General features: G+C 42.0%; 1 protein-coding gene and 1 pseudogene across 1 annotated transcript; both read left to right on the top strand.

Annotated features, from left to right (window-relative positions):
* Nucleotides 1–51755: 51755 nt before the first annotated feature.
* On the top strand, nucleotides 51756–195771 carry LOC126456347 (damage-control phosphatase ARMT1-like). Its single transcript, XM_050092100.1, has 6 exons — nucleotides 51756–51938; nucleotides 74690–74968; nucleotides 110013–110198; nucleotides 119458–119601; nucleotides 175191–175400; nucleotides 195496–195771. The coding sequence occupies exons 1-6, from the start codon at nucleotides 51756–51758 to the stop codon at nucleotides 195769–195771; spliced, it is 1278 nt and encodes a 425-aa protein (XP_049948057.1).
* LOC126458667 (5S ribosomal RNA) lies at nucleotides 148298–148415 on the top strand (annotated as a pseudogene).
* Nucleotides 195772–236129: the final 40358 nt, after the last annotated feature.

Consider the following 236129-nt stretch of genomic DNA (forward strand, 5'->3'; position numbering starts at 1 on the left):
AGGACATCACAAATATGATTCTTGCTTGGAGCGGTGATCAGGCCATATCTTTTAACGAAATTTCAGTCTCCCACCTACGCAAGGGAGAGCAACCATCGTAATAAAACCATATGTATTACCGAATTTATAAAGTGATAAGTGGAGCTGGCAGTCAGTGCCGAAGCCAGAAACGTCCAAATATTTTCACTGTTATAGTAAATAACTTCTTTTGTGCTTGTTATCCACACCACGATTAGTAAAATAACATAAAAGTCATTCTGTTGAAAAAGTCATTGTGAGCATGTCCCATATAAGAACCTGAGTGCGATAGGAAGGCATATATGGAAAACGCATTGTTGGATGGAAGTATGGAGGGCTCCTTGGTTTTTACAACATTTCAGAGGACTAATAGCACTAAAACTTTCTTAAGGAAAACCTAATATTAGAAAGTACTGGCACAGAAGAAAAGAGTTATAGAAATGGGATACGTGATAAAAATTAACGATGAGAACAGGAGAAAGTGCTCTAAAATAGGAAAATAGGAATATTAGAATGTGTGGGCACAGTTCACGTGTGACAACCAAGCAATAGCACAGTGGTAAGGGTAAGGGTAACACGGTTGATCAATGAGTGTAGAGATTATTTTCGAAAGAATTTCTTCTTTTTACTCTTTATAACTTACCTTTTTAGAAAACTATATTTATCTACCTAAGAAGGATAAGAGTATATTCGAAAGAACAAAACCTGAACTTTTATAAACATTGCTCAAGCAGAAAACTGCTGTATATACAATAGAAACTGCTTTACACTAGAATGGCTGAGTTTCCGATATTCTTAAAACTGGGCAAGAAGTCATTTTGATCCCTCATTAAATACACTCCTGGAAATTGAAATAAGAACACCGTGAATTCATTGTCCCAGGAAGGGGAAACTTTATTGACACATTCCTGGGGTCAGATACATCACATGATCACACTGACAGAACCACAGGCACATAGACACAGGCAACAGAGCATGCACAATGTCGGCACTAGTACAGTGTATATCCACCTTTCGCAGCAATGCAGGCTGCTATTCTCCCATGGAGACGATCTTAGAGATGCTGGATGTAGTCCTGTGGAACGGCTTGCCATGCCATTTCCACCTGGCGCCTCAGTTGGACCAGCATTCGTGCTGGACGTGCAGACCGCGTGAGACGACGCTTCATCCAGTCCCAAACATGCTCAATGGGGGACAGATACGGAGATCTTGCTGGCCAGGGTAGTTGACTTACACCTTCTAGAGCACGTTGGGTGGCACGGGATACATGCGGACGTGCATTGTCCTGTTGGAACAGCAAGTTCCCTTGCCGGTCTAGGAATGGTAGAACGATGGGTTCGATGACGGTTTGGATGTACCGTGCACTATTCAGTGTCCCCTCGACGATCACCAGTGGTGTACGGCCAGTGTAGGAGATCGCTCCCCACACCATGATGCCGGGTGTTGGCCCTGTGTGCCTCGGTCGTATGCAGTCCTGATTGTGGCGCTCACCTGCACGGCGCCAAACACGCATACGACCGTCATTGGCACCAAGGCAGAAGCGACTCTCATCGCTGAAGACGACACGTCTCCATTCGTCCCTCCATTCACGCCTGTCGCGACACCACTGGAGGCGGGCTGCACGATGTTGGGGCGTGAGCGGAAGACGGCCTAACGGTGTGCGGGACCGTAGCCCAGCTTCATGGAGACGGTTGCGAATGGTCCTCGCCGATACCCCAGGAGCAACAGTGTCCCTAATTTGCTGGGAAGTGGCGGTGCGGTCCCCTACGGCACTGCGTAGGATCCTACGGTCTTGGCGTGCATCCGTGCGTCGCTGCGGTCCGGTCCCAGGTCGACGGGCACGTGCACCTTCCGCCGACCACTGGCGACAACATCGATGTACTGTGGAGACCTCACGCCCCACGTGTTGAGCAATTCGGCGGTACGTCCACCCGGCCTCCCGCATGCCCAATATACGCCCTCGCTCAAAGTCCGTCAACTGCACATACGGTTCACGTCCACGCTGTCGCGGCATGCTACCAGTGTTAAAGACTGCGATGGAGCTCCGTATGCCACGGCAAACTGGCTGACACTGACGGCGGCGGTGCACAAATGCTGCGCAGCTAGCGCCATTCGACGGCCAACACCGCGGTTCCTGGTGTGTCCGCTGTGCCGTGCGTGTGATCATTGCTTGTACAGCCCTCTCGCAGTGTCCGGAGCAAGTATGGTGGGTCTGACACACCGGTGTCAATGTGTTCTTTTTTCCATTTCCAGGAGTGTAGTTTCGTCATCGACCCAAACAAGTATTTTCAATCACTATATTTTTGAGAGTTAAAAAAACAATTATTGAACGTGATTACTAGTACAGTACGTACATATTCGAATAAAACATAATATTACCGATTTGTCATTGCTCATGCCAATTGTAGACTTTCATATATTAACCCTGATATTTTTAGAACCTTCTGGACTCATTTCATATATAGGGTACATCTTACATTCGCAAGTGTTCTACATTTGCGTTTTTTGTACTTTTTACTCAAGCCAGTGGAACCTGCTAGGCGCCCTTAGCACAGGTGATTTCTGTTATAAGTGCACGATTTCCGCACATGGCTTTGTGACACTACACAGTTGTCACTTCTCTTGTGGCCTTTGTAGAAACTGATTTGGCATTTTCTTCGCTTTCTGGATGGTTTTGGTACATATTCTCGTCTTTTGTCAGTTCTTCATCCTTCTCTTTCGATCCCTTGACTTCATTCGCCGCATGAAATACTTAGTTGCATTGTAGAATGTTATGTTTCTAGGTTTGTTCCTTTCCTCTTTGCTTATTGCTACCTAGTCATGCACTGTAATCAGAAGAATGACATTTTTATCCTTTTTTCCTTGATGTTTAGTCATGGTGCAGTCTGTACTGGCAGTTTGGCACAGAATGGTGGTACAGTGTAGCCAGCTAATGAAGTTTTCTTCCTTTGAGCTTCTTAGCAAGTTGAAGAGACGTGCAGACGTTGTCTGTCTTCATGTTTCTTCCTCGATGTAGAAATAGCTCCACTGCATGCAGAACGACGTACTTTTCGAGCCGTAGCTTCTCAGTATGCGTCTCCTCTTTACCGAGGAACGAATATGTAGTTTTTCGCCATATTAGCAGCAGTTAAAAATTTAAGACAATATTTGTTGGGTTAGTTGGGCATGAAACGAGTGGACCAGCATCTTTTTTTTTTACATTTTTGTTACATTTTCTGCAGGTCGGTAAGGATGAATATCATTTTTCATGAACTTTTCCAAATTTCTTATACAAGAGCGTAATTGTTGGCTGGCAGTGTTCAGCTATGTTGATTTCTCATCGAAGTAGAGAAATCTGAGAAGCTGATGATATCTGTTCCTTGGCATAACGTCTTTGACGAAAGTAAACCCCTAAGAATCCGACCAAAGATCATCCACACATATACATTTTGTACAAATGACACCCAGAGCGTATACGATGACTATCAGTGTTTCCAGCTCTTCAAATGACATAGTTCCGTCATATTTTATAGTATTTTCGAGCATTTGGTTCTGTGTATTTCTTCATGTGACATTGCACTTCTTTGTCAAAAATAAGATGGAAAACTCTGGTGACAGAGCCGTCTTCTCGTTGGCAAGCGTAACTAGTTTGGCCTCCTCTCCTTCAGTACATTCACAGCCGACCTCCTCCCATAAGATGAAAATCTGGCAATGTCAAACTCTGTCCCATAGCAAGCGACCACCTTTGCAGAGGCAGAGACAGTAAAGTGTGAATTGGGACCTCCCCACTAATCTCTCCTCGATCACAATGTCTTCATCTTCACTTTTCCTTGGTAAAAAAGTCCTCATCCTCGTCAGTGAAGCTAATTTCCTATTCAGCGTAGGAATTCTTTAAGAGAAGTAACATTTTTTCATCAAAAAGTCCACGAGGGATGTTATGAAACGTCTTTCATGGGCGAAGAATATATCCTGAATTATACAATATAAACTGTGGCCAATTGTAATGTCCACAAGCCAGGATGCATCAATGAGCAGCAACAACATATCTGCATTATTGCTGAGGGCTGCTGATTCATTGTTGGATTACTTACATATATTCGGAAGAGAAACTACAGCGGTGTCAAATTCACCCCTTCCGCAGTTCTAGGAATATCGATTGAAATGTCCAAGAAATTATAAATATTTTTGGAATCCTAATAAACTACCGTAAAGAGGAGAAAAAATTAGGAACAGTCAAATAATTCCATAAAGGACGTAAAAACAATTGGACGTGACACTGAAGAAAAAAGTATGACAGAGGTCATTTTCACAACTTAAGCCATTCTAGCGTTAAACCAAAAGCTGCCTGAACTGGACAAGATACATGACATATTACCGAAAGCATGGATATTTAGAAATAGGAATATTCATTACACATAGTTAAAAGTTTATGTAATTTTCGTACTGATTTATCATTGAATATATGGTCGTTAGAGGCAGCCGCATACCAACAGAACAAGACACGTAATGAGACTCCAATAAAATACTTTGTAGCTGATTTCAAATATAAAAGTAAAACTGATACGCAGTAAAGAGACTTAAGTGAACTGTAGTGTACGATGGAACATAAATATCATTGCAAGAGCCACGCCAGTGTTTATGAACCTCAAGATTCCAAAACATTTCTGACTTAATATTCATGCAATAGCACAGGCCAACCCCAATTGTTTTCGAGTGTGAAAACGTATTTCTACTATGATGGGCCATAATAAAGCATATAAAGATATTTTGGTTTTTCACCTATTAGGGATTTGTGTTGCTGCCTATTATGGAGTTTCTCACCCATTTTTCGGATAATTTTTCTGTGTACCCATTTGTCAGACCTGCCTGAACATTAATGTAGATTTATTTACTAGTGTTTTCATTGCTATGCTCCAATTTATCTAATATACTGGACACAGAAAAAGAAACAACGCACACTTTTAAGTGATGGGGTGGCACGAGTCTGCACCAGTAATTATATTGGTAGCAGTTAGTTTATTAAAATATCGGTGACAAGTTTCGATCCTTCCTCGCAATCCTTAAGAGAAGGTAATGAATGTATCTGATTTAGAGTATTGTACAAAAATGCAATTAATTTGATAAGAGAGAAAGATATGATGATAGTATCGTACTTAGCAGCGCCTGTCGATTGGTCAAGTTATTATTTTTTTTCTTTTACACGAACTCCAAGCAGGACATGACAATAGCTACTTCACTAAATCTGCTGAAACATGATCTCGAAATGACTAGTCTTGCAAGTTCTCTTCCCATTAATCAGAATTTTCTCTCCACTCTCGTAGTACGACAATGCCGATGACTATGCGGCAGTCGTCTTGTTCAGGATTATTCCCATACACCCGAAGATTTGCTGCTATCGTTCATGATGCGCAAAGAGGGGAATAGATGTACTTGTAGGTCACAGAAATAAAATACTTTTCTTTCACGAGCTATCCACTGCTTAGTTGTTAGACACATAGGGGGAAAAATATACGTCCTTACACCATGGCGAACGATAACAGAAGAGCTATGTTACAAGCGCTAAAACAGATGTGTAAAAAAATTCTGAAGGTATAATCGATTTTAATTTTTCCGCCGACCTCTCAGATGATATTCATGCGACGTAATACGAACTAATGTATCTTCGGCGCATTCAACTGGCACCTGTATGAATTAACACATCTAGTTTGCATACGCAGAGAAAGCCGACAGGTCCCTATACAACTGCCCCCCTGCAGTATACTGACGTTGTCTACTATCACTGGACGACAGTATACAGTAGCGGTGTACTGCAACATTGATTCCTATCTTTAAACGTTTTAAATTATGATTGTTGTCCTTTATAGGTACAAAAGACCTTTATTGGTTGCCAAATTTTTAATTTGTTCTTTGCCCATAACGTGTCAGCATTGTAATATGTACATTTATGTTTACAAATAATTTACAACAAGCGCATTTGAAAGTCAGACGTTTGTGTTTCCCTTACTGGAGCCTAACCGTTGTCTGCTTCGGGCATCGTTAAGCACATGCGTGTCACGTGGTGTACGCTGCGCTTGCGCTTTGTGAGTTCATTTGTACTGCAGCTACAGATAGGCTGTCCGAGTTTGTGATACCATTTCACTTTTTATCACGAAGTTTGCTGGGAAAACGTTCGTCACGTTGTTTTAAAATGGCGTGCTGTGCGTGTGCATACTTGGATTAGGTGCTGCAACGACTAGGCTCATCATTTACAACCTACAGTAGTGTTTCCCCGTCGTAATTCACATACCTCAGTGATCGAACGCAGCTCTTGTGTTCAGCACCACGTCGAAACTTGACTGAGGTCAAGGTAAATTTACAGTTTTTCTAATTTATTCCGAATCCCCCCTTTTGTAGAGATCTGACGTCTCACGACTCTACCGAGAGTTGAAATGTTTTGCTTTTGGTTAGCACTCGCACTTGTTTTCCACTTCGGCACGCGGGTACACTAGTTTGCTGCATTTGTTAAGCATTGGTATTCCGGTCCTTTTTCTAGATGCGATCTGTCAACATAGTGTTGGTCTTACAACGGAATACATACAAATGAATTAAACAATGCATCATTATTGTCTTAAGCTAGGTATCTATGGAAGGATGTAGATTTATAGAATCACTGACATGCAGGGTTCTCACCGATCACAGGCCCTGTATTCCGCGTGCTGCATCAACGATCTGCTTCCACCGCCTTCATATATATATATATATATATATATATATATATATATATATGTGTGTGTGTGTGTGTGTGTGTGTGTGTGTGTGTGTGTGTGTGTGTGTGTGCGTGTGTGCGTGTGTTTGTGTTTGTGTGGGTGTGTGTCTCAGTTACATTTCTTGCCACATTAGCAGCACTCAAAATTGTTACTATTATATACATTCTTTCGTACCCACTTTGTCCCACAGACATATTCAGCATTACACTTAGTCTACAGGAACGGTTATATGGAAGGAAGAAGCATTCAATTTACTCTGTCACTATAATCCTTTGCTTATCTGCAAGAGAATCGTTCTGTACATTCTTCGTGAACATTTACTCGTCTTTGTGTTAACTGGCTTATTTAGTGTTTCCTACCTACTGCTATATTCTAACAGTACAATACCATGCTATACAAGTCATCAATATCAGCTCTACGAATATACCTGCAATGATTGTCCTCTAGTGTTTGTGACTTACACCTTCTTCACTACTGCATATGACTTGTGTATTGTGATGTGTATAAATATGTAACTGTTAAGGTTGTGTCAGTGAATAGCTGTAAGACAGTTTTGGGTAGCTTGTGATCATTTGCAAATGCACCCTGAACACTGTAGACTTCGTTAATTGTGTTTGGAAGGGAATATTTTAATAAATCAAAAGCAAAAATAATCCTTAGAATGTGATCGTTAATTACCAATATTCACTTTTCCACATAATCACCAGCCAATTGGATACATTTCTGCCAACGACTCAGTCTGTCAACATTTTGCTTGTGAAACTCAGTGGCTGCTGTCACAGGACGTCCAACTCTTTGTTTGTCACGTAGGTCAGATGTTCCCACCAACGATGAACAGATTTTCTGAAGCCATCACGGAAGAAGTCGACACTCTGTTTCTACAACCACAGTGTCACAGTTCTCTCAACGTCTTCATCATAATGATGTTCCTGTAGATCGTCTTTCATTATCGGGAATTGATGGAAGTCAGACGGTGCTAAATCTGGACCGTATGCAGGACACCGTACAGTGGTGAGGTTCAGTGTCTGAAATTCTGCTGTGGTGGCAAGTGGAGTGTGTGGTTTGGCATTGTCATGCTGCAGGAAAACATTTCCCTTTTCCTTTTGGACCATTGGTAGCCCTCGTTTCAGAGTTTGCAGCTTTGAATTTATTGGATCAAGGAAATCAACATGGATAACACCATCTGCGTCCCAGAACACTGTTGGCATGATTTTTCCAGCTGAGAGCTGCATTTTGAATTTCTTTTTCTGGGGCAAGTCTTTGTATCGTAATGGTGTACCCACGTTTCGTCTCCCGTCACAATTGAATGGAGAAAGGCGTCACTTTCATTATCGTAACGCGATTGGAGTTCCTGGCAAATTTCAAGTCTGTGCGCTTTCATTTCAGGAGTCAGCATCCGAGGTGCCCGTCATACACAGATTTTCCGATAGCCAAGCAAAGCAATAATGTGACCCACACATTCTTGTGAAATGCTGATTGTGCTTGCAAATTCTCTCTGAGTGATACGACGATCGTCCTGAATAAATATGCCAACAATTTGCTTGTGAAACTCGGTGGTTACTGTCACAGGACATTCAGCTCTTTGTTTGTCACGCAGGTCAGATGTTCCCGCCTCAACATCTTTAAACTTACTCCCCCAACGACACACAGTACTCACATCAACACAATCACCATAAACTGTTTTCATTGTCTGATGAATCTCCTTTTGGGTGACACCCTCGGCTGTCAAGAATTCAACGACTTGCACGTTGCTTAAATCGCACTGACCGGCCGTCTGCGCAGTGTTCCATACTTTACACTGTAACAACACAACGGTTCAGTGCTAAGGCTTCCTGCCAACTGGAGCTGTAGGGAGGAGGCTACTAAACAAGCCAGTACCTGCCGCACACCAATGCTGGCTGCCAACTGTTGAAGATTTACGAATGTGGAGGCATTACTTTTCAGTCAACCCTTGTATGTAGTCACATGTAAATTTATATATACTGTACATAGTAATATAGTGCGTAGATTTTGTTCTGTATAGAGTGTTTTTATTTTGTCTGCTGTAAATATTCCTGAGATTAATCCTTGTCTCCTTTTAGTTTTAGCTTTGTAGTGTAGAGTCTTCATTTCAGTAGTAGTTAACTTATATTGTAAAGTTTCTAAAACACATGTTGATTAGCGTTCACTTGCTAAGCTGTTTTAGTCTCTCGGGTACGCAGTGTGTTGTACTATGCTGTGCTGTGCGCATGTGCAGTGGCTGTTCACCTGTAAGCTAGCCCCATTGCATGTGCATAGTGTCTCCCTCTCTTCACTACATCAAGTGTTTTGTGCCTGAGGCATATTATTACAGTGCGATTAGAGAGTACACAGATAATTAAAATAAATCTGGCACTCAGTAGTGGAAGTCTTTTCAGAGCTTTCTATAGTTCATGGACAGTTAACCGAAATCTTAAATAACTAAAACTTAGTTTCAGTTCAATTAACAAACATGAAACATATATATGAAAATGTTTCCTTAATGCTAAGCGTAAATTTAAGGTTAAATAACACCTATAGTGTTTCTTTTCTACTGATTTTTGTTTAGTCGAACTAGTTTTCGGATTGTTAGGGCGACTTCACGGAACAACTGACTAGCGTCTAGTTAGTTGTCTCCTGAAGATGGCCTAATAAGGTGAAAACTAGTTCGAAATAAACAAAAATCAGTAAAACAAAAACAGTGTACTTGTTATTCAACCTTAAATAAGGAATTGTTCTACCAAGAAGTAATGGAAGAACTGATAAATAAGACTAAGCATAAAACAGTGATATGTAGGTGCAAAAGAACTGTTCGTCTTCTGTATATATGCACTACTTCTTGGTTTTTTAACCTATACTAACTTTGCCTAGTACACAAATTCTCGCAAATCCTTATGTTTATAGAGTCCTTCGTCATTTCCACTGTTCACAAAGGATAACCCATAAGTGCCTGGACATGGGATTTTAGATATGACAAATGGACCTGTATTCATCAGTTGCCATTTGCGATTTAACTTCCCATACTTTTTAGATTTTCGTTGTGTTTCTAGGCGTACCTGTTGTCTTACACAGAATATCTTTGTTCAGCCTATTCCTCAAGATCAAAAAGTGCATGGAGTGTTTTATTCTCAAGGGGAATTTCCTTTCTAGAAATCTTCCCAGTCATCTACCTGTCGTCTTCCAAAGTTTAATTCAGTTGGTGTAAGGTCAAAGAGGTACGTGGAAGGTTGTTGATGATTAGTTGGAATGGCGTAACATACTCAGTTCACATTATGTGTTTTTGAGGGTTATAGATGTGGATGAATCTATCGAATTCTTTAAGTATTCCCACTATCTGGCTTGCCTTTGAGTGGTACTGGGATACTAGTGCGTGTTTAATTCTGTTAATATTAATGAATTCCTTCCTTCAGTTGCTTACAAAACATGATGCATTATCAGTTAATGTTGGGTGCAGCTCAATTAATCTGGGCTTGCTTGAATGTTTTTTATTTTGGCATATAAAACACTTCCATACCACCTGAAGGGCTTTCCATCGCAAATTAGGATGGTAACAATAGGTATTTATTTTGTTAGTGCATTTGGAAACGCCATAGTGACCTTAAACATTGTAAGTACTCAATATCAAATCGTCCACATAGTCTTCTGGAAAACAAACACACTGCTGGCTTTTATGCATATGGTGTCGGTGAAACAAGACCAGTTTGTAAATCATAAAAATTTTCTTTAAATTATCACTGTCGTTCTCTAATAGTTTCAGTCTTATCTTTCGCCATCTTGGATCTGCTTGTTGTAGCTGTTCCATACTCTTACACATCGTAATGTAATATGGCTGTTGTGTCTTATCTTGCATTTAAAAAATCCTGATTTCTGAATTAAGTTCTATAAATTCTAGTAATTTTTCAAGTCCCTGAGGTAGGCTTGACAACGCATGTGCAGTTACATTTGTTTGCCTTTAATATGTACGATATCAAAGTCAATCTTTTGGAAATATAGGCACCAATTGGTTTTCTCGACGTAACAGTGTGCAACTTAAAAGAAAAAACGAGCACTAATGGTTGCGATAAACTTTTGTGTGTCTACTCCACCGGTAGTATTCAAACTTTTGAAACTCACTTATTACCGCGAGAGCCTCGAGTTCAGTTGCGAAATATGACCGTTCAGACTCAGGTAATGTTCGACTAGTGGAACTAATCACCTTGGGGGTAAGGCCCTCAGCCTCGTCAGTGTTCTGGGACATACAAGCTCCTAGCTCTTATGAGGACACATCTTGAGCCATATTAGGGCAGTGTAAAATATTGGCATTTAGTAGGGCTTCCTTTATGCTGTCATAATCAGCCTGACACTGATCAGTCCATATCCATGGGTGGTTCTTTCTTAGAAGGTTTAATATGGCGTCACTATCCAAAAGGTGTTTGGGTACAAATTTTCTTAAAAAAATGATACTAGGCCTAGATATGCCTTTAGCTGGTTCTAGACAGCAATTTGCAATTGACACTTAATAACGAAAAGTGTGAGGTCATTCATGTGAGTGTTAAAAGAAATCCGTTGAACTTTGGTTGCACGATAAATCAGTCAAATCTAAAGGCTGTAAATTCAACTAAATACCTAGGAATTATAATTACAAACAACAAAAATTGGAAGGAACACACAAAATATATTGTGCAGAAGGCTAACCAAAGACTACGTTTTATTGACAGGCCACTTAGAAAATGTAACAGATCTACTAAGGAGACTGCCTACACTACGCTTTTCCATCCTCTTCTGGAATACTGCTGCACAGTGTGGGATCCTTTCCAGATAGGATTGATGGAGTACATCGAAAAAGTTCAAAGAAGGGCTTCACGTTTTGTATTATCGCGAAATAAGGGGGAGAGTATCACATGGTACAAATGATACAGGATTTGGGATGGACTTCATTAAAACAGAGGAGTTTTTCGTTGTGGAGAAATCTTCTCAAGAAATTCCAATCACCAAGTTTCTCCTACGAATGCGGAAATATTTTGTTGACTTCGATCTAAATAGGGAGAAACGATCACCATGATAAAATAAGGGAAATCAGAACTCATACGGAAAGATGTAGGTCTTCGTTCTTTCCACGGGCTATACAAGATTCGAATAATAGAGGACTGTGAAGGTTGTTCGATGAACCCTCTATCAGACACCTAAATGTGATTTGCAGTGTGTCCATGTAGATGTAGATTATGCCAGGGTGTGTCCCAAAAACATGGGTCTATCTTACTATTAGTTCCTGAAGCTCCTCTTTTGGCCTCCAGTCAAACATGCAGACTCAAAAATACTTAGCTTGTTGTGTACAGTGTTAGGATCCATGTCCTCTTCTGGTAGCTGTTCAATCCATTGTATATTTAACACTGCGACAGCTGGATAAAACAGTTATATGTGGATATCTGAGGTGTGTTCTTGTTGTTTTCATTGGTGTACCGTATTGGGTACCGAGGATTGTTGGTCGTTTATCGTAAAACGGCATTCCCCTTTCTATATCAATTTGTGTCTGAAATTTTGTAAAAGTGTCCACACCAACAAGGCAATTTACTATCAATTTCTCAACCACTAGGAAAGTACATTGTAAAGAAAAATTATTAATTTTAACAGAGATTACTGCTTGCATGTTGACTCTGTTAGACTTGCTTCCTACTGTTGTCTGTATTTTGCAGTTCTGAACTGGAAGTGTTGGTATGCCGGCTCGCTTTTGCAATTCATCAAATAGTCCCTGAGACGTCAAAGTCATGGTGCACATATCTTGTTCCATAGGTACATTTAAGTCAAATATTTGGGCGTTGGCTATTGCTTGCACTGTTTCCTCAACTTCGCTTTCATTTTAGTGGTATAGCCCTGCCACAATTCATATTTGATGTTTCTGCTCTGATCATATATAATAAAACGATTTTTAATTATCTTTATAACCCCATCGCCTTCATTGATCGTCGAACGGGAACCTATCGGGACCTGTTCAAATTTTCCTAACTTGGGGACTGAATATCTCATTTTAGGTTATGTCAACTCAGTGTTCGTCCAATTGGAGTTTTGTGCAGTTTTTGTATTGAAATCTCGATGGCCTTGTCCACTATTTGATAATTGTGATTATGTTAACTTTAATCAGCTGCTGGCAGATTGTTCGATTTCTGTTTGCATTTTGTTATTGCCAAATTCCACACTAGTTATTGCCACCAGTCAGCGGTGCATCGTGCACCTGCTGGCCGTACCCTCTCTTATTAGTATAGTCCTAATGGTTAAAATTTTGTCCTTGATTGTTTTTGTAACCTCGTTTATATTTTTGGCCTTTCCCATTGCCAAGGTGGTTCCTATTATGGGTTGCCATCTGTGTTGGTTATTGTTACCATTTACACGACACTGTTCACTAAATCTTGGGGGCTCAGTCTGTGCATTAACATCTTGTGTTTGCACAGGCTCTTTCTCATTAATAAGATAAATGGAATCAAGTACTGATAAAAAATATTCTATGAGCGGTTACCCAAAAAACAAGAATTATTTTTGAAAAGCTTTATATTTTCAAACTGTTTACAGAAGAACCTTATCCCTTCAAAATACTCTCCATTACAACTAATACATTGGTTCACTGGTGCTTCCACTGTCCAAAACCTTTTTTGTAATCACCTTTAGGAGTGGTTGACAGCTCCTGCATCGTTTTTTCCTTGACTTCTTCAGTGTTGTCAAATCGTTGTCCTTTCATGCCCCCTTTAATGCGTGGAAATAAAAAAAAAATGTCACATGCAACCAGGTCAGGCGAGTAAGGTCCTTGGAGCAGTGGAACCACGTCATTTTTAGCCAAAACGGTCTAATTGTGTGCAGGTGTGTTGTCATGGCGGAAGAACCAGTCTCGTGCCTACCACAAATCGGGTCTTTTTTGACGAACAATGTTACAAAATCGCCTTAAAACTTCCAAATAAAAGGTGTGATTGACGGTCTAACCTGGGGGAACAAACTCTAAATGAATTTTCTTCGATCCGGGCAGTTAATGGACGTCCAGGACGAGGTTTGTCATCAGTCGACAGGTCGCCGTTTTTAAATCGAGCAGACCACTCGTACACTTGAGTTTTTCCCATAGTGTCATCTTGGTAAGTTGTTTTCGACATTAAAACAGTTTTACAAGCACTTTTACCGAGTAGAAAACAAAATTTCACAGCTGCACGTTGTTCACTTAAACTTGCCATCATAAAAAACGAAACAGGAACAAAACAATGCTACAAAAGCAATCACTGCGGACTAACAGAACAAGCCACACCGACAACACAGGTGGTACTGAACTGTGTCAATGGGCTACAAAGTACACAAGCTCCGCCCACGGCAAAGTTATTCCGGGATTTTGGGTACCCCTTCGTATGTCATGTTCTGGAATGCCAATTAATTTTTCATGGATGTGGGCAGGCAGACGGCTTTTCAAAATCTTTAACACGTCCGCAGGGAAGATCGGACTAGTCTAGTATCGAGTTTTATTCAAATACTTCTCGAAGATTTTCTTAGCCCCCCCCCCCCCCCCCCCCATGTTTGTTACTGAGTGGTGACGGATTAAATACTTGACGGCGCAGTCTCTCCTGTACCGCGGCAGCCCAAAATTTGACCAAAAATGCTTCTTCGCACTGTTCATAAGTGTGGCATCTTTCTGCCATATCCATGGCCCATAGCAAGATATCGCTTTGCGTGTGTCCTGCAACTATCTCTTGTCAATCTCTAGGCAATACATTTCGAAAGGCCCTTATGAACACGACCGGGTTCTTTCTTTTGCTTCCGATGAAAAAATGGGGAACTCTCCATGTCATAATGAACCTTCGTCTGCAGATAAGATGGAGAGACATGCAGCACTTTCTGTTGACGGTGTGGCATTGTTTTAGTACATGAGATTATATTCAGAGTATGGTTGCGCGACTGGCACAGTAGTCGGCAGCGCCTGCTACATCTTGTAATACCTGTCTGCTTCGTCTCACGGGCTTATAACAACCAGCGGATAGGAAGTAGAATTCTATCCGATCTAATGACACTTGGCTGCTTGCCGTCGTATTTCCTTTTATTACTTTGCAACACTAGTTAGACTGCTGCAAATAGTTCACAGCACCTATCAGGGTGCCCAAATTCTTACATATTTGCGATTTTGCCTGTTGCATTTTAGTTTGTACATTACTTAAACATTTTAACTTATTTGCCAATTGTCCATGTGCCTCTTAGATTCAAGTTTTTATATCCCGGGATAAGTCAGTGAGCAACTCCGCTGTTAATTCTTTTCCGGTGTTTACGATTTTACCCGTTAATTCATGTTCGAGGTACCGGATGCGCCCACTATGTTTCGATCAGTTATGTTTTTATTATGTGTCTGAGTCACAGGAAAAGTATGATTTAACGAATCACGCCTTTCATTCTTATCACGGGAGAAAATGCTTCCCAGTGAAAACTGCGAAGCCGTTCCGTCTACCTTAATCATGGTAGCATGAAGGATTACAACATTGCAATCGGCTGTGTCCATAGCATTTAAAGGGTACAGTTGCGCGTCGTCACGGCCACCGACATTTTCAACTTCACTGTCTTTTGTTGTTATGTCCACGTCGGCGACATCTCGTGTCTGCATATTCGCTAATGGGCTACCAACATTGGACCGATCTGATGTACTCATGTTTGCTACTTTCAACAAAACAATTAAAGAACTGGAAATTGTGGAGCAAAACGTCGTTTTCGTAATTGTGACGATACCACTAAACAACTTAATATGCAGTGCGTCAGTGGCATACACTAAAACTCCTTGTTAGCGTGAGCTAACTGGGCACACACACTTCTCAAGTTAACTTCGTAATGTAAATATCTACCTTTTTTTTGAAACGAATGCTTCAAATCGTGATATAAGTTGGAAAAGGTGCTATGACTACTCTTGGAGGAAGCGCTACTACGTGCAGTCATGCTAGCAATATGTCGTAAATTTTCCTACCTTAAAGTCGCTTTTTTCAGTCTTCTTGATATTAATTCTCCAGTTAATACTCTCTAGTTTACGCATACCATGCATCTGCCTATCCTCAGTTATGAAGGCAACAATATTTCAACCCTGAAAGAAAAAAAAGACAATGACTATTAATATAATGAAAGATTACAAAATGTACAATGAGCCTTTCTGTCTATGGCACAGTCCAAAGAGCGGTCGCCATTGTATAAAAATACAATTAATTTGAGGAGAGAGAAAGGTATGGTGAAAATATCGTACTCAGGAGCGTCTGTCGATTGGTAAAGCCTGGAGCCCGTAGAAATTAAATACTTTTCATTCACGAGCTATCCACTTTTTAGTTGTTTAAACACATAGAGAACAAAAATACGTCCGTACATCACGGCGGACAACAGTAGAGTCATATTACAAGCATTGAAACAAGAGTTTCATCAATAGGCATGTTGGTGTATAGATTTTTAATGTCAAAGCATGGACATAATAAGATGTTCTTCACACTAAAATATATAATGATCGGCAGTAGCGGAACATCATGAGAACTGTGGCTCTGACATCGATTTCAATAACGCACTTGTGCTGGCTAAGGAAACAAACATCTGTAGAAGAAAGGTCCGAGAAGCGGTTGAAATTTCCAAGAATGCATGCAATGTCAATAGAGAGGACGGCTATAGGCTTCCAACATGTTGGCTCCCCGCCGTCAAGGAAGTGAATACGCGACCGCGGTGCGCGAGCAACATAAACAACGCGCTGCAAGTCACCTCGGCGGACAATAATATTTTGGGTAAACATTCCCCCTCTCTTGCTCTGTTCATTTCGCATCTAGTGATGACGGTCAACTAGTAGCAGTAGGAGGAATTTCAACCAATAACCCTTCTCCAGCGTAAGTGCAGAATAGCGCATTTCTATCTAATTGCAATGGGCCACCAATAATATCCACAAGAGTTTAGCCAATAACGCCCCTTCTTCTTCATCAGCTCGAGAGTATTAGCTTATGACGATGGCCAACCAATGGTACCAACATTTATGCACTTGTTCCAACGGGCTGCAAGCTTTTTTATTCCGGCTGCAAAGAACTCTTTATCTTGATGTTTGAACCCATTTCCCACAAACTTCCTCGTTGTCCTGGAATCTCTTCCCACGTAATGCCTCCTTCAGTGCACCAAACAAATGGAAATCACTAGGTGCTAAGTCAGGACTGTAAGGGGGATGAGGCAGTATTTCCCAGCCCATTTTGTCGATGGTTTCACGGGTTAGTTGAGCACCATGCGGACGTGCGTTGTCTTGCTGGAGAATCACACCTGTCCTCTGAGGTCCACGACGTCTCTCTCTCATGGCTGGCTCATCTTCTTTAAAATCAAATCCGTGTAGTACTAGCTATTCATTGTACGCTGCTCTTCGAGATAATCACAAAAAACTGGACCTTCAGCATCCCAAAACGCCGTCAACATGACTTTTCCTGCTGATGCTTGGGTTTTGAATTTTCTCTTGACAGTTTGAGTTGGTGTACTTCCAATCCATGCTTTGTCTTTCTGATTCTAGCTCATTATAGTGAACCTAAGTTTCATCACAAGTTAAAATTTTGTTGCGCAAGTGCCCTTTCATAACGTCCCTTTAGCTCTGTGCACACTCGCAACCTTGTTTCGTGGTGTAGCCGCGTCAACCCCTTTGGGAACCATCTTCCACATTTTTTGCTGTATTTCAGCTTGTTATAGATAATCTTATGAACTGCACCAGTGTAATTGAACCTTATCAACTATCATTTCCACAGTCACACGGCGGTCGGCACGAATAATATCATCAATTCGACTTCATACATTAGCTGATTAGGGCTCATCCCATTGATCCCAACTTAAAGCCATAAAAGTACCAAACTTGCCGTACTAGCAGTTTCTTCCCCAGACCAATTTGTCTCTTTAATTATTGAATGACCCTCGTATTGCGAAATTTGCTTGGTGTTACAGTGTGTTTGTACAGTAAACTTGCATTGGCCTAACAAATATATTCGCTTATACTTATAATACATCACTTTTAAGATTCAAATACTAATGTTTGCATGGACATGAATTTCAATATTTTGTTCCTCTCTCTTTTTTTCTTTTTTTTTAAATTGTTACTATAACGATGTTAATAAATAGTGTTGAATACACTAATGACGTCAACTTCGCAGCTTATTATCAATGATGCACATCTGTCGTTTGCAAAAAATTGAAATGAACGTCATTTTTATTACGAACTGTGGAGTTGGTATATTTCCATACTGCTTTACGCATCATTAACTTTAATACTACAGTTATGGTCCTGCAAAGTACCCAATATCAGTTTAATTGGATAAACCAGTTAAAATTATCTTTGAAAATACAGATGGTCGTCTTTGAAACCATAAGTGTTATTGTCCACGTTTGATGTAAACATGCTTGCAGGTGACTTTCTCTTGTTCGTCTCTTTCTCCTTTTGACGTTCTCCATAGTTTATTAATTCTGATACGAGATCTGTTGGCAGATAATCATGGGATGTTTTTTTCTGTTGAATAATGCAATTCAGAGGCATCTACAGTGCAAATTCTCTGTACCGCCAAACTAGATCTTGTGATTCTCACCCGGGTATCTTCTGGGACATGGCAGTTGCCTTTCTTAATGTTTGTGAGCACCTATATGATCCTGTGCTTGTTTAATAGTGTCAGTATACTGAGAAATGTTTCACAACAGAGTTGCAGAGTGTTACCACGTTGGCTGACAACACTGTATTTGAATGTGGTGGTTTCCTTTAATCACTTGGTTCTTCTTCCTCTTACGGTTTGGTGATAAAACCTTTCGCAGAACCGTTTGATATCAGACATTATCAGCAAAGAACATTGATAACCAACTCTGTGGTTACGTATAGGATCATCACGGAGGCCTTTAGCACCTGAACGCACAAAACAGTGAAATCATTATAACATTTGTATATTGTAATTTAAGTATAGTAGGCTCATTTAGCAATTGAAGAAATTATACACAAAGGGAGACATAACCTTATGTAAATAGTAGTAAACACAAAGGTTTCTCCATTAATACACTACTTATGAGGTTCTATTAACAGCACTGAGTTTCATGACAGGTGTGATTTGGTAGTTCAAATATTGGGTTTCAATGTTTATTTTTTTGTATTTTAATGTGTATTTTTAAACATTTAATTTCTTTATTCGACAATACAACCCAAGACTTCAGATTTTATCACCAGAATAGCTGAGGTAATCAGTAACAATTAAGAATTTGCGCGTCTCTCAGTCAGTTATTTGGCCTATTACTACTTTTCGTGGTTTTGTACCGCAGAAAATCTTAGCACAAGATCATTTAAACTCTCATTACATTTTTTATTATATTCTCTTAGATTATTTCTGACATCAAAGTTCTCTTCAACACTTGATAATTATGTGCAATACTCAGTAGATGCAAAAATGGAGCAGCATAGATTATTAGCTATCCTTATCTTTGCCTCTTTTCAGTGTTTATTTTCCACTTTTCAGGTTGCCAAAATTTCTTACTGGCTTTTCCTTCTGTCGTTGGTGAAATAGTTTGTTCCACGGCACTCACTTAAAAGTTAATTATTAGCAGCGGTACTGTAAAAATACTTCACACCTGGTATACTGGTTAGCACGTGTTAATATACCACCGGAGCAGTTAAGCCCTTTCAGTAGTTGTAGGGGCCACAGTCTGGATGACTAATCGGGTCTCGTAACATCAGCCAACATGCCCTTGCTGTGCTGTACTGCGAACAGCTGAAAGCAAGGGAAACTACAGCTGTTTCTTTCCCTAAGGACGTGCATCTCTACTGTATGGTTAAATGGTGATGACATTCTCATGGGTAAAATATTCCGGGGGTAGAATAGTCCCCCATTTGGATCGCCAGTCGTGAACTACTCACGTGGATGTAGACATAAGGAAAAACAAAACAAGCATCCTAAGGATCTGAGCGTGGAATGTTAGATCCCTTATTCAGACAGGTCGGTTGGAAAACTGAAAAATGGAAATGGGTAGGTTTAAGTTATATATACTGGGGATTAGCAAAGTCGAGTAACTGAATGAGCAGCACTTCTGCTGGGATGAGACAAGCCTAATACAAAATCAGACAGAGGTAACATAGGAGGTCTAATACGTAATGCATAAAAAAAGTAGGAATGCGGGTAAGCCACTATGAGCAGGATAGTAAACGAATTGTCATAAGCAAGACAGACACAAAGTGAACACCCATCACAGAAGACAATTTTATGTGCAAACTAGTTCTTTCGATGATGAAGATACTGAAAGTGTGTATGATTAGGTGAAAGAAATTACCTGGGTTGCTAAGAGAGAGGAAAACTTAACTGTGATGGGTGACTGGAATTCAGTAGAGGGAAGAAGAAGAGAATAAAAAATTGTAGGAGAATATGGACAGGGGAAAAGAAATGAAAGAGAAAGTCACCTGGTAGAGTTTTACACAGAGCATAATTTGATCATTGCTATCACCTGGTTTAAGAATCTGCTGATATCTTTGAGTCAGCCACGGCTACGCTATTCCACTTGGTGTACAAGAGACACGAGACAGGGAGAATTCAGATTGGAAGAAGAATGTAATTATTCCAAACAACTATCATTTGTTAATTCAGCACAGTTTTCGTGTGACCTTCCTTTACATTTATCAGACTGCATCCCAGTCTTCCTGAAATGATTCTCAACATGCAAGCCACGAAGTCTCGTTGCCATCTGAAGACTCTGTAACTTCAGTCATTATTTTCGTTTCTGCAAACAGCCGTCGCTTATTTGCGCTACGTTTTGTCGGTTGCGTCATGAAGAGTTGCCTTATGAAGAGTTCTAGTTACAATTATTTCAGAAGCTGTATCATACTTACGACGTTTCATTATTGGACCATCTACACTGGTTGATGGAAGAGGACTAACTTTGTTTGCTGAAACAAAGTCATGAAATGCATTCGACGTTTGAGGTTCAGGCTGGCCGGTGAAAGATGAGGGAGGAAAAATGGTTCAAATGGCTCTGAGCACTATGCGACTTAACATCTGAGGTCATCAGTCCCTTAGAACTTAGAACTACTTAAACCTAACTAACCTAAGGACATCACACACATGCATGCCCGAGGCAGGATTTGAACCTGCGACCGGAGCAGTCCCGCGGTTCCGGACTGAAGCGCCTAGAACCGCTCGGCCACAACGGCCGGCAAGGGAGGAAAGACACCTTCAGTAAAAACATGTCTACCCACCGGCCATAAACCACTTACTCGGAAACCATTGATTGCTGTTTCCATAGTCGCTGCCCTAGGGAACGCTACTCTTACTAAGGACAATTTGTATTAGCTGGTGTTTTATGCAAATTTCCTTTTAATCTTGTATTATGACTGCGTATATCACAATTTTTTCTCATACTGCTAAAATTCGCAATTATATTTTCTAATATATAGTAGTGTGCCCGTAATATAAACGTAATGGTAGCACTTGTGATGTCTGAAACAACGATTTACAAGACTATCTAGCTCTGTTTCCTTTAGTAATCCTCTCTCTTTTGGATTCAGAAAATCCCCTGAGCTGCACTCACTACTAATTGCTCATTTACTCATCCTTGTAGGAGCCTTAAAAAGATATCTGCATCTACATCTGCATCATACTCCGCAAGCCATCTAACGGTGTGTGCCGTAGGGTACTTATGGTACCACTAACTAATCTCCCCCCTCCCCCTCCATTCCCTGTTGCACTCGCAAATGGTGCACGGGAAGAATGCGTCTGTACCGGCTCTTAACTTCTTAATTTTCATGTCATGGTCTTATCGCGAGATGTATGTGGGAGGAAGTAAAATTTGGTCGACTCTTCCCGGAAAGTGTTCTCTCGAAATTTCAATAGAAAGCATCTCTGTTATGCGAGGCGCCTCTTTTGTGATGTGTGCCACTGGAATTTGTTGAGCAACTCTGTGACGTTCTCTCGTCGACTAAACGACCCCGTGACGAAACGTGTCTATCTTCGTTGGATATTCTCTATCGCACCTATCAGCCCTACCTTGTAAGGATCCCAAACTGATGAAAAATACTGAAGAATCGGTCGAACAATTACCTTGTAAGCCACTTGCTTTATAGATGAGTTACATATATTTAAGATTCTTGCTATGGATTTCAGTCTGGCATCCGCTTTTTCTACTATTTGTCTTAAGTGTCATTCCACTTAAGGTCGCTCTGGATAGTTGTTCGAGGATATTTTACGGTAGATACTGTTTCCAGCAAATTTGTCATCAATAGCGTAATTGTACATTAGTGTATTTCTTTTCCTATGTGTGCACAATATGTTACATTTATTTGCGCGCATTGTCAACTCCATGACTGCACAATTCTCCTCTGCAGATCATTCTGCAAATCGATGCTGTTTTCTGGCATTACTACTCACTTACGGACAAACTCGTCATCTGCGAAGTCTTAAACATCTTCCATCACTTAACTGTTAGATCGTTTATACAGGATGTCTCTCCCAAGAGTCGTTAGGCGCATGTTCTCTGGTGTTTCGACAGTTATTTGTAATTGCGTTTTTGCAATGGGCAGTTGGAGTCAGCCCAGACAAATACCGCTTATCAAGTCTTTCATGCGATGCGCAGTGCTGAAAGAAAGCTTAGGTTTGTTTCCCGTTACGGATAAAATAATTTTCGATGCGGACTTTTAGGTCTCCATTCGTTTGAGCGGTCCAAAACTAGTCTAGTTTTATCAGTAGGTGGTCACAGGGATGGTAAACACGAAGAATAACTGCTACTCCAGCAGTGACTGATCAGCGCTGCTGCATAGCAATAGCAATAAGCGAGGGACTGGGCGATTCAGTCACTGCTGGAATACTGGTTATTCCTGTTGTTTTACTAACCCTGTTAACACAGATCGATAAAACGAGTATCGCACTAGATTAATTTGGGACCGTTCAATCGAATGGGTAGGTAAAATTCCGCTTTCCGCTGATACTGGGCGTCACATGAAACAGGTGACGAACGGTATTTCTTTGAGCTGACTCCAGCTACATATTGCAAAAACTAAACTGCAAATATGTTCCAAAACACCAGAGAAAATGAACCTGACATCCGTAGGAGAGACATCCAGTATACATTGAGAACAGTAATAGTCCTATCACAGTTCCCTGGGGTACTATGGAACGTACTTTTAGATCTGTCGATTTTGTTCCTTCAAGTCGGCGCCAAAAGCGTTCCTGAAGTCGTAACACGGCATCAACCTGAGCGCCGTTGTCTACAGTTCTACAGAGCGAACTGAGTCTCTCTGTTTGCGGAATCCATGTTGTTTTTATAGATGATATCTTCGTTCTCCAGAAACGTCATAATTCTTGAGCATAAAACAGGTTCCATAACTCTACAATATAGGTCTATAATTATATGCACCTGTCCTACGATCCCTCTTGAAAACCGACTTACCCGCACTTTTTTCCTGTCTCTAGGTACCTTCTATTGCCCCCGCGATCTACGACATACTGCTGCTAGAATGGGAGCAAATTCTTTCGCATAATATTTGTAGAAACTTACAGGTATCTCATCTGATCCTGTTATCCACTGCCGGCCGATATGGGCGAGCGGTTCTAGGCGCTACAGTCTGAAACCGCGCGACCGCTACGGTCGCAGGTTCGAATCCTGCGTCGGGCATGGATGTGTGTGATGTCCTTTACGTTAGTTAGGTTTAAGTAGTTCTAAGTTCAAGGGGACTGATGACCTCAGAAGTTAAGTCCCATAGTGCTCAGAGCCATTTGAACCATTTTTTTGTCCATCCACGATCAAGCGAATGTAGATGCTTTTCTGTTCCATGGTTGGTGCCTCAGTTATCTGCCATTTCGACGTTCGTACGATGATTGAAAGGATGATGATGATGATGATGATATTTAATTATGTAGGTGCTCAACTGCATAGTTATCAGCGCCCGTACAAATTCCCAGCCCTTGCATTGTCCAATCTCGCCACTTTCCCGAATGATGAAGAAATGCTGAGAACAACACAAACATCCAGTCCCTGGGCGGAGAAAATCCCCAACCCGGCCGGGAATCGAACCCGCGATCTCGTGAGCCAGAGGCAGCAACGATAGCCACTAGAACACGAGCTGCGGTCGACTGAAAGGAGGGACCGTGTTACGATCTGCTGCGGTGAAACAATTTCGGAAGGCCGAATTCAGTATTTCAGCCTTCTCTCTGTTACATTCTTCCCATTGGTGAATGCATAGGGGATTTCGAGCCGTTTACTGATTTTAAGAAGGACCAAAACCTCTTATCATTGAACGCTTCTCTCATTGCTCTCTCTGCGCTTATTGTTCAGCGGCCGGCCGAAGTGGCCGTGCGGTTAAAGGCGCTGCAGTCTGGAACCGCAAGACCGCTACGGTCGCAGGTTCGAATCCTGCCTCGGGTATGGATGTTTGTGATGTCCTTAGGTTAGTTAGGTTTAACTAGTTCTAAGTTCTAGGGGACTAATGACCTCAGCAGTTGAGTCCCATAGTGCTCAGAGCCATTTGAACCATTTTTTATTGTTCAGCTTTTGTTTGTCAGCCAGATTTTGACTTCATTTAAATCTGTGATGAAGCAGTCTTTGTTTACATAGCAGTTTTGTAACACGGCTATTAAACCATTGTTGGGTCTATTCCATCCCTTAAAATCTTGTAGGAACATAATTGTCGAAGGCATATTAAACGATGCTCTTAAATTTTTTCCATTTGTGCTCCACATTTACGTCCTCACACTGAATATTTGATGCTGATAACAGCCGGTACACGATACTCTGCTTGGAACTGATGTATTCATTATGTTCGTCTCATTTTAGGTTACTTTGTTAGCAAATATGAGGAAATTTTGTTGCCTCTTTGTTTACAATGGGCCGATGATGATGTACGGGTAATATAAGTTATTATTTTGACAGCCGTGGAAATGTATTGAAAATGTTTCCATGTTTATTACGATTTGATTTATTGTTGGACATTTACTAAGATGACTTGTAGCATAATTTATTGCATACATAGTATCTTAATGTGACTTCTGCACCTGGGCTCTTCAGTAGTTGTGTACTCACCTGATGATGGCCGGACGTCTCTGGGCCGAAATATCGTGGCAGAATGTCGACGGGATCCGGCTGCATACCCGGAAATTATTAGAAGAGTATCTTAATGTTTGTTGCTTTTACTAATAATGTTGTGTCATCAATAAAGAGAAATGTTCGGTGTCAATCAACATGCCGATTACTAAGAGTTAAGGTATTTATGCCCAATATGTGATTCAGTGTTTAAAAATATGATTGCTGTTTGCTGTTCTTCATCAGTTTCTTTCAAAGCAGAGGTTACGCCCTCTAGACAACTGACTTACTTGATTCTTGGCTTCTGGACCATTTTGCGGAATTACTTAGTTAATATTCAAATTTTGCTTGCACGGTTTACAAAATCGTAGTACATTATTTTTTCATGTAGACTACATTAGGAGTTGTTGAAATGCATTATGATTAGTTGTAATAACGGGTAAATTGAAACCTAAGTACAGGCCAAAGGAAACAAAAGTTTCGTCATGTGGAAGTTTTACACTGCTGTTTCCAAAAGGGGAAACTTATTTGTACACGCAAGCGCTCGAATACGTCATGCAAAAGGTTCATTAAAGTCTTGAAAAATCAACCTCATAAAGGCAGAAAATATTTTTTCACGAAAAGATCCAGCAAAAATATTCAAAACCTATACAGATGTGTTCCGCGTGATATGTTCCTTGTTCGATAATCTTTGCTTTGTGTCTACTCTGATTATCGCCTTGTCAACAAAACTCTAGTCTAATTAACATAAGGATGTAAACGCCTACACATATACGAATCAAAATTGTGTGCAGCTGAAAATCATTTGTAGGCGATCTGCTAGAATTTAAAGTGACCAGGCTGCACTGTTGTTTCTTATTCATTTTCACACAAATGCGAAGATCGCAAACGACTGGTGAAGCTGAGATACCATCCTTCTTCGAAGAAGTAGAATAGATCACTAACTTCGCGAGGTAAGTATAAGGAAAATTACTTTTAATCAATAGGTTCTCGTGGGGCCACGAACAATTGGAAATAGTGAATTTAATTCGCAAAAATTCCACCTTAGCAGTAATAAATGTACATTGTGAGTTTTGCGAAGAAATGAGTGACTAAAATCTCTATTAACCGCAAAAGCTGTCCTTCGCGTTTTGATATTTCAAAGGGGTGACTATTGTTGCGTTATTAGTAGCACATGGTGTATTGGAGAGAAAGCAGTTTGTTAGAATGTTCTTGGAAGGTTATCTCAGTAGGCTGTAGCACTACCGGCTGCTATTGTATTAGCAATACACTGATAATGTTACGCCTGTGAAAGGATACTTATTTGACCGTGATCGTACTTAATGGAAACTTTTAGGACTGTTATCGTTTCTCTAAAACATTTCTATTGAAGGGAAGAAGTAGCAGAACAAAAGAGAATCGAACCAAGGTTCTATCAGTAATAACGTAATCTGCCAGGAAACGTTCGCCAGCCTAATTAGGCGAAGTTATATCAAGTAGTAGCATGGTAACATAAAGGAAGATAACCATTGGGACTGACTTTACTTGATACTGAAATTCTGTTTTGTCGATAAGATGCAAGGCAGTGGCGCAGTTTAGCCAGTAATGTACCAGTGGTCTGACATGAACTACACAGGAGGAGTACTACTATGTTTAGGCAACAACTGTCTCTCAACAACACTTACTACCTGTACATTACAGTGGGAAGCTAATGATCATTATAGGTAAATAATTATTTCTAGTGATGCAGCTCTAATAACTTGGACAAAGGGTTCTTTTGTCAGTTTAATTATTGGAAATTACTACTATTGAAATAGTTTTCAAATAATTGCATCATTTTAATGAGTATTGTTTGTGTTCCCAAGTAGTATTCACTTTCTTATACTGTTTAATTCTGATGGGACATGTCTACCTGAAACTAGTATAGTTTGAATAGTTGTAGCTGTTTGCTTGCTGTAGTAAACACACGTTATAAGAAAGAAAAATTGTACCTCTTGAGTAGTGTTATTATAATATGAAATTAAAATCAACTAGTCTTATCAGCAGACTCGGATCTAGACTGAACATTTTAGTCACGACACAATATTAGAAGCACTGGTAACTACATAACACATGAAATTATAAACATTGTTATTTCAGTGGGAAAAATCTGAAAGCTGAATACTCGTACTTAAAATCTTCTCTTAATAATCGTACTGTGATGAAACTTTAACTATCGCTTTATGAAAGTTACGGGAAGTATTTCAAAACTTATTCTTACTAACTAACTATGAAATTTATTACTGCACAATGTTTATTAACTACAGTGAAAGTTTACTGAAGTGACTTTTGCTCAATAAGACAGGATACTCGGAAACGTCGTAGCACAAAGGACAGGACCCTGACTAGGTTAACGACTAAGGATAAAATGCGGATGCTCAACACAAAGTTTACAAAACACGAACTTACAATTGAAAAAAAAGCCGTATACTGGTCCATGCTATTTTGCAGTACTCAACTGATAGTTTGAGATAAAGGTAGTGGCAGTGTCGATCTGCAATGGCTATTTAAAAAAAGGAGGCAAAAGTATCAATGGGTTATTGCTGTGTAACGCTCTGAAAATTTTCTTCTTAGCGTCGGCTTTTCAGCGTAGAGAAAAAGGCAGCCAGAGTATGCCCTGAATAATAAGCCAAACTACGTCCACATCCGAGGCGATGATACGTAATCTTGCTGTTCATGCTTCGTCAGTTCGCCAGATGCGAATGTGTTCCAGCTAGCCACCGTCTGACTCATGTCACAAAGGAGCTTTGCACTTCGACCGCCAGTTCCACCTTTTCTGTTACCGCCAAACCAGTTTCGTTGCAGAAGTGCCTTCCTTCTAGTTTTACACCACTACAATCCTACATGCCCTATGCATGAACCAGTATTACAAGTTAAGTTTTAACTTTTCCTTTCTTTCACAGAGCATTGCTATTGAAATTAAATCCACAGATCAATTACAATTACTAAAATTATCATAAATAGTGAAAATACATTTAGATGGTTGTTAGATCAAAGAACATGGTTATACCGAAGTCAGATTAAGTAAAAACCGACAAAGAAGTGAGATAAGACCTTTATAAGTAATATCGATAACAGTTTTACAAGGTCTTTTGCCTACAAAGCTTGGAATAATGGAATACTTATACTACCGCGAAGTTAAGTGGATCTGCAACAAGCAGAGTTGTCTTAGTTATTTCTTTATAGTAGAACAATGCAAAATTTATGATATTTGACTGTTCGATCAAAGTTCAGCCGTCAGCACTAATTGTAGTTAGCACAGGTGCCATAAAGGGGCTACGTTGCTGTTGGGAATATTCATATTTTACTCTTTGATGTGTTATGTGTGTGGTAATTTATGTTTTCTCCTTGATCTTCGTTATGTACATCGCTGAATAAATGGTCTCTAAAAATGTGTGTTTCTGGCAATATGGTGTATTGCGTATTTGATTAAAAGGTCAACTTTATAATCTCACAGAGGACTAATTAGAGTCAATATCTAATAGGTTATGGGCCCAGGAGAGATTAGTGAACTTCCCATACCAAAGAAATAAACTGATAAATCAAGGTTTTTTTTTTTCAGAGAAACTTTCAAGATTTATTTGTTTAACTATCTGAACGTATTCAAGATGGCTTTGGGTGGACAATCACTGTTTAATTTTGAAAAGTTGACCAGTATGACAAACTACGACTGGAAATTCACGATGGAAAAGTAACTGAAACATGAGGGACTATGGGATACAATTGCTGGCACTGACGCATGGCAAAATTTACAATCTGCATTTGAAGATAAGAGTTTATCTAGTTATATTGGGCTGTTACAATGCTTAATGAATGTACGATTGGCTTCTGAGAAAAATATGGAGGCGTATTTGTCGAAAATTATGTCACTTGCTCAACAAATTCGAAGCATTGGTAAGAAAATGGACGATGATTTCGTAGCTGCAATTATGCTAAGTGGCCTTCCAGCAGATTTCCAACCCTTGATTACGGCAATTGAGATTTCGGGTGTCAAGATTACTAGTGATATAGTAAGTCAGCGATTAATTCAAGAACCGAGCGAGGTGGCGCAGTGGTTAGCACACTGGACTCGCATTCGGGAGGACGACGGTTCAATCCCGTCTCCGGCCATCCTGATTTAGGTTTTCCGTGATTTCCCTAAATCGTTTCAGGCAAATGCCGGGATGGTTCCTTTGAAAGGGCACGGCAGCTTTCCTTCCCAATCCTTCCCTAACCCGAGCTTGCGCTCCGTCTCTAATGACCTCGTTGTCGACGGGACGTTAAACACTAACCACCACCACCATTAATTCAAGAATCGACGAAACGACCGTTTGCATCCAAAAATGAAACTGGTCGAAAAATCAAAATACTTCGAACAGACAATGGAAAAGAGTTCGTCAATCGGCGCATGAAGTTATTTTTAAAGACGAATGGAATTCAACATGAAACAACAACTCCTTACTCGCTAGAACAGAATGGTGTTGCAGAACGCTTAAATCGGTCAATCATTGAAAAAGCAAGATCAATGTTAACAGATGCAAGTCTAGGTAGACAATTTTGGGCTGAAACTCTAAACACAGCAATTTATTTGAAGAATCGATCTCCAACAAAAGCTGTTAAGAATGTCACTCCTGAGGAATTATGGAGTGGTCGTCGGATAAATCTGAGTCATTTACGAATCTTTGGATGTCGAGCATTTGTACATACACCTAAAGAAAAAAGGACGAAATTAGAAGACAAATCTAAGGAACTTATCTTTGTTGGATATTGCGAAGATTCTAAAGCATATCGTCTGATTGATCCAAATTCATCAAAGACAACTGCGAAAGCCCGTGATGTGCAATTCATCGAAAACTCAAAGTGCACTTGTGGAAACAGTATTTCAAACAGCAACCCAAGTGACGGTAATCGTATAGACAGTCGTCAACTAGCGCCAGCACCTAACATCACTGAAGAGGCAACTGAACTGACGCAACCTGCTGAAGTTGACAAAAATGCAGTTTATCTTGAAAAGTGACAGTGAGAAAACAGTAAATAGCAACGTACATAGTCACACGGAAGTTGCGCAGCCAGAAATTCAGCCAGAAATTAAAAAATCATCACGTGAAAGAAAACCAAATACTAAATATATTAATGATGATTTAGCTTGTATTTCTGAACCAAATTCGTATGAAGAAGCAATGAATTGTGATGACTGTGATAAATGGAAGGAAACCTTAGATAATGAATATAAATCTTTACTTGAAAATGAAACATGGATTTTGACTGATTTACCACCAGACAGGGTGTTCAAGGCGAAAGAAACGTCAAATGGTGAAACTGGAGGTTATAAGGCTCGTTTTGTAGCGAAAGGTTATTCTCAAATACCAGGAATAGACTTTGATGAAACGTTCTCGCCTGTTGTTCGTCGTTCTTCACTTCACAACCTGTTACCTTTATCAGCTAAATTTGATCTTGACATTGAACATATGGATGTTGAAACTGCATTCCTATATGGTGATCTCGATGAAGAAGTTTACATTTGTCAACCTGAAGGCTACGTGACGAAGGGGGAGGAGATGAAGGTTTACAAGCTGAAGAAGGCAATTTATGGTCTAAAACAGGCGTCACGCGTTTGGAATATGAAATTAGATGTGACATTACGTAAAATGAACCTAAAGAAGTCAGAATATGATTCTTGCATTTACTTCAGAATTGAGAAACAAAATATACTCATTATAACTGTTTATGTAGACGAATTGATCATTTTCTCTAATAGAAATAATAGGTGGAAGAAAGAATTGAAGAAAGGATTAATGAATCAGTTTAAGATGAAAGATCTTGGTGAACTTAGTTGGTGTCTTGGCATGAGAATAAAACGAAACAGGAAACAAGGGACGATTAGTACTGTATAAAGCAAATATGCAGCAAACATACTCAAGAAATTTGGTATGGAACATTGTAATCCGGTTGCATATCCATTTGAACCTTGTTCAAAGCTGCAAAAATGTGAAAATAAATTGACAGATGAGGAAAACCTTGTGTTACATCGCATTCCTTATCAGCAAGCCGTAGGATCACTACTGTATTTAGCTCAAAGCACAAGACCGGACATTGCATCTGCTGTGGGGGTTCTAAGCAGATTCATTTCTAATTATCGGAAAATCCACTGGGAAGCGGTCAAACGAATTATGCGATACATTAAAGGCACAGTCAATGTAGGATTAACTTTCCGAAAATGTGGAACAACTGAAATTGAAGGTTTCCGTGATGCTGATTATGCATCAGACCTCCATCAGCGGCTATCAACGACCGACTATATCTTCAAGTAAGCTGAGACAGCAGTTTCCTGGACTTCAAAACGACAACAAACCGACGCTCTATGAACTACAGAAGCTGAGTATATGGCTCTATCAGCAGCAGCGCAAGAAGCGGTATAGCTTCAAGGATTGCTTCGTGAACTGCGTGTTACGCATAGTGGAAAACCAGTAAGTGTATGCTGTGATAATAGAGGTGCCATTGCACTGAGTCACAATGGTGTGCATCACGCTCGAACAAAACACATTGACGTGAGGCACCACTATATTCGTGATTTAATGAAAACAGGATTATTCAGTGTGAAACCAGTAAATACCGATAAGTAGCAAGTTGATTTTTTGACAAAGGCAATGCCTAAAGGTAAACATCAGTGGTGCTGTCAAGCTGTGGGACTTCCAGAGTTCACGAATTGCTATCTCGAGAACTTGTGCGGTTGTTGGGAACATTCATATTTTACTCTTTGATGTGTTATATGTATGGTAGTTTATGTTTTCTCCTTGATCTTCGTTATGTACATCGCTGAATAAATGGTCTCTAAAAATGTGTGTTCCTGGCAATATGGTGTATTGCGTATTTGATTAAAAGGTCAACTTTAAAATCTCATAGAGGACTAATTAGAGTCAATATCTAATAGTTGCATTTCGTTTATGTATCGAAACAGGGAATAACTGTCACAGACAGTTTTTTTTTCACGTTGTTTGGTGCAAGTATTCCGATTACTTTTTGAGGTAGCCATTCACGCTATATTCATAAACTGGATCGTAAAGCAGTGTGCCTTTTTTGCTCAGTAATGCAATGAATATGGCAACTAAGCTGTCCCATTGTTCTAAATTGTGTGAAAGTGAAATTTACACAAATCTTAACGACTTTCGGAATAATCAGTGAAAAGATGTTCCGTATTTTTACTGACACAGCGAAAGACGACATACTTCCTCTGGAACGGGTCACTAGGACTACTTGGTGAATGCCTTCGAACGAACGTGTCATACTTTCTCATGTATATTTACACTGCTTTTTTTCGATACTGACCAGGAAGTTATTCGCATACCTTAATAATTGCACATAATTGCCATTTAAAGCCACAGGCGGTTACAGAACATAGTTATCATGAAAGTATAAGTTTAGCATTTATTACTGACTAAATTAGTGACGAAAAAAATTTGGAAGAGGAATTTTGGTCTGTAAATTATTTGTACTTTCAGAAGGCGAAGTTCCTGTATACATTACATAAAGTCATTCTGTGTATGGAAAAAAAGCTTTCAGAAGTGTTGATCAGCATTTTCAGTGCTGTGCCATAATATTAGATCTATATTTTCATCTATAGTCCTCAAACAATTGTGAAGAACACGTCAGAGGGTACTTTTCATTGTACCATTTATTAGGGCTTTCAGAATGAGATATTTTCACTCTGCAGCGGAGTGTGCGCTGATATGAAACTTCCTGGCAGATTAAAACTGTGTGCCCGACCGAGACTCGAACTCGGGACCAATTGCCTTTCGCGGGCAAGTGCTCTACCATCTGAGCTACCGAAGCACGACTCACGCCCGGTACTCACAGCTTTAGTTCGAGTCTCGGTCGGGCACACAGTTTTAATCTGCCAGGAAGTTTCATATTAGGGCTTTCTTGCCACACCATTGCCGTAAGGAGCGTGGGAAGAATGGTTTGCTTAAACGCCCATTTGCCCGCTGCAGTTAGTCTAATATTGTCTCCCTGATCGCTGATGGAGCCAGACGCAAGGGGTTGCAGTACATTGCTAGATTTCTCACTTAAAGCTGGTTCTATAAACTCAGTAGGTAGGATTTCAAAGGATGCTTTGCGTCTCCTTGAAGCGTCTATCTGTTCAGTTTTTTTAACAGCTCGTGATGTGCTCCCGTAGGTCAAGCTTGCGTGCTGCCTTTCTATAGATACTTACAATAACCCCTGATGGCTCTATTTGGTACTGGCCCCTTGCACTTAGCGGCGGTTTATGTTGTCAGTATCCCACACTTATTAAACGTTGTCCGAAATTATTATCTCAATTAAAGCTGCAGACCAGCAGACAACCTAAAATAGGGAAAAGTTCGTAACATGGTTCATATGGCTCTGAGCACTATGGGACTAAACTGCTGAGGTCATAAGTCCCCTAGAAGTTAGAACTACTTAAACCTAACTAATCTAAGGACATCACACACATCCATGCCCGAGGCAGGATTCGAACCTGCGACCGTAACGGTCGCACGGTTCCAGACTCGTAACATGGCCATAGCTCTCAAACGAATACGATTTCCTAATAAACTGGAGCTGCGACTACCGCAGCATAACTGGAAAATCGTTTGTCAAAACTTAGCGACGAAAATAATACCAGAAGGCGCCAGATCGACTTGGTACAAAGTGATAAACCGGACAGTAGCCACCAATTCCAAACTTTCCTTCATCCAGTTAAAACCGTCAGCCGAATGTGGAAATCGTATTTCGGAGGACACAATCGAACATCATTTTGAGTGCCCGAAATTTGTCCAAATATGGCACACAGCAAGGTACATGATTCGACTGTTCAATAGAACGGACATACACAAGATATAGGTTTCTAACGCCATGATACGCGGATGAAAATCGTTTCCCAAAGCAAAGCGACACACAACAACGTGGATCATGGCACAAACATTTCATATAATTTTTGGACTTAAAATAACGGACAACTTGCAGTACAGCATATTTATGGGATGAATACGAGAAAGTAACTCGTCAGCCTAAATACAGGCTTACATGCTCGAATATCCTCAAGATTCCAGTATGTAAAGCATATGATAGTATCCTGACATGAAATCTCACGGAAGAAGAAGAAGGAAAAAAAGGAACTATTACGTGAATTCCACTAGTGCGTCTCGCGTCCGTCGGCCGTCGTAATTTAACTAACATATTATTATTGTTATTATTATTTTCTGATTGTTGCCGACGTACGTGGTGGACCTTAATAAAAATGATATTTCATTTAAATTTGATTTACGATTAAATGCTTTCCTGAAGTTCTCCTTTTTAACAATATTAATCTCAAAAAATTTGTAACGTTAATGAATGTTAGACTCGCTGAATCTTAAAACATGAGCATATAAGTTGAACATTGGAATAAACTTTTCATATTAATTTCCTCGGCTAGTCAGTTCACTTTAAAGCAAAAGATCTTTAGTTATTAATTACAATTGCGGCCCACACACGCGCGAGAGTATTTTTTTCTTACCTCCGTTAATCATTGCATTATAGTCGGAGTCCTGGCTCTGGCTCTCGGTTATGGTACTGAAAATAAGAACCTTAAAGCTACGTATTTTCTGCAACGTCGGGCGGCTGTGGAGAAAAATTAATATTATGTTAATAGCGGGCGAGTTTTTTGCTCCGCTAATTTTTCATAAGTTAATATCGCCACGTAATGGCGTCGTTGGCTGCATCGGCCGCTGCGATTGTTGAACTGTAAATTACTTGAATGCAGGTTAATTCAAGGAAGGCGGACATGAAATCGGGATCACCTCTTACAAATTAAAAGTACACAATAATATTAAATCAATATATTATCTGCTTAACTCATACAAATATGCTTGCATTTGTCAGCACTCGAAAGATGTCCGTCTACACACAATCAAGACAAGAGAAGAACTGAAGACGACAAAAAATTAACAAAAGAGCGTATCTTGTCGTCGCTTTAGATCACTTTGTTATATTTCTTTGCATTCGAAACTTAGACAGAGAAATTATTGTTTTACGGCTACACGATAAAAATTTATTATTCAATTTTTAGATGTCTCTTCTTTATAAATACTGTTTTTTAAGTCTTTTCGTAATATAGCACTGGGGACGCTATATGCGTCACCTAGGAAATAACTCTATGGATAATTTCCGCACAAACGACTGAAATGTGAAGTGGTGTAATTTGTATAATCACTTTTCAGATGAGTTTGTTTTCTCTGTTATTATGTGAAACTGTTGAATGCTAAAAAATACATCTTTTTTTTTAAAAAAAAGTCATTATTCTAATATGGAGCACAAGGGTGCTTTTAAGCAAACTCCCTATATAGACTGATCGCATTTCCTACTGTCCTACCAACGAACAGAGGACTACCGTTTGCTATACCTAAACAAACTGTGTATCCCAGATATTTGTATGAGTTGGCTTGTCCCGGTTGTGACTCATTGATGTTATAGTTATATGTTCCTACACTTATGCGTTTTGTGAAGTGCACAATTTCATCTTTTTATTTCAAGCGTGTTGCCTATCTTAGCATCACTTTGAAATTTTATCAACATCTGAACGTTTATCTGTGCAGGTGTTTTCACACAGAACTTCCTTATAGAAAACTGTGTCCCCAACTAATAGTCTGAGAATATTATCAACATTAATAATATACAATGTGAACACCAAAGGTCCCAACATATGTTTGTGGAACACTCCTGAATTTACTTGTACACCTGTCGATGGCTGTTCATATAAGAAATAAAGAAATATCTTAAGCTCGGGAAATCAGCTACAGCTGCAGACAGCTTTAATACGGTTGTGCAGACTTAAATGGAGAATTAGTTTTTATGGAGACTTTAACGGTGATTTTCTCTGTTCTGTGGCAGTGCTTGAGGAGATGTAGTATTGTTGATTGCCGGCCTGTGATTATCCACTACAGTAAAATTTTCAGGCTGTAATGCACATGCCATTGACAGTCTGTTTTTAATCCCAGCTACCTTCAGTAGTTTAGATCCAAAATAGCATTCGGTGGTCTATATGATCGTGTTGGTCAAATGTTTACAATAAAATGTACTAAACAGTTATTAGAGTATAGAATGAAAGAAGGGAGGATAAAGGTTACTGTTTAACTTCCTGTAAACAATGAAGTCAGCATAAAAGGAGCTGAAACACAGAGGAAGGAAACTGAGTACGTTCTTTTCAAACGAAAATTGTGAAACATTTTTTAAAATAAATTTCCGCCGTTTACAGTTAATCGTTTATTTATTTTACACAATTGCTATTTCGGCGTTGTAGCCATTCTCAAGTGCAATTTGAAATGTTTATGTGCGACATGTCATCGTCGAAAAAACATATTTCTGTTGTTATAGACCAGTTATATTACGGGATACGAGTACATATCGAAGATAGATAATAGGGCTGACATTGTGTGCGGTGCAAAACCATTAACATACTGTATGCCGTATTTAACAGCTGCTATATACCTATGAACCCCATTCGTCATTCGTGGACCCCCATAGGAAAAAGATTATATATCTGGATGACTGGATGGGGGCAAACAATACTGAATCACGGAAGCAGAAAGAATGACTCGACCACGGTGTTTCGAGAAGAACATCGGGAAGTAATTAATAAAGCAGACACTATAGTTTTAATTCTTTCTTCATAGATATTCCTGTGGCAGATTGTGTGCGGGGCCAGCTCCATGGATTTTGCCACCCCGAACGAAAATTGTCGCCACTTTACTCAGAACACACCTACTCAACAAGACTCTCGCACGTTGTCCATTTATGCTCAATATTTTCGGTCCAGGAGATGAATTTTTAATGTTTGCAGCTCAGGTAATCTGATCCTTTTTTCCCGTGGTTCTCCTGCTGATCATCTCGTGCAGTGAAGAATAGTCGTTTGGTGACTCGTCAAGTTCTTTGTTCAAGAATTTCTTGTTAGATTTAAAAGCTGTAGGCTCGCTGGAAGCGCCAAATAGAATGTAGCATTCAGCACAGAAATCATTAGGCTTCTCAGAATGTTCGTGATCTTCGGGAGCCGAGGTCCGGAAATTCGGCCACTTTGTGCAGTTTATCGAGTCATATTGGTTTTCAGCATGTTTCATTTAAGCTTAGGTTGACCTTTCTGGGACGTACAGATCTGGACCACACAAGGAAAGCTTATTCTGCAGTGGAGAATACTTAACTCGGCAAATACTGCACACAGATAAGTTGTTACGTAATTATAAGAGGCAGTCAAATGAGAACGGGACACATGAAAAACAGTAACTAAACTGTTTATTATTTTAAAATAATCGTCATAACTATTAATGCATTTTTATTCCACTGTGAGTCAAGACGGTCAATGTTTTCATAAAAGAACGTTTACTATTGCCCCCGGAACCATGATTGCACCCAGGCACACATTTCTTCGTCAGTAGCAAATTGTCAACCATCAATGTCTATCTTCAGGGCTCCAAAAATGTGGAAATCGCGTTTGGAGAGATCGTCACAATTAACGCACAGCGGTACACGGACGCTTTGTAAAAACTGAAGCGCGCCATCGAGTCCAAACGCCCATGAATGTTGAACGGACGGCATCAGTCTGTTGCCCACGTGTTGACAAGTTTGTTTCGATTCCGCTCAAGAAGTTTCTCACATCTTCCATACTGATCCGATCTCTCCCTATGCTGCGATTTCTATGTTTTTGGAGCCCTGGAGGAAGACATTTGTGGCAGTCGATCTGCTTCGGTCAGAGAAGTACACACGTTATTCCGTAGACATGAGCGAACATTTTTCTATGATGGCATTAACCGTCTTGCTTCACAGTGGCCTAAATGTATTAACAGTTACGACGATTGCTTTTGAAATAATGAACAGTTTATTTACCTTTTTTCCAAGTGTCTCGTTTTCATTTGACTGCACGGACTTAACGGAAAGTTAAAATCTTATTCTGACTTGATAAGAATAAGTAAAGTTGTCTTTGTAATCAGTCACTGATTCAGGCATGTTTCCAAATGGGCAAAAGGAAACTGAAGAGCCAAAAAATTATGATCGCTGCCCACTGCGAGACCGAATGCTACATGGTGACGTGGTGTGTTATGCAGTGAGGTATATGGTATAAAAAACTATGTATACAAAATTCTAGAATTCTTAGAGGAGATAAAAGGAAACACTATTTTATGTGGCAAAAACTTCACAGGGGCACCGTTTGTCAGCTAGCGGTCCATAATGATTTTGACACTAACGATATTCAGAAGACAGTGTTCAGACTGTTGTGTAATAAATATTGTTTTACAGATGATGCTGACCTCTTATATATTTATTTGTGTGTGTGGGGGGGGGGGGGGCGGAGGGGGGGGGGGGGGAGAATATTTCATTTTGTGTACGACACCAGAAGATCTGATTGCCAGTTTGGCTGAAACTGCACTCATTATTCATGGAACATCTGGTTGTTTTGAGCGTGTTAGACAGTCGTTAGCACGCAGATGTCACTTGCACATTAATGTAAACGAACTACATTTTCAACATCATCTCTAAAACAATGTTCATCACACGGCAGTTAGAGCATCGTCTCTGAACAAACTAGAGTCAAAACTTTTATGGGCCCCTAGCGTGGAATTTTGTCACATAAAAAAGCTTTTCTTTATATCTTCTCTGAACATACTAAAATTTGGTATATGTCACTCCGTCTGAAATATGTATACACGCTTTAAGGAACGAAAAGTAGTATTTAAGTGCTTATTTTACATTTAATAATTGATCACACACGTTTTACAACCTTCAGTTTAGCACTTTAAATGTTCAAAATGTTTACCGCTGGCGGCTATACACAAACAGAACGAGGAGCAGTCGCCGTAACTACATCACTCTGTGTTACAGTGGAGATCACTGCACATGTCGCTGTAATCTCTTAGCGGAGTTCCTCCATTGTGCGTGACTTAACGTCGACAGACGTTATCTTTTACAGTTCCCGACAAGTAAAAGTCCATAGGTGTTGGATCTGGCGACCGTGGAAGGTACTCAATGGGGCCTCTTCATCCAATCTTGTTCCCCGGAAAATTGTCATCTGGGAAAGCTCGTACGGCTAGGTTTTAGTGTAAAGGCGCCCCAAGATCTCTTCATCAGCTCCATAAAGTGCACATATACCTGGCGAAATTGATGTGCATAACATTTCCAGGTACACTTCTCCAGTGACAGTAGCATCAAAGAAAAAGTGTCCTACTAATCCCCTAGATGTTAGATAGTCCACACCACACACGAACCCCTGGTAGATTGATGTCTTTATCCAAATAAACATGCGGATTTTCCAGTGCCCAGTGCACGCTGTTATGCCAGTTCATGATTCCATTAAGTTTAAATCGTGCCTCGGCACTCCATGCTATCTTCATCATAAATAGTTCGTCATCGGTTACCATTTGCTGATACCACTCGCAAAATTGCATTCAGTGATCAGGATCGTTATCATTAATCATGTGCAGTAATCGTGGAATGTAAACTTTCCACTTTGCAGCTTTTAGAATTCTTTGTACACTTGTACTGTCTATCCCCTCTTCACGTGCACATTGCGTAGCCGACTTCTGTGGAGAATTAACAAATGTTCCAACACGAGAGCTGACTAAGCAGTACTTGTAGTTGTAGGCTGTCTTCCTGACCTTCCTTTGTGAATATCACGACTCGTTTCATGCATTTCAAACTTGTCAATGATGTGTTTAATTGTTAGGCGGGTTTGCGGTTCTGTTCAAAGTTCCACCTCCATTGACATTGCACTTCCAACAGCTTTATCAAACTTGAAAACCCACTTCACAATACGTTTTCGTTGTTCGAATGTCAAGCGTGCTCCAGCCATCTTGGTTTTTCAATACCGAGATGAAAGTACTAACATGTGTTGAGCCAAAGACCATACTACAACACACTCGTAACACAAATCGAACAACAATATCGATATATCGAAAGAGCCTGACAAAGAGTGTATACATTTTTCTGGTGGACTCTGTATATATCTTTCACTCCCTGTAAAAGTGGAGCAGAGATGAATAGGAATTCATTATAGCGACGATACGGACAGCAAAGGGGAAAATCCATTGACGTAAGTGACTATAACAATGGTCAGCTGTTCGCTTTGTACTGTCGTGAGGCTCTTTGCAAACTGGCTGAGAGAAGGTAAATCCACATCTAGGCAACAGGGTGTTGAACGTTATACATCATCATAGAATTTTGAGGTCAGAGGTTTGTAGTTACAATAAAACAGGATAGGCTGCTATCTGTGGAAGATCTGACGACATAGTCTAATGCTTGTGCAGACTCAAGTGTTTTGGAACACACCTTTCGTTACACATTGTTGAACATCGCTTCCTTTATTGACTCAATGACTTGGAATCACCGCGGTTGGACCCTAGATCAATGTAAACGAGTCTCCTGGCCGAATAAACCATGTTTCCACGTAGTCACGTCCAGATATGCCTTCATCCAGGCGAATAGCTGCTCGAAACTTGCACCACGCCGTGTCAGTTTCCAAAGGCTGGAATAGGGATGCTGCGATCTGAGAAATATGACAGTGAACTCACTTTTATGTTTTCAGTTTGCTTGATCTGACCCTGATGACACACATCTAGGACGCTAACGGGTGCGAGCCCTGCTCCCAGAAAGCACCAGCTCGTAATTTACGGGAATTGCGTGACCTATGTGCAGATATCTGGTGCCACATACCGCGGGAAACCTACCAAGGACTTGTCGAATCCCTGACACTCAGAACCACTGCTATATTCCGCCCCAAAGATGGAGCAACACGCTATTAAGCATTTAGTCATAATGTTTTGGCTGATACATGTGTACTGTAGAAACAGTCATGTCTAAAACAGGAGATAAGCAAACCACCTCTAAGAATCTATTTAATTTTTTTTCCAGAGTTTTCAAAAGTTTTTGAGAAAGTTGCCCATAGTAAAATACCGATTTAGTTTCTGAGGATAACTTGGTAATACCTCTCAGTTTGGTTTTCGTAAATTATAATGTTAATGGCATCCCTTTTGCATAAATGGAATTTTACCTTTAAACAGCTATAAGAAAGTCACACCGCAATAATAAAACTCAACTCAGAAAACTCAACTTGTGGTAGCCCACAGATTTCGGTACGGGGTTCGCTCCTGTACAATAGTGATCTTCCAGTGACGTTATAGGATTCTGTAGTTTAAAAAAAAAATGTAAAGTTTTCTAATGACATAACAATACTAATCAGGAGCCCAAACTTAATCTTAGTAGACAGAGCCAGAATGACAGTATAACAACTTTACATCTGCCTCAGAACAGGCAGTTTGGAATTTAGCGAGTCTGTGGTCGTAATTTTGTTTAAACTACCTTTCTTACTGGGTCGAAGCTCTTTACGAACTGAAACTAAACCTGAAAAGAAAACGTTTGAAATATTCTCGGTGTCACTGGAGAACTGTAGCTGGAAATGTTATGCATATCAATTTCGCCAGGTATACGTGCACTTTATGGAGCTGATGAAGAGATCTTCTTGGGGCGCCTTCACACTACCACCTAGCCGTACGAGCTTTCCCAGATGACAATTTTCCGGGGCACAGGATTGGATGAAGAGGGCCCATTGAGTATCCTCCACGGTCGCCAGATAATGGAACATGAACTTTTACTTGTCGGGAACTGTAAAAGATAACGTCTGTCGACGTAAGTCACGCACAATGGAGGAACTCCGCTAAGAGATTACAGCGACATGTGCAGTGATCTCCACTGTAACACAGAGTGATGTAGTTACGGCGACTGCTCCTCGTTCTGTTTGTGTATAGCCGCCAGCGGTAAACATTTTGAACATTTAAAGTGCTAAACTGAAGGTTGTAAAACGTGTGTGATCAATTATTAAATGTAAAATAAGCACTTAAATACTACTTTTCGTTCCTTAAAGCGTGTATACATATTTCAGACGGAGTGACATATACCAAATTTTAGTGTGTTCAGAGTAGATATAAAGAAAAGCTTTTTTATGTGACAAAATTCCACGCTAGGGGCCCATAAAAGTTTTGACTCTAGTTTGTTCAGAGACGATGCTCTAACTGCCGTGTGATGAACATTGTTTTAGAGATGATGTTGAAAATGTAGTTCGTTTACATTAATGTGCAAGTGACATCTGCGTGCTAATGACTGTCTAACACGCTCAAAACAACCAGATGTTCCATGAATAATGAGTGCAGTTTCAGACAAACTGGCAATCAGATCTTCTGGTGTCATACACAAAATGAAATATTCTCCCCCTCCTCCCCCCCCCCCCCCTCCACACACACACACAAATAAATATGTAAGAGGTCAGCATCATCTGTAAAACAATATTTATTACACAACAGTCTGAACACTGTCTTCTGAATATCGTTAGTGTCAAAATCATTATGGACCGCTAGCTGACAAACGGTGCCCCTGTGAAGTTTTTGCCACATAAAATAGTGTTTCCTTTTATCTCCTCTAAGAATTCTAGAATTTTGTATACATAGTTTTTTATACCATATACCTCACTGCATAACACACCACGTCACCATGTAGCATTCGGTCTCGCAGTGGGCAGCGATCATAATTTTTTGGCTCTTCAGTTTCCTTTTGCCCATTTGGAAACATGCCTGAATCAGTGACTGATTACAAAGACAACTTTACTTATTCTTATCAAGTCAGAATAAGATTTTAACTTTCCGTTAAGTCCGTGCAGTCAAATGAAAACGAGACACTTGGAAAAAAGGTAAATAAACTGTTCATTATTTCAAAAGCAATCGTCGTAACTGTTAATACATTTAGGCCACTGTGAAGCAAGACGGTTAATGCCATCATAGAAAAATGTTCGCTCATGTCTACGGAATAACGTGTGTACTTCTCTGACCGAAGCAGATCGACTGCCACAAATGTCTTCCTCCAGGGCTCCAAAAACATAGAAATCGCAGCATAGGGAGAGATCGGATCAGTATGGAAGATGTGAGAAACTTCTTGAGCGGAATCGAAACAAACTTGTCAACACGTGGGCAACAGACTGATGCCGTCCGTTCAACATTCATGGGCGTTTGGACTCGATGGCGCGCTTCAGTTTTTACAAAGCGTCCGTGTACCGCTGTGCGTTAATTGTGACGATCTCTCCAAACGCGATTTCCACATTTTTGGAGCCCTGAAGATAGACATTGATGGTTGACAATTTGCTACTGACGAAGAAATGTGTGCCTGGGTGCAATCATGGTTCCGGGGGCAATAGTAAACGTTCTTTTGTGAAAACATTGACCGTCTTGACTCACAGTGGAATAAACATGCATTAATAGTTATGACGATTATTTTAAAATAATAAACAGTTTAGTTACTGTTTTTCATGTGTCCCGTTCTCATTTGACTGCCTCTTATAATTACGTAACAACTTATCTGTGTGCAGTATTTGCCGAGTTAAGTATTCTCCACTGCAGAATATGCTTTCCTTGTGTGGTCCAGATCTGTACGTCCCAGAAAGGTCAACCTAAGCTTAAATGAAACATGCTGAAATCCATATCACTCGATAAACTGCACAAAGCGTCCGGATTTCCGGACCTCAGCTGCAGAAGATCACGAACATTCTGAGAAGCCTAATGATTCCTGTGCTGAACGCTACATTCTATTTGGCGGTTCCAGCGAGCCTACAGCTTTTAAATCTAGCGAGAAATTCTTGAACAAGAACTTGACGAGTCACCAAACGACTATTCTTCACTGCACGAGATGATCAGCAGGAGAACCACGGGAAAAAAGGATCAGATTACCTGAGCTGCAAACATTAAAAATTCATCTCCTGGACCGAAAATATTGAGCATAAATGGACAACGTGCGAGAGTCTTGTTGAGTAGGTGTGTTCTGAGTAAAGTGGCGACAATTTTCGTTCGGGGTGGCAAAATCCATGGAGCCGGCCCCGCACACAATCTGCCACAGGAATACCTATGAAGAAAGAATTAAAACTATAGTGTCTGCTTTATTAATTACTTCCCGATGTTCTTCTCGAAACACCGTGGTCGAGTCATTCTTTCTGCTTCCGTAATTCAATATTGTTTGCCCCCATTCAGTCATCCAGATATATAATTTTTTTCCTCTTGGGGGTCAACGAATGACGAATGCAGGTCATAGTTACACAGTAACTGTTAAATAAGGCATATAGTGTGTTGAAGGGTTTTCACCGCACATAATGTCAGCCCTATTATCTATCTTCGATATGTACTCGTATCCCGTAATACAATTGGTCTATAACAACAGAAATATGTTTTTTCGACGATGACATGTCACACATAACCATTTCAACATGCACTTGAGAATGGCTACAAAGCCGAAATAGCAATTGTATAAAATAAATGAACGATTAACAGTATACGGCGGAAATTTATTTTAAAAAATGTTTCACAATTTTCGTTTGCAAAGAACGTACTCAGTTTCCTTCCTGGTCGTTCTGAAATCTGTGTTTCAGCTCCTTTTCTGCTGACCTCATTGTTTACAGGACGTTAACAGTAACCTCTTTCCTCTCTTCTTTCATTCTATACTCTGACCCTAACTGGTTAGTACATTTTATTGTGAACATTTGACCAACACGATCATATAGACCACTGAATACCATTTTGGATCTAAACTACTGAAGGCAGCTGGGATTAAAAACAGACTGTCAATGGCATGTGCATTATAGCCTGAACATTTTACTATAGCAGATAATCACAGGCCGGCAATCAACAATACTACATCTCCTCAAGCATTGCCATATGACAGAAAATTATCGTTAAAATCTCCATAAAAACTAATTCCCCATTTAAGTCTGCACAACCTTATTAAAGCTGTCTGCAGCTGTAGCTGATTTCCAGAGGTTAAGATATTTCTTTATTTCTTATATGAACAGCCATCGACAGGTGTTCAAGTAACTTCAGGAGTGCTCCACAAACATATGTTGGGACCTTTGGTGTTCACATTGTATATTAATAATGTTGATAATATTCTCAGACTATTTGTTGGGGACACAGTTTTCTATAAGGAAGTACTGTGTGAAAACACCTGCACAGATAAACGTTCAGATGTTGATAAAATTTCAAGGTGATGCTAAGATGGGCACCACGGTTCAAATAGAAAGATGAAATTGCGCACTTCACAAAACGCATAAGTGTAGGAACACGTAACTACAGCGTCAATGAGTTACAACCGGGACAAGTCAACTCATACAAATATTTGGGATTCACAGTTTGTTTAGGTATAGCAAACGGTAGTCCTCTGTTCGTTGGTAGGACAGTAGGAAATGCGATCAGTGTATATAGGAGTTTGCTTAAAAGCACCCTTGTGCTCCATATTAGAATAATGTCTTTTTTTTTTTAAAAAAAATGTATTTTTTAGCATTCAACAGTTTCACATAATAACAGAGAAAACAAACTCATCTGAAAAGTGATTATACAAATTACACCACTTTCACATTTCAGTCGTTTGTGCGGAAATTATCCATAGAGTTTTCCTAGATGACGCACTAGTGGAATTCACGTTATAATTCCTTTTTTTTCCTTCTTCTTCTTCCGTGAGGTTTCGTGTCAGGATACTATCATAAGCTTTACATACTGGAATCTTGAGGATATTCGAGCATATAAGTCTATATTTAGGTTGAAGAGTTACTTTCTCGTATTCACCCCATAAATATGCTGTACTGCAAGTTGTCTGTTATTTTAAGTCCAAAAATTAGATGAAATGTTTGTGCCATGATCCACGTTGTTGCGTGTCGCTGTGCTTTGGGAAACGATTTTCATCCGCGTACCATGGCGTTAGAAACCTATATCTTGCGTATGTCCGTTCTATTGAACAGTCGAATCATGTCTCTTGTTGTGAGCCATATCTGAACAAATTTCGGGCACTCAAAACGAATTTTCGATTGTGTCCTCCGAAATACGATTTCCACATTCGGCTGACGGTTTTAACTGGATGGAGAAAAGTTTGGAGTTGGTGACTATTGTCCGGTTTGTCACTTTGTACCAAGTCGATCTGGCGCCTTCTGGTATTACTTTCATCGCTAAGTTTTCATACACGATTTTCCAGTTGTGCTGCGGTAGTCGCAGCTCCCGTTTATTAGGGAATCGTATTCTTTTAAGAGCTATGGCCATGTTACGAACTTTTCTCTGTTTTAGGTCGTCTGCTGGTATGCAGCTTTTATTGAGATAATAATTTCGGACAACATTTAATAAGTGTGGGTTACTGACAACATAAACCGGCGCTAAGTGTGAGGGACCAGTACCAAATAGGGCCATCGGAGGTTATTGTAAGTATCTGTAGAAAGGCAGCACGAAAGATAACAGGCTTGCTTGACCTACGGGAGCACATCACGAGTTGCTGAAAACACCGAACAGATAGACGCTTGAAGGAGACGCAAAGTATACTTTGAAATCCTACTTACTGGGTTTATAGAACCAGTTTTAAATGAGAAATCTAACAATGTACTGCAACGCCTTGCGTATGGCTGCATCAAAGATCAAGAAGACAGTATTAGACTAATTACAGTGGGCAAATGGGCGTTTAAGCAAACCATTCTTCCCACGCTCCGTACGGGAATGGGGTAGCAAGAAAGTCCTAATAAATGGTACAATGAAAAGTACCCTCTGACATGCTCTTCACAGTGGTTTGCAGACTATAAATTTAGATCTATTATTATGGCACAGCACTGTAAATGCTGATCAACACATCTTAAAGCTTTTTTTTTCATCCACAGAATGACTTTATATAATGTATACAGGAACTTCGCCTTCTGAAAGTACAAATAATTCGCAGACCAAAATTCCTCTTCCAAATTTTTTTCGTCACTAATTTAGTCAATAATAAATGCTAAACTTATATTTTCGTGATAAGGATGTTCTGTAACCGCCTGTAGCTTTAACTGTCAATTATGTGCAACTATTAAGGTATGCGAATTACTGCCTGGTCAGTATCGAAAATCGGCGGTGGAAATATGCATGAGAAAGTATGGGACGTTCGTTCGAAGGCATTCACCAAGTAGTCCTGGTGACCCGTTGCAGAGGAAGCGAGCTGTCTTTCGCTGTCAGTAAAAATACGGAATATCTTTTCACTGATTATTCAGAAAATCTTTAACATTTGTATAAATTTCACTTTCACGTAACTTAGAACAATGGGACAGCTTAGTTGCCATATTCATTGCATTACTGAGCCAAAAGACACACTATTTTGCCGGCCAGGGTGGCCGAATGGTTCTAGGCGCTACAGTCCGGAACCGCGCGACCGCTACGCTCGCTGGTTGGAATCCTGCCTCGGGCATGGATGTGTGTGTTGTCCTTAAGTTAGTTATGTTTAAGGAGTTCTAAGTTCTAGGGGACTGATGACCTCAGACGTTAAATCCCATAGTGCTCAGAACCATTTGAATCACACTATTTTACGTTCCAGTTTATGTATATAGCGTGAATGGCTACCTCAAAAAGTAATCGGAGTACTTGCACCAAACAACGTTATTCCCTGTTTCGATACATAAACGAAATGTAACGTAGCCCTTTATGGTACCTTAAATTCCTTAAATTAGTAGTTCTGAGAAATAAACATTTTATTCTTGCGCATGCATCAGTAATAAAGTATTCCAGATAGTTCCTCCCAGATTCACAAATAGCAGATCGGATTATCTGAAAAACTCGACTGCTCGTTACTGTGCCGCAGATAAGAATGCCACAGCGCTGTATGACTGACTAACAAGTGAACCACAGATAAAACTAAACACACAGCCAAAGTTGTTATCCACTTTCATCTTTGTCGCAGTACGGTAACGGTGAAGTATTTACAATAGCAGAAAATACATGAAGACCTTAAAGTGACTTGATGAATGAGAATCTAGCTGTAGTTCAAGAGCAGCGAATGCGCATTTGGCTACCGTCAGCCGTCTTCAGGCTGTTGTCTCTTGGTGTAGGGGTGGAGCGGTGGCTGAGAATCTAGCGCTTCACGCGAGACACATCACGCGTCACTTGTGTACGTTCCCCACTGTGTGTTTCTGTATGAGATTTAGCTCAAATTTACGTCCCGCTCTACGTATTACCAAAACTATGTACCCACAGTCTGTTATCCAACTTAAACTCGTAAGCTAACCTCTGACTAAACAGAGCCTAATTTGAATGGAATTATAACGAATCTTAATACAACTTGTCTTTATATTACATTCGCAACTGAAGTAAAACAATTATCTGGCCCTTATCGTAATTTTTACTTACCTCTATTCTTGACAAAATTGTTACAGTTTTCGCGAAAGCACAACAGCAAGCAGGCAGTGGCTAAGCTAGATTTCTGTGTTTAAATAAAATTTTTGAATAATATTCAAACTGTTCCATACCACATGGATAATGATAAACCTTCTTTAAACTACAGGATGGGGAGAGTAACTGTTCCTATGAAATGATATTCCAAGACATTTTAGAATGAAGTATGTATTCAAAAAGGCAGTATAAAACTTCCCGTGAGCTTCACACATTACATTGGCCTAAGCAGTACTGTGCTTAGCAAAGTGAACAATGATTTAAAAAAGATACAATGTTAACAGAGAATTTCTATATAAACCGAACAGCTTAATCAGTTGATATGGTAATGTATCAGTAGGGAAGCTCTGACCAAGTGAACGAAGTTAACTAGCCGACAGTAATCATTCCCACAAACTAGCTGCGCAGTGCTGCAGTCTCCCTGAAACTTTTTCTTTTCAAGAGTAACAACATAATTCAAAATTTATATTCTTTGCACCTTTCAATATCTACATCACATACATACTCCTTGTCCTTTACAATTAATATTTATTCATCTAACAGATACAATCACAAGTTAACACAACACTACTGAACACCCCCATCACCTATTGTGCTTTTTTGCCACCCACCTCTAACATCGTGACCTGAACTTGCCACTATTCTGCAGGATGAATTGTGTAAGATACCCTTGAGAACCATACGGGACCAGTATTTATCATTCATCGTCAACTCGAAGCTGTTTTGAATGCCAACAGTTTCACAGCACCCTATTAAGAATGATAATGTATTTATCGTCTTCACGTATGTTTGTCCTTCCCGTATACCTGTACAGCAATAAAGAAAATTAATTAATTTTACTTTTTCGAGATGATAACTAAAACTTTACTACTGTTATTGTTGTGGTCTTCAGTCTCGAGACTGGTTTGATGCAGCTCTCCATGCTACTCTATCCTGTGCAAGCTTCATATCCCAGTACCTACTGCAGCCTACATCCTTCTGAATCTACTTAGTGTATTCATCTCTTGGTCTCCCTCTACGATTTTTATCCTCCACGCTGCCCTCCAGTGCTAAATTGGTGATCCCTTGATGCCTCAGAACATGTTCTACCAAGCGATCCCTTCTTCTAGTCAAGTTGTGTCACAAACTCCTCTTCTCCTCAATCCTATTCAATACTTCCTCATTAGTTATGTGATCTACCCACCTAATCTTCAGCATTCTTCTGTAGCACCACATTTCGAAAGCTTCTATTCTCTTCATGTCCAAACTATTTACCGTCCACATTTCACTTCCACACATCACACTCCATACAAATACTTTCAGAAACGACTTCCTGACACTTAAATCTATACTCGATGTTAACAAATTTCTCTTCTTCAGAAACGCTTTCCTTGCCATTGCCAGTCTACATTTTATATCTTCTCTACTTCGACCATCATCAGTTATTTTGTTCCCCAAATAGCAAAACTCATTTACTACTTTAAGTGTCTCATTTCCTAATCTAATTCCCTCTGCATCACCCGACTTAATTCGACTATATTCCATTATCCTCATTTTGCTTTTGTTGATATTCATCGTCCGCAGCTCGTGGTCGAGCGGTAGCGTTCTCGCTTCCCACACCTGGGTTCCTGGGTTCGATTCCCGGCGGGGTCAGGGATTTTGTCTGCCTCGTGATGACTGGGTGTTGTGTGCTGTCCTTAGGTTAGTTAGGTTTAAGTAGTTCTCAGTTCTAGGGGACTAATGACCATAGATGTTAAGTCCCATAGTGCTCAGAGCCATTTGAACCATTTTTTGATGTTCGTCTTATACCCTCCTTTCAAGACACTATCCATTCCGTTCAACTGTTCTTCCAAGCCCTTTGCTGTGTCTGACAGAATTATAATGTCATCGGCGAACCTCGAAGTTTCTATTTCTTCTCCATGGTTTTTAATACCTACTCCGAACTTTTCTTTTGTTTCCTTTACTGCTTGCTCAATATACAGACTGAATAGCATCGGGGAGAGGCTACAACCCTGTCTCACCCCCTTCCCAACCACTGCTTCCCTTTCATGCCCCTCCACTCTTATAACTGCCATTTGCGTTCTGTACGACTTGTAAATAGCCTTTAGCTCTCTGTATTTTACCCCTGCCACCTTCAGAATTTGAAAGAGTATTCCAGTCAACATTGTCAAAAGCTTTCTCTAAATCTACAAATGCTAAAAACGTAGATTTGCCTTTCCTTAATCTTTCTTCTAAGATAAGTCGTAGGGTCAGTATTGCCTCACGTGTTCAAACATTTCCACGGAATGAGTTTTCACTCTGCAGCGGAGTGTGCGCTGATATGAAACTTCCTGGCAGATTAAAACTGTGTGCCGGACCGAGACTCGAACTCGGGACCTTTGCCTTTCGCGGGAAAGTGCTCTACCATCTGAGCTATGCAAGCACGACTCAAGCCACCTCCTCACGGCTTTACTTCTGCCAGTACCTCGTCTCCTACCTTCCAAACTTAACAGAAGCTCTCCTGCGAACCTTGCAGAACTTGCACTCCTGAAAGAAAGGATATTGCGGAGACATGGCTTAGCCACAGCCTGGGGGATGTTTTCAGAATGAGATTTTCACTCTGCAGCGGAGTGTGCGCTTATATGAAACTTCCTGGCAGATTAAAACTGTGTGCCGGACCGAGACTCGAACTCGGGACCTTTGCCTTTCGCGGGCAAGTGCTCTACCATCTGAGCTATGCAAGCACGACTCAAGCCACCTCCTCACGGCTTTACTTCTGCCAGTACCTCGTCTCCTACCTTCCAAACTTAACAGAAGCTCTCCTGCGAACCTTGCAGAACTTGCACTCCTGAAAGAAAGGATATTGCGGAGACATGGCTTAGCCACAGCCTGGGGGATGTTTCCAGAATGAGATTTTCACTCTGCAGCGGAGTGTGCGCTTATATGAAACTTCCTGGCAGATTAAAACTGTGTGCCGGACCGAGACTCGAACTCGGGACCTTTGCCTTTCGCGGGCAAGTTTTCTACCGACTGAGCTACCCAAGCAAGACTCAAGGTTCGCAGGAGAGCTTCTGTAAAGTTTGGGAGGTAGGAGACGAGGTACTGGCAGAAGTGAAGCTGTGAGGAGGGGGCGTGAGTCGTGATTGGGTAGCTCAGAGTGTTCGGTCAGAGGGCTGCTCGCTCTCTGTAATAAAAAAACTAAGAAAAAGAATCAACAATCAACTCGAACGGTTGTCTTCTGATGTCCGCGCATACTCAACGCAACGAACAATACAGAACAAAATGAAAAAGAAAAAAAAAGTCGGTAGAGCACTTGCCCGCGAAAGGCAAAGGTCTCGAGTTCGAGTCTCGGTCCGGCACACAGTTTTAATCCGCCAGGAAGTTTCATTTCTACGGAATCCAAACTGATCTTTCCCGAGGTCGGCTTCTACCAGTTTTTCCATTCGTCTGTAAAGAATTCGCGTTAGTATTTTGCAGCTGTGACTTATTAAACTGATAGTTCGGTAAGTTTCACATCTGCCAACACCTGCTTTCTTTGGGATTGGAATTATTACATTCTTCTTGAAGTCTGAGGGTATTTCGCCTGTCTCATACATCTTGCTCACCATATGGTAGAGTTTTGTCAGGGCTGGCTCTCCCAAGGCTGTCAGTAGTTCTAAAGGAATGTTGTCTACTCCTGGGGCTTTGTTTCGGCTTAGGTCTTTCAGTGCTCTGTCAAACTACTCACTACTATTCTTCGTATACCGCAGCTCCTGCAACAGCCAGGACTACCCTCGGTTTTGTGTAGCAACGCTGCAGGGCCTGTTGCATATGGCAGATGCCGACGCCAACCGTGGTGGACGCGGAGACGCCTGTGGGGCTGCCGCTGTCCGCGCGCTTCCGGCAGAGCTTCGCCTACTTCTCGATGACCAGCCGCAACCCAGACATCCTGGAGCATACCATGGCCTCTCTCCGCGAGAGCCCACCGGGCGGCGCGGACGTCGAGACCCTCTGCAAGGAGGTATGCCCAAACGTAGCAGTTCAAGAAATCAGCTAAATTTCGATTACGCGATAAGTCACACAAATCTGAAGGCTGTAAATTCAACTAAATACTTAGGGATTACAATTACAAATAACGTAAATTGGAACGACCACATAGATAATATTATAGGTAGAGCAAACCAAAGACTGCAATTCCTTGGCAGAACACTTAGAAGGTGCAACAGGTCTACTAAAGAGACTGCTTGCACCACAGTTGTCCTCCCTATTCTGGAGTACTGCTGTGAGGTGTGGGATCCGCATCAGATGGGACTGACGGATGACATCGAAAAAGTATAGAGAAGGGCAGCTCGTTTTGTGCTATCGCGAAATAGGGGAGATAGTGTCACAGACATGATACGTGAATTGGAGTGGGAATCATTAAATCAAGCGTGTTTTTCATTGCGACGGGATCTTCTTATGAAATGTCAATCACCAGTTTTCTCCTTCAATTGCGAAAACATTCTGTTGGCACCCACCTACGTAGGGAGAAATGATCATCCAGGGTGTATACGTGGACTAGAAAAAAAAATTCCCGGATTTTTCCCGCATTTCCCGGTTAAAAATACACTTTCTCCCGGATGAAAATACACTTTTTCTATGTAAAGTGACAGTATACTCTTCCTCGGCACTGTAAAAGTCATCAATCCTTTAAATGTTTATGGTTTTATATACCGATGTAGAATTTCCTTGCACTTTTGAAAACGAAACACAGGGGGAAAAGCACGTTTTGAAAGACCTTTGATGTGCAGCAACATGTACGCTGCATATTTTCGTATTACATAGGTATAAATCTGAATGCCACCAAATAACGCATGTCACTTTCCGAAGCATTGAAATTGAGATTGCGATGCGCTTTTGTAAGCGTCATAGCTCATTCACATGATCTCGCCAGCTGATGACAGCAATAGGACGCGTGATGTAGTCAGCCAATAGCAAGATAACTCTTAAGTAGCGCGAATACACAAACAAGAAAAGTTAATGGTTTAGCATTCACATATAATATTGGTCTTGAAGATTAATAAGTTGGAAGAGAAGCTAAGTTTCCACATATAATGTTTATCTTTTTTGCGCGGGTTGCACTCATGATGCACACACAAATGTGCCAGTAAAATTTTTAATAATGACGCAAATGTCTCATCTTCTGGGCTCGAAATACTTCTAAATGGTCGTCCTCAAAGAGTTGATTTTTAAATGAGAGCCAAACGCTTTGTGATTTAAGAAATTCATCGTACATTCTCGCACATAATTCATCTTGCGTAAAAGGAAATCTGCTTTGAATGTAACGCTTTTGTAACCACCATCCCAATATTTTCCCGCGACCTGTTAGAAATAGGTGCGTTTCACCAATTGCAAGAAAGCGCCAGATAACTGGCGTCACCGCGCTTGCGCAGCTACGATGACACAGGCAGCCCATATGTTCGTACGTGTAAGACATTAAAAGATCTTACATTATGTCATAAAAGAAACAAGACACCAAAGGATACTTCAAGACCGTCGGGAATTCGCGAACCACACTAAAGTGCATAATTCGGCTTAAAATGCACATCCGTAAGTAAATTTTCTTGGAGTACCAATACTCATGTTTGGTTCTTTATTATAGCATAATGCCATGCGTGCACTTGAAATGCAGCGAACAGTTGAAACTAGCCAATAGTGTGAAATTAAACACTTTGTTTCAAATAAATTGACTGCCTCAGTTGAAAGGATTAATGAAAGCCAAATCTCTTTAGCAAACCAGCAAAAATAACTTCATTGTTCTCTAAGGCGATTAACGCTTGACTGTCAAAGGTGGAAATAAAATCTGGAACTATAAACATATTTTTGCCTGCTGTAATTATGCAAACGTATTTTAATTCATTTGATAGCTCCCGGCCACAAAAATCCGTTTTTTTTATCATTTAAGGTGAGAGCAATAAACGAAGAGGAAACAACAAAACCACTGAACGTAAACACAGGTCACGTGGAGACGACCCACCTCCCAACCACAACTCGGACTGCTCTGTGCATCAGCCCCGGATCTACAATATTTCTAAACCGGGGCAATATTAAGTAGTGGTGCCGAGCCACACTTCCGAAACCAGAAGCGGGAGAAGGTACTACTCATACGCGACTCAACTGCGCATGCACAAGAGCCCGCCCGCAACTGCTGAAACGAATCTAATTTAACAATTGTCATGTCACGCTCATCGGAGGCAATTTGTTGTTATAAAGTATTGCATAGTGTTCCTAAAGCCTTTGACACACTTTACTATTGGCAGACGCTTGTATGAGTACTTTTTTGTTGTTGAATACGGCGCATTTCCTATGCAACTTAAGTTTTATTTTCGGTTTTTTTTCTCACGTTCATGTTTTGTTGCTGCAGTATCATTCTGCAGTAGTGGGATACAATAATATCCTTTGTTAGAGTATTGGTTCTTACTAGTCAAAATCACAAAAATTTAACTGAAAACTAAAACAATGAAAAATTCCCGGAATTCTAAAAAATTCCCGGGTTTTTCCCGGTTTTCTCCTGGATGGAAAAATTCCCGGGTTTTTCCCGGATCTCCCGGTTGTCCCGGGTCATATACACCCTGTCATCACGATAAAATAAGAGAAATCAGGGCTCGCACAGAAAAATTTATGTGCTCATTTTTCCCGCGTGCCGTTCGAGAGTGGGACGGTAGACACACAGCATGAAGGTGGTTTATTGAACCCTCTGCCAAGCACTTTATTGTGAATAGCAGAGTAATCACGTAGATGTATGTGTAGACAGCTGAGCTAATCACCGCCTCACACACTTACTGTTTTCTTACTTTTCCTTCTTCCTTTGGTCGTTCCATATGTCATTTTTCCCGTAACCTTGAAAGCTCATACACAAGAAAAATAAAGGGGTCAATTTCAGAAATTGTGCCTCATTTCTTATGGCATAATTAAAACTAATAAGCAGTCTGGTCGGAAATTTAGCTATCTGCAGGAGACATCAGGCTGTCGTAACAAGTCGTCGGTCACGAGGTTCTTAGACGCTCAGACTGAGATTAGAAGAGACTTTGGATTTGAGATCATCCGTTTCTTGGTACATGAGCGGCTGTGTGAAGGAGTGTAAGGGTGGCGGGATTTTTCAGGGCTCTATGGTTGGAGACAGAAAGACATGGATGTTAGCATATAGAGGTAGACATGGTGCTGATAGGGAAAGGGACTCTGGTTGTCTTACTGGTCTGCTTGTTATCGCTTCTTCATGTATTTGCAATGAACATGTGGAAGAGTGTAGACACTAGCGTATAACCTCAGTAAGTGTAAAACTTGTATGAGGCTTACTAAATTCTCTAATACCAGGTGTAGAAGTATGAAACCGGAATTTGGTTGCAATAATTACATGTCTGTTGTTTGAAACTGATAAACAATATTTTATTCAAAATAATCACCATTACTATTTATACATTTTTCACACCTCTCCAAAAGGCTATGAATTCCATGCTGAAAAAAGAGTTCTCTTTTTGAAGCGAACCAGTCAGCGAGCCATTTTCGTACACTTTCATACGTTTGAAGTGTTGTTCAGCGAGAGTGTGTGCCAGTGACGCAAACAGATGACAACTGGACGGAGCCAAGTCTGGAGAATAAGCCACATGCCCTAGTATTTCCCAACTGAATGCCTCGATCTTTTCCCTGACCCGTTTTGCTGTGTGTGATGGGACGTTATCATGGATCAGTATGACTTCGTGTTGCCTTTTTCCATATTCCGGTCGCTTTTCACGTCATACTCGATTTAAATCGATCATTCGCTGTTAGTAGCGATCAGTGTTAACGGTTTCACCAGGTTTTAGCAGCTCATAAAAGGTGATACTCTTCTGATCCCTCCAAACTCACAACATTGTATTCTTTCCAAAGCGATTTGGTCTTGCAGTGGATGTCGATGATTTGCCTGAATTTACCTATGATTTACGACGCTTAGGAGTCTCAAAATATATCCATTTTTCATCACCTGTCACTATTCGATGGAGAAACGACTTTCTTTTCTATCTGGCGAGCAGCATTTCACAAGCGGTCTTTCAACTTGCTTGCCGTCTTCATTCAGTTCATGCGGAACCCATTTTCCCACTTTCTGCACCTTTCCCATAGCTTTCAACCGAAGAGAAACGGCTTTCTGCATCACATTCAATTGTTCTGCGAGTTCCTGTTGAGTTTGAGTATCATCTTCATCAAATAAAGTCTGTAAATCGTTGTCTTCCAACTTTTTCGGTGGTTTCACGCGCTCGTCGTTTCACCACTTTTGATTTTTTTGTACCACTGGAAACACTGTGTTTTCCCAAGAGCATGTTCGCCGAAGGCTTCGACAAGCATTCGATACGATTCTGCAGCAGTTTTCTTCAAATGATAACAGAAAACCAATGCTATCCGCAAATCGTAGTTCGTAGGCACAAAACTCGACATGCTTATGGGTTTGAAACAGATACCGCTGTATGGAACTTGGGTTGGGTTACTGTGTGTTGACATTCGCCGTCAGCCGTTACAGGAAGCAGATGGCGCAGCAGACGCGGTCTCACGGGCCCTAGACTGACGGCTAGCACCATCTATAGGGAAATAACGGTTTCATACTTCTACACCTGATAAACTGACGAGCCAGAAAACTATTACCATTTGCTTAATAGCTTGTTCATCCGTCATTGGAACGAAATACATCACTGATTCTGCGTATCACGGTTCAATTGGCTCTGAGCACTATGGGACTTCACTTCTGCGGTCATCAGTCCCCTAGAACTTACAACTACTTAAACCTAACTAACCTAAGGACATCACACACATCCATGCCCGATGCAGGATTCGAACCTGCGACCGTAGCGGTCGCGCGGTTCTGACTGTAGCGCCTAGAGCCGCTCGGCCACTCCGGCCGGCGCGTATCACGGATCCGACAGTTTAGTGGTAGGTTTGTGGAGGTATGTGGCATTAGACGTCTACGCGCAGGGCATGTAATTCGCGTAAATAACGGGGGCATGTGTTGATGGCACCCGACAGCGACACAGATGGGTTCCATAGGATTTAGATCACCCCAGTTTAGTCACCGAGACATCAACGTGAGTTCACTATAATGCTCCTCAGACCACTGTAGCACGGTTATGGCTCCGAGATAAGGACAATTATACTGATGAAAGGTGACATCGTCGTCGGGGAAGACATCAAGCATGAAAGGATGTAGGTGGTTCACAGTTGTCAGTCTCTCTTCGATTACTACCACAAGTCCCATGCAAGTGCAGGGGAATGTCTCCCACAGCATAAAACTGATACCGTCAGTTTGCGTGACTGGCGCGCTGCACGTTTCGAGCCGCCGCTTACCTCGATGACGGTGTTTGTGGAGACGACCGTCGACCTAGTATAGCAGAAATGTGATTCACCCAAAGAGCCGACACGTTTCAATTGATCTACGGTCGAATCTTGATGGTCCTGTATCCACTGAAATCGTAATTGACGATGTCGTTGGGTCAGCATGTGAACACGTAGATGGTCTGCTGCGGAGTTCCATGTTCAACTATGTACGATGAACGGTGTGCTCCGAAACGCTCGTGCGGGCACCAGAATTGTGCTCTTTCCGCAGAGATGCCGCAGAGCACCATATACCTACTTTACAGAGCAGACAAGCCTCCGAACCCCACGTTCTGTGAAGAGCTGTAGACGTCCAACCATTGAGCCCCTAGCGGTAGTCTCACTGTCCTTCTGCCTCTTTCTGTAGAGACTGAACGACAGTAGCACATGAACATTCGACCAGCTTTACCCTTTTCGAGATACTCGTTCACAGGCTCTGCCTAATAATAATCTGCTCTTTGTCAAAGTCTCTTATCCCAATGGATTTCCCCGTCTGCAGCACATACCTTCGCTAGACTGATCCCTCGTCTGTGCCTGCTGCGCTTACACTCTTTTGTTATCGCGTCATGTGGAGACTGGAGTCTAGAAATCTACTCTGTAGGAATCAGCATCGGTTTCGAAAAAGACGATCGTGTGAAACCCAGCTTGCACTGTTCGTCCACGAGACTCAGAGGGCCATAGACACGGGTTCCCAGGTAGATGCTGTGTTTCTTGACTTCCGCAAGGAGTTTGATACAGTTCCCCTCAGTCGTTTAATGAACAAAGTAAGAGCATATGCACTTTCAGACCAATTGTGTGATTGGACTGAAGAGTTCCTAGATAACAGAACGCAGCATGTCATTCTCAACAGACAGAAGTCTTCCGAAGTAAGAGTGATTTCACGTGTGCCGCAGGGGAGTGTCGTAGGACCGTTGCTATGCACGATATATATAAATGACCTTGTGGATAACATCGGAAGTTCAGTGAGGCTTTTTATGGATGATGCTGTAGTATATCGAGAGGTTGTAACAATGGAAAATTTTACTGAAATGCAGGAGGATCTGAAACGAATTGACGCATGGTACAGGGAATGGCAATGGAATCTCAATGTAGACAAGTGTAAAGTGCTGCGAATACATAGAAAGAAAGGTGCTGTATCATTTAGCTACAATATAGCAGGTCAGCAACTGGAAGCAGTTAATTCCATAAATTGTCTGGGAGTAGGCATTATGAGTGATCTAAAATAGAATGACCATACAAAATTAATCGTCGGTAAAGCAGACGCCAGACTGAGATTCATTGGAAGAATCCTAAGGAAATGCAGTCCGAAAACAAAGGAAGTAGGTTACAGTACACTTGTTCGCCCACTGCTTGAATATTGCTCAGCAGTGTGGGATCCGTACCAGATAGGGTTGATAGAAGAGACAGAGAAGATCCAACGGAGAGCAGCGCGCTTCATTACAGGATCATTTAGTAATCGCGAAAGCATTACGGAGATGATGGATAGACTCCAGTGGAAGACTCTACAAGAGAGACGCTCAGTAGCTCGGTATGGGCTTTTGTAGAAGTTTCGAGAACATACCTTCACCGAGGAGTCAAGCAGTATATTGCTCCCTCCTACGTATATCTCGCGAAGAGACCAAGAGGATAAAATCAGAGATATTAGAGCCCACACAGAGGCATACCGACAATCTTTCTTTCCACGAACAATACGAGACTGGAATAGAAGGGAGAACCGATAGAGGTACTCAAGGTACCCTTGCGAAGTATAGAAGTAGATGCAGATGTAGACGTGCCCGCAAAGCCACCAGGCGGCTGTGCGGCTGCTCCCGGCGGAGGTTCGAGTCCTCCCTCAGGCATGAGTGTGTTTGTTTGTCCTTAGGATAATTTAGGTTAAGTAGTTTGTAAGCTTAGGGACTGATGACCTTAGCAGTTGAGTCCCATAAGATTTCACACATTTGAACCACCAGGCGCCATCCAGCGTCGCGGTTGGCAGTGGTCATAATGCTTTGGCTCATCAGTGTAAGTACATGTAGACAAATGTGCGATGGAAACCAACAACCCTAGTCCACAAGTATGTACAGGCAAGCTTTTGCAAGTCATTCTTGGTGTACATGCTTAACTCAAGATAATTCTCACTTAAATAGGATTTGGTGTAGGCTGCTGGTCATCCGAGGCCGCTCGATCTGGAACTCCTCTCGCTCTGGAACTCTGTTACTTGCTGGAAATTTTATGCTCGCTGGACTCTGCCTTGCTTGCCATTTGAGGGCCGCTATTTACGGCAGTTGGAGCTAATTGCTTGCAGATGTACATAAACGTTTCACAAGATCTACATGGGAAACACGTTTTCATAAACTCGTCTACATCTACATCGATACTCCGCAAGTCACTTACGGTGTGTGGCGGAGGGTACTTTGTGTAACAGTGTCACTTCTGGATTTTCCTTTTGCAGTCGCGCGTGGGTCGCGGGAAGAATGATTACTGATAAGAGTCAGTGTGGTCTTGATTCTCTCTAACTTTATCTTCATGGTCTTTTTGCAAGATACAGGTACGCGGAAGCAATGTATTAGTTGACTCTTTCACTTACGAACGTTCTCGGCATTTTAACGGTAGACCACACCGTGAAGCAGGATACCTCTCTTGCTGTATATGCCACTGAGATTGACTGAGCATCTCCGTGACGCTTTCGCACTTACTACAGCGTCACGAAACAAGTTCCTCTTCCTTGAATCTTCTCTATTTCTTCTACGAATCCTACCTGGTACGGATCCCAGACCACCAAGCAATATTCAGCTATTGGTCGAACGATTGTTCTGTAAGCTACTTCCTTTGTGGCTGGATAACACTCCTTGAGGATTCCTCCAATGAATGTCTGGCTGGCGTCTGCGGTACCCGCGATTAATTTCACGTGGTCATTCTACTTCAACTCGCTCCTCACATATACTCCTACATATTTTATGGAAGTAACTGCTTCCAGTGATTGTTCCGCAATCTTGTAGTCATACAACAGCGGGTCTTTCTGGCTGTATATTCGCAATACGTTGTTGTTGTTGTGGTCTTCAGGCCAGAGACTGGTTTGATGCGGCTCTACATGATACTCTATCCTGTGCAAGCCTCTTCATCTCCGAATAACTGTCGCAACTTACATCCTTCTGAATCTGCTTAGTGTATTCATTTCTTTATCTCCCTCTATGATTTTTACCCTCCACGCTTCCCTCCAATACTAAACTGGTGATCCCTTGATGCCTCAGAACATGTCCTACCAACCGATCTCTTCTTCTAGTCAAGTTGAGCCACAAATTGCTCTTCACCCCATTTCTATTCGGTACCTTCTCATCAGTTACGTGATCTATCCACCTAATCCTCAGCATTCTTCTGTAGTACCACATTTCGAAAGCTTCTGTTCTCTTCTTGTCTCAACTAGTTATCGTTCATGTTTCACTTCCATACATGGCTACATTCCATACAAAAAATATCGGAAAAGACTTCCTGACACTCAAATTAATACTCGATGTTAACAAATTTCTCTTCTTCAGAAACACTTTTCTTTCCATGGCCGGTCTACAGTGTATATCCTCACTACTTCGACATTCATCAGTTATTTTGCTTCCCAATCAACAAAACTCATTTACTACTTTAAGTGTCTTATTTCCTAATCTAGTTTCCTCAGCATCATCTGCATTAATTCGACTACATTCAATTATCCTCGTTTGGCTTTTGTTTATGTTCATCTTATATCCACCTTTCAAGACGCTGTCCATTCCGTTCAGCTGCTCTTCCTGGTCCTTTGCTGTCTCTGACAGAATTACAGTGTCGTCGGCAAACCTCAAAGTTTTTATTTCTTCTCCATGGAATTTAATTCCTACTCCAAATTTTTCTTTTGTTTCCGTTACTGCTTGCACAATATACAGATTGAATAACGGCGGAGATATGCTATAACACTGTCTCATTCCCTTCCCAATCACTGCTTCCCTTTCATACCCCTCTACTCTTATAACTGCCATATGGTTTCTGTAGAAATTGTAAATAGCCTTTCGCTCCCTGTATTTCACCCCTGTCGTCTTCAGAATTTGAAAAAGAGTATTCCAGTCAGCATTGTCAAAAGCTTTCTGTAAGTCTACAATTGCTAGAAACGTAGGTTTGTCGTTCTGTAGCCTATCTTCTAAAATAAGTCCTAGGGTCAATCGCGTGTTCCAATATTTCTACGGAATCCAAACTGGTCTTCCCCGAGGTCGGCTTCTACCAGTTTTTCCATTTGTCTGTAAAGAACACGTGTTAGTATTTTTCAACCGTGACTTATTAAACTGATAGTTCGGTATTTTTCACACCTGTCAGCACATGCTGTCTTTGGGATTGGAATTATTACGTTCTTCTTGATGTTTGAGGGTATTTCGTCTATCTTATACATCTTGCTCACCAGATGGAAGAGTATTGTCTTGGCTGGCTGTCCCAAGGCTATCAGTAGTTTTAATGGAATGTTGCCCCGGGGTCGTGTTTTGACTTAGGTGTTTCAGTGCTCTGTCAAATTCTTCATGCAGTATCACATCTCCCATTTCATCTTCTGCTACGTCCTATTCCATTTCCATAACATTGCCCTCAAGTACATCGCCCTTGTTTAGACCCTCTATACAGGGTGAAGAGAAATTCGTGCACTCGAGCTTCCCAGCACAACTCCTCAGATGCCAGGGATAAAAAAAAAATTCTGTGACAAAATTTCGTCTGGAGAGTACATCCGTCAGAAAAAGGACATTAAAGACTGGCAGTCTGGCAACACCTCAGCCACATGTTAGCTAACTATTTCTGGCAGCCCATGTTACTTACGCTGTGCAGTTGGTGCAGTGGATAGAGTTTTGGGTTAGTATGCAGGAATGTAGGAGGTCGAAGGTTCGATCCTGGGTTGGGACGCATTTTTTCATTTGCTAATTTCATTCTGATATTTCATACTGTAATATACACCATTTCTTAGGTCACAACATTCTGTAATGCTGAACATAACAAATACGTTGTTAGACAAATAGGAAATAGACAGTTGAAACAAATTACCTGTCACAGAACAGAACAACTACAAAAACAATATCAATTTCGGGATGCTAAAGATGATAGCACAGTACAATAACAGAACATCTACTTGTCATTTGTACTACATGTAATTAACAACTCAGGTGTCGTACATAAGCAACCAGTAAGAATAATAATGTCTATATTAATGACCGCATGACCTTCACAACAGAATACGTCGTCTTTAGATCAACAGATGCTCAAAGAGCTCCCTGCACGTCCAAACAGTGCGCAACCTGCCGTATCATACCGCTCTGAACTCTTCACAGCAAAACTGCTTCCAGAGTAACAAGAGCAGCATGAACACGCGCTACCAATTCCTCCACATTCGTCGGCGGAATAGAGTACACGTGCTCCTTCAGGTGTTCCCACAGGAATAAATCCAGGGGATTTAGGTCAGGTGAACGCGGTGGCCCTACAACTAGACCTCCAGGTCTGAGCCATTTCCCTGGAAATGTTCGCACATTAACTCCAGAGTGTGCAGGTACACCACTATGCTGGAACCATATCTTCTGCCAAACATGTAGTGGTACATCTTCCAGCGCATCAGGCAGATAGTTTGAGAGATATGTATGATACCTATGTGCAGTCAACCGGTCAGGCAAAATGGAGGTGCAAAACATCTGTCGCTCAATATTGCGGCCGAGACGTTGGTATCCACAGTCGCGGGTGACGTGCAGCTTAACCTGACACCAATGGTGGGGGCTTTGCATATTGAAGAAACCCTCACGAGCGAATGCTCCTTATCCGACGATATTATGGTCTTCACGACGTCATCGTTGGCTTCCTATTGTAGTTGGAACCATTCACAGAATTGCATCCGCTGATGGCGGTCTGCAGGATGCAGGTGTTGCGTGAAAGCATAATGATAGGGGTGCAGCCCATGCTCGTGCAGCACGTTAACGACCGTGTGTTGCGAGACACGCAGCTACCTTGCTACACTACGTGTACTTCGCTGAGGTTCTTGGTGTATGACCTTCAGAATAGCTTCCTCAGTATATGGAGTACGGCGAGTCTGTGAACGACCTCTGTCACGCGATAGTGGTAGGAGAGAACCGGACTCCCAAAGGCACAACTCCAGACAACGGAACACATTTTTATCTCAATGGCGTTGACGAGGATATCTAGAAGCTTATTCACGAGTGGCAACACCAGTCCTGTTATCAGATGCAGGGACCAGAAGCATGTCGACATATTCGTCATTTGTGTATGCCGTATAGTTTAGAGGTTTACAATGAGAAAATTCGATTCATGTATGCATGTGCATTGGAGTCTGTCACGGGCGCGTTACTGCGCACGCAGCTAGTCCCTGTCTGGTGGACAGCGCATACAGTATAAACACGCCGTCAGTACTGCGCACTGTACCATCTAACGCGCTTTACCCCTCTGACAGATACTGTTCTGCATGATTCATCCCAACATCGCTAATTATGAAATGTACGGTTTAAAATTACATTGTTTCCCTAATGGTAATAGACGTCATGTTTCCACAATCCCATCGCTAGAACAATAATAATAATAATAATGCATTGAGATACGCGCTAAACAGCATGCAGTTACCAGACGCAATGTTGAAAGGCATAATTAGTGGGACAATGGTGATAACACATACAAATAGTAACCGAGTTTAGACATTATTCGCAAAGCACATTGCTAGTCCTACTGGTAATGTAAGGCACTAACGAAATGTAATGGACCTGAACAAGGTAAGAATAATAGTTCGTACTAATCTGTGGGGCCATTGGGGGAGGTTACAAAGAAAACAGATTTCACAACTAGTAGATGAAGTGGAAAGGGCTTCTTTCATAGCTGACCAATCTGACATTTCTACGATTGTAGTACGTAAGTGCAAATGTTCTCTAGAGGACCAGCTGTAACTGCTGTTGACGATTAAGATGCCAGATACCGCACCACTTCGACTACATTTACCAAATAAAAAACATATGCCTCAACGCGGGATCGAACTGTCGACGTCCTGCATGCTAAGCCAAAACTCTGTCCACTACAGCAACTGTATAACCGCTGACAGAGGTACTTCTCACACAGTGTTGCCAGATTGCCACTCCTTAACGTCCTTTTTCTGCCGGATGTACTCAAAATGGTTCAAATGGTTCTGACACTATGGGACTTAACTGCTGTGGTCATCAGTCCCCTAGAACTTAGAACTACTTAAACCTAACTAACCTAAGGTCATCACACACATCCATGCCCGAGGCTTGATTCGAACCTGCGACCGTAGCGGTCACGCGGTTCCAGACTGTAGCGCCTAGAACCGCACGGCCACTCCGGCCGGCCGGATGTACTCGTCAGACGAAATTATGTGAGAGACTTTCCTTTATCGCTGGCATGTGAAGAGTCGCACTGCGAAGCCCGAGTGCGCAAATTTCGCTTCACTCTGTACACTCCTTCCACCTTCCTGCTTTCCTTCTTTACTTAGGACTGGTTTTCCATCTGAGCTCTTGATATTCATACAAGTGGTTCTCTTTTCTCCAAAGTTCTCTTTGATTTTCCTGTAGGTAGTATCTATCTTACACCTAGTGATACATGCTTCTAAATCCTTACATTTGTCCTCTAGCCATCCCGGCTTAGCCATTTTGCACTTCCTGTCTCTCATTTTTGAATCTTTTGTATTCCTTTTTGCCTGCTTCATTTACTACATTTTTATATTTCCTCCTTTCATCAATTAAATTCACTATCTCCTCTGTTACCCATAGGTTTCTACTACCCCTCATTTTTTTACCTACTTGATCCTCTGCTCCCTTCACTATTTCATTTCTCAAAGCTTCCCATTCTCCTTTACTGTATCTCTTCCCCCTGCTCTTGTCAATCGTTACCTAATGCTCTCTCTGAAATTCTCTACAGCCTCTAGTTCTTTCAGTTTATTCATGTCCCATCTCTTAAATTCCTACCTTTTTGCAGTTTCTTCAGTTTTAGTCTACAATTCATAACCAATAAATTGTGGTTAGAGTCCACATCTACCCTTGGAAATGTCTTACATTTTAAAACCAGGTTACTAAATCTCTGTTACCATTATGTAATCTGTTTATTGCCTTCCAGTGTCTCCAGGCCTCTCCCATATACACCACCTTCTTTCATGATTCTTAAAACAAGTGTTAGCTATGATTAAGTTATGCTCTGTGCAAAATTCTATCAGGCAGCTTCCTCTTTCATTCCTTAACCACAGTCCATATTCACCTACTACTTTCCCCTCTCTTCCGTTTCCTACTATTGAATTCCAGTCCCCAATGACTATTAAATTTTCGTCTCCCTTAACTATCTGAATAATTTCCCTTATTGCATCATACATTTCTTCAATCTATTCATTTGCGGAGCTAGTTTGCATATAAATTTGTACTACTGTGGTAGGCGTGGGCTTCGTGTCTATCTTGGCTACAATAATGCGCTCACTATGCTGTTCTTAGTAGCTTATACGTGTTCCTATTTTTATTCATTATTAAACCTACTCTTGCATTACCATTATTTGATTTTGTATTTATAACCCTGCATTCACATGACCAGAAGTCTTGTTCCTCCTGCCACCGAACTTCACTAATTCCTACTATACCTAACTTTTAACTATCCGTTTCCCTTTTTAACTTTTCTATCCTACCTTCACAAATAAGGGATCTGGCATTCCATGTTTCGATTCATAGAATGCCAGTTTTGTTTCTGCTGATAACGACGTCCTCCTGAGTGGTCTCCGCCCGGACATTGGAGTTGGGGACTATTTTACCTCCAAAGTACGCCACCATCATTTAAACATACAGTATATCTATATGCCCTGGGAAAGATTACAGCTGTAGTGTCCCCTTGCTTTCAGCCATTCGCAGTACCAGCACAGCAAGGCCGTTTTGGTTGATGCTACAAGGTCAGATCAGTCAATCATTCAGACTGTTACCCTTGCAACTGCTGAAAAGGCTGCTGCCCCTCTTCAGGAACCACACGTTTGCCTGGCCTCTCAACACATATCCTCCGTTGTGATGGCTATGTGTATCGCTGAGGCGACTACTGTGTATACAACAGCATCATCAGCAAAAAGCCTGATGGAACTTTGACATTACTTACTAAGTCATCGGACGGCATACCGAATCGTATGCAGAAAAACTGCATGCAACAGAAAGCCGCCTTCTCTGCAGCTTCGCGCGACTACACTCGTGAACAAGCAGGAACGACGTATATAAAATTACAAGAATAGAACCGCTACAGTTTCGATTTAGAAACTTAGAGCGAGATACGACAGGCATCAGTCGCAAAATCGGTGCAGACATGGAAGATACAATTACAGAGGAACCACCACGGCAAAGACGCCCCAAATTCAAATACCGGTACATGTAACCCCCACGCACTGTAGCACGAAATACGACACACACATACCTATGGTTGCCAGATTGTATAAAATAAAAAATTGGTGTGACAACTCATTATTTGTTTACAACAATGTTTTCAAAACTAAAATACACATGTTGTTGTTGTGGTCTTCAGTCCTGAGACTGGTTTGATGCAGCTCTCCATGCTACTCTATCCTGAGCAAGCTTCTTCATCTCCCAGTACCTACTGCAGACTACATCCTTCTGAATCTGCTTAGTGTACTCATCTCTTGGTACCCCTCTACGATTTTTACCCCCCACGCTGCCCTCCAGTACTAAATTGGTGATCTCTTGATGCCTCAGAACATGTCCTACCAACCGATCCCTTCTCCTAGTCAAGTTGTGCCACAAACTCTTATCGTCCACGTTTCACTTCCATATATGGCTACACTCCATACAAATACTTTCAGAAACGACTTCCTAACACTTAAATCAATACTCGATGTTAACAAATTTCTCCTCTTCTGAAACGCTTTCCTTGCCATTGCCAGTCTACATTTTATATCCTCTCTACTTCGACCATCATGAGTTATTTTGCTCCCCAAATAGCAAAACTCCTTTACTACTTTAAGTGTCTCATTTCCTAATCTAATTCCCTCAGCATCACCCGACTTAATTCGACTATATTCCATTATCCTTGTTTTGCTTTTGTTGATGTTCATCTTATACCCTCCTTTCAAGACACTGTCCATTCCGTTCAACTGCGCTTCCAAGTCCTTTGCTGTCTCTGAGAGAATTACAATGTCATCGGCGAACCTCAAAGTTTTTATTTCTTCTCCATGGATTTTAATACCTACTCCGAAATTTTCTTTTGTCTCCTTTACTGTTTGCTCAATATACAGATTGAATAACATTGGAGAGAAGCTACAACCCTGTCTCACTCCCTTCCCAACCACTGCTTCCCTTTCATGCCCCTCGACTCTTATAACAGCCATCTGGTTTCTGTACAAATTGTAAATAGCTTTTCGCTCCCTGTATTTTACTCCTGCCACCTTCAGAATTTGAAAGAGAGTATTCCAGTCAACATTGTCAAAAGCTTTCTCTAAGTCTACAAATGCTAGAAATGTAGGTTTGCCTTTCCTTAATCTTTCTTCTAAGATAAGTCGTAGGGTTAGTATTGCCTCACGTCTTCCAACATTTCTACGGAATCCAAACTGATCTTCCCCGAGGTCGGCTTCTACCAGTTTTTCCATTCGTCTGTAAAGAATTCGCGTTAGTATTTCGCAGCTGTGACTTATTAAACCGATAGTTCGGTAATTTTCACATCTGTTAACACCTGCTTTCTTTGGGATTGGAATTATTATATTCCTCTTGAAGTTTGAGGGTATTTCGCCTGTCTCATACATCTTGCTCACCAGATGGTAGAGTTTTGTCAGGACTGGCTCTCCCAAGGCCGTCAGTAGTTCTAATGGAATGTTGTCTACTCCCGTGGCTTTGTTTCGACGCAGTTCTTTCAGTGCTCTGTCAAGCTCTTCACGCAGTATCGTATCTCCCATTTCATCTTCGTCTACATTTTCTTCCATTTCCATAATATTGTCCTCAAGTACATCTCCCTTGTATAGACCCTCTATATGCTCCTTCCACCTTTTAGCTTTCTCTTCTTTGCTTAGAACTGGGTTTCCATCTGAGCTCTTGATATTCATTCAAGTTGTTCTCTTTTCTCCAAAGCTCTCTTTAATTTTCCTGTAGGCAGAATCTATCTTACCCCTCGTGAGATAAGCCTCTAAATCCTTACATTTGTCCTCTAGCCATGCCTGCTTAGCCATTTTGCACTTCTTGTCGATCTCATTTTTGAGACGTTTGTATTCCCTTCTGCCTGCTTCACTTACTGCATTTTTTATTTTCTCCTTTCATCAATTAAATTCAGTATCTCTTCTGTTACTCAAGGATTTCTACTAGCCTCGTCTTTTTACCTATTTGATCCTCTGCTGCCTTTACTATTTCATCTCTCAAAGCTACCCATTCTGCTTCTACTGTATTTCTTTCCCCCATTCCTGTCAATTGTTCCCTTATGCTCTCCCTGAAACTCTCTACAACCTCTGGTTCTTTCAGCTCAGCCAGGCCCCATCTCCTTAAATTCCCACCATTCTGCAGTTTCTTCAGTTTTAATCTACAGTTCATAACCAATAGATTGTGGTCAGAGTCCACATGTGCCCCTGGAAATGTCTTACAATTTAAAACCTGGTTCCTAAATCTCTGTCTTACCATTATATAATCTATCTGAAACCTCTTAGTATCTCCAGGGTTCTTCCATGTATACAACATTCTTTCATGATTGTTGAACCACGTGTTAGCTATGATTAAGTTATGCTCTGTGCAAAATTCTACCAGGTGGCTTCCTCTTTAATTTCTTAGCCCCAATCCATATTCACCTACCACGTTCCTTCTCTTCCTTTTCCTACTATCGAATTCCAGTGACCCATGACCATTAAATTTTCGTCTCCCTTCACTACCTGAATAATTTCTTTTATCTCTTCATACATCTCATCAATTTCTTCATCATCTGCAGAGCTAGTTGGCATATAAAATTGTACTACTGTAGTAGGCGTGGGCTTCGTGTCTATCTTGGCCACAATAATGCGTTCAATATGCTGTTTGTAGTAGCTTACCCGCACTCCTATTTTTTTATTCATTATTGAACCTATTCCTGCATTATCCCTATTTGATTTTGTATTTATGACCCTGTATTCACCTGACCAAAAGTCTTGTTCCTCCTGCCACCGAACTTCACTAATTCCCACTATATCTATCTTTAACCTATCCATTTCCCTTTTTAAATTTTCTAACCTACCTGCCCGATTAAGGGATCTGACATTCCACGCTCCGATCCGTAGAACGCCAGTTTTCTTTCTCCTGATAACGACGTCCTCTTGAGTAGTCCCCTCCCGGAGATCCGAATGGGGGACTACTTTACCTCCGGAATATTTTACCCAAGAGGACGCCATCATCATTTAATCATACAGTAAAGCTGCAAGCCCTCGGGAAAAATTACGGCTGTAGTTTCCCCTCGCTGTCAGCCGTTCGCAATGCCGTTTTGGTTAGTGTTACAAGGCCAGATCAGTCAATCATACAGACTGTTGCCCCTGGAACTACTAAAGTGCTGCTGCCCCTCTTGAGGAACCACACGTGTGTCTGACCTCTCAACAAATACCCCTCCATTGTGGTTGCACCTACGGTACGGCTATCTGTGTCGTTGAGGCACGCAAGCCTCCCCACCAACAGCAAGGTTCATGGTTCATGGGGGGAGAATACACATGTATCACACAAAAAGTTACATAGCCCCTTCATACATTTAAACGAGTGCATAAAATATTAATTGCGCAGAATTACACAGCTAAAGAACATAAACAGTGCATATTTTATCATTTTCAACAGTTGGTCAGTCAGATTAGCATTGATCTTTTTTGATTTCACTAAATGTTTTTTAGTAACTGGATATCACTTTTCTGCGGGGGAGTCTTTGATGAAGCTTCTTTACTAAATATTTTTAGTTTGAAATTAATTTGCTAGTGAGGACTAACGGATTAAGAACACACTCCGACCTAAGCTTGAAACAGACTGGAGATGCTAGACAAACTAAAACACTATCGTTGGTTTTTGCTTTGGTTTGGAAATGAAGCGTTGCCGCCCTTCAAGCAATTCTACGTAACTAGAGAAACTATAACAAAGCCATTTTATAAGAAGAAAAGTTTTAAGAATTCACGAGTAACGAAGACGCCTGCAGCAACAGGGCACGAAAAAATTCGACGATAACAAGTGAAAATTTGAGCCAGACCGGGGCTCGAACCCATTTTTCCTGCTGTATATGAGTACTCACCTTAACTGCCTTTTATTTATTTATTTTTTAATTTTTTTTAATCTCATTTTGTTCACTTTTGTTCGTTGAATCTGCTCGGGGCGGACGTCGTAATACATCCGTTTAAGTTCGTTGTTGATCGATGAACCCAGTTTTTTTTATTTTTTTTTATTATTATTACAGAGGACAGCTAACCCTCTGACCGAACACGCTGAGCTACCGTACCGGCGTTACTACCTCGGCTATTCGAATATGCTTGAGACGGAAACCTACCTCCGAACTTGTCACACGCCAGTAGCGTCGACTGTTCATTAACCCCTCGGTTCGCAGCTTTTGGCTAAATCTAGCAAGAGTTCGGACGTTGTGTGCATCCACACTGAAATGACCGTGAGCTGTCTATGGTCATCGATGTTACCATATACAGGGTGTTACAAAAAGGTACGGCCAAACTTTCAGGAAACATTCCTCGCGCACAAAGAAAGAAAATATGTTATGTGGACATGTGTCCGGAAACGCTTACTTTCCATGTTAGAGCTCATTTTATTACTTCTCTTCAAATCACATTTATCATGGAATGGAAACACACAGCAACAGAACGTACCAGCGTGACTTCAAATACTTTGTTACAGGAAATGTAACAACTGGTTCTCCCGTAGCACTCTCCATACAGTGAAGTGGTCAAAGTTACCTCGTACAGCAGCAACTTCTCTGACGCTGACATTAGGGTTATCGTCAACTGCACGAAGAATTGCCTCGTCCATTGCAGGTGTCCTCGTCGTTCTAGGTCTTCCCCAGTCGCGAGTCATAGGCTGGAATGTTCCATGCTAAGACGCCGATCAATTGCTTCGAACGTCTTCCCGTCGGGACACCTTCGTTCTGCAAAACTGTCTCGATACAAACGTACCGCGCCACGGCTATTGCCCCGTGCTAATCCACACATCAAATGGGCATCTGCCAACTCCGCATTTGTAAACATTGCACTGACTGCAAAACCACGTTCGTGATGAACACTAACCTGTTGATGCTACGTACTGATGTGCTTGATGCTAGTACTGTAGAGCAATGAGTCGCATGTCAACACAAGCACCGAAGTCAACATTACCTTCCTTCAATTGGGCCAACTGGCGGTGAATCGAAGAAGTACAGTACATACTGACGAAACTAAAATGAGCTCTAACATGGAAATTAAGCGTTTTCGGACACATGTCCACATAATATCTTTTCTTTATTTGTGTGTGAGGAATGTTTCCTGAAAGTTTGGCCGTACCTTTTTGTAACACCCTGTATATGTCCGACCACACACACACACACACACACATACACACACACACACACACACGCAGAGAGAGAGAGAGAGAACAATAAAAACATGGTGAGAACAGTTTATCCCTTTATACCTGTCCACACACCCACCACTCGGGCCTGCAGTGAACAAGGGACAATTAGTGGGGGTAGGGGGGCAGTTGTAGAGGAAAGTGCTGTTGCTGCAACAGCTGGATGAAGTCGGCGAGACGGGTCGATGAAACATTCTGTCACTTAGACACAATCATCCGACTGAAAACCAGACAACAATGAAATCGACAGCAGTGCCGTAAGGACGTGAAAGTTATTTGGACGTATCTCGCCCAAAGGACACTACATATAGAAACACATATACAAATGTACCGTATAACACCGGAAGCTCTTAGACTCTAGAGGCTACTAGCAGATGATGCTGTTGTATCTGGATAAGTTGCAATGATAAAAAATTATAGTGAAACTCAGAAGATCCTGGAGAGGGTTAACGACAGTTGCAGGGTTTGACGGTTGACACTCAACATAAAGAAAAGTAACGTATTCCTCATACATAGGCAGAGACACTGTTGTTGTTTTATTACACCGTTTGCCGAAAAAGTACTGAGTGTATCTAGGAGCGACCACATAAAACTAATCGCAGGAAAGTGGATCCCAGAGTGAGGTTGATTGGCTACATTTTCAGGAAGCGTATTCCACCCACAAAGGTGGTAGCTTCCGAAACCATCGTTCGACTGACATTTTGCAGTAATGCTTATTCGGAGGGATGGTAGGAGCAGAAGCTATCATTAATGGCTTGGTCTTGAACGGACTGATCTTCAAAATCCACTGATTGCACCAAGAGGTAAACTGGTTGAATGTATTGATCTTGAGGCACCACTCGTTGCACAAAGATGTGAGATAAAGGTCTCGATAGGATTTCTGGAAGGCGATGTCGTTGGTATGCTGAAAGAAGTATCCAGGAGGAGTTTAGGTACATCAGCACTGTAAAAATCTCATTACAGTTTTTTATACTTTTAATTGGCTTTTGCCCTGAAGACAGAGCAGACTGTTTGATTCTTGACCTACAGTAAAGTAATATCTCAGTTAAATACCAGATGATTTGATATTGGGGCAGAGGGAGCCCCATTTCTAGATAGTTTGGGAGGGGAGTTCCAGTTCCAGCATTTGCAACCAAGAGAAACATTCTGGAATATTGTTCATAACCAGATGATAACTATTTTAATTTAATTCTGGGAAAATGTATCTCAGATAACAATATGTATGTGCAGGTGTGTGTGTCGAGTAAAGTCGGCAACATCCTGCACATGTGCAATGTACCTATGGCATCTCTTATTACAGCGCCCACAGAGGCAGAGAATCAGTCGTCCTGCCTGCACTCCATGCGAGAATGAAACCCTAATACACTGAAGCGCCAAAGAAACTGGCATAAGAATGCTTTCTCAAATACAGAGATAGGTAAACAGGCAGAATACGGCGCTGAGGTTGGAGACGTCTATATAAACAAGTGTCTGGCGCAATTAGTAGATCGGTTACTGCTGCTACAATGGCAGGTTATCAAGATTTAAGTGAGTTTCAATGTGGTATTATAATCGGTGCACGATCGATGGGACGCAGCATCTCCGAGGTACTGATGAAGTGGGGATTTTCCCCATATGACCATTTTACAAGTGTACCGTGAATATCAGGAATCCGGCAAAATATCAAATCTCCGACATCACTGCTGCCAGAAAAAGATCCTGAAAGAAAGGGGCCAACGACGACTGAGAAGCGTGACAGAAGTGCAGCCCTTCTTCAAATTGCTGCAGATTTCAGTGTTGGGCCGTCAACAAGTTTCAGCGAGCGAACTATTCAACGAAACATCATCGATATGGGCATTCGGAGCCGAAGGCGCACTTGTGTACCCTTGACGACTGCACGACACAGAGCTTTACGCCTCGCCTGGGCCCATAAAAAAAAAAAAAAAAAAAAAAAAAAATGGTTCAAATGGCTCTGAGCAGTATGGGACTTAACATCTGAGGTCATCAGTCCCCTAGAACTTAGAACTACTTAAACCTAGCTAACCTTAGGACATCACACACATCCATGCCCGAGGCAGGATTCGAACCTGCGACCGTAGCGGTCGCGCGGTTCCAGACTGACGCGCCTAGAACCGCTCGGCCACACCGGCCGGCTGAGCCCATCAACACCGACATTGGACTGTTGATGACTGCAAACATGTTGTCTTGTCGGACGAATCTCGTTTCAAATTGTATCGAGCGGATGAACATGTAAAGTTATGGAGGCAGCCTCAAGAATCTATGGACCGTGCATGTCAACAGTAGTCTGTTCATGCTGGTGGAGGCTCTGTAATGGTGTGTAGGTCGTATTCAGTTGGAGTGATATGGGATCCCTGATACGTCTTTGTAAGACTCTGACAGGTGACATACGTAAGCATCCTGTCTTGATCACCTGCCTCCATCTGTGTACATTGTGCATTTCGACGGACTTGGGCAGTACCAGCAGGACAATGCGACTCCCCAAACGTCCAGAATTGCTACACAGTGGCTCTAGGAACACTCTTCTGAGTTCAGACACTTCCGCTAGCCACCAAACTTCCCAGACATGAACATTATTCAGCAGGTCTGGGATGCCCTGCAACGTGCTGTTCGGAAGAGATCCCTAGCCTCTAGTGTTCTTATGGATTTATCGACAGCCCTGCAGGATTCACAGTTTTCCCTCCGGCACTACTTCAGACGTTAGTTGAGTCCATGCCACGTCGTGTTGCGGCACTTCTGCGTGCTCGCAGGGGCCCTGCGCGATATAAGACAGGGTCACCAGTTTCTTTGGCTCTTCAGTGTGTGTGGAAGGTCTAGCCCGCCGGTTGTAGATTAGGGATTCGGACAGAGCGGGTCGGTGCGTCAGTTGTCGCAGCTGCTGGAGGAGATGCGCGGTGACGCGTCGTGGCCGCAGCTGACGTCGACGGCGGGCGACGCGGCGCTGTGGAACAAGCTGCTGCGCGCGGCGGGCTGCGCCTGCTCGCGCCACTGGCTGACGGCGCCCTGGATCGTGGCCGAGTCCTACATGTACCGCCGCGTACGCCAGGCCACCGAGGCCTCCGCGCTCGCGGACCCCGCGCAGCCGCCCGACCCCTTCCTGCCCGTCAAGCAGAAGACGTTCGCCGCCGGCATGCCCGCCATACAGGTGAGCCACTCTGCCCCGACGACGTATACCTCAGCCGCCATCACGAGGGATGTAACACCCTGAAGTGGACGTAGACCTGTAAGTGTTTCGTGACGTCACTTCCTGTTATTTATGCGTACGGAACCATTTGAAGTGGAATGATCATATAAAATTGATTGTTGGTTATGCGGGTGCCAGGTTGAGATTCATTGGTTCAAAAATGGCTCTGAGCGCTGTGGGACTTAACTTCTGAGGTCATCAGTCCCCTAGAACTTAGAACTACTTGAACCTAACTAACCTAAGGACATTACACACATCCATGCCCGAGGCAGGATTCGAATCTGCGACCGTAGCGGTCACGCGGTTCCAGACTGTAGCGTCTAGAACCGCACGGCCATCTCGGCCGGCAGATTCATTGGGAGAGTCCATCAACGAAGGACGTGGCTTACAAAACACTCGTTCGACTTATGCTTGAGTATTGCTCATCAGTGTGGGATCCGTACCAGGTCGGGTTGACAGAGAAGATAGAGAAGATCCAAAGAAGAGCGACGCGTTTCGTCACAGGGTTATTTGGTCAGCGTGATAGTGTTACGGAGATGTTTAGCAAACTCAAGAGGCAGACTCTGCAAGAGAGGTAATGACAATGGCACGTGAAGTGCCCTCCGCCACACACCGTTAGGTGGTTTGCGGAGTATAAATGATAAATGTAGATGTAGATGTATTTCACGCCGAGGAGGCACTGCCTCGCGTGAAACACAGAATATATTGTGTGATATTTCGGCAATGTGCTATGAAACGTTGAAGCAATAACAGGCAAGGACGCTCTCTACGCTACAAACAGAACTTGGAAGGCGCCGATTTTGGTTTTGTCGTTTTCAGTTGAAGCCCACATTGCAATTTACATTGCATGAATATATGCTGTTTCAAAGCACTAACACATTTACAATCTCTCGAAAACGTTGTTGTTGGTATGATTTATAGTCATAACATGATGGGACGCATGATACTAGCGGTTAAAGAATTTTTGTATTTAGTTCTTTTGGTGTAATGCCTTGCATGCTGTGAAAATGTGCAAGGCAGCGGCACATTGAACATTTATCAAAACATTTGCACCTTGCTGTATCCAGAATACTTTGTTCTTTACCTTCGCGCAATTTTTTGTTAATTTAACAGAAATATTTTGTGTACGTTTCGGTGTTATGTACACTACTGGCCATTAAAATTGCTACACCACGAAGATGACGTGCTACAGACGCGAAATTTAACCGACAGGAAGAAGATGCTGTGATATGCAAATGATTAGCGTTTCAGAGCATTCACACAAGGTTGGCGCCGGTGGCGACACCTACAACGTGCTGACATGAGGAAAGTTTCCAACCGATTTCTCATACACAAACAGCAGTTGACCGGCGTTGCCTGGTGAAACGTTGTTGTGATGCCTCGTGTAAGGAGGAGAAATGCGTACCATCACGTTTCCGACTTTGATAAAGGTCGGATTGTGTAGCCTATCGCGATTGCGGTTTATCCTATCGCGACATTGCTGCTCGCGTTGGTCGAGATCCAATGACTGTTAGCAGAATATGGAATCGGCGGGTTCAGGAGGGTAATACGGAACGCCGTGCTGGATCCCAACGGCCTCGCATCACTAGCAGTCGAGATCACAGGCATCTTATCCGCATGGCTGTATCGGATCGTGCAGCCACGTCTCGATCCCTGAGTTAACAGCTGGGGAGGTTTCCAAGACAACAACCATCTGCACAAACAGTTCGACTACGTTTGCAGCAGCATAGACTATCAACTCGGAGACCGTGGCTGCGGTTACCCTTGACGCTGCATCACAGACAGGAGCGCCTGCGATGGTGTACTCAACGACGAACCTGGGTGCACTAATGGCAAAAGGTCATTTTTTCGGATGAATCCAGGTTATGTTTACAGAATCATGATGGTCGCATCCGTGTTTGGCGACATGGTATGGGGTGCCATTGGTTACACGTATCGGTCACCTCTTGTTCGTATTGACGGCACTTTGAACAGTGGACGTTACATTTCAGATGTGTTACGACTCGTGGCTCTACCCTTCATTCGATCCCTGCGAAAGCCTACATTTGAGCAGGAAAATGCACGACCACATGTTGCAGGTCCTGTACGAGCCTTTCTGGATACAGAAAATGTGCGACTGCTGCCCTGGCCAGCACATTCTCCAGATCTCTCACCAATTGAAAACTTCTGGTCAATGGTGGTCGAACAACTGGCTCGGCACAATACGCCAGTCACTACTCTTGATGAACTGTGATATCGTGTTGAAGCTGCATGGGCAGCTGTACCTGTACACGCCATCCAAGCTCTGTTTGACTCAATGCCCAGGCGTATCACGGCCGTTATCACGGCTAGAGGTGGTTGTTCTGGGTACTGATTTCTCAGGATCTATGCACCCAAATTGCGTGAAAATGTAATCACATGTCAATTCTAGTATAATATATTTGTCCAATGCATACCCGTTTATCATCTGCATTTCTTCTTGGTGTAGCAATTTTAATGGCCAGTAGTGTATATAGGGTGGACCATAATAACGTCTAAAAACCTTCAAAGCGATGTAGATGACGCTGAGACAAGTAATTTAATGTAAGACATACGGGGCCACAAATGTCAGGAAACACCCCAACATTCAATGACAAATGTCGAACTTGTGACGTCACCAGATATACGTCACGGCAAATGCAGCGGTTGAGCCCATTGGTCTGTCGCACCTGATCATCCCAACCCAAGTTCAGCACATGGGGCTCCGGCTTCGAGTCTTGCGTCTGGCAGGCACTGTTTTTTTCATTTCGTTAGACAGTTACGTTTTTACATTTAGGTAGGATTTATTATTTTGTTTACCGGTCTGGCAATCTCGGCTGGTTTAACCTACCGTACTACGTCACAAGTAAATGAGTATAAGCTTCAGAATTTCGTCGATACCATTAAATGACCTACTTTTTCTTTACTAAATAAGTTCTTTAACCATAAAAAAGTGGAGAAAAGGAAAGAAACACAGCGAGGACAGTAATTTTGTAACTTCTACGTTTACAGTAGATCACATTTACAAAAGGTGTTCGATATTTAGACGGTTGCGTAGAATTTTGTACCACTGCCACCTACCGGTGAGTGTAGGATTGATAAGTCCAACGGTTGGGGCGAGGTATGTCGTAGATGACGTCATACGTTCAACATTTGTCATCCACTTTTGGGATGGTTCCCGATAGTTGCAACCCCACGTGACTCATATTACGTTACTTTTGGCTGCAGCGTCTATGTCGCTTCAGATGTTTTAACTGTTAATAAGAAAAAACCCTGCATATTAAGTACGCTTTCTTTCAGAAGTAAGTTTGTTACATTTTATGAACATTCAAGGCAACATTGATCATTGGACAGCAAAATTGCTTTCTACATCGCTGTCTGATTCAGTAAAAATTCAGTGTTTATTTATTCATCTAAATAATGTTGTGGAATTTGTAATTCAAAATTCTTTTATAAATGGTATTCATGATAGTGCACACTCATGCCCACACACACACAAACGCAGACGCGCTCTCTCTCTCTCTCTCTCTCTCTCTCTCTCTCTCTCACACACACACACACACACACACACACACACACACACACATAGGTATGCTTATAAGAAGTTTATAAAATGTAACAGCAACATAGCATTGAATTTCTTCCCCTTTTTGCTGTATCTGCAACAAACTTGCGCTACTTCCAGTAGGTTATTTTTCACTTTATTGTTTCGAGTCTTGTATTTCACATGTTCAAAAATTTCTTCTACTGGACAGAAACAGTGATCATGCAAGAACGCCCTTAAGGTTACACTACAAAGTGAAATGATGAAATAATTTTTTATGTTGTGTGGAAGGGGGCGGGCTGGCAAAACCGTAATATGCTGCTATACAGCATACAGCAAAGTTAAAAAAACATAATGAGAATAGAAACAAATAAGAAAAACAGGCGATAAAACGGTGACATTGTAAAAAACTGTAAAATGGCGGTAAGTTGTGGAATTTAAAATATAAAAACACTGCGGTGACGATGCGGATGAAGACACGCAAGAAGTAGACAGACACAATTAAAAAACACAGCTACAGTCTGGTTTCTGTTCGCACGAGATAAAAAACACAACTAGCGACAGTATGGCGGCTGTTCGCAACACTTACAGGGGACGCACAACACTGAACACTCACTTATAACAGCACTATATAGGGGACACGACGGCAGATAGATGGGGGGCGGGGGGGGGGGGGGGGGGGGGGGAGGACCTGGACCTACGAGGGTGAAAAGCGGGGAGGAGAGGAAAAGAAAAAAGGGGGAGCCGATGGAGGATAGCCAACGGCGTTAATACGTTGCTTTCAGAACACGGCATTACGAGCCTGATCCTGACCGAATCTGTCTTGCATAGTAATGGCTAGGGTTGGTTAGCCAGCCAGCCTGAAGGTGGTTTTATATGGTTTTCCACATGCCATTAGATGAATACCAGCTGGTACCCACCTCAGATACACACTGGATAAACATTTCGGATACGTTCTCTCATTTGCTCAAGAGATTCACTCTAGACACTGATAAGTGGGATTCATAGATTCTATTCAGGGGGTGGGTAGAGGGGTGAATGAAAGTATAACCGCAACCATACATGTTTAGTCTCTTTAAACCGATAATCAACATCAGCGACAAATGTGCCATTGATTTATCCGTACGTCCGCAATTTTCTGTAACATGTTCTATGATATTGATCAGGTTTTCTGGGATGAACACAACGTGTTTGGAGGCATCGCGCTACTATGGCACCTTGTCTCGAAAATATAGTCCCATAGACATAAGTGCGGAACTGCAGAAACGGCGGTAGCCAGCGACTTACGTGTTTTCTGTTTCAGTCGGTAGACAGTATCAGAATGCTGTATCAAGAACACAGTGTACACACTCTATAGTGACTCGTGATACTTCCGACAGTACAACTCTCTGAGCACTGGACGAAATAGCAGACATTAGCTCTTGCGCCTCTCTGAGAGAACATTACTTTACTGTTTTAGAAGAGTATGAATCCGTAACGAATCCACGGTTTTTGGATTCTGATATTTGATGGAGAAACTGTTTCAAGAAAATCCCTATGGCCGTGGACTCGTTAGGAAAAACCAGTAATGTTCAGAGTCTTTCACCAGGTAAATATATGGAATTACAGCATGATTCACACCACAAGGGATTTGCAACTGTAAAGAATTATGGCTTGATGTCTCACTCTTTCAAGCTCTAAAAGATGCAGCAATTTCAAAACTCCAGGAATCTTCATATGTTACCCCCCAGGGCTGACGCAAAGAATTAAAAAAAAATTGGAAAATGAAGAAAATGGATGGATATGAGGTCACTCCAAAAGAAATGCAGAACTTTTTTGAGATACTCCATTTAATTTAAATATCTTCGATGTTTTTCAAGTATGTTGATGCGTTTTTGACAAACAAACTGCCATTTTCCACATAATATCCGTCTCTTTCAACGGCCTTATGCTACTGTGTAATTAAGATCCGCACATCTGCACAGTAGAAATAAGGAGTAGCAAGTTTGAGCCACTGTTTAGCAGTCTTCACAAGGGAGACATCATCTTTAAATCTCGTTCTGCGAAAGGATTCCTTCAGTTCACCGCAGAAGTGGTAGTCACACGGTACCAGATCAATCCTGTAGGGTGAGTGTTTCAATATTCTCCACTTAAGTTTTGTGATCTCGGTAGTGGTGTTGTCACGCAACAAGACAACATTGTGGTACTGCAGATGTTGTCGAACGCGACACATTTCAGGCTTGCCATATATGCAACATAACTGATAGTGGTTCCGTGTGGCATGATATCCACGACCAACAGTCCTTCTGAATAAAAAAATAAAACAGTAGTTGCCACATTTCCTGCTGAAGAGGCAATTTTGAATTTCATCTTCTTTGGCTAGTTTGCATGATGCCATTCCATCGATCACTTTTTCGCCTCTGGTTCTATGAGAGCACCCAGGTTTCATCTCCTGTCACAGTTCTCGCAAGGAAGTCATCTCCAGAATTGTCGTACTGTTGTAAAAGTTCGCTACACTCTGTCTTCTTTGTTTTTTGTGAGCGTCAGTCAACATTCGCAGAACCCACATGGCGCCAGTCATTTTCAGCCTTTGCCGCCTCAATATTCTGCGCACACTCGTTTCTTCTACTCCCATTCGGATTGACAGTTCGTTCATTGTTATGCATTTACCATCCAAACCCAGATTGTGCAAAAACTGCACATTGTGAGGAGTCTGTGCAGTGCTCGATCTGCCTCTGCGCAGAAGGTGCCAAGTATAGGAGTGATCTGCTTGCCCAACGACTAATAGTACTGCGATCACCAATGTCATCCTTGTAGATCTCCTTCAGTTTCCTCTAAATGTTTGTCACTGTCTTGTTCTCATAATACAGGAACTCTAAAAGACGTTGCTTCAGATGCAAATCAAGTGTAGCACCCGCTTTGACGGAGCTTTGCGACAACGCTACTTTCGGAAACAACTTTAAACTTGAATGTAAGCGAGAATAATGTTTCTGTGATCTCTGCGAGTAGCGTAAATGTAGACCAGACTTTGAATTTTTGGAAAAAAATGTTTACCATTGCATTTGGTGAGATGGTTATATATAACGCAGGTTTTCCACAGAAAATCTCTTCAGTGTCCCAGCACTGAGGCAGTGATGATGCCAGTAGAGGCTCAGTGGGAGAACGAAATCAGAGATCGCTGATGTTTGCATCAGAATTCCTGGAAATGATGACATCAGTATCAGCTTTCCCAGGATCGCTAGCATCCAGCACTGTGCAATGACGTATCATTATTATTACAGCGCTAGCAGAACTATTGTTGCCTGAGCCACCACAACAGCGGCAATAATCCACAGCACAATGTGCGACACGGAAGTGTTCACAGCAGCGCCTTGTACGTCAATTTTATTTGGATCTTCAAGCATGGCGAAGATTATCTGTTGCCGTAATTGCTGGTTGTAACTAAATATATCCCATAACTAGCGGTTTTATTTTCAACCGTACCAAGAGACACACACTGACCTGGCGTAATTTGATGCACATGTCATCGTTACACTGGCGTAACAAACTACACCAGCATTTTTACGCCAGTATAACTTTCTACACTGGCGTATACGCCGTGCATACACTGTGTATACACCATAAATACATGACGAAGTGGGCTCATTGCTCGCTCCTTTGCCTTTGAGATACATAGAGGCTATTGCAGTGCTCATGACAGTTTTGCACTGCTACGTGGTGCACTTCTCCACACCTCTGTGTTAGTCGGGGTTGCATGAATCAGCATAGAGCTCCAGCAATTCACAGTGAACACAAGGTGCCTAGAGCAGCAATGTAATTGCATGATTTCCTATAAAAGCCTTTAATCTTCAAGTACACACTCGCTGCTAAGATAACTATGAATACTGTATTTTAGTGTCAAAGATAATAACATTATTCATTATAGCAAAACCTATAAATTTACTGCTATCAATGAACTGTTCAAACAGTTGCATGAGGGCTCTCAAACACTCAATATGTCAACATGGATATCAACAAGACAGTTGTCATATAAGTATTAGTACTAATTATGAATAAAAAAGTTTCATCAATAATATATAACATGTTTAATAATTTGTTGTCCTAACCCATCGCCACAGCAGTCGTCCAACATAGAAATAATGCTGTATAACCATATCTACAATTTTAAACAAACATGGTACTAGACGTTTCCATGGAGGTGTGATGTTGAAGCATGGATTCTACCCAGCGGGGGCATTTGAAAACCCATGATTACCCCTGGATGAGCAGAATTGTCTGTGTGGTGCTTCAATGCAGATTTCTGCTTTGTTTCATGGAAAAATACTCTCCCTGTCTTTTATACTGAGTGAACCTACAATCTCTGCATACTTCCCATGAAAAGTTAAAATATGTAATGACAGAGCGTGCACCCATCTACAGGAACACACCTTTAAAAATTTAATGATTACTGGCTAAGCAGGTTCTCTAAGTTGTGGAGCAATTTGCTGGATACATCACATAAAACTTGTCAACCACCAAAGGAAACCACCATTCAACTCTACAACTCACGCTGTGGATAGACACAAGTGGAAATACATGAAGCAGTTGTGCCAGATATAGGCACAAAACTACACATTTACTTAATTATTTTCAATTATGCAGCTATATGTAAGATTTTACAAAATAAAAGGAGCCTGTAGGAGCTATAGCATGTGTGAATTTAGTATTTCTCTATAACACCTCCAATAGAGTATGGTAAATGAAAGTCATCACCAGTAGATGAAACAACGTCGTCACAAGGGTCTTCTAGTAAGTGACTGGTCCTGCAATGATACCAGAACCAGAGAAAAAAAGGAATGGTCCACTACTTCCTGATAATGTAAGTGCTGAGATTGTCAGGCCATTTGATTCGGTGTACACTAACCTCATTCTACTGCTGTTAACACATGCTGAAGGTATTCACTTCGATCATGCATATGCATTTTCTAAACCGCTATTTCAGCCTAGATATTAACTATTACCGAAAATGCTGCATGGCACTCATTCAATAACAGACCAAACATTTAGTGGAAACAGTTATATTCCTCCACCTGAGAAAGTAAAACCAAACAGTGTATTCATATTTGATAACATCATGGTAGAATACCAGGATCTGGTACACAAATGCTTTTGATTTGGTCATCATACGAAAGTAGATGTATTTTATTTGAGTCATACATACTCAAGGACTCCAAAAGAGTTGTTAAGGGACAATGCAGATCTTATTATTGCATTCAAATAGGACAGTATAAATTTAAAACATATTTACCAAGCCCATGTAAGAGCCAATATGACATTCAATGAATTTGTCAGGATTTACACCAATACTGGAATCACACGCAATAAAGCTTTCTGGTGGTTGATAAAACAGAAGATTGAATAATGACTGATACAGACGGAACTTCCAGGAGTTTCTACTTAGTAGGTTGTGCACCAATACGCAACTATATCAGTATATACATTGTAGACTATCGATAAATTTGTATGTGTGTCATACACTCGTTCCGAGGGCTCAGAGAACACGTGACAATAAATCAATAGAAAAATCAAGAAAGTTGACGAAAAAATAATGGAACTGGAACGTTTTATTGAGGCAGTAGCTGGAAAAGAGGAGATGTCGAATGACAGAATTGAAGAAGGGGAGATGTCGAATGACAGAATTGAAGAAGTGAATGGAAGACCAATGGATATGCTCAGTTTTATCGATGCAATAAATATAGAAGTTAAATCCCGTCACCACCAATAGTTTCAAAGTAGTGTACCACCACATAACTGTCTCAGCATACAATAAAATGATGGTGACAAAGCATAAAGTTACTGAAGCGTGAACAGCTAGTCATCAGAAACTATGACTGCTATGATTAGGACAGTTACAATGAGAACAGTCTCTCTCAGAAATGTTTAAACCAGTAACAGGAAGTCTAAAAAGGCTCTCACAAGCTATGGATGGAGGTAGAAAAGCAGAAGAGGAAAGAAACACTTTTACCGATTACATTAACAAACACACTGATAGAGAGTTAGATGACACATATGAGGCTAGCAAGGTTGAGCATTCTAGGTACTGTAAGTCATCCCATAAAAAAAGAGAGTGAGATAGAAGCTAAAGGGTTTTTAATTTTTTAAGAATTGAGAAAATTTCTGAGTAATTTGTGCTTATCAACTGCGTGAAAAGGTGTTTTGGTTAAACACATGAAGCACCCTATAATAGCTGCGAAACTTAGTAAGAAAGGGACAGTAAATAGATAGACAAGCTGTATGAGTTTGAAACCATTTTGTTGTTGTTGTTGTTGTGGCCTTCAGTCCTGAGACTGGTTTGATGCAGCTCTCCATGCCACTCTATCCTGTGCAAGCTTCTTCATCTCCCAGTACCTACTGCAACCTACATCCTTCTGAATCTGCTTAGTGTATTCATCTCTTGGTCTCCCTCTACGATTTTTACCCTCCATGCTGCCCTCCAATGCTAAATTTGTGATCCCTTGATGCCTCAAAACATGTCCTACCAACCGATCCCTTCTTTTAGTCAAGTTGTGCCACAAACTTCTCTTCTCCCCAGTCCTATTCAATACCTCCTCATTAGTTACGTGATCTACCCACCTTATCTTCAGCATTCTTCTGTAGCAGCACATTTCGAAAGCTTCTATTCTCTTCTTGTCCAAACTAGTTACCGTCCATGTTTCACTTCCATACATGGCTACACTCCATACAAATACTTTCCGAAACGACTTCCTGACACTTAAATCTATACTCGATGTTAACAAATTTCTCTTCTTCAGAAACGATTTCCTTGCCATTGCCAGTCTACATTTTATATCCTCTCTACTTCGACCATCATCAGTTATTTTACTCCCTAAGTAGCAAAACTCCTTTACTACTTTAAGTGTCTCATTTCCTAATCTAATTCCCTCAGCATCACCCGATTTAATTTGACTACATTCCATTATCCTCGTTTTGATTTTGTTGTAGCTAAAATCAGTATAGGTATGGTACGACTGCATGTTAAAAGTAAAGAAATTTTGAGAGAACCTTTTTTTTGCATTACTAAAATGACATGAAGATAATAATTAACCTGTGAATATTAATGAAGACAAGGTTGAGCCTCAGTTGTAAAATAGTACTGAACAGAGACATAAAATATATGCAGAAACAGCTATGATGCCTGCATTAGATATAGGAGATAAAAGTATGGTACAGACGTATGCTAACTCTTCCAAACTTCATAAAGCAGTGGGATTTTTTTTTCATGCGAGGCAATAAGTGTCCCACACCCAAAGGACTTATTTTTTTATGATCCTATGAGGCAATGCATCACATATGTGGAAGTATCGTAAGGCACAAATTATAAGATACCTAGTTACAAGACTATTCAAAGAAAATTCAGAACACAACAGTGTAGAAAAGGCAATGTCTTTTTTATTTTTGTAGGTGCTTTACTGATCAGTACTAATAAAGAAAATACTTAATTTGTTTAGAGCATTGTTAGGATAACAAGCGAAAGGAGTTCCAACAACACCATTGGAAAAATGAAAGTATCTAGGACATGTAATTCATAGGAATGAAATGTGTGTCATAAAGTAATTAAGACACAGGAGTATAATCTAGCAGCTACCTGAATGGCATGTAGTGTGAGACAAGCACACAGCAGGCTAAGCGATGGTCTTATCCTGTTACCTATAAAAGGATAGGAGGAAGACATAGTATTATGCCACAAAAGGCCAAGATGTAAGAAATACGACTGATTGAATTCTGAGAGTTATTGGCATGCTTGATTAACAATCATAATGTAACACTGTGGAGGAAGTGGGAGAAAATGACGCCTGTAGTTAATAATAATCATGGTGAAACTTAGATAAAATAAAAGTGAATGGGTTACATATATCAAAGTGTTTAAGGAAACGAGGATGTCGGTACCATCAGTCTCTAACTGTTAGAGAAATAATTAAGAATGTGTTAGGTACATATTATTACTCACCTTTACTAATGTAGTTCTATTTCTCTGTGAATCAGTACCTGGAGTTCTGCATGGAGACGATCTCCAGAGTGACCTTACCTGAAGAGTAATATTGGCACATGGGCTGTGGCTGGTGGTTTTTATAAAAGGGGTAGTGCTAATCCAAACAAGGAGTCAAGTTGCTCATTAGTAATGGTACAGTAAAGCAAGACTCTAAGTAACCCACTTTTTATGTCACTGATACCATTCGGATACATATTATAAAGGAATTTGGTCAGAAGAATAGGACCAATCAACAGTCATCCTAACGAATCCAGAATGTTCAAAATCACAGGATGCTTCTTTAAAGTTTTCTCAGGCAAGTTGGGGGGTTGGGTTGGGTTGTTTGGGGAAGGAGACCAGACAGCGAGGTCATCAGTCTCATCGGATTAGGGAAGGATGGGGGAGAAAGTCGGCCGTGCCCTTCAGAGGAACCATCCCGGCACTTGCCTGGAGTGATTGAGGGAAATCACGGAAAATCATGATGGCCGGACGCGGGATTGAACCGTCGTCCTCTCGAATGTGAGTCCAGTGTCTAACTCTCAGGCAAGTCCTTGATTAAAATGAATGAAATAGTTACTGAGCTATGTAAAGGGAACTAATAATGTAAGTAGTGTTGGGAAAGAGGCAGATCTGCATCATCAACAGCCAGGGCACATTGTCAAAGTAATAATTAATTTATTAAACTTTATCCCAAGATTGGGAATCCCTAGTTGTAAAAGAAAAAGAAAAACGAGATGATAGCAGGGAGTGAAAAGATAGCTCCAATGAAGAAAACTTTTAACAATCCAAGCAGTGGGATTGCTCCACTCATATGATAGAAATGCAATCACTATCCTCTAGGAATATAATACTATAAGAATCAAAAGCCATTGCTTCTACTCCCTTATTGTTCGAAGCATTTTAAATGTAAGGAGTCAGTAGTAGAACAACAAATAAAAATAGCCGGAAGAAGTTCTGACAGATACGAACAACAAGATATTTTTGATGTTAGTGTCATTACAAGATACGGAAAAATGAAACTAGTTTATTTGATGATTAGGGAAATGTACAAATTATTAAAGCCACTACGCAAAGAAATCCCAGTTATGAATTATGAAAATAACTCGACACTAGTCAGTATATAAAAATTAATGGTGCTTGGGTACAAAAAAAGCCATATTTTTGAAAACTATGCCACAGACATTAACTGATATTTTCACAATATTAATATGTGAAGTCATAAATCCTATGAAGTGAAATGAGTAGTTGGTATCAAATGGAATTTGAACCATAAGTAATATTATGCACATTTAGTGTCGAATTCTCCAAAATTTTGTTTCATAATATTCATGAATACAATGTTAATCTTCGTTGGGCAAAGAGCCAGTTTCATTAATGAATCAAAACTGTGTTCCTAAAGTATAACAAGAGATATGTGTATCTGAGGTTCACTGATCATCTTGTAATTATTATAAAATGAAACCAGAGGTCACTCAGCTTGTGATGATGATATGTGGTGCGCTGCTCCAGAGTTTAGTGAGCAGCACTGTCCTTATTTCCAACTTGAGCGAAATCAGGTGGCCTGATTTGACCTACTTATGTAATTTTCTTTATATTATGTGTAGACTGAAATTTTGTTGTTCTTCTGCCTGTTGCATGTCATATGGAAGTATTCCTAGCAGGTGATTCCACCGATGCAGTAAATCAGCAGTGCAGGCCATAATCACAATATCACCAGTGCTCGTCGACAGTGATAACATAGGGTCATCATTGTCAGCATCACCTCTGCATATCGTTAAAAATACGTTTAAAATGAATATATGGAAACATATCAATTTTGCAGAAGTTCTCGAGCTTGTATGACCGTTTTTTGTTGTCAGTGTCTTGTAAATTAAATGTGTGTTAATGAAATGTGTACAACTATGTCTACTGATTAGCGTAATAATTGTACCACCCAACAAGACAATGGATGTTGCAATTTGACTGAGGCCTACTGCGAAATAACTTTTCCAATCAGTAATCGATCCATTTTGGGGAGGCAAGGTCTTCAGTGTTGACCTTATGTTGGTCTGTGAACATTGCTGTGAAAGTTATCAGTGGTTAAGTTTTCTGGAAAACATTTAAATACATCGGAACATATAAATGAAAGCTTTTTGAGTTTGTGAAGAAGTGCCAGAATTAGATTTAGAGAAGTTAAATTACTTAAAGTCTTAACTACTTCTGAAGTGATAATCTTTGAACAATGTAGCGAAATAGTATCTTTTATTGCTTGGCCGGAATTTTGACCTTGGTGGGCTTTCAAAAGTAATTTCTGGTCAATACCGCTACACAAACTTTTCATCCTGCTATTAACAGTTTCGGATTAGAGATGTGTTTCGGATTAGAGGTGTGTTTGACAATAAAATGAATATAGGAATTTGAAACAGTAACACTTTTTACAATCTCATATCAGATAGTAACTGACATTTAAGAAGAAAACAATGTGAACTGATATATTTTGATGTTACTCAGCAGAGTTGTTAAGGAATATCTGCGTCCAAATAAACTTCGTGATGTCTAGGTGTAATTGTTTTAGTGGAATGGAAAAAAGTAATTCTTGTTCAGCGACGACGATTTATTGAAAATTTAAAAGCAGGTCCTTTTCAGCTAGGCCAACTAAACGATCCTTATGTGTAGGTACAGAAATTGGAAAACATTTCATGATAAAGAAGATATAAAATCATTTAGAAAGAACTTCGTATGAGGTGTGCTTCTCCAGTTGACGTGGTCATACGAAAGTCGATGTATTTTATTTGAGTCATACATACTCAAGGACTCCAAAGGAGTTGTTAATAGACAATGCAAATCTTATTGTCCCTTTCAAATAGGACAGTATAAATTCAAAATATATTTACCAAGCCCATGTAAGAGCCAAGATGACATTCAATGAATTTGTCAGGATATGCACCAATACTGGAATCACACGCAATAAAGCTTTCTGGTGGTTGATAAAATAGAAGATTGAATAATGATCAATATAGATGGAACTTCCAGGAGTTTCTACTTAGTAGGTGGTGCACCAATATGCAACTATATCAGTATATGTATTGTACACTACCGACAAATTTGAATGTGTGTCATACAATCATTCCGAGGGCGTGGAGAACATGCGACAATTAATCAACAGAAAAATTGAGAAAGTTTACGAAAAAAATAATGGAACTGGAACGTTTTATTGAAGCAGTAGCTGGAAAAGGGGAGATGTCGAATGAAAGAACTGAAGAAGTCAATTGAAGACCAGTGGATATGCGCAATTTTATCGATGCAATAAACACAGAAGTTAAATCCCGTCACCACCAATAGTTTCAAAGTTGTGTACCACCACATAACTGTCTCAGCATACAATAAAATGATGGTGACAAAGCATAAAGTTACTGAAGCGTGAACAGCTAGTCATAAGAAACTATGATTGCTACGATTAGGACACTTACAATGAGAACAGTCTCTCTCAGAAATGTTTAAAAGGCTCTCGCAAATTATGGATGGAGGTAGAAAAGCAGAAGAGGAAAGAAACACTTTTACCGATTACATTAACAAAAACACTGATAGAGAGTTAGATAACATATATGAGGTTAGCAAGGTTGTGCATTCCAGGTACTGTAAGTCATCCCATAAAAAAGGAGAGTGAGATAGAAGCTAAAGGGTTTTAATTTTTTTTTAAGAATTGAGAAAATTTCTGTGTAATTTGTGCTTATCAACTGCGTGAAAAGGTGTTTTGGTTAAACACAAGAAGCACCCTATAATAGCTGAGAAACTTAGTAAGAAAGGGACAGTAAATAGACAGATTGTAATACCATCACACTCAGTGTTAGATGTTCACATTCCACCTGAGAGGTCAGTTTCTAACAGCAGCAACAAGTTCAAGAGTTCCAAGAAGATCGACAACAACAAAAAGGCACCAGACAAAAATGATAATTATTTATGGTAAAGCCACTTGCTTCACAATAGGAGGAAGCAAACATGCATCAGACGTCTCCTATTTCCACACACCAGACAGAAAATCATATTTGCAACACTCTGATCATATATTGTCACAATATCAAAGGACTATGAAATTAAGTTAGTGGACTTGAAATCCTCACACGTGAACTAATATATTTTCAGATATACATGTCTTGCATACAAATGAACTCTGGCTAAAAGAGCCAGAGCTATCAGTGTATTGAAAATTTTATGTTAGTTCACCATTAAGCTAGGAAAAACAATAAAATTGTTGTTACCTGTAAATACCTAAAAATGGTATAAAAAGTTGACCTTTCCATCCCTGTGAAATACATTCTTTAGACAAAGAGATAAAATTAGCACGATTAGAGTTTTAAGGCCTAAATATGTGCTTCAAGTATGTATAAAGATCACCTTATGGTAATTTCCCTCTCTTTCTTAATAACTTAATATTATTACAAGAAAATGGCTCTCACAATAATTCTAAGAGCGTTTTTGGAAGAGGAGATCTCAATACTGATTTTCTTGAATCTCCCAAAATGCCACAGTTGGTGAACTTGATGGTTTCTTTCAACTTGATCATAAAATTCATGTCTCTAACACGGCTAAAAAGTTGTCTTGACCTCGTTGCAACTTGCATTGATTGCTTATAAAGGTCAGGGATGCTGGCTTTTCAGATCACAGTGCATTTGTTATTTAACTGAAATCACCAAACCCTGTACTTCCTTCTGACAGAGTATCTATCAAATGCAGAAGCTATAATGACAGTAATTTAAATAATAATATATATAATTTAAGGAAAGATGATGGAAAAGTGTAAATGTTTCAGCAACAGCATATGGAAAATTTGAAAACTTCATCCAGATATTCCAGTACCACTCCATTTACCATTTCGAAGAAAAACAAAAATTCTGACCCACAAAAAGAAAAATTCTTGCCTTACAAAAGGCTTTAAAACATCCTCAGTGAAAATGAGGCTACTGCACAGAGCTAGCAAACTGGACAATAGCAAGTTGGAAGAGTCCAATTTGTACTTTAAAAAATACAAAAATACTGGTAGAAGAATGATTAAAGCAGCAAAAAAGGCTCACAATGGTAACCTCACCAGGAACTCCTGTAGCAAATGTAAGACTCTACGGCGTACAATAAACGACCAAACTGGGAAAAACAGAACCACAGAGGATAAATTCATGTTCATCACAGAATGGCAAAAAAAAAAAAAAAAAAATACAGAAAATATACATAACATTTCCAATGTTTGTGACAAATATTTTTCAGGAATTTCAAAAAAAATTTGTCTCCTTTTCAAACACTGTACACCCTCAGCCCAACAACAATATTCCCATGAACTCCTTTTTCCTATCCCCAACACCGCCTTTTGAAATAGAGGTTATTTATAAGGGAAAGAATGAAACAAATATTCTCTATTGGCCATGATATGATATTTTGATTTTGACTTGAAAAGTATTTCAGTTTCAGCATGAGCCTCACTCTTAACATCATTAACATCTGTTTTGAGGAGGGAACATTTCCTGACCAGACAAAAATTTCTAAAATTATACCACAGTACAAGAAAGGAGAGAAAACTGCCATGGAAAATAGTCCTACTACAATATTATATGAGTTTTCAAAAATTTTTGAACGCTATGTTTCTACAATGTCAGGAAGCTTTTTAAACTCCAACAATCTTATAACATCTTCTCAATATGGTTTTTGCAAAAGTAAACCAACCATAAATATGTATGAGTTTTTAAAGAAGTGCTCAAGTCTAATTGATAATAAACAGCCTGTTGATGGTGTATTCCTTGCCCAATCTAAAGCCTTTGACAGAGAGTGCTCCTTGAAAAACTTGAGAAATTTGGAATCAGCGGTACTGCCCACAGATAGTTCAGTAGCTACTTAAGTGAAAGGAGACAATATGCAGAAATTATAAATCCCGAGGATTCAACCTATTGCAGGTCAGATATCGTAAATACAATTTGTGGGGTCCCACAGGGGTCTATTCTTGGCCCAGTCCTTTTCACATTATTCATCAATGACTCAGAAAACCTCCCTACATCCCTAATGCTAATTCTTTTTCCTATGCTGATGGTACAAATATTTTAATTTCCAACAGAGAAGATATACTTCAAGGAACAGTCAATGAAACTAGCTTCACATAAAATGTTGGTTCGAGGCAAAAAGACTGCTAATAAACACTTATAATACTGTAAGGATGAACTTTCACACAAGGCAGAGTATTATCCCCTTCAATATAAATATACATACTGGCAAAGTTGAAGTTTTTGTGTGCAGGACACCAAATTCCTTGCACAAATCGTCAGTAGTACACGAAACCGGAAACTGCATGTAGAGAAAGTTGCAAAGAAGCTCAGCAAAATGTGCTACCCACTCAGATCAATAAAAGAGTCAGCCAACATTCACACTTTCAAGTTTGTATACCATGCTCTGTTTGAATCCATTATGAGCTGTGGCCTAATTTTTTGGGGAAATAGTTCTGAACCAAATAAATTTGCAAACTACAAAAATAAATGGTCAGAATATTGGCATCAAATAATGTCATCAAAAAACAGGACGGAACACTGTAAACCACTGTTTAAAGAGTTAAAAATCCTTAAAATGCCATATCTTTATATAATCGAAATGGTTTATTATGTAGCTAACCATTTAGGAACCCTACACAGAAATCTAGTTTACCACACATACACAACACCAGAAATAGATCTTAGTTAAAAATTATAGCACATAGCAGTAAATTATATGCTGATGGTGTTACACATGTAGACATATAAATTTACAACCATCTCCCATCAAAGATCGAGACAATTAATAATCCTAAGGAAATGAGAACAGAACTAAAACAAATTTTATGAAATCACTGTTTCAATTCTGTTACTGCATTTCTTGGCACAAAATTCTTATTTCTCCATAAAAGCTCATCCTCTTTTACACATTGTAGCTCTGTTTAAATAGTACATTTTCTGTCCATGCTGTATGCATTTGTATCCAAACCTAAACTTTGTAATACAGGAGTAAACTTTCCTCTTTGCAATGTTATTTCTTCTATCCATGTTCTGTACTTTGTATGTAAACCTAACACTTTAATACAGAAGTGTATTGCCTTTACTATTTTACATTATTAATGAATTTTAAATGTATATGGTACTTCTGCATTTCCATGTTGTTTGGTTATACGTTTTGTTGCCTTAATAATGTACACTTGTTTAGACAAACTGTGCAAGTTTGAATTTTTCAGAAGATATCTAGGTATATCCTTTTCTGTTTGTTGGCATTATTTATGTATTATATGAACAATTGTATGATTATAATATCACAGTCATAATCATTTTAACTATGTATTAGTATCATCTCATAGTCAATTTTGACTTGTCCTTTATCGTCATATGCTTCTCTGCACACAATGTATGGTCTACAGGATAAATAAAATTACAGAATATAAATTACACTTCTTATTGTTTGACTCATATTCTTAAAATAATAGTACTTAACCACATGTTCAATCTTTTTAACTGCAAAATGTCCATACTCTTGATGTATTCCTTATTTCACTGGAAGGTCTTAAGAGTGGGTATGCAAATTCATCGCCTTCTGCTGTTCTTCTAATCGCTCCATTACAATGTTCCATTATATATTACCCAGTTTTCCTTCCTGTTGTGGTTAGGAATACACAGATGACTCTAATAATTTTATTTTTAACTTTGTATCTAAGTTATTTTCCATCATTATCATTTGGGATAACTTTCTTACACATTTATTATTTTGACCTTTTTTATAAAATAAATTCGAAACTTGGTATTCAGCTCATACATGCCTTGTTTTTCTTCCAACCATGCAGGAAATCATGATAATGTATCAGGAATTGTATTTTTTGGTCCTTCAGTGTAACGGATTTCACAATAAAATTCTCAAAGAACAGAGATGTAGAAATGGGGTTGGTTGGTTGTTTTGGGGAAGGAGACCAGACAGCGAGGTCATTGGTCTTATCGGATTAGGGAAGGATGAGGAAGGAAGTCGGCCGTGACCTTTGAAATGAACCATCCCGGCATTTGCCTGGAGCGATTTAGGGAAATCACGGAAAACCTAAATCAGGATGGCCGGACGCGGGATTGAACAGTCGTCCTCCTGAATGCGAGTCCAGTGTCTACCCACTGCTCCACCTCACTCGGTAGAAATGGGGGAAAGGGGATGAGAGAGTCAGAACCTTCCCAGAGTCATGAAGGGTTTCTTGTAGCTTTAGCATATGGAAGTCATTAGTCATGATGAATATGAGATTAAATTATACCTGTTGAACATGTACAATGACTGCTAGATTGCAAAGTTTAGCGAGAAGTGCTACAGTAGCTATGAATTGGGATGCTATGTTGAGCTTCAGTCCCTACTTTTTATCAGTGGATGTTGGTACACTTCGTGTTGACTGCCTTATATTTTGACTGCGGCCAACACTAGTGAGCAAACAGCTGTAGTGATATAGTAGTGTGGCTAACTCGTGTTGGGTGTGTCAACTGAAAAATGAATAGCGCAGCGAGAGGGTCTGAACATGAACAACTCTATAATGTTGTTACTTCCATGGGTACTTTACACCACAACTGCTGATTACCAAAGCACATGGGTGCCTCAACTGGCATCATTGTGTAGCAGACAGATAACAATCCCCCTTTTATGTCCCTCCTCAATGTGGGGTCAAAATTCTCCTTATTGTTTTGTCCGCATCTCACACCCCATTGAGATCAAGGCTTAACTTAATCCTGACAACTTATGTTGACTGCTATCAATATCTGTACAGCGGAATTGTGCCGTTTGAGATCATTAAAACTTGAAATAAAGGCATCATGGCTTAAACATGATAGTGATTACCAAAAAACTTGAATGCTTTCAATACTTTAGACTCTAGAATTTCTTGGTGTTTAATTTGTAGTGATGTGATAACAGGATACTAATAGGCATCCTTGTTGGTAGGCAGCGGGAAAATTGCTCCTCCCCCTGGAATCTGGGTACACAGTTTTCAATCACATAATTAATGGATAACCGTCAGTTCCCTGAGTTGTAATATGGTTTTATGTCATCTTTTCAATTTAATTCTTATGACATGATATGTCTCGAAACTATACAACTCATTTATATAAAAAAACGAGAATTCTAAAGACTTATCTCCCGCCCCCTCCCTCAATGAAAAATTACTGTCAATGGCCTTGAGCATATACAGTACATAAGTTTGACCTATTTCCACTGGCGCAATTCCACCCAGTGGCTGTGTCCTAGGGTCACTGACAAATCAGCAAGCCTGTGTTTGTTTACTTGAGGGTTAAATGATGAATATAATCTGTGGAGCTATTAAAACGTTTCGTTGCTCTGATATCTACAAGGGAGTTGCAGAACTTAGGATGACTGAGGTTGTGTTGTTTTTCTGATTCACCTGATATGGTATTTCACAGTAAGCTTTTTATTTATAATTTGGAAAAGTGAGTATTATTTAATGAATGTGTTACTTTAAACATGCTAATCTTACATGGAAATAAAAGTACCTTTCATATCATCCCTTCAATATTAAGGATAGGCACTTACCACATAAATAAATCTTAAATACTCTGTTTCTAGTGCTCTTTTAAATGCATTAAAATAAGGTCAGTGCTCCAGAAGACAGACCCGTTGGGGAAAATACACTATAATAGTGGAAATGCGACTTTATATGCACTGTAATGTAGAGAATAATGTTTGTAGACGAACAGAAAATGTTAAATTAGTCATTACTGTGCCAAAAGTGCCTGCTGAATGGGACATGGGGGAAGCAACAAAGAAGCCATCCTATAGTTTGTCTTAAATACATAATTTTGCTTTCAATTCATAATTCATTTCGTCAATAGTTTGAAAGCGCTGCCAATCCTTTCCCTGATATGCCACATGTACAAATTATGCCCTAAAGGTTTTGAGAATATTTACAAATTGTGTTCACCTGGAAAACAACAAAGACTAGTAACATGGTCAAGAAAACTGAAAGCTGTTGAATACTGCAAAATCACATAAATCCCTCATAGCGGACCTGTTTTCCTGCCATAAGCTAATAGCAGTACAGCTTGTTCAATGGAATGTTGTGAGTGAAATCTCCCACTGTGCTGACAACATTTGCAGCACCCATTACAATATAACCAGTTGCTGTGATGGAAATGACGCTAGGAAATAGCAACTTTTTATAGCTATGAATATGAAATTAAATTAAATTAATGCCATAGCTCAAGGTATTGGCAGACTAAGCCCAAGGCCCGTACAGAGAAACTAAATGAGGCCCCCAGTCTGCTTAGAAATTAGCGTATTTGTTGTGCTCATTTTGTAAAAAGTTATTAATACTGAATAGATGTAATGACTGATAAAAAATTAAGTATTTATGATGAGTATACTGTACGCTTTAGTAATTGTAATACACATAGTTCAGGGTGTACGCGAGAAAACCCCAAACAGCATTCAGCACAGCGACCATCACGCAGAGTGTAAGGAAATAATAAAGAACAGGATAAGAAAATTATTTTTTATTTTATACGTTTGGAAAAAAAGTTTGTACAGCTATTATAACAGTTAGTTTCGTAATATTAGTACGAGAGAGTGCTTATTCTTGATATTATTAGAGTACGTGTTTTCGTGTCTATTTTACTGAAATTCTGCATAACGTCGTTGAAATCTATTTCATTTGAAATTTTTCTTTCAGTTGATAAATTGACAGACTGGCTTGTTGTTCTTAATTCACCATAGAATGAAGACAGATTTTCATTAGATCAGTTTAGAAAAACTTCTCTTGCATCGTGCAACTTAGACATGAATGGCCAAGAAGTATTGGATTATAAGTGATAAATGTAATGATTCACTGAAGTCTCATTTAATTGTAAATTGAGGAATTTCCTGGGCTGACCATCTAGCAGCTACGTTAACACTCGTATCGACTGCATCTGCGATAGCATTTTATTTCTTGCAACACCTGTTCCTTCTAAAACTCATCGTAAATTTCTACCAGATTCTCCAGTGTTACTGCCAGAGCGTCATCCGGAACTGCGAGTATTAATTTCGTTTCAACAATTTGGAAATTTAGTAGATTTATTTCATGGACGTGTATCGTTATGACAATTCTTGTATAAATCGATCTGTGCATACAAACACTGATCGGCGAACTTCGTCTTGGATCGATAATCCAGCATCATGAGTTAGTTCATCCGACATTGTTTTATTTACACTCCCTCTTCCTCGTCGATTAATGTTAATGTCCACATTATTGCATTTTTAGTGCCAAAAGTAACAGTATAGCCTATTCTTGTGGTTCGTTCCGTCACTAGAAGCTCATTCGGGGTTTAGATTTGGCGAGTCCTTCATCCAAAGCCATTTTTGGAGACTGTCCTCCAGTATCATGTGCCAAAAGTTGATGTAGGTCAGAAAGGTATGTGGCGACTATCGACCAAGTCGCGGGTAATATCTTTGTTTTTGGCAAGCTCTTTGCCCCAGTCTGTGGTCGCGCGTGAAAGTGTACGGACGTGTACCGAGAATTCAGAACGTAAACAACTGTATATGTGTGCTTACGAGAAATAAAAATAGTGTTTATTACATGTGGTGTAGCGTGCATCATTGGATTCGGCAACCCTACCACGCTAAACCCATACTGGTGACCCCGAATTTTGTTCGCGAGTGCTACAACGAAATCTTATACCATCGAGCAGTACACAATGGACCGCTTGCTGCCTGCTACACCGAACACGTGCCAACTAAGTGTTCCAACGGACGCTTCGGCATGGTTTTACAATTATTCACCGTGCGTCCGCAATAGTTCTACGCAGTTTCCGAACACATCGACTAGCTGTACTCAACAGGACAGTGTTTATACAATTCCACAGCCACGTGTTCCGAGTGCTCAACAGCCGACGCAATGTGCTCAAACCCCAGTGACTATGTTTACAGGTTTCCCAAGTGCAAGTGTGAATTTTCCACCCGAATCAGTGACTGTACAAATCGAGCCGGACGCTCAAGACAGGAGAGTTCATATTTCTGCCGGAACTTCGGATTTTGCACCAACCCCCCCTACACCACCAGCGTCCGCTTTACGAGTGTTTCCGACGGCACACGCCGTTCCTGCCGCGTGTGTTCCACAAACATTAGGTGATTTTAACTATTTTAATGTACCTGTAGGGGAGGGGCCCGGAAACTGTATTCCGTCGTTCGCCGCACATCGGTCGACTACGGTCGATTCTACCGCGCCGGTCCATTCTACGCCCGTCGGCGTTACTCCGTCGACCGCTCGATTCGTTGATTTCTCGACCAAGGTCGAGCCAGCCGCGCCTACCGTGCCGCGTGCCACTGACAGTGGCGGAAGCTGGTGCACCGCTACGGCACCCGAGACAATTACGTTGCAGAACTATGGACAGGGAGAGACAGTTTCTGATAAACATTTATGTCAAGACTTTCCCACCCGTTGGCCGAAGCTACCACCCCTTCGCAAGGATCACCCACGCACATGGTTTGCCTTGGTCGACCACGTCCTGCAGCTACACGGCGTGGCCGACGACAATTCGAAGTTCCTATGCTTACTGTGTCACCTCCATGATGAACTGGATCTGATCTGCGACATTGTGGCTTCACCCCCCGCTACGGACAAATATGCATTCGCCTGACGCACCATCCTCGAGCGACTATCCACATCGACAGAGGAAGCTATCCGCCTCATCAGTCAGGAATCGCTGGGATCCAGGTCCCCGTCGCAACTCTGGCGTCAACTCCGCGCTATGATTGACACGCATCACATGCCGGACATTACACTTTGGACCATCTGGTTGCTGAAACTTCCCCCGCAAGTTCAACTTCACCTTCTACATGTAACTTCGGCCCCACTAGATGCCAAACTGAAGATCGCAGACCAGGTTTACAACATTCTGCCCCCCCCCCCCCCCCGCATACCCCCCCAGGGTGCCCTCAGGCCTCAGGGGTTGGCACACCTGCGCGGCAGTTCCCATCCTGCAGTACAGAGTGCGTACGACTCGCTCCACGCATGCACGCGGAGCCAACGCCGCCTGGCAACCGCCGCAGTAACTCCTCTCCTACCAGCACTACTGCAGCGTCGCCATCGGAGGGAACTACAAACAAGTCCCCCTCCACTGCCGCTTCGACCTCAACCAGCGCGACGGGCGACCCCACGCGCCGCCCCGCTTGGTGTTATTTCCACTCCCGCTTTGGCAACGCAGCTAAGAAATGTCGTTCTCCATGCGCGTTCCCAAACTAATAACGCAACCCAATTCAGGCGCTATGGGCCGCGTTGCACCGCACAGACGCCTATCACTAAATACTTCTTCTCCTCACGTGCCAGGACGCTTGTACGTGAAAGATGCAGTGTCTTGCCTTTCATTTCTAGTCGACACAGGGGCCGAGGTTAGTGTGATACCTTTGTCCGCAGGTATTAAATTCGAGCTTCAGCCTTGCCCCCCGCTTCGAGCCGCCAATAATTCCCTGATCCGCTCTCATGGAATAACGAATTTAAGCCTTAAACTGCAGGACATTAATACGCCCTTACAGTGGACTTTCGTTATCGCGGATGTGGATGAACCCGTGCTTGGGGTAGATTTTCTCTTAGCCCACGCACTGTCACCCAACCTACAACGAGGTACACTAACCTTTAACTCGGGAGACCATACCACCGGTTCAGATATCTTACCCCTCTCATCCGAAAGCGCCATTCTGCTGTGTGAGCTAGCGGAAACTGCTGTTGCAGTGCTTTCTCTTAGATCACACAACGACAAACTTCGGGACAGCAATGGGGCCCTCCGCTTACGCATCGCCGCCGTGCAAGCCAAGCTCACGGACGCGCGTAAGCAGACCGCCCAGCTGTCGCACACGGCCACGCCCCCAACCCCCGCACCACTTCCTCGCACCTGCAGCCGACGCCGCATGACATTTCTACTGCCGGACGGAAGCTGTACCCGCAATGCTACCAGGTACCCCACCGAGCTCTTCGACAAGGACTACCAGTGGATCACCGCCACTGCTGCTGAACTGCCGGCCTTGGACACACACACGTGTGCATTACAGGTTAGTCACAGTGCAACGGGTGCTGGTCCAGCATCCCTATCGGTGTTCGCGATCAATAACGGTACTGTCCACAGAATAAATACCACAGAAGGCCCACCGGTACGTGCAAAGGCTAGGCGTTTAAATCCGGAAAAACTTAAACACGCTAAAGCTATTGTTCAGGAACTTTTAGATAATAAGACTATCCGCCCTTCTTCTAGTTGTTGGTCGTCACCCATTCATTTGGTGCCCAAGAAAGATGACACTTTCCGCCTCAGCGGTGACTATCGGGCGCTTAACGCCAGAACAATTTTAGATAATTATCCCATCCCAAATATTCAAGACTTTGCTTCCCAGCTGCATGGGGCACAAATTTTCAGTGTAGTCGATTGTCATAAGGCGTACCACCAACTGCCAATGGCACCTGAGGACGTTGAAAAGACCGCTATCATCACCCCGTTCGGGTTGTTCGAGTATTTGTTTATGCCATTCGGCCTTAAAAATGCTGCACAGACGTGGCAACGGTTCATCGACTCGCTGGTTGGAAAACTGGACTTTGCATATGCGTACCTGGACGACTTGTTAATTTTTTCTTCCTCCCTCGAGGAACATGAACAACATTTAAATGCAGTGTTCCAACTATTAAAAGCAAACGGTATCGCAGTGAACAATACTAAGTCACAACTCCGCCGCACCAGTGTCACTTTTCTGGGCCACAGAGTTTCTGGCGACGGCATCCACCCCCTAATTGAACGGGTGGAGGCCATTAGTACGGTGCCTTTGCCCAAAGATTTTCAGGGCCTCCGCCGCTTCCTTGGAACGGTAAATTACTACCGTAAACATATTCCCCGCGCCGCCGACATACAAGCCCCACTGACGGATGCCCTCGCAGGAAAAAACACATCAGGGTCTCGGGCGGTCACGTGGACTCCAGATATGCGTCGCGCATTTGATAATCTAAAGTCAGCCTTACAGACAGCTGTTACGCTTGCTCACCCCATTCCTGATGCTGCCATCTCGCTTACTACAGACGCAAGTGATACAGCAGTGGGGGCAGTACTTCAGCAATCCGTGGGTTCTGTTGTACAGCCGCTCAGATTTTTCTCCCACAAACTGACCGCTTCCCAACGTAAATGGTCGACCTTCGACCGGGAACTGTTTGCTATTTACGCTGCTATCAAATATTTCCAAGACGATATCGAAGGTCGCCATCTCGTGGTATTTACCGACCACGAGCCATTGGTTTACGCTTTCCGTAACCCAGGTAAGGACTCATCCCCGAGACGTTTTAGGGATATGGACCTTATATGTCAGTTTATGAATGACATACGTTACGTCAGAGGCGCAGACAATGTCGTCGCTGATTTTCTGTCTCGGGTGTCGGTTTTATCTTCACAACTGGACCTCAGTGAGCTCCCTAAATTGCAGACAGAGGATACTGAACTCGCAGCATTGCGTTCCGATATCAAAACAGGACTCAAACTAGAGTTACGGACACTTCCTGGGTTTTCATCACCCATCTGGTGCGACATTTCAACAGGACGCATACGCCCGGTGATTCCTGCACCTCTCCGCCGGGACATATTTAATAGTATCCACGACTTGGCACACCCTGGCATTCGCGCCTCCGCACGTCTGGTATCTGAACGTTTTGTTTGGCCCGGGGTGATAAAACAGTGTCGCAGTTGGGCACGAGCATGTGTGGCTTGTCAGTGCGCAAAAGTAGGACGTCATGCACAGCCCCCCATGGGTACGTTCGATGTGGCAAAAAGAAGATTCCAGCACATACACATCGATATCGTCGGGCCCTTACCCCCCTCAGGCCCCTTCCGTTACATGCTGTCCACAATTGACAGGTTTACCCGCTGGGTAGAGGTAATTCCTCTCACTACTATCACAGCCGATGCAGTGGCCCGAGCCCTGCTGTTAATGTGGATCTCGCGCTTCGGCTGCCCAGTCTCTGTCACCACCGACCAGGGCCGCCAGTTCGAGTCTGCCCTCTTCCGACAGCTTTGTGAACTGTGTGGGGTGAAACGATTTAGGACTACAGCATACCACCCCCAGAGCAATGGGCTTGTGGAACGCTGGCACCGAACGCTTAAAGCTTCCCTGATGTGCCACGGAGGTGAGTGGGCCGATGCCTTACCATGGGTAATGTTAGGCGTTCGGGCCGCGCACAAAGAGGACCTTGGCGCATCCCTGGCAGAGGTACTGTATGGAGAACCCCTCACACTCCCAGCAGAGTTAGTCGAGCCTTCACTTCCTCCAGATCAAATCTGCGACTCGACATTCGTCGGGCAGGTCAAGGAGCTAATTGCTAACATCCGCGTGCCGCCTCCTCGACCACACACGCCCCCTCCCGTATTTCTGCATAAGGACTTGGCATCGTGCACTCATGTCATGGTGCATGATGACACCATCCGACCGGCACCCAGACCTCCATATACGGGCCCGCACAGAGTCATATCACGGCGTACCAACACGTTCGAAGTGCTCATTAACAGCACGCCTCAAACGGTATCCGTCTGCCGCCTCAAACCTGCATGGACTCTGGGAGAACTGCCCGATACCCCACCCAGTCAGACCCCATCCCCTGCTGCACCCACCTCGCATGAGGCATCTACCGACAGTCCATGGATGAGCGACGCCCATTCCCACACGTGTGACGTTCCCCACTCCCAGTCGTGTGACAGTGCTACAGGTGCATGTGACATTCCTATGCAGAGTGATGCGTGTGATGACTTACCCTCCTACAGGCAGCCCCTCGCCTCTCCCCTGTTAGGATTCAATGATGTATCAGGGACCAGCCTCAGAGCGTGTGATGTCACCGATGACGACTCGTGTGGAGATTCTGTCAACCCGTATAAGGAAGTGGTAGTGAATGTCAACACAGATCTTATTTGCAGCTCTAATGTGTTTTTTGTTATGCAGCCGGGTAATGTGTACATCTTCTACGAACAAGCCAGCTTCCCCAGTGACAACTTAACTCACATTCATCTCCTCCAGTCTGTCCCCTTGCCTGTTGGTACTGACCCATCAACGGTCAAAGTCCTACGTACCGCCACAGGCATTCAGATCCGCTATCCTGGCCCCTCACAACCCACCATCCCCTCCCCAGATCCCTCAACTGCTGTACGAGGATTCACCCGGTCAGGCAGGACCATCCGCCCCCCTCGCTGGCTCGAAGACTTCAATTACTAATGTAATGTAATGTAAGGTATGGTTTCTGATTAAACACCCTCTCCCTCCCCCCTGGGTGTTCCCTTTACATGTATGCCCCAATATTTATGTTTGTGCTCCACACTCTAGGGGGGGGGGGGGGGGCTAATGTGGCGACTATCGACCAAGTCGCGGGTAATATCTTTGTTTTTGGCAAGCTCTTTGCCCCAGTCTGTGGTCGCGCGTGAAAGTGTACGGACGTGTACCGAGAATTCAGAATGTAAACAACTGTATATGTGTGCTTACGAGAAATAAAAATAGTGTTTATTACATGTGGTGTAGCGTGCATCATTGGATTCGGCAACTCTACCACGCTAAACCCATAGGTAAAATCACCTATACAGATAAGACAAAACATTATGACCACTGCCCACCGCGAGGTTAGATGCCACCTGGTGACGTTGCAGTCACGTGACGCGCTATGAAAAAGACGTAAGCTCAGCCGAGACGGATGGGGGATCATACTAGCGAAAATATGGGCTGCAAATGGAGGAATCCACTGAGAAAAGCTACTTTGTTGAAAGACAGATTATTATTACGCAAAGCCTGTCAACGAGTATCTCGGAAACGGCGAAGCTGTTCGAATGTTCACGTGCTACTGTCTTGAGCATCTATGGAAAGAAGTAAAAGGACAGAGAAACTAACACTAGGCGGTAAATAGTTGGACGACGACGACTCTTCACAGAACGTGGGGAAAGTAGGATAGATGATGATCTGCGCCATGTCTGCGAAAAGAGCACAATGCTAGTGCATGCACAAGTGTTTCACAGCACACCCTCCATCGTGCATTGTTGAACATGGAGGTCTCACAGCTGACCACCTCTGTGTGTTTACATGTTGCCCGACGACACAGTCAGTTGCGATTACAGAGGGCGCGGGACCATCGGGATTCGACCGTCGACCAGTGGAAACGTGTCGGCTCTTCGGGTGAACCATATGTGTGCTACACTAGGTCGATGGTCGTCTCCACAAACGCTGTCATCGAGGTGAATGGCGGCTCGAAATGTGCAGCACGATACGGACGCAGGTTAGTGGGAGCAGTATTATGCTAAGGGAGATATTCTACTGTGCTTGCATGGGCCCTGTGGTAGTAATCGAAAACACACTAACAACTGCGAGCCACCTTCATCCCTTCATGCTTGATATCTTCCCGTTGGTGATTTCTTGTCTTAGCAGTATAATTGTCGGTGTCTCGGAGCCATAACCGTGCTACAGTGGTTCGAGGAGCATTGTAGTGAACTCATATTTCTGTTGGACCCATCTATGTCGCTTTCGGGCACCATCACTGCATACACAAATCAGAGGCCCGTTATTTACGCGAATTACATGACCTGTGCGTAGACATCTAATGCCACATACATCCAGAAACCAATGAACAAGCTGTCGGATCCGCGAATCAGTGATGTATTTCGTTCCAAAAATGGACAAACAAGCTATTAAGCAGGTGGTCATAATGTTCTGGCGCATCAGTGTATAGCTGAAAGGAGCAAGCTTTCTGCTGAGATGGTATGAGAATTTGCCTTGGATGGATCTTCCATATCTTCCAAAGTACTCACAACTGTTTCCACGTTTCCTATTGTAGCTATGAACTGTAATGAGCACTCCATCCAGCATCAGAGAATCGTTTCAAACTTTTTTCCGCTTTTACTACACGTAATTCCCCTCTATATGTAAAAGACGAGAAGAATGATTACATCTTCTCTGCAGCTCCAAAACAGGTGACACTAAACGGAGCGCTTGAGATTGTATTAATTCCACAAAGATTTAAGAATTGATTAGTACAGGGACTGAACGTAGATTTTGCACTGACTTCAGGATTTTTTCGTTGAACTCCTTCATGTACTCCTGGCTTTGTCGAAGCGTTGTCATATCTTTGAGCCCCACACAGCGCAACATCCAGCCCGTCTTTTTCCAGCTGCTGTTGAACCTATTTTTTTCACATATGCAGAATGAATATATATATATATATATATATATATATATATATATATATATATATATATATATATATCGCGATGAGGTTTTCATTGAACTGTAGCTGACATTTTGGCGAATTTCTTGACGTTCATGAGTAATTTTGTATGGTTTATAGTCACCGAATCACAACAATGACTTGTTTTGTAATGGAACTGTACACTTCCACACTGATTCAGGCAAGTGGATAAAAACAAGCTCTTGGTCTAGCATCATTTGGTGCGTGTTTTTCAAGACCCGCGTCATTGGTTCCTGTTTCATTGACGGCAGTATAAATATACTCAAGTATCTCGAGCCTCTAAGACATGCTACTGCTGCTGCGTTTATAGGAAGACATCCTACTGTATAGAGGGCAATCAGTGTAGTACCAACATGACGGACGTCCCTCGTATTGCACATTTAATGACAGACACTCTTAGGAGAACATTTGGAGACCATTCGAACCGTCGTCCAGGAAACTCAAAATGGTCTGCACTCTCACCGCTACGGTCGCATGTTCGAATCCTGCCTCGGGCATGGATGTGTGTGATGTCCTTAGGTTAGTTAGGTTTAAGTAGTTCTAAGTTCTAGGGGACTGATGACCTCAGAAGTTGAGTCCCATAGTGCTCAGAGCCATTTGAACCATTTTTGCACTCTCACCAAACGTAACACTTCCATACTTTTATCTGTGGCGAAAATTAAAACAAGACCACTCCTGAAGGCATGTAATGCCTTATAGCGCAGACATGTACTGCAGTTAACTGCAGATGAAAATCCAATTGCAGTATTGCAGGAATGCCCGATGTCCATATTTGGAGAACTTGGTATGACAGCCGAGATAATAAACTCACGAACCACACTTGAGTTATGTGCTTGCTCACATTTGGTATAGTAGGGCAGACGTTTGTGAATATATCTGGGGTGCCTGTCTTCGCTGCCTCGTCCTGTAGTGTGGCCACATTACGCGAATGCAGTGGCCCACAGCGTACAAAATAAGAAATTGCAGTTGTACTTGACGCAAACGTTTACGTACCACGCGGATCAATTTCTTGGATCGCCGCTACATGAGTGTGAAACAAACGAGAATAGTATGTTACATGTCCACTGTTTTCAGTTAGATAGGAATGCTTTTTGGTTAAAAAAAAACAAACAAAAAACAAAAATAGCGAGTTACATGTGAACAGTGGTTCGGCAATAACACTTTTTTCATTTAGACACAAAAAACTTCAAAACATAAGTGTAAGTTACAGAAACGTAGCTCGCTACTCTCCCATTTCATTGTTCAATTTGCCCAAAGGAGCCAATCAATCAATGAAAAAAATAATCTACAGACTACTAATAGGTCCAACGCTAATAGTTTTCTTGTTGTACTGATTAAAAAACTGCAGTGATGTGCTTTTTTGACTTGGTCTGCTTCTGGACTATTACCACAGTCAGTCTGTGGAATTTTTAAACATTCCCTTCCATGTAATTTCTCACGTTGCAGATTAGAAAATACATATTCTAGAAAATCATCTTTCTTACACTAATGTATATTACGATTATTTTAGGCATATAATGCCACAACGTTTCAACACTGAGCATTTCATATGTTCATTACCTCTTTTTAGGAACAATCATCGAGCCAACAGCTCAAAAAAGATCTTCGCAAGCATCAGTCATATCATTTTTTCAAACTAAAGTAGCAAAAGTGGCATCACTCAATGAAGACCTTAAAGACAGTGGTGAAAACGTGTTAAAATACTGGTAAATATCTAGTTTCACTTCTTGTTGTCAATCTGACGTAGTCACTTCAGAATGTACGTGCGATTATGTTTGCTTTTCCCCATTTCGAACTCCACCTGCAAAAATGACATTTCTTCGTTTTTTGACAGAATCAACTTAAGAGATGCTGACGTATTTAATATATTGTGGTATATTCGTGAAGGGGTAACTCTGCTGAGAAAGAAAGTAATTGAAGTGGACTGCTGCATCACAAGCAGTCAATAGGCGCTAAGTACTAGCGATTTACGGAGCGATTTACATCAACATCAATAAGCATCACAGTATTTCTACTATAGTATCTTCATTTCCATTCGTTTGTACTACAATTTTGAGTACATGCAACCTGTTTTTCAATCCTAATCGTTGAAACTATTTATGACAGTTCAGCTGCTAATATTTTGAGATACTGATCCGAATGAACATCTAATACTTGAATAGAGTTGAGCCCCCCCCGCCCCCCCCCCCCTCCTCCCAGAAGAAAAAAATTATCATTTCTCCTGTTGAAGGAACAAAACCCATGTCATCAGTTTGTTATGAAATAACTTCTACTCATTGAAGAGGTCAGTTCCTGATGCTCGGTGCACACTATGGTTTTTGTTTTCTGCTAAGAGATACCTAAATTTTCTGAAAGTGCGGACTACAGCTGACGCTTTCTTTTGTATAATGGAATAATTTCTCTCCCCTTCCATAGATAAATGTCCTTGGAAAACCTCGCAAGCCACAATCGGAGGCGTCTGTTGATATCATAGTTACCTCATTGAGACTTGTCTGGTACAACAGAGGCGAATATAACAATTTTTCTTTAATTTCATCAAAAACTAATTTGTCTTCCTCACTCCAGAACAGATGTGACAGTTGTTTCAACAATTGCGTAATAAGAAGAGTCTTAACATGATCTTCCGTTAGAAATTTTCGAAAGAAGTTTATCATGCCTAGAAATGACCGTAACTGTTTGTTGTTATGAGAATAACGACCTTTAACGACATCTTCAACCCGTTGTAGGTCTCCACCCACAATACGACCTAGAAATTTTAGCTTCTTCATACTAAATGAAGATTTGGCCAGTTTTACAGTAATTCCCCATTTGTTCAAACTTATTAAAAAGTTCCTCTAACGCCTCTTTATGCTCGATCCATGTCTTGAAAATAATGAACAAGTCATCGACGTTGCCCGAAGGCAAATGTAATGCCCGCATGAATACAGATACTGACATATTAAGGCCAAACGCCAAAACACTGAATTGAAAGGACCACCTTTCAAAGAGAGATGCTGTTTAAGGATGTGACTGTGTTTGCAGGACAACCTGCCAGTAGCCAGGTGCTACTAATACATCTTGCTCATTTAATTTAGCTAGTACTTGTTCCACTGGTAACTGTTTATCTCTTTGAATCTGTGTAATTTGATTTAGTGCTCTGGTGTCTAAAGCCAGATGTCGAGTTTTTATTGTATTCACTCTGGGGTCATTCAGTTATACTCTGTTCTATCACCTTTTTAATTGCTGATGTAGTAGCTGCTTCAGACAACATAATCCTAACAATAATGGAATATTCACATTTGGTACTACCTAAAAATTTTAATCAAATCTTAAATTGCCAAAAAGGAATGACACCAACATTTATTCCTTTACATCTTTCCTCTACTTCCAGTAATACCCATTAATTCAGCTGAATATGCGGTATCTGAAGAAACTGGACTCTCCCTATGCGAAATGATATCATTGAGATGGTATTACACAGTATTAGCGGGCTGTCACCTGGAGATGACTAATTCCTTATCTGATGTGGTTACCAGGACTGTATGTTTGTGACTGGCCAAACGCATCAAACACTGAATAACAAATAAAATGTCGTGCGACTAGGGCCTCCCGTCGGGTAGACCTTTCGCCGTGTGCAAGTCTTTCGATTTGACACCACTTGCGCGTCGATGGGGATGAAATGATGATGATTAGGGTAACACAACACCCAGTCCCTGAGTGGAGAAAATCTCCGACCCACCCGGGAACCGAACCCGAGGTCTTAGGATTGACATTCTGTCACGCTCACCACTCAGCTACCGGGGGCGGACACACTGAATAATAATAAGATAGGACGTGGTATGCCGAATGATAACAAATGCTCTTTTACAGAAGACTCATTACAGTTCAGTAGAGTTTGTGTCAGTCTCTCTATTCCAACCTGTATCCATGCGTACTAGCCCAACAGCACTGTGGGCGAGCCTCTGGGGAGTCTTGAAAACATGGAGAGCCGCCGGTGCTTATTTGAGACCTTGAGTCATTTCGTGATCGTGAGGCATACGCTTTTGGCTCTATTTGTCGATGACTGCCCATAAGAAGTGATGACTGGGATGGATTCTCAGACTGGCGCACAGCTTTACTTTGTCGCGAATGAGCAGCAAAGCATATCCATCGGCGAGAGTAAAAGGAATTGTGTCTCTCTGGAACGCCTGTCCCCTTTTTTTTTTTTTTTTTTTTTTTTTTAGAGTAAGTTAGCTGACTCTCTGCCCACGGAGAGCCAAACGTGTGGTGTGTGCAGGCGCTGGCGGAGTGGATGGCTGAAGCTGGGACGAGTCGGGAGGATTTGTCGCGGTTGCTGAAGACTGCGACGCGCGCCAACGCGGCAGACCTCTCGCTGTCTGCGGGCGTCGTGCTAGATCAAGACGAGCTGACCGCCATCACCGCGCCCTCCGACGACGCCTTCATCGCCGACCAGTCCGAGACGGTGAGCCCTGTGCGCTACCTATTTGGCGGCGTTCATTCATGTATGGGGTTTTGTGAAGAAATTAATTGATGTAGCCTTTGACTATCCAGTTCTTTTTTCTATGTTGTTATTTGATCCCCCTTGCCCTATATGGGTGGAGGGTGAACTGCCAGCGGTACAATCTCAGCAAGCCGCCTTACAATATGTGACATAGTGTTCCTTGTGTACTAGTGTCACTTTCCCCTTTTTCTGTTCCACTTACGTACAGTTCGCTGGAAAAACGATTGCCGGCAAGCCTCTGTGTGGGCTCGATTATATCTTCATGGTCTTCGAGAAGCGACATACTGGTTGACTTTCATGAACGTATTCTACCGGAACTTTAACAATAGACCACGCTGTGATGCAGAACGCCTCTCTTGCAGCGTCTGCCCCTGGGCTTGGCTGAGTATCTCTGTGTTGCTTTCGCGCTTACTAGAGCAACCTGTAACGAAACGTGCTGCCGCTGTTTGGATCTTCTCTATTTCATGTATTAAGCCCATATGGTACCCCAGACTGGCGAACAGTATTCAAGTATTTTTCGAGCAAATCTTTTGTAAGTTACATCCTTTGTTCCTGAGGATTCTTCCAATGATTCCAGTGAATCAATCAGTCTGACATCTACCTTACCTGCAGTTAATTTAATGTGACAGTTCCATACGAGTACTCCTAGATATTTTATCTAAATAAGTGCTTCGAATGGTTGTTCTGCAATTGTGCTCCCAACACGTTAGTAATGGAACAACCTGCGTACCACCCCACTTTACATTGTTGCCAGATGTATCCATGATGGCGGCATTGACATCATCCAATATCGCGGCATGTAGACTTGGCAACAGCGCAAAACGTCATCCAAGATGGCGGCCATGACGTCATCCGATGACGCACGTACCCTTCTACAAGATGGCGGCTTTTAACGGGAAAGTGCCGCGCCCCCCTCCCCCAGAATAATGGCGGGAAGTTAAAATTCCAATCACACCGCAGTTATCTCTACTAACCTAAGAAAAATCGCGGGAAGATAAGTCACTTGGGCTACCCCCACTAATCTAAGTCAAATGGTTCAAATGGCTCTGAGCACTATGGGACTTAACATCTATGGTCATCAGTCCCCTAGAACTTAGAACTACTTAAACCTAACTAGCCTAAGGACATCACACAACACCCAGTCATCATGAGGCAGAGAAAATCCCTGACCCTGCCGAATCTAAGTCATCTGACCGCCACTTCTTCCTATGAACTGGCACCAAGTTTGAATTTTGGCTGTAAGTAAAGGTCAATTCGCGTATTTCTACTACGTTAAGGAAATGGCGCGAAAAAAGGACACTTGGACTAACCTCAGTCACCTGACCGCCACCTCCTCCTAAAGATTCGTGGGAAAAGGACTTGCACATTTGTCTTTATTTAAACAATTTCATGCAGTATGGCCATCAAGTGTGTTCACCACGAGGTCCGGACTCCAACTGACTTAGTACACAGCGACATCACCAGAGAGTGCTCTCATCTATGACGTAATCCAAAATGGAAGGAAACACTGTGTTCACCACAAGGTCCAGATTCAAACTGACTTAGTACACAGTGCGACCACCGGAGGGCGCTGTCGTCCAATATGGCAGCTATGACGTCAGGTGATGATGCCAGCAACATTAGACCTGTGATGTCGCAGACACACTGATAGGGTTCGAACCTCAAATCCAAGATGGCGGTGGTGGGTAATTCAAAAAGTGTCACACCCCACTCCCAGGCGGGAAATTCAGATTTGTCAGATTTTCGCGAGTGCCACGCCCACCTGGACTTGGAAGGAAATAATTAAAGTCTACATCATGATTCTAAACCGACTGCCACGTCCCCTTACCAACCCATGTTGGAGGGATAACGTGTACTAACGTGCACTAACGTGCATAGCATATGACGTCATCCAAGATGGCGGCCGTGACATTAGCTGTTGATGCAAGTGACACACCCTCTTGGCGGGAAGTTTGGTTGTCAGGATGTTGCGGCAATCGTAATAATATTTAATTGTAGTTAGACTGGTAAATATGTTCCTGCCTTCCAATATTTTTGTGAGTATAATATGTATATATTTGACGATCAGTAGACAAATTTTGTGGGTTTAACTGTGAGTGCAATTTAGCGATCTGTGGAAAATAATTTTAGTGCTGAAAGTCTCCTCTGCAGAAAACAATGGTTTAAGGTGCTCCCACTGGACCCGTACCGCAACTATAGAGTGATTGCGCCAGCAATGTTAAAAAACACATGAGTGCTCGGTCCGGACCCTGTGTGAGTGCACACAGAAAAAATAGGTCTTCACTCTCGTCCAGTTGCATCAGCTACTGTGCCCAGGTGAACATGTATTTAGGTATGGAGTATGAATGGGATGTCGCTGCCTCATGACTGCATGCAGCTGTGTGTGACTTGGCAGCTGACGGTTCATCACTTCACTGGTAGCCTCCAGTGCGGTGCAGTGGACAGGGGGCTGTGGGCAGTGCTTGCGCATGTCTGTTGGATTATTTTGTGAGCAGGTCTGTAGGCCATGCTATGTGTTATTTGGACATTTTATGAGTTAATATTGTGACCGCATAACGATGTACTGAATTATTTAGGAGCAGTGGAACAGTTTTTGTATAGCACGATCTGTGACGTCTGCATGCGCGTCACACATACACACACGTCACAAGTGGTGGAACAGCACGATCTGTGACATCGGTATCCATACCTCAGAGGTGTCCCATTAGAGTGGCGATAGAGAGAAAGTGGTCGAACAGGTGAGAGGGATGACAGCGCACTCTGGTGGTGATGCTGCTGTGCACTAGGTCAGAGGGCCTCTGGGCCTTGTGGCGAACACACTGGATGGCGGTAATGGCTCCATTGTTTAAATAAAGACTGGTGCATGATTTCGACAGTTGACGATGAACTAGAATGTTTGCAGAGTCTTTTTGTGGTTCACATGTCTGTAGGCTGCGTGACATGATCCCAAGCATGTCAGAGCGTGTCTTTTGTATCAGTGTAATAAATATACTCCACCCCTAAATAAATTGTTCCAAAATAAATAAAGTACACTTCTTCCTCTCTCCACCAGCCCAGTGCAAGCTGAGTCCTTCTCCCACAAATTCCTAGGATGAGGTGGCGGTCTGGTGACTTAGATTAGTGGAGGTAGTCCAAGTGTCCTTTCTTTTGTGCCATTTTCTTTGGATGGCAGAGGTAGCCCAATTGACCTATCTTCCCGCCAAACTTCAAACTTTCCGCCATGGGGGTGTGGCACTTGCATCATCAACTGATTTCACGGGCGCCATCTTGGATGACATCACGCGCTGTGCACGTTAGTACACGATAGTGCACATTAGTCCACCAATATGTGTTGGTAAGGGGACGTGGCGGTCAGTTGAGGATCGTGGAGGAGACTTTAACTATTTCCTTCCAAGTCCAGGTGTGCATGGCACTCGCAAAAATCTGATAAAATCTGAATTTCCCGCCTGGGAGGGGGGAATGGTAGTTTTGGAATTTCCCATCTACATCATCTTGGATTTGGGTTTAGAACCGTATCAGCGTGTCTGTGATGTCACAGGTGTAACGGTACTTGTGTCATCAACTGACATCACGGCCGCCAGCTTGGATGACAGCGCCCTCTGGTGGTGGCGCTGTGTACTAAGTCAGTTGGAGTCTGGAGCTTATGGTGAACACACTGGATGGCTGTACTGCATGAAATTGTTTAAATAAAGACTTATGTCCTAGTCCTTTTCCCATGAATCCTTAGGAGGAGGAGGTGGGGTTCAGGTAACTGAGGTTATTCCAAGTGTCCTTTCTTTTTCACCGTTTCCTTAGCTTAGTAGAGATATGTGAATTGCCTCTATTTATAGCTTAAATTCAAACTTGGTGCTAGTTCATAGGAAGAAGTGGCGGTCGGATGACTTAGGTTAGTGGGGGTAGCCCAAGTGACTTATCTTCCTGCTTCTTTTCTTAGGTTAGTAGAGACAACCATGGTGTGATGCATCATCCTGTTTTAATTTGAACTTCCCGCCACTTTTCTGGGGGAGGGGGACGTGGGACTTTCCCGCCAAAAGCCGTCATATTGGAGAACGGTACTTGCGTCATCGGCAGACGTCATAGCCGCCATCTTGGCTGATGTCATGCGCTGTTGCCAAGTCTACATGCCGCCATTTTTGATGATGTCATCTCTGCCATCTTTGATACATCTGGCAACAATGGAAAGTGGGGTGGTACACAGGTTGTTCCATTACTTACCCTACATATGTTTATACTGAGGGTCAACTGCTGCTCCCGAGCACCAATCATCGATCTTCTGCATGTCTTCCTGCATTTCGCTACAATTTTCTAGCGTTGTGAATTCTCTATAAACAACAGCATCATCCCCAAAAAAACCTTATGGAACTTCTAACATTGTCTGCTAGGTCATTTGTGTATATTGTGAAAAACTAATAGTGCTATAGCAATCCTCAGTCACTGCTCAAGCTAGATTTTCGAGTGGAGATTCTCTCAGTTGAGAGTGACATGCTGTGCTCTGTTTGCTAAAAACCCTTCAATTCTGTCACACAATTGGTCTCACGTTGCATACGCTCGTATTTTCTTCATTAGGCGAAAGGACTGAACTGTATCGTTTGTCTTGCAGAAGTCAAGGAACATGGCATCTACCCCAGGCCCGTGCATGTACTGCAGACAAACAGAAAGAGCTGGATTTCACACGATCGTTGTTTTCAGAACCCATGTTGGTTCCTACAAAGGAGATTTTTGGTCTCCAGAAGTGTCATAATACACAAGCAAAAAACATGTTCCAAAACGCTACTCGTCAGTCAAAACCTTTAAAAATATAAATAAAGACGGAATAATTGTAATTAAAGACTGAAAAAATTTACAGATTTTTTAAAATCTATAAAAAGGATAATTTTGTTGGGTTTTACATTAAATTAAACTGTTAATTTTCTTTGTTGTTTAAATTAAAGTCAAAAGACTAAATGGTAAAGATAAAAATTTAAATATGTATTCAAAATGCTTTGCAGGAACAGCGACAATCTCTTAAAAAGGAACACGGCATGTTTACTGAAGGTTCACTGAAGCGTCTGCACTGTACAAAAGAAAATGTTTTGATGAGGTGAAAAGTCGATCTGTAGGGTTGAAGAGAGTGGGTATAAAGATAGAGGTCCATTGAGTATATATATGGAGACAAAGGTAGATGCTGGAATGAATAGTGAGAAGACAAAGTGAGGTGGAGTCTTGGTGCATATGTAGAATCATGGTATCAAGAGGGGAGGGAATGCAGAAAGGTGAACAGGGGAGTGTGATAGGTAAAGATGTAAACGTAGTACAACATTGTTAGCCAGCTAGCAGAAAGGAAGTTCTTCCTCTGCACACAATGGCCCCTTTCTTTGGGGGTATGTAAGAATTGTTTTGTATGTGTATATGTGGAGCATAGATGAGTGTAGTGAATGTGTGTATAGTGTAGTATCATGTTTGCGCTGTACGATAATGAGAGAAGCAGAAGGATGAAATGAAACCTGATGACAGTACATAGTCTATGCATCTCGAATAGCACAGAGTGTAGCACCCTCATACAGTGGGTGGAGCACCATCAACAGTACCACATGCCCTCATTTCACGCGACACTGCAGACACTGGCGCAAAGACTGATGATCAAGAACATTACACCACCATCTCTCCTTGATTTGCTGACCAAATACTAGCAGTGAAAATTCTGTCCACCACCAGGATTCGAACTGGCTTACCTCTGAGTCGAGCGCCAACGAACAGACATGCATTATCGATTTTGACTATGGAGATGGGTAGTGGGGTGAGGAAGAGTTGTAGTTACATGATAGTTATATGTCGGAGCGAATTTCATTGTCTGGATGAGGGGGTCAGTTAAAGTTGCGTTAAGGTGGGGTATGCAGTGTATGTAGGTATAGGGCGAGGGGATGTCTCGGAATAGCCATGGCAGCACACCAAGATTGGTGATTAGAGGGAAAACAATGGGGTTATTGGAGTCAATGCAGAATATGCAGAAATGTTCACTGTGGATAAAAGGGGTAGAAATTTAGTCGTAATTAGATGGTAGAGGGTCCGTGAGGGGGTTGGTAAACGGACGCAGAAGTCAACATGGTGTGCATGGTACTCAAGGATTACGTGAATCAGTAACTAGATATTTTCAAACAAATACCAACTGGAAACAAACTGTGAGAAAATCAAGTGAAGATATGACATAGCCCGAGATGTATGTAAATCAAAAAGCAGAAAACCAAAAAGCAGACTTAGATTCAATGGTAAACAGACGAGTAACTACTGAAGGCAGGTTAGGGCAGCTGCCACCAAACTCCATAGAAAAAAGACTTCGCAGGTCGACCACGCATATTGCCTCGCCAGACAGACATACATACACTACCGGCCGTTAAAATTGCTACAACACGAAGATTACGTGCTACACGCGCAAAATTTAACCGACAGGAAGAAGATGCCGTGATAAGCAAATGATTAGCTTTTCAGAGCATTCACACAAGGTTGGCACCGGTGGTGACACCTACAACGTGCTGACATGAGGAAAGTTTCCAACCGATTTCTCATACACAAACAGCAGTTGACCGGCGTTGCCTGGTGAAACGTTGTTGTGATGCCTCGTGTAAGGAGGAGAAATGCATACCATCACGTTTCCGCCTTTGGTAAAGATCGGATTGTAGCCTATCGTGATTGCAGTTTATCGTATTGCGACATTGCTGCTCGCATTGGTCGAGATCCAATGACTGTTAGCAGAATATGGAATCGGTGGGTTCAGGAGGGTAATACGGCCTCGTTTCACTAGCAGTCGAGATGACAGGCATCTTATCCGCATGGCTGTAATGGATTGTGCAGCCACGTCTCGATCCCTGAGTCAACAGATGGGGACATTTGCAAGACAACAACCATCTGCACGAACAGTTCCACGACGTTTGCAGCAGCATGGACTATCAGCTCGGAGACCATGGCTGCGGTTACCCTTGACGCTGCATCACAGACAGGAGCGCCTGCGATGGTGTACTCAACGACGAACCAGGGTGCACGAATGGCAAACCGTCATTTTTTCGGATGGATCCAGGTTCTGTTTACAGCATCATGATGATCGCATCCGTGTTTGGCGACATCGCGGTGAACGAACATTGGAAGCGTGTATTCGTCATCGCCATACTGGCGTATCACCCGGCGTGATGGTATGGGGTGCCATTGGTTACACGTCTCGGTCACCTCTTGTTCGCGTTGACGGCACTGTGAACAGTGGACGTTACATTTCAGATGTGTTACGACCCGTGGCACTACCCTTCATTCAATCCCTGAGAAATCCTACATTTTAGCAGGATAATGCACGACCGCATGTTGCAGATCCTGCATGGGCGTTTCTGGATACAGAAAATGTTCGACTGCTGCCCTGGCCAGCACATTCTCCAGATCTCTCACCAATTGAAAACGTCTGGTCAATGGTGGCCGAGCCACTGGCTCGTCACAATACGCCAGTCATTACTCTTGATTACCTGTGGTATCGAGTTTTAGCTGCATGGGCAGCTGTACCTGTACACGCCATCCAAGCTCTGTTTGACTCAATGCCTAGGCGTATCAAGGCCGTTATTACGGCCAGAGGTGTTTGTGCTGGGAACTGATTTCTCAGGATCTATGCACCCAAATTGCGTGAACATGTAATCACATGTTAGTTCTAGTATAATATATTTGTCCAATGAATACCCTTTTATCATCTGCATTTCTTCTTGGTGTAGCAATTTTAATGGCCAGTAGTGTATTAACTGGGTATCAATTTAAAGAAACCAGAAAACGTAAAGGATACTAACCAGTAGTAAGTCTACTGAGAGCCTTTTACTGTGAAGTTCAGAAACTATTTCGTCATTCGCCACAAAACTAATTTGAGTTAACCTCCAGCCTCCCCCCCCCCCCCCTCCACCAGTCAAACACTTCTGCCCTCTTGCCCCATTTACGAGATTCTTATGCCTTTTAAAGATTTGCAATTATCTAACTATCGCAATGTGACGTCATAAGACGATTTTGAAGACAATGAGGCTTGAAGGAATCCAAAATAAATTAACTTTTTTGTCTGGTGGCGAACAGAATGAGAGATTGTACGGGCAATGGTTCCGAGTTCGGATATTGGTTTTTTACACAGCTTTAATTTGCTAGGAAGTTTCATGTTAGCGGACACCCTGCTGCAGAGTGAAAAATTCATTCTAGAATGAAAGACGCTTCAAATGTAAGAAGATAGCAAACAGAGCTCCGTTGTCAACTTGTTAAGGTGTCCTTCAGTTTTAGTTTTTAGTAAATCCTGACACAAAAGAACTTTACACGTAGCGTTTCCACTTTTGTATTTTTTCATAGCAGCCTTAGGGTGCTTTCGACTTTTTAGCACGTCAGTTTCTTTTTTTCTTGTTTAGTACTGTGTTAAAGCACGTTGTTGTTGTGGTCTTCAGAAGACTGGTTTGATGCAGCTCTCCACACTTGTTTACCACGCGCAAATATCTGCATAACTACTGCAGTCTACATACATTCTAACCGGCTTACTGCGTTCAAGGCTTCATCTCCCTCTACAAATTTTTCCCTACAGCTTTAATTACCAACAGCTTCCCTTAATACCAAATCAGCTATTCCTTTATGACATAAGACATGTTCTATAAGCGTAACCTCTCTTTTAGACGAGTTCTGTCTGTTTTCTCTCTAATATTTGCACTGGTATAGGTTTACCGTCATTAACCTGCTCTACAAATTTTCTTTAGTTTAAAAGCAATGGAATTCATGTTTTCTAAAAAGCTGATTTTCTTGATAAACATTTGTAAACCAGCAGTCTCAGATATTTCTTGAAACAAATTTAAATAATATTCCTTTTTGGACATGTAAGTTCTGTTTTGTTTTCAAGCAACGATCACCCTTTGTAATGTATGCAAATCCAGTATCTCGAAAATACCAATATTTTACATCCGATCTATCGTTAGCATAGATATCACTCATAATATTTACCATAAAGTCGATACATCGATATTTCACATCTATAATGGAGCTTGTTTTTATTGCCGCACGGAGTGGCCGCAGGGTTTGAGGCACCATGTCACGGAGGTTCGAGTCATCCCTCGGGCATAAGTGTGTGTGTTGTTCTTAGCATAAGTTAAAGTAGTGTGTACGTCGAGGGACCGATGACCTCAACATTTTGGTCCCTTAGAAATTCACACACATTTGAACATTTTGTTTTTATCGCTGTGTGCGCCCGAAACAGGTGTGGACAGTGCTGCAGTCTGGAGCGGGTTGCGTGACGGTGGACCTGGTGTGTGACAACATGGGCTACGAGCTGTTCGCCGACTTGTGCCTGGCGCAGCTGCTCACCACGCTGGGGGCCACCAGGGTGCGCATCCATCTCAAGGTACGCGACTCACACCACATCAGATTACACCGCTGTGTAACTTTGCCTGTCGTGTCCTAAATATAGCAGAGTTATTAAAATAGCGACACACAATTATAAAAAGCTTTCCGACTAATTGAAGAATACACTACCTGTCCGGGCACTACTGGAGAAACTACCAGGGATTTTTCACTTGATAGCATACAGATGTGATTGCGATGTTCTGCCATAGAAATGTAAAACAAGTGTAGTTGATATAGCATGTTGCACAATACGAGCAACGTTTGGAAATGATTTACAGTAGTAGTTTTTATACTTTTTTAATAACGAACACGATTCAGTGTACATGGTTTCTCTCGATAGAGTTCATATTAATGTCAATACACCACTGACACCACCCTGGAACATTCATTACAGCTTTACAGAATGGTTATTTGGGGCACTACCCACCCATTCGTGGACAACTGCTTGCAATTCTTTATTATTGCCCAAACTTATCACCTTGCAGTGCATCTTTCATGCTATCGAATAAAGCATTATCAGACACTGCAAGATCTGGTGAATACAGAGGGTGTGGCACAAAGAATCCAAGTGATGTCAACTTCACAGTCGTGGTGGCTGCACATTGTCGTGCTGGAGAAATGCTCCTTTTGATCACTTTCCCTGTAGCATATGGTGAATTCTGCACATAATCATGTAAGGGCGTCACAGGACACCCTGCTGTTGACAGTTGTTTCTAGTGACAGCCAGGCGATTCGCAGTATGCCACACATGTCCCAAAACACTTAGATCTTCTGCTTACCTGCAGATGGAGCAGCACAGAATTTCTTGGACCTGGGATATTTCCATCGCATAGATTAGACTTTCTTCCTATGTGTGTAATAGGGACACCACGCTTCATCATGATTCACCAGTTCCTCCAAAAAATTTGGATCTTCATTCTCGATTTACAAAAGTCAATTACAGATTTCAGCTCTGTGTACCTTCTCGGCCTGTGTCAAGTCCCATGGAACTCAGTGTGCAGTACTCTAAACTGAATATTTGAGATAATGTGCCTGTTGTGACAGACGAAACTACGTTCGTCTGGCACAACTGTGGGATCTCTGATTGCTCTGGGAGAAGGCTCACCACACCAGAATACATGAAATATTAGTTCACTTCAAGATACAAATGAAAAAAGGCTTACTTAACTTTGATGCAGATCTTTGCCACAGGATTGCTGGATAAGTTACAACTGTTATTAGCTGTTAAAACATCACCTGATACAGAAATTAACAGACTGTTCTCTTACGGTACAACGTTCCACATTTAAATGAACAAGTCCATCAGAAACTTTAACTATCACGCTAACCGGCCGAAAAAAGTTAGTACACCCTTTTAGCGGGTTCCCGTCCACTCGAGATTTGTTTTTGAAATAGTACTTATGATTACATTTACAGGTCAATAGCATTAGCGGTTCTGAGGTACCAGGTTGACCCATGCTGAAACCCCCATATTAGTACTTGGTATAGCCTCCATAGGCGGCAATGCAGGCTCTGACTTTGGCATCTAACCGATAGTACAAGTGGGGAATACTATCCTTCGATATATTATTCCACCCCTCCTCGACTGTTCACGTAAGTATGTAAGAGTTCTTGTTGACTAGTCACACGAGCGTCTTCTCGCCCGTCATAGCTCATATGTGCTCGGTCAAGTCTGGAGATGTGGTAGCCAGGGAAGTTGCTGTATGTCTCACAGAGCAAAATTGGGTTAAAGTTTGTCGGCGGACCTGTGTTGTTTCTATCCACTGCTATACATAATTCTATGACACTGCAGCAGGGTATGCAGCCTCACTTTGTCCGGCGAGACAGTTACTTTCGAGAATCTCATATCTTATAATTGGGCTAGAAAACTAGCACTGCAAACTGTTGCTACACTGTCACCAATCGGTTTGTATTATCTGCTCCATAAACAAAACTGGAAACAGTTAAAGAGGAGAAGGTCACACACAAAACGTCATCCGTTTTCACTCAAAGAAATGGAATTTTCGCTCTTCTATACGACGTTGGCGTATCTTTCTCGTTGTTGTCAAACACTGCTTCCAGATTGCTGATGTCTCCACCTTGCGACACAACGATTCTGCCCACCTAGCAAATACTCGGTCATTGAGTCTCTCCCTTTCGCACAAAAACCACACAGTGAGACGGCGCAGTAGTTAATACTACTGGCTCGCCTTCTGGAGGACAACGCCTCAAACCAGCGTTCGGCCATCCTGATTTTGGTTTTCCATAATTTTCCTACAAAACCTCAGGAAAATGTCACGATGATTCCTTTGAAAGCTCACGTCTGTTTTCCTTCTCCATCCTCTCCCAACCTGAGCTCATGCTCTGTCTCTAATCACGGGTCGTTAAACACTAGTAGTAGGGCAACAGGGGCATCAGTGCATTTTGTTAATGTGGTTTGTCTGCATCAGAGGCAAGTATGCACTCAGGGACAAACCTATTGTTCTCCTTTTATTGACAGGTAATACCCCTGGGGATAAACTAGCCTCTCCATTGACAGGTCCTTAAACTATTGTTCCCCCACCCCCAACCCATCCCCCCTGCACCCCACCTTACCACCCTTCAGGAAACCTCCAACCCAACCCGTTGCACTGATTGACACAGGTACACTTTCAGGTCTGAGTTACTCCAATAGCCCCCTCTCACTCTTATCGATTTGATCAACTACTTAATTTGATTGATCAATTAATAAATAAACCCCTGTCGTCTGGTAAACCCTATCACCTGCCTCCCTCTCCTTTCCCCCTCCCCTCCTCTACGTGGAAATTGGTGGCTCTGTGGTGGAGAGGAAAGATCTCATGACAGGAAATTCAAGGGTATATTGTTTATTTATAAAAAATCGGTTTTCTGGGGTTGAATTTCTCTTGCTCATCATTCTCTGCTTTTTGGGAAGATGCAGGTCTTGTAAGAAGTAACTAAATCGATCGCCTTTCTTTTTATAACAAACACACAATGTATACTGTTATGAAACACCTATCACACGTAATTTTGATCACCAAGCACAGAACGCCACTGCACACGCTGCCAGGAGTCAGTGTGCACCAATGGCTCCTGCAAAGCAAGGACATGGCAGTCAGCTGCCGAGCCACACACAGGTGTCCATTTGGATCCAACAAACATGAGGTGGCAGTATCCCTTACATACTTGACACCTGAGAAATTCCTGTCGAAACACGTGTTTACCTATCCACTGTGGCTACAAATAGCCTTTGTACCTGCAGGCCCAGCAAGATGTTTGCATGGTGGCTCACCCTCGCAGGTGCAGTTAAAAGGTTGTCAGTGTTCTACATTAAAAGTCTCCCTCTGAAAGCGCTATAGAAATCTATTGCAATGCTTTCACAAACTGTTTACGAAAATATCCCAGAATAACACAGGATGCATTCTTCCTAGTGATCCTAATGCGACAGCCCATCCGTCACATGTTACCCTTTTCAGAAATTGTAACATCCTGCTTTTGACATTTGTCGCAGAAGCAGTAATGGTTCACCCTTGTTCTCATCGCTAAAAGCCTTCATGATGTCTGTCCATGCTTGTGAAAACACAGTTAATCATAAAAGCATTCTTTTTGTTTGGAAAGAGAGCTCTGTCTAAGCACAGATGGGAAAATCAGAACAAGAAAAAAGAATTCAAAGCACTAACCCACAGAAGAGAAAAATGGCTGGAATTTGTGCATCTGCTGATCTGGAGATGTCCTTATGCCACAATGGTGGATGAGGGACAGAATCACACCAGAGATGGATAGTCTGCTTCAATTGGTCTTTCAACACGTCAACAAAGAAGACATCACGTTACTCTCAGAACTTTCTGTAAATATCTTGTCCCCATCTTGTTCGAACCAGTCTATAGAAGGTCCTATGTCCCAGCACAAACGATGTCTTGTGAATGAGCGGATCATACTGATTGGTTCTTACTGAGTTTACCTGCGAAACTGCTGCTGCTGCCGGTGTGGGAGCACTGTCCGCCATTTTTTTCTGCAGACGAGACTTTCAGCGAAAAAACTATTTTGTACAGATTGCCATATTCCACTGACAGGTCGACCTCACAAAAGTGGCCTACTCGTCAAATACATGCCACATACTCACCGTGCTGCAGTGCAACGCCGACGGAGGAAACTGCCGCCGTAAATGTGGTCCATGACTGCAGCTGTGGAAGCATGTGTCAGCCAGAGAGAGGAACCGAGCGATAGAAGTTCGAATGCTATCAATGCCCCCAGTGCAAACACTCGTTGCATTGAATCTTCTCAAATTTCCACAGAGTATTCACATGACACACACTGTCCTGAAGGCAACGCATCACAAATTGGGTATAGTTCACTATTCACCCATCCAAGGGGAGCTGTGAGCCAAATCGTTAAAAGCCGGAAGCTTTGTCAGACACTCTGAAATGGTGTACAGAGGATGGGCAAGCCCCAGCCAGAACAAAGGTGTTTGCTGAGATGCAGTTTCTGGCCCAAACCTGCTTGGCTGCTGTTATACTTTCTATGACCATCTCCAGACTCACAAGAATATTGGAAACTAGGCACATATTTATCAGTGCAACTACAATTAAATATTAGGATTGCTGCTGCAGTCGGACATGTACTGAAAATGTCTCCTCTTGCTGGTCGTGCTTCTGAAACGAATCTCAATGTCTATAGTGCACATAATTTTCCATGTAAAAAAAAAAATCTGTCATTCCCCTTACGGCTACCTCAGTTTTCCATGTCAAATACATACCTCCCTCGCAACAGGACACTCAGTCATTTTCTCTATACAAGCTGGAACATCAAAATATACACATTTCAGACAAACGGCAGTTATCTTATATATGTGTACACCACCCGAAAAAATTATGGTATTCCCACAGTCACACCAGCTACATGTCACGATTATCTTCAGTTCTGGGAAATTATCTGACATTTAAGTTATCCAGTCAGTGCTTCCAGAAGGTGCTGCATCCCGCCAAGACTCTGTCAGACAACTATTATCAAGCACAGGTGTCTGGCACTATGTGAGAATCAACAATACTCCCACAGACAAAAGGGTTGGAAAGATATCACCAATACGATTTTATGTACTGTAACCAACATCTCTGTCGATAGTGCATCAAGGAAAACGCGAGGATAAGCTTAGGTCTGCCGATGATTGGACGATTTGTTACAGCCGTATTGCCTGTCCTGTTTGTACACTGTAGCAGGTCCAGTTGTTTCCTTGCATTGCTATATGTACAGCCCTTTATGAAATGAATCTATCACCCCTTATGTTCGGATATACTTCTCAGTGCGTTGAAATCACAATTCACCACGTCAAATCTATTCTTCCCCTATGACTGGACATATGTAATTTTTTTTTTTTTGTGTTTACGTGTATAGTAGTTTGATTACTTCCCACAAACGTGTGGTGATATGTCGGAACATAAGCCATGGTACCTTTATATTCAAGCAGTAGCATAACATTTTTGACTTTCAATTATAGGTGTATAAAAACAACTATGATACCTCCACTCTCGCACCAGCTGGGTGTCCTTCTCACACTGCAAAAAAGCTTCCCGACATCGCATATTTGTCGATCAATAAAGGATGTAATTACAATTTAAAAAAGTCCTAGTGTCTTTTCGGTTTATTGGCACAAAACCTTTTCATATTTTCGATATACTTGTAAATCCATCCAACAAACAGTGGCATTCGTTAGAGATTCAGACTGCCAAGTCAGGGTTTGTGTCAGTACGTTCCACCACCCAGATCACACAAATTTCCCCTGACTAACAAATCATTGTGAGTGCAATATATACTAGAGTATGTCCACTCTGGGTTAATGTTCTCAGGCCTAGGAGATGGGTGGAGAAACCTCAAAATTGTTGTAGTGTAAGCACATTTTTAAGTTCCTGTTGCCGAGCACCATACCTGTATAACACTTTGCAGCAGGAGGAGGATAACCATGAGATGGATCTATTGTTGCAGCTGGCAAAATTGAGTCTGTTAAGAAGAAACAAAAGAGCCTGTTAGAGCATCATACAAAGATTTTGTTTGTTACATGTGCGAGAAACGGTGACTTAATGATACAGACCTGTTTATATCCTATAACATGTGTGTACGGAAGATGAATTTTCAAAAAAGGAATACCATGTTTTGTATAAACCTCCTATAGGCCTGAATCCAAAGAATGCTTTATTACAAGCGTACAATAGACTCCTGCTTGTCGGTTTCAGTGCACCAATAGTATATAACAGAATAATCTCTTTGAATCCGTCATCATTCAGTTATTCAACTTTAAGTGTGTGCAGGATGTCTGTGAGTAAGGTATTGACGTAGTTCCAAGGTGTGATAGTGAGTGTATTGTGCAAAGTATGGTCATGCTTTAGTTATCGCTACCAAAGAGGGAGAGTCACTGCTCAACTCTGTTTGTTCAACAACAGAGCTGTAATCACACATTAGAAAAAATATTTTACAGCTCTTACTTCCTCAATATGTTACGACAGTTAACTTTGAGGACTATGGATTCGCTAGGAAAAGACAATGTTACTCCTTACAGCTTGTTTGAGCGGGTGAAATCAAGAAATGTGTCTAATGTGCTCTCATATATGTACTGATTAAGAGGCCTCGCCGCATGAACACTTTTGATTACTACATGTTCCCTACACAACTTCTGTAATAACTATCTGATATATAAATTTTTTTCCACCTGACGTATTTCAAAGTATGAGCCCCACTTTAAGCACTATGATTCGAATGCATGATGCCACACTGATGGACCGCCATCAATTATGATGTATTGTATTTGGTGTATAGCTGAAAAGATCAATAACAATAATGTCTATTCTGTAGCCAAGTAAGATGCTACTACTTTTTAATGACCTATTTCTTTACTTCATGGTTTTAATGATGATGAATGTAGACAGAGCATATTTAAAGATATGGCATACACAAATGATGCCAGAATAATAGAGGCATTCTCAGGAAGCACTGCATCATTGAGGTCTTTCAAGGATGTCAAGTGCGCTAAAACATGGAAGAGTGCAGAGTGGTTAGCACATTTCTACCACGAAATTCAGTGGGATGATCCTGGCATGCCTTATGAAAATATGGTGATGTCGCTTCAATTATTCAACCATCATGTATGTGAAGGTGAAGGGGAAGATCTCATGGATACTTCGAATCTTCAAATTTGCTGCTATTCAAGACTTGGAATTCAGCAGGTATCCTGGTCTCCAGCAACTCAAGAAGAAGAAGAAGAAAATGTGTGAAAATAGTGTTGGTGTGTCTGCTTATGAAAATGTAAAATTACTTTTAAGCTGGATAAGAAATAAATGAATTTTTACCTCACAACCTTTGTGGTCTTTTCCAACCCTGTTCCCACTATAGTGGTATACAGTTTTGACCAGTTACCATGTCTGTGGTTTTCCTAGATATAATTTTAGACAAGTCTGCTATATATCTTTGGAAGCGGACACGGCCACATGCCTCCTGCTCCCATAACCCAATTCGTGCTGCATGATAAGCATAATTCCACACAACCATTCTATGTATTTTGTTATCTTCCATCTTAATCTTCATCTCATCTTCAGAAAAACTGATGTCATTTGTGACCTGCACAGCCCGTATACATATATAATGATGCAATAGGGGACAGGTGTTTTGTAAATAGCAACAAAGGCGTATAGTGACGAATTTTTTTGTTTATTCACTTCACACAAATACAATACAAATCTTGAGGTGCAATATAATTCTTGAGATACAATGTAATTTTTAAAGTACAATATAGTATTAGTGAGGTACAAATTGACTGTGCTATTCAAATGCATAGATACTTTTAACTAACACTCTACAACAGTAACACTGGTTGGAATTTTTTTGTATAAATCTACGCTAAAAACTAATGTGGAGATACTTTCTTTCTACAACTTAATTCCACAGTCCCAGTAGCATAGCTTTTACAATAATTCTGATGGACTGTGCACACTTAGAATCTAATTTCAACACCCCAAATAGCAAAGATTTTTACAATAACAACTATGATGGACTGTAAGCTAGATATATATACACTTAAAAACTATTCTGACTTGGGTAGCTAGTGGCAGGTGAAAAACTTAAAAACTATTCTATTTACAAGACACACATGGTGTGTATGAACAAATAAATATACAAGTTTTTTCATGTTGATACTTTTTAACATTTTGTTGTTCATGAGTTTTTAACATTTTTAGAAACTTTTTCACACACATAGGGCGGGTGAGGCTCTATGCAAACACTTCACTGGACCTGCAGTTGCAACAGCTATGCATCAGCCTTGGTGACTAGGTAAACGTGTTTCAACACGAATTTCTTGGGTGTCAAGTATGAAATGGATGCCGCCGCCTCATGCTTGTGGGATCTGAACAGACATCTGCACATGGCTTGACAGCTGATAGCCACTGCATCGCTTTGTGAAAGCCACTGGTGCACCCCAACTTTTGGCAACATGTGCCATCCAGTGGATGGTGCATGCTTCGTGATCGAAAGATTTTTAACTGTGTAATTACATGTGATAATTGTTTCATTATGATATTCCTCGCATGATCGGAATAAAAAGAAAGGCGATCGATTGAATTACTTCTCACAAGACCTGCTTCTTCCCAAAAAGGAGAGAATGATGAGCAATAAAAATCCAACTCCCACAAACTGAATTTTTTAGAAATAAACGATATACCCTTGAATTTCCTGTCATGAGATCCTTCCTTTCCACCACAGGGCCTCCAATTTCCAGGTAGAGGAGGCGATGGGGAGAAGGGAGGGGGCAGATAGGCAGGAGTTACCAGAGGGAAGGGGTTAATTAAATGATCAATTTAATTAAGTAGTAAATCAAATTGATAACAGTGAGATGGGGCTATTCGAATAACTGAGACCTGAAAGTGTACATGCATCAGTGAGGGGGAGGGAGTGGATTGGAGGTTCCCTAGGGGTGGGGGGAGGGGGAGAGTGTGGATGAACAATAGGTTAGGAACCTGTCAGTCAAAAGGGTAGGTTACCTCAGTGGGTCATCAAAGGAGAGCAATAGGTAGCCCATGACTGTGTACTTGCCCCTAATGTAGACAAGCCACCATATCAAAATGCACTTGTGCCCCTGTTGCCCTACTATGAACACTAATCTTTTCCTGCTCCACAAAAAAATGGAAAGCAGTTTACTCATCACTGAAGATCACTTACTCCTAATTCATATGTGCAATACTTTAAAAACCTCAGCTTTACTCCCATGCATCTTGTCATTGCGAAAATCTCTCTCATCTGAAACAACAGGTTTGCGGCAGACTGCCAGCATTTATCTGCATTAACGCAAGGTTGGCCCAATGTTTGAAGGATTGAGAATAGACACCATCTCCCACGATCTGGAAATCTGGCGCTGGGGTTCACAATAGCCACCGCCACCAACCCAAAAGGCGCAGCCAGTAACTGATGTGTTACAATATAAACTATTACGATGGGATTGCAAGAGATAGGCCCTATTAGTTGATTTGTACAACACAGGCCCACACACTAATAGAGAGTAGTTACTAGTGATCTGATCTATTGTGGCCACTGGCAGCGTGACTGAAAGAGTTGCAAAACGCTGTGAATGCAAACCTCCCAGCTGTTATAGGGATCTGTTCTAACTGGGCTACTGAGAGGCAGATCGTTTCCAACTCAGGTACTGGTTAGGAACTGTTCACAAAGGATTTAACAGTACTGAAGCGGTCGGCCTAGTAAATTAGTCTTGGGTGTTGGACTTCACAAAATCGTTAACAGGGTACTGCATGGTAAAGGGGTTCACTACCTCCAGATTTAAAATCTTGGCCCAAGTGATTCTCAGTTTACTATAATCATTCTCAGGACGTGCACGTCAAATAATGACATTAATATTGATCTTAATTAAGTGGGCAACAAAAACAACATTTAATTATAACAAATAAATGAGATGCAACTAGTAGCAATTAACTTGGAAAAGGTTTAGTTAAGGAAATTGGAGTTCACAAATAACAATCATCCTAACAAGTTAGTCACGTGAAATGTAGTCACATGCGGATGTGCAGTGATTCTAGGATCGTACTGATCAGGGAAGAGAAAATAACATGAAACTACTTCTGCTCCTCTGGTCATGGATGAGCCCACATGAATTTAACTGTCACAAAACGCCTAGCTCCTCTTCACCCTAACCAGTGGTACTGTCGATCATTGTGGAGGAATGCCATCTGTGTATGGTGGAGGTCACTGCCACTACTACCCATCAGACAAAGTGCAGGCCGCCTCTCCAAACAGACGTTCTGCTTGCTGCTGCATCCTGTCATCAAAGTCTGATGCCACTAGTCTTACCTCGAGTGTGTACTGCCTCGCATCTTCTCCCAGAGTCTGTCTTTCCTCCACATATGCTGTTCCTGCAGTGAGCAGAGCCCTTGCAACAAACAGTCCGCCAATGAAAATAGATATGCCAAACTCTGCCCAATGAGGAAATTGTTGAATTTCTGTCTCTTCTACTAGCAAAGAATTGATGTAAAAATATCCCCAATCAGTTGGCTTCCCACTGGTGCAGTTTGTAGATTATTCTATGTCGCATTCCTACATCATAGCCGGCCGGTGTGGCCGAGCAGTTCTAGGCGCTTCAGTCTGTAACCGCGCGACTACTATGGTCGCAGGTTCGAATCCTGCCTCGCACATGGATGTGTGTGATGTCCTTAGGTTAGTTAGGTTTGAGTAGTTCTAAGTTCTAGGGGACTGATGACCTCAGATGTTAAGTCCCATAGTGCTCAGAGCCATTTGAACCAATCCTACGTCATAAATTTCCTTTTTGGTCCACCAATTTGTGGTTTAACCAAGTTCAAAGCTTTCAGAGCGTATTGTCTAAGAACGCCTATTGAGAATATCTACCGCCTTTTGGTGGAAGAATTCCTGATTAACACCACTCGCTTTCACCAAGGACAGACAAAGCTGAATAGCGTCACTTCATTCAGGAGATAGTGATCTGTCCAAAATATTTCCCACTCCACTCCACTGAGTCCTGTGCAAAGTGTAATTTGTCTGAGCTGGGCCAGGTTGTTAAACAGCCATATATTTTCTTTGGGCATGTCCCCTCCATAACTCATTTTTGTTAGCGTTTTTAGCCAGATGCATGCTGTGTGCACTGGTCTCCTAGTGCTCTTGGAAAAAATGTGCGAGGCCGCCCGAACAACAGCTTCAGAACATTGTTGGCTTGATAAGTACCTGCTCCCTGACTGACCAGAGACTCTACCCCTCATCCTGTAGACAAGTGCCTCAGAAGTCAGCCCCTTTCATTTGCAAAGTATCTCTGCAGGGACCTCCGTCCACAGCTCCTGCTGTGGCATCTACTTGCTCCCCAGTCTAAGGCTCGCGAATGAAGGTAACTATTCCATATGCAAAAATTCCCTATCAGAATAGATAGGAAAAACGGCTTGCCATTTACAATCACTGACGTCATTACTGTAAGCAGCAACAAGCGTACATCGATTGGTAGAAACGTGACTATAACTGTGATAATGGAATTCACAGAATAAAATAAGATGTGTCAGACTGGGAGTGTCTTACATGAGTCTCTTACATAAACAGTAAAAACTGTAGGAAGATCATCACTGCAATACTGTGTTGGATACCCACTGAAAGAAATAAACTACAGACTCTAAATTATTTGATGACTTTGCTAGCACAAGTTGTTCATGACAGGATTGTGACTGCTGCTTCACCTTTGTTCTCAGACCGAGTTCTTTTGGTGTGCACATTTGACAGGCAAGATGAGAGGTATTTACTGGCAAATCTTTTCTTACATTATCCAACACCCATCTTCTTAATTTCTATTGAGTGTACAGTTCTTTGTTGCAATCCTTAACCAACACTCTGTGAGTAGTACTACCCATTCTCTCTAAAGGTTCTATCGTTTGGCGATAAATATTTTCTAGTTAGAAGAATCCCTTATCCGATGCATTTCTTTTTCAAATTCAACAATCCTCTTCCCCTGATATACCTAAGCGCCTAGCTGACTGTCGTAAACTGCTCGTCACAGAAGCTTCACGCCTTAATAAATGGTTCTGCCGTTTGTAGTAGAAATTTTTAAGTTGCTGGAAATTTGGGGACTAACTCCATCCCAGCCGTGGAAGGCAATTAACATTGACCCTACTTACAAGGGTTCACAATTAGTTATGGGACTGAGGAAGGTCGACAATGGATCAAGAGTCATGAACAAATTACAGTTTAATTATGTGATATATTCTACTAGAATTCGTAAACATGGGGCCCGGAGCAGCCTTCACTGATGAGGTAACACTTCTTCAATACAGAGATCAAAAATAACTATCAATTAATTCAGGAGTCAGCATATATAATAACCAAAATGACTTAAACAACACCTGGAAATAAAATTGAAAGGGTACAGTACCACCCGACATTGAAAATAGGTACAACATACTTCATTATTTTTGTCAGAAGAACACATTTTTTTTTTTGTAAAATAACTCAATTTCAATTAATACAGCGAAGCTGGATACCAGTGTGGGAAAGAATGACGATTTATTTATTTAATTGATCACATGTGCACTCCCACAAAGTAAATCCCTACATCCAGTTTGGTGAGATCTGTGAAATGAATGAATGTATGGTCGTCTGCTAACCGCAGATGGTGAATGTGAATATATGATCATCTTTGAGTCGATCCTTTGGCCACCTTTGGTGGGACCAAAGAGATGAAATTTACCAGAGCTTTGAGCGCCTGAAATGTGGCTGACCAATACGATAGCAAGGTGCTTCCCCCACCTCGACAGAGATGGGAGAGGACCTAGAGAACGGCCATGTTTCAGCACCCTGCCGCTGGATCTTGTGCTGTTAAGACCTGTTTTAGTTGTGCTCCGTAATGACGAAAGAGTGGAGACATGGTATGCATGTGGAATATTTAAGAGTAGTTTGAAATAATAATTTCTCTATTTCAGGAACTTTTGTGGGGAGAATTAAATGTCAGGCAGGTAATATTAAAGGGATTGTAGTAATCTTCGGAAGTGACCAACGGTCACAATGAAACCACGTGTAGCAATAAGTTGAAATACTTCCGTGTGCTTAAGTTAAGCTGAATTACTAGCGTGTGTACAATAAGTTGAAATATTTAAGAAATAGCGTGTGTACCATAAGTTGAAATATTTAAGAAATGGCGTGTGCAGGACTTGAAATTAGAGACGAGTACTTCCACGTGGTGAGTACTGTGTGAGTCTCAAACTGTGTGTGAGACAAAAGATAAAGAGAAGTACTCATCCATGGTATCAGTTGAGGACTCGCATGTGTGATGTTCTTAATATTACTTTGCGTGATATGATTCCGTGTGACGCTTGATCTAAACTCTGAGAGAGAATCAAGGTGAGTCGGCCGTCTATCCAGCAATGCCACTTGGCTTGCATTGCACAGGAAGACGTGCAAATATCTCCAGAGTTCATAGTAGGAAAGTAGAATTACAAAGTGGGGCAGTGTCGTGTGAAACTGGGATAAATATTAATTGAAGTGGGAAAGCTGAAAGTGATAATGTTGTGACTATTCTCTGTGTAGTATTTCATGTTGTAGTGTGGTGTATGTCATGTAATTTGGGTATGTGTGGTTTGCATGGGAGAGTAGCGAGGTAGTTTCAAAAGATTAGTGGGTTATGCTTGTTCCTTTGGTACCGCTCGGTCTGGAGGAAAGTTTAGTGATGATGATTGTGAGAGTCGAAGTGTGAGGTACAATAAAAGATCCACCATCCTATCCAGAAAGTGCACTGTAGCGTTAAAAATAATTACGAGACCATAATATAGAGATTCACCATTGTAAAGCCATGCCCACTGGGCGGAATTTCTCATGTGTTATTGTTGTAGGTTATAGAATTTGTGTGTTTAGGTTGGAGAATTTATCGGAATAAATAAGATAGTGAAAAGAAAAATATTGGTGACTTTTCCTTCGAATTGTATGTTGTAATAATGTCCCGAATTTATAATGTGTGGGCCATTCATATTCAGTGCAGTGGCCACGTGTCGATAAAAGCCGTTAAATAAAAGACAAAAAGAAAATGTGGTATTGCCAGTGCGTAGTGTCCAGTCAGAGTTCTGTAAATTACTGATAGTCAGATATGTGTTTCCGTTGCGTATTAATCATATAGGAGCATAACTTGTAACTTAAGTGTGAGTACTAGAGTTCATGTTACTTGATAAATAAGAATGAATCCACTCGCTTTGGCAGACCACTCATCTTGCAGGCCTGACTGCTTGATGCCACAGTATGAGCAAGGCATGTGGGTGCCTCTCATAATTTCGACCCTGCCAGGATATTTTTTTTCCAGGATATTTTTTTGCGAGGATATTTTTTGCCAGGTTTTTTTGTCGTTAGGGTTTGCTGTTAAGATTTTTTTTATTTTGATGGGATATATGGTGATAGCACTAAGAAGTAAATTTTTTTTTTTGCAAATTCTTTCTGGATTGGTGAGGATCTTTTATTTTTTTATGTAATTAATTGCTATATCGCCCAAGGCTGGAAGATCATTGTATAATTTTTTTGCGTAATGTCCGTGGTAACTAGGTCGCAGTCGAAAAGTGTAGTCATCATGGAGAATAGCGATTCTGGCGTGAACGTAGCAGTGCAGCAGGAAGTAGCTGTTGACCATGGGTTAATGAGCGAGAAAGACAAACACTCCGAAGGGGCTGAATTGTTCAGTGGACCGCTGCTGGGTGATCCTTTGTGCGGCGGGCTTTGTCCACAAACGCGGGCTTTTCCCGACGACGCAGGCGAGCCGGGACTAGGTCAGTTGTGCAGTGAAAGTGCAGCTACCCTTAGCGAAGCTACGGTTTCTCAGGCGCACGAGGTGAGTGCGTCGAAAGTAGCAAATTACAATGTGATACTGCAGTTTTTACAGAAGATGGATAGGGAGACTAAGGAGAGAGATAGGGAGTTTAATGAAATATTGGACGCGATGGATAGAGATAATAAGGAAAGATGGGAAGCGATGGATAAAGGTAGTAAAAAAGTATGGAGGCATTGGATAAGGGAAATAAAAAGGCAATGAGGAAGCTACACACAGTTATCGATGAGCGTCTGCCCGCAGTTAATAATCGGTTAGATGAGGGGGAGAAGAATCTGGGTGCGTCGAAGCAAGTACAGGATGCTGTGAAAGAAAAAGCCAATAATTTGGAGGTACGAATAAATGCAATAGAGAGCAATATTACAGAACGTAGGGACGTGTTGCCGGATGAGCGAATCAAAGAAGTAATGGTCAGAATGAATACGATTAGTGCAGAGGTAGAAAAGATCAGTATAAGAGGCGAGACAGGCTCTGACAGTACGCAGCGAGAGGTTTATGCCAACCAGGGGGAGATACAATCGCTATTACAGCTTAAAGAGGCGCAATTAGTAATAAGTAGGAAACATAGTGAAGAACTAGCACGGTTGCAATTAGCGTGCAGTAGCGAAGGTGACACACCACCAGGTAGATTGCAGAGGGAGATTGAGATAAACTCAAAAAGCGAAAATAGGCAGAAAGAGGAAGACGAATTCAGAGAGTCAGAAGAACGGTTGTGTCGGATAAAGCAGGTGGCAAACCCAACTGGGTATAGTCCAAGGCTGTCTCAATTTCAAGATTCATTACCTTCATCGTGGGGACTGCCCCTCAAAATGAAGTTTGTGTGTAACCATTTGAGGGACGAGGCTAGAGCGAAAATGCAGGAAGTTATTAAAGACTGTAGTAGCTATTTAAATGAATTCTGGTCGAAAAGTAAGCAGGACCAGGTTACGGAAAGCATATTGATGATGTCAAATTGTAACGAGGGTGGTATAAGAGATCCAGTGGCGTGCTATCAGGAAATGCTGAGACGAAATAGGCATTTGGATGTGACATACGAACCTGGGGAGCTAATTAGGATCTGTATAGCGAAGTTGCCAGTGAAATTGCGCAGAGATATAGTGATAGCAGGCAGAGGCTTAGACGATTCCGGGTCATTTCAACACTTGTTACAGGAACTGGGTAATGAGTGCAACATTGTGAACGGCGAAACGACTCATAGGTCAGACAGAGTCGAGGATAGGAACGGCAGAAACTACCAGAATGACAGGAGAGCATGGAATCCTGGTATTTCTTTCTTGTCGTAATAGATTGATGGATAGGAGAAACAAATCCAACATATCAGCCCTTAGCATCTTGCCGTAAAACACATGCAGCTGGCACTGAAAATTGTCTATGTAGCAGACATACTCTACTAATATGTAGGAATGCAAATACCATACTTCTGATCAGAGAATAAAACACCAGTAATGGCATCTGTTAGGCTGGTCTCTCAGAGAAAAATTTGAAAATTTTTATTTCGAACAGTAAAGTAAAAGAACTGTTTCTTCAAAAAAAAAAAAAAAAAAAAACAGTTGCTAAAAATGTTACATTAATGCCAATGAGTTCAGTTTCATTGGTGCGATTTGATTATGGCAGGTACTTAACACGTAATGTATAAAGTAAACATTGTGATCCGTATGGAATAGGGTACGTTTATACTGCTGTTACAGGTAACATCTGTAATGTGATCGAAGTTTTTTAAATTAGATGCCATCTGATCTATAGTATGTCATAGTCGTGGTGACAGTTATAATGAGGTGCTGTGTATGGTTGTTCGGAATCTGGTGTTAGTGAAAGAGGCCACTAGCACCAAAGTTTCTAACACTTGGGCTGTCCCATCTCTCCCAGCTTGTATATTCTCTGCACACATTTAATTTTCATGTAAACTTAGATTCCTAACTAGCAAATTCTTTACTGTGTATAGTGGACCATTCAGAGTGAGGCGGATTGTCCATGAAAATGCTGTACTGATTGAGACGATCAAGGGAAAACAATCTCGTGGGCTTCATCACATTTCTAACATCAAATTATGGAAAAGTTAAGGATAGATCGAAAGTAGCCAAGTTATGGTAGATAGTCAGTGTATTTATTTGTGGTGTGTAACGTTGTGCAGGGTCAAATCGAACATAAGAATTTTCAGGCGGGATGTCAGGAAGTATGACGGAATAGACTGGTTGAATGAGTCACGAACAGGAGTCGACAGAGTGGTGTATGTACGTATTTTTTGTCATACGAATAAGGATCAAGTAGAAACGACGTGGTGATTAATGAGTGGATAAAGATGGTAGATAGAGAAGCGACGTGATAAATAGTAGTGGATAAAGGTGATATTTAAAGAGAGAAGCGACGTGAAGCAGTGTGATTAATAAATAGAGATTCGACGTGATGAAACAGTGGTAAATAAAGGTGAGTAGAATTAATAACGTGGAGATGTCTTAGATGTATGTTACAGAGAGGCCTGTGTATGCTGCAATAGAGATTTAGGCCAATGGCGAAGGAAGACCAGGAAATGATGGAGTAATGGACGGACGGAGAGCCGAAATACGAATGAAGAGATGAGGACAACTGCACAATGTGAAAGGACATAAAGGGAGTATGAGATCCAGATGGTGAACGTTGTGGAATACTGACGTAAGATGTAATATAAGTGTAGATCTAATTCTTAGCATAACATTTGCGATTTGGCAAAAATAATATTTGTTGTTGTTGTTGTTGTTGAAGCCTGGTACCAGTATAACTAATCAAAACGGTACCAAGAATGTGTACAGTTATTTTGCAGGTTGAATAATTTGTGTATTTTTGTTCTTAGATGAAATGTCGCAATTCTAAAGTGATATTTAGCAGGAGGAATCTTCGGTAAAGCGAATGCAGAGGTAAGCCGATGGAGAGAGGTGCCAGAGTGAAAGGACGAATTCGGAGACTGGAATGCTATCTCCGAAACAGCTTCATGTGTTATGTGGTTGAGTATAAGGGAGCAAAGGTATGGTATGTTGTGAGTGTGGTGGTGTTAAGGTTAGCTGACTTCTAGGCCTATTCTGTTAGTGTATTAATGGATTGAATGAGAAGGAAAATGTGATGTCTGGTGAGTGAGAGTCGTAGAGTAGTGTGATCAATGCGCACACTCCTGTAAAGGGAATGCTACCGATCTGTAACTAAAACATTATTGTGTATTGTTTGATTTGGATGAACCTCGATGGCAGGTCAGGATCTGACATCATGTGAATGATACATACGTGTCCTAGAAATGTTGTTATATACAATAAAAAAAGGTAAAATATATAAAGAGATACTAATTTCAGTCTGTCACAAGCACAAAGGGGCATTGTATGTTGTAGATTTAGAGTCACCAGTTTCTAAAATGTTTATTGTGATAGGATGTTAGAGTAGTCTACTATTTTATATTGTAATTATGAGTTGTATAGATTGTTTATTATTCCTTTTGTTTTTTTTTTACACTTTCATGTTTTGTATGAGGGACGACAGGTACAATCAATAGCGCAAGTGTGGGCTGTATATAGAAAAGGGATAAATGTTGATGTATGTGTAGAAAACTAGGGTGTATACTTTTATGTTTTTTTAGAACAAAGATTCTTTTATTACCAATGTATCTAATAGATCACACATGTAATCAATGAGTATTTAAATATATCCTTTTGTCTGTAACGTTGCGAGATGCACGGAAGGGTCTGACTGATTGGGTGTCGTAACACCCATACCGCTAGCGGGCCGAGCTGACGTAGCCATGGCGACGGGCGACAGAGCCGCGGCACTCCCCACTCCACTGCCGGACAGGGTACACTCCACACTCCCGCTACAGCAGGTCAACGGCCTGGGGCGACACGCACGTAACACTGGCCATTCATAAGTTCCGCCACCCTTACGAATGGGGAAAGAATCCTGCGGAGGCAACAGCGGGTGGTTTCTTCTGCTCAACGGCGCGCGCAGCGGCGCCACGGCAGAATGGACGACGCGCGGCAGAGCCCGGCGGGCATTTTTTACATTTTTTACCAGCAGCTATTAACTAGTACTGGACTGTGGATCCGTGAAACAAGATGACTGCTCGTATGTCTCCATAAGGTGGAAAGTGAAGGACTGGTGTTTCCAAGTTGTGAGTGATGGAAAAGATTTTGTCTTTAGCAGACAGGACGATTGTTTTGTTTTGTCTTGACCACTGAATGGTGGGATCCATAAACTTTTGGCAGTGACTTGTTAAGTGTGCTTTGTGAATTGCATGTGGGACACTTGGGTATACTTAAAGAGGACAGTTGTCGTTTGGTGACCGATTATTGTATGAACACAAGAAACTAGAGTGGGACATTGACATTTGTGTCTGTAGTAGGAGACATTTCTTGAATTAGTGCGGGAATAAGTGCTGTTTGTTGGAACTTACGACTTTTAATTACACCATGAACTGAAAGGACAGAACCGTGGGGTAATAGTAGTGGTAGGACCATTTCTGGACAACTAGATTCGTGTGGATGGTGCGCTGAGAATGACTATGACATTTGTGTTTAATGTGAGATACAGTTTACTGTTCAGTGCGTGTTCAAAATGCCGATTTGAGTGACTCAAAGACTTTCGTCCGGGTAACCATGGGAGAGCTTTGACACCGAGACAGTGTTTCTAGGAAAACTATCAGCAACTTTTGGACCCCAAGAAAATCACAGAATGAAATGATTCCGTGTGACTTGCAAGATAGGGAATAATGTATTTGTAATTGTGTAAATTTTTTTTATATGTTTCATTCCTGAAGGGACAGCAAGTGTAATTGTATTTCATTAACATTTGTGTTTAGAATAGTTAGTGTTTGTTTTTTGTTTGTTCTGAGTTATCAAGTTCACGTAGCATGTTTATTAGAATATTTGCTACAATGATGCTTTAATTATTAGCCAGTGGCGTAATACTAACGTAGCGGCTCTTGTAGCATTGATCAGTAAGATTGTCACAGGGGACAAGAGTTTGCATTGCACAACAAATATCGGAATTAACTGATGCATTTTGATGTCGTGGACAGTAACGATCTTGTTGGTGTGTTGACTGAAGCCACTTATTTTATTATCACAGGGATGATATTTCACATTAAAGTGTAACGAAGGCTACTCGAAATGCAAGTTCTTGTCGTCTAAATGTGTGAAAACAGAGAAATGAGCAGTAGAGTAAGATACGAGAGCTACTGGTGGATTCAAGCACTTATTTCTAACTATTTATTGCGTGTGTTGATATGGAGCCTGAGTTCTACGTGTAACTAGTGTACGCAATTTTTTTTCTTTTGTTGATTTTGTTCTGTATTTAGACATTGCCGTGTAAAGATTATTACAACGCAATTTATGAATGTCAGATTACTTGTTCTGTGTTTGGACGGCGAGCTATTTGAAATTTCATGAGTACAATTTGTATTTTCTTTTATTTGTCATAGAATTAGTGAAGTTTGGATTACTCATAAAAATAACGGAGATCCTGGTAACTAAGCAATTTTCTATCTCACCATTATTTTTTATTTGTATGATGTAATGTTTTATTTGTCATGTGGATTGTTGCAAACTTGTATGTGTACGTTACTCCGGATTGTGGAGAGTACAATAATGGAACAATTGCGTCAATACTTTGGTAAAGTAACAGCATTTGGTCGTCTATTTGAGGTCACTAGGGGCTAAGGTCTTCTCCTGGTTATTTTGATGACTTGCTACGTTTGTTCGAATACAGTTTTCTTAAAAAAAAAAATGTTCGGAACTACCCTCGCATTGCAAGGATAGTACCGTGCCATTTTTTTCTGCATGGGTAGCCGGTGGTGAAAGGGTACAGTACCCCCCAAAATTGAAAATAGGTACAACATACTTCATTATTTTTGTCAGAAGAACACATTTTTTTTGTAAAATAACTCAATTTCAATTAATACAGCGAAGACCGATACCAGTGTGGGAAAGAATGACAATTTATTTATTTAATTGATCACATGTGCACTCCCACAAAGTAAATCCCTACATCCAGTTTGGTGAGATCAGTGAAATGAATGAATGTATGGTCGTCTGCTAACCGCAGATGGTGAATGTGAATATATGATCATCTTTGAGTCGATCCTTTGGCCACCTTTGGTGGGACCAAAGAGATGAAATTTACCAGAGCTTTGAGCGCCTGAAATGTGGCTGACCAATACGATAGCAAGGTGCTTCCCCCACCTCGACAGAGATGGGAGAGGACCTAGAGAACAGCCATGTTTCAGCACTCTGCCGCTGGATCTTGTGCTGTTAAGACCTGTTTTAGTTGTGCTCCGTAATGACGAAAGTGTGGAGACATGGTATGCATGTGGAATATTTAAGAGTAGTTTGAAATAGTAATTTCTCTATTTCAGGAACTTTTGTGGGGAGAATTAAATGTCAGGCAGGTAATATTAAAGGGATTGTAGTAATCTTCGGAAGTGACAAACGGTCACAATGAAACCACGTGTAGCAATAAGTTGAAATACTTCCGTGTGCTTAAGTTAAGCTGAATTACTAGCGTGTGTACAATAAGTTGAAATACTTAAGAAATAGCGTGTGTACCATAAGTTGAAATATTTAAGAAATGGCGTGTGCAGGACTTGAAATTAGAGACGAGTACTTCCACGTGGTGAGTACTGTGTGAGTCTCAAACTGTGTGTGAGACAAAAGATAAAGAGAAGTACTCGTCCATGGTATCAGTTGAGGACTCGCGTGTGTGATGTTCTTAATATTACTTTGCGTGATATGATTCCGTGTGACGCTTGATTTAAACTCTGAGAGATAATCAAGGTGAGTCAGCCGTCTATCCAGCAACGCCACTTGGCTTGCATTGCACAGGAAGACGTGCAAATATCTCCAGAGTTCATAGTAGGAAAGTAGAATTACAAAGTGGGGCAGTGTCGTGTGAAACTGGGATAAATATTAATTGAAGTGGGAAAGCTGAAAGTGATAATGTTGTGACTATTCTCTGTGTAGTATTTCATGTTGTAGTGTGGTGTATGTCATGTAATTTGGGTATGTGTGGTTTGCATGGGAGAGTAGCGAGGTAGTTTAAAAAGATTAGTGGGTTATGCTTGTTCCTTCGGTACCGCTCGGTCTGGAGGAAAGTTTAGTGATGATGATTGTGAGAGTCGAAGTGTGAGGTATAATAAAAGATCGACCATCCTATCCAGAAAGTGCACTGTAGCGTTAAAAATAATTACGAGACCATAATATAGAGATTCACCATTGTAAAGCCATGCCCACTGGGCGGAATTTCTCATGTGTTATTGTTTTAGGTTATAGAATTTGTGTGTTTAGGTTAGAGAATTTATCGGAATAAATAAGATAGTGAAAAGAAAAATATTGGTGACTTTTCCTTCGAATTGTATGTTGTAATAATGTCCCGCATTTATAATGTGTGGGCCATTCATATTCAGTGCAGTGGCCACGTGTCGATAAAAGCCGTTAAATAAAAGACAAAAAGAAAATGTGGTATTGCCAGTGCGTAGTGTCCAGTCAGAGTTCTGTAAATTACTGATAGTCAGATGTGTGTTTCCATTGCGTATTAATCATATAGGAGGATAACTTGTAACTTAAGTGTGAGTACTAGAGTTCATGTTACTCGATAAATAAGAATGAATCCACTCGCTTGGCAGACCACTCATCTTGCTGGCCTGACTGCTTGATGCCACAGTATGAGCAAGGCATGTGGGTGCCTCTCAAAATGATCGTATGACATTTATTGGCCAGGATATCCCTTTTCGCGGTTCGGCCGCCGTAATGCAGGTCTTTTTAGTTGACCCCACTTTGGCAACTTGTGTGTCAATGATGATGAAAGGCACACAACACCAAGTCCCCTGCAGGGAATCGAACTGTGGCCCCCCTGCTTGGTAGACGGTAACGTTACTGATGTGCGCACAACACCTGGAATATTAACATGACGAACAGATTTGAATTCATGTACGAACATAAACATGCTGTGGATGGATCTGAACCCATGAGATAGCGATCGAGGTGGCAAAGGTGTGTGGTTGCAATAACTGCACTCACAAGGCGGAGGCTATTGTCAGACTGCAGCAGGCAGTCGCGCGCTTTGATTGAAAACAGTGATGCCTGTACGCCTATGACAGTACCCTCTTCAACAAATGAACAGGCGAACTGTAACTGACTCAAGGAGGCAATTCCCTAGAATATATCACTCCTGCATCAGAGTCATCTAGATGCTGCTGCTGATCTGAAGAGAGCCACTAGGGTGGCTGTGGTCCGAGTTTTTATGACCTCAGAGAACCGCCAACTTCTTCTGTCCATGGAGGTTTCACATCCTACCTTGACTCCAACAGCCAAAATGAAGTCGTCTTTGCATCAGTGTGCCTCTTCGAGGAAGAAGGAGAATCGTCTGAATTTTATCTGAACTTAATGTTACCGCCATTTTTTAAAAAATAATTAAATCCTCTGTAAGTGAAAGCATCTGAAACCAGATTCAGGAATACTGTACCTCTGTGTCAGGTATCGGTCTATTATAGCATCTATTTTCAGAAATTTTAATAATGGTTAATTTTCATTTAATGTTTGGGGGCCCTCGAAATAACATTGATAACTTAATAAAAATTTTACCAGGAAATCAGTATCCAGTATTCACAATGTAGCGGTACCATCGTTTAAGATGGGAAAAGGTTGGCTATGGTGCAGTATTTCTGAGCGCACAAGTTACAGCCAGGTGCGGGCATGTTGACAGTAAGTTACTCTACCAGCGGTTGCGAAGTATAATGGGGGCCACAGAGCCATAGACCAGCTGAAAAGAATAAACACAGCGGTTTGCGTGGCGCAAGTTACAGGCAGAAGGGGCCCACTGGCCCAACCCAGGTGTTATGAGTACATGACTCGGAGTGGTGCATTAGCAAAACGGAGGCGCTCAGCTGCGTATAGATATACGCCGGTTCACTAAGAAGGCATTCAAGTGTGACAGCTCTCCTGTATGGCGAGGTGTGTCACACCACTGGCTACACACAGCAGCAGATGGAGCACCAGCGTTCCAGGCTATGGCAGGTTGCTGGTTCGACCCTATGAGGCAAACGTGGGGTCCACAATCATCCAGTGGCGGACTGTGCCACTACTCGCTACTGGGGGCAGTCTTGTTGTCTGACTCAAGGAGGCAATTCCCTAGAATATATCACTCCTGCATCAGAGTCATCTAGATGCTGCTGCTGATCTGAAGAGAGCCACTAGGGTGGCTGTGGTCCGAGTTTTTATGACCTCAGAGAACCACCAACTTCTGTCCATGGAGGTTTCACATCCTACCTTGACTCCAACAGCCAAAATGAAGTCGTCTTTGCATCAGTGTGCCTCTTCGAGGAAGAAGGAGAATCGTCTGAATTTTATCTGAACTTAATGTTACCGCCATTTTTTAAAAAATAATTAAAGCCTCTGTAAGTGATAGCATCTGAAACCACATTCAGGAATACTGTACCTCTTATGTCAGGAATCGGTCTATTATAGCATCTTTTTTTTGAAATTTTACATTTAATGTTTGGGGGCCCTCGAAATAACATTGATAACTTAATAAAAATTTCACCAGGAAATCAGTATCCAGTATTCACAATGTAGCGGCAACACACGCTGGAGGCATCCCGAGGCGAGGGCCGCAGATTCGGATGCCAGATCGCAGGCGCTGGTTGTTGCCATGATCTTAGCCACACCAGCGAGTAAGCATGCCATGGGCATCTTGCAACTCCCAGTGGACAGCACTGAGGAGGCAGGGGCAAAGACCACAGAGTGGACTGCAAACACATCCTGATGCTGACACAACTCCGAGGTCGTACGAGGCCGACACACAGCAGTGTGCTGCATGGGTCACTGAGGCAACCATTCCGCACCAAGCTGTTTTGCAGACTGTGAAGTGGTGTCCTCAGCATTGTGGAACCTGATGATGCAGACCGATAGGAATGGGGTCACTGTAGCTGTAAATAATAAATCACTTGGGAAACTCTGATGAGTCTTAATATGGCGCATCCTTGCAGTCTATCCTCATCCAACATTCTCCCTACATTTGGTGTCAGAATAGTGTGTGTCACCTGTACAGTAGGACGTTCGAGCCCACTGCCTGCATTACAGTCACAAAATGTGGTGATTGTTGACCATTTTTTTCTTTTTGAGTGTTGGACGTTTTCTTTCTTTCTTTGTTTGTGTTTTGAGTATGGCTCCTGGCAGGCCATTTTAGATATTTATTTTTGGAGGCATATTATTTTTTTATCAGAATAAGTGTTAGTGTGTTTGGGGTAGTAAGATGTGGTTTTTTGGGGCATTTGATTACTTTTATATTGGTGTATGATGATACTGAGTATGATGATATGGAGCTGTAGGAAGTGAGGTTATTCTAGTACTTAAATGTTTTGTTCCGGGACTAACTGGGAACAAAAGCAACACAATGGCAAAGTCAGGGGCACAAGGTGTGGCTGAAGCAGAAGCGGTACGGATTTTATTGGAAAAGGTAGCACAATTCACAGCAGACAATACACAGTTGAAAAGTGAATTAACAGCTAGAAGTGAGCGGGAAACTGCATCGGATCAGTAGTTTTGCCTAGGGTGCTGCAGCAGGAGATTGACCCAGTTGCCATGAGTTTGATTATTCCATTTTCTGGCAAGACATCTGAGGATGTGCGTTCGTTTGTGGATAACTTGGAAACTTCAGCTGTGATGAATGTTTGGTCTGGTGAACAGTTGTTACATGTACCTAAGATGGGATTAACGGGTGAATCAAAGACATATGTAAGGTGTTCTGAGGCCTTAAGTAAGGTGGGCCATCTTAAGCAGCTGAAGGAAGGGCATTTACAGAGGTACAAGAAACAGAATAGTGCTCGGTACTTCAGGGAGAGATTGAGTACAATGACAAAGAGGCAGGGGGAGATGGTACAGTAATTTGCGGACAGGATAAGAGAAATTAACGAGTATACTTACAAATTGGGTCAGACCGATGAGGCGAATGGTGTGCTGTTGCAGGAGGCCGAGTAAAGGGCGCCTGATGCATTTTTGACGGGGTTACCAGCGAGTATGCCACAGAAAGTGTGTGAAGGGACTCCGAAAGATTTGTATTCGGCCATTCAGCTGGCAATTCAATGTCTGGCAATCAGGGGTACACGAGAGGCAAAGTGTATACAATGAGTATGTTATAAGTGTGGTCATATGGGACTTGTGCAAAGGCAATGTACCCAGTCACCGAGGAATAGAGGAAGGGGTGGAAATCAGCAGTGTGGTGGATGGAGAAGTGGAGTTAGTAGAGGTAGACAATTGTTAAATGGCAGAGGTGGCCTAAGACCCACCTTAGGGAGCTCCCGTTTAATTTCAATGCTACAAATACGTATGCAGAGGTGGAATGTTCAGTGGTAGGATCCATAGGAACTAAAACGTTTAAGATTTTGTTGGACACAGGGGTGCAAGTGTCAGTGGCTACTAAGAGTTTAATGGGATGAAGGAAGTTGGAACCACCGCGTTACAGGTTACATGGAGTGGGGGATAAGGAGGTCACACCTTTGGGGTCAGTGACAGTTGACTTTCGCATAAGGAAAGTCTGATTAGATGCATGCCTGGAGAAACTTGTCGATGAAGAGCTGTCACGAAGAGCGTTAAACCACAGATCACGTAAGAAACAGATTGTCCGTCCTTACGGCGGAACAGGCAACCCTAAAAATAGTTTTCCCGTCGGTCAACAGATGTCGCAGGCGACACTACAATGCTAACTGACCTGTCCATGTCGCGGAATTGGCAACGCTGTATCTTCGGTGACGTGAATGACGTTGATTTGTGTTCAGCTAGAGCGCTGCGCGCGAAATGCATTCGTCACACAGCTGACTGTAGACCATGATCGGCTATGGTTTTTCCCGAGTTTTCAATCGAAGAATGTAGATTAGTTCCTGTAATTCCACAAACCAAGTTTATTTCTACTGTAGGGATTCTTCTCACAATCATATGCAAAATGAAAAGTAATACACAATCTGCTCTCGCGCAGACATGTTACTATAAGCAGTGTTGTTTTCGAGTGAAAGCTGTGTCAGGATTATTAGTGCACAGATAAAAAAAATTAAAATAGGCAGCGTCTATAGTTTGCATGCTATGCTCGTTCTCTTCTATCCTCCTCCCTTCATTCCAGTATAAACGTTTGTTCACATGTATAAACGAATGGCACTGAACATTGGCGAATTATCTATGAATACTCATTTGCAGCAGTGTAAACGAGGTTTTACACTCGTTCACTTCGTTCGCTCTAGTATATACCAGGATATAGAGGGACCAATGACCTAGCAGTTAGATGACGTCTATTATTCATTTATTTCACTGTTGCGATCTCAGTTCTAGAGCCATTTTCAAGTACCAAGGGAAAGGTCTTGTAAGATAATGCTTCTTAAATTGTTTACCAAATGCTACCACACTATGCTTTGCGTTTTGTTATCCATATCTTATATTGGTTTCAGTTTTCACATTGCACACAAAAATGCCTCTACAGCCAAAATTACGATAGTGAAGTGAATAAACAGTTTAAAAAAGTCCAAATCGCAGCAAAGATTTCATTTAAAAATTATATGATATGATTCTTGTATAGGAAGGGCTGCCACGTTATATCAGAATATAAGATCGACAAAATTTAGATAGGATCGAATGCTTAGGGATCTTTATTAATTCTTACTCGTGACTAATTTATAGATTTCCCTGAATTTAAAATCCACTCGCGTAATCTTTCTTTATTTTGGACGGGAATCTGAACATTTTCAGTTCAGGATATGTTCGTCTATTCCTTCCACAGTTGATATACTCGCAGGCCCACGGCATGACGACTCGTACCACTACCACCGGTATGTCAGAAACAGCTGTACTTCACAGACGCCAAATAGTGGAAAGCTGCACGCGTTCGGCCGATGTTGCCACATATTTCACAGAACGGAGTGCCATCTAGTGGTTGATTCCACAAGTAAGGGTGTGACGCTGCTGCCGCCTGGTGGCCGTTCCCTGACAAGGGTTGCCTGCTAGACCAAGCGATTGGGCAATCTGTTTCCTACGTGATCTGGGTTTAAACATAATGAACAAACCAATTGAGCTGTGTACATTAGCATTAAGGCTTAATTCGCGTTAGTGTGTGTCTAGTGGCACCAGGAAGTCGCTTTGGGTAAGTGTAGAGGCAAATCTACCTGTGGGTACGGTATGTGTTATTGAACCATTGGAGAATAATGAATTTTTGGATCCATTAGGTTGTTTTGTGAAACTTGGTATTGTACGCATGCAAGGGGGAAACGACAGGCGAGTAGTCCCCATGAACATGGAAAATTTTAGCACTGTAGACGCGAATTTGGGAAAAGGAGTTTTAGTAGCGAATTTGGATGTACCAGATGACTAAGACTGGTGTTCAAGAGGTAAGCATAGCGATCAATCACTAACTGCTGATAGAACTGCATTGCATAACAAAGTTAAGCATTTGAAGGGAGGAGGAATAGAGCATATGGAAGAATTGTTGTGGGAATTTAAGGATTTGTTTTTTCCGTGATGGTCGTTATCAGCAACTCCATTAGTTCAATATAGGATAAGAACAGGGGACGAAGCACCTGTTTACCGTAAACCATACAGAATACCGAGTTATTTGCAGCCGATTGTGGAGGATATCATTGATCAGCAGCTCGCAGACGGTATTATAGAGCATCGTAATAGTTGCTGTGAAGTGGGCATTATCGTTGCGCCTAAAAAAAAAATCTATGGATGCTACTACGAAATACAGGTTCTGTCGTGACTACCGATACCTCAATAATAAGACAGTATTGACGCATACCCCATTCCAAACATATCTGAGACTCTGGCTCACATAGGACAGTGCCAGTACTTTTCTGTGATGGATTTGACAAGTGGTTACCATCAGTTAGGCCAACGGCCTTGCCGCAGTCGTAACACCGGTTCCCGTCAGATCACCGAAGTTATGCGCTGTCGGGCTGGGCTAGCACTTGGATGGGTGACCATCTGGTCTGTCCAGCGCTGTTGGCAAGCGGGATGCACTCAGCCCTTGTGAGGCAAACTGAGGAGCTACTTGACTGAGAAGTAGCGGCTCCGGTCACGAAAACTGCCAACAGCCAGAAGAGCAGTATTCTGACCACATGTCCCTCCATATCTGCATCCAGTGATGCCTGTGGGCTGAGGATGACACGGCGGCCGGTCGGTACTGTCGGTTCCGTTGGGCCTTCATGGCCTGTTCAGACGGAGTTTAGTTTTTAGTTTTTATCATCAGTTCGAGATGGTTCCAGAGGATTGTCCAAAAACTGCTTTCTCTACTCCGGGAGGCCATTACCAGTACATCAGAATGCCATTCAGTTTGAAAAACGCTCCAGCAACGTTTCAGAGGTTGCAAGACAGTGTGTTGAGGGGTTTGAAATCACAGCATTGTCTTGTCTATTTGGATGACATTATAGTGCTTTCAAGTAGTATGGAGCAGCATAGACAGCTGTTAAGAGACGTCTTTATGAGGTTAAGAGCAGTTCGTTTAACGTTGTGCCTGGAGAAGTGTCATTTTGTGTTGGAAGAAGTGAAATATTTAGGTCATATTATCACTAAGGACAGAGTGCGAACAGATCCGAGGTTAGTACAGGCTGTAAGGTAGTATTGGGAGCCGAAAACAGTTACGGAAATACAAACATTCGTCAGAATTTGCAATTTCTATCGAAAGTTCGTGAAGGGTTTTGCAGATTTAGCACAGCCATTAACGCGATTGTTAAGGAAGGGTGCGAAATCTGAGAGGGCAGAAGTGTGTCAAAGCATTTGACAAACTGAAAGAAGTGTTAATATCAAGTCCGGTTCTTGTGTTTCCAGATTTTGAAAAGGAATTTATTCTAGCATGCGATGCACCAAATCAAGCATTAGGGTGTGTTCTTAGTCAGGAAATTGATGAGAAATAACATCCTGTAGCCTATGCGTCTAGGCAGTTGAATGCAGCGGAGAGGAATTTCTCAACAACAGAGACGAAGATGCTTAGAGTAATCTATGAAATCACATATTTTAAATGTTATTTATATTGGAGAGGATTTTGGGTAGTGAAAGATCATGCTGCATTGAAGTGGTTGTTGAGGTTGAAGGATCTGTCCACTAGACGCGCTAGGTGGGCTGTGAGGTTTAGTGAATTCGACTACAAAGTGGAGCACAAGCCTGAGGAGAAGCACAGTAATGCGGATGCACTGCATAGAAAGGTGGCAAAAGTAGAAGTCATAGGTTGTGACCTAGCAGTATGGCAAGAATTAGTGCCAGCGAAGGTGAGAGATGAGATTTTAAAAGAGGCACATGATCACATGTTATCTAGTCCAATAGGAGAGTGGTGGAGAGGTTTTGGTGGAGTTGTAGGAAGGTAGATGTGGATCAGTACGTCAAGAATAGTATTCCTTGTGAGCAGAGAGCAGATTTGAGTTGGAAACGGATACAGCTATGATTGCCGGAAGTGACATGTTCATTTTCTTGTGGGGAATTGATGCCTTAGGAACTTTCAATCGAACACCATCAGGGAACAGATTCGTTCTGACAATAATAGACCATTTTTCGTGGTATGTGGAGATAGTGGCTATGCCAAATGAATGAAGTTTAGTGTACTGGAGACAATAATTACTGACCAAGGGACCAACATCATGTAGGATTTAATGAAGTAACTATGTAAACTGTTGAATGTAAAGAAGTTGAGGTCGAGCACATTACACCCACAGGCGAACGGAAGGGCAGGACAGGTACACAGAACAGTCGGGAATATTCTGAGTTTTTATGTGGATTCTCATCACCGTCAGTGGGACGATTATTTGAAGCATATTGTATGCGCATACAATGCAGAAGTCCATACCAATACCAATTTGTCTCCATATGAGGTAGTGTACGGGCGAAAAATGCTGTCACCGTTTGATTTAGTGAAGCTACAGAAAGGAAGGACCAGTGAATCTGTACGTCAATTCACGGGAACAGTTAAGAATGTTTGGAAACAGGTACGAAAGGCGAATACAAGGCTTTGGAAAGGCAGGAAGATGGAGTGATGCGGAAAATAAAATTTACCACAGTATAGAGTAGGGTAACTGGTAATGCTATCCAGCCCCTATATGCCAAAAGGGAAAACGAAGAAGTTCTACATGAGATACCAAGAGCCATACCAAGTAGTTGAAACCACATCCCCCATTAATGTTAAGCTTCAGCTGCCAACTAGAACAACAATAGTACACATTGGGTGGTTGTGGCAATTTACGGGTTGTCCCGATGTGATTCCAGACATGGCACAGGAAGGGAAGAGGAAGAAAGAGAGAGTGAAGAGAGGTATTTGGCACAGAGGAAAACAGGAAGATAGAGTACAGCATGATGTACCGTATGCTTTGCAATCCAGAAAGTAGTGGGGTATTTACAGTTTTTTGTTTTCTTGTAATGTGTCATTGGGTTTCTGGAGATGAATTAGGCATCGTATTTTCATTTGTTGTATGTGTTTTCCAGTGTTATAAGCCTGCTAGGGGCAGCAGTCTTTTTGAAGATGGAGATAGAGTGATAGTGATCACTGTCCTCATGGCACTGAAAAGGAGAGCATTGAGCAAGTTGGTAGCAGTAAGAAACTGATGAGGTATTGCTGATCTCGGCAGCTAACAGCCGTTACGCCGAGATGACAAGGGAGGAATTACAGAGCTGCCATAGAGGGAAGGTAACGGTATGTCCGGCCATTGTGATAAGCACCAATCCGGGCACATGCACGGTGCAGCTATTTTCAGCCAGGAGGGAAGAAATAGATTGTACGAGGGACATCATGGAGCCAGAATTGAGCTTGCAACGGGTCAGGATGCATTGGATCTACTCCACCCACGAAAAATTAATGGTAGTAGCAAGTTGTTTTGAGCAGGGAGTATTAGCTGAAGCGAAACGTATAGAGCTCGAGGGGAGTGGAATTTTAATCAATGGAACTAAGTGTAACATAATAGGACTATCCATCCATCTGCCAGCATCAATTTAGGAGATTCGCAGTTGAATGTTACACAGCCACAGGTGTACTGACCGGAAGCAACTTGAGAGTTTTTGCCAAGGTAGAATCTGACCTTGTTAAATCAAACCCTGGAGTCAAGTCTGTTGAGATCCATAAACCAGTACATTTCCAAGCAAGAGGGGTGCATATCAGCTGAACAGCTTGTGTAGCATGTCGCTCAATATAGAGAAAAGCAACAAGAAGTAACGATCATTTTGATCACCTCTGTGGCAAGTGCCATTGCAGTCTTAACTTTGTTGTGTGTTGTTGTCATTCTGATCAGGTAGAGAGCGAGTTCCAAGAGTGAACCGACGGTAGTCCAAATCCCAGTGGATTGGATACTGAGGGCGTAAGACGGGTAGGTAAGGGGGTGATCGAGTATTAAGTGGAGTGGTCATCCAGTAAGGAATTTTTACGATTTGTCTCATGTCATGTGTTTTAAGAGGACTAGACCACATCTAAATCTTCTAATAGTAGTAGTAAGTATGCCATAAGTATGTGCCGACCCAAACACGTTTAAGAGTAGTTAGAGGTCGACCAGGGGACCACGTCTTTCCGAAGGGGGGAATAATGTAGCAGCACCACCGTTCAAGATGGGAAAAGGTTAGTTTCGGTGCAGTATTATTGAGCGCACAAGTTACAGCCAGGCACGAGCCTGTTGATGGTAAGTTACGCTACCAGTGATTGCGAAGTAGAATTGAGGCCACAGGGCCGTAGACCTGCTGAAAAGAGTAAATGCAGCGGTTTGCATGGCGCTACTTACATGCAGAAGGGGCCCACTGGCCCAACCCAGGTGTTATGAGTACATGACTCAGAGCAGTGCGTTAGCAAAACAGAGGCGCACAGCCACATACAGATATACGCCGGTTCACTAACAAGGCATTAAAGTGTGACAGCTCTCCTGTATGGTGGGGCATGTCACACCATTGGCTACACGCAGCAGCAGATGGGATGCCAGCGTTCCAGTCTATGGCAGGTCGCTAGTTCGACCCTCTGAGGCCAGCGTGGGGCCTGGAGCCAGCCAGTGGTGAGCCATGCCACGGATCGCTACTGCAGGCAATCTTGTTGGTCCCCAACACGCCCCGGAGGCATCCCAAGGCGAGGACCGCAGATTCTGACGCCAGATCGTGGGCGCATGTTATGTTGAGCGACATGCTGCACAAGCTGTTCGGCTGAAATGCGCCCCTCTTACTCGGAAATGAACTGGTTTACAGATCTCAACAGACCTGACTGCAGGTTTTGATTTAACAAGGTGAGATTCTGTCTTAGCAAAAACTCTAAAGTTGCTTCTGGCCAGTACACCTGTGGCTGTGTAACGTTCAATTGCAAGTCCCCCGAAACTGATGCTGGCGGATGGAAGGTTGGTCCTATTATGTTCCACTTAGTTCCACTGATTAAAATTCCACTCCTCTGGAGCTCTATACGTTTCGCTTCATCTAATACTCGCCGGCCGCGGTGGTCTAGCGGTTCTAGGCGCTCAGTCCGGAACCGCGCGACTGCTACGGTCGCAGGTTCGAATCCTGCCTCGGGCAGGGATGTGTGTGATGGCCTTAGGTTAGTTAGGTTTAAGTAGTTCTAAGTTCTAGGGGACTGATGACCACAGATGTTAAGTCCCATAGTGGTCAGAGCCATCTAATACTCGCTGCTCAAAACAACTTGCTGCTACTATTAATTTCTCATAGGTTGAGAAGATCCAATGCATCCCGACCCATTGCAAGCTCATGTTTGGCTCCATGATGTCCCTTGTACAATCTATTTCTTCCCTCCTGGCTGAAAATAACTGCACCGTGCACGTGTTCGGATTGGTGCTTATCTGTAATTCCTCCCTTGTCATCTTGGCGTAACGGCTGTTAACTGCCGAGATCAGCAATACCTCATCAGTTTCTTACTTCTACCAACTTGCTCAATGCTCCCCTTTTCAGTGCCCTGAGGACAGTAATCACCATCACTTTACCTCCATCTTCAAAAAGACTGCTGCCCATTGCAGGCTTACAATACTCGAAAACACATACAACATATGAAAATACAATGCCTAATTAATCTCCAGAAACCCAATGACACATAACAAGAAAACAAAATACTGTAAATACCCCACTACTTTCTGGATTGCAAAGCATACTGTACATCATGCTGTACTCTATCTTCCTGTTTTCCTCTGCACTAAACACCTCTCTTCACTCTCTCTTTCTTCCTCTTCCCTTCCTGTTCCATGTCTGGTATCACATCGGGACAACCCATAAATTGCCACAACCACCCAATGTGTACTATTGTTGTTCTAGTTGGCAGCAGAAGTTTAACATTAATGGGGGATGTGGTTTCAACTACTTGGTATGGCTCTTGGTATCTCATGTAGAACTTCTTCGTTTTCCCTTTTGGCATATAGGGGCTGGATAGCATTACCAGTTACCCTACTCTATACTGTGGTAAATTTTATTTTCCGCATCACTCCATCTTCCTGCCTTTCCAAAGCCTTTGTATTCACCTTTCGTACCTGTTTCCAAACATTCTTAATTGTTCCCATGAATTGACATACAGATTCACTGGTCCTTCCTTTCTGTAGCTTCACTAAACCAACTGGTGACAGCATTTTTCGCCAATACACTACCTCATATGGAGACAAACTGGTATTGGTATGGACGTTTGCATTGTATGTGCATACAATATGCTTCAAATAATCGTCCCACTGACGTTGATGAGAATCCACATAAAAACTCATCATCTTCCTGATTGTTCTGTGTACTTGTTCTGCCCTTCTGTTTGCCTGTAGATGCAATGCGCTCGTCCTCAACTTCTTTACATTCAACAATTTACACAGTTCCTTCATTAAATCCAACATGATGTAGGTACCTTGGTCAGTAGCTACACTGGCACGGAAGCACACTATTGGCCGCCTTGCAGCTCCCAGTGGGCGATGTTGACGCGGCAGGGGCAAAGACCACTGGGTCAGCTGCAGATGCATCCTGATGTTGTCAGAACTCTACGGCCGTAGAAGGCTGACACACAGCAGTGCGCTGCATGGGTTGCTGAGACAGTCATTCCGTGCCAAGCCATTTTGCAGACAGTGAAGTGGTGTCCTCAGCATTGCGGGACCTGGTGACGCCGACCAAGAGAAATGGGGGACTGTAGCTGGAAATAATAAATCACCTGGGAAATTCTGACGAGGTTTAATACGGCGCATCCCGACAGCCCATCCTCGTCAAACATCCATCTACAGCAATGAAATATTTTTATTATTAATTATATCAGGTGCCTTCCTTTGCTAGAGGGCTCTTGTGAATGTGCATATGTGCGTCCCAATGCCTAACGATCGTGGCTAAGGCCAATATTTGTTTGGCTTTCCCAGACTACATACTGTTGCAGCATACATTACAGGTGTATCTGTAAGTTCCTGTACCGAGTAGTGTACAACAATGACAGTGGTATACTCCCCCAGGCACAGGTCACAAATAATTGTTTCTTGTTTCTCAGGGCAACAACACCAATGTAGTCATGGAAGGCAGTTTGTCACAAAACATAGGCAGCTTAGAAGCGCGTGCCTGACGCTAAAAACCCATTTAAACATCATATTGTGTGAAACATTCGTTTCCCACTGCTAGTTTTTAATCTTGAAATACTAAAGTTTATGATCCTGTACTGTCTGTATAGTTTTCAACCTAAAGCTCTGGACATTCGTACATACTCATTTCCAGAAACTCCTGATAGTTGACCACATGTGATGTCTCATGTAGATGGTGCTGCTGTAACTCTCTTGTACATTCCAAAAGTGTGGTTTGACTTGTTCAACTGCGAAGGCTCTCCTCTTACAGCTAGAACTTGTCTTGTCCTATTGGCATTTTATATTTTAGAGTTCTGCTGTCCCTATCATGCAGTTTCTATAGACTACCAAAGCGTTCAACCAAGCGAGGCGGCGAATTGGTTAAGACATTTTCCTGGCTCCACATTGCTGGCCTTTTCTATCCTGTTGGTCTCTCGGAATGTACCTCTGACTTATTACTTGGTATCAGACCTCTCAAGTAGTTCAACAACAATCAAATTTTCAGGGTTGGAAAAGGTTTGCACGATGGAAAGGCAGTCATTATGTCCTACATTGATCGGTCAGAACAATATGACTGCTATATAGTTGCTGGTAGGTCAACTTTGGCGTGGATAACAGTGACAGCGCATTGGGGTATGGAAGTAGTAACGGCTTGGTAGGGTGCTGGAGGCAGTTGGCAACACATCTGCACACACAAGTCACTTAATTCCTGTAAATTCCGGCGAGAGGAGCAATGAGCTCTGACACCATGTTCAGTCAGATCCCACATGTGTTCCATTGGGTTCAGATCTGGCGAGCTGGGGGGACCAGCACAACAATTGGAACTCGCCACTGTGTTTCTCGAACCACTCCATCACACTCCTGGCCTTGTGACATGGCGCATTATCCTGCAGAAAAATGCCAATGCTGTAGGGAAACATTATCGTAATGAAGGGGTGTACATGGCCTGCTACCAGTGTACGATACTCTGTGGCCTTGCATGAGCTCCACTGGATCCATGGAGACTCACATGAATGTTCCCCATATAATAATGAAGCCACTGGCATGTCAGTCCCGCAGTACAGGTGTCAAGGAGCTGTTCTCCTGGAAAATAATGGATTTGCGGCCTCCCATTGGCATGATGAAATGCTCTGCTATGGCGCCAACGTCGAGTGCCGATGGTCACGTGTCCATTTCAGTCGTAGTTGGCGATGTCATGGTGTTAACATTGGCGCATGTGTGGGTCATTGGCTCACTGTTAAGTGTGTTCGCTGTACTGTGTGTTCATAGACACATGAACTCTGGTCAGCATTAAGGTCTGATGTTAGTTCCAACACAGTTCATCGCCTGTCCTGTTTTACCAGTCTGCCCAGTCTACGACGTCTGAAACCTCAAATGAGGGGTGGCCACCTAACCTCACTATCCGTGGACGTGATTTCACATTGGTTCTGCCACATGTTGAAGACACTCACCATAGCACACCTCAGACACTCGACAAGTCGTGCAGTTTCCGAAACGCTCGTGCTGAGCCTCTGGGTCATCACAATCTGCCCTCGGTCAAACGCAGATAGATCGAGCGACTTCCCCATTCTGCACACGGACAGCACACTCACTATTATTACATGCACCGTGCGTTTGTCTGACTAGCAGTCATTCCTCATCAGGTGATGCTGCTATCGCCTAGACGGGCTTATATCTATAGCGGATCGGTGCTCATAATGATCTGGCTGATCAGTGTACATTAAAACGAAAGATACATTATTAATTTGTATTTTATGGTGGAGCAATCAATATTAATTGTACAGTACCTATTACACGTGGGCCACTGAATGCAGTTATAAGAAAACTTTTCAAATGTTTTTCATGATGCTGAAGGCATACGTTATCTCTAGTAAAAGGCACAAGTTCCTTGTCGGCTGCTTGAAAATTGTTTAGCTGGACGTAGGCTTACTGAGTCGTAAAAGTATCAAACAGTGACTGCTTGTTGGTAAGCACCTCAGTATGCTTGTTATAATATATCGCTCTCCCTGTTCAAAGTAAATACTTTGAGATTCAAAACAGCCAGCCCAAAACTGTACGCAAGGTGTGTATTTACCACTGAGCTTGCAGTATATTACTTGCACCAAATGAACTTAAGGATGTACATTACAAAGCCGTATTGCCATGTTTCCCATTCCAACAAACTTGCTGCAACATACTAATCAAAACATGATGCACAGTCATATCAGCCGCCACTAAAACACAGACTTACGGAAACAAGATACTGGAGTTTTGTCCACCAGAGACAAACTTAACCCTTTTTGCGCTCTTTGCTGCACTAATGCATGAAGGATGTGTACAGAGTCAATTGGCACTGTTTTCGTATACATATCAATTCCGACTCCAGTCTTTGGCACATACAGATAGCATCCCAAAAATTTCCATTTTATGCACGTTTTTCTCCCTTCTTTTTTGCCGAGCGGAATACTGCACTGTTACGACACTGGGCTCACAGCACTCCCTCCTGTTTTCTCCGACATCGCCATAAGAGGCGAAGTACAAACGGTGGAGCAAACGGGTATCTGTAGGTAAAATGATGGTGCTCATCTCGTGAAAGAGGGCTAATGGACTTTCACATTGTGTGTTGTACGCTTAACGTGCCACATAGAACAGCATTTTCTACGAGAATTCTATTCCGTTAGATATCCTAAAATGTATGATGTTTACGTAAGCAAGTGGTGTGGCTCGGTAGTTCTGTGGCTAGGTGCCAAGGATCAAATCCAAAGATTTAGGGTTCGATCTCAAGTCGATCATCAGAATTTTCCTGTCACTTATCGCTTCTTTCACCTCAGCCAGTACTTTGTTAACGTGAAAAATAGCAAGTTGCACCGTGGTACGAAGACCTTGTTAAGCTGGGCAAGCCAGCTCTAAGGTCTGAAGAAGGCAAGAACATTCCAGAGGCAACAGGACTGTGCCCAGTAAAGCAACCCTCACGATAAGGACAGCTTAACTTTTTTTACGTCAAACCCAAGATCAGATGTGTAGAAGTGGGGAAGCGGAGAAATAAAAAGACACTTTTGACTTGTGTGGAAATGATGACTGTTTCTCAGTCACTTCAAGATAAAATTAATAATATTCCGGTTACTTTAAATTCAACACAAAATTTATTTATCTTGGTGACCCAAAACATTATGTCCATGTTCTTAGTAGTGTGTTGGTTCACCTTCAGAACATAATGCTGCAGCGATTCTGCCTGCAATGGAGTCGACAAGTCCTTGGTAGGTTTACGGAGCTAGGAAGCTCAAGATGTCTAGGTACAGGTCATGTAGTTCCCATAAATTACGAGCTGGTGGTTTATGGGCACGGCCATGACATCCGAGAGCGTCCCAGATGTGTTCCATTGGGTTCAGATCAGTCGAATTGGTTACGCAAACATCTACGTGACAGCGACTCTGCCCTTGTATCACAGACAGTTAGCCGGCCAGAAGATGCCATCGCCATTGGGGAAGACATAAGGACGCAATAACGCTTACGTATTCAACAGCTGTCTTAGTGCGTTTGGTTACTTCCACATGTCCCACGGAAGCCCTGGTGAGTGTTCTGCACAGTATAATAGCCCCCACCGCCCTGCATCCATATCATGGTGCATATTTCGAGCATCCAGTCGCCTAGACAACGGCCTACGCGGACCTGACAATCGGTCACGTATAACAAGAAAAATTATTCATCCGACTAGGCGACCTGTTACCATGTTTCTATCTCGATATCCTCGTGCCCACCGTAATCATAGTTAACGATGTCAGTGGGTCAGTATGGGAACACATAGAGGTCATCTGCTGTGGAGGCCCATGTTTAACAATGTACATTGAATGGTATGCTAAAAAACTCTTGTGCCTCCACCAGCATTATGTTCTGTCCTTAGTTCTGTCACAGATCGCCGCCTGTCATTCTTTATAGAGCAGACATTCCTCTGACTTCCACGTCCTGTGATGAAGTGTGGACATGCAATACCTTATCGCCTACTCGTCGTTTCATCCTGGGTGCAGGAAGGGGGAAGGGGGAAAGGACAGGGTGCATTGTGACAAAAAAGACAGTGGAGCCGCCCCCCCCCCTCCCACCTGATGTCACAGTGAGGACGCGTAGCACAGCGCAACTTTATGGTTATACGGCAAACGTGTCCCATCACAGACATTGTTGCTTATTACTCGTTCATTTTACTTTCGGTAAGATTCAGTATAAAGTTGGACAAATCAAACGAAGTAGCATGACAGATAATCACACCCTAGGGCTAAGTAATCGATAGTGAAGGTGAAAAATAACTCACTCATTTGATGAAGAAGCAGGTAATGCAGCTTGTTCCAGATTTCTATAGCCGTTCATCAAGGCAAAATGTAAACCCCAGCTGCTTCCTTCTTGCGGCACATTTCTTCATAGCTTCAAACTGAGTTTCTTGATTTTGATACCTAATCGTCATAAGTGTTCTAGTTCCGACATAAAGAGCAATAATTACGTTATGAACCTCACGAAACTTTATTTTTCAAAATAGAGTGCCAGTTTTTGACATTTAAATAGAATATAGCCTGCAGATGTATCGGAAGAATATACGAGATTATGGAGTCATCACAAACTGTTACCACCTCTGTTAATAAAGTTCCTTCTACTTTCAAAGCTCCTGGCATTTCTCACAACTGTAATTTAAACGTGTCCGCCCCCCCTCCCCCCCGCTCCCCCCATAAACCATGGACCTTGCCGTTGGTGGGGAGGCTTGCATGCCTCAGTGATACAGATAGCTGTAACCACAATGGAGGGGTATCTGTTGAGAGGTCAGACAAATGTGTGGTTGCTGAAGAGGGGCAGCAGCCTTTTCAGTACTTTCAGTGGCAACAGTCTGGATGACTGACTGATCTGGCCTTGTAACACTAACCAAAACAGCCTTGCTGTGCTGGTACTGCGAATGGCTGAAAGCAAGGGGAAACTACAGCCGTAATTTTTTCCCGAGGGCATGAAACTTTACTGTATGGTTAAATGATGATGGCGTCCTCTTGGGTAAAATGTTCCGGAGGTAAAAAAGTCCCCCATTCGGATCTCCGGGTGGGGATTACTCAGGAGGACGTTGTTATCAGGAGAAAGAAAACTGGCGTTCTACAGGTCGGAGCGTAGAATGTCAGATCCCTTAATGGAGCAGGTAGGTTAGAAAATATAAAAAGGGAAATGGATAGATTAAAGTTAGATATAGTGAGAATTAGTGAAGTTCGGTGGCAGGAGGAACAAGACGTTTCGTCAGGTGAATACAGGATTATAAATACAAAATCAAATAGGGGTAATGCAGGAGTAGGTTTAATGATGGATAACAAATAGGAATGTGGGCAAGCTACTACAGACAGCATAGTGAACGCATTATTGTGGCCAAGACAGGAACGAAGCCCATGCCTACCACAGTAGTACAAGTATATATGCCAACTAGCTCCGTAGATGACAAATAGATTGATGAAATGTATGATGAGATAAAAGAAATTATTCAGATAGTGAAGAGAGACGAAAATTTAATAGTTATGGGTGACTGGACTTCGACAGTAGGAAAAGGAAAAGAAGGAAACGTAGTAGGTGAATATGGAACGGGGGGTAAGGAATGAAAGAGGAAGCCGCCTGGTAGAATTTTGCACAGAGCATAACTTAATCATAGCTAACACTTGGTTCAAGAATCATGAAAGAAGGTTGTATACGTGGAAGAAGCCTGGAGGTACTGGAAGGTTCCAGATAGATTATATAATGGTAAAGCAGAGACTTAGGAATGAGGTTTTAAATTGTAAGACATTTCCAGGGGCAGATGTGGACCCTGACCACAATCCATTGGTTATGAACTGTAGATTAAAACTGAAGAAACTGCAAAAAGGTGGGAATTTATGGAGATGGGACCTGGATAAACTGACAGAACCAGAGGTTGTAGACAGTTTCAGGGAGAGCATTAGGGAACGTTTGACAAGAATGGGAGAAAGAAATACAGTAGAAGAAGAATGGGTAGCTTTGAGAGATGAAATAGTGAAGGCAGCAGAGGAACAAGTAGGTAAAAAGACGAGGGCTAATAGAAATCCCTGGATAACAGAAGAGATACTGAAGTTAATTGATGAAAGGAGAAAATACAAAAACACAGTAAACGAAGCAGGCAAAAAGGAATACAAACGTCTCAAAAATGAGATCGACAGAAAGTGCAAAATGGCTAAGCAGGGATGGCTAGAGGACAAATGTAAGGATGTAGAGGCGTATATCACTAGCGGTAAGATATATACTGCCTACAGGAAAATGAAAGAGACCTTTGAAGAAAAGAGAACCACTTGCATGACTATCAAGAGCTCAGATGGAAACCCAGTTCTAAGCAAAGAAGGGAAAGCAGGAAGGTGGAAGAGTATATGGAGGGTCTATACAAGGGTGATATTCTTGAGGACAATATTATGGAAACGGAAGAGGATGTAGATGAAGATTGAATGGGAGATATGATACTGCGTGAAGAGTTTGACAGAGCACTGAAAGGCCTAAGTCGAAACAAGGTCCCAGGAGTGGACAACATTCTATTAGAACTACTGATAGCCTTGGGAGAGCCAGCCCTGACAAAACTCTACCTTCTGGTGAGCAAGATGTATGAGACAGGCGAAATACCGTAAGTCTTCAAGAAGAATGTAGTAATTCGAATCCCAAAGAAAGCAGGTGTTGACATGTGTGAAAATTACCAAACTATCAGTTTAATAAGCCACGGCTGCAAATATTAACACGAATTCTTTACAGACGAATGAGAAAACCGGTAGAAGCCGACCTCGGAGAAGATCAGTTTGGATTCTGTAGAAATGTTGGAACATGTGAGGCAATACTGACCCTATGACTTACCCTAGGAAATAGATTACGGAAAGGCAAACCTACGTTTCTAGCGTTTGTAGACTTCGAGAATGCTTTTGACAATGTTGACTGGAATACTCTCTTTCAAATTCTGAAGGTGGCAGGGGTAAAATACAGGGAGCGAAAGGCTATTTACAACTTGTACAGAAATCAGATGGCAGTTATAAGAGTCGAGGGGCATGAAAGGGAAGCAGTGGTTGGGAAGGGAATGAGACAGGATTGTAGCATATCCCCGATGTTATTCAATCTGTATATTGAGCAAGCAGTAAAGGAAACAAAAGAAAAATTCGGAGTAGGTGTTAAAATCCACGGAGAAGAAATAAAAGCTTTGAGGTTCGCCAATGACATTGTAATTCTGTCAGAGACAACAAAGGGCCTGGAAGAGCAGCTGAACGGAATTGACAGTGTCTTGAAAGGAGGCTATAAGATGAACATCAACAAAAGCAAAACGAGGATGATGGAATGTAGTCTAATTAAATCGGGTGATGCTAAGGGGAGTAGATTAGGAAATGAAATGCTTAAAGTAGTAAATGAGTTTTGATTTTCTGGGAGCAAAATAATTGATGATGGTCGAAGTAGAGAGGGTATAAAATGTAGACTGGCGATGGCAAGGAAAGCGTTTCTGAAGAAGAGAAAGTTGTTAACATCGAATATAGATTTAAGCGTCAGGAAGTCATTTCTGAAAGTATTTGTATGGAGTGTAGCCCTGTATGGAAGTGAAACGTGGACGGTAAATAGTTTAGACAAGAAGAGAATAGAAGCTTTCGAAATGTGGTGCTACAGGAGAATGCTGAAGATTAGGTGGGTAGATCACATAACTAATGAGGAGGTATTGAATAGAATTGGGGAGAAGAGAAATTTGTGGCACAACTTGACTAGAAGAAAGGATCGGTTGGTAGGACGTATTCTGAGGCATCAAGGGATAACCAATTTAGTATTGGAGGGCAGTGTGGAGGGTAAAAATCGTAGAGGGAGACCAAGAGATGAATACACTAACCAGATGGAGAAGTATGTAGGTTGCAGTAGGTACTCGGGGATAAAGTAGCTTGCACAGGATAGAGTAGCATGGAGAGCTGCATCAAACCAGTCTCTGGACTTAAGCCAACAACAAAAACAACAACAACATGACTTGGTTGCATAGCGGTGCGTTAATAATTTTCAGGAACTTGTGGATTCAAATCTTGTTCAAATGTTGTCGGGTACATACAAATTTTATTTTTAAATCCTGGTCGAAATAGCTCGGATCATTATTTTTATTCAGTTAATTGGTTTAAATGTAATTTTTTTATTTCTGTTCGTTTGCTGTGTCATTTTAATCATCATATTAACATTTTTATTCACTCGTTTATCATTTGGATTCTTTGTCCATGAGATTTTAATGATTTTTATGTCTTAAGGTTGTTTTAATATCTTATATTTTTATCGTTTTATATTTTTGTCCATGTCAAGCATTTGTTATTTCTATTCGTCATGCTGCTTGAATTTCATTTTATGTCTAATCCCTGCTTTCATCTAAATCCTCATCTGTGTTATTTTGTCCATACTGCAACAAGAATTTTTGTTGTAAATATCTGTATGTCGATTACCATCCAAAAAATGTAGATCTTGTAACGAAAAACACATTTTTGAAATAGTTGCACAGCAAATGTGAGTAGTTTATTTCACCTTTTGTTTTGTAGCCAGCATTTTCAAACGTTTAAATATTATGATAGGTAAACAACCATAGCCGGCCATTGTGGCCGAGCGGTTCTAGGCGCTTCAGTCCGGAACCTAGCTGCTGCTACAGTCGGAGGCTCGTATCCTGCATCGGGCATGGATGTGTGTGATGTTCTTAGGTTAGTTAGGTTTAAGTAGTTCTAAGTCTAGGGAACTGATGATCTCAGATGTAAAGTCCCATAGTGCTCAGAGCCGTTTGAACCCTTTTTTAAACAACCATAATTAAACTGAAACTTCCTGGCTGATTAAAACTGTGTGCCGGACCGAGACTCGAACTCGGGACCTTTGCCTTTCGCGGGCAAGTGCTCTACCAACTGAGCTACCCCGTGCTAGTTCTGCAAGGTTCGCAGGAGAGCTTCTGTTAAGTCTGGAAGGTAGGAGGCGAGGTACTGGCAGAAGTAAAGCTGTGAGGATGGGGGCGTGAGTCGTGCTTGGGTAGCTCAGATGGTAGAGCACTTGCCCGTGAAAGGCAAAGGTCCTGAGTTCGAGTCTCGGCCCGGCACACAGTTTTAATCTGCCAGGAAGTTTCATATCAGCGCACAATTCGCTGCAGAGTGAAAATCTCATTCTGGAACCATAATTAAAATCACATGTACAAAAATTCTAAATAAGAATGATAGAAAGAAAAGTTAGAACGAATGAAAAAGTTATCATGATTCTTAAAATGAAGCATCAAAGGATCAGAAATAAAACAAAATTACATTTAAACTAATTAATTGAATAAAAATAACGTTCAAAGTTATTTCGATAAATATTTAAAAATAAAAATGTGAAAGAGTATGAGGTGATTAGTACCCAGAATCTTCAGCATGTCAGAAATATACCCTAGCCATTGTACTGTGCCATTACTTTGTAAGATGTAAGCATTTTTAGGTCACGCGAAATTCTTTGCACTTTTGCATCAAAGTATTGGTTCACGTTGTAAGTGGTCATCATTGGCGAAACTATGGTAAACGTTTGTCGCCTTCCAAGCAATTTTAATACGTTTAACCAGTTCATTGACCCGAAATTAGTTATTTTCCTTGGCTGCACACAGCTACTTTCATGTTCTGGTGAATGCACAGCCACCACTGTCGTCTGCGTGATGTGGGATGTTTGGGAATTTTCTGTTCTCCAGGGGTTGGAATAGCCTACCTCATTTTTTATATACCTTAGTTTCATCGTCCTTCAAGAATTTTCCATGTATGTGGTTGTAACAGTAGCAAGTGAACAGACGACTAGATTCGCTGTTCCCGAGATTCTTACTCCCAGGCGCCAGGCCATGACAATGCACCTGTAGCGACTATCGACCAAGTCGCGTGTAATGTCTTTGTTTGGCAAGCTCTCTGTGAGCAGTCTGTGGTCGCGCGCGAAACGATAAACACGTGTTCCGAGAATCAAGAAGGTGAATATCTGTATATGTGTGCTTCGTACCCATAAAATCGTGCTTATTACCTGTGGTAAAGTGTACATCATTGGATCCAGCTATCCTACTACACTAAACCCATACTGATGACCCCGAATTCATTTGCGAGTGCTACAGTGAACTCTCGTACCGTTGAGCAGTACACAATGGATCGCTTGCCACTTGCTACACCAAGCACATGTGCCAACTAGGTTTTCCAATGCAGACTTCGGCTTTGTTTTCCAATTATCCACCTTATGTTCGCAATGTTTTGACACAGTTTCTGAACACATCAGCTAGCTGTACGCAACAGGACAGTGCTCCTACATTCCCACAGCCATGTGTGCCGGCATCAGGTATGAACAATAACTTTTCGTTATCGTACGTGAATCAGCAGTTGTGCGACAGTGTTCTATACCAACAGAACGTTATTCTTGGACAAAACTTCGCATGCGAACGTTTTAAGTCGAATGTGAACTTTCCACATGTTCCGAGTGCTCAACAATGGCCGACACAATGTGCTCAAACCCCAGTGACTATGCTTACAAGTTTACCAAGTGCCAGTGTGAACTTTCCACCCGAGTCAGTGGTGGTACACATCGAGCCAGACGTTCGTGATGGGAAATTTCATGTTTACCACATAACTATGGATTTTGCACCAGCCGCCCAACCCCCCCCCCCCCCAACACTATTAGCATCCACTTTACGAGTGTATTCGACAGCACACGCTGTTCCTGCCTCATGTGCTCCACAAATGTTAGGTGATTATAACAATTTTAATGCACCTGTAGGGGACGGGCCTGGAAACTGTACTCTATCATTCTCCGCACATCGGTCGACTACGGTTGACTCCACGGCGCCGGTCTATTCTATGCCTGTTGGTGTTACTCCATCGACTGCCCGACTCATTGATTTCTTGACCACGGTCGAGTCAACTGTGTCTACCATGCCGCATGCCACTGACACTTTTGGGAACTGGTACACCACTACCGCACCCAAGCCAGTTATGCTGCAGAGCTATGGACAGCGAGTGACAGTTTGTGACAAACAGTTATGCCAAGACTACCCCATCTGTTGGCGTAAGCTACCGCCCCTTCGCAGGGACCACCCATGGTTTGCCTCAGTCGACCAAGTCCTGCAGCTACACGGTGTCACTGATGACAACTCAAAATTCCTTTGCTTACTATGTCACCTCCATGATGAACTGGACCTGATCTGTGATATTGTGGCTTCGCCTCCCACTATGGACAAATATGCGTTTGCCCAACGCACCATCCTCAAGTGCCTATCCATGTCTACAGAGGATGTTATTCGCCTCATCAGTCACAAGTAGTTGTGTTCCAGATCCCCATCGCAGGTCTGGCATCATCTTAATTGACATACATCATCTGCAGGAAGCTACACTTTGGACCATCTGGTTGCTCAAACTTCCTCCAGAAATTAAAATTCACCTGCTCCTTGTAACTTCGGCCCCACTGGACGCTAAACTGAAGATCACAGACCAGGTTTACAACATTCTGCCACCCCCACATTCCTCAGGCCTCAGGGGTTGGCACACCTGCGCAGCAGTTCTATCGTGCGGTACAGAGTGCTCACAACTCGCTCCGTGCATGTGCACAAAGCCAACGCCGTCTACCAGCCGCTGCCATAACTCCTCTCCTACCAGCACTACTGCACTGCCGCCATTGAAGGAATCTGCAAACACGACTCCCTCCACTGCCACTTCAACCTCAGCCAACTCAACAGATGATGCTACGCGCCGTTCTGCTTGGTGTTATTTCCATTCTCGCTTTGGTGATGCAGCTAAGAAATGTCATTCTCCATGTGCGTTTCCAAACTAATAGCGCGACCCAATTCAGGTGCTATGGGCCGTGTAGCATCATACAGACGCCTGTCCCTTAATACTTCTTCACTTCACATGCCTGGACACTTGTATGTGAAAGATGTGGGTCTTGTCTTTCATTTCTAGTCGACATGGGGCCAAGGTTAGTGTGATACCTTTGTCCGCAGGTATTAAATTCGAGCTTCAGCCTTGCCCCCTGCTTTGAGCTGCCAATAATTCCTTGATCCAGTCTCATGGAATTACTAATATAAACCTTAAACTGCAGGACATTAACACTCCCTTACAGTGGACTTTCGTTATCGCCGATGTGGATGAACCAGTGCTCAGGGTAGATTTTCTCTTAGCCCACGCCCTTTCACTAACCTACAAATAGGTATACCAATCTTTAACTCAGTAGACCGTACCACCAGTTCCAGTATTTCTTCTCTCACATCCAAGAGTGCCACTCTATTGTGCGAGCTAGCTGAAGCCACTGTTGCAGTGCTCTCTCTTAAATCACACAACAAACTTTGGGGCTGCAACATAGCCCTCTGCTTATGCATTGCCGCCGTGCAAGCTCATGGACGCTCGTAAGCAGGTCACCCAGCTGTCACACAAGGCCACGCCCCCATCCCCCGCATCACCTCCTCGCACCCACCGCCGATGCTGTGTGACTTTTCTATTGCCAGACAGAAGTTGTGCCCGCGACAGTACCAAGTACCCGACCAAGCTCCACGACAAGAACTACCAGTGAATCGTCGCCACTGCTGCTGATCCACTGGCCTGGGACACACAAGTGTATGCATTAAGGTAGTCATTCCGCATCAGGTGCAGGTCCATCATCCCCGTCAGTGTTTTCAATAAACAACAATACTGTTCATAGGATCAATACCATGGAAGGTCCACCGATATGCACAAAGGTTCGGCGTTTAAACCCTGAAAAACTTAAACACACCAAAACTATTATTCAGGAACTTTTAGACAGTAAGACTCTTCGCCCTTCTTCTAGTAGTTGGTCATCACCCATTTATTTAGTGCCTAAGAAAGATGACACCTTCCACCTCTGCAGTGACTATCGGGCACATAACACCAGAACAATTTTGAGATAATTATCCAATCCCAAATATTCAAGATTTTCCTTCCCAACTGCATGGGGCACAAATTTTCAGTGTAATAGACTGTCACAAGGGATACCACCAACTGCCAATGGCACCGGAGGATGTTGAAAAAACTACCATCATCACCCCGTTTGGATTGTTCGAGTATCTGTTTATGCTGTTTGGCCTTAAAAATGCTGTAGAGATGTGGCAATGGTTCATTGACTCATTGGTTGGAAAACTGAACTTTGCATATGCGTACCTGGATGACTGGTTAATTTTTTCTTCCTCAGTTGAGGATCACGAACAACACTTAAATGCAGTGTTATAACTATTACAAGCAAATGGTGTTTAGTGAACAATGCTAAGTCACAAAGCTGCACTAGTGTCGCTTTTATGGACCACATGATTTCTGCTGACAGCATCCGCCCCCTACCCGAAAGGGTCGAGGCCATTAGTACAGTGCCCTTGGCCAAAGACTTTCAGGGCCTCCGTCACTTCCTTGGAACGGTAAATTGCTACCGCAAACAAATTCCGCACACTGCCAACGTAGAAGCCCCACTGACGGATGCTCTCACAGGAAAAAACACTTCAGGGTTTTGGGCAGTCACATGGACTCCAGATATGCGATGCACATTTGATAACCTCAAGTCAGCCTTACAGATGGCCGTTATGCTCACTCATCCCATTGTTGATGCTCCCATCTTGCTTACTACAGATGTGAGTAATACAGCAGTGGGGGTGGTACTTCGGCAATCCATGGGTTCTGTTGTACAGTCACTCATATTTTTCTCTCACAAACCGTCCGTTTCCCAACGTAAATGGTCGACCTTTGACCAGGAACTATTTGCTATTTATAGCGCTATCAAATATTTCCAAGACAATATCGAAGGTCGCCATCTCGTGCTATTTACTGACCACGAACCACTGATATACGCTTTCTGTAACCTAGGCAAGGACTCATCGAAAACGTTTTCGTCATATGGACCTCATATGTCAGTTTATGAATGACATACATTATGTCAAAGGAGTAGACAACGTAGTGGCCGATTTTTTTATCTGATGTGTCGATATTATCTTCACAACTGGACCTCAGCGAACTCCCTAAATTGCAAATAGATGATACTGAACTCGCCACATTGCGCTCTGATGCTAAAACAGGACTCAGACTAGAGTTCCAGACACTTCCTGGGTTCTCGTCACCCATCTAGTGAGACATTTCAACAGGATGCATACATCTGGAGATCCCTGCAGCTCTCTGCTGAGACATTTTTAATAGTATTCACGATTTGGCACATCTTGCCATATGCACCACCACACATCTGGTAATGTAATGTTTCATTTGGCCTGGGGTGATAAAACAATGTCGCAGCTGGGCACGAGCATGTGTGGCTTGTCAGCGCGCAAAAGTAGGGCGTCATGCACAGCCCCTCAAGGGTAAGTTCAGTGTGGCAAAACGAGGATTTCAGCACATACACATCGATATCGTTGGGCCCTCACCCCCCTCAGGCCCCTTCCATTAACAGGTTTACCCGCTGGGGAGAGGTAATTCCCCTCAATACTATCACAGCCAACACAGTGACCCGAGCCCTTTTATTAACCCTACGACGCCCAAGCCTTTTTTTCTAACTTGGATGCCTAAGGGGGGGGGGGGGGGTCCAGCGAACCCACAGGTATTAAATAAGTTTACTGAGGAAAAATTACAACTTTCAAAATGGTTTATGTATTTTAACTAAGGCATCGGTTTATAAATGTTGTTTATTGTTATAAATATTGTATTGAGTGAATAAAAATTGACATATTACAACACAAAATACAGATGTGTTCATATACAATAGACTACTCTGAGTCCTCAACCTCAAGGTAAGAGACACACTTCACAATTTTTTCTGAATGTGTGTTACACACATGTTTATAACACTGTCCACAATACTGTTTTGGTTTACCTAGATTGTTGTACTTCTGCTTCTTTGTTTTAGCTTCTCTTATACAAATATGGCACCGACCTTTCCTGCAGGAGGCTGACGTGCTTCTGTTGTCACTTCTTTGATTTTCTTTTGCAGAATGGTCTCCATTGATTGAACAATTTGGTTAGATAACCCTCTTGCATTGGCACCTCTTTCTTCTACCTGCAATTTCACTAGTTCCATCCCAGCTTGCAGAAGATAAATTTTCCATTTGTTGTGTTTCTTTTCATTCCATCTTGGATGTTGCTGGATGAATATGGTGGTTGCATTGATAGCACAAATGTTGATGAGAGAGTAAAATACAGATAGAGGCCATCTCTTTGTTCCCCTCTTGCAGGTGTACATACGCGCCATTTGATCAATAGTATCAATTCCACCTTTAGTGGAATTATAATTGCATTTATCTCAGTTTTATTCTTCTCTCCTCCAACAGTGCCTTTATCTTGGTGCATTGTTGACAACATCAGTAAGTTTTTACTTGGTTTCGTTTTTGCTATGTAGGACACCAAAGTTACTGGAGGCCTACCTGTTGATGGGTCTGTGAACAAGAACATTGATGAATATGGCCCTCGATTTGACGTGTTCTTCATTATGTCTGGAATATGCTTCCTGTTTGACTGGAGAGTTCCTACTGTAGTAACTTTGTAGTCTTGGTATAACTCTTCCGCCAAATCCACCGAAGTGTAGTATTGGTCTGTAGTAATATTTCAACCAGTATTTTTCACAGGTGCTACCAGACATTTGATGACAGATGCTGAACCCCGTTCTTCTTTCCACAAATTCTGAACATTACCTGCATAGGGTTCCTCATTCAAGACGTATCTGCCAACTGCATTGGGCATCGTGCGTATAAGGATGCCATACTTGCCCGACTTATCCGTCATAAATACTTTGAAGGGGCAGCGCCCTCTAAACAAGCCCAGCATCTCATCTATGGTGAGGTGGACCCCTGGTTTACACAGTAGTGGAAACCTATTATTTCCTTTGTTGAAAACATCACAGAGTTCTGTGAACTTGTCTGCTTCCCTTCTTAGCTGGCGGGTACTTTTGTCATCAAACCTTATGATTGCAATAAGTCCTTGAAACGTTCTCTTGCCATAATACCCTTGTAAACTGGACGACCCATTAGGTCTGACCAAAGATCGTGTACACTGACAGAATTGTCCTTATTTGCCCCCATAAGTATCAGGATTCCTATAAAGGCATACAATTCTTTCTCATTAGTCAAAGTAACGTTTTGCCTAACTGCCTCTTCATTTGAAATGTTTTACTATAACATCCATGATTCCAGGTGTAAGAAGTAACTTCAAGGCTTCTCCAGGTGAATGGCAAACACCAACTGTAGTTACTCCTGCCTGCTCTCTTACTATATTAGCAACTGACCTCTGAGGAATTCTAGGCTGTGTGGTTACGTACCTTCCTCCAGACGTGGCCACAATAACATCCTGATGGTCACTGCCTGAAGCTGCGGTACCTTCATCTTCTCTAACATCCACATCACTTTCTCGATCTGAATCATACTCCATAACACCATCCTCATATTCACTTTCACTCCCCAAGTCAGAATCTTCATCTAAAATTTCATTCAGAACTCTTTCTAAAGACGAGTCACGTATTCTTTTAGTCATTTCTAAGTCTGGGTGTGAACAGTAGGCAACTGCACTAACTCACTGCAAGTTTACAAGATAAATAACAGCTGACTGACATCAACAATCATTTCCTCTGAAAGTAAACCGATTGTTGTGAATATCAAGAATACCATCCAACAAGAAACTAACTTGCATTGTTGTAGATATGAGAAATACGAAATCCTACTAAGGGAAATTTTCTATAGCATGGAAGCCTAAGGGGGCGTTTGTTGGACCAATAATAAGTTGATTTATTTTTTCTTTCAAAGCAGGAATTTTCTATAAAATATATTGGCACTAATGTTTCATAAAATAGCCAACAAACAATAACTCAAAGGGATTATGCAGTATGAAACTTACTTGGGCAAAAGCAGGGGACATAAAAAAATTGTGGGTTCAACCAACCCCCTCATTAGGCGTCCTAGGGTTAATGTGGATCTCGCACTTCGGCTGCCCAGCTTCTATCACCACCAACCAGGGTCGCCAGTTCGAGTCTGCCCTCTTCTGGCAACTTTGTGAACTGTGCAGGGTGAAACAATTTAGGACAACAGCATACCATCTCCACAGCAATGGTTTTGTCGAATACTGGCACCGAACGCTTAGAGCTTCCCTGATGTGCCATGGAGGTGAGTGGGCCGACGCCTTACCATGGGTAATGTTAGGCGTTCGGGCCACATACAAAGAGGACCTTGCCGCATCCCTGGCAGAAGTACTATTCAGAGAACCCCTCACACTCCCAGCAGAAATAGTTAAGCATGTTAAGGAGCTAATCACTAATATTCGTGCGCTCCCTCCTCGACTGCACTCACTCCCTCCTGTATTTCAGCATAAGGACTTGGCATATTGTACTCACATCATGGTGCGCATTGACACCATCTGACCGGCACTCAGCCCTTCATATTCTGGCCCGCACAGAGTCATATCATGATGTAACAACACGTTCAAAGTGCTCATTAATGGCACACCTCAAACGGCATCTGTCTGCCACCTCAAACTGGTGTGGTCTCTAGGAGAACTGCCCGATACCCCACCCTGTCGGTCCCCACCCTCTACTACACCCACCTCGCATGAGGCATCTACCGATGGTCAGCAGGTGGGTGACGACCATACCCACACGTGTGATGTTACCCACTCCAAGTCTTGTGACAGTGCTACAGGTGCGTGTGACATCCCCCTATAGAGTGACGCGTGTGATGACTCCTCCTCCTACAGGCAGCCCCCCACCTTTCCCCTGTTGGGATTTAGTGATGTATCAGGGGCCAGCCTCAGAACATGTGATGTTGCCGGCGATGACTCGTGTGGAGATTCTGTCAACCCCTATATGCAAGTGGTAGTTAATGTCAACACTGATTTCATTTGCAGTTCTACAGTGTTTTTGTTATGCATCTGGATAATGTGTGTGTATTCTACGAACGAGCCAGTTCCCTAATGACAACTTGACCCACATTCATCTTCTCCAGTCTGTCCCCTTGCCTGTTGGTACTGACCCACCAACGGTAAGAGTCTTTCGTACCACAACAGACCTTCAGGTTCGCTACCCCGGCTCCTCACAACCCACTGTCCCCTTACCAGATCACTCCACTGCTGTACAAGGACTCGCCCGGTCAGGCAGGACCATCCGCCCCCTCGCTGGCTCGAGGACTTCATTTACTAATGTAATGTAATGTATTGTTTCTGTTTAAACACCCTCTCCCTCCCCCCTGGGTGCTTCCTTTACATGTATGCCCTCATATTAGTGTTTGTGCTCCACACTCTATGGTAGGGGGGTGGGGGGGATAATCTGGCGACTATCGACCAAGTTGCGTGTAACATCTTTATTTGGCAAGCTCTTTTTGAGCAGTCTGTCATCGCGCGCGAAACAATAAACAAGTGTACCGAAAATCAAGAAGGTTTATATCTGTATATGTGTGCTTTGTACCAATAAAATCATGCTTATTCCATGTGGTATAGCATACATCCTTGGATCCAGCAATCTTAACACACTAAACCCATACGCCCTTTGTGAAAGTCGTCTATGTTGGTGGGTGTCTGACTCGCATTGTTGCTAGTGTGATTCCCCTTCGTCTCTGCTCTACGTATATACTTTCCTTGCCATTAAGTGCCCACAACGCTACCAGTCCACGTTCAGTTTCGCAGCGCCAAGTGAACATAATGTTTTGGCTTATCAGTTGTAATGGTCGCCTAGTCGTAAATATTGCTATACTCGCACTATTTCACTCCCATTTACGGAGCTTGTTAGCACTTGATGTTAGGTTGGCGCCATTAAAATGCATTGTGGTAATCGCTGCTGCTTGCTGGATCGCTGCTGTGTCTCGATGCTGATGCTGGCTCTAAATCTGGTTGTCTAGGGTTTAAAAGATGAGGTCCCGTGTTTTTAATGTGCTTTTGATGATAAATAACGAGCGAAACCAACAAATATTTAAACTTCAAATATTTATTACTCTGGTGGCCATCTTAATTCCACTGACCACCAAAGCCAATTACACAACACAAAGTAGTACTTCTTTTACATGTTCTTTGCATTGTTTATCCATCTCAAGCAATAACACACAGACACACTTTACCAAAGTGACATTCCGACTGTGCTCCCGACCCTGCTTGCTGCTTGTATTTATAACCTTGTCAAAGAACTACTAAAAAGAGATATAGTTTATAAGTCACATGTACATCTGTTATCATAATTTGTGCAGAAAAGTTATTAATTTACATCGAGTGACATAATCTAACATGTTATTAAAATGACAGACATATTTGTTGACTTGACAGAATAATTCTTTGGTACAAAAAGGCCGTTTTTTAGAAGTTTGTCAATTGACTTCTCTAATTTGCATAAATAAGTAAATAACATGAATTATTAAGAATTACATTGGTTTTCGTCTAAAATAGGAGTGTTTACGTGAATACTGATTGAAAACGGTCCTAGTGAACAAATAGGTTACACTGGGTGATTTTTATTTAAGGAGATCCAAAATACGTGAGTTGGCCACTATTTTTCGTACTTCATAATAATTATTTAAGATGAACTTAGTGTTTTAGCATGATGACATTTGCTGCATCAGTGATCAAGTGATATTAACTTTTGTGTGGGTCAGTTACTCAGTATAATTTAATGGGTTGACTGTTTATGGAGACATGTTATGCAATCATTGTTAACATACACAATAACTTTTCTATAATCATAAATACTCATTAAACTGGTTGAATTTGTAGGGTATCGCATACTTCGGTAAAGTAAAGCCTTTAATATGTTCCGTTACACAGTGTACATCTTAATAAGCTAGAAGCCAGTTTTAGACGTAATTGACTATTGATAATTTCGACGTTTACTCCCACGCAATCAAAAGATCATAAGAGACTGTAAACACCTGTGTTCTCTGCATTTGTAATCCCTCTGAAGCCCAGGTAAATACAAAAATGTCAATAACCTCTCATGAAACCACAGTGCAGTCAGTATGATCTACTTATCTGAGCTTCCAACACTTCCTGTTTTACCGGTGGAAATTGGAGTCACTGACTGAAGTGGCGTTACACTGGGACTCCTATTAGGGAAGATAGTCAACCGAATACTCATCTGATCACCCAGATTTATGTTTTCCATGATGCCCTTAATTTGCTTAAGGCGAATGTTGGGAAGGTTTCTTTCAAAGCACATGGCCAAATTCCTTCCACAGTCTTCACTAATTTGAGCTTGAGCGCCTCTCCAATGACCTGTCATCGTTAGGAAGTTAACATTCCTCATCCTACTTTTCTTTCTTCTCTGTATAAGTGACAGAAGATGACTGAGTTTTGCTGATACATTGCAGGCCCATCCGTACTATGTGTCTGACGCAACGATGGACGACCTGCAATACCTGCTGGAGCAGCTGACAACTGGGGATGCTCCAGAGGCTGCTCGCCTGCTGGCTGTGGATTGGAAGGGCCGCTTGCAGGATGGTGGGCCCTGGATTGCCTCTGCTGAATACTTCTGGACACTGCCACTCACCTATGACCGCATGCCCAAGGAGGACCCCAAGGTATGATTCCACATACAGTGTCCCTAGTTCTGTAGTCAAATAAATACGCTGGCACAAATATAAAGTGTTAGACCATGAAGCACAATTTCAATATATATCAAATTTTCTGGAGATCTTCTTCACATAACTGGTGTTAAACGATTAAATTTTCGTTCCATTGGGAATTCGGGTTCATCATTAACATCAGTATATACTATTGTATTCACTGTGGCATGGAAGCACTGAGCCTCCAAATGCCTTCTTTAGGAATTTTGCGTCATGTCTGAATCACATGCCGTGTCAATTCCTGAAATTTTCTGCCTGGAGGCTGGCATGAAGATATACATGTTCCCTTCACGTCCGAGACATACTTAGCTGGTGACAAATCAGGGGACTGGTTATGCCTGTCAAGGATCTGTACGCTCCACAAAATGTTTGCAGTTTGTACTGTGGTGTAGGTTTTACATTGTCCTGATGAAATATACTAAAGGGTATCTTGGTCTTAAAAGTAAGACAACAACAATTACCGTTCTTGGCACATGACAGGGAGCAAAAACTACTAGTAAGTCCTGTTGTCATATCCTATAGCTCTTCATACCATGATTCCAGAATTTGGATTGGTATGGTCTCGCACAAGACAAGACAAGCGATATTCTTCACTGAACACCACAGAGTACCACTCAACGTACCAGCTAACTATGGCTCTGCACCCAACTCGTAATCTTAACCGAGCTTCCAGTAATGCTGAACGATTCTGCTGTCACCAACGCACATTTAGCGTAAGGATAAAAAAAAAAAAATCAAGGTAAGAGAAATCAAGTTTTCTACTGAGGCATACTGAGAGAGATTTTTTCCTGGATTAGATTATATTACATTACATTAGATTCAGTTTTCGTTCCACAGGCCCTAAAAATTAGATGATATGATTCTCGTGGTTGTGGAACATGTCAGAAAGCATAACATAAAAACATAAAACATTTGAATATAATACTTACTACCCTGATCATTCGTCAGGAGATTGTCGAAATAAGTGAACACAATGCGGTAATATTTACAGAATTAACATGCTCTCAGAATGAAACATTGTTATTCACTATTAATAAATTTATCATACACAAAATACCCAGTCTTGTTTATTGTGACCAAGTGCTGTCAAAACCGAAATCTAACAGACATTTTTACTTAAGCTGGCTTAACAGTCTCTGTTAAGATATTCATCTATAGAGTAGAAGGAGTTGCCTATCAAAAAGTCTGTTTAAACTGTGTTTTATCCGAAGCCAAGTTTTTAACGGCTGCTGGCAATTTATTGAAAATGTGTGTTCCTGAATATTGGACCGCTTTTTGGACCAAGGTAAGTGATTTCCAGTCTTTATGTAGATTGTTCATATTCCTAGTATTGATACTGTGTATTGAACTATTGGTTGGAAATAGAGATGTATTACTTGCAACAAATTTCATTAACTAATAAATATATTGAGAAGCAGTGGTTAGAATACAAAGTTCCTTGAACAGGTTTATACATGATGTTCTTGAATTTACACCACAAATGATTCTTATCACACGCTTTTGCACCCTGGCTCCATTTATAAGTGAAAGAGGACAGGAAATGATTAGTAGCGGTACAGTGCTCCCTTGGCCATACACCATATGGCGGCTTTCAGAGTATTTATGTACGTAGGTGAAACAGCATAACCAAAATTGCACAAAAAAGGAAATCCAATAAGAGCAGTAGTCAGCTCTGTAAATAACCCAACACACAAACTGTCACAGAAACTGAGTAAAATACTGATTAAAAATCATGCATTCGGAATAACATGTTCCATAAAGAGACAGCTTGGTACTAGCTGAGGAACTAAGAGCCATGAAATTCCCACAGTTACTCGGTTTTATGAATCTAAATTGCCATTTGTCACTCAAATATGACCTATACAAGAAGCTGTAGCACTAACAAGAAAAAACGTTATCAGAAATGAGAAAACTGCATACACAGAGATTGTTGAAGTCATGGAATGCCTCCAGCTTACCCTAAGATTACAGCTATTGAACATTTAATGACAAAGTTTATAAGTAGCCAGGCAGTCTAGCAATGACATGATGTACATGTAGTACCATAGCTGACACATACATACATTACCTGGAATAAAAGTTATTTAACAACCAAGAATACTGTCTAAAGAAAATTGTTTTTTATAGGAGATACACACATTACTGCTAGTAAAAAGACTGCCTAAGGGAGTGGACAAACTAAATTAATTGACTAGTCTTCACCAGAAAATTAACTTTACAGTGGAACATAAACAAGCCAAAAACATCAGTTACCTGGACCTAAACATCCCATGGCACAACAATACATGCATATTCATAATTATGAGAAAAATATCTGCAACTTTATATCACCCAGACATGAAGTGGCATACAGGTCTATACTTCTCAGAGCAATTGAAGTATCTTTTAACCAAGAAGAAAAGCTTGTAAGGATTTTGCAGAATGGGTTGTGCTGCGAAGTAATTGTTAAAAAATCGATACGTTGTGCCATTTCCGATTTATTTAGCATTGAAGTTAGCCATTCGGGACTTTTTGTGCGCAAATTCAAGCAGCTTGCCAGAGGCGGTGCTGCCAAAAGTCTTCTTTGTTTATTTCGCTCAAACTGAACAACAGAGCGATACAAAATCTGGACACTGGACAGTAGCAAGCATCTCTTGTTCGGTTGAGGAAACCAATGAAGAACACATTTGGCAACACCACCACTAGCGAACTACCTGAATTTGTGCACACGACAACTTGACTGACTAACTTCAGTGCTAGTTACATCGTAAATGGCGCAACGTAAAGAAGTTTTTTCTTAACAATTATTTCTCGACACAGCCTACCCAGCAACACTCTTGCAAGCCTTTCAGACTGTTTCTGACCACAATGTATGCGAGCAAATAATGATTCATGCTGTTAAGATAAAATCCATCTGCACAAGAGAATAGTATATCGTATTCTGTGGGTGACCTATAGCGTTCTCTCTGTTGATTATGCGTAAAAATATCCTCTCTAAAAATGTTTAGTTTTTGTACGTTTTGCTTCCATTGTGCACGGTGCACAGAAAATTGTGTGTGATGTTCAGTACGTACGAGTATATATGTGAGTTTCTGCACAAGTGGACCACAAGGAAACCATAAGGGGGTGGGTGTTCTTGCCAAATTCGTTCTTTACTCTATATGAAGATCATAATAAATATTGAAAATTCCGCATCTTTTATATACTGCAGTAAAGACAATAGAAAAATGCAGCAACTCACTTACCGAAAACGTCACGAATCACCATCTACATCTACATGACTGCTCTCCAATTTACACTTAGGTGTCTGGCAGAAGGTTCATCAACCAGCTACAGGCTGTTTCTCTATGGTTCCACTCTCGAACAGCACGTGGGAAAAACGAACACTGAAGTCTTTCCGTGCGTCATCTCGGTCCTCTTATTTTATTACGATGGTAGTTCTCCTTATGCAGTTGGACGCAAACTAAATATTTTCGCGTTCGGAGGAAAAAGTTGGTGGTTGTATTTCGCCGCAACGAAAAACGCCTTTGTTTTAATATTTGCCAAGTCGTGTGTCACAGCTGATAAATACTGAGCAAAAGCAACTACGATTACGAAATTTTCGGCAAAGTTTGGACTTTTAGAAAAGATTCCAACGATTCCGTACACCAATTCATTATTTCAGATGCACCGTTAATGTATAATAATTACTACCCAAATCTTTCTTAAACAGAATTGAGCAGCAAACAGTTCACGTGACTGGTGGATATCAAGGAGGGTTTAGGAAACATATATCGTGTGCTGAGCAGGCTCTGTGTTGGAAGACAATATTAAGGGTACGGTGAAATATCTGATCCTAATGAAGTACGGTAGTTCGACAAGAACATGGCCAATTCCCCTTCTCTTTAACAGTGTATTAGACAGTATCATCAGACAATGGGGAAAGAAATCTAGAGTGCAAACATTGTGAACTCAGGACAGAGAATCGATGTGAAGTGCTTAGCTGTTGCTGGCACCATCTAGCTATCTTCACTAAAACTAGTCAGGAAACCAAGTACACTGTAGAGAAGTAACAGGAGGCAGCATCGAAGACAGGCCGTCAGATAAGATATGAGAACACTCATATAATGGAAGATTTAGATAAAAATATTAAAAGATCCTCACTACAAACGAAATATGAGACAATTTCATATGTCACACCCTTGCTACAAAAGTGACGTAACTCAAAAATCTTCATTTTTAGGTCATTATTATGGCAGAGTTGAAGAAACGTTATTTGACCACTCACGAAACGTGTGTTTCCGTAATTTCATAATCTGGTCGTTAGAGGACGTTGTGTCACTTTAATTTTTTGGAATAGGGAAGTGCTCATAACAACAAGAGCGTTGCATTGTTAGTTGATCATTGAATTCCATAGCGAACTGATCGTTGTTAAGAAGTTCAGGGCCCGCATCTCGTGGTCGTGCGGTAGCGTTCTCACTTCCCACGCCCGGGTTCCCGGGTTCGATTCCCGGCGGAGTCAGGGATTTTCTCTGCCTCGTGATGGCTGGGTGTTGTGTGCTGTCCTTAGGTTAGTTAGGTTTAAGTAGTTCTAAGTTCTAGGGGACTTATGACCACAGCAGTTGAGTCCCATAGTGCTCAGAGCCATTTGAACCATTTTTTTAAGAAGTTCAGAACCGTGTTATGAGTTGTGACGGTGTTTTGGATTGAACCCACAAAAAAGCATCGTGATATTTTCATTTGTGTCACTAATGTTGATCGAGGTAAGCACAGAAAGGCTAATTTGGATTATGTCAGTTTTTAAGAATCATTTAAGGAAATTTCGAGTTACGTTAGTTTTAATGAATAAATTGAACTTTTCCATTTTTGTGCTTTGGTCAGCCGGCCGGAGTGGCCGATCGGTTCTAGGCGCTACAGTCTGGAGCCGCGCGACCGCTACGGTCGCAGGTTCGAATCCTGCCTCGAGCGTGGATATGTGTGATGTCCTTCAATTTCTGTTCCCTTTCCATGTACAATAATGATGCTGTCATCAAGGTGTTCATCTGTCGTAGTGCACGATAGTGCAGAGGATGGAAATTGTGCTACTCTAGCATGCAAGCAAGGAAAAGAAGCCCGTGAAACAGCTCCAAGTAATGAGGTAGAGGAAAAACATAATAAAATGTTTCAAAATCTACAATTTCAAAGAAATGCCTCATCCGTAATGAAATGCTATAATGATAGAGGATCAGTTGCTGCTGCTCCCAGTTCTGATGCAGAAAAAAGTGATATTTATGCTAGTGCATATAGGTCGGAAAGTTGGTTGGTTAAAGTTCTCTCTGCCTGAAAACAAGAAAAACGATATTCAACATCTCTTCGATGAAAACATTATTTCAAAGAATTATTATACGTAATATTTATTATAAAAAATATTCTCAGCGTTTGATGAGTAACTGAACGTATTTATGCTGGTGCATGTAGGTCGGAAAGTTGGTTGGCTAAAGTTTTCTCTGCCTGAAAACAAGAAATACGATATTGAACATCTCTTCGATAAAAACATTATTTCAAGGAATTATTATACGTAATATTTATTATAAAAATATTCTCAGCGTTTGTTGAATATCTGAACTGTTCATTAGGATTCAATAATTTTAGTGTCTAATAACTATTAGGCTTTTATAACATGGAAGCGACTGCCACGAAAGATCGCCCCGAAAACAAACTATAATTCGCAGTCAGCAGCTAAGTAACACTCAGTAGTTCAAATAGTTTCGTCAGTTGTTCAGATAATTATTTCGTCATTCAACTCTTCACATCACTCCTTTGTTTTTTCAACAATGTATAAGTTTGTAAGTAGGCTGTTTAGGTTTTTTTATTGGTAACGCCACCTCTGTATGAAAATCACTGGCTGTGCTGTGTGCAGTCTGTGGCTGCTTTGCATTGTTGTAATACTCGCCATTGTAGTGTTGGGCAGCGGCCGCTGGATGTGAACAGCGCGTAGCGTTGGGCAGTTGGAGGTGAGCCGCCAGCAGTGATGGATGTGGGGAGAGAGATGGCGGAGTTTTGTAATTTTTCATGAACTGATATATTTATATATTATGATATCAAGGTAAATACATTGTTTGTTCTCTATTAATATCTTTCATTTGCTAACTATCCCTATCAGTAGTTAGTGCCTTCAGTAGTTTGAATCTTTTATTTAGCTGGCAGTAGTGGCGCTCGCTGTATTGCAGTAGCTTGAGCAGCGAAGATTTTTGTGAGGTAAGTGATTTGTGAAAGGTATAGTTTAATGTTTGTCAGGGCCATTCGTTAGTAGGAAATTTTGAAAGTCAGATTGCGTTGCGCTAAAAATATTGTGTGTCAGGTTAAGCACAGTCCTGTATAATTGTTGAAAGGGGACGTTTCATATGTCGACCCTTAGCCTAGGATACCTCACTGGAATCTTCTGATTTTTTTCTTGTAGTTTGTGTAATTAGTGTAGCTATTGTTTATTGCTAGCGCGTAATTGTAGAGAAAATCTCCTTTGTAGTTGCAGTCTTTCATTGTTGTACAGTAAAACAGTTTTGGCATGCATGTAGATTTGCACCAAGTATTTCGCAGCTGCAATTAACTAGATATTATTTTCAGTGCTATTTTAATGTGTTCTCTTATTTTTGATCTTCAAATTGTGCTTTTCTTTGTTATCGTGTGAAATACTGTGACAATAATGGCGTGTGAAAAACGTAACACTAGGCTCCAAACTAAACTGAGAAATAATAGTGATGACGAGCGTAGCTTATCAGCGCCGCCGAGTAATGAATTTACTAATGTTCAAAGTAGTAATTTGGTAACTGTGCACAGGGAAATGGAGCGGGCGTCAAACAATGGCGTGGACAGTGAAACAATTAGTGAAGAGGGAAGCATTATTGATCGATCGGTCGGCAATAGCTCGCCTCAGGAAGCCGAAATGACACGACACGATCTCGCAAATACTGTAGATTCAGGTTTTGGATCCTCACCGTTTTCTCAAATAAGTCAAGACACATTTTCTGCTTGTCAAAATGTGAATGTTTCCGGTGTAAATTCACTGCCGAAAAGCACTGAGGAACATGTTTCAGACACCAATGCATTGTTATTACAATTAATACAACAAATGGGACAAACACAGCAAAAGCTTCAAAAGTTAGACACAATGGAACAAAATCAGAGACAAACACAGCAACAGTTAGACGCAATGGAACAAAATCTTCTCACCATGCTTGAACAAACACGTGAAGATTTAACTACTGAGTTACATAACATTGAATCGAAATGTCAAAAAGTCTGTAATGACGTAAAAACACAAATTTGTGAGCATTTTCAACCTATTTTTTCGCGGCATGAAAATGCATTACAGAATCACGAAGCAGCCATAAAAGAACTGCAAGCCATTGTTCATGAAAATCATGAGACCTTGTGGGCTAAAATTGACTCAGTTGCATCTACCGATTCGGTTACGCAACTTGCAATAACTCAGGAAAACTTAAAGGACACAGTAGATACGATTTCAACACAAATGGACACTCTGAAACTTGGTTCAGAAAAACACACTGAGGAAATGTGTTCACTATCGGAGAAAGTAGCCGAACTTTCGGATCAGGTCACTAACTTATCTACAAAGGTAGATGATGATCTGAATGACACAAGACCTGTAGCCTTCACTGACACTGAAGAGTGCGAACAAATTAGGAAATTCAAACAAAATCAGAATCAGATTAATATGCAACACCAAAGAGAAATCCGGGAAGTACAAGATCAGCTGACACAGTTAATACAAGAATTACGTATTTCAGAGGATACTCGCGCCCCAATACGGGAAGAGGGACTTGTGGGCTAAAATTGACTCAGTTGCATCTACCGATTCGGTTACGCAACTTGCAATAACTCAGGAAAACTTAAAGGACACAGTAGATACGATTTCAACACAAATGGACACTCTGAAACTTGGTTCAGAAAAACACACTGAGGAAATGTGTTCACTATCGGAGAAAGTAGCCGAACTTTCGGATCAGGTCACTAACTTATCTACAAAGGTAGATGATGATCTGAATGACACAAGACCTGTAGCCTTCACTGACACTGAAGAGTGCGAACAAATTAGGAAATTCAAACAAAATCAGAATCAGATTAATATGCAACACCAAAGAGAAATCCGGGAAGTACAAGATCAGCTGACACAGTTAATACAAGAATTACGTATTTCAGAGGATACTCGCGCCCCAATACGGGAAGAGGGACTTAGAAATACGGAACAACCACAAAATAATAACACAGGACACTTCGGAAGTTATGAAAGAAATTGGCAAGGTGCACCGAATTTTGAAATGGAACCGCCGAAACGACATAACAATGACCGATATGCGACTCGCCGACATGATGACTTTGACTATAAGCTGTTCATTACTACACGTAAATTCAAAACATTTAAGAATTCTGGGAACGACATTCATCCACAAGCATGGCTCCATCAATTCTCTCATTGTTTTCCTCCCAACTGGTCATTAGAGCACAGATTAGAATTTATGTGTGGCTACTTAGAGAATGAACCAGCTGTAAGAATGCGGTCGGTCATTCACGATTGCCACAGTGAAGGAGAGTTTTACCATGCCTTCCTCTCAGCATATTGGTCTCAAGCCACACAAGACCGAATAAAACATAGCATCATAATGATGAAACGTTTCGAACAATCTGAATTTTCCAGTCTTGTGAAATATTTTGAAGACATGTTGCATAAGAATCAGTATCTTTCAAACCCATACAGCCCCTCAGAACTCATCCGCATTTGCTTAATCAAACTGCCTGAACATTTACGACATATTATTTTGGCAGGACGTTGCAAAGACGACATTGAAGCTTTTCAGGGACTGTTACAAGAATTAGAAATTGACACAGACAGTCGCGGGATGCGAAAACAGGAAAACAATCACTACAGGTCACATCCGTCACAATTCCGTGACGACAGAAACGATAACTGGACGCGACAAGGCTATTCTCACCACACAAATCGTGACCAAAATAGACACCACCCGTATGACAACCGTTGGCAGAGTAGTAATAACTACAGGGAAAGATCACCTCTCCGTGGTAATGACTATCACAGAGACAATAAGATAAACAGACAATACGGGAACCAAAATAAATACTACCAGGGGAGACAGAATAACTTCAGACGCAACAGTTCAGCGCGGAGTTACGATTCAGGGAGAAATTCTCCACCACGTGACCGACAAGGAAGAAACTACGGATTCTACCGAAATGACGACAGACGATATGATCATAACGACAGACGTCAATTGCATCAGAACTGGCGGGATTCAAACAGAGCAGGGCCCTCTCGGCAAGGCGAATCTGTAGAAGTTAGGTCTCCAAATCCCATTAACGACGCGCGCCAACAAAGAGACAATAGGCAATGACTCGCACAGCAGGCAGCTGCGTGCGGCCGCTGGCTCAGGGAAAAATAACATAGACGCTAACCTTGAGAAAAACTCCAGTATTCTTTACCGACGTATACCGCCTGACAATTGCATTCAAGTTCAAACTCTGAGTACTAGGAAGAGTAAAGGTTTACACCACATTTCACATGTAAAACCGTTTATTGAAAGATAATCTGCTTTTTAACTTTGTCTTTGCCATAAAACTTTTCACTTCACATTTCTAGTATGCTTTGTCAGATTTAGAATCTGTTAACATGTAACAATGTTTGAAGTTCAATATCCAGCCAAGAACCAAGAGAACTTATTGAAACAGAAATTACGAATGCATTGTTATAGTGAACAGACGACACAGTGTTGTATTTGTACATTCTTGCTTGTTAGTTGTACGATTAGAACATTTACCAGTACTGCTAATGAGATTTTAATGCAACATTTTGGTTTATTTGAAAATACATTCTGAATTTAATGTGCTTTCTGAGAGATACCAGATGACACAGAGGTTAGTTTATGTGACAGCTACATGATTTTATCACGACGCTACTAATGAGTGACAATATACAATGTTGCTTTTGCGGTGTTTCTGTTTTATGTCTGCACAGTTTTTCTGTTTTATTCTGGAAAGTAAAACATGTTTTAGTAGTAACTTCTGTGGTATAGCTACAATGAGACAGACTTTTCCGTAGCACAACAATACGTTACAGCACAGTAATTTCTTCATCACAACAATAAGCGTAATAACTAAGATATCTCTACGCAAAGCATTTCACTTTTGTTTATCATGAGGTAAGTACATTGGCTTCTGCAGAACTTAGCTTTCGGAGGACGATAACTACGACACTTCCACAGAGATTATGTTGCGACAAGATGCACAGTTTAGCGCTACAGTACACGCATTTGAGTGATTAATTTTGTACTTAAAACATTTATTTTTAAAGATTTTTGAATTACAAAGAAAGTTTTCAGTGATACATTTCATTTCATTGCTGTAATCTGTAACACCTGAGGGTATAATTACATTAATCCTCAGGGGGGTACACGCTTACTTTGTGTACCATGTGTTTGGCAAGCACAAGGAGCCCTAGCTAATATGGTATTTGCTTATACAACTTTACACATCGGTACCATATTTCTCTAACACACAAATTACACAGCTATCTGATCATTTAACTGAGAGATAAACATGTTTTTTACTACGTCAGTGACAGATGTTTACGTAATTACACAGCTGGATAACTTCACACTTATGAAACTGTATTTTGTCTGTGCATTGTAAACTGTTCATATTTTTTCGGAACCATTGTGATACTACGAGAGCTTTGAATGATGTATTTGGTATGAGATCATGATTTTTAAAGTATGTTTGAGGCAGATGACACTATTGAAATGAGCAGAGAATATTTTTTATGGTTTGAAATTATTGCAGAAAGCTACGACCTTTTTGAGATTTGACTGAGGTGTTATGATGTTATTATTACGACGACGATGTGTACTATGCTGTTGAGATATGTTTATGATCAATAAGATTATGCTACCGTATATGAGGAATAAGAAGTATGTTGGAAACCAAGAATCGTACTTTAAGAGTTATGAAATGTGCGTAAATGTGTGACTGTATCACAATGCTGACGAATATTTTATTTGGACACTTATATTTATAGGATTTTCTTTCTACAGATTTGCAATGCTAATTCTTGACCTGTGAAATATTTTTATGTGAGACTGTCACTGTAGCGGAAACTGCTGTTGTATATATTTCCGTAAGAAAGTTATGTGACCACCTGCACATAATGCGTCGCGGGCACCCACCTGGGCGACAGCCGCCCGAAAAAAAAGCCATTAGTGAGTGCCTCATCAGAAGCACAGGTAGAATAAAAGAAAGGGGAGGCCATTGTCCTCGCTATTGACATTTCCTTGTTGAAAGCATACTGTGGAGCTCGTAATTTATGATATTTACTAAAATGCCTAATGAAATGATTAGAAACATTTTTCATCTATTGTCTTTGTAGTTAAGAGATTGCTCATTTTGTTTAACATCTGGTTTCCAGCTGTGTTGCAGCATTGGTTTTATAAAATAAACTTAAATGCATCTGCTAATGTGAACACTTTCTGTCAACAGATTTATTAAATAATTATTTTCTGATCCACATTCTTCGAAAAAGGAGCTCTTGGAATGGAGAGAACAATAAGAAGGGACTAATAACAGTAACTGCATCTATAATTTTCTTTTCAAGTACATGGTAATATTTCTTTTACAATAAGTTGTTGTGGTGCACCACTTTAATTACTTAGACATTAAGATGTGATTATACATTTCCCTTATCTGCATTGTTATCTTTAGTGTACTATTTTTTCTGGTTGAGCTATGTCATGTTTAGGTATAAGTTGCTGCTGTTTGCCAGGCATAGTGTTATTGAATTTGACTTTTGCTAATTTATACTGTAGCTTGCTTTGCAATTTTCCATTTTTTTCATTGCTGTTTATAATAATTGTTTTACGTGCTGCTGCATTGCCTCGTCCCTTAGTTTAGCATCTGAGCTCAGTAGATTTAAGTCAGCTTAAGAGGGGGTAGCCTCTAAGAGAATGAGTTGCGATGAATTGGAAGAAATGCATTGAGAAAACAGGTTTAGGTAGGATTTTCTTGGAAATAAATGATGAGGTAAGATAATGGAAAATAAAAATGAGATAAGAGATGTGTGAACATATAAACACAGAAAGCATGCTTAGTTAGAATTTTTTTTTGGTGGAAACAAAGGATGAAATAAGAAGAAAGATATATGAAGTTTTGGGTTGGACTGCAGTACCAAATGTTACACTGAAAACGAACCCTATCCTTTCCTATTGGTGTTATCCCACTATGTGTGTGTGTACCCTTGTGTATTTGTTTTCTTCCTGTCTCTGTGTAGTTTCATAGAATTTTTTTCTCTTTTAATATTAAGCTACATTCACTATGATGAGGAATACTGTTATCCTCAAATATAATTGGCATTAATAATATGTTATTTACTTTGTAAAGACGTTAGACGTTATTCATTCTGTTTAAATGCTCATGTGTGAAGTTGATGTTTCAATAATTATTCTGATCTTCTATGTATGTACTCATGTCATAATTCCTGTAACACTGACGTATATGTCTATTTCTATTCTTTTGTAAAGCCCCTATTACTACAAATGTTATCTATATTGTTATGTTTTTAATGATGTATTGTGTACCTTTGTAATTGTATTCTCATGTTATAAAATTGTAATTGTCACCAGTTCATGATATTATTAACTTGTTAGTTACATTTCACTGCACACGTTTCTGTTGGTCATAGTATATGGACAATATGTGAGAAGTAGGGACTGTTAGTGTTTGCACGTGTGTTAATAATTCAGCAAGGGACTGGATAACAGCATTGCTGGTTCTAAGGACAATTCCAAAAACTTTGTGAGTGCACAAGTGGTGGTTTATGGACTTGCTATATTCTCCGCAAGACTCTTCGATGGTGATTGTGCACCTGCACAGTCGCAACAGATGGCTGCTGGTCATCTCTACAAGGACTACAGTGGGTCTGCACCTCTGGTGGCCCACCAATACCATTATCTCTACAAGGACTACAGTGGGTCTACATCTTTGATGATCCATCAGTACCTTTATTTCTACAAGGACTGCAGTGGGTCTGCGCCTCTGGCGGCCCACCAATATCGTAATCTCTACCAGGACTACAGTGGGTCTGCTCTGTGATGACCTACCAATATTCATCAAAACTTCGAATGACTCTGCTGTGGGTTTGCTCTGTTGTGGCCCATTACCTGTATGCATGTCAAGAGTCAGCACTGTCTTTCCGTTGGAAGGACAACACTACTTCTTCAAGACTGCATGGAAATCCACTACTTCTGTGTGCAATTTCTTTTACTAATGAGACTTTGCGAAAAAAACTGTAATTACTATTATGATGAATGATCAGGACTATCTTTATGGACTGTGACAAAATTTTAGCTTTTGACCAACATTGTATCAATAAGTGTGTGCATTTGATTTCTTTGTTATTGTAATTATGAAAAATTTTTTTTCAAATCTGTATTGGCCACTGCCCAATCCAATTTGTAAAATTTTTTGTGGGGAGCATGGGGGCTATGTAAGTAGGCTGTTTAGGTTTTTTTATTGGTAACGCCACCTCTGTATGAAAATCACTGGCTGTGTTGTGTGCAGTCTGTGGCTGCTTTGCATTGTTGTAATACTCGCCATTTTAGTGTTGGGCAGCGGCCGCTGGATGTGAACAGTGCGTAGCGTTGGGCAGTTGGAGGTGAGCCGCCAGCAGTGGTGGATGTGGGGAGAGAGATGGCGGAGTTTTGTAATTTTTCATGAACTGATATATTTATATATTATGATATCAAGGTAAATACATTGTTTGTTCTCTATTAATATCTTTCATTTGCTAACTATCCCTATCAGTAGTTAGTGCCTTCAGTAGTTTGAATCTTTTATTTAGCTGGCAGTAGTGGCGCTCGCTGTATTGCAGTAGCTTGAGCAGCGAAGATTTTTGTGAGGTAAGTGATTTGTGAAAGGTATAGTTTAATGTTTGTCAGGGCCATTCGTTAGTAGGAAATTTTGAAAGTCAGATTGCGTTGCGCTAAAAATATTGTGTGTCAGGTTAAGCACAGTCCTGTATAATTGTTAAAAGGGGACGTTTCAAGTTACTACAGTATATAAATCAGTTGAAAAAATAGCTTGAAAGACGTATATGCGTCCGACTTTCGCAGAAAAGAACCAAGTTATTGAGATCGTGAAACGTGGAAGGAAGAACATGGAGGATTAGCAAAAGCTTTCGGGATTCCGTCATCCACGCTGTTGACAATTCTGTAGCAGAAAGGTAAGATTGCTGAAAAGTTTCATAAAGAGGGAGGAAGCAAATACCAGAAGGTGCGTTCCCGCATCTTGAGGATACTACTGAAATGTCTTAATCAATGTAGAGAACAAAACATACAACAAAAAGACTGTTTAATTCGCTCTTAGCCTACGCTATGAATGGTTCGCCGATACTGAGAGGTGGTTCGTTAACTGTTAGATTTTATGGAGAAAATGCGAGACTTGATAACCATTTGTTCAGCACAGATGAATGAATGAAACTGATGTTTACTTGCGTATACTTGAAAAGCTGTACGTGCCTTTCGTTTAAAGTATTAAGATAAGTAAAAAAGAATTAAGTAAGCAAAAAACTATCTTTTTTATTTTGAGTTCTAGTTATTACTTTCTGCTTTCTTGTGTAACGAGCGAAACTTTTTGATAGGTCCCTTGAACTTCGAATTATCGACAGTCTACTGCACGTAAAAATATAGACGCTTTCAGTGTTTTAATAAATTTTCTTGAGAGGAGGGTGGAGGATGCCGAGCCCTGATCGCCTCCAGTCCCCATGGATCCGTTCCTGGGTTCCCTGTGCTTTCCGAAGTGACTTAAGGCAAATGACGGGATGGTTTCGACTGTAAGGCCGGCTAAGGCCAATTACTTGCCCATCCGTGTCAGTTCCTGTAAATTAATATGGTATATTAGAGAGGCAGCCAATGAAAACCAAACACAGGTCAGGACGGTACCATGGAATGGTACCATTCAGAAGAAATCACAACACGCGTTAAGACATTTATCCCACTGGGAGACGAGACTGTCAATTCCTGTTTCGTAGAATTCAGTCGGCCACTGACGGATCCACAACCGCACCCACTCTAGCACTTCCTCGTCCGACTGAAACCGACCTCAATACATGCCTTTTTAGGTCGCCAGAAATGAGAAAACCACACGGTGACAGACCCGAGCTGTATGAAGGATGTTGCAGTGTTTCTACATCTACATCTACATTTATACTCCGCAAGCCACCCAACGGTGTGTGGCGGAGGGCACTTTACGTGCCACTGTCATCACCTCCCTTTCCTGTTCCAGTCGCGTATGTTTCGCGGGAAGAACGACTGCCGGAAAGCCTCCGTGCGCGCTCGAATCTCTCTAATTTTACATTCGCGATCTCCTCGGGAGGTATAAGTAGGGGGAAGTAATATATTCGATACCTCATCCAGAAACGCACCTTCTCGAAACCTGGACAGCAAGCTACACCGCGTTGCAGAGCGCCTCTCTTGCAGAGTCTGCCACTTGAGTTTGCTAAACATCTCCGTAACGCTATCACGCTTACCAAATAACCCTGTGACGAAACACGCCGCTTTTCTATGGATCTTCTCTATCTCCTCCGTCAACCCGACCTGGTACGGGTCCCACACTGATGAGCAATACTCAAGTATAGGTCGAACGAGTGTTTTGTAAGCTACCTCCTTTGTTGATGGACTACATTTTCTGAGGACTCTCCCAATGAATCTCAACCTGGTACCCGCCTTACCAACAATTAATTTTATATGATCATTCCACTTCAAATCGTTCCGCACGCATACTCCTAGATATTTTACAGAAGTAACTGCTACCAGTGTTTGTTCCGCTATCTTATAATCATACAATAAAGGATCTTTATTTCTATGTATTCGCAATACATTACATTTGGCCGGCCGAAGTGGCCGTGCGGTTAAAGGCGCTGCAGTCTGGAACCGCAAGACCGCTACGGTCGCAGGTTCGAATCCTGCCTCGGGCATGGATGTTTGTGATGTCCTTAGGTTAGTTAGGTTTAACTAGTTCTAAGTTCTAGGGGACTGATGACCTCAGCAGTTGAGTCCCATAGTGCTCAGAGCCATTTGAACCATTTTGAACCATTACATTTGTCTATGTTAAGGGTCAGTTGCCACTCCCTGCACCTAGTGCCTATCCGCTGCAGATCTTCCTGCATTTCGCTGCAACTTTCTAATGCTGCAACGTCTCTGTATACTACAGCATCATCCGCGAAAAGCCGCATGGAACTTACGACACTATCTACTAGGTCATTTATATATATTGTGAAAAGAAATGGTCCCATAACACTCCCCTGTCGCACGCCAGAGGTTACTTTAACGTCTATAGACGTCTCTCCATTGAGAACAACATGCTGTGTTCTGTTTGCTAAAAACTCTTCATACCAGCCACATAGCTGGTCTGATATTCCGTAGGCTCTTACTTTGTTATCAGGCGACAGTGCGGAACTGTATCGAACGCCTTCCGGAAGTCAAGGAAAATGGCATCTACCTGGGAGCCAACCATATAGCTGAAACGTAGCCGTACGATGGGCAGTGTGTGGGCGGGCATTATCGTGAAACCGGTTGATTCCGTCAGACATAATTCCGATAGCCCGAGGGCAAACAGCAAGGTTAATACTGGAAATATTTCACATCTCCCCCCGCCAAAGAAATCCAGAACTGTTCACACGAGTTCCAGTAAGGTTATGATGACCTTTTTCCGAATGCAGGGGCCTTCTGCTTGTCGAGTTACTCGATCATGGAACCGTAATCAGTGTGCACAGCTACGAAGACTCTGCAGAAACTACAACGCGCTATAAAGCAAAGGCTACGATGCAGCGATTTGGTTGGGAAACACTGCAGCATCCTCCGTACAGGCCGGATCTTTCACCATGCGATTTTCACATATTTGGCGACCTGAAGAAAACCGTGCGTGGACGTCGGTTTCAGTCGGATGAGGAAGTACAATAGTGGGTGCGGCTGTACATCTGTCACCGGCCGACCGCGTTCTATGAAACGGCAATTGATCGTCCTGTCTCCCTGTGGGATAAACATCGTGGTGATTACTTTTGGATGGAACCATTCCGTCGTCCCGCTGCGGCAGATGATCGGTTTTCAAAAATGGTTCAAATGGTTCTGAGCACTATGGGACTTAACATCTGAGGTCATCAGACCCCTAGAACTTAGAACTACTTAAACCTAATTAACCTAAGGACACCACACACATCCATGCCCCAGGCACGATTCGAACCTGCAACCGTATCGGTCGCGCGGTTCCAGACTGAAGCGCCTCGAACCGCTAAGTCACACCGGCCGGCTGTTCGGTTTTCATTTGCCCCTCATATGTGTTAATTGTATTTTGTATGTCTGTAAGGTGGCATCATTTTGAGCCACTTTACAACTACCAATCCGGAAAGAAGACCCTTTAATAGTATAAACATCGAGACAGGAAACCATTAACGATGCTGACATCGGCTAGGGATCTTAATTTGTAGCAGAATATCTGCACGCTGGGCGATAGTGAAGCGGACGGAGACGGGAGGCCGGCAGGAGAACGGGAAAGACACAAGCGAGGCAGGCAGGCCTGAGAGCTGAAGACAACAGCGCCCGTAAGCTCCTGGAAACCCCAGGCGGGTGGATCGCGGCTTAGCGGGAGCCACGTGGCCGAGGACAAGGAGAAGACACAAGGGCTCGCTCACAAAACGCATGGCGACGTGTAGGTGGTTTTCCCAACGGCCGGAGCGGAAGCTTCTGGAACAGTCTTCTAGCAGCTTCGGTCGGTTGCAAAACTGAGATTGGTCGGCGCTCGGAAACGAACGCTTTCCAGCAACATGATTGGCCACGCACATTAAAGGGGGGAAGAAAAAAAGAACAGGAGCTACGAAAAAGCGTAGCGACTGAGAAACACTTATTCCTGGGGCGTTGAGGAGTGAGGTTGGTCCTGGCGAGGTGTGCGACCTCGTTACTGGGACAGAGGACTTGTAGCGAGAGCCTGAGGATCGTTTGGTGTTCCACGGCAGCCGTGGAGGTGCCCACGGAAGCTTTTGGTGAGGTAGAATTTATGTTATCTCGCAGAGCCGAGAACCTTTGCAGCGATAAGCGTTAGATCACTGTAGTGGTCGTGCATTTGCAACGGCGGTTAGGGAAGTAAAGTAAATTGCTGATTACGTGTCTTTTTCGTTCTGTGCTGAGGCTTCACGTTACTAGTCGCGAGTGTAGTTCTAAATATAATTGCAATTGCCATAGCTGATGTCAGTATTCCGCGCTTGAATTTACGACCGCGAATATATCACAGGACAGTGCCAGACAGAGCGATTACCAAATGTGAATAGGCAGAACTATAATGTTGCTCGTACTGTGTAATCTTGAATAGAGTGAATTGCAGAAGAGTAAAGAATTTAACACTACCGAGGGTATCATTTCATAGCTAGTACTTTCCTTTGTCATTTTATTATCTTCTTATTTGCGTATTTCATGTTTGCAACCACCTGGTGGAGGCAGTGTTTGAAGTCAGCACATCTGAACATTCTAGCATATACTGAGGATATGGTTAGAAACCAACCAGATTTGCATACGACTAGTTAACGCCACATATAGAGCAAAGGATAAGCTTACCCTTCTGGAGAGCGTATAAGTGTCAGGACGACAAATTAGCGTTATAAAATCCGTTGCGCAAAATTTTTCACTTATACGTTCGGCTCGCTGACTTAACCATCAGCAGAAAAGAGCAAAACAGAAGCGGTAGCTTACATGTCTTAAATTGTAGTACTACAACATGCCCAACATCCTTCTAAAGTGATAAACGTATGAGTAGAACTACTACTACTTAACTTGTAGCACAGAAAAAAACTGAAGGGTCTTACTCGACGGGGGATCTCAAGTTGAATCCGTATTTCTAGATTTCCGGAAAGCTTTTGACACCGTTCCTCACAAGCGACTTCTAATCAAGCTGCGGGCCTATGGGGTATCGTCTCAGTTGTGCGACTGGATTCGTGATTTCCTGTCAGGAAGGTCGTAGTTCGTAGTAATAGACGGCAAATCATCGAATAAAATTGAAGTGATATCAGGTGTTCCTCAGGGAAGCGTCCTGGGGCCTCTGCTGTTCCTGATCTATATAAATGACCTGGGTGACAATCTGAGCAGTTCTCTTACGTTGTTCGCAGATGATGCTGTAATTTACCGTCTAGTAAAGTCATCTGAAGACCAGTATCATTGCAAAGTGATTTAGAAAACATTGCTGTACGGTGTGGCAGGTGGCAGTTGACGCTAAATAACAAAAAGTGTGAGGTGATCCACAAGCGTTCCAAAAGAAATCCGTTGGAATTCGATTACTCGATAAATAGTACAATTCTCAATGCTGTCAATTCAACTAAGTACCTGGGTGTTAAAATTACGAACAACTTGAGTTGGAAAGACCACATAGATAATATTGTGGGGAAGGCGAGCCAAAGGTTGCGTTTCATTGGCAGGACACTTAGAAGATGCAACAAGTCCACTAAAGAGACAGCTTACACTACACTCGTTCGTCCTCTGTTAGAATATTGCTGCGCGGTGTGGGATCCTTACCAGGTGGGATTGACGGAGGACATCGAAAGGGTGCAAAAAGGGGCAGCTCGTTTTGTATTATGACGTAATAGGGGAGAGAGTGTGGCAGATATGATACGCGAATTGGGACGGAAGTCATTAAAGCAAAGACGTTTTTCGTCATGGCGAGATCTATTTACGAAATTTCAGTTACCAACTTTCTCTTCCGAATGTGAAAATATTTTGTTGAGCCCAACCTACATACGTAGGAATGATCATCAAAATAAAATAAGAGAAATCAGAACTCGAACAGAAAGGTTTAGGTGTTCGTTTTTCCCGCGCGCTGTTCGGGAGTGGAATGGTAGGGAGGTAGTATGATTGTGGTTCGATGAACCCTCTGCCAAGCACTTAAATGTGAATTGCAGAGTAATCATGTAGATGTAGATGTAATGACAACTAAACCCATGTGATTCCCCCATTTCTTGCCCGCATGCGCAGTTGCTGTGTTCTCTTTCCAACAGCTGTACGCCGAGCTGCAAGAGAGCGCACTGGCCATCTTCAAAGGCGACGTGAACTTCCGGAAGCTGGTGGGCGACTTGCGTTGGCCGGTGGAGACGCGCCTGGAGCACGCCGTGCGCGGCTTCCGGCCGTGTCCGATGGCGGCGCTGCGGACGATCAAGTCGGAAACAGCGGTCGGGCTGAAGCCGGGCCAGGAGAAACAGCTCGACGCGTCGCAGCCGGGCTGGATGACCAGCGGGCAGCTCGCCCTCATCGTCTGCGTGCCCGAGTTCATCTAGCAGCCGTCTGTCCACCAGAGATCGCCTCACGATTAAATAGGAATCACAAGACTTGATTTATTTTATCCATGATACACCGAATGCTGTGCGAAAACCTGGTCCTACGTGGATATAACGTTATTTCTCTTTGAGGATAAAATTTATTGTAATCAGTCTTTTAGCTATCAATTCTTTGCCCAACGCATAATAACACCAATGCATTTTCCGTAAGTGTACTGCCATAGCGATGGGACGAGGGACTTCATTTCCACCACAAAAAATTAAAAAGAAGACCAAATTTTGTTAATTGTTGGTAACTTCTATGTACAACATACTTTTTAAATAGGTACTGACGTGTAAGTGGGGTTCACAGTTTGAAAATATCTTTTAGCACTGGGGTGGGGGGATACTTTAGGACCACGAAAAAAGAATTAGGTAAGTACAAATTTCGTAACTTTTCTTTCACTTTTTTTCAAAACATACTTTTTAAAGATATGTGAATGCTCAAGAATGGGCCCTGAATATCACATTTATCGTGAAAAGTCACATCCGCTAGGAAGACTGAAATCTTTGGGTTATGTTTTGCTGAAATGTTTAAAACAATTACAGAATCTGATAGAAGAAATAATTAAAAACAACGGCAATGGGGCAATTGGGACACTGTAGATGTTCCACGCCCAGGACATCAATACAGACGCGTTTGTTATCTGCTTCGTCTTTAAGGCCCTATTTAATGAGATTTCCTTTGACTGGCGGTACACGGGTTATGATGACATCCAGTGTTCTCTAAATCTTTCTAACTTCATGCATTGGCGCTGGGAATTCCTTAGCGGGATCAATATTAAGGAATCTTTTGTGCGTTTTAAGTCTGCTAGGTCCTCATGAAGCACCGTGTAGGGGGTAGCGCCCATTGAAGGTCTGTTAAATTTTTTCTGTATGCCCATGGGATTCAGGATTTGAGAATCCGGCTGCCATACATGGTATGCATATTCGCTGAGGCAAAGCAAAGTGCTTGGGCAGTTGTTCTTAATGCACTTGGTATGGCTCCCCATTCACTACTCTCTACTTTCTTTAAATACTGTTTCTGGCGGGGACATTAAAATGACATACACTATTTAAAAAAAAAAAAAAAGACACAACACGAAGGAATTATCCAAGTGGGGCAGAAATCGGCAGATGTGATGTTCAATTCAAATTGAAACCGAGGAGTGATGTACATGTGCAGACAAACAAATTATTATAACAGCAGAAAAATTAGATGATTTTTGAAACAAAAGAGCTTCACAAATTGAGCAAGTCAATAATGCATTGGTCCACCTCTGGTCCTTATTCAAGTACTTATTCGGCTTTGCACTGATTGACAGAATTGTTGGATGTCTTTCTGACGGATATCGGGCCAAATTCTGTCCAATTGAGCTTTATATCGTCGCCCATAATGCTCCAAAGTTCTCAGCTAGGGAGAGATTCGGTGACTTTGCTGGCCAAGTTAGGATTCGGCAAGCATGAAGACAAGAAGTAGAAACTCTCGTCGTATGCGAGCGGGCGTTATCTTGCTGAAATGTAAGCCATGAATGGCTAGCCATGTAGGGCAATCCATAAAATATCATATGAGGTTTCAAACAGATACCTGGGCTCTAAAACACCAGAATGATCTGACTCCGTGGTTTTGCAGTGTGTATCGATTTCTTGTAGTAACCTGTCGATGTACTCTAAAATTGATCTCAGTTTCTGGTTCAAAGACAGTGTCTCGTCTGCAGCCTTCTTTCCAGAAATCATTTTCTGCTTTCTAATAGTCCTACTTTCTTCCACAGGAACCCAATCGCGTCACATGGATCTTCGCTAATTAAAGTGCTTCGTCTTCAAGATAATTTCTCTTGTCTTTCGAAAAGAGGTTTCTCATATTCGCACGACAGTTGTCCGTAAAATAAGGTTACCAATTATTTTTCAAAATAAAAACATTTTTGTTAGCACTGAATAATACACACAAGGAAAGCTTAGACTGTTACCTATTTCCCGAAACAATCGCCGCCGATGAGATCAATGCATTTTTGCTTGCGGTGTACCACCTGCTGTATGCCTGCATTGTAGAACTGTCCCGCCGCACCAGGAAAGAAGCTAAAAAAACCTCTTATTCCAGCTCCTCTCCGGTTGTGAAATGCGTCCCACCCAGATATTTCTTTAATTCAGGGAAGAGATGGAAGTCACTTGGGGCTATGTTTGGGCTGTAGGGCGGATGTTTGACAGTACCCTATCAAAATTTGTTGATGAGACTGGTTGTGACACGAGCGATGTGCGGACGAGCGTTGTTCTGAGGGAAACGCACTCCCTTCGTGATCGTGCCTGTCCTCTTGTTTCGGATCGCGCGGCGAATGTTTTTCAACGTTTCACAGTAGCGGTCAGCATTGATTGTTGTACCGGCAGGCAGGAATTCGCACAACAATAACCCCTTCCTGTGCCAAAACACGCTCGCCATCACTATGTCAGTACACTGTGTTTGTTAACACTTCCTCAGCTTCGGCGACTGGATGCTTCCACTGACAGGATTGTCGTTTCGTTTCCAGTGTTGTGTAGTGGCTCCAGACCTTTTCCCCAGTGACAATAGAGTCCAAGAATTCCTCGCCATCAGTTGCGTAGGCGTGAAGATATTCGCGGGCCGCTTCCACACGTTCACGTTTGTGATCTTCTGGAAGCATTCTCGCCGGCCGCGGTGGCCGAACGGTTCTAGCCACTTCAGTCTGGAACCGGGCGACTGCTACGGTCGCAGGTTCGACTCCTGCCTCGGGCATGGACGTATGTGATGTCCTTAGGTTAGTTAGGTTTAAGTAGTTCTAAGTCTAGGGGACTGATGAACTAGATGTTAAGTCCCATAGTGCTCAGAGCCATTTTTGAAGCATTCTCAGGACCCACTATGCACAAACCTTGGCTTACCTTAAATGGTCTGTCAAAATTTTGTCAGTGCTGTTCTTGCTGACATTATGGATCATCTCGCCGAGCTCCCCAACCATCGCACTTCGATCTTTCAGCATTGCTTCTTCCGCTTTAGCAATCGTTTCGTCCGAAACTGAAGGCCGTCCTGTCGCGTCTGTAGCTTCCTGCTAGCGGATCAGGATGGGAGCTAGACGCTAAATGCAGTAATGAAGTGGCTCGTCCAACTCGAAGTCCTGGTGCTGGAAAACAAGCTGGAAATCCTTTGCAGGTAAGGGAACTCGGTGGGATAAAGGACGTATACTTCTGATAAAATAAGTGAGATGAAACACGAGGTAGGATAAGACCACTGTCGAATCCGAAGAGGCACCAACACATTGAATGTAAGTTGTGCAATCCTGCATGGACCCTGTGCAGCTCAGTGCCACGAGAAACTAAGTCCCGTCCCGAGGGCAGAGTAACTCAGGTCCAGCGTCTGAGGCAACTGTCGAAGGAATCTTCAAGCAACACCAGCGACCCTGCTTATATAGGCTCGTCTGATGCAATCCCCCGCGATCACGCGCGTCTCCCGTATCCTGTCGTCCTTCCAGAACATTCTGTCGTAGCTGGTCACGTAGCTCCAGCGTCCCTTGCCACAAAAACGCAACCTCTCCTGCGTCCCAGAGCCCTGGCTGACGTTAGATTGCTTTCCTAGATGTTCATCTTATGCGTTTCTGCTCACATCCGCGACCCATTCGCGATAGTCCTGAACACTGCTCGTCATGGACGCTTGTAAGCCCGTCTTTGAATTCTCTGCACAGCCGTCACTGGCATCGAGGCAGAACCAGCTTTCATTATAAAACAACAGATCTCCACCCTGCCCTCCAATGAGCTCTCACTTGACGTTACTGAAGTAGTGTAAGATGGTGGTTTGGGGTCAGTGGGACGCATGCTACAGGGCGTCTGGCTTGGAGTACCCCTGGAGTAACCGATTTGTAACAGTGCGTTGTGTCACTGTGGCGCGAACAGCTGCTCAAATTGCTGCTGCAGATGCAGTCCGATGCCTCTGAGCCACACGTCGAACACGATGTTCCATCCTTTTTGTAGTGCCACGTGGCTATCCGGAGGCCGGTGTTCTTAAGAGCGAACACTCTCGTGACCACTACTGCCAGCAATCATGTACAGCGGTTAGATTCCTGCCAAGTCTTTCTGCAGCATCGTAGAATGAACATCCAGCTTCTCATAACCCTATTACGCGACCTCGTTCAAACTCAGTGAGGTGTTGATAGTGGCGCCTTTGTCGCCTTAAAGGCATTCTTGACTGATATCAACTCATCAAGTCCAATCCCAAAGGTAACTAACGCTCACGACCGGTACAGCATGTATTTAATGCAAACCTGATTTGTATCCTTATAGTGGTCTACTACTAATCATCTTCTAGAAGTAGAAACACCTAGTAACTTTCGTTCATGTCGTACAGTTTCTTGGTTTTGCGATTTTTTACCGTCAGTTTAACTGAACTTAGTGAAAAATAGATGTGTTTATAACGGCAATCTAAATTATGAAGTCGTGTACCTCCTTGAGCAAACCCCGTTCTACACTTATTTAGATTTTCAGCTTTGCAATGATCAAGAATGGTGCTACCGAAGACAGACTACAACGATCAGCCCAGTAATTATACAATGCGCCATCAAAGATGATTCAAAAATACGTCGATTTTGTTCCACATTATTTAAAATGCTTTCCTTAACAGTTTCGCCCAGACGTCAGGCAAACTCATTTTGAGTGATGGGGGACAAATAGTTTGTAAATCTTTTGCCCAATTTTCTCTTAGTGGGCTCTTTTAGCTTGATCGAATTTTCCAAGTACGGGGCTATTACAAATGATTGAAGCGATTTCATAAATTCACTGTAGCTCCATTCATTGACATATGGTCACGACACATTACAGATACGTAGAAAAACTCATAAAGTTTTGTTCGACTGAAGCCGCTCTTCAGGTTTCTGCCGCCAGAGCGCTCGAGAGTGCAGTGAGACAAAATGGCGACAGGAGCCGAGAAAGCGTATGTCGTGCTTGAAATGCACTCACATCAGTCAGTCATAACAGTGCAACGACACTTCAGGACGAAGTTCAACAAAGATCCACCAACTGCTAACTCCATTCGGCGATGGTATGCGCAGTTTAAAGCTTCTGGATGCCTCTGTAAGGGGAAATCAACGGGTCGGCCTGCAGTGAGCGAAGAAACGGTTGAACGCGTGCGGGCAAGTTTCACGCGTAGCCCGCGGAAGTCGACGAATAAAGCAAGCAGGGAGCTAAACGTACCACAGCCGACGGTTTGGAAAATCTTACGGAAAAGGCTAAAGCAGAAGCCTTACCGTTTACAATTGCTACAAGCCCTGACACCCGATGACAAAGTCAAACGCTTTGAATTTTCGGCGCGGTTGCAACAGCTCATGGAAGAGGATGCGTTCAGCGCATAACTTGTTTTCAGTGATGAAGCAACATTTTTTCTTAATGGTGAAGTGTTTAAACCTCCTCTACCAAGAAACGTGCCAGAACTGCGAGCTCGCATCAACGATGCTTTCGAACTCATTGATGGGGACATGCTGCGCCGAGTGTGGGAGGAACTTGATTATCGGTTTGATGTCTGCCGAATCACTATAGGGGCACATATCGAACATTTGTGAATGCCTAAAAAAACTTTTTGAGTTTTTGCATGTGTGTGCAAAGCATTGTGAAAATATCTCAAATAATAAAGTTATTGTAGAGCTGTGAAATCGCTTCAATCATTTGTAATAACCCTGTACAGCATCATATTTACAAAACAATCCAACTAGCTGCAGAAAATTTTCTTTCTTTCCTGCCAGCATATGCTCTGTCGCCGACGACTGAAAAATTCAGTTTAGTCAAAATCATAGCGACTGATATGGTCCTACTCAAGTCTGGATTTATCGTTAAGTAGGAGTAGGAGTGGGAGTGTGTGGGCTAGGCCAAGTTCCGGTGCGCCTCAGAATAGGCAACTGTCTCACCCAAATACGCGCCCAAGGCACAGGGTACAGGATCACGGTTGGGTACGGAACATCGGAAACCAATGTCGGCCCTGCAATGATCATTAATACAGACGTTTCTTTTCTTCCCAAACCTTAAGTCGGAAGAATCTATATAAAAGGATATACCAAAATTATGGCCACGTTCCAGCAGGTGTTTATCAGAGAGGCTGGGGATGATGCGATTCTGTAACGTATCGGCGTACCTCTCACCCATCACGGTAGCAGTTACAAAACCAGAATCACGCATTTCCTCGAAGAAAAAAGGCCCGATAACGGTAGATGTGGTAAATCCGACCCATACCGTGACTTTCTCGTCAGGCAGTGGAGTTTCCTCGACAGTTCTAGGAATTTCGATAGCCCAAATTCTGCAGCTGTGGGCGTTGACAGACCCTCAGAGCGTGAAATGAGCTTCGTCAGTCCACAACACGTTATTCAACCAACCGTCATCTTCCGCCATCTTTTGAAACGCCCACACCGCAAATGCCCTCCGTTTCACTAAATCGCCAGGTAACAGTTCATGATGCCGATGGATTTTGTACGGATAGCATCGGAGGGTACGCCTCAGTGCTAACCAAACAGTAGTGTATGGAATGCCGGTGCGATGTGCGACTGCAAGAGCGCTGACTTCCCCGTGCGTAGACGAACCCGCTACAGTCTCCATTTCTTCCTGAACTGTTTCAGCAGCATTACGCCTTGTGCTCGGTCGGCCACTACTGGGTCTATCGTCTAAACAACCCGTGGCTTCGAACTTCGAAATCATTCCCGCCACAGCTGCATTTGTCAACGGACCTTTACCTGTTCGAATCCCCTTCCTATGGCGATAGGATCGTAACGCTGAACTAGCACATTCCACATTCTGATTATATTTATCGTGTCAGAAGCAAACTAAAAAAAAACAATATTATATACATTACTACATACATAAATACATTATGGTTTATAAATTAAACTAGTCAAGAATGAAATAAATGATTAGACACAGATTGTGTTGTCAAACATAAGGTAATTTTAATCTATACAGTGGATGCCCAAAAATTTGCAACGTCCAGTGCACTTTGTGTAGCGTTTACGAGGTCCTCCATGGTGCACACAGTTGGAGGTAATGTGCATTGTAGTAGATGTGTTGATGTCTGCACGGCAGCTCCGCAGTCACACTGGAGAGTGTCCACCTGGAAGCCCCACCTCTCCAGAATACTCTTGGATCTTGTGACAGAAGAACGCAGGCGGTTGAGTGATTTCCATGTGGACCATTTCTCTGTGTGGCCTGGGGGAAGAACTTCTTGCGGGATCAGCCACTCCTCCAGATGCTGGCATCTGACCTGCCATATCTTCTCCCGGTGTTGATGTGGAGTGTCGGCGAGTGGTTCTGTACTGTGAAGGAAGCTCTTTCTAGACACAAGTCGTTGCTGTGCCGGTTGGTGGCCATGTAGTGGGTGGGCTTCGGATGTTAATGCCTTCTTCATTTCACTCCGTGCTGCTGTATCTCTTCGGATGTCCGGGGGGGGGGGGGGGGGGCTATGCCTGATAAGCAGTACAGTTTTTCCAGAGGTGTGGCTCTTAGACAACCCGTAGTGACACGACATGTCTCATTCAGAGCAACATCAAATTTCTTTGTATATGTAGATCTGCACCATACTGGGCAAGCGTACTCAGCTGCAGAGTAGCAGAGGGCTAATGCGGATGTGTGCACTGTGTCTGGCTGTGCTCCCCATGTTGTTGCAGTCAGCTTCCTAACCACATTGTTCCTGGCAGCCACTTTTTGCTTTGTTTTTAAGCAGTGTTCCTTATATGTAAGAGCACGGTCCAGAGTGACTCCGAGGTATTTTGGAGTCCTGCAGTGTTCTAAAGAGGTTCCTTCACAATCTATCTGCAAGGTTCTACTAGCCTATCTGTTTCGGAGGTGGAAAGCACAGGTCTGGGTCTTAGAAGGATTTGGTTTCAATTGATTGTCCCTGTAATAGGCAGTTAATTCTTTCACAGCATCAGTTAGCTTCCGCTCCACCCTCTCAAAGCTGTGATCTTGTGCTGTGATTGCTCGGTCATCGGCATATGTGAAGCTTTGTGTTCCTTCTGGTAACGGCTGGTCATTAGTGTATATATTGAAGAGGGTGGGTGCCAGTACACTGCCCTGTGGCAACCCATTTTTCTGCTGCCTCCATCTACTTCTTTGTCCTTGATATTCCACAAAATATCTTCGGTTCTGCAGAAGATTTCTAATTAGACAGGTTGGTTTGTAGTCCTTGGTGAGTGTGTATAGCTTCAGCAAGAAGAGTCTGTGGTTGACAGTGTCGTAGGCGGCTGAAAGATCTATAAACACCGCTCCTGTTATCTGCCTTTGGAAGCCGTCCTCTATATGCTGTGTCAAATTCAACACATGTGCTGTGCAGCTCTTCCCTTGTCTGATAATACAGCTTCACTAAAGCGCCTTTTCAGGTAACGTCAACACACTGCGACTGCTGGCGCATCTGATTCTCTCTCTCATTACAGCTCCTTTTATACACGATTGCCATGCGCAGTCACTGACGTTTTGCTGTCCAGCGCCATCTGTCGGACATTGTGAACTCTTTTTTTTTTGGTTCTAATAAAACCCCATGTTATTCCAAGCATGTGTGTCAATTTTTACCTATCTACATTATTCCGTGGTTTATTAAGTTTTCAATTTTATACTGACTTTTTGATCACCCGGTACATAAAAGGGCCTTAAACAACACACACACACACACACACACACACACACACACAGATATATATATATATATATATATATATATATATATATATATATATATATTAAAAAACTGAAACTATGTAATCAACCAAGTTACAAGCCCAGAGTAGAACTGCTAGTGGCTGTAAAACATTTGGTAATAACAGTATTTTCAACTGTACGCTGATTGAGCTCTGTCGAAAGGCTCTTGTGGCTTGCCGTTAAGCAAATTGTGATTCAACGGCGCACGTTAATAACAGGAAATATCAACGGCACTCTGTCGAAAGGTAGTAATCCTGCTAAGTTATTAATAATCACAGAGCAACGACTTATTTGGTTATAATAGTATTTCAACCGTACGCTCATTGAATACTCAACGGCGTTCTGTCTAAAAGCTCTTCTTGTTGCTTGCCGTTAAACAAATTTTCTTTCAACGGCATACGTTAACAACAACAGAAATATCAACGGCGCTCTGTCGAAAAGTAGTAATCTTGCCCACAGTTTTAATAATCACAGAGCGACGACGTATTTGGTTACAACAGTAGTTTCAACTGCACGCTTATTGAATACTCAACGGCGCTCTGTCGAAAGGCTCTTGTTGTCTGCCGTTAAACAAATTGTAATCCAAAGCCGCACTTTAACAACAGGAAAATTCGGGGAACACTACAAGAAAGCCACGACACGAATCCGCAAGATGTAAACTTGCAGATCAAGTTGACAATCTATCATTTAACGGTGAACATACACACGCGACCACAGGCAGGTTCAAACTGTCAAGAGTGAGCGTCGCTCTATCAGGAGGCAATCTCGCCGGTGCAACCTTGCGGGCAGCAAAATAAATGGCAAACAACAGGCACATACTAGCAACGAAGAGTCTAGTCTGCGTGAGGCAGCTTCGGATACCAACGGCCACAGTTTCAACCATCACGTCCTCTTTATGGAAGGGGGGCGGTGGTTTGTACGATGCATAAGGAAAGAGTAACCTTACCACAAGAAGTCAGGAACTCGATAATAGCCCGCATCTCGTGGTCGTGCGGTAGCGTTCTCGCTTCCCACGCCCGGGTTCCCGGGTTCGATTCCCGGCGGGGTTAGGGATTTTCTCTGCCTTGTGATGGCTGGGTGTTGTGTGATGTCCTTAGGTTAGTTAGGTTTAAGTAGTTCTAAGTTCTAGGGGACTGATGACCATAGATGTTAAGTCCCATAGTGCTCAGAGCCATTTGAACTCGATAATACAAACGGCAAAACATCATGCCTCCAGGCACATCGCCTCACCGCCCTTCTGGATGAGTCACAACACAAACCGCGACGAGGCGTGGCTTCCCACCTCAAAACAGCTCACCGTAAGATACAATCGGCCGGCCGGAGAGGCTGAGCGGTTCTAGGCGCTACAGTCTGGAACCGCGCGACCGCTACGGTCGAAGTTTCGAATCCTGCCTCGGGCATGGATGTGTGTGATGTCCTTAGGTTAGTTAGGTTTAAGTAGTTCTAAGTTCTAGGGGACTGATGACCTCAGAAGCTAAGTCCCATAGTGCTGTGGTGTGCGTACTGTAAGATCTACAGTACACACACCATCAGATTATTTGACTTGTCGCTCTAACGAAGTAGACGAGTGTCAGCAATATGTCTCGTGGTCTTATCGTGGCATGTTCATCTTCTGCCGTTAGGTCAGACGATAGAAATGCCACTTTCACACTTAGAGTAGCAGAGTAACGGTGACCAACTTTAAACAGAACTTGATTAATTTTCACACACATTTATTAAAATAATAAAAATCATAGAAATTACTGAACTTGATTCTGGATGCTGTTTACAATTGACAATCTGAAGTTCCTTCGGTCTTGGTACGTTAATTTTATTCTCACATATCTCTGATACTTGACGAAGTGTCTATTCATTTATCTTTATGGTTATGTACAAGAATATTAGGCGCAGACTGAAACTTGACTAGACTAATGCAGACTGGTACAGACAGGTGCAGATAAACGCAGACTGGCTAATCGAAGCTCTGTACACTCGTTATAGTACCTCAAACATACAGGTATCACTGCGCGAGTGTGATCCGTGAGGAGAAAAGGTTCTATGTTAGCAGCAATCTCCTTGGCTGCGTGACATATTAATACGCGGATCGGCGGAAGCAGAATTGGTCCGTCTCTAAGACAGCGCCATTTCGTAGTGCGGAGACGGACGAGCACTGCGCCTGCGCTGTTGTGCTTAGTGGGGCGTGCTCTATTGGGAAAGTTGTATACGCGCTGACTACGCAAAACTATGTACACAACAAGTGCTCAGAGCCATTTGAACCATTTTAAGATACAATCCCGCTCGCGAAACATGGCCGTCCACGTTGGCCACCTAGCACAAACTGCCCGTATGCTAGTACGTCCTCTCTCTCCGAAAGCCGCCAGCGATCGCACGCTAAGCACAGCGACCCCCTCTGGCGATGCACCAGAGAAAGGAGAGCATGGCCCAGTGACATCTAGCAGTCTTTTTCAAATACACCCCCATTTCTATTTTTCTGTTTCAGATACTATCCGAGTAGGATGATAAGTTGTTCTATTGGCAATTAGACTTGTTCTTATGTTTTTCCATGTTCAAGCCGAAATTGACGTGTCTCTGTGGTTGCATGGTTGCAGACCTCTAGACTAAGTTTCCACCAAGCTGGAAAACCAGTAAGAATTTAGTTATGCTGTTCAAACTTGTGTCTCTGCTAAAGAACCTACAGTAAAAACAGTATAAACTTTGTTTCTTAGTTGAGTATTCCACCTAGGTTCTCAGAATTTTCTCACCATTTGGCTGATTGATGTACAATCAGTCAGACATCAACTGTCACTTAGCATTTTTGGCTTATCCTTATCGCCATGGCTATTAACATAAATAACTGGTCCAGCTATTTTAATTAAGTCAACCCTTATATTTTCTGGATTAGAGAATGGCCACTAAGACATGTCAAAAAATTTTACTACTACTATTTTCGGTGATTTCTCCTTCATTTTCACTACATCTTGTGTGCTTCTGCCAGTCTATTTTCATTACATTACGATATCTACTAGACTTTCCACATTTTGTTTGAGCTCTTCTGTTTCTTTGTGGATATCCTCTCTAACTAGTATGTAAGCTATCTGTCTATCTGGGTAATGGATGGAAGTATGAGTAACCTATCTGTAACGTAACTGGTGGGAAGATTATGTCTAAACTATACTGTGGAACAAACTGTAAGTACAGAGCTATTACAAATGATTGAAGCGATTTCATAAATTCACTGTAGCTCCATTCATTGACATATGGTCACGACACACTACAGATACGTAGAAAAACTCATAAAGTTTTGTTCGGCTGAAGCCGCACTTCAGGTTTCTGCCGCCAGAGCGCTCGAGAGCGCAGTGAGACAAAATGCCCCTTTTTCTTCTGCGAAAAAAACGTTACAGGACACGTGTATCTGGACATGCTGGAAAATTGGCTCATGCCACAACTGGAGACCGACAGCGCCGACTTCATCTTTCAACAGGATGGTGCTCCACCGCACTTCCATCATGATGTTCGGCATTTCTTAAACAGGAGACTGGAAAACCGATGGATCGGTCGTGGTGGAGATCATGATCAGCAGTTCATGTCATGGCCTCCACGCTCTCCCGACTTAACCCCATGCGATTTCTTTCTGTGGGGTTATGTGAAAGGTTCAGTGTTTAAACCTCCTCTACCAAGAAACGTGCCAGAACTGCGAGCTCGCATCAACGATGCTTTCGAACTCTTTGATGGGGACATGCTGCGCTGAGTGTGGGAGGAACTTGATTATCGGCTTGATGTCTGCCGAATCACTAAAGGGGCACATATCGAACATTTGTGAATGCCTAAAAAACCTTTTTGATTTTTTGTATGTGTGTGCAAAGCATTGTGAAAATATCTCAAATAATAAAGTTATTGTAGAGCTGTGAAACCGTTCAATAATTTGTAATAACCCTGTATAAAGTAGTGGGTCGATAGGCAGAACACATTGCCACGAATAAATAAGTGCATTTGATTATCAATCTCATCAACGAAATATGAAAGAGAGGACTACTTGCAAGAGCTGTTGCGGATGTGGGTTTGTTCACTGGCCTGCAATGGAAAAGACGTAGCTACTAGGCCCACATAGCGTCCCAGAATGACTATAAATTAATTTATCTGAATCATCATCAATATTTAACATGTGATGCAGTATACAAATTAAACTGCAATCGTGGTGGGATTAGGGTATCGTGAACTGAATATCAGTGCTTGTTATGAAACCCCAAATAAATTGTCGCGGCATAAAAGATCACAAAACATACATACGAATGAAAACAAGACTGGTTCCCATTCTACCTTAGAACATCTTGTATGTAGGAGAGGAACGTACTATCATTCAAATAATGGTTTCTGTTGATTAACACCGAGAATACTACGAGCATTACTGGGTTTCTGGAACGATGAACGTATATAAACATCATGCATTCGGGCATCCATTCATAGAATCAATCAGAATAAATGAGCTATTTCAACGCTACGACATGCAGTGCTACAACACATGTGGAGAGAGGCTGTACCACATCACAAAGAGCAAAGTTCGAAGTTTACAAAAATTGTTACCTCACAGGAAAATGAGACTCCGATCATATGTTACTATTGGATGTGATTAAACACCTACTACGAAACAAGAGGTTATTCTACTATCGGCAATGTGGATGTTTGCCGATTTTCCGAAGAACACGAGGCTGAACATCAGTATTCTAACCAAAAAAAAATTAAAATCCTGATACAGAAGGTACTGTAATTCGAGTGGATCGTATGATTTGAATAAGCAAAGCCTTTTCTAATGGTTTATACTTCATACAATTGCGTTACCTATCAGCCTCACAAAGACATGTGGATTCAGAATTCTTAAGTCCAGTAATACAAATAAATAGCTATAAATTGCTAACTCATGTGAAGCGCATTGAATCATGGTAATTAATTATCCCTCGAAACTGAGAACTGATTTGTAGCAATTAAGTGTTGTCTAAATTACCACTTCCTTTGTGTAGTCTGTACTCTGGACCCATCGTTCGTCTACACAAAGCAATCATGCGAATGAACGAAAAGTACTTCTAAATGTTTTGCTTGCATATATCTCAAAACTGAAAGAAAACCGATTAAAAAGCCTAAAAACGCCCTAAATTAAGAATATGAGCATCTAACACAGAATATAAAGCGGACCGAGTCCACGCATTTCTCACCCGCAAAATGCCTGTGTCCAAACGATTTCCGCTACCTGCCACTCGTGGCTGTGGAGGGTGAGGCCGACTGAAAGAAGTTTGCCTTGCCCTGACCAACTTCGAAAACGTCCTTTGTCTGCGCCCCGAACCAGTTATACAGGTAACCTCTCCGTCCATGCATTAATATATTAGACTCTCTGCCCTTCACCGAAAGAGGAGACTCAAACTCATTTTAAAATAGTTCAATTCCCCAGATAAACTTGAAGTTGAAAATAGAAATGAAGGTAGTTTTATTCACTCTGTCATTCATTAAAATGGGCTTTGACATAGGATGGGGTGAACAGAAGTGATGCAGAAACCTTTTTTTGAATCAGTGAAATGAACACATCGATACACTTCTCCTCCCTCTAGCTGTTCTATGGACACTACAGAATAGCGAGGGGCAGAAATGACAACGTAGACACGTTAACTAGTTTGAAAGGGATCTGATGGAGCCCTTTCAAGTTCTTCACTTTTATTAAGTCTGTCGTTGTGTTTTCGTTATCTATAAATTCACTCTGAGGCTGATATAATTTTATAACATCAAGTTTCATTCCATTTTGACCTGGTGCTTAACTGGAAGCACAGGGTAGTACAAGTTGCGAGGCGCAAGCACTTTGTATTTAACAGGACCAAACCATTCTTCGTCGTATTTTTCTTGCCTCAGTATCTTTACGGGATGACTAAAAGTATAATCACCATAAAACATCACTGTTGGATATAGACTGCAGATGTCTATGTAGCCCAACTTCTTTCCTGAAACCTTCAATTTAGCAGCGTTTGTTCTTCTGCCGAAAAAGGCATCTCTAGGATTCAGTGGTTCTATGCCATTAACGTTGTCTTTAGAATTTTTCCACTTACAATTCCACATCTCGACGATGTTATAACCAGCATTTCTCAACTCTTATGTATGGTCTGTTGTCTTTGAAAAAAGACCATCCATGGCTTCATTGTTGACGTTATTGATAGTATGGACGAATAACACTCTGAACAGCTGTGCCAAAAGCTATTAACTTCTGCACCACATATTGTAACTTCCCCACTGTTCAATGCATGTTGTACGTTAGGGAATGAGTTTAACCGCGCTACAGACTCTTTGCTGAACATTTCCTTCTTTTGATCTTTGACTACAGTAATCGTGTTAGGCTCAAAATATTCTACTCTGTAAATAGCCATACAAACACTAGCACTTGTTATGTATTGGAAAGGATCATTGTTTGCTATTTCTCGAAAATTTCTCCTAAATTCAAGGCAGCTGCGGCGCAGATGTCGACATCAGAATGGCAATTTACTCAGCTAGTTCCTTCTGGAAGTCAAACACGTAATTTTCTCCCACTTTCTGAGCATGCCATTCTAAGTACGCATTTCTAGCTTCAGGTTTCATAGTGTCAACACCGTAGTACTTGGTTACTTGAAGTCGCCCTATGTAATTTTGATTTTCGCGCTTATTGAAGAAGTGTGGAAAGTAACCTCTTCTCAGCTCTTTCAAACCAAATGTCTTGGGAAATGTCACGAGACCATCTTGGATAAAGTTTATGCTGTCAATTATTCTGAGCCTTAGGGAAGATATTTTTAGCTCCATAATCTTTGCCCTCGGTAAATGGTTTTGATCTTAATTCCACCACGCAGGGTAGCCGAGCGGTCTAGGGGTGCCTTGTCATGGTCCGCACGGCTCCCCCTGTCGGAGGTTGGAAGTTAGTTTAAGTTAGATTAAGTAGTGTGTAAGCTTAGGGAACGATGACCTCAGCAGTTTGATCCCATAAGACCTTACCTCAAATTTCCAAATCTTCTTAATTCCGTTATTGACACAATACTGCAAAATGAAGTACGCATCATAGGCCTTTGGATTGTGTGCTATAAACGTATAGCCCCTGTTACTGTGTGATAGCGGCCATTCACAAAATTCATTGTTATTTCTAAATTTGTATCTGTTTCCTTCGAAGTCATGCACAGCCAAAATGTTTGGCGTGTGTACGCCTGTGTCTTGTTCTGCTTCAAAATTGAAAAAGTAGTACCTCTCTGCGTAAGCGCATTTTTTAAATTTTTTAGTGCCACTCCTCCACATTTATTATCGCAGTAACTGCCACGGCTTTTTCTCCTTTGCATGTAGCATTTGTGTTCACTTATCTTCACACATTCTTCACCACGATTATGGCAATCAGAGAAGCCATAGTTTTGCCTGACAAGGCTTCTTATACAGATCTGTTTACACTTTTCGAACTTGTAAACCTTTTCACACACTCGCTTGTGATTATCCATGCATTCTTTACCAAAACAATATCTGTTGCACTTTTTGCAATAATTTCTTGGTCGTTTACCTTCATGCATTGGTCTCAAACACAAATTGCACACATTTCCTTTATCTTTTTTGCAAGAGTGTTTGTCTTTGTGGTCACAGGGTTCATCACACTTCTTGCAATAGTACATGCTGCCCAAAAAACCCTTCATGTTGTTGATGACATCATAGTGGTCATTATTTAAGAACAAATAAAGTGTTATTTCCTTTTTGGCGCCAGAGGAATGGATTACCCTGTTAAAATTAACAGCTGAAACAACTTTAGCCTGAACATTCAAAAAAGCTGCTGCATTGTTGATATTGTTCAGACTGTAACCTCCTTCACAGTTCTTTCCGAGTCTTGTGCACAACTCTTGCTAATTCTTCCTGCAGATATCTCCCTTTCCTGGTGTAGAGAACTTCATTATCCATCAATTCCTTGCCCAGTATGTTTTGTAGTGGCACGACAGTGTAAGATGGGAAGACGGCAGGGCGTGTCACACCACAGACTACATGCAGCAGTAGATGGGGCAACAGCGTTCCAGTCCATGGCAGGTCGCTGGTTCGACCCTCTGAGACTGACGCAGGGTCTGCAGCCAGCCAGGGGCGGGCCACGCCATGGCTCGCTACTGCAGGCAGTCTTGTTGGCTCCCAACATACACCGGAGGCATCCCAAGGCGAGGGCTGCAGATTCGGATACCAGATCACAAGCACTTGTCGTCTCCATGATCTTAGCCACGCCGGCAAGGAACCACTCTGCGGGCCACCTTGCAGCTCCCAGCAGGCAGTGCTGAGGCGGCATGGGCAAAGACTGCTGAGTCAACTGCCGGCGCATCCTGATGTCATCACAACTCCATGGCCGTAGAAGGTTGATACACAGCAGTGCGCTGCATGGGTCACTGAAGCAGCCATTCCGTATCAGGTCGTTACGCAGGCAGCGAAGTGGTGTCCTCAGCATTGCAGGACCTGGTGATGCAGACTGAGAGGAACGACGGCACTGTTACTGGAAATAATAAATCACTTCGGTAATTGAGACAGCCCGTCCTCACCCTACATTTCCTCTACCATTTCTAGTTTCGTAGGTAAGTGCTCTGATTATTGTTTGAGGACTGCACAGGTTATCATTGTTGGTTATTTTGTTTATACTTCTCTTGCCAATTATATCTTTAACAATATTCACTATTTTCTTTCCCTTTGAACCTTTACTTTTAGGTATTTTTTAGACCTCTAAGGAAAATTTGGTGTTGTTTATGTCTGCATTTTCGTTGGATGTTACTATTCTTTCAATTTGATCAAGTAGTCGTGAATTGTTGGCTTTGAAATTCCTTTTCGGTGAAATTGCGTGATTAAAATGATCATTCCACGCAAGTACTTTCATTTTGTCGTGTTGCTTGAAATCAGTTAATTTTCTGACTGCTTTTATAGCTGCACGTACAGCCTTTCTGACCGCTTTCATTTGTTCCATGGGATTACCTTTCTTCAAGTCTTTGATTTTAATAGTATAAGCTGTCTGCCAAACGTTATATTTACTTAACAATACTGTACGATCACATGGTTGAATCTCGAATGGTAGGTTCTTTTCTTTCATTGAAGTGAACAGTTTTTTCTTGACTGGAAAATTTGGTGCAGTTTTTCTGTAACCGCGCTGTTGTCTCTGTCATCGTTGTTTTTCTTCGAAAACCTCTGGAGAGTATTGAAAGGACCAAATTCTTTCCAAACGTTCCTTCTCTGAATTTACCAAGTCCTTTGTATGTACTACAGAGTAACCTTTGCCCCTATTTTCCTTCGCTATTTTTTTCAGTTCACGAGTAGTGTTCTCAGACGAGTCTCCATAGTTAAACAAACCACTATTATTTGCTGCTGAGTAAACTCGTTCTATAGCTTCAATAAGTGCTGCTTTCTTAATTTTGAACAAACCTTTGATCCTGAGCTCTTTTGCAAGAGCATTTAATTCCTTAACAGTTTTGTTTTCTTCAGCGTTCATTTTATTATACAATATATATTTTTTTAATCCGTGTTTTGGCTAATTCAATTTTCATGACACTGTCTGTGTGCGCATACAGTTGTCGCCGTAGCGTTTCCTGTTGTAATATGCGGCACGATAAGAGAAATAGGACGAGGCGACGTTGTGAGCAGCTGCTCTCTTCCGTCAACAGATGTCATTTAAGTTACTACCGTAAGTCTTTTTGCTTTATTCATTGTGGAAATGCTGACGGGACGGTCATCCCAGCTGAAAATTAAAGGGAATTGAAGTTTGCGTTTAGTCTCTTCAATGAGCTGCAGCTAACTGGCGAAAACCATACATTTGACGCGAAAAACAAGCAGGTGGATGTAGGTGCTTTTAGAAAGTACTTTATCACTGCCACACCAACTATATATACAAGTTGCAAAGGGTTGAATGTGGAGTTGCGCTCGAGCAGCAGAGCCATGCACATCACTGGTGCAGCGCACTACCTGTGCTTGGCCAGAAGAAAAGCTGTGAAGCTGTGCTTGGACTATGGCGTGAGGCTAGGCAAACTATCGTGTCCTCGCACCACAGAATGGGCAGAAACGGGCAGAAGAAGAAGTTTTCGACACCACAACCCAACAGCAATGCGGAATGGAAGTGCAACGAACGTCATTACACATGCGCCCCCTCTGTACATTCAGTAGAGGAGAGGGTCATGGGCAGAGATGTACGATATCATAAAAAACTGAGTCCCTCGATTCAGGCACCATCGTCCAGCTGCAGGCAGCGACAGTGGCCGACCACCGCGTCCACATTGTTGATCCACCTACCGTGGAAAAGACGACCGCGCCGAAACAGCGCGAGAAGCTATCCGAGGCCCTGATCAGGGGGCTGCCTCTGATGTGTGATGTGAAGACGGTCCAAGAGGGCTGTCACGTGCCGGATTCCGAGGTACATCTACTAAGCTGCACAGTGAGACGAATAAGATGAGGCCGCCGCTGTGCGTCGTCGTGGTGGAAACTGCGATGGATGGCAGCGACATCTTCGGGATAAGAAAGCTCTTAGGCTTTCCTGTGACCGCCGAAGCTCTCCCCCTAGGCACGGACCTTAAGCCACAGTGCTTCAGGCGCCAAGCCTGAAGGGCATGTGGCTAAATACTGCCGCAACTCGCCGCGGTGCGTCAAGTGCCCCGGAGCGCACAACAACTGCGCCTGTGATCGACGACGAGAAGAGGCGCCAACTTGTGGCTAACTGGCGTGGCTGCTCGGCCTTTGCCGGCGACTGCTGCGCTGGAGACAAGGCGCAAACTGACAAGAAACGACGACGACGCCGTAAGCGCCGCCGAACGAAGACGGAGCTGACAGGCGAGAAGACACCTCCCCCTGCCCAGGCGGCCGGAATATCGTGCCAGTGAGATTGGCGTTGGGAACCGGCCGCCGGCGCCTGCTCACAGGGGAACCTCCCCATCGCACCACCCTCACATTTAGTTATAAGATGGCACAGTGGATAGGCCTTGAAAAATTGAACACAGATCAATCGAGAAAACAGGAAGAAGTTGTGTGGAACTATGAAAAAAATAAGCAAAATATACAAACTGAGTAGTCCATGCGCAAGATAGGCAACGTGAAGGATGATGTGAGCTCTCAGGAGCGCCGTGGTCCCGTGGTTAGCGTGAGCAGCTGCGGAACGAGAGGTCTTTGGTTCAAGTCTTCCGTCGAGTGAAAAGTTTAATTTTTTATTTTCAGACAATTATTATCCGTCCGTCCATCCGATGCCAGGTAACTGCGCCGTAGTATGGGGGCGCTACACCTAAACAAACATCGAAACACACGACGTCAGTCGACTACAGCGCACAAGCTCTTATGTTTTCATCACTTTTTGGGAGTGATTATCACATCCACAAGAAAACCTAAATCGGGCAAGATAGAAGAATCTTTTTACCCATTCGCCAAATGTACACGTTGGGTGGGTCGACAACATATTCCTGTCATGTGACGCACATGCCGTCACCAGTGTCGTATAGAATATATCAGACGTGTTTTCCTGTGGAGGAATCGGTTGACCTATGACCTTGCGATCAAATGTTTTCGGTTCCCATTGGAGAGGCACGTCCTTCCGTCTACTAGCCGCACGGTTTTGCGGTGCGGTCGCAAAACACAGACACTAAACTTATTACAGTGTACAGAGATGTCAATGAACGAACGGACAGATCATAACTTTGCGAAAATAAAGAAAGCAAATTTGTCACTCGAGGGAAGACTTGAAGCAAGGGCCTCTCGTTCCGCAGCTGCTCGCGCTAACCACGGGACCTCGGCGCTCCTGAGCTCACGTTATCTTTGATGTTGCCTATCTTACGCATGGACTACCCAGTTTGTATATATTGCTTATTTTTTCATAGTTCCACACAACTTCTTCCTGTTTTCTCGATTGATCTGTGTTCAGTTTTTCAAGGCCTATCCACTGTGCCAACTTACAACAAAATCTGAGGGGGTTGCGATGGGGAGGTTCCCTTGTCATCAGGCGCCGCAAGTGCAGGAGATGCGCGCCATGCTGGAGGAGGCTGCGATCGCGGCCTTCAAAGCCGCCATGGACGCAGATAGGGCAGCTTTTAAGGCTACCCTGTCTGCAGAGACCGAGGCGGTATTCAGCCAACTGCGGCAACTGCGCTCGCACCTGCCGGACGACGTCTATGCTGACGCCACAACTGAAGAGAAGACACTTGCCGTCGCCCCCCTTATGGAGCACCGAGGCGGGAATCCACAGCGCGACGGACACGCCGAAGAAGAACACGGGTGTCGCCGCAGGAACGCCGAAGGCCATCGGTTCCGAGCGGCTCTGCTCCGACGAGTGGACTACCAGAGCGATCAGGATGCTCGTCCGCTACACAGGGAAGACTCAACCGCGGCCCTCACTGAGCCTGTCAGCGCAGCCAACGAGGCGAGGAGTGGTGCCGCCCAGCGACCACACATCCAGCTCTTGGCTTCGACGTTTGCCCACCAGACACAGTTGAGCGTCCTGGGGCTTCCCCCGCACCAAGTCACTACTGACGCAGCGCGGCAAAGGGCTCTCACAGGCCGATCTCTTATGGTGAACATACGGCATGACACGATATCCGCTTGCATGATACCCACTTCTAACTTAACCCACCCTTGCATGACCTATCGCAGTCAGCAAGACATCTGCTACTGCTCTTACTAAAAAAATGGCTCTGAGCACTATGCGACTTAACTTCTGAGGTCATCAGTCGCCTAGAACATAGAACTAATTAAACCTAACTAACCTAAGGACATCACACACATCCATGCCGAGGCAGGATTCGAACCTGCGACCGTAGCGGTCGCTCGGTTCCAGAATGTAGCGCCTAGAAGCGCACGGTCACTCCGGCCGGCTGCTCTTATTACCCGACCTAACTATCGCAGAGGTTTTTTTCTCTTGGCTCTTGCCTTGGCAATTTTTTTCCCTCTGCCCTTCAAACCGCTACCCTTCGTTCGACTTTCGACCCAATCTATCTCCAGATGAGGGCGTATAAATGGTTAACCTTAACCAGACGTACACAAACATTGCAGTACCCACATCCTATGACACCTCACTTTAGTGGAAACTAACCCTTATGAAGAGATGGCATTAGACCTTTTAAGTTGGCCATAATGGCGGTGTATGGAGCTGGGCTGGCCACCCAAAGGAATGAGGATCATCGTCACCATCATCATCATCATCATCAAGTCGCTGCTGTTCCTACGCTCTTCCCCTTCAAATAAAGATGTCGGGTGACAGATGCAAGAAGGAGCAGCTTCCATCATGTCGCGGATCATTGCACCTGGCAATGGGTTTGGGCAGTGAGAGAGAAAAAAACCCCGGAGGGTAAAAGATGAGAGAGAACCTGGAAGAAGAAAAAATCCCTCTGGGGTTTCCTTCTGGTGGCGCCGAAGGTTTTGCACCGTGTTTTAGCCGACAATTTAGCCTCATGCAGATATTTGATATCATTAATCAGTTCGTCTTGAATGTAGTCATCATCCTTGATATTGAAATAGTTCATGTGGCAGTCCATGCTCATGGTTTCCTTCATTCTTTGGTACAAATTTATCGAATTTGGATCGTACTCGAGCCTTAGCATTTTTTCACTATTTGGATATCTGTTCATGATTCCGTACAAATGCTTTTGCAAATTTCTTCTCTGCACTCTGATGACATAGTAAGCGTAGTCGCAATCATTGTCAGATAATTTCAAGAGTACAAACATATGTCTCAAATTTTCATTGACTGTCTGAGGGACAACATGACGAAATAATTCACGTAAATCTTGAATGTGCTCTTCGCGAATTCTGTTTAAAATTTCCAAGTGTTATTTTGTCTTGATACATCTCTTTAATTCTACGCTGTAGTCGTAGTTTATAGTCGCCATGTTTTCGGATCGAGGGTAAAACCTCTTCATAAACCCAATCTCGAAAATCTTCTGCAATAGGTATTTTCGATTTCATAATTAGCGAGTACAATCCTGGTTCCTGATGAACACAGTGTTTGGTTGCATATTTAAAGGGAGGAGAGAACGGCTCCTCCCTATTTTTTCGTATGTTTTACGATATTTTTCTCTCACATGTTCACGAGTTGCTTCTCTTGTGTCTTCATACTCCAAAATTTCTGCCACATCTTTTGCCTTGAACCAAGGATTATCCTGTTCATCTAACACCACGAACACTTGCTTGTCGTTGAACGTAAGTTGGTTGTTGCTGATATCTATAACTACTTCCATTTTATTACACGATATACAGAAAGTTTTGATGGCGCCGAAACGACGCTACCAAGATGCAGACGTCCATGAAAAAAATTAAGTTGCATGAAAAGTAAAAGTAATAATTTTTCTATGAACGGAATAATTGTACTTTCAATCTTTTTACCCTTATTAGTATCTGCTCTTGATGAATCAGCAATAAAGTACTTGCACAACTTTGGCTATTTGGCTGCCCAAGAAGAAGATCAGCTTTCTAAATTGAGTGACGACGCGTTCAAAGAGGCGCTTAAGTTATTTCAGCAGAAATATAATCTGGTAGCTAATGGCGAGCTGACTGACGAAACTTTGCAGGTAATGGAGAAACCAAGATGTGGCATGGAAGATAACGTTTTGAGCTTTACTACACACATCTACAAGTGGAACATAAAATGGCATTATTATCTTGCTACTAGAAAAATGTTCGAGGCAGCTGAAGCAGCTTTAAAATTGTGGCAAGATCACACAGATCTTACTTTTGAGAACAGCAACCAAGATCCTGATATTGTCATTTCGAACAAGAGAGGAGCTCACAGAAGACAAAATTCAGTGCTCCTATCCTGTCAACGCAGTTTTGACGGGAGAGGTTACATACTGGCTCATGCAGATTACCCTAATTTGTTCAACGATCCTGTTGATATTCACGTTGATCAGGATGAATACTGGTACATGGAAACGGACAATAATACGCCTTCTTCGCAAACAAACTTGCTCGCTGTCTTAGTTCACGAAATTGGCCACACGCTAGGTTTGGCGCATTCTGACGTCGCTGACTCAGTGACGTACGCGTTCTACAACAGCACTATCTATCATGCAGCTATCTGAAGACGTGATGAGCGGCATTCAAAGTTTCTAAGGGAAACGTGCTGCTGCTGTTTCTGAACCTACTCAGCCGACGCCAGCAGTGCCTGAAAAAGAACCTGTATTGTGCAAAATCAAGAAGTTTGGAAGTTCTGTTATTATGGACGAATTCCTTCTCCATTTACCACAGAAGATGTGTTTGGATGACGAACACGCTACTACTAAACCTCTGCTAATCGCAGACTGGTTAAGATTTCTACGGCAGGATTTCAGAAGTATATCTGCTGCTTATCAGAGGCCATCAGGTCAAGTCCTGTTGATTGTTAATAACATGATATACACGATTCAAGTGCTGAGTTTAGCGCTAGAAGCTGGCTAAAACAGTGTCTGATATACGCCTGCGGCAAAACTCTGTCATCCACGGGGCGTTAAACATTTATTCAGACAGAACGTTTATTTAAATGACGATGTATACATTGCAGAAACTGACGAATGCAGCTTTAGAACAAAGGCCTATGGCGTTATCAGTAAAAGTTTACCTGGCATACCGTCAGTCTTAGGCTCTGTATTTAGATATATAAACAGCATGTTGTACTTCTTTAAGGATGGCATATTCTACGAATACAATGAATTCCCGAACGTTCTAGAGCAGGGCTTCACAACATACGTGCTCGCGGAGCAAGCTGTGAGCAGCAAGGCGCGAGCACGGAGCAGCGCGAGCACGCTACCCCCACTACCGGACCAGAGCGGAGAGTGGGGAGAGTCACGTGGGGCACACAACAGCTGCCGCCAGTCAATGTAAATCCGCGGCCACCTGTAGGGATATCACTGACGAATTATTACTGTGACAAATGAAACAAATAAAGGACAATGTACACGTGCCACATAATTTTATTAGCTTAGTGTATGCCTCTACATTCGTATTAATTTGTGAACTGTTACACAATAAAAGGTGACACTGAAGTGTGGGATTCTCTGTTATCTTGTACTTTTTGCCCTTTACAATTGCGTCTGTGTTCGAAGTAATTGTTCTTGTGCATCGTAGGCGCAGCGTGCAGCTTAAATTTCGATCAGATGATGCATTTCTCAGGCGCGTCTTGTTGCATTTCATTGCAGAGAACAGTTATTCACAAACATACATGGAACCAAACATTGATATTATTGTAGCCGCCAGCTTGTGCAAGTGAGGAAATCTATCCTGAGCGAAGTGTCTGTAAAATTCCAAAATGTTTTTCTTGTTCTGAAATTTGTCTCTGTCACACTGCAGGTCAATAATTTCTAGTTGCAGCTCAGGACGAATCTCTTCAATATTCGCTGAATATGGAGAGGAGAACAGATCAGAATCACTGTCTAGTGCTGTCAGATCTTGAAAGCGTTGATCAAATTCTTCCTTAAGGGCAACTAAACTATTTGAATAACGTTCACAGTCTTTGTGAACATCTTGCATGGATGATAATTTAGGAAAATGAACTAGATTTCCTGTTTCCAGCTGACTCACCCAAAGTGTCAATTTCATTTTAAAAGCTTGTGTTCGATCTATGAAATGAGTAATTAGCAGATCTTTACCTTGTAGTGAAATGTTCAAAGTATTCAGATGGCTAGTTAAATCTGCTAAAAACGCGAGATCACATTTCCATGAAGGCTCTTTCAGTTCAGGAACACACATGTTATTTATTTCCATGAACATATTTATCTCATCTAATTGGCAAAAATTCGATTTAATAATTCGCCACGACTAAGCCAGCGGACCTCGCTGTAATAAGGCAGGCTACCATACTGGCTTTCTACATCCTCAAGAAAGCTTTTAAATTGTCTGTGTTGTAGCCCATGCTTACTTATATAATTGGTTGTACGAACAACAACACTCATCGCATTTTTTAGAGTGATATACTCTTTGCACACAAGTTTTCCTGGTGGATCACACAGTATTTCATTCGGCACGGTCAGTTTTTGCGTTTTCTCCTTCAACAGCGCAACGAAACCTAATTTTTTCCCTGTCATCGCTGGTGCACCGTCTGTAGACACTGAAACTAAAGAATTCCACGACAATCCTATATTTTCAACACTTTCTGCAACACTACTTAAAATATCACCTCCGGCTGTAGTGTTCTTCATGGCTACTACATCAAGGAGGTCCTACCTCACCTGAAGATTTCTATTAACACCTCTAATAAATATGGAAAGCTGCGCTGTTCCAGTGATATCAACACTTTCGTCCAGAGCTAGAGAATACGCCATAAAATCTTTATAGATATTTGCAAGCTGGCTCTGGACGTCGTCTGCCATGTCCTGTATGCGACGCATAATAGTCATGTCAGATAATGGCACAATCCGAAACTGTTCAACTTGAGATGGACACAAATGTTCCGCTGCAACTACCAAACATCTTTTACTAAATCGCCATCAGTGAAGGGGCGCAGGGATTCTGCTAAAAACAAAGCAATTGTGTAGCTCACTCTGAGAGCTGCCTCAGTTGATTTTTCTTCGTCATCCAGATCTTCTTCGGGTAGCTTCCTTTTAAGTTTAATATCTTCCTGTGCACGATCTGGTTCATCACATTTTCCACTTCCGTAGTCTTTCGCGTGGTACGACATATAATGTCGCTGCAAATTAAATTTCCTAAAAGAATTCAGCGTTTTGTGACTTACTAAACATTTTGCAACACCATCTTTTTCTGTAAACAGATACAATTCCTCCCAATGGGGGTTGAACTGCGAAAGCATGGTTGGGGTTACACAACGGCGACTTGTCATGATTCTGAACCAGCGAAATGACTGTTAGAGCTCATCGTAGTACTTTTAACGTTACACAGTCGGCGCGAATTCAATAGGCACGCTGCGGCCCTATTCAAACGTGCGCGCGCATTTCCCCTCCCTCCCCTCCCTCCCTACTCCTCGACCTTGCACCTGCTCGCGAGCACGTGCCTGAGCAGACGCGAGTACTCGCGGTCAAAACCGGCCAGTTGTTAAGCCCTGTTCTAGAGAAAGCGCGTAAATTTGAACTGTCATTATTTGGCATAAATTGTCCAATGACATCTTCTTCATTGAAGGCAATAACGAAGACTTTAAAGAATACTGTGACGCAACTAGAAGCGATAAATCCCTAACAGATATATGTAGTTCATATAATAAAATGTAACGAGATAAGTTGATGACGAAACTCAGTAATAACTTGAACGCAGGGATCCTGTCTCATAAAAAGCTTAGTGGCTTAGAAGAAGGACGTTCACACTCAATTACAAACGCCAACAGCGTAAATACAAGACATGGATATAAAACATCTCTAGTGCTCGATGATGAGTTTAAGATTCTTTTACCAGACAGATATAATAAAGTGCTGAATTACAAGGACTATGCTATGCTGGCAAGCTTATGATATATAAAGGTTACAAGAATGTCAATGGCTATAACGTTCACGATATCGAATTCTGTTAAATTATTATGGTTGATAAACTATGAAAATCACAGTAAATGTGAGACATGAGACGTAAACGTAAAACGTGAGATGTGCGACGTAAACGTGAGATGTCGGTCAACAATTGACAGTCTATAGTAATTAGTGGCTTCATCTTTGTATGCTCAGTGAGATGTGAGACGTAAGCCGTGAGACATGAGATGTAAAACATAAACATAAAACGTAGGATGTGAGACGTAAAATGTGAGATGTACAACTATAATGTGAGACATAAACGTAAAACGTGAGAGTGCTCGCAGTAACATGCGGTGGGGAATGGGAACTGGCAGTTGGCAAGAAGGCAGCTAGGAGGAGGAGGTATTCAGATAGTTATAGTTTGTGTATATGCAATAGATTTGACCAACTGTCAGAGTGGAGAGGAGAGTCTTGTAGCTGTAGATATAGGGGACATGCAGCAGTTAGGAGGCCTAGGTCAGTTGCAAAGTGTAACAGCAAGAAGAAGGTTCTGCTGCTAGGTAGTTTGCATGGTAGAGATGTGGGCCAGCAGTTGCAGGAAGTATTGGGGAGTGAGTACCAGGTCACCAGCATTGTGAAGCCTACTGCAGGGTTGGCTCAGGTGATTGATAGCATAGGGAAGTTATATAGGAATTTTACGAAGGAGGCTCAAGTGGTGATAGTGGGTGGAGCAGGGAACAGTCTTGACAGGAATGGGGAATATGATGCAGGTGGTGACCTAGCAAAGACAGCTACTCAAATTGGTGGCACTAATGTGCATTTTGTGCAACAGTTTCAGTGTCATGATTGGCCTCACCTTAATGCGGCCTTTAGGCGGGTTAACATGGGGCTGGGAGGGCGCTGATGGCAAAGGGCATGGGTCACATTTCAGTGGTGCCAGTTGGGTCTATCAGTAGATCAGGCTTCACTAGGCATGGCCTGCACCTCAACAGGTATAGGAAGAGGAGGCTGGCAAAGCTTATAGGTGACAGTGTAGAGGGTGGTAGTGAGATCACTCACAGAAAAATTCCTGTAGTAGTTGGAGTTAGAGCTGCACCTTTTTTAGATTGAAGTCAGCTGATAGGTATACCTGCTTAAAGGAAGTCCCTCTAATTATGGGCTCAACTTCTGATAACATCATGTTTCAAAGCAGAGAAGGAATTAGCATATTTCATCAAAATATAAGAGGTATTACAGATTAAGTTAGTGAACTGCTTATAGATGATGACTCTTACTTGTATGTTGGAGCACCACTTAAATTATTTGACAGTTCAGAGGCTTCCTTTACCAGGATACAGATTAGCTGGCTGTTTGTCAAGATGTTCCTAGTGGGGTGGGGGTGTTGCTATGTACATAGAAAACAGCATGCCATTTGAGTCCATAGATGTATCACTGCACTGCACTGAACATATATTTGAATGCTGTGCAGGGGCAGTTGAATGAGGTGAAACTTATCTCCTAATTGTTGTTATTTATAGGTCCCCTAACTCAGATTTGAGAGCATTTCTGCTCAAGCTAGAGAGGGTTCTTGATTCACTTAGTACAAAGTACCAGAAATTAGTTATATGTGGTGACTCCAATATAAATTTTGTATGTGGTCATGCAAGCAAAAGGATATTGGTTACATCTCCTAAATTCATAAGATCTGATGAAGACTGTGTTTTTTTCCACCTAGGGTGCAGGGGAACAGTTGCACAGCCATAGACAATATTTTTATTCATTCTTAATTACTAGACGGGCATTCTGCTAGCAAAAGGGTGAATGGCCTTTCACACTATGATGCACAAATTTTAACACTAAAAAGCTGTTGTACTCAAGCAAATGTCACATATAATTACAAACTATGTAGGAAAGTTAATCCAACAGCAATAGTTTTTTTAAACCTTTTCAAGGAAGAAGAGTGGCAGGATGTTTATAGTTTATGATAAATATAATGCTTTCCTTAACACATTTATTATGCTCTTTGAGAGCTGCTTTCCACTAGAAATTTATTACGCTCTTTGAGAGCTGCTTTCCATTAGAACGCTCTAAATGGGGCGCTGGCAGTAATAGGCAGCCTGAGTGGTTGACTAGTGGCATAAGGATATCATGTAGAACAAAGTGGGAATTACATGAAAATGTTAGAAGCAGTCACAATTAAGCTACAGTAGCCCATTACAAACAGTACTGTAAGTTGCTTAAAAATGTTATTTGGAAGGCAAAGGGATGTGGTATGCAAGTAGAATAGCTAATTCACAGGATAAAATTAAAACCATATGGTCCATTGTGAAGGAAGTGTCTAGTCAGCAGCACAAGGTCGATGATATAAAGTCAGTTCATTGTGAAAATATTTCTGTTACTCATAGATCAGATATATAAATAGTATTTAACAATCATTTTCTGAGCATTGCTGGTGAATTAAATAAAAATTTATTATCTACAGGGAATCATATAACTTTCTTGACAAATCCCTTTAACAATGATGTCTGAAATACTCCTCTGTGATACAGACAAGGGGGAGATTTAGTCAATAATTAAATTACTGAAGACTAAGGACTCCCGTGGTTATGATGGAGTACCTAGCAGGGCATTCAAGTACTGTGCTGCAAATGTTAGCCCTGTATTTAGCCATATTTGTAATTTTTCCTTTTGGAAGGGTCAGTTTTCTGAACGATTAAAGTACTCAGTAGTAAAGCCCGTTATAAAAAGGGATAAAGTAGATAATTTTAGACCTATTTCTATGCCATCAGTGTTTGCTAAAGTTATTGAAAAGGCTGTGTATGTAAGGATAATTGATCATTTTATATTGCACGATTTGCTATCAAATGCACAGTTCGGCTTTAGACATCGTTTAACAACTGAAAATGGTATATTCTCTTTTCTCTATGAGGTACTGGATGGGTTAAACAAAAGGTTTCGACACTAGGCATATTTTTTGATTTAACTAATGCATTTGATTGTGTTGATCAGAAAATACTGCTCCAGAAGATGGACCATTACGGAACACAGGGAGTAGCTCACAATTGGTTCAGCTCTTACTTTAGCAACAGACAGGAAAAGGTTATTATTCACAATGTTGAGAAGGGTTAAGAATGGCTGTGATGTGAGTCTGAGTGCAGTGCAGGGGCATGTGGTGGTGGTGGTGGTGGTTGGGGGGGGGGGGGGGAGGGTTCCCCAAGGATCACTGTTGGGGCCACTCCTGTTCCTTATGATTCTCTGTTTGAAGATCTTTGCAGACGCCTCTTTAGTACATTACATTCTGCACAGAAATTAGTCATATTACTTTTAAAAATCTAATCAGTTGCCATGCTTCATTTCTGATTGTATTACTATTCAGCATAAGAATAATATGAATATAAATATGACATGATATGTATCTTCTTCAGAATTTGCTGTTGTCTCACTCTAGCTTTGTAGTTTTAGGAAGACAGGATTTAAATGAGACAGCAGCAAATGCGAAAGAATACATGGCATAATGTTTGCATTGATATTATTCTTATGGTGAAGAGAACACAGCATGCGATTCACGATTCATAAAATTTCCTATTAGCAATCATCTCTTGTCACAGGTAGGAAAAAATTCAGAATGTAGAGTTGGCCATATTGACGTACATTCCAAACAGTCTTGCAAGTCGGATCCGGATTTTCATAGTAGATTCTTAGTGATCACTTCAAATGCAGAGTGTATTGTTGTTGTTGTCTTCAGTCCGTAGACTGGTCTGATGCAGCTCTCCACGGTTTTTTAATCTGTGCAATGCAGAGTAGCAACACTTATAAAATAAGAATGAAGATAACTTAGAAATTAAACGCTGAAATTTGAAACAAAATTTTATTAGGTTTGTAATACATCTTATACCAAATGTTTAAAATATCAGTCATGATTCTGAATCATTATCATTCGATTCCTTGTTGCTCATTTCTTCATACAGAGCATCGTCCTCCGTATCATCTAGTGCATTGGATATCGAACATTTTTTAAATGCTTGTTGCACAGTCCGATTTGGAACACACTTCTATGCATCATAAATCCATTGGCACACTTGCGACAAACTTGCGCGTTTTACATAGCCTGTTGGTGTTGGTTGTCTGTCGCTTTTCGAAAGCCAGTCTGTGTACATGTGTTTAAGCCTGTCCTTAAATGGTTTATTCAAGCAGATATCAGGTGGTTGCAGAATTGACGTCATCGCGCCCGGAATTACTGCCAAGCCTGTTTTGCTTTCCCCTAATTTTCGTTTGACTGCAGGTGTTGTTATGACCTGTGTACGCATCTAATACCAACAGACTGTGTAAACTAAGCATTGCGCCAGGACGTCGATTCCACACACGCCTAATCCATTCCAGCACCATGTCCTCCGGAAACCACCCAGTTTTGTGTGCTCATACAATTACAGTTTTGGGAAACATTTCCGATTTCGGTAAAGTCTTTCGCTTGAGAACTATGAATGGGGGTAATTTATGTCCATCTGCTGTGCTAGCAAGCATGATGGACAGCCGCTGTTTTTTACCCCCTGATGTAAGAACATTTATGTCTTTCATTCCTTTGGCATCAACCGTATAATTTGACGGTATGTCAAAATATATGGGAGTTTGGTCAGCATTTCCTATCTGACCGAGAATGTATTGCCTTTCTGTGCGCCGCCTAATTATGAAGCACTGAAATTCCACAAGTTTTTCTTCATAATTTTTCGGCAGCTTCTGTGCAACTTAAGTTCGCCTCTGAAGTGAAAACCCCAGCACTTCATAAACAGATCAATCCAGCTGTGAGTAGCCTTAAAATTTTCGATTTTTTGCTCTCTAGCCATTTCATGTGCCTTAATTTTTAAAAACTTCGGCGATCACAGGCAGAAATTTCTAACGCTGTTCCCTAACAAATTCAATTAAAATCACTTCTAGTGAATGATATCGGCCACACTTTGGCCCACTAAATGCTTTCCTGCTACTTGAACATTCAAATAATTAGTCTCTCTGCAGTCGCCATCACCTGACGTTGCCCTCATCAATCCCGTATGCAGACCAGCAGCACAATTAGAACTTTGTTCCGCAAAAGAAATTACTTCCCTCTTGAATTTGGCACTATAACGAAAGTGCTTCATTATGGTTCACTAAGAACAACAAGCACTTCACAAAATTCCATGAAGCTATAGGTACTGCTACATGAAATCTTAATGAGACCCAGCGTATCAACTCGTGCAACAATCCTAAAGCATTGTGCATTGTTGGTGTTTTTGTGTAATGAAATTTATTTACTTTCCAATGAATATTTGAAGGGCTGCTACACTCGAAGATGAACAATACTGAATTTCTATTTACTCGTTGGATAATGTATGAAAATGTAGTGGTCGAAACTCGGCACGGAGAAAAAGCTCGCCTTCTACTTTTTTAAAATTTATTTACTGACGCAGAGGTTTTGGCGCCAGTGTTTATCTTCGTGCCTGCAAAGCATGCCTGTGTAGCGCTACATATATTCGACGGCATAAGTTAGTTGTGGCAGCACCTACCAACAGTTTTCGGATCTTCCGCTTACTTTGCACTCGATTCTAAGCCGCAGGCGGTTTTTTGAATTACAAAAACCGCAAAAAAATTGCGGCTTAGATTCTAGTAAATATGGTGGTTGCAGGTTATGATACGTTGTCATTCATTGAAAGAAAGTGTAACATCTCTATTAATAATAAATAACTTTTTTCCTGTATATTAAGTCACGCTACATATATTTTAATAACGACATAAATGTCTGATCTTCTGGGCTCGAAATTCATCTGTGTGGTGTCACCGCCAGACACCACACGTGCTGGGTGGTAGCCCTTAAATCGGCCGCGGTCCGTTAGTATACATCGGACCCGCGTGTCGCCACTATCAGTGATTGCAGACCGAGCGCCGCCATACGGCAGGTCTAGTCTATAGAGACTTCCTAGCACTCGCCCCAGTGGTACAGCTGACTTTGCTAGCGATGGCTCACTGACAAAATACGCTCTCATTTGCCGAGACGATAGTTAGCATAGCCTTCAGCTACGTCATTTGCTACGACCTAGCAAGGCGCCATTACCAGTTACTATTGATACTGTAAAACATGTACCGTCAAGAGCGACGTTCACCATTTATGGATTAAAGTTAAGTATTCCACAGCTACGTCCATTTTTGCCAAAGTCTAATTCCCTTGTCCTGTTCCAGACCTGACGCCAGCCTGCTTGAGCTAAAACGCGTGCCTTTCGGCTTCCACTCATACCGGTGTTGGCTCTCCTGCCAACCCACAACAATCTGAATGGCTGGTCATCAGCTAATTTTTAAACGAGAGTCAAATGCTCTGTGATTTAAGAAATTCATCGTACATAGTTCAGCTTGCGTAAAAGGAAATTTACTTCGATGGTAATGTTTTCCAAACATTCGGAATATTTTCCCGCGACATGTTAGAAATAGGTTTTTCTGCAGTTGCCAGAGAGCGCCAGATGACAGGCGTTGCCGCGCTTGCGCAGCTACAATGTCTAGGGAGCCCTATGTTCGTATGTGTAAAACATTAAAAGATCTTACATTATGTCATAAACGAAACAAAACATCACAGGATACTCCAGGAGCATCAGAATTTCGTTACCCATACTAAAATGTGCACATTTAAAGTGTACATTCGTTTGTCCAGATTCCCAGTGAAGTAGGCCACGACCTGATATTAAGCTTTTCAATGTGGTTTTCGGAATGTAAATTTTCTTGGAGTACCATTACTGTGTTATCTCATGTTTGGTTCTTTATTATGTTATACGTGCTAGAAGTTGAAAACGTGCACCTGAAAAGCAGCGAACAGTGTGTGGAATAAAACACTTCGTTTCAAATATCTACATCTACATACATAGTCCGCAATTCACCATACGGTGGGTTGCGGAGGGAACCTCGTACCACAACTAGCATCTTCTCTCTCTGTTCCAGTCCCAAACAGAACGGGGGAAAAATGACTACTTATATGCCTCTGTACGAGCCCTAATCTCTCTTATCTTATCTTTGTGGTCTTTCCTCGAAATATAAGTTGGCGGCAGTAAAATTGTACTGCAGTCAGCCTCAAATACTGGTTCTCTAAATTTCCTCGGTAGCGATTCACGAAAAGAACGCCTCCTTTCCTCCAGAGACTCCCACCCGAGTTCCTGAAGCATTTATGCAACACTGGCGTGATGATCAAACTTACCAGTAACAAATCTAGCAGCCCGCCTCTGAATTGCTTCTGTGTCCTCCCTCAATCCGATGTGATAGGGATCCCAAACGCTCGATTAGTACTCAAGAATAGGTCGTATTAGTGTTTTATAAGTGTTCTCCTTTACAGATGAACCACATCTTCCCAAAATTCTACCAATGAACTGAAGACGACTATCCGCCTTCCCCACAACTGCCATTACATGCTTGTCCCACCTCATATCGCTCTGCAATGTTACGCCCAAATATTTAATCGAAGTGACTGTGTCAAGTGCTACACTACTAATTGAGTATTCAAACATTATGGGATTCTTTTTCCTATTCATCTGCATTAATTTACATTTATCTATATTTAGAGTTAGCTGCCATTCTTTACACCAATCCTGTCCAAGTCATCTTGTATCCTCCTACGGTCACTCGACGACGACACCTTCCCGTACACCACAGCATCATCAGCAAACAGCCGCACATTGCTATCCACCCTATCCAAAAGATAATTTATGTAGATAGAAAACAACTCAAACGGTGGTATGTTTGTACGATCCTCCTGCGTGAAAGATTTCTCAAACGCTACATTTAAAATTTCAGAGCTTTCGTTTTGCTGTCTTCCGCTGCCAGGCCAGACTGATCAGTGAGTGACTGGATGGAAGCCTTCGACCAGCTTACCGATTTTACGTAAGACCAGAATTTCCTTCGGTTTTCAGCATGATCTTTTGCTAAGGTATGACGGTGATAGTGATTGTATGCTTCACTTCCCTGGGGCACTCCAGATGATAACCTCATCTCCGACGAACACTCATGATCGAGGACAACGTACTGGGTTCTATTACTTAAGAAGTCTTCGAGCCACTCACATATTTGGGAACCAATCCCATATGCTCGTACCTTAGTTAGGAGTCTGCAGTGGGGCACCAAATCAAACGCTTTCCGGAAGTCAAGGAATATGGCATCCGTCTGATACCCTTCGTCCATGGTTCGCAAGATATCATGTGAAAGAAGGGCGAGTTGCGTTTTGCAGGAGCGATGCTTTCTAAAGCCGTGTTGATGCATAGACAGCAACTTCTCTGTCTCAAGGAAATTCATTATATTCGAACTGAGAATATGTTTGAGAATCCTGCAACAAACCGATGTTAAGGATATTGGTCTGTAATTTTGAGGATCTGTCCTTCTACCCTTCTTATATACAGGCGTCACCTGCGCTTTTTTCCAGTCGCTCGGGACTTTTACGTTGGGCAAGAGATTCGCGATAAAAGCAAGCTAAGTAAGGAGCCAATGCAGTAGAGTACTCTCTGTAAAACCGAATTTGAATCCCACCAGGACCTGGCGATTTATTTATTTTCAACCCATTCAGCTGCTTCACAACACCAGGGATGTCTATCACTATGTCCTCCATGAGGGAATCTGTAAGAGACTCAAACGGTGGTATGTTTGTACGATCCTCCTGCGTGAAAGATTTCTCAAACGCTACATTTAAAACTTCAGAGCTTTCGTTTTGCTGTCTTCCGTTGCCAGGCCAGACTGATCAGTGAGTGACTGGATGGAAGCCTTCGACCAGCTTACCGATTTTACATAAGACCAGAATTTCCTTGGGTTTTCAGCAAGATCTTTTGCTAAGGTATGACGGTGATAGTCATTGTATGCTTCACGCATCGCTCTTTTTACAGCAGCACGAATCTCTACTAACTTTTGCCTGTCCTCATTCTCCCGATCTTTCTTGTACCGCGAGTGCAACTGTTTTTGCTTCCTACGCATTCTGCAAATTGCGCTGTTAAACCACGGTGGGTCTTTTCCGTCCGTAACCCACTTTTTCGGCACATACTTGTCCAATGCGTGATTTACAATGTGTTTAAAATTTGCCCGTAATTATTCCACGTCCATCGTACCGCAAGTAAATTCAGTCGATTCATTTACTAAGTGGGATGCTAACAACTGCTTATCTGCTTTTTCTAGTAAGAATACTCTCCTAGCCTTCTTGACCGACTTTTTAACTTTCGTAACCATAGTCGTAATGACATCATAATCACTAATCCCTGTCTCAACACTGACACCGTCAATCAGGTCTGGTCTGTTCGTGGCTACCAGATCTAAAATATTTCCATTATGCGTTGGCAGTCGAATTTAGCGCTCAAGACAGTTTTCGGATAATGTGTTCAAAAGAAATTCACACGATGGCTTGTCTGTACAACCTGTAATGAATCCATAGATATCCCAGTCTATACTAGGTAGGTTGAAGTCACCTCCGACTAATATAGTATGATCCAGGTGCTTCTGCGATACAGAGTGTAGACTCCCTTTGAATGATTCTAGAACTGTCACGGTGGAACCTGGTGGCTGGTAATAACACCCAACAATTAACTTTATTTCTCCTAACCCTGTTAAACGTGTCCAGAAAACTTCACAATCACTCTACAATAACACCCAACAATTAACTTTATTTCTCCTAACCCTGTTAAACGTGTCCAGAAAACTTCACAATCACTCTACTTCGACCTCCGTAGACACAATATTTTTGTCAACTGCAATGAAGACACCACCTCCTACAGGGTCTAATCTGTCTTTCCGATACACGTTCCAACCCTCACTAAATATTTCAGAACTTCCTATCTCAGGGTTCAGCCAGGTCTCAGTTCCTCAGCAGAAACTATTAATAAAAGAAAATTTCGTTAGCAAACCGACAAAAAGAACATAGTTCTGCAAGGCAATTAATGTTTGACTGTCAGAAAGGTGGAAATAAAATAAAATCTGAAACTAATAACACATTTTAGCCTTGCGTAATTATGTAAATGTATTTTAATTCACTTGGTAGTTCCCGGCCACAGAAATCTGTTTTGTTTTTATTTGACGCGAGAGCAGTAAACGAAGAGGAAACAGCAAAATCACTAAATGTAAACACGGGTCACGTGCTGACTACCTACTTCCCCACTATAACTCAGACTGCTGTGCGCATCAGCCCCAGATCTATGATATTTCCAAACCGAGTCAATACTAAATAGTGTGCCCCCCCCCCCCCCCCCCCCCCGAGCGTTTCATTAAAAAAAAAAACGAATTTCCAAAAATATGTTCATTTTGTAGTGCACATCCTTCTGAAGAGTCTGATGCATGAGAGACATGTTATTTTGTCTTAAGTGTGCCAAAGTGCAGTGCCTCACCTCTTCACATAGCATTCTCCTATTGCACGTCACGGTGAACTGAAACGTGTATATTTTATAATGGATGCCATCAAACTATTTTCAGGACAGTGGAAATTAAAATGTCCTGTGGTGCCTCTCCTGCTTACAGTCGTCCAGTTTGACATCCTGTCTCCCCCCCCCCACCCCACCCCACCCCACCATTAAGAAAAAAAAAACTCTTCAGAAAATTTGCACTCTTTATTCCCTATCAGCTAACAACTTGCTGCTTTGTGTGACACAAAGCAGCTAACAATTGCTGCTTTGTGTGACACAAAATTAAATATAGGTTACATAAAACCAGTAAACACATGAGACATGCAAGACAATATATATTTCTTCAATCCTTAGCTCCTATAATTTTTTTTTTTTTTTTGCTAATCTTGCTAATACTTTACATGGCATGCTTTCCTTTCTGCGAAAGAATCTATTACCTCATCAAAGTACGTCAAATTGAAATGTTTAATACTGAAAAAGCTGTTATACAAATGTGTGGTTTCTCGATCTGATTACGGCTATTTTGTCACTGTCTACTAGATAAAACAAAATAGGCCATTCTAATATTGCAACAATTGTTAGACACACCAAATAAACGACACTGTTTTGGCACAAATGATAATTTTTATAACGAAACTATATAATGCACGAAGTACCAATATCAAGTGCCTGTTAGGTCTACTAAAAGCAAAAAGCTTTACGTTAGGAAACAGTTTCACACTTCATTCATACGCTCCAGCTTCTCAAGCATGAGATCTAAGAGTAGTAGTACGAAATTTTTATACAAACTTTTAATCGTCATAGTGTTCCATAATTTGTGTGATGTCCCCATTTCTTCTCCTTCCTCGTTCTAGCAAACAGTCTTGTTACCGCTAATTCTGTGACTATTCTCGCCAATGTCAAAGCTTATTCGGCGATTAACTTCACTAACTCTGCCAGAATCACCGGTTTAGTTATCCTGTGATTATTCCCCCGTCACACATTATTACGTGTTCGTACAACGCCGTTTTCTGCGCTACTTCCAGAATAGAACTTGAAGCGGCTGCTAGCGGGGACTGTACAACTGACCCTTACTAGTATAGCGAAAATTTTGTGTCAAACTTTCATTTTCTTGGATACACCGAAAGGTAATACGTAATCTTCCTTACCTGTTACTCGTTTATTTCCACTCTGGTAGTCTGAATCTATGAATTTCGCTAATAATAATAACAACGCTCATCATTCGCAAACCCAGTCAACCACACAATCAAGACAGCGGTTGGCATTCATCCATTCGGCCTTACTCCGCTCAGCTCGTATAGTCCCTTTTGTATGTAGGAAAGTTTGTTTCTACAAATGATGAGGATTGCCCTGACAGAGATATCATGTACACTATGTGCACATTCACAAATCAACTTACTATCCATTCATAAGTCAACTTAGAATGTGTTCTAAAACCGTTTCAAAGTCATATGAATATTCGATAGACTAACGTGCGCTAGATGTTATGCACTTTTTGAAACAAGGTTGTTTCCCTCAAGAATACTCGTTACATAATGCATGGGTGGTTAAGCCACAGTTTATCAGTAATGCACCATCTTGTACCTTAAAATGTCAAGTTTTATACTGTGGAGCATATTCTGCAAATTAACTGAGCTTCTTTAATGCCTTAACAATTTTCCCTATTTTGAAAATACAAATTTGTGTTAGTTGTCTCAACAGCTTCTACTCCAAAATGTTTTTAACTCCTAATTGCTTTTTGATAACACTTCTTTACAATTTGATCTCTCTCACTGACTGTTGGCAAGTAGCAGAGTAATAATTTAATACATAGACTATTAAACGCAGTTTTGTCAAAATTTTCTCAATGGCAGCACCTTTAAATTTGAACAAAATCTTTGTTCCTAAATACATGAACCTTGGAAAAAGTTCTCACATTAGGGAAATCCTTATTTTTTTTCTAGAGTAATTTTTGCAATTTGAGAAAAATATTTCAGCACACAAAAAGTGAATGCTTTTAGAATTGGGGAGAGGATAAATTTGTTGCACAACTTGACTAGAAGATGGGATTGGTTGATAGGACACAATCTGAGGCATCAAGGGATCACCAGTTTAGCACTGGTGGGAAGTGTGGAGGGTAAAAATTGTAGAGGGAGACCAAGAGATGAATACAGTAAGCAGATTCAGAAGGATGTAAGTTCCAGCAGTTACTTGGGGATGGAGAGGCACAATAACAACAAAGTGAATGCTATCACTTCAAAATGGACTCACTAAGAGGCAAAAGCCTGAAAAGTGCTCCAAGGTACAATACTATCACCTATATATGCATAGAAGGAGTCTTCTCTTTATTCTCATAATTCACTTCCTGAATTTTTAAAACAATTTATGGTGGGAATCTTCTACACTCATACTCTTTGGTTTGCATGAGCTAGCTAGTGAGTCTGACATTCTGGAATTTTAGCACACTACACACACCAGCATTCTTTCAGTATTTAATGTGTGACGATGTGAGTATGTAAATGAAGGGGAGCTACAAATGTTGATGAGACCCCAAAAAATGGGCTCCAATCACAGTAAAAGTTAACAACAATGTTGAGATGGAGATTTGTATAAAGAAGTCAAATGGTTATTCATATATAATAAAATAGCTTGGAGTTTAGCACAAGGAGTGTGTGTTAAGTCTTTCTAATGTGAACAGAACTGAAGTGACCAATTAGAACTGACTTGATTTAATAAGCTATAGGAAACAATAGTACAAGCACAAACTGGTGTCACTGAAATAATTTAAGATCAGGTAAATAGTGACTTCTGCAGAGTGAGAGTTTGACAGTAGGGACTGCAAAAAGTGAGGATGTGGATGGCATAGTTAGGAACTTTCATTGTTTGGAACCAATAAACTAAGCTTACATACACTGTGTTCTCTGTTATAGAAGATCCTTATCATGTGTAATTTCTAAGTTAGTGCCCTTAGTTATAGACA

Source organism: Schistocerca serialis, chromosome 2 (genome assembly GCF_023864345.2).
Source record: "Schistocerca serialis cubense isolate TAMUIC-IGC-003099 chromosome 2, iqSchSeri2.2, whole genome shotgun sequence".
Lineage (NCBI taxonomy): Eukaryota > Metazoa > Arthropoda > Insecta > Orthoptera > Acrididae > Schistocerca > Schistocerca serialis.

Bases quoted from the DNA above. Each gene is read 5' to 3' on its own strand.
- LOC126456347 (XM_050092100.1), top strand. From the start codon at position 51,756: ATGCCGACGCCAACCGTGGTGGACGCGGAGACGCCTGTGGGGCTGCCG. The intron at 110,199-119,457 runs GTGAGCCCTGTG...CGCCCGAAACAG, and splicing joins TCGCCGACCAGTCCGAGACG to GTGTGGACAGTGCTGCAGTC. The intron at 175,401-195,495 runs GTATGATTCCAC...TCTTTCCAACAG, and splicing joins TGCCCAAGGAGGACCCCAAG to CTGTACGCCGAGCTGCAAGA.